Here is a 284603-nt window from a genome sequence, read left to right as displayed (position 1 = left end):
AGCTTTTATGAAAACATACTTGATGGGATTTTGGTTGTCAGTTTTCCACTCTAAATTAGAAGTGTTACGTGATAATTATAAACAATGGAGGAGAAGCAGCAGCTACCGCAACCGTCACCACCACCGCCGCCCTCCGCCCTCCGCCCTCCGCCCTCCGCCCTCCGCCCTCGTTTGCTTGCTAGTTGGCACCAGCACTTGCATTTTGAGTTTGTGAGCTCTTATTGTTGTGGCCGACAACACAGCTTTCTGGAATGGAGACGGTCTCTTAAATCTTAAGCTTGATGACCCCGGCCTATAAAGCACCAAATAAAGTGGCAGGGTTAGGGTAAAGCGTTTTGTTTTGTTGTTTTGAGAGCACCTCATAAAGATTCATGCATGCACTCATTCTCTACGCAATTTTCCTTTTCTGGCGAGTGAACGACAAGAGAGATGAAAGATTCTAATCTTGCTTTTGAATACTAAAAAGAAGAACGCTAGAGCCTGGTAGGTCTACTTTGCTTCCTCTCCGTTTTTTTTTCAGTCTTCTTGTTATGCCAAAGCCCAAGCCCAATCGACATTGGGCCGAAATGGAAAATTTTCTTCCACCAAAGCCCAACAACCTCTGGCCAATACCATATAGGATACAGGCCAAGGTACGTACAGTTGAGTCCAGTCCATGATCACCTTTCCCGAATTTTAAAATCCCGCAAGGACAACACGAAAGAAAGTCAAGAATCTTCATTCATGCACAGACGTGCTGCACCGTCGCAACAGCAGGTATCAAATGAAAACTTACAAACTTGCAAAAGAATTCTTCTTCTGTTTTTTTGTTTTTGTTTTTTTGGGTCAAGCAAAAGAAGTTAACAAAGGCGAGAGTGAGGTCAGTGATGAGCGCTCGTAGCCCCTCATCCAAGTCTCGAATGATATCATCAAAAGAAGGAAACACCTATAAAAACTGGTATTCTCATCTCATGTAATCACATCTCCCTCTGTATTTTCTAACTTGCTAGTCTTGTAGCTTATCTGAATCTAATCACTAAAAGATGGCGGATGAAGTAACTCTGTTGAACAACTGGGCCAGCCCCTACGGGGTGAGGGTGAAAATCGCCTTGGCCGAGAAAGGGATCGAGTACGAGTACAAGGAGCAGAGCTTGGAAGACAAGAGTCCTCTACTTCTGAAGATGAACCCTGTTCATAAGAAGATCCCAGTTTTCATCCATAACGGGAAACCCATTTGTGAATCTCAAGTCATTGTTCAATACATTGACGAAGTTTGGAACAAGACTTCTCCTTTGCTGCCCTTCGGATCCTTACCAACGAGGTCAAGCCAGGTTTTGGGCTGATTTCGTGGACAAGAAGGTTAGAGTACCTCCCTGTCACTTGTCAGTTTATTGACCATTCATGTCACACTGCTCATATTAAGTTTAATGCATTTCAAAAAGGGATATGAAACTCACAGAACCATGCGTATCTAATATTAAAATTTGATCTTGTAGGTATTTTACAGTGGGAGGAGGACTATCCTGACAAAAGATGCGAAAGAAGCAGGAAAGGAGTTGATAGAAAGCTTGAAATTGTTGGAAGGAGAACTTGGAGAGAAGCCTTACTTCGGGGGAGAGCAGTTTGGCTACATGGATTTGATCCTCATCCCTGCATACTCTGTGTTTTACTCGTTGAACACATTTGGGAACCTAAGTATAGAAGATGAGTGTCCAAAGCTTACTGCTTGGGGTAAAAGGTGCTTGGAGAAGGAGAGTGTGTCCAAGTCCGTTCTTGACGAACAAGAGGCACACCACTTCTATGTGCAGAGGAGGAAGAAATTGGGAATTGAATAGTAGAGCAAAACATAAGAGGAAAGATCGTCTGAAGGGCCTATCTCTCAGTTTTTACTTCGATGGCTTTGTTGGAATAAAGGAGACACCTTTCTTCGTCTGAAGGGCATATTTCTCAGTTTTTACTTCGATGGCTTTGCTGGAATAAAGGAGACACCTTTCTGTGTGTATGTGTTTGTCTTTTTAAAATAATTTTTGTTGTATGGATTGCAATGAGAGATTAGTGCTTGATAAGTTGTTGTTTGTACTTTCTAGCTGATGAGCAGTGAAGGATGCTATAGTATGATGTATACCTCACTTCATCATTGATCAAGTGCAAGAGTGAGTGAGTGGTGAGAGAGCTGAACGAGTCACTTGCACTTGAATTGTCACCATAAGCCGGTTCTGATTCCATTACAGGTTCCCAGCCCAAAACTTACAACCCTAGTTGAAAGCAAGGAGCACCGAAGGATTTACCAGATTTTAAGATAATGTGCTCACTTGCTACTTGATTGAGCAGGCAATTCAATTATGATCTGGATTTCTTAACGCAATCTATCTGAATGGGTGCCTACTAAGATTGGAATTAGTAAAATATTATTGACCATATAAAGATCAAACTTGAAAGACGTTCTAAATTCCAAGCATCGTGGAAGAGCTCCATGCAAAAGCTTGCGGAAGCTTGTGGAGTTGTTTGGGGTCTACAGAGTAGAAAATTATCTTTAAAAGCTGGATCAAAATCCTATGCGGCGTCCATCTTTGTTGCCATCCATCTGCCACTACAGGATGGACGATGCGTGGACATACAAAAATTTTGACCGTCGATTGTTGAAATTGATGAATCGGTCTGGCAACACCCAACTCCCCGATCCAACAGAAGTGTTTTTCATTCACCCTCAACTCAGTTAGAAAAAGATAAATAAGTAAAAAAACCCATTAGCTACTCCACAAATTTTATTTAAACCCACCCATAAATTTGAATTTTATTTAAACTCTAGTTTGTTGGATAACCTTTAGATTACTTAAATGCCACATGGCACAATCCAGGGAATTACAGGGAATTGTAGAGAAAGGAATTACAGATTGAGGATGTGGATCCGTAGTACCAGCCAGGGTATTCGAAAACTCCGACGAATGAATGCGATGATGATGGCAATAATGACGGTGGAAAAAATAAGTCTAGGAGTAGTGCATCTACTTCTTTGCCCGGGTATGTTCTCATACAATTTATATTGTTTTTTCTTAGTTCAGCAAAAGTCGGAACTCATTTATATTGAAGTCTTTAACTTTTATGCTTTTGATTCTTGGGTTGATCTCATTCCTGAGCTAGTTTTTCTACTGAGAGAATTGTAGAATTGATGGAATTTTTCTTCATCACATTGTGTGACTTGGACTCTATATTTATAATTACAATACAAATTTTGAATTTTAAATGACAACCATATACAATATAGTATACACTCTCTTTGAAAAAAAGAAACATTCCAAAAACTCCATCCCGTCAAGATTAGATTTTCCCAAAATTCTTTCTAGGCAAAATAGGATTTTCCTCATCTTTTGGAACCACTTTACTACTTTAGTATCTTTCAACTTTGACCAAAAAATTCAAATTTAGATCATTTGAATTTTGAATTCTATAATAGCAGTTATCCTTAACACCCCTTCAAGTGAATCGGCCGGTTACTGACGATGAGCTTGTCACGTAGCATCTCGAGCCTTGGACTAGCTAGACCTTTTGTAAGAATGTCAACTAGCTAGCTAGTTGGAGCATGGCACAACTCGAATTTGAAGTTGATGTTTAGTCACTTGTTCTCTTACAAAGTAGTAATCAATCTCTATATGTTTAGTTCGAGCATGAAATAATGGATTTACTGCCAAATACGTTGCTCTAGTGTTATCACAATACAAGTAGGTGGTGGACTAGAGATCCTGAGGTCCTTAGCCGAGGCATTAGCTAATGCTTTGTATTCAACCTTTGTAGATGATCTTGCAATTGTGGGTTGTTTTTTGGAGTGCCATGATATTAAATTTTCACCTAAGGAAAATGCAGAACCCTCTTGTGGAACGCCTGTCATAGGTACTGCCAGCCCAATCTACATTTGAGTGAGCAAGTAAAGTAGTGGACTTACTCGGCCGAATTTGGAGCCTCTAGAAGACGGTAAAATCCGTCTTTAAGCATTCCTTGGAGCAAAGTGATCCCCGGTTGTGGATCCTTCGTGTAGCAAGAATGAGGGTGAATTTCTAATACAACATTGTCATCAAATGTAAATTTGCTAACTAAGAGTAGATTCTCTATGATGGAAGGAACATGCAACACATCATTTAACACAAAAGTACAATTAGATGTTGATACCGTAGAGTGACCATTATTATGAACGCACAAACCTGCCCCATTTCCAACCCATACTTTGTCAGATCCCATGTAAGGATCACAAAGATGTATTAGATTACCTAAGGTTGAAATTATGTGGTGTGTTGCTCTAGAATCAGGGTATCATGCTGAATCAAATGAAGTCATAGGGGTGGGTAACAAGGCTTCTGACTGGGCTGGAGCTGTAGGTATTGGGACTTAGTTATTTGGGGTATACCTGCAGTGATAGTATGTTACTACTGTATGTCCCATTTTATGACAGATTTGATGACTGAGCCGTCCATTCTGTTGAGTACTAAAATTTTGACTAGCGAGATGAGTAAATCATCTATGCCACATTTGAATTTAGATAATTTGAATTTTCTGAATTTTTTAGTTACGAGTTATCTTTATCACCAACTATCTTCTGTTAACGCATTTTCATTTTTGAGTTCGATATTTGTGCTTTGGTTGTGCAATTTTAGTTGCTTTTGTTAACTTTGAATGTTTTAGCTCGAGCTTCCCTATTTCATCTTTTTGAAATATTTGTGAGAAGGTGGGAGTTATCTCCTGAAAACTTCTCCCTGTTTGTGCAACATGAGCGTTTACTGTCCCTACCTTGAGCTCAAGATCTTGGCAAAAAACCGTCAAAAAGTAAAAGAACCTGCTAGCTTGTTGAGATATTCCAACTGAGTCAAGAGTAGTGCATGAATAGCATTTTGGCTGGATCTATGGATTGTGGAGTCAATGATCGCTTTGTTTTCAAAAGATCTCGATCAAAATGAATAATCAGGATTTGATCTCCACCGAAATTTCAGCATCAAACGGTTGAAATACCTCGATCCATCATAAATGCGCATGACAGAAGCAAGGCCAAACATAAGAGAGGGTGTTTAACTCCTCAGAGTTCAGAAATTTGATCTTGGGTTTCGTAGCTAGATAAGCATTAATAACCAAAAGAAATTTGTCTTGGGAGTAGAAGGTAAAAGTTTCCTAAAATTTCAAGAGCTTCCCCATCTTGACCTCCAATGGTAAAAGTTCCTAAAGTTTTCAAAAGCATGGTGATTGGAGAATCAATGTTCGATTTTTCGGAATACTTCGTTCGCCGTCTAGCAAAATCGGAGAAACAACGAATTTTGGCAAAAAAATCAGATGAAATTTCGCCTGTAACTTGTAAGGTCAGTCCGTCATCTAGAATCAAAATACAATTTTATATTTAAAACTAGAAATGGAGATTCGGAACACGAAAAGCTAGGTTAGGCCGTTGGGGTTTTCAAAAAGTGTTAATAATTTTGGTGAGAACAGATCAAAACTGAAACTAGTAGAACTAATGAAGTAATGAGTTCCACTAATAGTAATAAAAACTCCTTCCCACCCTCGAAAAGCCACGATATAATCATATAAAGATATGCACATCACACGTGACGTCACACCTTTGAAATTGAACTCGAACAGTAATTCAACACATACGATGTAGATTTAAAAAATATTGCAATATTTCGGGAGAAATTGTAAAATCTACGATATATCTAGATTTTTTTTGTAAATCTAATTTCAAAAGGTCTTTCGGTTCAGTGAATAGCAAACCGACAAAATATCGCTATGTTTCAGCGATATTTTGCCAATATTTTCTTCCTTGCGGAGAATAGAGGTAAGGGTGTTCAGAATCCACGAATTCTGGTGGAACCTCCACTGCTTCATCCTTGGGCCTAAGTATAAACATGGCAATTGAGATGTGCATTGTTGCCTCTTTGCATTGTATATGGCCTTAACTAACATAGGTCTATCATTTGCCAGGGTACATATTCACTCTAGCATATTTAGACCAGGGGATACTGCTGACCTTACCATTTTGGGAGTGATAAGATTTTTATGTTATAAAAAACATCTTGGGTCTACCACCACACGCTTGGGTTTGCTTAATGAAGGATTCCAAGAGAATAAGAAGCTATGGAAGATTCAAGAAACTGAGAACGTGAAAGCTAGTGGATCAACTACAAATGGAAGGATGAGGCATGAGATGGTTATCATTCCACTCAATCATTAAATCCCATTCTATTTTTATATTGGATTGATTTAAGATCCAATTAACCCAAGGTTTATCCCCAACATTATTGGTTGCAAGCATAAAGTGACAACGTCCCCAAGGCTAACAAGGAGGGTTCCCTTCATGGATTCCGCACCAATGAAGATACCAACTTTGTTTATCACTTCTGTCATCAAAACGTTTTGGTCTTATTTTCGGTCTTATTGTGAATTATCAAAAGACCCTACAGAATCTCCGGAGTTCATGCTTATTGACCCAATCAAAAATCTGGAATGTAAATTGAGGATGATGCCTAAAAAAGTACATAGACTCCTTTGGTTGTTTACCAACCTATTGTCCCATTAAACGATGAGCATAAATGGCTAGACGATGATTAATATTGAAATCACATTGAATCCTATTCATCAAATTGTTCTCTTAATTTGACCAACTTATTTTGCACATTGGACAAAAAAAATCAATACGTCGTTCTTACGAATCATCAATTTCTTTATTCATGTACAGCATACATCAATTCAAAAACTTATCTCACCAATACTTTAAAAAAAAAAAAAATATATTCATCCACCTATTCCTAACTTTGTGTTGAATGAATTGCTCAATTTTTTTTATTATCGTTTTCATTCGGATTGAATTGTTTATATTGTTCAATTTAGTGCAGTCTAAATGTCTAATGACACATCAATTCAAAATGAGTTATTTTAAATCGGAAAGCGAGGAAGAGAATTTGAAGGATTATGGTTGTCAGTTTTCCAAGCTAAATTGGTAAGTGTTACGTGATAATTATAAACAATTAATAGAGGAGAAGCAGCAGCCACCGCAACCGTCACCACCACCACCGCAGCAACCAGGCAATTTCCTATTAAGGGAAACTAGCAAAAGAAGCCGCCTTTGGTCAAAGCAAAATAAATCAACGAAGGCGGGTAAGGTCAGTAATGAGGTTCGTTGCACGTTGCCGTTGCCCCTCATCCAAGTCTCCAATGGTATCATCAAAAGAAGGAAACACCTATAAAAACTGGCACTCTCAAGTCTCAACTCATCTAATCACATCTCTCTCTGTATTTTCTAATTTGCTAATCTTGTATTTTTTTTGAATTTGATTACTAAAAGATGGTGGATGAGGTAACTCTGTTGCATACCTCGCCCAGCCCCTTTGGGGTGAGGGTGAAAATCGCCTTGGCCGAGAAAGGGATCGAGTACGAGTGCAAGGAGCAGAGCTTGCAAGACAAGAGTCCTCTACTTCTGAAGATGAACCCTGTTCATAAGAAGATCCCAGTTTTGATCCATAACGGGAAACCCATCTGCGAATCTCGAGTCATTGTTCAATACATTGACGAAGTTTGGAACAAGACTTCTCCTTTGCTGCCCTCGGATCCTTACCAAAGAGCACAAGCCAGGTTTTGGGCTGATTTCGTGGACAAGAAGGTTAGAGCTACTATTTCCCTATCACTTGTCAATTTTTTTGACCATTCATGTCATCACTCAGGGCATATTAAGTTTAATGCCTTTCAAAAAGGGAATATGAAAATCACTGAACCGTGCATCTCTAATATTAAAATTTGATCTTGTAGGTATTTGACTGCGCGTGGAGGATTATCATGACAAAAGATGGGAAAGAAGCAGGAAAGGAGTTGATAGAATGCTTGAAATTATTGGAAGGAGAACTTGGAGAGAAGCCTTACTTCGGGGGAGAGCAATTTGGCTACATGGATTTGAGCCTCATCCCTTTCTACTCTCTCTTTTACTCCTTCAACACATTTGCGAACTTAAGCATAGAAGATGAGTGCCCAATGCTTACTGCTTGGGGTGAAAGGTGCTTGGAGAAGGAGAGTGTGTCCAAGTCCGTTGCTGACCAACAAGAGGTACACCACTTCTATGTGCAAGTGAGGAAGAAATTGGAAATTGACTAGTAGAGCAAAACATAAGAGGAAAGATCGTCTGAAGGGCCTATCTCTCAGTTTTTACTTCGATGGCTTTGCTTGAATAAAGAAGACACCTTTCTGTTTGTATAAGTTTGTCTTTTTTAAAAATTTTCTGTTGTATGGATTGCAATGAGAGATTAGTGCTTGACAAGTTGTTTGTACTTTCTAGCTGATTGAGCAGTGAAGGATGCTATAGTATAATGTATACCTCAGTTCTTCATTGATAAAGTGCAAGAGTGAGTGAGAGACAGCTGAAACAGAGCCGAGTCAAGCACTTGAATTGTCACCATAGGCCGGTTCTGATTCCATTACAGGTTCCCAGCCTAAAACTTACAACCCTAGTTGAAAGCAAGGAGCACCGAAGGATTTACCAGATTTTAAGATAATGTGCTCACTTGCTACTTGATTGAGCAGGCATTTCAAGTATGATCTGGATTTCCGAAAAGGAGTTAAACACAATCTATCTGAAGCTAGTGCCTATTAAGATGGGAATTAGTATAATATTATTGAACATATAAAGATCAATCTTGAAAGACGTTTTAAATTCCAAGCATTGTGGGACATCTCAATGCAAAAGCTTGTAGAGGTGTTAGGGGTTTACAGAGTAGAAAATCATCTTTAAAAGCTAGCCAGCAGCGGAAAAACTTCTGTCCTACGGTCCAGTCGAAGCAATCTTGACTGTCCGATTCAGAAATTTAAGTCGAGATTTGTTGCTTTCAGAATATCTTGATCAAAACGAACGATTAAGATCTGATTTCGACCGAATTTCAGAATTGGACAATTGAAATACTTCGCTAGGCCATTAATGTGCAGAACAGTAGCAAGGTCGAGCCAAGAAAGGGCGTTTCACTCCTCATAATTCCCATTTCTATTTTCTTCTTTCTTCTCAGACATAGGCATTAACAACCCAACAGAAATACGATCTTGGGTGTAGTGGATAGCTAATTTATAAATAAATTCTAGCCTTTAGTTTTGGTAGAAATAAATAAATTCTACTACTTGAAGGTAAAAAATTTCCCTAAAATTTCAAGAGCTTCCCCAACTCGACATCTAGTGGAAAGTCAAAGTTTTTGAAAGTCTTCATAGTGATTGGAGGACAGAGAGTGTTCATAATCCACGAATTCTAGTGGAACCTCCACTGCTTCATCCATGGGCCCTAGTACAAACATGGCGATTGAGATGTTGGTTGTCGCCTCTTTGCATTGTATGTGGGCTAACCTAACACAGTTCTACTATTGGGGTCCATAGTCACTCAGGGTATTTAGGCTAGGGGACCTTACCATTATGAAAGTTATTAAGGATATATCTGGAAAATCAACCAACATCCTAACTGCTACTTCATCTCAAGTATATGCGGCTAGGATTGCTTCCAAGAATTCCACTGCTATTAGAAATTCCACAGCTAATTAAACTTCCAAGAGTTCTACTTCTGTTAAAAATTCCACATCTGATCAAACTTCCAAGAGTTCTACTAATGTTAGAAGTCCCACAGCTGATCAAACACCAGAGGCATTACCATTAATGAGAAGAAAAACAGGGGAATAAAATTGAGACTGCTCAGACTGATTGGTAGAAGGTGAAGGAATGGAACCAAAATCATATTGCTCAGATGGATTGATAGTAAGACCATTAAGCTGAGATTCAAGCAACCCAAAGGGATTTGAGTATTAGAATAAAATGGGAAACTATCGTTAATGGTGTTAACATTGTTGTTGTCGAAGGGCATTGGTTGCGTGGGTTGTCTTTGACAATATTGATCATAATTGAAGGAAGACCTTGCGCTAGGAATTCCCATCAAGAAGCCATTGAAATCATCAAGGTTTTATGTTATAAATAACATATTGGGTCCCCGCCACTCACACTTGGTTTGATTTCCTTCAACGCGAAATCAAACAACGGATTTTGAGATAATAAGAAGCTGTGAAAGATTCAAGAAATTGAGAGCGTGAAACATTGTGGATCGGCTACAAATGGAAGGATGAGGTATGAAATGTTTATCATTCCATTATGTGATCGATTTAAGATTCAACCTAAGGTTTATCCCCAACACGATTGGCTGTAGGAGACCATTATGTGGTAGCATCCCCAGAGTTGATAAGGTGGTTTCCCTCCATGAATTCCACACCAATGCCTTTCAAGCTGTTGTGGAAAATAACAATGCAAGTGTACGCTATCATTACAAGTAATTTAATGATGAAAGAATGATTGTTCCCTCAAGGACTATAGAGTAGGTGCTAAACTAATTTACCAATTTTATTTGAACAAATAATAAAAAAGAGAATTATCCTAGACTAAATTGCAAATTTAAATTTAAATTGAGATCTGTTAATAGCTAAAAGCTTAAGGTCAGATTTCACAATAACTAATCCTTCCCATCTTTTGATCCATCTTTTATAATCTGAAATAATTTTTTTTGATTGATAATCGAGATTCCCTTCCGTATCTACTAGTCTCTCTCGAGTATTAATAGAAATTCTCTTAATTGCTAACATATTATATTTCTATGTGGATTAAAATAACTTGGAGACCATTAAGTTCTATGAATTCAAATGTAACAACTACACAAATCATATAAGTATATTTCTATCATACATGTAATTTATGGCATTTACTCCAATGAACTAAACACATAATTCCTCTGTCAGTTCATTATGATTAACTAATCAGTTGATTTGATTAATGGTCAATTAATCAAAAGGCTTTAAAAACAAAAGTAAATACTCAAAATTATATATATTGATGAATTAAAGAATGAAAATTCAAAATTAGGATATATATGATTGTCAGAAAAATAAAATTAGTTCATTTTAAAAATTAACAATATCACAAGAAGTAGAAAGCATTGAGAGAGAGGGAAGAAAAAAAAAGAAGAATCTTATTCTGAAGTCTTCTTTCTTCGCCTTTCCGTCTTCTGAAAACTTGTCCAAGAAACAACCCATGACTTCTTTCTAAAACCTGCGATTTTTCTCTATTTTCTTCCCTTCCCTTTTCTCTCTCTTGGTCCCTATTTAATCCTCCTACTCACATCAATCACTTTCCTAGAAGTAAATAAAATCAACCAAATCCTCTTTCCTCTGTATCTCTTACTACTAATCAGAAACCATTTAACTAGTCAGTCAATGAAGGTTATTTTCATTGAAGCAAGAAGAACTTCACAGGTGAAGAGAGATTGGTCTTTGGTTCGATCCTACTGCTATGGATTGAGATTCTCATCGTCGAAATGGGAAAGAAGGGAAACTGGTTCTTGACATCTCTTAAGATTTGGGAAAGAAGTCATTGAAATTTCGCTGGTTGTGCATGTTACTACTATCCGTTGTTTGTGCATGTTATTGTTGTTTGCCATTTGATTGTGTTATTGCTATTCATGCATGTATCGACACTGAAATAACCAGCAATAAAGCAACCAGAGATAGAAGAGATGAGTGTCTCACCACCACCAAGCGGTTATCCACGTGTCAACTATCTGTTACCTTTATCCATCATGTGGCTGGAGTAGCTGCAAACCTATGATATATCTCGACCTCTATGGAATGGGTATTGGATATAGTTATATGTGTTTAATTATCTTCAATTATCCCAAAAAAAAAAAACCCCTACAAATCTCCCAACAAGTCTCTTTGTATTAGTCCATCTACTTTGAGAATTTCTCTAAGATTTGGTGCTTTGACTTTGCTTTCCATCTTTTGCTCCAAAAATTAATTCTGAAAAAAATAAAAATATGAAAACGAAAAGTAAGTCAAATAAATACTAAAAATCTTACAAAATATAGACCAAAAATTAATTAATTAGTAGATGTAAAATTTAGTCAGCCACTGACATTTTGGTCGTCTTATGGTACGGTGAGGAATCCGGAGTCTAGGTGCATAATGACCCCCCCGGTAGAGCCTACAAATTGGATTCACATCCTCTGTAATTCCTTTCCTTACAATTCCCTATAAATCCCTCATAGGATTGTGCCATGTGGCATTTAAGTAATCCAAAGGTTACCCAACAAACTAGAGTTTAAATAAAATTCAAATTTATAGGTGAGTTTAAATAAAATTCAAATTTAGTTTAAATTAGATAACCATTGGAATTACAGGGAATTGTAGGGAAAGGAATTACATAGGATGTGAATCCATTCTGGTGTGCTCAACTAAAAAGGTTGAATGGTGAAGCCAGAGAATAAGAATAAGATACTAACAAGTAAAATTACAGGTTTTGCAAGAGGTGAAAGATTCAAGATTGTTTCTCTCTTGTTTGAGTCCTTTAAAGGAAGAGCGGCAGAGCGCTAAAGCCTGTTTGGTCTACTGTGCTTCCTCTCCCTTTCATTCAATGTCTGCTAGTTTCCACTTTTCAAATTTAGACTATCTCAAAGCCCGAGCCCAATCGATATTGGCCGAACATGCAGAATTTTCTTTTCCACCAAAGCCCAACCTCTGGCCCATACCGTATAGCATAAAGCCCAAGGCACTGTAAGTCCAGTCCATGATCACCTTTCTTGAATTTTAAAATCCTGCAAAGGAAAAACACGAAAAAAGCTCTAGAATCTTAATTTTTTTCCATTTTGAATTCTTTTCGATAACGGGCATTAATTTAAAACTTGTAAACTTGCGAGCTTGCAAAAGATTTCAAGAAAGGCGAGTGAGGTCAGTGATGAGCGTTCTTAGCATCGCTATGTGCCTACGTTGCCCCTCTTCCAAGTCACAAATGATACCATCTTTGATATCATCAAAAGAAGGAACCACCTATAAAAACCGGTATTCTCAACTCATTGAGTCACAATTCTATCGATCTGTATTCTCTAGTTAGCTAATCTTTTTTTTACTGAAAAAGATGGCGGATGAAGTCTTCTACCTTTTTTTTAAGAAAAGAAGTCAACGAAAGCGGGCGGGTGAGGTCAGTAATGAGCGTTCGTTGCCCCTCATCCAAGTCTCAAATGATACCATCAAAAGAAGGAAACACCTATAAAAACCGATACCCTCAACTCATCTGATCACATCTCTTTGTATTTTCTAATTTGCTAATCTTGTATCTTATCACTAAAATATGGCGGATGAGGTAACTCTGTTGCACTTCTCGCCCAGCGCCTTTGGGGTGAGGGTTAAAATCGCCTTGGCCGAGAAAGGGATCGAGTACGAGTGTAAGGAGCAGAACTTGCAAGACAAGAGTCCTCTACTTCTGAAGATGAACCCTGTTCATAGGCAGATCCCAGTTTTGATCCATAATGGGAAACCCATCTGCGAATCTCTAGTCATTGTTCAATACATTGATGAAGTTTGGAACAAGACTTCTCCTTTGCTGCCTTCGGATCCTTACCAACGAGCACAAGCCAGGTTTTGGGCTGATTTCGTGGACAAGAAGGTTAGAGCTACTATTTCCCTATCACCTGTCAATTTTTTGACCATTCATGTCATTCATGTCACTCAAGTCATATTAAGTTTAATGCCTTTCAAAAAAGGGAATATGAAAATCACTGAACCATGCATCTCTGATATTAAAATTTGATCTTGTAGGTATATGACTGTGCGAGGAGGATTGTCATGACAAAAGGTGGGAAAGAAGCAGGAAAGGAGTTGATAGAATGCTTGAAATTGTTGGAAGGAGAACTTGGAGAGAAGTCTTACTTCGGAGGAGAGCAATTTGGCTACATGGATTTGAGCCTCATCCCTTTCTACTCTATATTTTACTCCTTCAACACATTTGCGAACTTAAGTATAGAAGATGAGTGCCCAATGCTTACTGCTTGGGGTAAAAGGTGCTTGGAGAAGGAGAGTGTGTCCAAGTCCGTTGTTGACCAACTAGAGTTACACCACTACTTTGTGCAAGTGAGGAAGAAATTGGAAATTGAGCAGTAGAACAGAATATAAGAGGAAAGATCGTCTGAACGGCATATCTCTCAGTTTTTACTTTGACGGCTTTGCTGGAATAAAGGAGACACCTTTCTGTGTGTTTGTGTTTGTGTTTGTTTTTTTTATTTTTTATTTTTATTTTATTTTATTTTTCTTTTGGATGGATTGCAATGAGAGATTAGTGCTTGATAAGTTGTTTGTTTGTACTTTCTAGCTGATTGAGCAATGACGGAAGCTATAGTATAATGTATACCTTAGTTCTTCATTGATCAAGTGCAAGAGTGAGTGAGAGGGAGCTGAAACAGAGCCGAGTCAAGCACTTGAATTGTCACCATAGGCCGGTTTTGATTCCATTACAGGTTTCCAGCCCAAAACTTACAACCCTAGTTGAAAGCAAGGAGCACCAAAGGATTTACCAGATTTTGAGATATTGTGCTCACTTGCTACTTGATTGAGCAGGCATTTCATCTGAATTTCCGAAAAGGAGTTAACACAATCTATCTGAAGGTAGGTGCCTATTAAGATGGGAATTAGTAAAATATTATTGAACCATATAATGATCATTCTTGAAAGACGTTCTAAATTCCAAGTATTGTGGGACAGCTCCATGCAAAAGTTTGTAGAGGTGTTAGGGGCAAGGTTTAAAGTATCGGTATCGAGTATTGTATCGGTCAAATGATTTTAAGAGACACATCGTCCAGTATCGAGTATTGTATAACTCTAGCTAATGTATTTTAATGTAATTCAATGGAGAGACGTATCAAGATGTATCGTATCGGTTTGGTCAAATATGGATACGTATCGGTTAGTATTGTATGGTATCGCCGGATACTTTAAACATTGGCTGGGGGACCTTACCATTATGAAAAGTAATCAAGGTTTTATGTTATAAGTAACAGCTTTATCCATCATTTTCAAGCTATTGTGAAAAATAACAACACAAGTGTACGCTGCCGTAACAAGTAATATAATAATGAAATAATGATTGTTCCCTCAAGGACTATAGTAGCTGCCAAACTAATTATACCAATTTTATTCGAACAAATAAAAAAAAAAGAGTTATCCTAGACTAAATTGCAAATTTAAATTTAAATTGAGATCTGTTAATAGCTAAATGCCTAAGGTTAGATTTCACAATAACTAATCCTTCCCATCCTTTGATCCATCTCTATAATCTGAAATAACTTTTTCTGATTGATAATCAAGATTCCCTTCCGTATCTACTAGTCTCTCTCGAGTATTAATAGAAATTCTCTTAATTGCTAATGTACTATATTTCTATGTGGATTAAAATAACTTGGAGACCATTAAGTTCTATGAATTCAAATGTAGCAACTACACAAATCATATAAGTATATTTCTATCATACATGTAATTTATGGCATTTACTCCAACGAACTAAACACATAATTCCCCTGTCAGTTCATTATGATTAAATAATCAGTTGATTAATGGTCAATTAATCAAAGGCTTTAAGAACAAAAGTAAATACTCATTCAATGAGAATGATACTCAAAATTATTATATATTGATGAATTAAAGAATGAAATTTCAAAATTAGGCTACATATGATTGTCAGAAAAATAAAATTAGTTCATTTTAAAAATTAAAAATATCACAAGAAGTAGAAAGCATTGAGAGAGGGGAAAAAAATCTTATTTTGAAGTCTTCTTTCTTCTACTTTCCGTCTTCTAAAAACTTGTCCAAAAAAAACCCATGACTTCTCTCTAAAACCTGCGATTTTTCTCTATTTTCTTCCCTTCCCTTTTCTCTCTCTTGGTCCCTATTTAATCCTCTTACTCACATCAATCACTTTCCTAGAAGTAAATAAAATCTCCCAAATCCTCTTTCCTCTGTATCTCTTACTACTAATCAGAAACCATTTAACTAGTCAGTCAATGAAGGTTATTTTCATTGAAGTAGAAGGACGAACTTCACAAGTGAAGAGAGATTGGTCTTGGTTCGATCCTACTGAAGAATGTTGTCAATACAACATTCAATGAATTGAGATTCTCATCGTCGAAATGGGAAAGAAGGGAAACTAGTTCTTGACATCTCTTAAGATTTGGGAAAGAAGTCATTGAAATTTCGCTGGTTGTGCATGTTACTACCATCAGTTGTTTGTGCATGTTATTGTTGTTTGCCGTTTGATCGTGTTATTGCTATCCATGCATGTATCGACCACTGAAATAACCAGCAATAGAACAACCAGAGATAGAAGAGATGAGTGTCTCACCACCACCAAGCGGTTATCCACGTGTCAACTATCTGTCACCTTTATCCATCAGCTGGAGTAGTTGCAAACCTATGATATATCTCAACCTCTAAGGAATGAGTATTGGATACCGTTATATGTGGTTATCTTCAATTATCCCATGTAATTATATCTTATTTGTTAATTACGAGTACATATGTCTATATGGTAGAACCTTATATGCTTAGTGTTTATCATGTACCTAGGGTGTATAATTGCTTTGTAGACATTTTGACAAGGAAGGCTTAGTCTATATCGTGTATGACTATTTGGCCAAATTCCATTACCAGGCTGTTGGGTATCTATGGCCCCAGGTGTTTAACACGATTCTTTAATATAATATTCTATTTACTAAAAAAAAAAAAACCCTACAAATCTCCCAACAAGTCTCTTTGTATTAGTCCATCTACTTGGAGAATTTCTCTAAGATTTGGTGCTTTGACTTTGGTTTCCATCTTTTGCTTCAAAAATTAATTCTAAAAAAAATAAAAATATGAAAAGGCAAAGTAAGTCAAATAAATACTAAAAATTTTACAAAATCTGGACCAAAAATCAATTAATTAGTAGATATAAAATCTACTCAGCCACTGACATTTTCGTCATCCTATGGTACGGTGAGGAATCTGGACCACCTCTCTTGTCTGAGTCCCTTTAAAGGAAGAGCGCTAAAGTCTGTTTGGTCTACTTTTGCTTCTTCTCCCTTTCATTCAATGTCCTCTAGTTTCCACTTTTCCCTTAGACTATTTCAAAGCCCGAGCCGAATCGATATTGGCCCAATATGGAGAATTTTCTCTTCCACTAAAGCCCACCCTCTGGCCCATACCATATAGCATAAAGCCCAAGGCACTGTAAGTCCAGTCCATGATCACCTTTCTTGAATTTTAAAATCCTGCAAAGAAAAAACACGAAAAAAGCTCTAGAATCTTCATTTTTTTTTCCATTTTTAATTCTTTTCGATAACGGGCATTAATTTAAAACTTGTAAACTTGCGAGCTTGCAAAAGAATTCAACAAAGGCGAGTGAGGTCAGTGATGAGCGTTCCTAGCATCACTATGTGCCTACGTTGCCCCTCTTCCAATTCTCAAATGATATATCATTGATATCATCAAAAGAAGGAACCACCTATAAAAACTGGCATTCTCAACTCATTGAGTCACAATTCTATCTGTATTCTCTAGTTTGCTAATCTTGTAGCTTATCTGAACGTGATAACTGAAAAAGATGGCGGATGAGGTAACTCTGTTGAACACCTGGCCCAGCCCCTTTGGGGTGCGGGTGAAAATCGCCTTGGCCGAGAAAGGGATTGAATACGAGTACAAAGAGGAAAACTTGCAAGACAAGAGTCCTCTACTTCTGAAGATGAACCCTGTTCATGAGAAGATCCCAGTTTTGATCCATAACGGGAAACCCATCTGCGAATCTCTAGTCATTGTTCAATACATTGACGAAGTTTGGAACCAGATTTCTCCTTTGCTGCCATCGGATCCTTACCAACGAACTCATGCCAGGTTTTGGGCTGACTTCGTGGACAAGAAGGTTAGACTACCTTTCATGTCACTCTCTTCACGTTAAGTTTGATGCCTTTCAAAAAGGAAAGATGAAAATCACTGAACCATGCATCTCTAAGATTAAATTTTGATTTTGTAGGTACTTGACTCTGGGAGGAGGACTATCATGACAAAAGATGGGAAAGAAGCAGGAAAGGAGTTGATAGAATGCTTGAAATTGTTAGAAGGAGAACTTGGAGAGAAGCCTTATTTTGGGGGAGACCAGTTTGGCTATGTGGATTTGAGCCTCATCCCTTTTTGCAGTTCCTTTTACAGCTTCGAGACATTTGGGGGCCTAAATATAGAAGCTGATTGTCCAAAGCTTATTACTTGGGTTAAAAGGTGCTTGGAGAAGGAGAGTGTATCCAAGTCCCTTGTAGATCAACAAGAGGCACACCACTACTTTCAGCAGATGAGGAAAGAAATTCGGAATTGAGTAGAGAGCAGGCATAAGAGGAAAGCACGTCTGAAGGGCCCCATCTCTCAGTTTTACTTCGGTAGCTTTTGCTGGTAGCTTTGCTGGAATAAAAGACACATTTCTTGTGTGTTTGTTTCTTTTTTTCTTTTTTTCTTTTGGATTTGGAAGCATTGCAATAAGATATTAGTGCTTGATAAGTTGTTTGTACTTTCTAGCTGATTGAGCAGTGACGGATGTTATAGTATAATTTATACATTTGTTATTCAATGATCAAGTGCAAGCGACCCCCTCCCAAAAAAAAAAAAAAAATTTCAAGAGCTTCCCCATCTTGACCTCCGATGGAAAGTTGAAGTTCTCAAAAGTCTTCCACGGTGATTGGAGAATCAAGGTTCGATTTTTCAGAATACCACTGTCTGGCAAAATCGGAGAAACAACAAATTTTGACAAAAAAATCAGATGAAATTTCGCCTTTGTAAGGTCAGTCCATCATCTGGAATCAAAATACAGTTTCATATCTAAAACTAGAAATGGAGATTCGGAATACGAAAAGCTAGGTTAGGCCGTTGGGGTTTTCAAAAAGTGTTAATTTTTGTGAGAATAGGTCAAAACTGAAACTGGTAAAACTAATGAGTCCCACTAATAGTAATATACACTCCTTCCCACCCTCGAAAAGCCACGATATAATCATATAAAGACGTGCACATCACACGTGACGTCATATGATGTAGATCTAAAAAATATTGCGATATTTTGTGAGAAATTGTAAAATCTATGATATATTGCCAAATTTTTTTGTAAATCTAATTTCAAAGCCGAACCGACGAAATATCGCTGAAGCCATGTTTCGGCGATATTTTGCCGATATTTTCCTCCGTGCGGAGAATAGAGCGAAGGTGTTCAGAGTCCACGAATTCTAGTGGAACTTCCACTGCTTCATCCTTGGGCCTAAGTATAAACATGGCGACTGAGATGCTCATTGTTGCCTCTTTGCATTGCACGTGGGCCTAACTAACACAGGTCTACAATTGTGGGAGTGATAAGATTTTTATGTTATAAAAAACATCTTGGTTCCCCACCACACACACTTGGGTTTGCTTAATGAAGGATTCCAAGAGAATAAGAAGCTATGGAAGATTCAAGAAACTGAGAATGTGAAAGCTAGTGGATCGACTGCAAACGGAAGGATGAGGTATGAGATTTTTATCATTCCATTCAATCATTATATCCCATTCTATTCTTATATGGAATCGATTTAAGGTTCAAGTAACCCAAGGTTTGCCCCCGACACGATTGGTTGCAAGCATATAGTGGCAAGTGGCAACGTCCCAGGAGGTTGACAAGAAGGGTACCCTCCATGGATTCCACACCAATGAAGATACCAGCTTTGTTTGTCTCTTCCAGGCCACAAACATTTTTGTCTTCTTGCAGTACGATGAACAATCTAGAGTCTCTGTGCACAATGATCCCCCCCACAACCCGCGGAACAACAACCCCCTTAGAGCCACAAATATTTTATACTTCTATGAGAGAGAACAATCAAGATTGTCGGCGCCCTTTTTTGGGCCGGCCCACTTTTCGTGTTCTTGTAGTACGATGAACAATCTATCCTGTGATGGATTAACTCAAAACAATCAAAATTGATCCTGGAGTTTTACAAAATACTTTTTCAAACAGTCCGTTGTCCCATTAAACATGATGGTAATGGGACAATCATTAATATTGAAATCGCATTGAATCCTATTATCAAATCATTCTCTTAATCGACCAACTTATTTTGCATATTAAAAAAAAAAAACATTACGTCATTCTTACGAATCATCAATTTCTTAATTCACAGCATACATCAATTCAAAACTTATCTCACCAATACTAACAAATTAAATTAATAAATAAAATTTTGATCCACCTATTCCTAACTTTGTGTTGAATGAATATCTCAATTTTTTTTATTATCGTTTTCATTCGGATTGAATTGTTTATATCGTTTTCAGTCTAAATGTCTCATGACACATCAATCCAAAATGGGTTATTATAAATCGGAAAGTGAGGAAGGGATTTTGGGCGCCCCGGGGAACAAGGGAGCACACGCCCGCGGCGGCCCCAACGCAACCGGGAAGCAGATGCCACGGCACCGAAGGAACGAGCCGGAGGCGAGCCAGCCGCCCACGGGCCCACCCCCCCGGGGCGGGAGCCCCAAGCCAACCCGGCCCCGCCCGGCGCGGGCAGCCCCCCGCCGCGCCCGCGGTCAAGAATCTTCATTCATGCAGAGTCACAAAAAATTCGATATTTACCACCGTCCGCAGCAACCAGGCAATTTCCTATTAAGGGAAAACTTGCAAAAGAAGCCGCCTTTTTTTATTTTGGTCAGTAATGAGCATTCGTTGCGTTGCACGTTGCCGTTGCCCCTCAACCAAGTCTCCAATGGTATCATCAAAGGAAGGAAATACCTATAAAATCTGGTACTCTCTAGTCTCAACTCATCTAATCACATCTCGATCTCTCTGTATTTTCTAATTTGCTAATCTTGTATCTTATCTGAATCTGATCACTAAAAGATGGCGGATGAGCATGTAATTCTGTTGCACACCTCGCCCAGCGCCTACGGGGTGAGGGTGGAAATCGCCTTGGCCGAGAAAGGGATCGAGTACGAGTGCAAGGAGCAGAACTTGCTAGACAAGAGTCCTCTACTTCTGAAGATGAACCCTGTTCATAAGAAGATCCCAGTTTTGATTCATAACGGGAAACCCATTTGCGAATCTCTAGTCATTGTTCAGTACATTGATGAAGTTTGGAACAAGACTTCTCCTTTGCTGCCCTCGGATCCTTACCAGCGAGCTCAAGCTAGGTTTTGGGCTGATTTCGTGGACAAGAAGGTTAGACTACTTCCCTATCACTTGTCAATTTTTTGACCATTCATGTCACTCAGGTCATATTAAGTTTAATGTCTTTCAAAAAGGGAATATGAAAATCACTGAACCATGCATCTCTAATATTAAATTTTGATCTTGTAGGTAATTGACTGTGCAACGAGGATTATCATGACAAAAGATGGGAAAGAAGCAGGACAGGAGTTGATAGAGTGCTTGAAATTGTTGGAAGGAGAACTTGGAGAGAAGCCTTACTTTGGGGGAGAACAGTTTGGCTATGTGGATTTGAGCCTCATCCCTTTATACAGTTTTTTTTATAGCTTCGAGACATTTGGGAGCCTTAGTATAGAAGCTGATTGTCCAAAACTTATTGCTTGGGGTAAAAGGTGCTTGGAGAAGGAGAGTGTATCCAAGTCCGTTGTAGATCAACAAGAGGCATACCACCACTTTCAGCAGACGAGGAAGAAATTCGGAGTTGAGTAGAGCAGACATTAAGAGGAAAGCACGTCTGAAGGACCTATCTCTCAGTTTTACTTTATTAGCTTTGCTGGAATAAAAGACACCTTTCTTGTGTGTTTGTTTCATTTTTTTTCTTTTTCTTTTGGATTTGGATCCATTGCATTAAGAGATTAGTGCTTGATAAGTTGTTTGTACTTTTTAGCTGATTGAGCAGTGACGGATGCTATAGTATATTTATACCTTTGTCATTCATTGATCAAGTGCAAGAGTACGTGTGAGGCAGAGCTGAAACAGAGCCGAGTTGAGCACCCCAAAAACTATTAGATAGGCCGGTTCTAATTCGATTACAGGTTTCCAGACCAAAATTAACAACCCTAGTTGAAAGCAAAGAGCAACAAAGGATTTATCAGATTTTATACAAGAATGTGTTCATTTGCTACTTGACTGATCAAGCATTTCAAGAATGATCTGGATTACCGGGAAAGGGTACTTAAGCCAACCTATCTGAAGCCAGGTGCCAATAAAGATGGGAATTGGTAAAGTATTATTAAACCATATAGAGGATCAATCTTGAGAGGTGTTATAAATTCCAAGCATTGTGGAAGAATTCCATGCAAAAGCTTGTGGAGGTGTTAGGACTTAAGAGTTATACAGAGTAGTAAATCATCTTCAAAAGCTAACCACGAGAGAGTGTTCAACTCCTCATAGTTCCCATTTTCTCTTTTCTTCTTTCTTCCCATACATATGCATTGACAAGAAACAACCAACAGTTGCAAAGTGGAATCCACAGCAGTGAAATTTGATCTTAGGTGTAGCGGATAGCTTATTTTATTAATAAATTCTAGCTAGTAGAACTTTAGAAGGTGAAAGTTTCCCAAACTTATCAGGGACCAGCAGGGTTAAGGCGTACATGTTCAAGAACTTCCCCAGCTCGACCTCCAGTGGAAAGTCGGAGTTTTCGAAGATCTTCCACGGTGATTGGGGAATAGAGGCGAGGGTGTTCAGAATCCACGAATTGCGGTGGAGCCTCCACTGCTTCATCCTTGGGCCCAAGTACAAACATGGCGATTGAGGTGCGGATTGTTGCCTCTTTGCATTGCACTCGGTGCTTCACATTGTAGAATCTGCCATTACTCCACAGCTTCTCATAGAAATCAAAAAGAAAAGAAATTCAAACTTTAGTGACATTCATTCTATCAAAAGCAACTTATCAAAAGAGAACTCGAACAGATAGAGCGATAGAGCGATTGGATACAGTCATACAGCGGCAATGTCTCCGAGGTTGACGAGGAGGGTTTCCGCCATGGGTTCCACAGCAACAAATGCACCAACTTTATCCATCACTTCCAAGCCACCGACATTTTCGTCTTCCTGAAGAACAGTTAGGAATCCGGTATCCGTGTGCATAATGACCCCAGTGGAGCCTACCGTTTCCGGTGTGAAGTTGTACCTGTTTATCCTGAACTGGCATGGCCATTCCTTGGTGAACTCGCAGTCTAATCCCATTCCCTCTGCTATTTTCTTCGTTATCTCCAAGCCCAACTCGTTCATCGAACGGGAATACGACAGTACAGTTTCTCTGCCAAGATAACTTATTGATTAGAACAGGGAATTCTAATCTAAATCAATGGTAAGGGTAAACGCTTGGATTCATAAATACCAACTTGTTGGTTGGAACATGGAAAACCCAAATGCTCAACTAGAAAAAATTCCATGGTGAACCCAGAAAGTAAGATATTAACAAGTAAAATTACATGTTTTGCGCGGGGGGGGGGTGTTGTAGAGAATGAAGTCAACGCCAAAAATAGCTATCTAAAGCTCATCGATTGAGCTGAAATGAAGTGAGGAAGCAACAAGAGAGGGAGAGGGAGAGGGTACCTTTGTTGAGGAGAAGTGGCCAACTGAGTACAGAAGGTTTCTACGGCTTGGGGAGAGGCGATGTCGTACAAACCAAATGCTTCGTAGAATGGGTTTTCCTCGGAAGGTGGCCAGTAGCCGATGCCGGAGACGACATCGTTGTTCCTGCGTTTGATCTCCATGGGGAGGTCGAAGAGTGATCTGATCACCGATTTCATTTCCGATAATAGCAAAGAAGGGATCTTGTGATTGACGATCCTGAAACATCCCCATTCCTCGCACGCTCTTAGAAGCGCCTGAGACTGCTCCGGGAAGTCCTCCAGATCAATTACAGGGATTGCCATTTCACAAACACCACACTCTCTCTCAGACAAGTTCCTCAGTTTCTTCCTTCTGTTCGATTCTCTGATTTCGATCGACTCGTTTTGCTACTCTTTAAAGCTCTCGTCGTCGACTCGTCGCCCGACCATTTTTTTGGGCAAAAATCGACATTGGACCTTGAGCCGTGAAACTTTGTGCCTTCTTTTTCTACATTCCCATGTGAGCTTTTAGATCAGGTGTCTACTTTGTGCGTTTTTTTTTTTGTTTTTTTTTGACATTCCATTCCATGTGAGCTTTTAGATGAGGTTGTCGTGCACGCACCGTCTAATGTCTACCCCCTTTCCCCGAGAAACAAAGAAAAAAAAAACCCCCCCCCCCCCCGGTTCGCTACCCCAGCGAACCGGCAAGCGAACGAAATCCGCCGAAACCGCCCCTCGCCAACTTTTTTAAATTTCAAATAAACCTGCAGCGGTGCGATTACCCATGTAATATAAATATAAAATTGATAAAATAAACCTGCAGCGGTGCGATTACCCATGTAATATAAATATAAAATTGATAAAATAAACCTGCAGCGGTGCGATTACCCATGTAATATAAATATAAAATTGATAAAAATAATATAAAAAATAATTACAAAAGGGGTGAGGATTCATGTAATAAATGCAAAGTTGAAAAGTACAAAAATAATATAAAAGTTCTTACAAAAAGTACAAAACGTCATTCAATCATATAAATGTATAATATAATAATATTATTTAAACGAAAATTTGCTTTTAACTCTCTCTCTTTCCCACCTTTCATCGTCTCTAACATCTCCGGCCACCTCTGCAATAATATTTTTCCCTTTGCAAGCTTTCACTCTCTCATTTTCTCTATTTTTTCTCACGGCGACGCACAGTCGGAGACTGCCGGCGGCGATAATCAGCGAAATCTAACTCATCTCGTTTCGGAGCAACTTTTCGGTTCGCTGATTAACGAAACTGGCGAATTTCGCCGATATTTCGGCGAAATTCGCCGAAATTTCCTTCCATGCGTAGAATCCTCTTACACTTTTCAACGAATAAAATGGATAGAAACGAAAGTATCAATTAACCACTCAAACCGTAAGACTGCAAGAACAGATGGATCCTCTTGTCCACTATGGTTCTGCGTCTTCGAAAATTCTAAGTATCATAATTGATAAAACCCAGGCATAAGAGATCTGTTAAATGCCTTTCATGGAGTTCTCTCTGCTAGCTTGTTCGATCTTGACATCAGGCTCAAAAGCCATTGATATTTGATCGGCTTATGCCCGACTTTGTTAAAACTACAATGGATGAAAATGCAAATTATACTGACATCCCAAAATAAAAAATCCACTAAATTACTGTTTTATTTTAAATTTAATATTTTGATAAAGTTTTTTTTTTAATTAAAAAAATAAACAGTAATTTAACGATTTTCAGTGACAAATAGAACTAATGTGTCCAATAAAAATTCAATTTTGAAGTGTATATTTTTCAAACATAAAGTGAAGTGTCAGTGTAATACATTGAAACATGTGGATAAGGAGCATTATATGCTGTGGTGAAAAATATTATCTCTTTATTAAAGCGCAAGGGATGCATTCAGACGGGATGCAAATAAAACTGGTGATTCAATGTCAAAAAATCATCATTGATTTTAGGTGTTTTTGGATGTTCTATCAATATGTCCTTCCAGAATTGAAGGAATCTCAAGTTGATTGTAACTAGTATCTCTATAGTTTTTTCTTTGGGTCTTTGACCTCTTATTGTACCCCAAAAAAATGTCTTTTTTTTTTTAAAATAGAAACAGACTTTGCCTTTTTAACTCTCAAAGGACTCTAAATCTATTACTTGAAATTTTTATTAATTTTTTATTATTTGAGCCACCCTTTAGTTTTAAATGATGAAAATTCCATAGTAACTACGAAGACTCAGTTGTCAATTTCTATTGGCTTGAGGGGATCTTCATCTTTAGCTTGCAAAAGACCCACACTCCCACAAGGAGGTCGTGGGTTTGCACTCACTCGGCATCACATATATAAGTAAACATTTAATTTCTGCATTAATATAAAAAGCTACCTTAAGGATATAATCATGGCTAGTCCGATAAACCCCAGATCAAGAAGAAGAAAGAAGAAAAAAAGAGAAAAAAAAAGCTTGCAAATTATATTGATTTCTAAAGTTGGAAGTATGGAACAGATTTGATACCATTGTCTAAAAGTTCCTACAAAGTGACTCCTATGTGGTTGTTGTGTAAAACCTCAGCACACCCCATGGATTTTCCACCAAACAAGGCATGCTTTGAGCAACTTCCTATTTGCTATTTTTACAAGTATCCTCTGCTTGCTGCTCTCTTGCCTTGTAAGATATGTTTTTGGGTTCAACACTTCAACTCATGATAAGATATTTATTTTTAGTTTTTGGCTAAGACTCATGATAAGAATCTTGCGATACTCAGCAGAGGTCGTGATTCACTTTCATACCTGCTGATAGGGGTATATCCGTATATGGTATGAAAAATATCTATTCAAGACCATCATACAATAACCGTGTAAAATTTATTTTTGTGAAACCGTTTCCACACCTCTAATGGTACAGGTACAATATGATACGATACCGATTTTTCTAAACATTACAAAAAATAATCATGTTGGCATGAACTCAAAAGATACAAGTGGTATACCAAAGAAAATGATAATCTAGATATCATATGAAAATACTACTTGCTACTGAACAAAATACATTTCAGAGGGTACTTCACTATTTGGCCGGTTAGAATGTAGTCAGGGTTTATATTTACACAATTCGTCGGCTGGTTAAGATGCATTTCATGATCCCAAGGTACTATTCTATTTATTAATTTTGAACCCAAAAAAAATATATATATTCTATTTATTAACCTGTGCACGACTCCTCAAACCATATGCATATATTGCGTGTTGTGGGAAAAGCTTCCAATAAGGTTCTCCCCAACTACAATTGAAGTGCTTATTTCTGTCAGAAAGGATACCTACAAAGCTTTGCACCACCAATTCCATGATTTGCGATCTGAATTTCTATGTCGAAATCCTGTTACAAAATAAGATAAAACACAAGAGCATACTATCAATATCATACAAGTGCATGTAAATCACTGTACTATAATGTAAATCCCTCCATCCACATAGACAGAAATTTTTTCTACTTTTACATGGTTGGATTAATTCTCAAAGCAAGATTTTCTATATTTTTTTAGTAAATTAGTTGAAGTGGTGATTAGTGGTGTCAAGTTCTATTGTAGCTAAAAATGATAATCTTGGTTTGAGATTGGATATGTGTTAAAAATCTAACTATGGGATTCAAAAATTTCCTCTACATGTGGATAGAAACTCATAAAGATAAAGATCTTTATAGTGCATGTAACCAATTGTAATTCAATATAACCATATTAACGGATAAACTCGTGGGATGCTGAGAGATGCATGTAGGCAATTGATGTAAGAGAAGGGTACAGAAAATATAAGTATTTGGAAAGAACTTAGATTGATGGAAAGCTATTAAATTTCTACCACTAAAAGAAGTCCATGGACTGCATGTGAACTCCATTGCCCCAATGTACATCCTTTGCCTTGGGGTCTTCCCTGATTATTTGAAGAGGCACATCTAAAGGCGGTGGTCTCTGCATGTAGTTGGTGCAGTTAGAAGACAATTTTAGCTAAATACATCATAAAACCACCTAAATCAAGACCGAGCGTAACCAAATTTACTGTGCAAGCTCTAGAAGTGACGAAAACAACCAGAACCATCTTTGAAAGGCAAAATGAATACATATTTGTATTGAAAAAGGTGTGAAAATTACCATGCAGCGAATAAGGGGCCAATTAATTCCACTGAAGAAAGGATGCTGTTTGATTTCAATGGAACCATTTGTTGTTCCTAAACGCTTTGCTGGATCTCTATGCATTAATCCATTTATCAGTTGTCTAGCTGCAAGGCTTACCTACACAAGCATAGAGTTCGATCTAGGAAATGAGACATAAAAACAGATTCTATTATGAAAAACCACAATGCAAAATTACCACTTGGGAAAACTCCAATCCACAGTAAAACCATAAAGTGAAAAGACTTAATTTGTGTCAATGAAAATTCACATCTAATTGTTTCTTCAGTACATCTTACGGGTCACATGCAGATTTTCTAAATAACATAGATGAAACTAGTTTTTCTCAAATTCAAGGAATATAGCCAAATGGATGCTTGGTTGTTACCGGAATGCTCTTGGGAAATGTAAGATCCTTGTGCAGGACGTTGGCAAATGTTTTTTGCCTATTCTTTCCCCTGAAAGGTGTACGGCCATAAAGCATCTCATACAACAAAATACCTGCATTTTTAAATGCAAATGAATGGTAAAGCCCACAAAACATTGACTGGTGAGTTATAAGAGAAAGACACAACACAAAGGTATTCTTAAACAGAGGTATATGCCAAGTATATGGAAGAAAATGGGTAGGTCCAAACTGTCAATTTGAGTAGGAAACCTCAGTAGTGTAAGGTTCCCTCGCCTGAGGTGGTAGCAGGCCATCATGTGAATCGTGATTTTCCATTTGCAAATACTGGCCATTGATTTCCCTTGGATATTATCAGAAAAGTGTAACAAGAGTAAACAGGCGAACCCATTTCAGGCTACCGGTGTCTCAGTTGCCGCATGTACAAGTAATGCATCAACTGGAGTTTAAAACCATCCCAACTCACTGAAAAATGTCACCTTTATAAAAGATATCAGGCCATTAGATTGCTGATGGACCATCAACCATTGAACCAAACAACCAAGTTACAGGTGAATACATTTCAAGGCCTTGAATCATTGACCGGTCAATGAACTAAAAACCCGTCAATCAAATCTTCAACATGATACTAATGAAATCACAATATGCTTACCAAGAGCCCACCAATCAACAGCACTACTATGGCCTGCTCCTGTAATAATTTCCTGAAATCATAATTCCATATGAGAATTCTCAAAAAAGTACAAACAACTATTAGTGTAATATAAGTGCATCAGGCTACAAAATCATGTAAATGAACACCACAAAAGATGTAGAGTTTGGAATGGCAGGAATCACACACCCTATTAAAGATAAGAAGTAAATTAAAAAAGAATTGAAGTCAACAGTTTAGTCAAAGGTAACCTTTTCTGAAAAATATCAGATTTGGCAACAGTTGACACACCAATAGACTAACCAAACCCCAAAAAAACCACAATGTTTCAACTGCGCATCCCCAGCTTGCATACTTTCTCAGTGGAAAAATAAAAGACTCGCTCCAGCCATGATCTCATTAACTAAAACCCGTGTACCAGGCTGAACCCACATAAACTTATACAGGAAGAGTTAACAGAAAAAATAAAAATGGAAGGCATAACCCGATTCTTAACGCTATGTTAACATAAACCAACAAGGAAACAAAAAGAAAATAGGACTGGACTTATAGAATCCTGATCCAGCCTGACACTAGAACATGTATCCAAAGTTATGCTCCATGGTGTTCCATGGATAGTGTAGCATGGGAAAGAGTTTAGTTTTTATGCTTATTTATTTCATATTATAATCAATAATTATCAAGCCTTCAAGGAGACCATGGTATTTAAGGTCTTTCCTGAACACATTGGTGATAAGGCAGCCACAAGGTGGCTGTCTTGTCGAACAAGGAGTTTTTAGTGTTCTTTTATTTTATATGATCATTTCATGGCACAAATAGAAAATAAAAAATATAACAATATTTAAATGATTATACCAACCCAAGAAATTCAATAAAGAAACAATCAATAAATTATTTCCCAAATTGTACTTCTTTTTTTGGATTGACATGTTTCAGTCAAAGCCTTTGTCCCTTAGACTGTGCGATGCTATCAAACTCACCCACAATGGACATGGATCTTTTAGGTCATCACAGCAGTTGAATGAGAACCATTCAACTTTGCTGGAAGCAGTAAAGAGCACATCATACCATCAGCGCAATATAGCATATAAATATGATCCTCTAAGAAGTTTGACTGTGACTTTAGTTTTCCATGATCTTTTGTGTTAAGACAAAGAATAAAACCAGCTCCCTACAAATCAACATTGCTTAGGGAATCTGAAATTCATATTTAGAGGAATTTAGGGTTCATCAAACTGGGACAAGTGAGTGGTGATGCTATCAATATCACTCTAAATGGAAATATCTTTTTAGATATCAAAACAAAAGAATATCGTAACACACTTTTGGTCATTATATTGTTTTGCCAAGCCTCGTACTTCAAGATATATAGAACATAGAGAAATGCCAGACCTAAAAGCTTTGAAAGGCTTGTATAATTTGTGAACTTTAAATGTTGCCAAACAACTTGGAAACTCGGATGTTTCTATATAGTACAGAACAGAGCATAATGCTTTCACACCCACAAAAAATCCATTGTCGTAGATGTCTTTACAGCAAGGATTGTAAAGCTACCATTATGGTAAGAGTAATGCCTTATCCAAATGTCACAGATAGATATTATCAGTAACTTTCTCCAATTTATTTAAATATTAAACAGAGTCAGATGCAGTTTTGTTTACAGAAACTGAAAAATGATCTAAAACACAATAAGTCAGGCTCAGTAATATTGCCATGTTCTTTCTTCTTCAACTTTTTTTATCTTTTTTAGTTTTTTCCGTTTTAAAATAGTAATTTAAACTGAAGTGTGATCTATAATACAATAAGTCAGGCTCAAAGGTATTGGCATATTGCCATAGAATTACTTCTCTAACTTTTCTTATTTCTTTTTAAGTCTTTCCATTCAGAATAGCAAAGCAGTACCACAATCACAAACAAAACATAATGAATAAAACTACAATTGCTTCTGGATTCTCTATAGGAGTTTCTGATGGTACATGCAAGTAAAACAGGAAAAAAAGTTCTGAAAACATCAGAGTGCATGAAAGTTTTGTCATACCGGAGCAATGTACTCTTCAGTTCCCACAAATGAATTTGACTGAGTAACAGGTTCTGCGACAAATGTTGGAGGTGGCTGACTCCTAGATCTTCTTCTCTTCGTAGGCAATAGATTCTGTATAAGCTGCCAAAAGTAATAAAGAAATTAAAGTCGTACATCATGAATACAAGCCACAGTTCCCTTTTTAGCCTCTATTAGAAATGCATCTAGGAAAATCTATTAAGACGTAAGCAGAAGAATGGCAGGGAAAATAGTAGAATGGATGTAAAAAGCACTATGTGGTTCTAGGAGATTGGGGTCAGAAAGAAAATCACATACACCCACAATCTCATCAAATTCCATTTGTAGACTCTACAAGAAATTCATCAAGGAAATCTACTAAAGACACAATTCTCTGTTAACTCCGGAAGTCCAGGCAGTATGATGAGATTGAAGGGTTAGGGAATGGATGCAAAGAACATGTGACTAAGATTGGGGTTAGTAAGACACTAAAGAGGCTGATCACAAATTGAACATTGACGAAGAGATGCTTAATAATTATGTTAACAACCTAAACTGAATTGTAGCTATTCTCAACCATAAGCCCATAATTGACAGACCATCATCAACAAATATCAACAAACAAGAAACTTCTATAATTATAGGATGTTAGGAAATTAAAAGATTTGGCCGAGGATATCAAATTCATAATGGATGGTATAGCCAGTGGTGAGGTCTCAAGCCTAAGGTGGTGCAGTTTCACAAGTGTTTGTAAAAATGAAAAGGGATTGGAAAAAAAGTGGAATGCTTGGTCAAAATCAGCCAATCCAATTCTGAAGACCTTGCATTGAGATCTGCCACTATGACTTAAATAAAACGAAATATACTTACACAAGACCAAAAGAGGGCAAGAAAGATAATTTTACTAAGAAACAACTGCATGCCCATGTATGGCTTGTGAAAGCAATAATTAAAAAAAAAATCCACAACAACAACAAGCGGCCTTGTTTCCAACTAAAGGGGGTTGGCTACATGGTTTCTTGCCTTCTAATCAGCTTTGTTTGAGGCAATGCTAGATGCAAGGCTTAAGCGATGCATATCCTTTCTCACCACTTCTCTTAAGGTTATCTTAGGTCTTCCCCTAGCTCTTCTAATTCCTTCATCTGGATTATATCACTTCTTCGAACAAGGGTATTTACAGGCCTCCTTTGAATGTGGCCATGCCACCTCAAACGATTTTCTCGTAGCTTATCACCTATTGGAGCTACTACCATACCAGCTCTAATATGATCATTCCTTATCTTATCCTTCCTAGTTTTGCCACTCATCCATCTTAGCATCCTCATTTCTGCCACATTGAGTTTATCTATATGATATTTTTTAACAGCCCAAAAGTCTGCACCATACTTCCGAGATCTTCAATAAAATCAACCCTAAAAAAGGTTAACTTGGATATTTCCAATGGTTAGATTTCAAAAAAAAAATTAAGGATTTGATATGCAGGTCCTAAGGATGATGTAGCGTGAAAATTGGCAACATTTGATGGCCAGTTGAGCATCCTAAAATTGGTAGAAGGTTGAATCCTAGTAGGATTCTAATGGCTAATATGGAGGAAGGGTTCCTCCAAGTTTCAACCAATTCCTACGGTCAACTTCGTAGGTTGAAAATTTTGGTGTCTAAGGGAATCCAAAAACTGAAGGAAACAGACTAAAGAAAATAGATAATATGGATGGAAGAGAGGTTAAAACCCCAACTTTCAACGAAAGGTGGAATATTTGAGCAGAAGATGACTTCTTCACTTTTCTCAATGAATTTGAAATGCACGGCAGGTCTGAGATTTTAAACACTCTGAATGAACTTCAGAATTTTAAGCACCAGACTCCTCTTCTCAAGATGGAAACTCTCACATCCAATGTTGAAAACCAAAATTTACTTTAACCTGGTCTACTTTATTCTTCCACAATGAGGCATATAAATAATGTGGTATAAAGCCTTACAAATTGCAAATTAAAAGGAAATAAAGCTCTCAAAAATTGAAAAATAAAGAAGAAAAAAAACTCTAATTAACTCCCTCCCGAACTCCTAACATACCCATGACTCTTTTAAAACTAACCTAATTGAAATTGAAAGACTGATAACTAACCTATTTAACCTAATCATGTGAACACTTAATGACTTAATCACTTAAAAGTGGACCCAAAAAATAAAATAAGTCTTTATACCTTCATACTACAGTGTGTTGGGCCCATTGGGAGCCTCACTAGTAAATAAACCGATGGACAACGGGCCCAACCCCTATGTGAACCATCCCTAGGCTTATTCTTAGGGGAAACAAGCCCATATGGAGGTAAGATCTGCATCAATCTGTAAACATCAGTCCCCACTTTACAGTAATTGAAAAAACCAAGTCCATTATTTTTAAGGATGGGAACATAAAAGCTAACAACATGCAGGCTATAGTTGAGAATATAAGATGGAATGAGTGAAAGGTTGGAAAGCTGAAGCTAATGCAGTCCTTCAATAAAGTCCGCCAGGTCACTAGCAGGATTCCAACAGGGACATATTTCATCTTTTCTTTAAATCTAACCTTCTCATCCTTCAATATATGCTTCTTACAGTAGGCAATCACCACATGCATTATGGTACAAAAACATCTTGGTGGAGTTTTTCTGCCAGCACATAGGTATCCAAATGAAAAACTTGTAGGCTTTTCTAAAATAAAAAACTGCATGGCAAATGATGGAGTTCTAATTGAAGAATTGAGGCATCATATCTAATAGCTAGAGTCCACCACCCCTGGGTGGTGCCTCCACACACACAGTCAAATGCATATAAACAAATGATATCTAAATTTATCTGCCGACTTGCATCATGCATCAGATGTACATGAACCATCACCATATATCAGAGTAGCTATCATCCTCAAAATGTAACTGAATCACTGACTCTTCCCAACCAACATATATGATGGAACCCTCGCCTACTTTAGTCCAGTTTCTTTAAATCACAACTGAAGCTTCAAATATAGTAAATAGAACAACCTGAAAGGATCTACTTGCTAAATTCTGACAAAGAAACTTAGCAATGTTCATCACAAGTGGTCCTCCCTCTTCACAGAGCAGGGTTTTCCAATCAAAAGATGAATAAAAAATATAAACAATACAGGAGGCTTGACAAAAATATCCTATAACTAGCAGTACAGATAATCAACCTTAGGAAATACAAACAAGAGTAGTCTAAATATTGTGCATCTATGCATCACACAGTAAATAACAACTTCAAAATTGAAAATGGGAAAACATACTTGGGGTTGACAAGATGTCAACAAAGATAAATCAAAGTCGGTCAATACAATATGCCCATCCTTTTGAAGTAACAAGTTTTCAGGCTTCAGGTCTCGGTAGATAATTCCTGTATCAAGCCAAAACAAAGTAAAAGAAGTAAACATCAAAATTAATTTAATAAATGTATTAATCATGAAATATATGAGTTAATGGGATCAGTTTAAACTTCTAAGTCATAGTGGGCACATACAAATCATCCAAGAAATAACAACAAAGAACAAGCCATTATACTATGGTAAACTTTGCTCAGCCTCTTGCTAGGAGGACAAAGTCAGCAGTTGCTTCCATCAAATAGAACCATCACTATATCAACCTCCTCTCCTCTCTCAGTTAAACTATATACCATGCAAGACACAGCTTGGGGTTCAAAGCGGAAGCAACTAAAGCTCATTTCCTTAATTTTTATTCGTCTTTCCATATCATGTAGGTCTTTAATGTATCAGGTAGAGGTTTTTTTTTTTGTTTCTAGTTTGGTTGAGTGAGTTTCTAGGAGGCTGGTTGTGATTTATGATCAAAGGCTTAAGGAACTGCTCAAACATGGCCTCAAACTAGAGTAAACATCAAAGAGAACAGAATAAATATTAGCAGAGAAGCAGAATTTATTAATTTAAAAACATTTTGAAAAACTACAAATTCAGATTTTTAGAGAAAAAAAATGAGCATCTTAAAAAAACCAAATAAGAAAGCCATACTTCCGGTTGAGTGGTATATTGGGCATATTCTTTCCTGAAATTAAAACTGGATAAAGTCTCAGCTAGGTATTTTCTGGTCAGACAAGTACTTCAGAAAATAGAAGAAAGAATTAGAATAAAACTGATGCAACCTTATAAGAATCTATCAATGACGCCATAAAGGAACTTGTAGATGAAAAAATTGACGTAACCCCTCCCCTAAATTTTTGAGCTATGTAATTAGCTCATGACAACTGAAATGATTAAAACATAGAGAAATAACCAAAAGACATCAAAACATCCACTATACCCCCTCCCTTGGATTGTAGAAACTTCAGTTTCCCAAATTGTTTGACTCTCCCATGTACTATCATTATTTACTCCCATTACCAATCAGCTAAATCATTTTGCACATGGAAAATCAGTTTTTAAATAAATTTCAGAGCATACTATTGGTTTAGAAATAATTAGACATCAAGACGAAAATTTGTTCTTTTCAGGAATAACATATCAGGAAAAAAGACATCAAATTAAACAAAGGAAAGACTACTGTTTTGAAATAAAATTGCTCCCTTTGGTTTTAGCACCCCAAGTCAGCCTTAGGGAACACAATGAAGGTGTTAACCTGGCTGTTTACATCCTCCTCTTATTCCATTGGGATGTAAATATACATATATCTCTCTAGGCATCACTATGCCCTTGTGACTTTTGAAGTATAATGCTTTATTGCCACTTTACGTTCAATGGGTCATTTAATGTAATAGTCTGATAGCCCCCCCCCCCCCCACACACACACATTCCCATGGTCAGTTTTCAGAATGGAAGTTTTCAAACTCTAGCTCAAGTTAATAGCAGCATTAGCATTTAGCAATTGCCATCAAATAGAAACAAAAATAAAATAGAAAACCCAAATTTTACAATTTTACATACTTCATCCACTCATTTTAAGATGAGATTGTACCACGGGAATGCTTGCCTAGTCCGCCTGAGGCATACACTGCGTCTCTCATGTGTACTATTATTTTTATTACTTTTAAGGAAGAGTCAAATAAAAAAGGATGAACCAAAAAGAACTATTAAAATATGTGCAGTACCCTGCTTGCTCAGAGATTCATCTCCCAATATACATACGTAGAATCTTATACAATGGTGGAGCATGAGTTTTTATTTTATTTAATTATTATTTTTTTAATCAACTCGTTCAGATCAGATTTTAATGGTACAACAAACAGGAAAAAACAGTTCATACACATCCAAGGCCTTGCAAGACATACAAAAGAAGTGATTAACCAAAAACCACCATGCTCTCTCAATGTTAGCAACAGTTAAGCCACTGAATCCTTTATATATGAATTGTCAATGCCCAATTTTATATTAATTTTTGCCAATCTAAAAACAGGGTTAACACTTCCATTAAATGTCCTATCATTCTTCTCCTTCTATATTAAATCTTGGACATGCATTACAAGCACTCTTATGCTTAAACTTAGTTGTTGTCTTGCAAAAAAAATGCTAGCAAAACACAAGTAACAAACAAATTTCTGAAAAAAACTAATGGCAAGAAGTCCCAATTTAGACTTGTACCCAAACAGTGAAGATACTCCAAGCCAACTACTACTTCTGCAGCATAGAACCTGGTGAAGTATCATCATTCAAGTAGATGTCAGTACACAAAGACAAAAAATTAGTTTAAAGAATCTTCTTTGTTAAAGATGTGCCCATATCTTGGGTTAAATAAAAAATAAAAAATAAAAATAAAACAATACTCGTATGCTAATAGTAGTAATACTTCAGTAATACTTCAAATATAATAACAATTGCATAGAACATGTCAAGTTAATTTAGTGGCCAGCTTCTGTTCAACATGATATTTTCATATTCATGTTTGCAGTCCACATGAAATCAACCTGATGAAATTATTCCAGATAAACCATTGACAAGTAAAGGAAAATTTCTCAAGTTCAAGTAAATGAAAAGAGCCATGCACAAGGGACAAAACATCCAGTTAGAAAATAAAGCTTCCATGGTACATAAAACAATTAAGAACTCGTTTAGCTCTATTAGCCTAGTCCTCAGAATTTGATTTAATCATGAAATCTAACAAAACCCAGGGAAATAAAACCACCGACAGCTAGATAGATTTGTAGAACATTTAGGGGATTCTCTAAATTATACTGTGGATAAGCAACAAGGATACCTTGCAGATTCTTCTTTAAATATCTTCAATGGCTGCTGGTCAAGTAAACCAAATAACTCCCCACCAGGGCAAAAGTCCGTCATCAAGCAAACATGTGTATCAGTCTGTCAATAGAAGAACCATTTGTAGTTGGTACATTTCATTGATAAAGAGAAAATTTTCTCTGACTGAATAGAGTGGCTACAGTAAATGTATTTGCTGAAAAAACCAGATTTAGAATAAAGAACTTAAATGAAGCATAAATTAAACACTAAATTAATCACAGAATCCCAACCTTCCAAGACCAATTATACCCAATCTTTTTTTCTTTTCTCTTTTTTTTTGGTGGAGGGGGTGTGTGGAGGGAATTAATGGCCATGGCATTATGATTCTAGTTTATCATCCTCCAAGCTATCTGCAGGAACTATTAATCTGAATAGTCATAATAAACTGTACTTTAGGAGATCTGATACCCGATCTAGGAGTCAATTCCTACTCTGATCTTTCTAGGTATGCTATTTTAAGAGTTCAATTGAAATTAAATTTAGATTACATTGAGTTCAGGATCTATCTATCTCGTATTTTACAGATTTATGAAATTGATAGATGATGTTCTCTTTTCTAGTTTATTTTCTTATCTCTTTGCTTGAGTGATAAGAAGGGTCAAGGCCTTGCTGTTGAGAGCCAAATACCTAAGGCTGAGGAATGTAGCTGAGAGTGCTGAACCACCTTTATCCCTTAACTTTCTATTTTCCCTCTTTCTTCTATTCTTCTCTTGTTTGAGCCCAACCTGATTCCAAGACCCGCATCAGCTGCTGTTGTTTTGAGAGTCATCTACTTGTTAACGCCTTTGAACCAGTCTACCTTCATAATAGTGAGTGATCTTGAGCAAGGTTTAAAGTATCGGTATCGAGTATCGTATCAGTCAAGTGATTTTAAGAGATGTATCGTTCTATATCCAATATTGTATTGCTCTAGCTAATTTATTTTAGTGTAATTCATTGGAGAGACGTATTGAGATGTATCATATCAGTTGGGTCAAATATGGATACGTATCGGCTAGTATCGTATGGTATCATGGGATACTTTAAACCTTGATCTTGAGTTACTAATTTAAGTCCTAAATTTTATTTCTCTGTAAGTGTGTTATTTAGGCTAAATCATGCTTGATCCTAGCCTTACATTGACTTGTCTTTGCACAAATCCATGAAGCCAACTCCATTTAGTTGGGATAAGGCTGAATAGTAGTAGTAGTAGTAGTAGTAGTTGTTTACTTATTGTGTGAATCAATCTCTGTAGTTACAGCAAACATAAATTAAACACTGTAAGACAATGAATAAACCTGAAAAGAAGTATACAATGTCGGAAGAAAAGGATGATCCAGTAGTGAAGCAATCTCCCTTTCACTGCATGCTCGATGAACCTGCAAGAAAGTATTGTCAGTATGATGAACACAGCAAACCTAAATTTATTGACATAAAGAAACCATTTATATGCAAGCCTGCACAGTATGCATATCTTTAGAACAAGATCAATTGCAGCAAAATACATATCAACATAGACAAATTGATCAAAAGAATAAGGATTATTATGGTTGAAAAATCAGAAGACCATTTAAAATGGTTTACAAGATAATACTCATTACTTGCTCTGGAAAGTACTTAATGTAAGATGCTGTTTAAGACCCACATTAGCATAATAGAAAAAGGTTGTGCTACTATGGTTGGTTCTGCAATTCAATTAATACCCCTGGTAATCAGACAGTTTCATAGGCGTCCTCATTGAATATCCCATGTTCTTGGATACCTTAGGTATTCATTTCTGAGTAAGGCACTGGCACAGAAGAGACATGGGAGTGGTAGTGAACAGGTAGGATGAACCCACGTGCAGGCAAAACACCCCTTTTACAGGATCCCAAGCCAACTCAGATGTAAAATACCATCTTAAAGCTTGGAAAGAATCGGCAAAAATGTATCAATGCTTATCTTCACTTCAATATACTTTGGGCTCAATGGATGAATTTCACAGACTATGTACATGAAAGAGCTTCCAAAAGCCCTTGGGCAGATTCATAGATTTGATTTTCCACTAACAATTGAATCCTGTCCATCCAGTACTCAACCCAAAACACATAGAGAACAGAAGCAAATCTGCTGGGATGCACCTAAGGCTAACTGGATCAAAATAAATGTTGATGGATCAAGTTCATGTGACAATCTCCAGAATAGAAGAGCAGGATTTGGTGGCATAGGCAGAGATCATTTGGGACGCATGGTCTTCTGCTTTGCAGAGGTTGTGGCCAACAAATATCTCTGATTGCAGAAGCTCTAGCAGTCTGTAGAGCTATTATATGGGCTATGCAACTTGTGCTTCCTAAATTACAGATTGAAAGTGATAATCTGGACAACATCAATCTAGTTATCCATCGGAACAGGAAGCCAGCATGGAAGTTAAACACATCATAAAGGACATTCAACACTTGGCCTCAGCTTGTAAACCATCTTCTATGATGAAATCACCCCCCCCCCCCTTCCCATTGCTTCTCATGTTAGTTGATAATCTAGGTTGTAACTTCCCAAGAAGCTTTAAACCTAAATAGACTTTTATTTCACCACAAAATGAAAAAAGTCACCCAAATCAGTAAACAACAAAAGCCAACCCTCTCACATGAAGGTCAAACTTTGAAAATTCACTCACAAATAAATAGAAGATGTGATCTACGAATTACAGCAGTGATAGGTCATATACAAACTAATTTTAGAATAACTAAAAATGAAATAGGAAATCCAGGAAATATGAGATCTATAATTAATCAACTTATGGTAGCCATATCAGCCAAAACAGCTGGTCGAGTTCCATTCTTGGTGGCTAATTTAAACTTCAAATCTGACGTCTAAATGAAAGAAATCAGGGAAAACAAAAGCCAGAAATATGGAACAGGATAGAATTGAGAAATTTAATATATCTCCAGGTTAGAGATTCTATTGAGCTAATTACATAAGTTGAAAAGTAGCTTTAGAACAGTAATCAAATGCCCCAAAGACCTCCCTAATCTGAAAAAGTTAGATTCTCTTCAAAAGGGATTATCAGCTTTCCTGAAAAGGGGTCAAAAACAAGGAATCCACCAACCCAAACTGAGATGGTTCCTTCTGCAATTTAGTTCACGGAAAAACAGTACCAACTAGGAAAAAAGAGGATAATCTACCCAAAGTCTCATTAAACAAGTAATAGATAACTTGAATAGAAACAGCAGCAACAACACATAATTGAATAAGAGAAAATGAACATAGAAAGAAAAAAGAGAACCATGGATTAAACTTTCACCATGTCAATTGAAACTTCAAGTTGGTCACCCAAGATTCCAAGACATAAGAACATAACCCCTACTTAATACTGTAATGACCAGGTTTCAACATATTTGGACAACATTTTGGAAATTTTGATAATTTCGACTGGTTTTGACCAATTTTAACAAATTTCAACTGGACCGGTTTCAGTATTCCAACCAGTTTATACCAGGCTTCAATCAAGTTTCTACCAAAACATGGGAAGTCCTGGTTTCAGTAAGTCAAAACCTGTCTCAAAAATGGAGATTTAACCTCGCAAATAACTATGGGTTCCCAACAAGAACAAGGAACATCTGATGTGAACACAAACGCCACCCATGGCTGAAACTCTAAGTGGGGCCCCCAGGATGGTTCCAAGAAACCACCCTAAGCTGGCCAAACCCCTTTGGAGGGGTATTTTGGGCATTCTATCCTGCCCCCCGCCCCCACCCTCTTGACAGCTGGAATCACTTCCAACTCTAGTCTCTGAATTTGATTCTATTTTTAGTTTCTAGTTTGAGTCAAGTTTGGTTTGTTAAAGAGTTCTAGTTTGAGTCTTAAGTTATCTAATTAGCATGTGCTTAAAAGATAACTAAAAATGTGTTAGCAATATTCCAATTCTAGGGTTGTGGTCTTGTAGTAATTTGATTTTGTTTTGAGTGTTTTGGTCTAGAGTTGGGATCCTTATCTCTTAGGGATTCCCAACCCCAGTTAGAGTCTTTTATTTTAGGCTATAAATAGCCTCTTCTTACATTGTAATATTCAGTTTTGATGATTAATAAATTTGATTGAATTGACGACCAAGGTCTTCTTGTTGGATAGGCCTTGGTTGAGTGTTTTTGTTCAAAGCCTTCAAGCCTTCAACAAAGCATCCAAGTAAGAGATGCCCTCACCCCATTCCCAGCCCCTCCTCTTGTCCGCAGCCCTCCCCACCCTTTTCCTTGCTTGTGCAGCACTAGAATCCCTCTCCCCTTTTCTGCTGTACCTTAACAGCAGCATCCCCCTCCCCCCTCCCTCCCCAAGACCTTCCACTAAGTCCCACGACTCCCCTAGTAACCGCAGCCTCCCCTTTCCCCCACCCTCTTCCCTGCGATACAACAACCCACTCCCACTAGGACACCCTGATTCCCATCCCCTTTCACCTTCATTAGGATCGCAGGAACCCTAGACTCAAGTCCGGCCATTATTTCCAGCAATTCAGTCCTTTTCCCCTAACTTCAGAAAATCTGCACTTCATCTTCAACCTTGGGAAGTCGCATAAATTTTAAAGATGCAGAATTCTATATTTTTTCAGCTTTATTCATTTGGTTCCTACTCTAATAGATAGAGGACTATAGGGAACAATTCTGCAAGTACAGAACCAGCAGAGTGACGCTTCTTCCACTCTAGCCGAAACTCCTAGTTTGGCCTTCAAATTTAAAATTCAAATCTGGAATTCTGATTACAATAGGATTCAGATCTGGATTTCAGTTTCAGCAGGCTCTAAATCACCTTAGAAACCCAGAAACCTTTCCCTGGAATTTCCTGGGCAAAACTCTAAGTCTAGGGAAATTACTAAAATACCCCTAACCAGACCTGGTTTACATCAACATGTCTCACTGCCCTCCACTGACATCTCATCCCCTAATGAAATCACACAGCACCTATTGAAGAAACTTCAACATTTCATTCGTCTAAAATGATATGCATGGATCTTAACCTCAAGTAAAACTGACTAAAATCTCCAAATTATCTCACTTTTGGGCTTGAGCAAAACAAAACCCTCTATGAAAGCTAACACATGATCATAATTCATATCAAGTGAAGAGTTTTTGAACCTCAGAGACTCCATAACCGAAAATCTAACAGGGATAATAATAGTGACTAAAATGATGGTGCATTTAAATATTTGATATAGACACCTGAATATTGCACGAATGTGGATCCTTTCCCATGGAGGTGGAAGAAGAACCCAGTTTAAAGAAAATATACTGAAGAACCACGTGGTGGCTCAGTTTTAGGCTGAACTTTAAAATCACATACCTCCTATCACCATCTATTAATTTGCAGCAGTTTTAAAAAGAAAGTTCTGCAGATGATAATGCAAGGGGGAAATCCAATGCAGGTGATGAATACAATTTAGTTTGAGCACTAACCAGAGATGCGGTTAATCCTGAGGGTCATCTATCTATTGAATGGTTGGAGAGGTCACATCAGGGTCCAAATGTCATCTATCTATTGAATGTTGGAAAGGTCACATCGAGGTTCTCATGGTGGAAAATAGATCCAATCAAGTTTTGCTTCACCTCGATATCATAACATAGATCAACAGGGCTCAAGGAGAATATGTCCCACAAGAAGCAGAACTAATACCATACCCAACAAGCATCATACATTAATTGCATATGCTTAGGAATAATGGAGTTCTAATGAAGAAGGATTATAGAATCTCCAGCTAAAAATGTATAATTGATATCATGAAGAACAGATTCATGTCTTCCATTAGTATCCACACCTTGTTACGGTTCATCAATAAAGATTTGTTCATAGCCTTCATAGCATACAATTCACCAGTACCAACCAATTCCACCAAATGTACACTGCAAAAAATAACCCCAATTTTATAATCAGACAACAGAAAGTAAAGTTCTGCAGATTTCAGGAAGCATATCTGCATCTACTCTTGGAGGATTCAGATAAGTTTGTGATCTATAACCATCCAATGATATGGGATGATGAGGAAAATTTAAAAGAAAATTAAGTAGTCATGTAACAACAATAAACTTCTAAATAATAGGTGACAAGTTGCACTGTAGCAATCTACATACCCAAGAACTGGATCAGTGCTTAGATGTGAAGAAGACATTACTATATTAGCATTCAACAATTTAAACTGCTAAACCAGAAAATCATATACCTTTGCTCCTACCAGCAAGAAAGAAGGAGGGGGATTAAAGAAGATATTACCAAAAGTCCAAAAGTCCAAAAGATCCAAAAACTGATTGAAATAATGCTTATGTCATATCAAACAAATTCAGATAAATAACAAAATAGAAGCAAGAGCCACAAAAGGGAAGAGATTAAGGGAAAATATGTTCTTAAAGACTTCTCAAGTAGAATTATTATTCGTAAATAGGGGTGTTACTGCATTGGTTCAATCATTTATGTAGTGGTACTTTGGTAGTTTATTACCAGAATCTTCTAGAGCATCCATCCAATATAAGTGTTGACATTCCCGTCGAAATTTTGATACCATATTGAACTAATGATAGGTTCACCGTGAAATCCTTTATCCTTAGATACACATGGAAGCTTTAGATCTTTCTTCAGGGCATTGCTTATCAATTGAATGGTAATCGTAACTCCTAAGTATTAGAAATTTTGGGTTCCAGTCTGAATGACTACTTGCTCATTTAGTTAATCTCGGGAAACCTCAAAACCAGAAACTGCCCAACTGCTAGAAATTATTGAACCAAGGCTGAAGGATATTGTGTGTATTTGTGTGTGTGTGTGTATATATATAAGAGAGAGAGGGCACCTCCTTTGAACACATATTTATGTTTCACATATGAAACTATGCCAGCTAAGAGTCTAATTGGTATGCAACATGAAGGTAAAACTCAAGCATCCAGGGCAACTCACATTAAAAAGTGTTCAGTAAATAAGTATCAGTATCACATGTACTAAACGAATCACTTTTGTCAGGAAATAACTGTAACACTTTTTTGGATGCTACATTGCAGTTGATACAGATACTTTCCTCATCAATGCAAAACTGGACTATTTCTTACTCTTCTAGTGACCAATCAAGTTTCTAGTTTGCAACAAGAGACCTTAAACTCTCGTGAACTCAACAAACATCAACGTAGTAAAGAGCTCAGACCAGAAAATAAAGATGTCAAGCACATGAATCAATCGACCAAACAACTTGAGAAAGAAAGAAAGAAAGAGAAAGAAAGAAAAAAAAAAAAAAAAAAAAAAAAAAAGGTACCCAAAAAATAGACTTGAACCTTCCAAAGCTCCAACAGACATAATGTGGTTTTAGTAGTCTTTCCATTTGTCCTCCTCATTCAGTACCTTTGGGTGAAGTTCATGTTTTAAGTAGCAAAAGCAGCCAACTAGAATTTTAAACATATCCCAGTTAATTGGATTAGAGATGTTTTACTGGAAATGAACTTTTAATTTTGAACTTCAAATGAAATTTCAGGCTTTCTCCAATCTCTTATTTCAACCAGTGTCTAGGAGTCACATCTCTATATAAATTTAACCAACTTTTCTTAATAAGTAGTCATGGATCCAGATCAGTCGGCTCAAGGTCCATTCCCACTGGAGGGGTTAAGATTTCCTAATTTTTCCTTTCGGAAGCATTCCTTTTTCCTCCTTTTTAATCCAGACATATTCTAGAAAGCCTGAGGGTCGGACTAGGACTTGTGAAAACTGTATGTGGAGGATTTTAAGGTCTATGAAGGTCCAGGCCTTCCAAGAGCCCATCCAACCCAAATGTCTACAGAAAAACATTATTCTTCATAGAAATGCAGTCGTAGGTAGCAACAATAGTATATTTCAAATCTGCAAAAGTTTCGAAAAAATTTCAGAAAAGTTTATATAATGTGGCCAGGAAATTGGATAACAATAATCACTGTAAGTTTGATAATATGCAAGCCATCTTTCTGAATTATAACAGTAGATAATCAATCAGAAAATATCATTTACCTGCCAGTGTCACCACAACCCAAAGGTCTTATGGGCTTGAGATGCTTCAGCCCAATTTTTTCACCATTTGAAATGATCTGGCCAACCAATATAAGGCAAAAACTAAGTTGTTAATATAGACAAGGTATTTAACATTCCAAATATCCAATTAATCAAAAATACAAAACAAAAAGTATGTGAAGCCTAATCACGAACATGAAATTTTCAAAGTCAATTATTTAAAGGGAAATTAGCCTCACCTTAGCCTCACCTTAGCCTCACCCTGAGGTTTACCCTAATTTACATCTCACAGGTCTCCTTTGTTGAGTCAAACAATGACACCTAGGGCCCTTGGTAGTGGTGAATGGCCACTAGTTTGTGCTGTCTCCAGGTTACAATTTCTCTAAATACAAAAAATGGGCTCTTCTAATGATATGAGGAAAAAATGAACAAATTTTTTCCATCTTCTTCCCCACAACCACACCTTTGCAAATACAACAACAAGCCTTGTCCAACTAAATGTGATTGGTTACATGTATCTAGTATTGCATCAGATACAGCTGATTGGAAGGCAAGAATCCAAGGCCACATCTCTGCAAAAAGCTCAACAGAAATCCCCACCAGGGAGAGTGAGAGAGAGAGATACCATCCTACCACCTTGTAAATGTAATCAGTCCAGAACCTTGCTTGGGCTCGTTGGTTTGCACTGGGAGCCTCCTTTAATTAGTAAAGCAAACTCTCCAGTCACCAGGATATCATCCAATAATTGAGCAGGGTATTAGCATGCTAGTGACAAATGTCTTACTAGATAAATTCTCATTAATTTCCTCACATTAAAGATCAATCTGATGACCAACATTAAAAGAATACAAATTTCAATAGACAATGGACTTCCACAAGATGACACAGAAACTTGAAACACAATACTGTACAGGACCAGAAGCAGCTTTATCTTGAAGTAGATACATATTAGAAGACATATAGTAGGGATCAGCAGGAACATACAATGCAATTTTTTTTTTCAAAAACACTTACCATCTGGACTGCTACCCAAGAAGGATTGTTCTTTTTGTGAGGCCTTGGGAAGACTGGTTGAGAATGGATTGCCCACAGATCATCTGGTCTCTGAGAAGATCACATATAGTAAAGTACAATCAGCTACAATAGAGGATAAATGACAAGTATAGAACACAAGCAGAGCCATCAACAATTTGAAAACTTCAGATTTTCAGTAACATATACTGCCGGAAAGGGGAAAAAAGGAAGCTATTTATAAGACAGCTAAAATACTGACCTAGAAAATGCCTATAACTGCCGGAAAGAGGAAAAAAAGAAGAGTAGAGATCTCTACCATACTGAATGTAATAAAAGCAAAGACAGTGCTGTAGTAGTATGTGATGAGGACATCAAGGACAGATGGGAAGTTATTTCTCTAACCTATTACACGAACATACTTCAGGTATCTGTGTCTCAAAAGATTACATCATTAAACTATCCACCAAGGCACTAATTTTTGAACATATATACAGAGAATTACAATGTCCCAAGTAAAGAAGCTCTACAAATGATGAAAGTAGGGAAGGCACAAAGTCCAAACAAAATCCCAATAGAAATATAGAAGATCCTAGGAACCTATGGGTAGCTTAGTAATCAAGTTGTATTAGTAAGATTATGGGCACAAGGAAAATGCCAAATGAAAGGAGAAGAAGCATATTGGTCCCAATTCACAAAAATAAAGGGGATATTCAAAGCTATCATAAGTATAGATGCATAAAACTAATGACTCAAACTATAAAATGATGGGAGAGAGTAATTGGAACCCATTTCAAACAGAAAACCACCATTGTGGAGCAGTGTTGTCAAAGCATCCGCCTTGTTTTGAACCTCTTAATTGACACGTTTTTTTTTGCCACTTTTTCACCTAAACGCTACCACTTTATCTCCGTGTGCGCCTTATCACCGCCTAGACGCTAAAGCAGCCTCTTTTTTGACATTTTGTACATGAGGCATGAACCATACTCGACATCGAGAATCAATGAATCATTAAATAGACAATGACTTGGAAATCGGAATAATGAGATCTATTAATTTATCTTGTTGGCCCTGTTAATACATAACCATTGTTATGATGCTTGATGAGATGAATTTATGTTTGAGTTCTTTTTTTGGATAGTTCTTCATAATTATGATTCTTAAATGCTTTCTTTTTTGGATGAATGTAACTATTGAATGTTTGTTTAGCTTATTATAGAAAGTAATTGTATTGAAAAGTAGTTTAAAAGTAGTTGTATTGAAAAAAATTGACCTAAACGCTTTGGTCGCCTTATTGCCGCCTCAGTGCTTAATCGCCTAATCAGAGCCCCAATCACTTTGGTCGCCTTGACAACCTTGTTGTGGAGAACTAATTTGGTTTTATGCCAAGAAGATCTACAACGGAAGCTATTTACCTAATTAGGAGAATTATGGAAAAGTATAGAGAGTGTAAGAAAGATCCCCATATGATCTTTATTGACCTCGAGAAATCCTATATCTGAGTCCCAAAAAAATTAATTTGGCAAGTACTAGAGAAGAGAAATGTTTCAAGTAAATACATGATGGGCATAGTTAGGATATGTATGATGGTTAGTGACAAGTTACGAACAAGGTGGAGGCCAATTACAATTAGGTCACATCAAATATCAACTAATATCGATGGACCAAGCTCTATATACGTAAGTCTACCCAAATGTAAAGTTTTGGGTATGTGCATTTAACAAACTGAGCATAAGATTTTCTCATGGTTTAAAGTGTACGAAGACGAAGCACAAGAAAAGTAACTAGATCAGACTCTTTTTCAGCACTGTTTCAGCTTCACTGACCTGTGTGTGTAGTTCAAGAACTTAAATTTTGGAGTCCAACTCATTAATCCAAAAAACCGAGTTGTGGTAGTTATTTCTTCTTGCAATCAAAGCCAGATTTGAGTGGGAAGGACCAATCATAGTAAAATATCAGCAAAACATACTGAGATATGAACCCATATGCAATCTCAACTTGGCCACAAAAAGAAGATATTAGCTAGATCTCAGAAAGTTCTCATACCACGCCTGTTTGACCAGTTTATTATGCATTAAAGTGGACCAGAATTGGCCCCAAACTTGTCCTCCACTGGGTCAACGTATTGACTTCATCAAGCCCGTATCTAGACAGCCCAGTAACCCATTTAATAGACTTTCTCACAGGTTTAAATGATCCCAACAGAAGACAATGGAGTGCAATAATTTTGGGAAAATATATCTAGAAGACTGGAAGGAACAATTTGAATTTATGATTTGCTTTCACCTTGCCATAATCTTGTAATATTCAATTCATAATCAAATAAGGATGTAAGAATTTTTTTTTTCTTTCTCCTCAATTCACAAGTAACCCTATACTTCTATGTCCAGAAACTAACGGAATGGCAATGCCAGCGCATATAAATTTTTGAATACAACAAAAAGAAAGCACCTTCCTCAAAAATTAAGATTACTTTTCAGTTTCACTAAGGGAGGGATGATTACATAGTGGTACTTTAATCAGCATAATCCTTCATCTTTTTAGGCAACGCTAAATGAGTATCTTCTTTCACCTTGTTATTGGCATAAGTTTCATTTGTATGCAATAGCTTAAAAAAATGAAACCAGAAAATATTGGTTATGCAAAGTACAAACACCAAGTATACAACATGGCATAAGGAAGCTTTTAAACAATGAAGATGAAAGGACTCATATCTCCATAGTGTGTACAAACACATCACAGTGGCAAAGGTGTACCTTACCAAGTTGGCATCTGGGAGGTCTCGAACAGCTTCATCAACATTATCTGCAGTTTCTTTTACCTGGAAAAGGGGACAAGAAACAAATTCCAAAGTGATGAAAAATTTTGAGCATAATTAATGCAATTTAGGCTTAAAGTTTAATAATTTTGTACACAAAGGACCATTCAGAAAAACAAAAACACACAAGTCAACACTTTTTAATAATTTGCTACTGCTCCTATTTACATAATCAACAGAACTTGAGTCAGCTAAGACAAGTTGCCATGTCAATACTACTTGTATTTCTGGTCTGCTTACTGACCATTTCCTATTTTTTGTGAGTATGCAGCTATTGTTCCATTAGTTAAAAACAAATCAAATATTGCAAGTTACGGAAAAGTTACATACACGAGAAGAGAAAGACACTGCAAATATTTGGGGTTTCAAAATATATCAGTCACCGCAATGAGGCTGAATAGAGAAACTTAAACTGGTCCACTCATCTACCCTCTAAAACCTTAAGCTCAATCTCATCTTTAAATGGTACTAGGATTACATAAAGCTGATGTTCTCCTGAAGAATTTTCAGCCAGTGGAGTAAGTAAAAATAGCAAGTCAGCCTGAAGATGCTGATCCTTTATTTACTGAAAAATCTAGAAAAGAAAAAAAAAAATAGAGTCTCATAAAGACGTGACGGACTCAGATGTTCAAGGCAGACCATAACCCTTAGAACTCCAAATTAAATACATGACTCAACTGTCCAAACCAGGACATACTGGTAGGCTGAAAGATTGATGTAGTCATCATAACGCTTATGGAAGGCCACATATATATGCTGCCAATTCTGATTGACAATATAGGCAAAATCCAATGAAAATTAAAAGCATGAGCTAATTGGCTATCCAATGTAAGGTGGCATGGACAGATTGGACTTAAAACTTTATGTTTCCTTTGGTTGGTCTTGACTTGTGCATGACACCTAAAAATACAAGTGTGTTCTGAGAGCGTATTGTCCAGAAGCTGATCCCATCTTCCCTTTGTGAGGGGATATGGAAAGGAATGTAATACAAGGACCTTTAATTATTCACAATCGCATAGACATTAGAGAATACTAGAAAATGCTCATACTTCAAAGAACTCCAGAAAGGGAAACACCAGTTTTAGAAAGCAAGTATTAGTCCAATTTAGAAGATCATTCATGCAGGCAAGCAGTATATTACATACACCTACAAGAGGGAGAAGAACTAGGCCTCATTCAACGGTGGGAAAACCCAGGCCAGTCATGGGCTTGGTTACTTATTTTTCTTTAAATTTCTCTATTGTGTATTTAGTTCAAAATTCCCTCACCGGACATGATAAGTTTTATTTTTGGCACATGTTTGTATCAGCAAAATACTGTTACTTCCTACTCACCCCCAAAAAAAATATTTTTTTCTTTCCTAGTCAGACTAGGAATATTATTCAGTTTTCAATAAATACTTATAATGGTCATTGGCTACATATAATTTGATTAGTGATAAATTTGAGCTTATACTTCAACAGAGTGTTGTTCTATTCAGTAGAGAGAAAGAGATCCTTGGAAAGTAGTGAGGCTCTATTGCTTGTCCTTATTCTTTAGTCTGTTTTCTCTCCTTTAATGGAGTTTTTCTGCATCTTCTCTTATGCAAAGTTAAACTATCTAATATGGGTATGAGTAAGATTATCATCTCTTTTGTTGTATTTACCCAATGTTCATACTGAATCGTATCACAGTCAAAACCCTCTAAAACTGACAAGTGAGATTCTTTATAGTGAGGAATCCGTCCATCAGATTCTCCCCTACATTTGGGGTTTCAAAGTCCCTCTCAAGAGGTACTTTCAAGTTTCAACCAAGGATTGGTGCTGATTTCATTCACAAATATGATTTACTTAAATTTCTCCTGATTCTGCCTGTTTTCTGAGCCAAATCTGTAAGTCGACCATCAGATATAAATCAGGATTTGAAATTTGAATTATTCAAGAGTGAAACTTGACCAGACTTTGAGGCTAACCTGAATCTTTTATTTTGAGTAATTTAATTTATTCTATTTGCTTACCTTTTCTCATTTACTCATTCTCTGATTACAGTTAGTCTGGTCCTCAGATCATTGTTGTCGTCTGGGGATCATCTATCTATCTGTTCGTGAGTAACTGGTTGACATTTGTTGACCTGTGTTTACTTGGGATCTTGCAGGGAGGTTTTAACCCAACGTACGGTTCATCCTGGCGCCCGCCAATCACGAATGCTAAAATAAAAAATTAAAAGAAAAATCTCTCTTTTGCCATGTACAGAAGTGCAAAAGAAATGCTAACCACCTTATATGTGTACAGTTTTAAAGTCCTTGCTATATGAATAGAAGTTTCACTTGATTACCAATTGAAAACAGCATACATGTTCCCGCATCTTTTTCAGCTTTTCTTTCTTTCTTTCCTTCTTTTTTTTTTTTTTTTTTGGGGGGGGGGGGGGAGAGGGGGTGTGGAAATAGAAAAGAAGGACGTACCAACTTAGTACTTTTCTGTTCTGTCCTTTCTGAAAGACGATTTTGAAGTGGTTCAACATGATCACTTCCATCCAACTGCACGCCGATGAAATATTGGAGTTCACCCTAATAAAAATTCAATAGCAATCAGCAATGTATAAAGAAAAGATGCACCACCAGTGAGACAAATGTAATCATGGAACAAGACAAGAATCAAGAACGAAGATCTCATAGTTACATTTTGATCTCGCATGGGTTGCAGGTGGAATAGATTCCAAAATTTTTTCCCTGCAAATTCCAAGTTTCACAGAATAAAGCACATCAAAAAGTAATGGCTCAAAAGGAATCACAAGGAGAATAAAGTATTTCAATCAATCTTCCAAGCATGCATATGTGCAACGCCATTTAAGAAGTGTTGCCTTGCTTACCACTCTTGGTGTAATTAATCAACTGAACAGTAATTTCTCTTTGTTCTCTTATAGCATCTCTTATTTTGGAGACAGTGCTTTGATCCGTCTCAGGTCCTTGAAGAAACCTAGATGACCAAAGAAGCATAAATAAAAAATTTAAAGAAAAAAAATCCTATAAAATAAACTTGAGACACAAAGAGCATGCAACTATATAATGCTATTCATATGTTAGTTGGAGACACCACAGTAAGATTAATCTACGGGTTCACTGAAACCAGTGACTATAGGACTTACAGAAACCAACTCAATATAAATTCAACCCAAATCTACTAATCCATTACACTGGAACAGATGGAAATGTACATATACCAGACACAGATGTCAACCTTCAACCCATATACCCGACGTCTCCATGTTCACGAATGGCAAGGGTATGGAAATTCCTCCATGGCCAGAGCCAGAATATGTATTTGTTTATATAAATCACCGAGCATGTGTTTGCATAAAAGTTAAATATTTATGAAGAATTTATATAACATATTGTCACACAGTTCCCATCACATAGTCAGGGAGAGTCTTTCTCAACAACCAACAGGGAAGAATCTCATACCGGCAATTTCTTCCCAAGATTTCTTCCCGAGTATATTCCGTCAGCTCAAGAAAACTATCAGATGCAAATATCTGCAAAACATGGCATCAGGTTAAGCCATTCTTCTAGAAACAATAGGGAAATACAAAAGTTCAACTGCATGACAATGTATCACAATCTAAACTGTGATTCATGAGACATGGAGACACTAAAATCCAACAAATCAAGTGAAGTTCACAGGGATACAAGTATCCTCATGAAAAGTAGCTATATAATATTTGAGTCTCTAACGAATAATAACAGTTTGTATTCTATTCAATGTTCCAAGCAGAACTTGCATCCATGCATACAAGTAGAACTTCAAAAGACAGATGCACTGGATTATTGAAGCTTGCAGAGAAAGCAGAAGCAGTTAGGAATGGCAATGGATCAGGTCCAATGCAGGTTCTGGTAAACTGTTACCAACTATGCATGTACACCTGATCCAGAGTGCAAGATATGGAAGACATCCAATGAAATTAAGAAAAATAAATAAAATAAAATAGAAGTACAAAAAATTAAAAGATTTTGAAAATAAATAGAAAATATAATGATCATGACAAACATAGTTAGTCATGGCATCTAGGCAATCATAGGTGTTTAAAGGGGGGATAAAATCAAGGTGGCACCAACACACCACCAAGGCATTACCTAGGCAACCAACGTACCCCTTGAGGAAAGGACACCTGGATGCCTAGCCACCTTGACAAGTTATGCTGACAATTTGAATTTTGCATAGAAAATACAGAACAAAACTTCATGTTTACATGCAAATTGCATGTCAAAGTAGTAAGTAGTATGGGAAAGCCAGCCAAATACTTTTCTAAAACTCAGATCTTACTATTGGATTATCAGGAAGTCTCGGATCTGTAATCACAAAATTTTTTTCAATGCGTTCCAATGTTGTAGCTAGGTCAATTCCTTGGCGTATGTCCCTTTCTCTTTCCGTACAATCCCAACTGTCAGTTTGTTGCACATCTTTGGTCATCAACACCTCTGGATCAATCATGGGCTCAGGCCTTTCTGCTGAGCTTAGAGACCTAGCCTTAAACCTGCAACGTTGGGTCCATATCTTGCATCAAATCATCTTGACAAAGGCAGCCAAAATAAAGAAAGATAAATGTAAACTTGCAAACAAATATTTGATGCTAAGTTTATGTTTATAACATACAAAATCCTACAAGAGTATTCTTGCCCTAATTAAAAAAGTCCAACATGTGTGCACACTAATTCACGGAAAGTCATGCCAGTGCACATGCCAAAAAGAAACATAGGACAGCAAATGTCCATAATACGTCCTTTTAACTTTTGAGAGCCCCAAGAAAGAGGAAGCAATTCAATGGCCAAGTAGCAGACTACCATGACCATGATCGTAATGCACACAATTAAGAATAGTCAAGGTGTAAGTATTAGCATCAAGTAGCACACTGAGAAGCTGATTTTAAAATTCAAGGATGCCAGATATCGTTTGATATGCATGGATGTGCATGTGATAATGCAAAACTAGTGTTTTTTGAAGTGTCATACACCATAAGTAAGCAACAAACAATGATACCCAACCAATGTAAGATTATCTATCTTCACCAGATCTATGCAACTCAAACCTCCATTGGCAAGTGCAAAAGAAAATCTAACAGTAAGTAAAAAGAAGCAATTAAGCAAGAAGGTTCAAAAATAAAAATAAAGCAGTTCTAATCTTCTTGACAAGACAAATTTATGCTTGTTTAGTTACTTCTCCTGAGGATTAGGATCAACATAGATTTGCACAAAACAATCATAGTAGAAAGAAGATTTCTATCAAGAACTGGGATTTTTTGGTTTTCATGGCCTAAGTATCGAGTATATCAATACCACATCAGTCTGAAATTGTCCATTGTGTGTCTACACTAATTTTATAAATTCTCTAATATAGAAAGTTTTACTATGTAGACTACAAAAGGTCAGAACTAATAAAATTTTAAGTAATAACATTAATTTGGAATTCAATATAGAACTTTTTCTCAGTTGATTAGAGAAGCTTTAAATAAAAATTTCACCAAAGCTGCAATCCAAAAGAGAGAAGTGCAGACAATTCAGTGTCCACAAGAGGCCAAATCAGAGGAAAATAATAATTGCAATCACAACAAATAAGCATTATTTTGTACGGCATCAAATAATATCTACCTGATCAAATTTTAAAAGCTGAATACCAAATAAATGAGCTATGGAAGGTATCACAGTTGGTATATATTGAACAGGAGAAGAAAAACGTTATTTCTTTCTTATCCATAATTTATTTTTATTTTTGTTAATCCCATATAATTTTTAAGGAAATTTGAATAAAAACTCACCCCATCAAGGATAAGCGTCCTGATTTTCGAGATCTTTTTTCAGCATCTCGACAAGAATTCTTTCTAGACACATCACTCGAGACATCCATTTTGGGAGTTTCTGTATCTGGTGTGCCTAGATTTTTATCAGTTTCTAAGAGTTTTGGAGGTAAATAGTCAAGATTGGATTTATCCAGCTCCTCAAGCTTGCCAAGTGTCTCATGGTCAACGGCTCTAACATCAGCAAGTGGTTGCTTCACAGTTTGGACAACCTCTGCGATGGAACCAAAGGCCTTCTCCTTCTGCCGTGCTGACATGCCAAAAAAACATTAAAAGATTAATATTAGATAAAGATAAGTATTATGTAGCCATTGTTAAAGGACTATATAGTCATGTTCTCTGACAATCATAGTGGATGAGTGACTTTGGCAAGCCATTAGGTCGCAAAGCCTTGTCCTTTATGCCTTCAGTGTATTTGCTAACCTCAACCTGCATCCTGCAGTAATAATTCAAGTTTTGTTATAAACTCAGGAGAAAAGGAAGTCATTATGTCAATCATACGAACCAAATCCAATCATAAGGTTAACTGCATACTTGAATAATTCAATCATAAAGTTAGCTTCAGCAAGAGATGACCCAGTAAGGTAAATTCCAAAACAAGCTACTAACTGAAAAGATAATGACTTGTTAGGCATCAAAGTATCTGATGTAACCATAGCTACATAAAAGGGGATCCAGATCACAGAGTCGAAATATAGTCATCGGAACACAGAAACTGTTGAACATGATAGGGTTGTTGTCTTGATTAAGGTTACCCAGAGAACTAGAAAAGATGCACCCAGGAAGACAAGTTAGAGATACACCTTCAGTCCTTAGTCCAGTTGAATGATGCAAGATGTTAAAATCCTGAACCCAGAAACAAACATGACTTGGAAGTCCTGGAGAAACAGCAGCAGGACTAGGAAGGCATCTATTACCAGATCGCCATAAACAAAGAACATCAAATCAAACCTGTAGCAATGTCGCAGAGTTTATCTTTCTCCCTATCCACGCTTGATGCCAATTTGAAAGACAGTTCAGTTCACACATGGAACCACCGCTATCAGAACTAAATGCATTCGAAACCCTAATTTGTTGGATTACAAACGGGTATATATTTCTCAACTCTGTACCACCAATAATCTTCCGAAATCCGATTTGTGGGATCTCAGACACACTCTGCTCCCCGCCATAAGCCATCATCGTTTTTCAAGAAGAAATATATAGCCAAAGTGTTCCGCGATTCCTTATCACGCTTTTAGAATGAAAACGCCAGAACCGAAATAAGATCCCAAATGATCTTTCTGCATTTTTTTTTCCCCTCCTTTCTATGATTCTATCTTGTGATTCTTTGTTGACAAATAAATTGAAGTTGGCAAGTGAGGAACTAGTGATAGATATTCTCCAAAACTCAGGAGAGAGAGAAGCAAATCGGTATCCTTTTCATCTTCCAGCGTCAACTTGCTTTTTGCAGTTTTTTTTTTTTTTTTGGTAGAACTTGCTTTTTGCAGTTGAACGCTTAAATCTGGCGGGAAGTGGGATTTAATTTCTCATTCCGGCAACTAGGGAGTAGGGAGCCTCATTAATTTATTAAAAAAAGGGGTAAGTATCAATTTTTTTTTTTTTTTTTTTTCTTTAGGGATAAAGGGTAAGTATCATTTACCTCCCTACTATTTAACCAAATGACACTTAGACCCCTCATAGTTGGATTTTCTCATACCTTGCAAAAGTATTTAAAACTCTGATTTTGCTTGGGAACAGTTTTTTTTTTTTTTTTTTGGAGCAAATTGAAGTGACGTAAATTCATTGCTTGGTCGAGATTAAGTCTAGATCATGCAATTAACCCACATGTAAAAAGTCCAGATTAAGTGAATCACATGTAAACAATCCGGATGTCCATTGCTCTTAATTACTGCTCCCAAGCAAAATCCAAAAAACCTTCAGGTTGTTAATTTATTTTTATCCTTAACTAAAAAAATATTATAATTTAAACCCCAAATTACCCTTAATTATTTTAATTAAGATTTTAAAAGTATCTTCAATTTATATTATTATTAAAATTTCAAAATACCTTCAAATACCTTAGTAGTTAAGAACTTAAATTATCCTCAATTAATTTTATTTTTTGAATTCTAAAAGAAACATATGTTCTTTAACCTAAATGTCCTTTATTCAATTAAAAAAAATTATATATATCTTACAAAATCTCCATCTTGGATACTATGAAGGGGTTCTGTTGAAGAAATAGGATAATAAGTATATTATTGAGTTTTTTATATATATTTAATAGAAGGCCAATTTTCTAGTTTTCACAAGCAACACATGCCAGATTGGAGTCCTTTTTTACCCAGAAAACATTCATTCAAGAAGTGCATGTCTGATTGAATACAAAATCAGACTTCAAGAAATTACCCAGAAAACATTCATTCAAGAAGTACATGTTTGATTGAATACAAAATCAGACTTTAAAAGATCTAGCAATTCTAAAAGTTGAAGATATATTCACACCAAGACATGATCAATAGCTGTTGAGTTTGTAAAACAGAGCAGAAGGAAGGATAGCACATGAAACTTAATCGATAAAACTGGATGAAATTGGCTTACCCGATAAACTTTATAACCTTCCCAGTATCATCCTTTATTGGTGTAACGGTGAGAAGATTCCAGAAAGGCGTTCCATTCTTCTTGTAATTCAAGAGTCTGCCACTATAGGTTTTTCCAGTTCTTACAGCTTCCCTTATCTTTGCAATCTCGTTCTGATTAGTATCAGGTCCCTGAAGAAAGCGGCTGCAAGGAAAAGGAAGAATTCAAGAAATGGATTAAGTGTACCAATTGGAAAAGAAACCTCAAAAAATACAGTAAATTCAGTAAAGAAATGGATAAAGTTTACTCCAATTACAGTAAAGAATACTGAGACAAATTCAGTTTATCTTATGAGTTATAACCAGCAAGTCATGCTCAGGGAATCCTTCATCCTTCAACATTTATGGAAGAAGGAAGGACTAACTGAAAGTGATCATATGATTCTTCAGATGACCAAATCCATCTTGTTATTCTATCACAGCAATGGCGTGTAAATCTGGATAGAACACATAACCAGTGACTACCGGGGGACAAAGTTTGGTCTGGGAGATCTTCTCTGAACAAGAATTTGTGAACTCCAATGCCCATTTGTTTCCTCAAATACACATAGAAGTTGAACAAAAATCATGGCTTCTTTGCACTTAACAATTTGTAGTTGTTATCGAGCAATGCTGGAAAGCAATACTTACCAGTTTCTTCCAACGACTTCCTCTGTCGAATAACCAGTCATGGTGAAAAACCCAGCACTTGCATACACTATAGGACAGTCTGGTTTGGTAGCATCTGATACAACAAATGTTTGTTGTAGTGTCGATAATGCAACCTTCAGCTCTTGTGAGACTTTCGGAATCTCCGAATCGGATCCAAATTCTTCAGATGACCTTCTAGATCCTGTGGATTTCTCTGCTGAATTTTTGTTTTTATCTCCAGATGACCTTAGTCCTACTGCTTTGGAATCACCTGTTCCAAACTCTGACTTGACTACCAACCCCCATTCTGCAGCCCTTTCAGCCATGGAAGCATCACTTAGAATCTGATTAGACTGAGGAGCCGAAGGTGGTCTACTTTCTTCATCCAACTCCAAAATATTATCGTCTGTCACTGAACTTCTATTAGTCTCTGCTTCAATATCCTCCTTAATCATCTTTCCTTCAAATGCCATCCACTTCTGAGCTGATCCCCTGAAAGAGGAAACCCTTGTTTTTCCCTCTTGCTCCTGATCTCAACAATGGGCTACTCTCACTTCCATGGTTTTGACCTTGCTGACCAACATAATCACTAGTTCAAAAGACTTTGATTACTTATTGTGAAGCACTGTTTCTAGTGGATGGATCCTCCGCAAATGTGATGATATGTGAGACTTAAACAAAGGTAGACTCAGAATCACCAGTTTTGATCTTCCAAACCTGCCTGCACTGAATCAGATACAATCATAACAAACAATAGAGAAGAGAAGACAAGTCACAACAGAACTCAACAGTAGATAAACAAGCATGATCTGTATGCCCAAAAATTCAAATTCTACAAATGTGAGAAAACAATATCTCATAAACAAAATTTTGGTTAATGGGTGAAACAGGATCAACAATCTTATTCGAGAAATTTGTGAAAGAAGATCTGAGTTCTTACAGCTTTCAGAGTTGAAAAGTGATTAATGAACTCTTAATGGGTAGTGTTCAACGTGACACCTTCACCTGAATTCATGAATTGTTTGTAAGTAGAAAACAGATTGTGCGCAGCTCTTCAAGCAGGGGAGCTTTTTCTGCTCTTATTGCTTCCACCTTTTAGTTTGTCTTGAAGCTTTATGGGTATTGTCTAGAAGTTTAATCAAATAAGAAAAACAAGAAATCTCTACTTTGACTAATTAATTTTAAGTTTTTGAATCTTTTCGTGTGTCAACTGTAGAGAAAGAAAAATAAGTAGGTGAGAAGATAATGAAGTAGACATTCAACTGTCGCCATGAAAATAATGAAACCAAAGGTGTGGTTCTCAGTTGATACACGTCAACATGCACAAGCAACACCGAGCTATCACCTTCCTTGGTTTGTGACTTTGTGATGTGATTTTTCTTCTCCATTTAAAGTTTCTTTTTGACAAAAAGTAATATGAAACGTTGTGGTAATGGTAAACAAAGCTTCTTGTGGCGTCCAATGGCTCTCAAAGTATGCATGGACGAAATTGATGCCCCTCCCTTTCAGTGCACGAACCCCTTTTCTTGATAAGAGAAAGAAAATACCTAATCTTTGTATGTGCACTGAAATGATGGAGTGTTCATTGTTGAAGAAACAATAAAGGGTTTTCACCGACACCATCTATAAAAGATTTTCACTACAAATTAAGGGTTCAACAACTAGTCTAAGTTGCATCAAAATTCCTCAAATATATTAGAAGGTAAAAAATTTATTCACTATTTCCTCATGTCCATCTAAATGCTATGATGGTTAAAATATGAATTTGGTTACTAATCCATATCAAGATTGTTGGGTAGATAGGGATCTCACTTCTGTATCAATTTTATCAAGTATCAAAGTCAGGGACCTACCTGTATGGCTGTATGTGATGCAAAACTTTTTCTCTCTTTTCCCATGGATAGGGTATCTGAAATCAGAAGTGTCCTTCAATTATTATAACTTACCAAAAAAAATTGATTCTAGTTTTGGTACATCAGAAATATGTATTGAAAAAGCAAGACACAACAAACCACAACAATCCAATCCAAATAGGTATCATCGCCATCTGTTCAACACCTTTGTCTCTTTTTTTCCTTTGTGGCCATACCATTCTAATTGAAAAGTATGTTGGGCCATAAGCATTAAAGCACAACACATATCTTGGTGTACACAATAAATGGTATAGGTTTGTTCATTGTTTCAATGAAATGGCCAATGCAACTAGCTTAAATGTTTGTTAAGCTGTCTCTTTTATATGTAATGCCCTGCATTCTATTTGAGTGAATTTTACTCTATCTTAAAAGTCTTCATTTTGTGAAAGTATTTTTCTTAGTAAATGAAATAATAAAACGAATCAACTTTCTTCTTTGATGAAAGGGCAAATCAAATTTAACCTACTCTTTAAAATCTACAGTACTTTAAAGAAAGAAAAAAAACATTTATGTTTTCCTTGAATAAGTAATAAATATTATTATTTGTGGAAATCTTTGGTTTTGGTGATTTATTTTAACTTTCTAAATTTAGTTGGTTGGTTGCTTCCCTAAAAAGAAAAGGTGTTTGTTGATGACGTAGGATGGTGCACTCTCCTAACGTTTGTCTACCGCGTAATAGATGTGAGACCATGTCTAACTGTCTAAGGCTCTCTTTTTTTATATCAATTATCATTTTCAATTATGAGAATTTAGTAGTTTGGCATCTATTATAAGTTATGTTTTTATTAAAAATAATAGAAAAGCCTCCAAAATCCATAATAGACTTTTTATCTATTATGGATTATGGTGAGAATTTCATTCTCTTCATTTTGGCAAAAGATTTATTTAAAATTTTATAGTTAAGATGAGTAAAATAGTCACTACACATTCTTTTATAAAAACTATACTTTTTTTTCTCTTTTCTCACTTGTTCACTATTTTTTTAAAAAAATTTATTGTGACATACCAAACTTATTTTTCATTCCATAATTTATTTTTGACAAAATTTATCAAACCATTTTTCATTATTAACCAATAATGAATTCTTGTACTTATTTATTTTGAATAGGCATAATAGAGAATGATAATTGATAAAAAAAAGAGCCTAAATAATGATTAATTAACTTTAAAGATGGGACCTTCAGCGGATTTCACATAGACCCCCTTTTATTTTGTGGTTGAGAAGCAACAGGAAAACAATATGTGTTCTCTTATTGTAGAGATGATAACGACTCTTTATTGATTATTATATATTATATTATCTTATTATTTTTTTCTTAAATTTTAAAAATAACATAAAAATTAATATTCATATGTATTGTTTTAGTTAAAGTAAAAAACTAATATATGCATCAACGGGAGTTGGTCCAAGTGGTAAGCAGACTTGGATACCTTAAGCAAGGTTCCGGTATCAAATCCTTATGGATGCAAAAAATCCCCTCTGGGAACTCACCCACCACAGTCAGGTGTGCGACGCGAGTCGAACCACCGGTTTATAAACCGGAGTCGGCAAACAAAAAAAAAAAAAAACTAATATATGCTTTCTTTCTTTTTTGTCAACAAAATATACATTGATTTTTTTTAACTCATCATCAATCCAATCATAAGGATTAGGGTCTGTAGGCATGGGGAAAGTATGAACGGAAGAAGGTTGAAGCTAAAAACTCCATGGTCTTACTACCTCTAATATATAATTATTTATGATACAATCACAAGTAAAATGCCATAAAAATTACAAAATTTTATTTTCAAATATGAAAATTTCACTTCACTTTGTTTCATTCAGTTCCAACTAGACAGACTATAAAAATAAAATTTTAACAAGTAAATAGCAAAAAACACATGCACCCTAAAATCTCAATTTATCTCCCTTTCTCTTGTCACTGAAATAGAAGTCACCCCATGAGATAAAGAAGGTGGAATTCATTAGAGTCCTACTCTATACCAATAAAAATGCATCCCTAAATCCATGAGCTGAAATTATGCCATTTATAAACATTTTAGAGGTTGATTTATACTTGTAAATTGCAATTAAACGCATAATATCACAGGTTCAACTTTAATGTTGTTTATTAAATGTGCGCAGTATTCAAGTCCGTCCCATCCACCAATGGTTCTGTGGATGAGTGGAACTGGTAAAGGGTGGGGTACCCTTCTCCACTTATTGATTTCATGAAAATTTAGCAATTCTCTCAAAGTGCCTTCTCTCTAGCCTTTTTAATTAATACTATATGTATTGTTTTAGGTACAAAAATTGATATATATATATATATATTTTGTTTGTCAATAAAATATACATTAGTTTTTTTTTACTCATCATCAATCCAACCATAAGGATCAGGGGCCTGTAGGCATGGGGAAAGTGTGAACCTAAGGAGGTTCAACCTAAAAACTCCATGGTCTTACTACCTCTAATATATAATTATTTATGATATAATCACAGGTCATATGCCATAGAAATTACAAAATTTTATTTTCAAATGCGAAAATTTCACTTCACTTCGTTTTCATCCAGTTCCAACTAGACAGACCAAAAATAAAATAAAATGAAATTTTAACAAGTAAATAGCAAAAGACACATGCATCCGAAATCTCAATTTATCTCCCTTTCTCATGTCACTGAAATTGAAGTCACCCCATGAGATAAGGACAGTGGAATTCATTATAGTCCTACTCTATGCCAATAAAAATGGATTCCTAAATTCATAAGCTGAAATCATGCAATTTTCAATGTTGTGCATTAAATGCGCAATATTCAAGTCTGCCCTATCCATCAATGGCTCTATAGATAAGTGAGACTCATAAAGGGTGGGGTACCCTTTACCAATGCTTGATTTCATGAAAACTTGCTGATTCCTTCAAATTGCCTTCTCTCTAACCTTTTTAACTCTGTTTCTCTAGTAAAGCCATTTAAAATATTTATTTACAATTATAATACTCCTTAATTGAACATACATTATATAAGGAATTTTCATCTATGCTATTTCACCACATCAGATAAATAAAAGAATTGCTTATAATTAGTTGGGCGCCTGAAGTTCGTCCAACACAGCCCGGCTAACCCCTACCCTAAATTGGGATATGGGTCATCAAAAGAAATCTAATAAACTCAGGAAAATAAGAAATACAGTATTACTAGGATAATTGATGATGATATAGAATTGAGAAAAGCCCGAAAGCTCAATCATTTGGGATAAAGGAACCAGACCCCAAGGAGAAAAGAATGGGAAATTCACATTCAGAACCATGGAGACTTACATTAAGGCAATAATTTACATGTGCCAACAGAACATATATACCCCCATTCAAACTATACAGAATCAAGCAATCATTTTGGTGCAATATGATCCTTGAGCCCCTAACAAGGCGTTCTGAGCAAAGCTTTGGTAATCATACCACTTTTATGGTCGAAACAAGCTCTGATAATTGGTAAACGTACCACTTGAAATTTGAGAACCGCACGCAGAACGACAACTTCCACGGCAACTAGAGAATCCTCCACAAATGTTGGCAACGGTGTGTTCCCTACTTGAAAACTATCAAGCCATTTGAGTCTCAGAATTTCATATGCTCACACAGAATATCGTCCATCTGTCCTCTCCTTCCCTGGTCGCTCTTCTTGGATTTCTTCAAGTTCTTCATCATCAACCTTCTTCCCTGCTTGTTCCTTCCAGTATGCAACCAACTTCTTCAACCGTGCAACTTCTTTCGATGAAACATTTTTGCTAGGATCATTCACAATAGACCGTACTCTTGAAGCATACCTGAATCAAAATGAAAAGGATAGTTGATTCAAAAAAAGAAATACTTCCACTGCTATCCCAAGAATTTGGATATTACATAATAAAAATCAAGTTTTCAATAAGGATAAACAGACACAAATATTTTCAAGCGGAAAGAAAAAACATACGTTAAAGAGTTATAGCTCTCCTCCAAGTTTGATTCTGCTGGAGAGACATTAACAAACATTAGAGTCTTGGCATTTCCACCTAGTGAGTCGCTCATAAGCATTGTCAACTTGTGGTTCCTATATGGGATATGTTGACTGTCAGAAGATAAAGCACTGATCACATCCCCAAGAGCTGAAAGAGATTTGTTAATACTCTGGGCTTCTTTTAGTTGGTTCCCAGAAGAACCAGATTTTTTAACTCTCTCTGAACCAGCTAGATCCACAAAACTCAACTGCAAACATACATTTTACGGCAATTAGGTTTCAATAAATCAAGACTTAATTAACCACAAGAGAACTTGATTTCATGCAAATAAGGCATTGAGCTGGATAATAGTATATCCTTGCTTCTTTGAACTCTAATTAAAAATAGAGCAAATTACACTAGCACCCCAAAATGGAGGCCTTAAAAAACTGACACCCCACTTTATATTTGAAAGACACAGATACCCCAAAATTTGTTTTTCATTGGGCACATTAGTCCAATTTGTCACTAAAAACCGTTAAATTACTGTTTATTTTCTTTCAATTCCAAAAATATCCCTCTCAAAATATGAAGGGGGATAGGAAAAAAACAGTAATTTAACGGTTTTCAGTGATAAATTGGACTAATGCATCCAATGAAAAACAAATTTTCGAGTCTCTGTGTTTTTCAAACAAAAAGTGCATTGTTAGTGGTTTAAGGCCTCTATTTTGGGGAGTTTGTGCAATTTGCTCTAAAATAAATAATAATAAAGAAACTAGAAAGGCTTGTGAGCCTCTGAGCATACTTACCTTTCCTCTAGCAAAAGACTGAGTTTGAAGATTAGTGCTTTCAATAACAATTGAAAGTACTAAGTGAGATCTCGAGCTCTCCTCATTCATTAGAGTCCCAGAGGTATGTCGCTGCTCTGAACCTCTCAAAATGATGCTTCTCAAATCCTCAAAAGTTGAAATGGGTACAACAGTTACATTCTCAACAGAAACCATACCCTATGGAGAGAGTAAAATTCATCAATGGAAAAAGATATAATTGATGAAAAGAATGCCCAAAAATATATAAAAAAAATACCTCACAAAAGTTGGAATCAAAATTAAGCATAAGCTATTAAAGATTCCATATATTGGGGATAAAAGTAATAAAAGTGGTCAGGCATAATAATGGATAAAGATTTAAAGCACAAGGTGGATGTTAAAAGATTAAGCAATAGGATTATAGCTATCCAGCTTCTAGTAGAGAAAGAGACTGTAAATATAGTTAGTGCATATGCACCTCAAGTATGATTGGTTGAAAGTGGACATATTAGTGCAAGGAATTCGTATAGATAAGAAGCATCGTATGGATGAACTTATCATAACAAAAATGAGGATGCTAAGATGGATCAATGGCAAAACTAAGAATGATTAAGGAATAGTCATATTAGAGTTGGCTTGAGAGTAAATGATAAGCTATGAGAAAGTTGACCGAGGTGCAACAATCACATTCAAAGAAGGCTCTTAGATGCCCTGTAAAGAAAAGTGATTTAATCAAGATTAAAGGAACTAAAAGAATTAGTGGCAAACCTAAGATAACCTTAGGATAAGTGATGAGCAAGGATATGTATAGCTTAGGCCTTGTATAGAGTATAGCCTCAAATAGAGCTGACTGAAATGCAAGAATCCACGTAGCAGGATCCCGTTTAGTTGGGACAAGGATTATTGTTGTTGTTGTTGTATAAAACCTTGTTGACAAGCGTAGGATTAACAATCATTTTATCTTAAACAGGAATGATAAAGCATTAATTACCCTGTACCCACCTTTGAATCTTTCTTGATTTCTAATTTCATACGCTTTGCATTCTTTGGCAATAGAAGATCAACAAGAGTGTCTTGATATAACTCCACCATATAGGCCTGTGTAATTAATCAGCAAAGCAACAAAAAGTTTTAAGTATAACTCCACCATATAGGCCTGTGTAATTTAATCAGCAAAGCAACAAAAAGTTTTAAGTATCAATGAAATTATCCAGCATAATAAAAGGAGGGAACTGCACTAGAGAAAGCAGAACAAGATATATATAATCCCTACTGTTCAAAAAGGAGCGTCTAAATGACACATGTATAGGTGCATTCTAACTTGACACCATTTAGTTGCACATTGTATTATTCCTAAAAGTTCTTTAAATTACAAGAAATAAAAGGTTTTCAAAAACAATTTGATTATGTGGCACTATCAAAGGTGTCATTGTCATCCATATTTTTTGTGTATACAGTGAAGGATAATATTTATCCTAATCGAAGAAGAACTGTATATTATACACACAGACACACACCAGTCCAATGAAGTAGAGTGTATTTGAAAGAAAGAAAAAATAATAATAAATAAACAACAATGAAATTTGAACCTTCTATGAAGCAAAGCTAACTCACTCAATCTTAATCTTAGTAGTTACAGTTGACACTTGACACATAACTAATAGCTCAAAGGATCTCTTGCAAAATATTGAAGCATCTAAAGCTAATTTATATTTTCAATGTCTTCCATTGACTTGATATCAACTCACCTTTAATGAGAAAGAAAATTTGTTGCTGTCATGCTTCAAAATTTTAAAAAGTTCAGCAGTAGCTCTTGGGGTCAGACCTGGATCACTCTCAGAACCATATATTGTGAATGTCTTCCCAGAACCCGTTTGCCCATATGCAAATATGCAGACATTATAACCATCTACCGCTGACTGCACAAGATACTGCATTGCAATAAAATAAGTTACATATAGTTACATGAATAGCCATCAGATAGATCAGCAAATGAGTAAGATACATGAATAGCCATCAAATAGATCAGCAAATGAGTAAGATACAAGTTGGATCACCCCTCATCCAATAAGTAAATGAGCCAATCCATCCTGATCATATCTTGACGACTCATACACGTAGTGATCCAAATTCAAATGCAACAGGTGCGTATATTTGATTCAATCCATCCAGTTATGTAATATCTTAGGACTGGCCTACTTTTTATTGAAAATTAACAAAAGACCATTAATGGATCAAAGGAAAACTTTTTTTTATTTTGGATGAAAGGATCAAAGGAAAATTTATGCAACATTTACACCAGCAACTGATGTAGGGGGCTGAATGTTGCACGGTAAAGAAAAAACATTTAAGCAAACTTAATGAGGTTAAAATAAGGGTGTTATGGTGAATGAGCGGTGTCCTAGAAAATATAAGGTAAATAATGAAAAAGTTAAGAGGCATGGTTGTCAAGGCAACAAGGTGAGGCGAGGTGATAGAAGGCAACCAAAACCAAGGTGACACCAAGCGAGGCGACAACACAACACCCAGTCACCTTGGCCCAAAAATGGGCCTAGGCAGACGCTTTGACAACCATGGTTAGAGGAACATGGAAGTTAACACCCATTCATGATAGGTTGCAAGAAAGTCATTTGAGTAGGCCCAAACATGTGCATCTGAGACCCTTGAATGTTCCGGTGCCAAAAAGTGATTTGTTTCAAATTGGAGATTGCTAAAAGAGCTAGAATTAGATTTGAAATAACCATAGGAGAAAAGAAGCCTAGCTTAGGACTTAAAACTTGTACGGCTTTGTATAGAGCTAATTAGAATAAAGAGATCCATGTAATCGACCCCATTTAGCTGAGATAAGGCAAAGTTGAGTTGTACATGAGATACTATTATTTACTTGAAAAAAGTGAAAGCAAAACTCGTTAAAAAGTTACCTCTAACTAACCTTAATGAATTAAAAACTACACAAGTTTAAATATTATAAATGTAATGTCAATATAAATATACGTAAGCAAATATCATGCCAACCAATTTGGATTAGATTAGGGCAATCCAATTTTTGCTAAGACTGTCAATTGAACAGCATCAGAGCTTAAATGACTTCACAATCAACCCCTAATAAAGAAGACTCGTTGACAGACCTGCTACTAAATTTCAAATTCTACCACACAAACCTTTGTATCTTGAAAAATGTCTTCTTGGGAAGCAGTTGCATCAAAGACACGATCATAAAGATGTTGCTTTATCTTGTCATCTTTCCAATTATGCTCTATGGTGAACTCGTCAGGGCTAATGACAACATTGCTTTCTTTCTCAACAATCTCTTTTTCATTAAGAGGACGTAGCCTGCAGTAGACTCTGACTTTTCCCTTCATATCTGCAAAAGAAAGAATTCAATATACAGCACTACTGTTTTAAATATATATATGTGTGTGTGTGTGGTCAGACGTGAAAACCAACTATATTTCCAATGATTTTGCCAAACAAGAAGTGATAGCTCCTATTGATGAATCTAAAAATTAAGAAACAACTATCAACCTTCTATGATATTAAAGTATCGCTTCCTTAAGACTTGTTCTTCCTTATAAAGAGCTTCAAACTCTACCAACTGAGCTCCTTGCTTCTTTAAAATAGCAGCAGTCTGCTCATTCCTTCTATCAATATCCTGAAAAAAGTAGTAAGAGTTTAACCACAAGAGTTCAATAAGTTAATTAATGGTAAGAAGTGAACACCCCCCTCCCCCCCCCCCCCAAAAAAAAAAAAAGTTAACAGTAAGAAAGTTGATATTCTCCAAACGTGGAAATACTATGTTCAGTAATAATACGCTATAATCCAGTTTCTTGACACATTGATGAGAGAAGCACTGAAATAACACCTAATAGTTGTTACCTCCTTCATTCCTCTTAGTTCTTCTAATTCCTTCAAATTATTTTGCAATGTATACAACTCCGTATTTTTTGCTGTAAGAGTGGACTCAGCAACAGCCAAGTTCTGTGTAACCACTTCCAATTTCTTCTCGAGTTCCGAAGTCTGCATCTTAAAGGCCTTGCGCTGTTGTTCAAACTTCCTCTCAAGAATTTCCATCTGCACTTTCATGGCCAAAGAGGATTAGTATTGTGTTACACATATGCTTCGAAAGGCAATTTTGAAATAAGTTAAACGGGCATACAATGGGTGCAAACCACTTCCATACCTCATCAGATTTCTTCTTTTCAAACCTCAGCATCTTCTGTTCCAATGACAGCTTCTCGTTGGCAAGCCTTTTTATAGTTTCTTCAGCCGTATGTAGCTCATCTTTTCGTGCTTTTAACTCCTCTTGGACCTTACTCATGGCCTGGATATAATCAATAAAGCCATCAGAACCAAAGCATCCCATTCCTAACTAAGAGAGATACTGAATCAAAGCATAAAACAGGACTGCCAAACTAGTACAGAAACTAATTAATGCTGTAACATAAGACACCAACAACCAGCAATCCCGTTTACCCATATTGAAGTCCCACTAACATAGGTCATTGCCATGAAAAGCCATGGCATTAAAATCCCAACACACAATCTAACCCAGACGTATTTCTAATAAAACAAACGAATTTAAATAATTCATCTGCATCATCAGCAATTACAAAGGGCAAGGCAAGGACTAAAAGGTTCAATCCTTGCAGTAGAACAGCCTAACTAGGGGCTACACCTAGGAAACAAGAGTAAACAATATATATAGAACTAAAAATATAACATGATGTGGACAATCCCCTTATCATGGTTAACTACTCACACCCAAGCTATAAATCTTAACAAATTCTACCATTACCTGGCCATTCGATCCAATTAAATCCTTTTTAGCACCATTCTCTGAAGAGGAACACCCCAGATTTCCTAGCTTAGATGATCTAGCTTCCAGGCTTCTCTTTTCCAGCAGTGCAACCTGAAAATATAGCCAAATCAAATTTAATCTATATACTAGTGAACAATATTTCCAAATAACATATTGTGACATCCAAGCAAATTAAACCACAATAAATCACCTGAAGGGCATTTTCCTTTTCTTCACATAGTGACCTGAGACTGTCACACTCAGATTTAACTTCTGCTACAGTTTGCTTCTCAGATCTCAGCGACTGCATTATAAATTCCAACTCCTCCTGGATTTCAGTTTTTCTCCTTTGTTCTCCACGTAATTCTTCCATTAACTACAAATATAACTAATTAATCTAATATATGTAGTCCATGAGAAGAGTCACAACATTTGATGAGAAAAATACGTATGGTACAAAGTATAGTAATAGTTATATGGAAATGAATGGGTTTAAAGTTTATGTTAAGTGACATAAAAGATTTTTACCATACAAGAATTGAAGAATATATTACCAAACAATGTCACACATACATACACAAACACATAATGTCATATATTTTATTTCTTATGTTTCACTTAAACAATGACTACTTTTCATGCTTCCTCAACCAAAGAAAAAAATAACAGAAAGCACAATGAGCACCCCACATTTCAGGGTTCCTAACAAATTCTTCAAAAATGTGTCACACTAAGATGCTATGAGACATACTAATGAAGATTAAGGGGTTGAGTACTGGTCATCATTCTCAGACCATCATGCTAGATTTCATAGGACAGTGTGGAAGGATAATAAAATATCAACACACTTACTATTTATTTATTTGAATAGAAACATATCAGCACAAAACTAAGGCCCTTGTGCTCCAAAAATACTCAAAGAGGCTATATTTTATGATAAGATTGCTCACATGCTCAGCATTTTTTTGAGATTCTTCAACCGCTTTAGACAAATCCTGGACGCGCCTCTCATAAATATCCATACTTGGTGGCTTAAGGTTCTGTGACAATTCTCCATTGGTGGAAGCACCCGCAGCCAATCGCGCTTTAGAGTATCTACGCAGCATTACATCATTTATATGTGTTTGCAAGGCAACACAAATTTCCTCCCCCTACAAAAGATTGAGGAGTTGCTTAGATTCAACAAGGACCATACTGTAGTACCAAACTGTCTCAAAAGAAAAATAAAATGCACAGCTAAAAAATCATAAACAAACCCATTCAGAAGAAAATACTGGACAAACAAAGAAATAAAAGGAAAATGCAGTGAACCTGCTTAGTTTCAAACTGAAATATGTGAAGAATCCCTGCTACTCTCATCTTAAAAAATACAGCAGTATTGCTGCTACCAAACTGCATGATGTCTCGTAACTCTGCAGAATGTAGATATTCTTTAGGAACTGGACGGAAAAAATGTACCTGAAAAAGTAAATAACCAAACTCGTATTAGTATCTGTCGTATTTCTAGTTGGTATATCAAATAAAATATCCTTAAATATATAAACAATAGTTTACAAACTACAATTTTCTAACCCCTCGCTTGTTGATACCCAATATAATTCGACCTGGCAGAAGCCCTATGGGATCATCAATCTTTCGAACACTGAAGAAAACTGAGTTCCCGTAAGGAAGTGTCCGCACAATCCGAAGGAATTGCTGTCTTGCATCATCCTTTGACAAATGTTCCTACAATAAGAAAAGAAGATAATATGTAGCAACGACTAGCAAACTAATTGTTAGGTCTAACATCACTTTTGACACCAGAAATAATTCTTTTAACAAAAGAGACCAACTTCTGCATGCATGAGCAGAAGAACCCAAAAAGCATGCTCATGTATCAACGATTCAAAATACTGTCAGTCAGCCATTGTATAAATAAGGAAGCCCATTGAAAAGGGCAAAATGTTCTATTAGATTGAAACCTAATCTAATACTAAAGAATAAAGATATTATCGAATTAAAGCATGTCAATTCTGTACCAAAATCGTCAATGAAATTGCTACCATACTGAATTTCCCTACTAGATCCAATTTGGCATGGTATCCATACGAGGAAATGAAGCCATACTCGTAAAGTATCGGTATTGATGTTGATAATTCAGAATACTGATACCGCACCATATTATTGGTAACATATACTTTCATATATACAAACTTATGTAATGAATAATATACAAAAAAATATTTCTATTGAATATGTAAAATAATTCATTTTAAAGTATATAGCACATTCACATTATATATACTTCCATATAACAATTACTGTATACCTTGTCCCATATCAAAACTGTACACAGTGTCAGCATGGGAAAAATGGAAACTGTGCTAGGTAAGGTACAGCACTGGTATCATACTGAAACTGTACCATATACGATTCCATACTGACTGACACCCTTAATTAAACCACAGTAATTATAATGGTCAACAGAAACATTCATCTAGATTCTGCATGGAAAAAGGTGAAAAAAGAAAGTTCACATAAATAAGCAATGTATCAAAGTTCTAGGTGTCCCTCTAAAAGACTTGATAAATCTCAGAAAATTAAAACCAAATTCATAATATCAAACTAATAGTCATAGAAATTTCCTTGATCTACAACTTGTAGAAAATTTTATTTTTTAGCCTCTTACCATGGAATGATAACGAGAAAGAATGTCTAGCTCCCAATCTCGCTTAGCTCGTGTTATTGCAATTTGTCTAGGCAAGAACCTTTCAAGAAGTGATGTCCAATCACTGAAGAAGACAAAACTAGCAATTTAGAGAAAGAACTCACCAGGTACTTGTCTGTCCCCCCCCCCCCCCCCCAATCGTTCCCAACAAGCCAACTAAACCGAAATAATAACTAAAACAAAATACACAAAAGGTGTAATGATCACTAACGTGCAAGACTCTGGACTGCCAACCCATCCAATTTCAACTAAGATTTGCAATGCAGAAAGCTGTGCAGCATCATCTCGTCCAACAGGATAATTCCCCAAGATATAGTCATGTTGCAACTGAAATAAAAAATCCCAATCAGTACCATGCCTGAGACATAAACTTAAGATCAAATATCATTTTTAGAAATGAAAATATTCAAGTTATTACTAAAACAGTTTAAACTGCTCAAAACCAATATTCCAAAATGAGACTGAATTGGTACAGGGGAAGGGTCAATTCATCAAAAAAAGCATGCAAGCTTCAAGTATCGGATCAAGCAACCTATAGATGCCGTAAAAGAATGAATGAATGTAAAACGAAAATAAAGAAATAATGAATGGCATGCCTTCAATTCAGCCAAGATTGGTTGTAGCTCCTAGTAGTAGATCAAAAAAACCTACTTCAATGCAATTCAATCGGTTTTTATCATGTTGTCTGATCCAAATTTTAGAGCTTTATCACCAATTGAAAATTATATACCTGCACATAAGACAATTGCACGAACATTGGGTCTAAGACAGCTTCATCAGACTCCCGAAATAATTTCTTTTTGAAACAAAGTTTGCAATGCAAAATTTCCCCTTTGCTACGGTCCTTGGCTGCTTTGAATTCCGCTAATAAATCTCCAATATATTTATTATCATCCAATCCAATGTACTCCTCTAAGACAAAAAATAAAATGTTAGCATATAATTGCAGTACATACGCACCACATGGGTAACACTCAAGCAAGGTTTATAAATCGGCTCTTTTTTTTTTTTTTGGGGGGGGGGGGGTTAAAAGCAAAACCCACAATTTCAAATTTTTTTCAGCTCTATCTGCAGTAAGTTCCTTGGAGAATTATATTAATACCATAATCAAATGTTTCGAATGGAATTTTTCAGTAATAACATTCAAAAATTTTTACAAAAAGAAGAGGGAGTTTCTGGTGTGCGGTAATATTCCATCATTTTAGCTATTTCTTATCATTTCTCCAACTAACCAGATTCTTAAAACAGTCCAATTTTTCTAACAATTTTGAAAGCATCAATATCAAAGAGAAGATAAAATTAGAATTAAGATTGGCCTATGGCTAGATAATATGTGGGAAAATATCTAACCAATTTCAGCCATGGTGGGAAAATTTCTAATCCATTTCAGCACTTGTTAATAAACCAGTTCCAGAAAACATTCTTGGTGCTGGAATTATTAGCAGCACTACTGCAGCCAGAAAGGCAGCTATTATTTGAAAATACACACTACAGAAAACCAAGAGATCGTGTAAACTATAAAATTTATTTAGTACAGCATACAAATCATTTTGGTAATTTCAATCAATTAAATTTTGAACAGAAATTAAAAATATATAACTTCAAGATCGATATTAAAAAACCTTAAACAAATAAATATCACTAGAGTCATGTGGATGGATTGTCATATAGAAATGCATGGGTCACCCAAAAATTCAAAGAAAGTTATAGAAACCTAGGCAAATTTGCAGATAATAGCCATGTGACATAAGTATATGATTGTATCTGCACACACCCAGGAAGGGCAATGGATCAAGGCCTCATAATCCCACTGCAATACCTATATAAAATAAGGGAAAAAGAATGCTGCCTGACCATGTGAAAGTATGCTTACACAGAAGTGAACGAAATTACCAAGCTGTCCCTGCAAAATCAAGAACCCCACCCATGTTGATACTTGTGTGCCATCATTGGCCCAAGCTGTTGCAGGAGATACACAACCAAGCAACTACCTCTTGCCCATAAAATTAACTAAGCAAAGTTTGAAACCAATCCAAACCACCACTTGAAACTACTCAAATATTACCTACTAGACTTATAGGTGACTACAGGAGAAGGGCGACAGGCAAAGTGGAAGGAAAATAATTTTCTTGTCCAAATTGCCAAATCAACAACTGCAATTCCCAGTAATTTTCACGTCAGAATTATCATCAGCACTATATTTGCATATCATCACTATAAGGTAAAGAAAAATGTCATCTTTTATATGACAATTTATTGATGGCAGTTAATCACATCTTTCACAAGCAAAGCAACGCATAAGCAAGTGACTCTTCTGCATAAGTTTTCCTCCTATTCTATCTAAGTAATCTATGCCTATTTAAAATGTTCAGAGTTTAATAGTACAGAATTCCAATTGCTCATTCTTCTTGTCTATAAAATTTTTATTGTTAAGACTATACTATATTTTCCTAGTGTTCACAATTCTAACAGCGAATTGATGCCAATATAAAAATTTGAAAATTTGGCTTCAACAAGATTACCATTTCCAGGATCAGGTGCCTTTGAACCATTAACAACTTTACGGGATTCAAACAGGCTGAAACTGGAGTATGCAGAGAGTTTAATGATCCCTGCCAGTTCCTGAAGCACAAGCATCACAAATGAATATCAATAGGAATGAGCATAGAGTCCACAAATAGGAAACAAGTTATTTCCAATGAAAATACACAATTAAAAGCTCTCTATGCAACATAAAAGAACATTTTAAAAACTTGTGAATATTCATCAGAATAATTTCACTATAATCTATATTATTGTAGAGGGAGACCAGCCCAAAGGATGGTTAAAGATTGAAGAAAACTGGAGAAGATTTTCAAGACAGAGAGGACAAAAGTTATCCCTTTTTTTAGCACCAATCAGCACAGAGATTTAATATTGCAGAGCTTGTCATATTCTACAACTTTGACTAGGTATTTTCAGGATGTGGAAGTCAAAAGAGATTCACAAAACTAACATGATGGATAATATCTCTGCAGAAGTGGCCCGTGGGAGCTCAGCCATCCATGCAGCAGGTCACGGGCATGCTGATAGGAACAGCTCATCCCCTTGGAGTTGTAAGAACATCATGAATGAGTTAATTCATAGCTGACAGCTGAGGGTATTTATCTCGCCCTTAATCAATTCCTTCAGGAGACTGGTCTAATTTCAGCTTCATTTCATTGTATTTTCACTGTTTTGGCTCAGGCCAGTGATTGCTGTAATCGCCTTTCTCTTTGCAACACCATTTAAATAATTCACCCAAGAAATGATTGTACACTACTCAGCACAACTCAACTAAGCCTTTTCTCAAATGAATTTAGTTCACTATGTGGATACAATGTGAAATCCAGCCCAAACCTAACCTAGACACCCTATCTGTTTTGGGTGAAGAAGGGCTTGTTTAAGTTTGACCTTGAAGTTGGACCTTAAGTACCGTGTTGTTATCCTTGGAAGGTCCTAGGAAGTCAAGTTAGACCTCTCCCTTAGTGTAGATCCAAAGACCCAAAATGAAGGAAGAAGTCTTTGTGGGCCATCTCAGTAGAAGACATGGTGTTTGACCCAAAACCCATGGATATTGATAATGGTGCTTCATTATTGAAACCTTACTTGATTTGGAGTTTGACTACTCATTTGTGAAGAAGAACTTGGTTGATGGGCCTAAAGCCTAGTTGGACCTGGTTTGAAGACATCCCTCAATGCTAGGTAAGTAGTATGATGTGTTGAAAGAAGCCCATCCAAAGATATTGAAGTTAGGCCCATTTAATCCCTATTTTGGACTTATTGACATGGTTGGTCGACCAACCAATCGACCAACAGGCTTATAATGGTCAATTTTGGAAATCCTAGTAATTTTTGGACTCTTTATGCTATTTAAAGGAGGGGGGACTCTGTGTTTTTCACTCACAATCAGTTCTAAGCCTCTGGAGAACGTGGGAAGAGCCCTAGAACCTCTCCTCCAAAGCCAAGGATGATCCTCAAGCATCCGTTCGAGTTTCTTCGTTGGTTCTTCTTCTAAAAGCATCCTCAATCAATTCGTTTATTCTTTGATTCATTCTTTCTTCTTTACTTCTGATTTTCTGACTATGAGAAAGGTATTACATTATTGTAATGGCCTCTTCTCTATGTTCTTGAAGTCATATGATGATGATTCTTGAATTTGACTTTACCTAAGATCTTGATTACACCTTTGTTTTCTACTGATCTTGGTGATTGTAGGAAAGGTCTCACATCAATGCTACAACCCTTCCTTATATCCCCATGATTGTTAGGTTGATTCCCTCTTTCCCCCATCCTTTGTGAACCATATTGGGTCATTTTGGGTAACTCTCATGAGAGGTAACCAAATTAGGAATCCTAATCATTTATTAATTGTTAGACCCTACCCAATACCTTTCTTGAGATTGAAATACTATTCTTTCTTTCTTATAGTGAATTGCCCAATTCACCCAATGTTCTTGAAGTTCTTGAAACCATATGGTGATGTTCTTGTTTCTTGATTTTACCTGAATTCTTGACTATTCTTTCTTTTTTAGAGTGAATTCCATAATTCACTCTATGTTCTTGAAGTTCTTGAAACCATATGGTGATGTTCTTGTTTCTTGATTTTACCTGAATTATTGACTATTTTTTCTTTCTTAGAGTGAATTCCATAATTCACTCCATGTTCTTGAAGTTCTTACAACCATATGGTGATGTTCTTGTTTTTTGATTCTACCTGAATTCTTGATTGCACCCTTTGTATTGTTTTTCCTACAAAGTTTATGGTTGTGGGGAAGGTCTCATACCATTACCATAATTTTCCCTTGTATTAAGGAGTTGATCCCTAATGTTCCTTGGACAATTGGAAACCCTAGTGTGTGATGTGTGGCAGGGGGGGGGGGGGGGGGAAGGGGGGGGAAAAACATATGGGTCCCACATGTAGTGGGGTGAGGGAGAAGAAAAGGAAAGGAAAGGGTTTTGTGGAAAAGTGATGAGGTGGGTCCCACTTTTTACTTTTCCCAACTTTCCCACAAAATCCCATCAAATATGTGGGGTTTTAAAATAGCATGGGGTGGGAAAGTTGAACTGCCACATCAGCCGACAAGGTTCCTTGATTCAAGGAACCTTGTCTCCCACTTTTCCACCCCAAGCAACCAAACACTCTACCATTTTAGAATTTAAAGGAAAAGTAAGAAATTTACACATTTTTCAAGAATTTTCCCACCCCTTTTTTCCCACCCCACCTTTATTCCAGCAAACAAACGCTCAGTTAATGAAGAGATTTTGGGGGGAAACCCTTGGGTAACCCTCATGAGAGAATATCCACATTGGGTAACCCTCATGAAAGAGTATCCAATTGGGAACCCTATAATTTATAATCCTCCCCAATTACATTCTTGATTTTGAATTGCTAAGCAAATGTTTCCCTTTCACTCTGTGAACCTACCTTGGGTTATTTTGAGAACCAATTTAAGGGAACCTTTATGAAAGGTTATTTAATTAAAAACCCTAATACTTTGTTAATTATTGGGTCATCCCCAAAGCCTTTCTTAATTATGATTTATTATTCTTTATTCCCCTAGGGTGAATCTTTATTCTCCCTAGCCTTTCCATGAGAGACATGGTTAAGTATATGTTAAGACCCAAAATCTTTATGGCTCAATCAAAAACCTGTCTTTTGACCATGACTTAGTACTTTGACCTTCTTGGATAGTCCTAATTTGTTCTAGGATGCTCCCTTTCGAATTTCGGACCAATCGGACTTCAAACGAAGAAGTTATGATCAAATTAGGGTTTGCAGCCCCGTACTGTCCCATTGGTCAACGAGTTGGTCGACTGGGCCAGTAGACCAACCAATTGACCAACACAGACAATAGCCTCAAAACTGCTATGTTTGCTTCCGTTCGACTTCTAATCTTCTAGGTCTTATTCTTAATCATTATTATATGCTTGTTTAGGTTCTAATTGCTAGTCTTGGACCTCTTCCTCATTAATTCTACGAAATCCTTTAAAGATTACTTAAGATAAGGAGGTTGATCTCTAATAACCTAATATGCATGTCTACTTGTATTTGTTTTAGAATTACATGATCATATCACTGCTGTAATTAGTTTTTTATAATCATATGGTTGTTGTAGTTCTTCAACTGCAGTAGTACTTGTTCTTATAATTGAATTGTTATTTCAATTATGAATACCTATGTGTTGTATTATCAGTTGCGATTGTGAATGACTAATTGGGAATGTGATTGCCTAGATTGTGATTGGGGATTGGGGAATGCCATTTTGGTATTCCTACCTTTGGACATCAGTAGAGGTGGTATGGGACATTTTCCTATAGTGCCCCTTGGCGCTTTCCCCGATCACTGGTTGACATACCTAGGGCATGTCTAGAAGTGTTTGGCTAGGATGTCCCTGTTATATCAGGACCCGATCAGAAGGGAATTGAGTCCGAGCAACCCGTGGTTGCAATGTGGGTTTGTGGATACTTAATAGCGGCGCGTAATATCCGTGAGGAGGACATGAATCCCATTGTGGACAATCAATATCAATGCGTAATATCCGTGAGAGGCCATTCATTGGTACGGTTGCAGAAGTGGAACGTGGGCCCCTGAAATCAAGACCGGTGAAATGATCCGTGAGAGGAAACGGGAATTACCTGTTAGCTTGATGTAATTGACCAATAGGGTTGATGAGTCCGTAGTCCGACTTGATGGCTATCATAAAGATACCCTGACTCTAGGGAAAAGGATACAGGAAAGGATCTTGTGATGGAAAGAATGGAGTATCTAGATCTAAGTTGATATAACTAAGTAGAAGACCTACATTTTGCTAAGCTTAACCCTGACACGCACCAGTACTCATACCAATGGAGGCGTGAAAGAGTGTTGACCTAAACCCCAGCCATGGAATGTCCGTGAGGGGTGTCTTAACCCAATTGCCGCGGAGAACCCAACAGACGTGCATCAGAGCCGTGAGGGAAGAGTGACTGAGATTACCCAGAGGAGGATGGTGTTCTATCTTAATGCTCGTCTGCCAATAGAGACCAGCATACATAGAGTTAGAAGCATATATGCATTATCTGTTTCATATCATTTTGCATTCTATATGATTTGGATTTGCTTTCATGTATTATTATGTTATTATGGATTGAACTGCCTTGCTGAGTTCTTTTGAACTCACTCCATTTTGCAATATCTTCTGTTAGACTTCTCTGCAGGTAATACTACTAGTGTTGACAATGACGGTGATGCAGAATTGGCAGCAGATACAAATGAGAGAAAAGCCCAAAGCTCAAGCCCATTAAAGCCTAAGGACATGACCCAAAACAGCCCATGGCTTGCATGGGCTAGGACTATTGGAGTGGGTTAAAATGAGCCCATGGTTTCATGGGCTTGGATCACTTTAGTGGAAGAAGAATATCAAGCCCACTATTTTGAACTAAGCCCAAGTCTAGCTTTGAAAAGTCAACAAAAGGAGCTAGTAGGTGGTGTTGGTTAGTGGTGGGGTATAGTAGTTGGATGTTTCCAATGTTGTTTTGACTAGTGGTGTTGGGTAGTAGTTGGATGTTTCCATTAATGTTTGTAGTAGGTTGTGTTAGCTAGTGGTTGGAAGTTACCATTAATGTTTTTGTCTCTTTAGAATGCTATATAAAGAGACTTATGTAAATGGTGAAAAAACTTGTGAAATGAAATCAAATTGCTTGCTAGCATTCCTCCTCTTGGAGAACCCTTGTGTTTGATCAAGGTAGATTGGTGTTCGATCCAATTGATCCACCTTGTGGTGAGAAGCCCGGGTGATAAGACTCCTTGTGTTTGATCAAGGAAGGTTGGTGTTTGATCCAATCGATTCACCTTGCGGTGAGAAGCCCGGGTGTTACATGTTACTTTGTTGTCCTTATTGTTCTCTTAATTCTCTTATATTGTTCCATCCATTCTTCTTTATAGCATACTGCTGTTTTGAAGACCTAGTTAGTCCTTGTTCTTAAACCAATATCCTTGTTCTACCACTTCGGTTTTCAGCCCTCCATTATATCTGAATTTTATCTATCTTAAGTCTATCAAATTTGAAGTTGATTCCCTGTGAAAGGTCCTATTTGGCTACTGTTTTGATCATTCAAATATAGTACTACATTAGACGGTCAGTATTATGAAGACCAGGTTGATGACTCATACAGTACTGGCTATGGTGATTACGTCGGTGAAGACTATCAGTACGAGACTGATGCTTATCAGGAGTAGTTCGGCCTTTGCACTTGTGTGCTAGTGATGGGATATCGTTCCATCCTCTTTTTGACTTTTATTAGCTTTGTTGAGACCTTAGTTGTTCGTTCCCCTTTTTATTTTGGGAACCGGTTGTAATCTTCCTTTTGATCTACCTTCCGCTTTGTTTGTGGGGTATAATTCCACTATACTCTACAATTCCTTTAATTGGTATCTTGTTATTTCCGCACTCTGATGTTCTTTTGTGATCCTTCTGAGATCCTTTCTTGACTTTTATTATTAAATTACTTGAATACAATGATTTGTTCTTGCTTTTGATTATGTTATTGTGCTAAGTGGATATGATCGTTCCTAAACTTGATCTTCAGGGCTGTGGATCACTCCTCCAGGTATTCCAGATAGGGTACCGGTTGGCTAGATGTGACATACAATCCAACCATTTAAGTTTTCAGAGACCAGGTTTACTAAAAACCCTTCTAACCGCTTATAAGTTATTTAGGCATACCCAAAAATCCATTGAGAACCAATAATTCAAGAAACTAAAGGGTGAAAAGAATGCCCAATAATAGTGTAAGTAACATTAAGTTTGAATACTAAAACAACATCATTAGGACTCATTAAATAAGGGAAACACATGGGCTTCGCAGTGCAATGTAGTTGGATGGATCAAACACCAAACAGCGTTGATAGAAAAGAAAAAAGTTTCCTCACCACTGGAAACGAAGAGCAGTAAAACCTATCCATTAATCAAAAGCTGTGCACAATGCTGGACCCTCTTACACTAATATAGGAAACTCGAACAGACTCCCTCCTTAACTAATATGGTAACTTAAACCAACTCAAAAATAGGACTGGACTCATAGAATCTTAATCTAGCCTAACAAAAACATTTGATAACATTTTGGAATAAAGAGATAGAGACACTTCACTAAATAATACTGTGTGCTAGCCTCTACAGTCAATACACATGATTGACCCATTGCAATGAAACCCATGGAATTAAAGACCCAAAATTTATAACCCAGTCCAAGCTTATTTCCACTAAATAACCCTATTTAGACCCACTTGAACAACTAACTTGAAACATTAAAGAAACTAAAGTAAGACAGTAAATTAAAAGACTAGAAGCACTAAGCCAATTAGGCTGGCCGCTTTTGGATCTCCTGTGATAGATCTTCAGAATTGCATCTGAGGGTGTAAGCAATGAATAAATAAAACTGAAGGAAAATTAGACATATTTAGCATTTAGAGAGGCAGAGATCAAGATCAGGCAACACGGGTACAAGATGCTCTAGTAAGAAAGTCAATTTTAAGTTCTTTTATGTCTCCTAGGAAGCACAATAATTTTAGTCAATTTAAAGGACAATACCAAAATATAGAACTGTCCAAGAATGGTGTGTAAGAAGGTAACTAGGTAGGTGAAGGGAAAAGATCAGCATATAGAGGACAGGACAACTTTAAAATACCTCAACAGCATCAGAAACTGTTGTTGCCATGTCATATGTAATTTCTTCAAAAGTCTCATCCAAGAAAAACACTATTGTTGTAAGTTTTCTACTGGTCAAAAGAGCTTCAACCTCCTCACGACCGGGAATTGTATGCCGGGGACCAGCCTTACCAGAACGCTTCAAAGCATTCAATGTATTCTGTGCAAGGACTTGAACTTGAGAATCAGTATTCACCCCATGAGCTACTTGATGAACATACTCAGATAAATATGCCCCAATCTCCTTGCTAGGTGGCATGGAGGATGCACATAGATACATTAGTTCCCATGCTCTGACCAAGGACTGCCTGTGGGTTCAGAAACAACCACAGATACTTTAAGAAATACACTCTGATACTGAATGCATGGGCAATTATAAAGGCAAATAAGCTTATCTGAGATCTACTAAGGTCATTTTGCCAAGAAAGATACATACCAGTCTGGGTTATTCCGTGTTTGCTTTGATATCTGTGTAAAGAGTTCGTCACGAAGATCGGATCGCTTCAAAGTATGCTTGTACAGTTTAGCAACTAGCTCAATCCGTTCCTCAAGGCTCAAAGGAGTTGTTCTATCTGATGAATCAATACCCATATACTTCAGAATTATTTGGAACAATTTTACTGCCCGGCTTACTAAGTCACTGTTAATTTTGAGCAATGACGTTGGAATGGGGTCCTGTCAAAAGTTCAGGATGTTGACACATGAGTTTGGTCAAGTAATAAATGAGCTTCTTGCAATGATATATCAAAGTCACAAAAGCTTGGTAACAGATGACAAGTACAAGGAATTTGTTCATCATTAAAACACTTATTTCTATTTTTCTTCCCACAAAACAACTTGATGTTTCAAAGAAAGACAAACTTATTAAGAACAGATTGTTAACAGCACTACCTTCTGAAAGCTTAGCATATCTTCAAATGTAAATTTTTCACGAACTTGAAGACTTGCAGTTCTTTTCGAAAAGAATCCACGTTTCCCAGAAGAGTGGATCTGTTTCTGCATGGACTTCAAGAATCCCTCTACCTAGTAAAACAAAAAAGAAATACCACATTGATCAAGCAGTAACATGCCTGACCGTTCAGGAAATTTATAACATTAAAGAGTCAGGTGGTCAAATTAATCAAAACTCCATCAATCACACAGAAAATGATTTATACCAGCCATATCATCCTTTCAATGGTTATAAGTCTCTTCATAGTTCATTCCACAAACAACAATGCTAGAAGAAAGTTGTACCAGAAGGTAAACACATGTCTATGACACTCTATTCAGACTTCATATATAGATGTCCTAGGCTAGAATAAAAGAAACAAGAAGCCAGTTTTTTTGTTACCTGGAATTTATTAATCAGTGGTATAGCTCCAACTAAATCTGATGGAATAGCTGTTGACAAGGTTACTGGGGAACTGCAAGAAACAACAAATGAGAAACATATATCAACAACCATCCGCCAATGTCAGACTGCTTGTTTACAAAAGCACTCAAATCCTTTATGAGTTTATTGGGAGTAGCCAACACTTGGTTAGGGAATGTAAAAATGAAATGAACTAATGATGTGGGGTGGGGGGGGTGGGGGGATACCCTATATGGGTGGAAGCATTAACTGAAAGTGCGTATTTTGGTTTGGAACTGTAAAAAGGAGTTAGTTGTTTGTGGAAATCAAATGATTCTGGCTATCGGCCAGATCACTTTGTTCCTTTTTAGCTTCATCAAGCAATCATTTTAGCATATACTTACAAGAAGTAAACACAAACATAGCTCTTCTCATTGTTACTTGAGAGTTGAGACGTTAAGAAAGAAATTGTTCATGGCCAAGATCACAACTGATATTGAAAAAGTGGCACCAACAACACTTTAGCATCAACACAAACCCATTATGGCATCTTGGAATAGTTTGAGGCAATGAAACTTACGGGGGAGCGAAATTGGAACCGTCGCTGTCATAGTCATCACCATTGGAGAAGGCAACAGAGTTGTGTAGAGGGGTTCCACTGCCATTTCCATTTCCAGAGCTCAGGGAAGATCCACTCATTCTGACACTTTGGGACATAACAGAAGGTGAATCAACAATCATTGGGATCAAGGACTTGAAAGGAACCGCTAGAGCACCTTCTCACAGTCTACTTTTCTCCCTGCTTTTTCCTGTTCCAGCTACTTTAAGGACTTCAATTGAAATTTGTAAAAGTACATTGCAAAAAACTAGAAGCAAACAAAACCTTCAGACTCTAGGGCCAAAATTTTTGAGGAGGTGGAGGGTGGGAGAGGGTATCAATTTAATCAGTTATTTTGAGTTGCTTCAGTGAAGAGGGGGGAAAAGGGGGGGAAAAGTACAGCACAACATCAGAAACTGGGACTTCAATCACACAATAAAATGGATCCCTTTCAGATTAGGAACACCCAAAAAAACTTATAAAAAAGTAAAGCACAGTAGTGGAATTACTTGAATGTAAATCAAAGAATTTTGCAAAATCTAAAAGACACTGTTAAACCAATGAGTTGTTACTGGAAAAATCAACCCAATAAGAAAACAAAACAAACAACGGTGAAACTGATTGAATAGCTGCACCAATGATAGTCGGTCTTACCTCACAAATCCACTAGCTGAACACGACTAATACAGAAATACTAGAGAAGTGAAGGATTAGAATTTTAACACTTCAAAATAGAACCATTTCCTGGAAATAGACGACCAGAAAAATTGGGGAAAAAAGACAATGTGTGAAAATACGAGATGAAATTAGCAAACGAAATCAAGTATCACCGACAAAACAGGTAAAATATCATCTGGAGCTAAGAGAAAAATCTTTCGTAAACCATTTTGAACTAAAATGAGAAGACGAGTAGTCTAAGTAAGAAGGTCACTGTAGGTGACAACAGAAACGACCTGCGCATAGTTTGTCCCACATTGAATCCCTCAAAAGAATAGATCAAACATGAACAAACCATAAGAAGCAAAAAACGTGAAGAACGAAATGGAAGAAACAGGTACACAACGGAGCTACTATCGACGCAATGTCACATGAAAGAGAGAATCAATTTACCTCAGAAAACCTCTTGTGAGCTGTGTCATCGAGAAGACAGATCTACTCGTCCGCCGCTTGAGATGAGAAAGAAGAAACGAATGAAGAAAAACTATGGAAGATCTAAATCTCCAAAACAAACCGGCAGGCCAGAAAGGAGAGGAGAGTTAGAGGAGCGCTCGCTCACGAGTATATTAAAAGCTTAACATTTATTTTTCTTTCTTTTCTTTATTTTTCCTAATAAGAAAAAGAAAAACAAGAGAGAACGAAAGGACTTGCAGTCCTTAGCTCCTGTTTCTGTTTTGTTACGTAAAAATCAAACCTCCCACTCACAAGTCACAATCTCCATCCACACCTGATCATCGTTGGAAGATACTCCTCGTCGCTGTCTGTACAAAATACTAACATTTTAAAATTATCAAACCTTCTCAGGGGCGGGACGCGACAGGTGAAGAGTTATTTTCCTTTTCTTTTTCTTTTTTTTTTTTTTTTTTTTTTTTTTTTGACAATTTCTTTTCTGTTAAGTGTTGATTTTATGACCCGAACGTGCTCACCTCTACCTGCTCGCTCTGGGCAAATTGGGACCATTGGTTTAATTGTTGGGCCCTTAGAAGCATAGGATAACTTTTTTTTTTTTTTTGGTAACCGGATAACTTTTTTTTTACCCAAAAAAAGAATGTAGACACTTTTTTTTTTTTTCTGAAATGTAGGCATTTGTTAATATTAGTTTGTCTTATGTTTTTTTTTTCCACTTTTGATAAAGGGCTTGTTGATTTTTATCTCTCATACATATAAACTAGGAGGGTTGGGTCTGATAAGCGAAAACATTTATTACGTTTTACTTTGAAAAATGGTACCTGGTTACTGTGGGGAAGCATGAATGTTGTCGCTACATTGTAGGTAGCTAATGAAATGAAGTTTTTTGAAATACAAAATTTCACAAGGGTAATTTATGAATCTAGATGATGTCTTAATTATTGCCAACAAGAATATCAAGAACATTCCTACTATCCAAATTTGGGGTTGTATGGTAACAATTTTGGCACACTTATTCTGTGCCATTTGCCCACTTTGATGCAGAAGTCAATAAAAAACATGTATGGTAAACCGGTTCAACTTTTGTATGCTGGTTTAGCAAAACTGTGCTAAACCAAGGGTTTAGCACATAAATTCATTTTGACACAAAATCGTTGTAATATAACCCCTTAGTAACCAAGTTTTTTTTTTTTTTTTTTTTGGAGACAGTGGCTACATATGTGAATGCATAACTAAGTGTCTAACAAGTATTAAACAAAGTTGTTAAATCATAGAAGTTGATTATTTGTAATAAACTTATAATGCAAGCACAGACACAAATTTTTGTGACAGAGATCATGCATGCATGACTCAATTCATAAGTTCTCAGCTTCTTCGTAGTTTTTAAAGTCTATTATAATATTTGTAATGTTTGAGATTGCATTTAAACTTAATTTGTTTAATATATGTTCTTTTTTACATTTTATCACCATCAATGAATGAAAAAAAATATATATACTATAATTTATATCAAAACATAAGGCAGAGTTTTTTTTTTTTTTTTTTTAACAAAGAGCAAAAAAAACTTGGGATTTTCTTTAACAGAAAAATGGACAATGATGGCACAGTGATCCAGTATGAATTAGGGCATATAAATTTGTTTAATACAGTAATGAGGTGAACATCGAAATCAATAATCAAGAAGGGACCCACTGAATCATAGATACATCTAAGCTAGCAAATCTTAGAATGGAAGCATGACGTTCTGATTGGATCTTCAACCCTAAGGAACAAGCAGTGCTTTATCATCTGAAACCAAGGACTTCATCTTGCTTTGAAAGATTATATTTGTAAATTCATGAAGCTCATGCATGCTAGTATGCCATTGTACACGAGTACATTTCCTCACCGACCGTGATGGCCGGCATTTAAACTATATTTTTCAGATATATGATTTTCCGGCAAATTACCAATCGATCCAACCAACCAGAAGCTTCCAGATTGGAATGAATAAAATGGTTTGATATTGATCCCAATTCCGAGTTCTAACAACCTTATCACATTAATTAAGATGATTAATGAAAAGTGTTTTGCTGTTTTTTTATTTTTGCTGGCAAAAAGATAGGCCGGTACAACCAAAAATAAACAAGAAGCTTAGAAAAGGTGGGGCATTTAATAAAGTCATGAGAAAGTTATAGAACTCTGTGTCTATCAGGATTGATATGATTTTAACCCCACCAATTGTATGATCACTATAATTCGGTTATGAAACGAAGAAAGATTCGCCACTTTAACAACACAGGAAAGTGGTCACCTTTTAATGGAACTCAACATGGTAGACCCAATAAGAAGTTATAACTTATGAGATGACTTTTATCCCAAGTTCCTGACTTTCCCTTTCCTGCAATAAATCTGGGGTGTTAATGAATTGATTTGGTCCGATCCATAGGTTTTGGTTTGATCTTTACTTGAAGGTTGTCTTTCAAGCTCATACTGGATTGTCAACCGATCCAGTTTGGAAACTGACAATGTAAGGAAGAGATAAAGTGACAACCCACTACTAAATTTGCTCATTCAGGATCTTCAGCCACACAACCACCTTTCTTTTGCTTCTACACAAAGAAGTGCAGGGAAATGCCAAAACACCTGTAACACATGATTAAATGCCCAAAAAAGATATTTTTGCTTTTTAAAACACTCAAATATTTTTCTCTGAGAAAATTATTTTTTAAATGAAATTGCAAATTTTATTTATTAACAAAAAATAAATTAAAAATCAATAGACTTTTTAAAAATTTGTAAGGCAATCAATTACATCTAGTACCCGTGGAAAAAAATTAATTACAAATACTCCCTACAGCAGAAGAGTTCATTTATAGCTTACAGTTCTTAAAAAAAGTGTTTAAAAAAAAAAAAAACCCAAAAAAAAAAAAAAACACCAAAAAAAGGCATCTATAATTTTTTTTAGAGATGCTTGGGAGCAGAACTGTGCATGGAGGATCCATTCAAAATTTAAAACGTTGCCTAACTTTGATGTTGAGCCGGAACTTCTTTTACATGGTTTTTTTCACGGGTTAACCTTTTCTGAATAAATATTTGTGTTTGATCTCACTCATGAGGATTGGAGATTTATCATATTGCATCAATTACAGTCATCATCAGCATTAGAAGATTGAGAGGTAGAAAACATGAAATATGACAAAGAAACTGGTAACTTGGGAAGGAAAACTTGGGGTTTTATGCAGCCCGAGATTCGATAAGGGAAAGGGAAGTTAATGGACTGAGTTATGGGTAATGGAGGATTACTTGAAACTTGAAAGAGACATGGAATAAGAAATTCACTCTTCAGAGTGAGCTTGGAACCCCTCAACCAGTTCCCACAGCCTTGTTCTATATTAGCAATTGACAACATAACGAATAGTATTTTGGTGAGAGTTTTTAGTAGAATCATTTGGTACAATTTCATCACTGGAGCTCATACCAGAGTGATGAAGCTTAAAAACCCAATGTCTATTTTTGTTCGTTCTATTCGTCCATTTAATTCAGATTTTTTGCCTTGTAGTAGTCTGGATCAAGAAGATGATCCAGAGGAAGAAGCAGATGATTTTGTGTATAAGGGTGTTACCATCGTAGCACGCGTGTGGCCCAAATTCATAAGAGCCATGCTGAGTTATCACCAGCAGTCCTCGTGAGTGGAATCCGGATAATCACCCCCGTCGGGGAGCTGGATTTACCACCACAAAATCGGTAAGCCCCACAACTGAAAAATATTAAAAAAAAAAAACACCCATCACCCACCCCTGAGCCCCCTATATTTTGGAGTGGAAAAGCCATCTTTGTGCTCCCCGACAGAGTCACAGATCCGGACTCTCGTGAGTGCTGCAAGTACTTTTTTTCTGTTTCAAACCCTTTTTTTGGTAACATAAAAGTGTAATTAATTTATTATATAATGAAACAAGTTTCTCCACATTGCAACAGAATATCTAATGATTAAGACCTTTTATCACTGCTCACAAAAGATTGCATGCACGTTTTTTTTCCTTCTCTTTTTTTTTTTTATAACTTTGAAGGGTTTTGGGTGGGTGATTAATGATTTTTGGCGAGAGAAGGATAAGAGAGAGAAAGATAAGAGCGGTAATCACTAACAGAGCAAGTTTCCAGTGGTGGGTGAGCAGTTTCAAGCAAGGTCTAACTTCTAAGAAGAAAAGATGAGTAAAGAAAATATTCATTCACCCACTTAAAAGGTTAAGTATTGGAATGTAAATCAGTCATAATCTATAGAAGAGGTTCAAGAAACTTTCAACATCAAGAATGATTATACTCCAAAAGAGGAAGAGCAGATCATGAAAGAGAATCAATGGGCTTTCAAGTGAAACATATGAACTTTACGAATTGGGTAGTAAGCTTATTGCTCTATGGCTGTTTTTCTGATTCATGGGGAAAGTTAAACAACTTTCCAACCAAGAGAGTTTTTTCTTTTTTTTTTCAATCTTTCTTTCTGGGTTTGTAGATGAAGTTGGGATACATTTTCTTTCTCTTGAGTAAACCGTCCGAACATTAACATAATCCATCAATAATTTCAGTTCAATAGAATTCCGGAAGAGTAATGAGCAGAGTAATAGTTAGTGAGTGTTCGATCTGATGATTTATTTTGATAGTTTGGGTGAAATGAGTGATAATTTCTCCTAGTCCAACCAAAACTAAACATACAATGGAACTAAATTCAAAAACTAAAAATGGAATGAAACTCTAAGCTATATACATCATTACAAGATAAAACAAATACTAAAACCATATACTAGTTTGACACAGTTCTTGGACAGAACAGATCCGGCCCATGCCAAAGAACTGTTCCTGTGTGTTAGTCAGAAAAATTGGATCATACAATATTAAATTTTCGTGCCACAATTTCTGAACTTTGACTTAAACCAAATTCTACATGGAGGGAATGAAAAAGATCAAGGCAAGACTGGAAGATCTACCTTATCGAAGGAAAAATAAATGACACGTCCAGGTTCTACATGACAGAACTTCAAGGGAATGTGATTGCTCTTTTTCTCAAGGTTTTCAATCTCTGTTCTCAGTGGCGGTTCACCCCTAAAAAAGAAACTACAAAAATCAGACCCAGAAATTTGAAGAGAGAAATTAAATTACACAAATCCAGTCAGTTTGAATGATCAATAAGCAGTAACCATGGAATAAACAGGAGCAGTTCATCTCTCCTTTTCGGTCCCACTGATTTCGTGAGTAATCGTCTTCTAACCCTCTCTCTGTCCCTTTTTCAAATCAGAGATGTTAGAGAAGAAAGGAGGGTTAGGGGGACAATACTAGTAAATTTGGTGAAGTGAATAGCGCTTGGCCGTGAGGGGAGAGAGATGAAAGAGTAGTCTCAATGGGAGTTTCAAACTATAAGAAAGAGAATATCAAATGGTGTCATCTACGATTTGGAAAATGTTGGAAGAAGAAAGGGAAATGGTATATTCCATCATTTGGCTGCAAACTGTGGAGATGATGGGCTATTGATTCAGGTTTTTATAGGAGAGAGAGATCAGAAGGATTGATTTGGTTGACGGGATTCAACTTATTGCAGAGATGAAAAGAAACATATTTGTGTCATCTCATGTAGAAAATATATGCCACATCATCACATAACAGAAGGTGCATGAGTAACCTCCTCTTTTGGGTTTTTTTTTCCCCCTTATCATTTTGGAGTTTGCAAATGCAGACAAATCAATGAAATGCCACCCCCAAGATCATTCCAAACAGATTTAATTCAATTATCAGAATAATAAGATCTCAGTAACAGAAATAAAAGATCAAATAAAACTTAAAATCAAGAATGAAGATTTCAGAAATTGAAACAGCAAGTTTCTTCAAGAAATCAATGTCAAAATCAGATTTTGAAATAGGTTAAGAAGTTAACTTAGTTTACAAATCTGAATTCAGAATTCAAAACCAAACTAAAATTCTAGGATCTCAGTAAACCATGATAGGAAAAAGATTTTCCAGAAAACAGTGCATCCCTCCCCCCCCCCAAAAAAAAAAAAAAAAAAAACTTTAAGCTCAAACAGCAGGAGAAATGAACAAGAACAGCAAACCAAGATAATCCAAGTAGCAGTACAATCCGATAATCCAACCATGATAACAAACTACAAATTAATTAGAACCACAAGAATCAAGTTTTTTAACTGTAGCTTATTTAAGTCCATCCATAGCATTAGAATATCCAGGATGACATAAGTCCTCTCCATATTCAAATGCCTCGATAAACTATAGTGCTTAGGACAAAGTTATACATGCAATTATTTATTTATTTATTTTTTTTTTTGGGGGGGGGGGGGGGGAGCAAGCAGATTCACCACATACCTCGTTAGACAAAGGATAAAACTTGGATCACCAGGACAAGACTTTCTAAACTTGCTGTTGGGAAGATAAACATCAAAATTAAGCCTTACTTCATTAATAGACAAATCTCTAAACAGGCTGATGACAGAAAGTTGATCTTCCAATTTCCTATGTGCTACCTCATTGCTTTCTGTAGCACAGTCAAGACAAGCAGAATCAGTGAAGCACTTAATACTCTTCATAGTCCAAGGGACCCCATGTCGATTGACTATGTATCCAAGAGACTTTAAGTGGCTATAAGCCTGAGAAGCCTTGCAATGACATCCATTCCTGTTATTGGTAACCTTCTCCCATATATCATGCAAGGAGAGTACCGAATCATATTCATCCAAAAGGATCAATGCCCCAATTTGAGCTAGATAACTGCAGCAAGGGATTACAGATAGTATCAAATAAGCCTAAAAATGTCCAATAGAAAACGTAGGAACAGCTCACATTTTCATCAATGATTCAAATGCAGCAAGGCACCAACAAGATCTCAGGTTAAAGCTTTATATGCTTAAATTGTCAAATTTTAGAAACAGATCTAACAATTTTATGTTTCACTGCTTCCCATAGTTACAAGTGATCAACCTTGATCATTTGAAGAAAACATACAAGTCATATTAGAAGCACAGTACTGAAGTTTCTTCAAACATTTTAAGACAGTTTAATGGCCATAGCCATACGACGATCACAGAATTGATCTTTTCTCCAAATAATAATATATATAACAATACCAAATATATACATCATAGACACAGAATTCTTTAGGTGATCCATACCTTGCCTGATACAATGGCACTTAAATAGTAAAAATGTAAATTCAAGCAGTGTATTTAACTCTAGGTTGCTCAAAATTATAATTGAAATATTAACTATTAATTTTGGCAAAAGAGGGTCAAATATATCTTGAATAAGAACAACACACACTATACTTGGCATGCTTGAAGAACAGACTGAAATGGCCTGGAAGCTACCAGAATATGGCATTGGTTCCCCAGCTTGCATCCTTGGTAGCTAAAACCTATATTCATCCATTTATATAGAGAACATAGACAAATACAATTTCAAGGGAGGATGTACACATGCAAGAAAATTAAGAAATATCTGATTTGTTTTTGGAAACAACCAATAAAAAAAGGTTCTAAAATAACCATATGGAAATGTAAAAGAAAATGAAGTTTGTTTTTCTTTTTCTCATTAAAACCCCAAAAAAGGATACAATGACACCTACAAGATCTCCTCAATGAAGCAGTAGACTTTTCCTCTTCAAACCATACCAATTGTTGTCCACATACTACCCTTACTTTCCATAACCTCTGCCATTCCCATCTCGGCATCCCAGCGAGCCTTGGATTTATTTTTCCTGCAGAAGATAACATAACACCATCAGGTCAAAAAAATTCCCTGGGAGTCCAAGCAGATTAATGTTTTTTCCCAACTCAATCACTTCACCTAAACTGTAGCTTGGGGGAAGAGCCAGACACATACTGTATCTCCTCGTCATCCGTATCTTGCAAGTAAATATCTGAATCAGCAGTTCCATCAGAATACGTATCTTCAACCTCCATTGCACTAATAATCACTGATTGAATTCATCATCAACGACCAATTTAATGCAATTTATCATCTGCCTAAAGTCCTGATATTCAATTTGCAATTACAAAACAAAGATAGGGGGCATAACATTTTATGATTCTTGCTGGTATCTACACTACTGACGTTTAAAAATTACATAAGCTTCCATAAAAAAATTAAATGCAATGATGACTAATGAGAAAAGATTTAGGACATGATAATAGTATTCCTTAATAGCACTTATCAAGGAATGCGAGTGGCTTGGTCCATGACTTTTTAACTTTTCCTAATCTAAGACGGCTCCTGTAGTGGTCAGTTTAAATGATTGAATTTGGAAGCTAATAGTTCGATTTGAGTTTGGTCAGTTTTATGTTTCACTACTTGTTCTCACAGCACATTGAATTCTTCTTCCACCTATTATGAATAATGAGACAAAGGTCAAGCCTAGAAATGGGTAAATTTTTTTTATCCCCCACCGGAACTTCACGGGAGAGAGGGAGAGAGGGAGAGAGGGAGAGGGGAGGCGAGGGAACAGAACAGGGGTGGAGGTGGAGAAATTGAAACAGAGAGGCGGAGAAAGGGAGAAAATGAGGCGAGAGAACAGAAACAGGGACGGAGGGAGGAAAAAAATCAGAGAAATCGAACAGAGAGACGGAGAGAGGGAGAGAGGAGGCGCGGGAGTTCAGGTGGAGGCTCTCCATCTCAAAGCACAGCGCCGTTTCCTCCCTAGGGTTTCTTCGCTAACGAGAGAAAATTCAACACTGTGTTGTTATCAATGACAAGAGTGGGGATTTTCCTCTCCAGTCACATCTTACTCTCCACAACAGGAAAACATACTTACTGACTACATTTTGTAAATAACAAACTTAAGATGAGAAGAACCTGAGTGGCCTACCACAGAAGAAGAAGAAGAAGAAGAAGGTAGCTGGTGGCAGCGGTAGTATGCGACCTGGAATGTCGACGGAAAGTACAGTCCGGCTGAAATGGTGAACCAGAGTGCAGTCACCCTTGAGATTTTCTTCCTTCGGTTGTAGAGAGAGTCGAGAGAGCAGAGTGTCGAGAGAGATGATAATTGGGCTGTTCACTGTTGTGAAAGATGAGCAGATTTACAGCCATAACCTGAGTTCCGTAAACGGTATATTTTTTAATTTTTTTGTATAAAGATTTTTCATTAAGGATCAAAAGACCGGGACAAGCTGTGGGGAGTGCGGACAGTAAAAGAGTCATCTAGCCACGGAGTGGTAATGGGCCATGATGTCCAGCTCGGAATCGACAATGCCACCTTTGCTAGTTTATCGTCCAAAACATTGGCCAATCTAGGAACGGTCTATTTGTGCACCGCATTTTGGGATAGAATTGCTCCCTGCCCAAAACATTGACCAATCTAGAAACGGTCCATTTGTGCACCGCATTTTGGGATAGAATTGCTCCTTGCCCAAGAATTTGTGTGCTAGGAAGTTTCATACTTTTTTTTTTTTTTTTTTTTTTTTTTTTTTTAAGTTTTAAGTTTTAGGTTTTAGGTTTTAGGTTTTGTTTTATGAAACCAGATAAATTATTAAAAATAATGTTATCTTTGATATTTTTAATTATAAAATTATAAAAGAGTAAAATAAACATTAAATATTTAACCTTAATGCTTAACCCTTTTAAAATTGAGAGAGTCAACGTAGTTTCATGAAATTACATGATTCTCCTAATAATAAAGTTATAATACAGGGACAACTCTACTTATCCTAAATTTCTAATATCCGATCTTGCAATTATGGTGGTCAATTGAATTGCTAATTCATGGGACTTTCTATTATACGCATGCATGACTGCATGTGAGCTTTGAAATAATTTTATTTAATTTTTTTAATCGAGATGAGTCCATAGAGAAAGATAGCAGAGTTAGGTAGCCCACCCAGCATTGAAGGAATTTTATCCACTCTAAATTTGAAAGTAAAATGGACTATTTATTTTCTTATAAATATATGACATGTGTCCCATTATCATATCAAATGATTGAAATCTATTATAAATCCCAAAATGGACAATCCAGGTTCGTTCTTACAAAGCCCCCTATATTAATTATATAAAAAGCGCCTTGAGGATGTAGTTGTGGTGCGCGCAAGATGACCCAGATGAACCTCATTTCCAAAAAAAAAAAAATCACATCAAAGAATTGTGATTAAGTTTTAAAACCAAAGAAAAAAAGGGACTTGTAAATAGACATTTCAATGTGATGTTGGAACACATGTCACACATCGACAAGAAAATAAATGGTAATTGGACTGGAGATTAATCCATGCATTGGACCTCTTTCATTTAACAAGTCATGCATGGGATTACGTGCCATGGAGGACTACAACTCCACAAGTGGTTCTTTACATGCTTCCCATGAATGTCTAATATCTCAACCTTGTTCAGAAGGTTAAGAGTATCTAATTAAAAAAATATGTCAAGAATTTCTTAGAATTTTACAATTTCCTTTGCACTCTCTGGATCCATTGTTACTACGGACTAGTCGTCTCTTAAACCTAGTTGATATAAGCTTGGCTCTGGCAAAGATTAAAAGATAACTCATAATTATTTTATAGAGTGTGCCCATTGGCCCATTACATCGATAATCATGATATGCCAAAAAATTAAATAAAAATAACTGAAGGTAAAAATCACTTCTATGAGTGATGGTACTGGTATAATAGTAACTTAACTAGATTAATAAAGTAATATGATGCCTGCTCCTTGAAAAATTATATATAGCCTTGTTCCTTGAAGGATTCAATAAGATTGTCAAACATCTCTTCAGTACTTTTGAATTTGATGCCCAAGCTCTTGACCTTCGATGTGTTCATTTCAAAGTAGGGTTTATCTATCACAGGAGGGTCAAACCTGAAACTCCATTCATTTTAATAATTAACAAAAGTCGTCCAAAGACAAAGCCACGATTGAGGGTAAATTAAACCAACCTTTTTGGAATATTAGGAAGTGATGGATATCGCTTTGAAAGAAAGGATGCCAACTCATTGCTTTCAAATATAGTGGAGCAACAGAGGTATCTCCCAGTAGCACTTTTATCTTCATAAACACGGATGTGCGTGAGCGCTACATCATCGATATGCACGTAATCTAGCCTTCCATGCTTGGAGAAATTCGTAGTGTCACCTATGGATCAAGAATGCAAGTACAAGTACCATCACAAAGTTGTTCAGTTAGTAATAATCAACAATTTTTAATGAAGAGATCATGGGTTCAACTCTTCTTAAAAAAATTTGTAACATCCCCGATCCCCAATGTATAAAAAAACTTATTTATACAAAAAAGGAAAAAGTGCAACTATGAATGAATTGAATTAGTGAAGAAACCATCAGTTCACATACATTGCAATAGGAAAGTTTTCTGTTTCTATATTGTACATTCTAGACTTTAATACTTCTTTTCGAAGAAATCCTACCAAAGATAACTTAAAGAGGATACCTTTTAGCAAATCAAGAACTTGAGAGGCAGTAGAACTTATGTTGAGTGGAAGACAAGGTCCAATGACGTAGGAGGGAAGAACAGTAACTAGATCGAGCTTGTTCTCCTTGGCAAATTCCCATGCTGCCTTCTCAGCTAGTGTTTTCGCTAATGGGTACCAAAGCTTTAGAGGTCATGAGGGCAATTAATTAATAAGGAGAACATATTAGTTACCATATATAGGTCTCCTATGCTATATTTTGAAAGAATTGAAGAATTTGTTTTTTCTATTACCTGAAGTGTTTCACAGACTTCAATAGAGCTCCAGGATGACTCATCCAATGGAATATTTGGATCAATATCATGCCTTGCCCTTAAAGCTGCTGTAGATGATGTGAGGACAACTCTCTTAACACTAGGACTCTTCTTGCATGAATTTAACACGTTCAAGGTGCCCTTGATTGCTGGGTCCAGGATTTCAGCCTACATAGAAGAGGACAAGTAAATAGATATCTATGACTAAGAGGCAGAAGGAGATTAAATCAGATTAGAACTTTTTTCTCTGTGAGATTTTATTAAGGAGTGTGACTTCAGTAAGGCTTTTCTGTTTGAAACAAATGGAGAAGGTAGCAGAGGGGGACTGTGCCTTTGGATCAGAATTATTAGGTGCCGAAACTGGAGAAGCAATGTGGAAGACACCATCACATCCCATGATTGCATCATCAAAGCTTCCTTCCTCCATCAGATCTGCCTTCACCAATTTTAATCTCTCCTTTGCTCCTTCCAGTTGCCATAAAAATGCTGACTTTTCACTTCCTGCCCAATATATAATAAAACCAAACATATAAAATATAAATGCGTCAGGGTTCTCTTCATTACTTTTCCAAGACTTAGCACTTATAAATGGGCAAGTCTGGTTAATAATTTGCCTCACTCATTAGGAATGCTTCTAATATAAATGTGAAGAGAGTGAGAGAGAGGACCAGGATTTCTGACGGTTCCTATGACATGATAACCAGACAATAGCAATCTCTTGACAAGCCAAGAAGCCAGATACCCAGATGCCCCTGTCACACATACTTTGCCTCTTATTTCAATCTTTTGATCCATCTCTCTTGCTCTTGCACAGCTTCAACAATCCACAATGTGGGTTTATATGGTGAGGTTAGGATGAAGTGGGGTTGGGATCGATAGGTAAGTCATCAAATGTTTGTGGTGTTCTTTAATGAGAGTTTATTTAAATTAAAAACTAACGGTAGGAAATTTAGCTGCCTCACGAATGTTTGATGAAACGTTCAACCGGCCGGTAATGTTATTGCTTGTCTCCAGGTGAGGTAGATACCTAAACTGGCTTAAAGGAAACCTTGGCCACAATGGCCTTTGTTCCAGATACTTAAACAGACACCAAGGGTAATTTAAGAGCGAGGTTGCACAAAGCCCCCATTTAGACTAGGATGGAATTATATCTATAATTAAGAAATGGTTGTCGCCAAAATAACGTTGCATATGGTAGATGTGCTTCTAACACAATGGTGACAACCTCTTATATATATATAGAGCCAGTAAATCCAAAGAGATCATGGGTTTGAACTTTTGCCCCTACCACTCCTTCCTCTCTCCTACCTCAGCATATCAGCTCGCAGATCACTATAACTGATTGATGATGACAAAAAGAATTGTTTCATGTGAGAATTTGGAAGAGGTGAGAAGCTTTCGAAACTAGAATTCTTTTGAGTTTGGATACTTTTTGACATTTATTCAACAAACACAAAGACAAATGCACTATTTGTTTGTAAAGATGGGGTGAAAAAAAAAAAAACATGTGAACCTATATATAATGGAGAAAAAATGTTAAATGTGAATTCTATTTTTTATTATTTTTTAAACCTCTTTCATAAAATCTCATATATTTTGTGAGGTTTTGAAAATACATAAGATGAGAAAGTTAACCAGCCATACAAGTTTTCTTAATTTAAAGAAGTTCATCTACCTAAAAAAAAAATTATTTTTATCTTTCGTAAAATTTATTGTGCAATTTATTTTAGTTACTAAACTTAAAAAAGAACAATACAAAAAGCCTTATTTTCAACCCCCATAAATAGCTTATCGTATTATTTCCCTTCCTGTTTGTGGCCATTCACAGCACTACACCTTTCACCCTTAAATTTTTTTTTTAATTCTCCCTTAATTAATATATATATATATATATATATATATATATATATATATATATATATATATATATATATATATATATATATATATATATATATATATATATATATATATATATATCAAAGTATTAAGTTCTCTATACCACAGGCCTAAAGGCAAGAGAAGAGTCTACAAGAAAAAGGGCGGGTTGGGACTACCACCGTACATGACTCAATGAAAAATTTGGAGCTCCTTTACCAAGTAAATTAGAATAGAGTTCTCGACGCACACTAACAAATTAAACTGTTCAAAATCGGAAAAATACTACTATATATTCAGATTACACTGCTAGTTGTGCAACCTAAACTAGTAGGCTGGCAATTCAGGAGAAATCTGAAACTACACAGATCCTACTCTACTCACACTAAGCTCAATAGCAAAGAAAACTGCTTTGGGGATTAACCTTTCACTCTTCTGGAATGGCATGGTTTCTTCGAAGTAGCTTCAGATATTCTACTTTGGTTGATCTGTTGACAAATTGAAGACATCAGCGATAATTCCGCTGCCAGCACGGAACCGAGTCCGGATCAGCTCCCCCGACGGGGAGCACAAAGTGCTCCCCCGACGGTTTCTAACCACACAAAGTAGTGGGGCCCACGGTGAAAACACTTTTTGAAAAAACACAAAAAAAAAAATTACATTTTACCCGTGGGCCCCACGTTTTGTGTGGTCAGGAACCCGTCGGAGAGCACTCTGTGCTACCCCGACGGGGTGAGGATCCAGATTCCACGGAACCAGCAACAATAGTGGCCAACAGCTTTGCGTTTGATCCGGTCATTAATTCTTTCACACCTGCCACGCCTAGTAGCTTCAAACAAGCTAATTGAGATGCAAGATGGGTTCCACCACCACCACCAATTGTTCCCACCTGCAATAGATATCACCACAAGAAATTTGCCAATCAATCTTCCACCCAAAATATATTTCTAATTAAGTGCGAAAGCAAACTCAAATGACAACCGTTCAGCCAATTTCATCTCTCTTTCAAGGAAATATTTCCAATAGAACAGTTTGATAAATATCATCTATATATGTAATTTGGGAGATATTAGCTAAGAAAGGTCAGGTACCACAATGGATGGCATTGTAGTACAATCAGTCAACACAACTATTCTAGGGACTTAAACCTGAAGTGCATACCATTCATTAATACTATTGTTAAAATAAAGAATCAATCAACACAAAACTATTCTAGGGGTGAAATCAACACTTCTTAGTGAAGAGGTATCCTGTATTTATAAAAACAAAATGAAACCCCTTTGTACAGAAAAAAATAAAATAAATAAATAATCATGATTAAAAGTACATCTTATTTATTAATCATTTAGGTACAATAGTTTACCTAATTGATAATGCACTTTAATGCTTGATGTTAATTTCTGATAATTACTCACCTTCTATTACAATAAAACTTGTCATAAAAGGTTGTTGAATGTATTATGAAAGCAAATAATATTTTGAACTGCATAATATGAAGTAGTGAATTAAATGAATACAACAAAATGTTTAAAATTGTAATGTTTATTATAAATGCTAATCACATGAGACGTTTTAAGAGTATATCATTTATTTTTTATTGTTTCTTAGTAATTTTGAACTACTTTGTTCATACACTATACATGATATTTATTGGAAAAACTTTAGGGACACTCCAAGATAATTGGCGAAAAACATAATATTCCAAAACTATGCCAAATTGGCAATGACATCATTTTTTTCCATTAAAAACATTGATTAGTTAAAATAAATGATAAATATACTATATTGAGATCTTATAATATAAAATGAAGAATTAAAGATAAATCAACAAGATGCAATTAATAATTCAATCTTTATGGGAGCAACATTATAAAGTAACAATAATAGTAATGTATGAATTATGAGATTATCTAAGGATGACTTAACGAAATTTGCTAACTGGAGTGTACCATTGTGAAAATTTAAGAGACATCTTTGATTGTCTTTGTCAAGTTGACATCTTTTTGGAGTGTCTATCATTTTTGCAAAATGTTTTGAGGTGTCTCTTTTTTTTTTTTTATTTATTATTTTTTAGAAATAGATTATGCATGATTGAGGATAATAAATAATCATATAAAAATCACTTTAATAATCAAAATGTTTGCGGCTATTGTATTTAGTTATTCTATGAATTTAGTCATACTTCAACACAATGATTTTCAACTTATATTTTTTTTGAAGAATATGATTAACATATTGGAGGAAATTGAAATACTACTAACCTATAAGAAGAAGAAGAAAATCTCAGGTAAATTTTTATTTCTAATATCATAACAATATGAATTAAATTATTTTCAAATTCTTGAATTACAAAATGTAATGTATTTCAATGTATATATTATGTGCTTCTAGTCTATTCTTTTTATTATGAATTATAACTTTGAAGTTTAACTAAAATAGAAAAAAGAACTATAATTTTGAATATTATTAAAAAAATAAACGAAAAAAAAAAAAAAAAAAATGCGGAGAAAAAAAAAAAAAAAATAAAATGGTATTGTAAAAATATAATTTTTAAAATAAAAAAAAAAAAAAAAAAAATATATAAAAAATCCAAAAAAAAAAAAAAAAAAATTATTTTATTTATTTTTTTTTTTTCTTAGTCTACTATTATGAATTATAACTTGAATTTAACTAAAATGTATAATTTTGAATATTATTATATAAATTAGCTGAATAAAAAGTTACAAATTTGCAGTTGTAAAGTAAAGTTATATTGAAATTGTTTTGGTATAAAGTTAATTTAATAAGAGGATATATATATATATATATATATATATATATATATATATATATATATATAAATATATATATATATATATATATATATATATATATATATATATATATATATATATATATATATATATATATATATATATATATATATATATATATATAAAAAATATATATATATATATATATATATATATATATAGTAAAAATTTATAATGCAACTATATATGAGAAAAAAAATGAAACAAAAATTGAATTATAAATTTGAAAAAAATATATAAGAAGACCATCATACTAAACAGTAATTTATCTATGAATTTCAAAATAATTAATTGATGTCTAAAACATTATACATTCTATTATTGATGGTATTGCTTAACCTAAATAACAATAAAGTTGTTATTTAATTCATATCATTCTAATGTTTAGATGTTCATTTGGATATGATTTTATTTTTGTTTGTTTTTTTATTTTACCTTCTAAATAATTACCCAATTTTACAGTATTTCAGTTATTTTATTAAGAAAAACATATATCTTACAAAATATGAAGATTTGTATCTCAACTCATATTTTATTATTATTTAAAAAAATAAAAAGAATAAATAAAATGAAATGAAGTTGTTTAGTCAAAAGTAAGAAAGTTTTAAGGAGATGAATACATTCTGATAGAAAAAAATGGATATAGAAATCGAAGAATTCAAATTTAGGAAAAGATTTTAAATTATTATTATTATTATTGAGATAGAAAGAATTTAATAAAATTAAGATAATTTTTTTAAGGCAACTACTCTATCAAGATTATTCTTATAATTTTTAATTAAAAAAAAAATGAAACTCAAATCGGAGGAATGAGATAAATCCACAAAACCTTATTTCTTAAATCTAAAAAATAAAAAAATAAACGAATCTCAAATAAAGAATTTTAATTTCTATAAATATAAAACTCTATTAAAAAAGGGGGGAGAGTTTTTATTTTTTTTTATTTTTTAATTATCTTTTAAGAATTTACCAAATTTTACTATATTTCATTATTTATTAAGAAAAAAACATATCTTACAAAATTTCAAGATTTATATCTCAAACTATATTCGAACTATATTCAATAGTATAATATGATAGAATTTGATTTTTTTGGTAGAATATTAGAGATTGGATGGATTGATAAAAAAAATAGTGTAATTTAAATAAAATTTTTTTAGAAATTTAATCGCGTTGTATTTAAAATAATAATATTTATGAATTATTTTTTATAATATCTAATTTGAATAAAATTTTCTTTATTAAGGATTGATATAAGATAACGAGGGGAAATTCTCTTTTCTAGCTTCAAATGAAGTTTTGGTTGATTTTTTTGTTGTACTTCATATGACCATTGATTGACAAGTTGCAGATTTGTAATGGCAGATAATATTGTTTTCAAATCAATTGGAGCCAAATTTCATCTTTGTTGGAAGGATATATTTCCAGACAGAACAGTTGATATCATGTATGTAAATTGGGAGATACTAGGAAAGGTCAGGTATACCTTAATAGAACAGACTACGATTTGCCATGACCTTCAATGAAAGTGAATTGTCTGATTGTCTAATAAAAATAACAGAGAGATGAGTATATTACACTCATGTCAGAGAAATCATTCTTCGGAAGAAATTTTTTTAAAGACAATCTTGGCACACGAGCTTGCAATTTCACTTCCCAGCAACCATACACTCAATAATTTCAACCCAAAAAGGTCTGCTTTCTATGCAAGCAATGAGAGATTAAGGTTTATCGAGCTAAACATGTTAATTTGGCAGATGATAAAAACCCAAAACTCAAATTCTAGGTTGTAACATATAAATAAAACCAATTACCCGATTGAAAGCGACAGCCAGTTGATCGAAATTGAGAGGATTTTCCAGGTAGAACTTCAATTCTAAAACTCTCAAGGCAGAGGCGAATCTGACAACAAGAGTGCTAGTGATCCCATCTCAAAGCAATGCGCTGGAGGCACCACCAGATTCGTAAATGGACTTACAACCCCTATCAGCTACCACACAACCTTCAGTGACTGCCAAACAGCCAAAGGCACCATATACTCCCTTCAAGCAACGATGGACCAGCGAATCCCACAGGAATCTGGACATAACCCACAGGCATCTCACAGCCTGACTAAAAAATGGAATTATAATCAAAGTATAGGACTTGCTCTGTTAAAAATGGAATTATAATCAAAGTATGAGACTTGCTCTGTTGTTGTTGAAGTACACGTACATCTATATACACCAGGGGGAGTTTTAACTCCATGGGAGACTTTACACTTGTTACATGAGATTGGGTTTAGTGTTGGAATCGATTAGTAGATTGGATGAAGTAGAAGTGATCAAGAGAGGTTTGGGTCTTGTGAAATTCAATGGTTGAGACAAGATAAAACTCAAGAAGACTGGGTAAGATTGGATTTAGGGACCCAGTTCTTCATGTTTTACTAAGTTAGTTAATACAAAGCCATCGAAAGGCAAACCACCAAAAGATCTCCCCGTGCTTCACGGCGTATCATTGCTATGCTGCACGATTTCGATCACGGCCGACCATATCTTCGAGGTCGTAAGAGGATCAATGACTCCATTGATCACGAATTTGATCACCTCCTCGTCCTCTTCCTGAATCGGCAAAGGTACCACCTCCATTGTAATTTAGGTTTTCACTGCGTTTCAAAACAATGTATGTATTATAAATTATAATCCCCACTTATAGAAGAAGAAAGGATACTTAATTATGTGTTTCAAAATTCATGGAGACATGAGTTATAAAGCTACAAGGTCTCTCGATCAATACCCCGTTTACAAATATTTGAATTCAAATTATTTTGAACTGTATACAAGTTGGAGTCCAGATAAAATTCATCTTAAGCTGTTATGTTATATGTTGTGGTTTGTGAGGAATTCCCAAGATGAAGATTCTGGAACTCTTCATTACAACATCAATTCTAGTGATGAAGATCCTACTAGTTACGGCTGTCAGGTCCTTTCTTGCATTGGATCTTTGAATCGGATTAATATTTTGGGAGAGGATGCTAGGAAGCATATGAATAAAGTGAGTTATGCGTTCCAGCATCATTTATTCTTTTTACAGAGTTGGATCTAGTTGTTTAATAGTTCTACTAAAAACTGATAAACTGGTAGTATAAGAAATGCTCTTTGGCCTTCGTATCACATATTTGCAGTTTTTCTTTCATGACTCCAAGAGGGGCAAAAAGAAATATAACATGGGGTCATGGAAGATTTCTATCTTCAATTCCCTCTATGTCTCTTTCTCTTCCATCTCTCTCTCATACACACAAAAACACTCATCCATGTACATGTGAGTGTATGTGTGAGTAATTAAGATAAATTAAACACTCTCCACTGAGAAGTATGAATCTTACCACTCTATCAACCCTGCTTTGACATCTAACATCAATGGAATGGTGATGAGGCTTATCAGTTGCTTCTTAATCTGATGCTTTGAGATACTATGTTATGCTATTAGCCAAATTCCCAAGTTGTTTTTGCTTGAATATGGCTTTAGTAGTGTCTGGAGTAGCGCCTTGATGCAGTAGTAAGGTTCATTCATTTTGATCAAGTGGTAATGCGCTTAAATTTGGATTGAGCCTCTATACGAAACTAGGGTTACGCTAAGGCTGTGTACATTATGATGCTCCTCAAAACCCAGCGGTGGGAGCGTCGTGCACTGGCTACGCCTTTTTTTTTTTTTTTTTTGTATATATGTTTTATTTTATTTTATAGTGTCCGATAGAGATGTAGGGGCTTCTCCATGAGAATTGATTTTCTTGTTTGAAAGCTAATCAGCTTCAGCTTTCCTTGTGAGCAGGTTGTTTTCATTCTGCTAAATCTTTTTAAATACCATATCAATGGTTTCAAAATTAAAAAGAGCAAAATCAGTACTATTATTTTAGAGGATAAATTGTTTGAATCAAACATAACACAACGAATTATACTTATACTAGAATCAACACAAGTTGCGTTTTGTATCTTCTTGTGTGCCAACTGCCAAAGTAGTGTAGGATGTATAACTAATGTATGGCTTTGTTTGAAATTTAATACATATTTTTAAATAAAAATATTACAACCTTGAACAAATAGAGAATATTTATATAATTGCGGCATTTTAATGCCGCACAAAAGTGTTTTAACAATTTGATCTATAAGATGCTTTCTCCGGAGATTGTATGAGATATATCTATATTCGGCCTTGTTCCTTGAGTGATGCAATGCAATCATCAAACATCTGTTCAATGCTTTTGAAATTGAAACCCAAACTCCCTAGCTTAGATGTGTTGAACTTGTAGTAGGCTCTATCGAGAGACTTAAACCTGAAATACGTACCATTCATAAATACCATTGTTAAAATAAAGAATCAGTATTAAGGGTAAATCTCATTTATTAATCTCATTTATTAATCATTATCATAGTGAAAAACCAAAATTAAATACATTTTCTCGACCCAATGGAGATATTAGATTCCCTACATGGATTAAGAAGCTTTCTCTTCATTGTGGAAGGAGGGAAATCTAATCCAGGATTAAATACATAAATATATTTTCTAGTCAAAACCAACCTTTTTGGAATTGGAAGTGATGGATATCGCTCTGATAGCAAGGATGCCAAGTCATTGTTTTCCATTACAGTGGAGGAACAAAGGTATCTTCCATTAGCACTTCTATGTTCATAAACATGGATGTGGGTGAGTGCTACATCATCAATATGAACATAACCCATCCTTCCATGCCAAGAGAATTTCTCCGAATCACCTGTGCACCAGCAAACGGATATGTAGCTAATAAGCGAACCATCAAAAAAATACATGCATTGAAAATAAGTTCTACATTTAGAATGCATTATGAATCCTTATTTTTCTTTGTCTTCCCCCCCTCCCCCTTCCCTCATTTCAATATACGTTCACCTAGAATTTGTTAAACAAATGCATACCAAACACAACTTGATGAAGAAGATGGTTTAACCAAAAAAAAAAAAAAAACTTGATGAAGAAGATACCTTTTAGCAAACCAAGGACATCGGCGGCAGTAGAACTTAAGTCGAACGGTAGACAAGGTCCAACAACGAAGGAGGGAAGAACAGTAACTAGATTGACGTTGTTCTCCTTGGCAAATTCCCATGCTGCCTTCTCAGCTAGTGTTTTCGCTAATGGGTACCAAAGCTTCAGAGACAATAAGGACAATTTAAAAGGAAAAACAGATTAGTAATATGATAAACAAAGAAGAAATGATACCAAATGTTAAGAAATTCACCAGGGCATAATGGAAGTCTTTATTGATATATATGGGAAGAAAATCAAACATGTTTACCTGAAGTTTTTCACAAAGTTCAACTGAACTCCAAGATGACTCATCCAAAGGAACATTAGGGTCAAAATCATCTCTTGCTCTTATGGCCGATGAAGAAGATGTTAGGACAACTCTCTTAAGGCAAGGATTTTTCTTGCATGAACTTAACACATTTAAAGTGCCCTTAATTGCAGGATCCAAAATTTCAACCTAGACGAAGACAAATAAGTAAATTATCCATTTTACATTTATGCTAAGTAGACATAAAAGTGCCCAGTGAAATTAACTTAACCTTGGGATTGGAATTAGGTCCTATAACAGGAGAAGCAGTGTGGAAAACACCATCGCATCCTATAATGGCATCATCAAAACTTCCTTCTTCCATAAGATCTGCTTTCACCAATTGCAGTCTCTCTTTTGCTCCTTCCAATTCCCACATATATGCCAACTTCTTATTTTCTATCCAAAATACAACAAAACAAAACGTCAACAAAAATTATCAGTGTTATCATATGCAATAAATATTTGATCAAACCCAGGGGAGAAATTGGGTTGATGCTAATCATGCTTTACATATACTGTAAACATAGAGAGATAGAGAGAGAACGAACCAGGGTTTCTGACAGTTCCTACAACTTGATAGCCAGACAAGAGTAATCGCTTGACAAGCCAAGAAGCTAGAAAACCAGAAGCTCCTGTCACACATACTTTGCCTTTTGTTTCAATATTTTGATCCATCTCTATTGCACAATTTCTAGAATCACCTGTAGCTGAGCAAACGTGAAATCTAGGAATGAGAGAATACCTGAGAATCGTAAGGCATGAGCTATAGCCTGTAGGATGGTTTTAAATAGTAACTTAAGGAAGACTTGGTGTTTGAGCAGGTAAGTCATCAAATGATTATGATGAAGTCTCTCTCCAAGTGGTTATAGGTTAGAAAGGTATTTGCGTTTGCTTCTCTTATGATATTAATAAATAAATAAATAAAAAATACAAATATTTTTATAACAAAATACCCTTTATACTTCTTCAGTAGAAAATTTTACTTTGGAGGTCTTCTTTCTGGTCATAAACTCAGATTGGATCCTTATTGTCGTCAAAATTATGTTTAGACCCAGTTGAAATTAACACCGTCATATAGGTATTATCATCAAACATGAAAGATCATAATCCCCTCACTTAAATTAAAACAAAACAAAATTAAAATTTTACCCCTAAATTAACGTTAGTATGATGAAATTACCTCTTATGTATGACCGAATTACTTCAGAATAAAAAGAACAAGAAAAATAGTATGACCAAATTATGCATCAGGTACAACATATCATTCTCTAAGAATAATTCAGTTTTTATCAAATAATCAAGACTTTTTTAAGTGTGGGTCTCTTTAGTGGACCAATAACTAATGTTGAATCCTTTTAGTGCAATATATTACATGTGGGTCCCAATCAGACTAATATCGTTAGCTATTGTTAAGTATATTCAAGTTTCAAACATTGAAGGACCCAAATGCCCTTTAGATTATTTAATACATTGTGTTATTATATATATATATTTTTTATTTTTTTTAAGATATAGATATACCTTTAACCATATAATTAACGCTTAATGACCAATTATCTCTTTTTAAAACCATATACTAACATTCTACCAAAAAAAAAAAAACTTGTCAATGCAGGTTGTGGTAAGATCCATACTTCTCAGTGGAGAAGTCATGGGTTCGACACAAAGCTTCCTTTGAGGATGTAATTAGACCTGTAAATGGATAGCCGAAATCCGCCTCCAAATTCACATTCGTATCCGAAAATTTTCTTACCGGAAAATATCTGTATCCGTCCGCTAAGCAACCAGATTCAGATAATTGCTTATCAGATCAGATAATATCCGGATAGAGTAAAGTATTTAACATTTTTTTCTTTAAAAATTAGATGATAATTGGATTCGGATAGCGATATTCGGTAATCGGAAATTAGAAATTTATAATAAAAAAATGTAAAAAGTAACAATTATCAATTAATAATCGGATATTTTATCGGATCGGATTATTATCGGATATCCGATAAAGTTTCGGATTTGGATGCCTTCTCTAAATTTTGCCGGATTCGGATTAGGATTTGCTAGTCGGATTCGGATTCGGATTCGGATACTTGTGTATTCGAGCCGAATCCGGTCTGTTTACAGGTCTAAATGTAATCATGGTGCGTGCAAGCTGACCCAGAGGAACCTCAAAAAAAAAAAAAAAAAACACAATGTTGAAGGGTACTTTGGTCCTTTCAATGTTTAAAATTTAAATATACTCAATAATCAATTAAGATACACCAAAGAGGTGTTTCAATTGACAAAGACTCATATAAGTGAAAATTCAAAATTTTGTTTCTACCAAAAAAAAAATATTTCAAAATTTTGAATCTTCTTGAGGCCTGGGTTAGCGGTGGTAATACAGTCACACAAACAACCATTCAACTGAAAATATTATATCTAAACTCTTAAAAAGTCATTACGTACACAACCTTGATCTTAAATCCATGTTCCACTAGAATTACAGAACCATGCAAGTACCATTAACATTAACGATCTTTAAATAAAACACTCAAGTCCGTGTTCCAGTACTGGGATTAGGACTTGTTCGATTTGTCTCTATATATATATGAAATTGGTCGACTCTACTTAGTTGAAATCCAGTATTGTTAGCTTGAGGAATTCATTGAGGAAATAAAATTATGCCAGAAAGAAAGCTTCCAAGTGGTTCGTTAATGTCTCACACTGAAAGGGACGACCGAGGGTGGACTCTGCTTCACATTGGAGCTCGGGAAGGTAATCTAAAGTTGGTGAGGAAACTGCTCGACCAAGGTATGGATGTTAACGTGCGTACAAGGGGAAACATCGCAAGAGGTGGTCTGACCCCTCTTCACCTTGCTGCACAGGGTGGTCACCTTCAAGTGATGGAAGAGTTGCTTCAGCGCGGAGCAGACATTGATGCAAGAACCAAGGGGCTATGTGGGTGGACGCCTCTGCACAGCGCCTCCAAGAATACTCAAAACAAGAAAGCCATCGAATTCTTGATTAAGAATGGGGCGTTTTTGGCTGAAGAAATCGATGATTATAGGTTCAACCCACCTCTCTTTTATTGTTCTGGTCTCGAGTTGGCTTACAAAGAGATGAAAAAGTTCCAGCAAGAAAACGTGAACCTCCAATCTGATCATCAAGATGGTTCTTCCTACGACGGGATTAATGAAGGCTATATTTCCCAATATAATCAGTAGGAAAAGGATTTCCCAATATAATCAGTGGGAAAAGGGTGTTCGTTGTGGTTGTGGTTTGTGTTGTTGCTGTAATGAAAGTTATTTTTTCTGGCCATGGTATTGTTTCCCTCGAAGTAGTCAAGAGGTTAGAGGATCGGATTTCTTCCTGTAACTGGTAGCGTTTCTCATTCTTTCCTAGAGAACTATAAAATCATATGGTCTGATTTTTTCCATTTTGTTTCCCCTTGTAATTACGTTCTGCTATTTCCAAATAATGAATCATCTTTTATCAACTAGTCAATCTTGATCCGACAGATGATAAATGTTAGAACACATGATGACTTATGAGGAATTGAAAAGTCATAACTTTGCTCAATGAACTTGGGTAGTTTTCATTATCATATACCAGAGATATATGTTTAGGAAAAAAATAAATATGGACACATTGATTGGATTTTTTCTCCCTCAGAGTTACATCAAACTCACAAGCCAAGGAACAAAAATAGGTCAAACCATCAAGGAGGCATTGACAAGCCATCCAAGACAGGGAGTTAGCCTAACTGTTTTTTCCCCTTGTAATAAAAAGAACATTACATGTGGCAAACATGGAACACAAAGATACATCATCATAACATGGATCTTGAGATTCTCATTTGCAAATAAACCTAAAACTGTAAGCAAGGAGGATGCTTAGCCCTGTACCAACGTCCAACTTCGCCCACTACGGGCTTCACTGTTCGTGGTCGTCGTCCCTCTTGCACCCTGATTTCAAGGCCTTCAATTGGCTGCTGGAACTTCGGGCTTGCCCCTTGGCCCTGAACGAACAGGTCCGGCCAGATGGCCCATCCTTGATAAGCTTGTCATGATGATCCTCAGTCCTCCTGGCCGAAGTTAGTTTCTTCAGCCTAACCACATTCTCAAGCTGCTTTCCTTTTTCGATGATCGAGGCTGGGGTTCCTTCTCTGTCCGTGGCCTCTTGTTGGTTTCCGGGGCCCTGCCCCCGTGTTGGGTGATTTTCAGGAGGTTGAAGATGGGATGAAGGTGGTTTTTTCCCTTTTGTGGTGGGTGTTGGGTGATTTTCAGGAGGTTGAAGATGGGATGACGGTGGTTTTTTCCCTTTTGTGGTGGGTGATTTTCAAACACGAATAAATTTAACACTTCTAAAACAATATTAGTTGGCACTGGATCTAGATGTTAGGTTTCTCATGAAATGGACTCACAAGATTGTAGTCTTCACTAAAAGGACATGGACAGAAAAAATTTAGTAATCAATTAAGATAACCCAAAGACAGTTACAGCAAAGACCAATATCTCATGAGTAATACTTTGAAAACTCGAATCTCCATGAGACCTGGGTCAGAACTGAGAAGCAGTAAACACAACCATGCAACAATTAATATTATCTCAATATCTCTAAACTCTTAAAAAGTCATTACACAACCGTACTCTTAAATCCTTGTTCAACTTGAGTTTTGCAACCATGCATCTAACTGTTAACATTATCAATTTTATAACTCTTTGAGTCCTTGTTCCATCAGAATTAGGGGTTTGTTTTGGTTGTATTATTGTATATCCCGACTAGGGTACATATTGTTTGATTTGTCTCTATGGATAATATCGTTAGCTTGAGCAGTTGTTGGTTAATTTTAATTATTCATTAACAGAAAAAATTACGCCAGAAAGAAAGCCTTCAAGTAGTTCTTTAATGTCATCCACTTCAGACTTCACATTGGAGCTCGAAATGGTGATCAAAACTTCGACGAAGGTATGGATGTTAATGTGCGTACATGATTTTACCCCTCTTCGCCTTGCTGCGCAAGGTGGTCACCTTCGAGTGATGGAAGAGTTGCTTCAACGCGGAGCAGATATGGATACGAGAACCAAAGGGGTACGTGGGTAGACACCTCTGCACAGTGCAGCCAAGAGTACTCGAAACAGGGCAATGGGTTCAACCCACCTCTCTATTATTGTCCTGGTCTCGAGTTGGCTTCGATCTCTGATGAAAACGCTTCACCAAGAACAAAGAAACCTCCAATCTGATAAACAAGGCTATGATTCCCGTTGTTCTTATTGTAATAAGGCGATAATCGCAAAAGATAAGTCATTTTTTTCTCTCGCAAATGGGAGAGATTCTACGAATTTCTTAAAAGAATCAAACTTTAAGAACTCTCTGTTTTTTCGATTCAGTCTTAGAAGTCAAAAAGGGTTTATCATATGACGAGGGAGATTATCTAAATCACAGCCTTATCAGGCAACGCATCGTCTTTATTGCGTTCTTGTAAAGCTCAAAATAACTCCGTTGATTTGATTGTTGTAATAGCTTAGTTTATTTTATCTGGAAAACAGGGAATGCTTTATTGCTTTTCTGCATCAAACCCGCCCACAAAAGTTGCAATAATGAACTAGTTTATTTAGTCACATTATCCTTCAAGAACTACGAACCTGGAGCTGTGTTCCCCCACCTCAGTGCAAGAGCTTCAACAATTCCTTCGAAGCTATCTGGCCTTGAATTCACGAGATCAACGGCGACGCCCAATCTTTCTGCCCCTAAAGCTGTAACGGGTCCGTGCGCCACCACAACCAATCCAGGCCATCGCTCTTTCACGGTTTCCCAATCACCAAACCCTAAATCTCTGCAACTCTTCACCATTCCCTCTACTTCTCCCGTACTTGTAAACACTATGGCATCGACACGTTCTTCCCTTTCCAAGACAACCTCCGCGCAGTTCAATCCGGCCCATCTGGTTTCGTATGCTGAAACCCTTACTGGAATCCAATCCCTGGCAGAAAGAGCTCGAAGAAAATCTGGGATTACCGGGGGTTCGTTGATTCCAATCACAAGAGGAACAGGGCATAGTATCCTCCGTCCATGTCCGATCCCCAGAGATTCAACCATAGATGCCGGTGTTGCCTGCGAAGGTACTAAAACCCTAATTCTCTTCGGGTACTCGCAGAGCATATTGAGAAATTCTTCCGTTAGAAGCTCCGCATCTTTCCCGAGAGCAGAGACTGTAAATTCTATGTCGGTTGCTGCTAATGGAGGACTTTCGAGTTCAGCTAAGCATTCTGCGAACTCCAAGATTCCTGTCCTGGACGTGAATGCGATGGCCGAAAAATTCCTCAAGTTGGGAATGAGATGCGCCATTGTCGCCTTGATTCGGTGAAGAGAGAAGGAAGTTTCTGATGGAAGATTTGGTTCGTTGGGTAGGCTCGACGACAACCGTTGGACACCATAACGGCACGGCACCATTGAGTTGCAGGATGTGAGATAGCCTCTCTGCGTAGTTTTGCGGCGTTGTGAAGGCGACACGCTTATTATAGATTGGAGCTTGTGCTGGAGTTGGAGACGGATTTACAGGTGATTTCTCTTTGCACATTGTGAACATGAAGCTCGTTGATTGGGTCATTATAATCGCCATCATCACACATCAATCCCGATTCTGAGCTTCTTCTTCCTCTTCGTCATCAATCGGGAGACCCAGATCAACCAAAATTTCTGGATGATCGAATTATTTATATTGTTTTGGTAATAACGTGTACAACATTTCTTTCTCTAAAAGAATAATTCACTTCTTATCAAATAATCAAATTGAGATTTGAGGAAAAGGTGTTTCAATTTGACAATGACTCTACATCTTGAGGCCTGGGTCAGCAGCGATAAATACAACCACATAAAATCATCTTAAATTCTTGTTCCACTAGAAGTACACAACCATGCATGTACGGATGTACCATTAACATTATCGATCTCTAGCTTAAACGCTCAAGTTCATGTTCCACTAGGATTACGGTATTCTTTGGGTGTATAACTCGATTAGGACTAGGGAGTTGTTCGATCTGTCTCTCTCTATATATATATATATGTGAAATTGGTCGACTCAATTTAGTTGAAGTCCAGTATTGTTAGCTTGAGGAGTTGTTGAGTTGTTGAGTGTTCTTAATTATGCATTGAGGGAATAAAATTATGTCAGAAAGAAAGCTTCCAAGTAGTTTGTTAATGCCCAACACTAAAAGTGACAACCCAGGGTGGACTCTGCTTCACATCGGAGCTCGAAAAGGTGATCTAAAATTGGTGAGGAAAATTATCGACGAAGGTATCGATGTTAACGTGCGTACATGGGGAAACAACGCAAGAGGTGGTCTGACCCCTCTTCACCTTGCTGCAGAGGGTGGTCACCTTCGAGTGATGGAAGAGTTGCTTCAGCGCGGAGCAGATATCGATGCAAGAAGCCAAGGGGGTATGTGGGTGGACGCCTTTGCACAGTGCTTCCAAGAGTACTCAAAACAAGGAAGCCATCAAATTCTTGATTAAGAATGGAGCGTTTTTGCCGGAAGAAATCGATGATTATAGGTTCAACCCACCTCTCTTTCATTGTCCTGGTCTCGAGTTGGCTTATGAAGAGATGAAGAAGTTCCAGCAAGAAAACTTGAACCTCCAATCTGATCATGAAGATGGTTCTTTTTACGACTGGATCAATCAAGGCTATATTTCCCAATACAGTCAGTGGGAAAAGGGTGATCATTGTGGTTGTGGTTTGTATTGTTGCTGTAACAAAAGTTATTTTTTCTGGCCATGGTATTGTTTCCCTCGAAGTAGTCAGAGGTTAGGATCGGATTTCTTCCTGTAACTGGTAGCGTTTCTCATTCATTCCTAGCGAACTATAAAATCATATGGTCTGTTTTTTTTTTTTTTTTTTCTTCTGTAATAATGAACTAGTTAATTTAGTTACATTATCTTCCAAGAATTACGAACTTGGGGCTGTGCTCCACTTCAGAGCAAGAGCTTCAACAATTCCTTCGAAGCTATCAGACCACAATGATGTTATACTGAGTTCACCAACTAGTGATATTTTCCGCTACCTCTCCTTCCCCCAAAGATACGTAAAAGTTCATTTTTTTTTTTAATTCATCACGTACAATAAAACTTCTATTCATCTCATTTAATTCACCCATGGAAGATGGAACAATTCTTAAAGGGCATGTCCTCATTTAAAATACTGCAAAGATAAAGAATGGATGTCGCAGTTTAATTATTAATCTATCTTAACCAGTTAGCCTTATCAATTACCAAGTTTGAGTCACTCTCGAGAAAACCTATGTAGACACCTTAAAATATAATTCTTTAAATGAAAAATGAAAAGTTACATAAATCTTATCATAAAAAATCATGTAATGAATCCTTTTTTTTTTTTATGCTCCCGTCAACTCATCATAGAAGGTCTATTGATATCATAAACAAATTCTACTCTGTCTTATTTTTGTATTTTTAAAAATTCACCTTAACGTTAAAAAACCAGTGATTGGCTGTTATCAAATAGGGGCGAAGTGAATAATTTCTTATTTATTTTAGTATTAAATATACAAAAATTATTATTAATAGGAAGGTTGAAAAAATCAGAAGAAAAAAGGAAAAATTCACTTCCATGACTCGGATGAAAGGGAAATTCGATTTTGTTTTTTAGCATTGGAAATTGGATTTTGTCACTGCATAATACCCGATCATGGAAATCACATTTGAGCTGAGAAGTAACGGAACCGAATGATCGGAATCTCTCGAGAAGCTAACGAAGCAAAACAGGGTAATGATGCATTACTTGGGAACTGGGACCGCACTTCCATATCATTTCTGCCAAATACATGCGGGTGTAGAGATTTTATTACCGTTTTGGAAAACCTCAGTCACCAGTTTCCCTCCATGTCTTGGTCTCGATTTCAAAGCGACCACAACGGTATTCTGTGTGAGGTTTTTAGGGGTTTAGCAGCGAAATGATGGACACGGTCTTTACTATCTTCAACTCCTTCAAATGTTTTTTCTTTTTCAAATTGTATTCCTTCTATCATTTGACTTTTTATGCTTATAGGAAGACGAAGCTCGGATTAGACAACTGCAAGAATCTGTAAATTCCGATCCGAACAATCCTTCTCACCATTTCGATCTCGTAAGCTTTCCACTACTTCATCTATTTAAACTTTCAAGGGTAAACAATGGCTCCGATTTGTATTGGGACCTTTTTTGCCTCTCCTTTTAATTAGTTTGTCTACGTGTTATTTGGCTATTGTCACAGGGGCTCTTATTGTGGAAGAGAGTGGAAGACTCGAAAGAATTCAAGAAGAAAGCAGTGGAGCATCTGGTTATCTCCGCCAAGTTAAACCCTAACAATGGTGCTGCATTTCGCTTATTGGGGCATTATTACAGCCGAGTTTCAGTCGATTCACTAAGGGCTTCGAAATGCTACCAGAGGGCTGTGACTCTCAATCCTGATGATTTCGAAGCAGGGGTCTGTGTCTTTACGTATCGAAATCAACGGCTTGAGGTTTTTCTTTCCCATTGTTCTCGAATACTAACGACATAGTTTTTTCGTACAGGAGGCTCTGTGTGATTTGTTGGATGACGAAGGAAAGGAGAGCTTGGAGATTGTTGTCTGCCGAGATGCTTCAGAGAAATCGCCCAGAGCTTTCTGGGCTTTCCGGAGATTAGGTTACCTACAGGTTTCCCATCTTTCCCTTTCCCCTGGGATCCGATTGTTAAATTTTACCTTGAAAAATTATCACAAGTTTTTTTCATTTTTAAACAAGGATAACATGGCAAATTTGACGGGTCGGACAATGTTACAATGTTTTAAATTATTTTGTTCTTGAATTATTTTTAGATTATTGGATTAAAACATTCAAAATTATTCATACAAAAAAAAGCATAAAAAAATTTCCCTACATATAAGCTTTTATAATTATGAATGGAAACTTACCATGGATTTTTTTTTTTGGGGGGGGGGGGGGGGTGTTGAAGCAGGTCATAGTTTTGTGGACATTGGTCTTTTCTTATTCTTGAATTATTTTCCCTTCCCTTCCATTTATCAAAAAATTGGAAATTCCCTATAGTTATTGTCTAGTTCACTGATACTCCTAGGTCCATCAGAAGAAATGGTCTGAAGCAGTACAGAGCCTTCAACATGCGATACGAGGTTACCCCACTTGTGCAGATTTATGGGAAGTAAGGAAGCGTGGGGAATTTTAATTTCCATTTTTTGTACTGTTGTTTCCTTTTGGTTTGACAGACATTTTTGTTATTGACCCCCAAAAAAAAAAAAAAAAAAAAAGACAGATATTTTCGTTGACTTTTCATATGTTCTAGGCTTTGGGTCTTGCATATCAGCGACTGGGCATGTTTACAGCTGCTATAAAGGTAAGCTCAAATTCCTTGTCATTGTGTAGGAAAATTTGCTATTGAAGAATGGGCCCATTCTCCTGGTTGTGTGTATTGTAACTAAATACATTTATAGTATCTAGATTCATTATACATATTATGCACATGTTAATAGTGCTAATTGTGATTATGCAATCATTCCAAATTGGTTCCATTCTTATGTTACATTTGTCTCATTGACAACCCAAAATCATTTTTTTGTGTTCTCTTTTTCAACTTGTGCTTTACAATATCTGTCACGGATATTGTGTCTGTTTATTTCACCTTTTTAGAGTCTCATGAAAGTACTCATATGGGTCTTGTGGCTTTCGGGACCGTGGTTTGAGATCTTGATCTTGATGGGGATCTCAGTGGCCCAAAAAATTGAGATCTTTGCCAAGTTTTGGTGCATGTTTTGCTTACTCAACTCGAGCCAACTCGGTGGCTCATCCTGCTGGATTTTAAGGATTAGTTTTGTCTGGAAAGCCTTCTAAATATTCCGGTGGCCTTAGACTAATGAGAAAACAAGTTTAGATGTAAGTTCCAACTCAACCCTAACTTTGAAACCATTGTGCTAAAGAAGTGAACATGCAAACTTATAAAACATGAAGTACACAACCATGACTTCATGTAAATGAATACATTAAGGTTTAAACTAAAAAATAATACATCAAGCATGGTTGCAATTTCACACGACTAAATTGGTGTACTAATAAGTTACACCATGAGAGCACAAGAGTAACAAGACTAAAATGAATGTGGCATAAGCATTAAGCAGCTTCTCCACCCCTTGCTTCACCAACACCGCCTCAAGCTAAGTTGTTAAACTGTTGTTCCATTGGCCTAAAATGAAGGTGTTGTCATTGTTGGCAACTTAAGTGGGCTTTGATATGGTACAGCAACACACAAAAAGGTTCCAAGAGAAAGAATCCAATTCAAATAAAGAAAACTCAAGAATCCCGTTTTTGAGGGAATAACATAAACATATACGATAAAACCAATCCACATAAACATAGTTTTTCAAAACAAAAGATTTTGGGGATAACTCTCACCTCACTTCAAGATTTGCTTCAAAACCACATGTATCTTTTCTTTAGATGTTCTAAACAAGTTATTCATGCAAGTTAGGTGGTGTTCCGACCAAGATTCCGGCAAAAAATGGGGCAAAATGCCCAAGACCAACAAGAGGGAAGAAATGCTGGTGTGAGAGGGTCAAGATTGAGTTGAGATGACTTGATCTTGACCGAACTATGACATATTTATAACTGAGGCTCAACTGAAATCTCAGTCGAACAGAGATCTTGGCTGAAGTCATATTTCTTCTGTTTTGCATGAGATCTCGTCTTAAGGTTTCAATGGACCTAGATAGGTGAGGCCTCACAAGTTTTTTGGGTATAAGTAACCATACCCTTTGGTATGCTCACTTGTTAGATTTGGTGATCAACCTTGACTGAGTGGTCCACAGTGTTTTGGATTCTAAGTAGGAGGTCAAAGTTCGAATCCATTTAGGGTCAGGGCATTCAATCCTTTGATTCTGACCAATTGAAAGAGGGCTCTATACGAGCATCTGTGTACTCTCCCCATGAAAGCGTAACAACGGAAAGCTACTGATTCTACTTCAGTAGGAATTGCTACCCCTATGCCTGCAAATAATGCGTGTTTTTGATCTTTCCTTGACCCTGCCTCTCGTAATAAGTGCCCTCCAAACGTTTTTTTTTATTAAGCCCCCCCATTATGGACCTTTGAAGAATGGAGAGTTGAGACAGCAATACTGATAGTGATAAGCGGGAGGTTCCTCATGTGGACTATATGTTCACAAAATTCAGACACCGACTGCTATTGGACATGTTTCTTGTTATTGGGAGAGGCAGTATTGTCTCCTGAATTTGATATTAACCAAGAGATATGAAGACAGTCTTCAATAGGCTGAAGGTGTTGGATTTTATTATCAAAACCTGATAAAACCTGATCAAAATCCAAAATAATATCTAGGACTCGGAGCTATTCTGGCAAAGTATTGTTAAATTTGTTTTACCATCAAAGGAATTTCCAAGTTCATTGATGCATTGCCTAGAATTCTGTGATTTTTGTTACTGTAATACATTATGAACAGAGTAACCAGTGGCTAATTGATGTATACAATATTTCATGAATGGACTCACTTGTGGGATAATTGTTGCTTACAATGTTTCCTGACAGTCATATGGGCGAGCTGTTGAATTGGAGGACTCAAGATTCTTTGCATTAGTTGAAAGTGGAAACATTTTATTGATGCTTGGCTCCTGCAGAAAAGTAAGATGTTTTTATTATTGTTCTTGGTGGGATTTGGGACTTGAATAGCAATATTTTTTTGGTTTATTTTGGGGTTTATGTCGTTACTGGCTGTCAGGCAGCTGTAGAGCTGATGGAATGACTCTTTTTTTTTTTGTACGGACTCATTTCTTCAGTTAGGAAAGGCTATGTGGAACTGGAGAGTTATCAAAGTATATTATGGTTTTATTTTCTTTTCTGAACGACACTCCATTCGATTTCAGGGAATTGAGCAGTTTCGACAGGCTTTAGAAATATCACCTCATAATGTTGCTGCACTTTATGGACTTGCTTCTGGGCTGCTTGGTTTGTCTAAGGAATGTGTACAATCCGGTGCATTTTGTTGGGGAACTTCATTATTGGAGGTTAGCTTCTAAGTGAAGTGTCTATAGAAACACCTTCCATGGATTCCATTAATGAAACCAAGGAATTTGTCTAATATGACACTCGATTGTAGGAAGCATCTGAGATTGTGAAAACAAATACATTCCTGGCTGGAAATAATGCCTCTTCCTGGAAACTACATGGTGATATTCAGGTATAGTAATTAAAGGTTCTTTCCGTATATGTTTTCCAGTCATTCTCACAGTTTGTGGGATATTTTTCAGTATCTACATGGTCCTTTGTCTTGCATTTGTCCCATCCCTTAATCTCATTTTGGTACTTATATGATTCAGCCACTTACTTTTATTCATTGTATTCCACTAAAAGTTGTTTCCAGTGCATGTTGACTTACTGGAATGTGCCATGTGATATCTCTGTATTCTAGTGAATAACTAATGATCTTCTATGGAAAAACTTTCATTTGAAATAATGTGTATTGTCTTCATTCCAGCTTGCATATGCAAAATGTTTCCCATGGATGGTAGAGGAATTGAACTTGGGAACTGATGAAGAGGCTTTCAGAAATTCCATCCTTTCTTGGAAAAGGAAGTGTCTTTCAGCTGCAATAGCTGCAAGTCGTTCCTATCAGAGGTCTTTGCACTTGGCTCCATGGCAAGCCAATATCTATGCTGACATTGCAATCTCTCTTGATCTCATTTGTTCTTTGGAGGAGAGGAGTAAACCTGAACCAGATGCTTGGTAAGCTTCAAGTGCATGCCATTTTCATTAGATTATATGATATTGCCAGGCGTGGTTTCCTCAATTTACTATTTTGATTCACCAGGCAGTTATCTGAGAAGATGTGCCTTGGTAGTTTGCTACTTGAAGCAGACAAGAGTGATTTCTGGGTGGCTCTAGCTTGTTTATCCGACGACAATGCATTAAAACAACATGCTCTTGTCAGGGGATTGCAGCTGGATGTATCTCTTGCTGTTGCATGGGCATACCTTGGAAAAGTACATTTTGGAATACTCTCTACTCTTCTCCTTTATCAATAGTTTCTTTTCTATGCAGCGACAGATATAATGAGCTTTTTTTTTTTTTTTTTTTTGGTTGCCAACCCCGGTTTCCAAGGCTTTGCCCTGACTGACCCGGGTCGCACACCTGGCTGTGGTGGGTGAGTCTCCCAGCGGGGATTTTTTTGCATCCACAATGAGCTTTAATCATTGTTTATTCTGCTCCTAGGAACTATGACTCTAGACTCACAAATGCAGTGGCAGGGTAATTTTGTCACTTCATATGTCATCGACAGATACAACAGAAATTTTGAAAATTTTGGTAATTAGTCACCTGTACATTTTTTAATACATTTTCTTCTTCATCCAAAAACAAAAACAACACCGTATGAGGTCAGTTACATGGACTGTTGCAAAACAAAGTAGGGAAAGCTGACTGAAAGTTAGCAAAATGAAAACATGAGAAGTCCACAGTTAAAAAATGAAAGTAAGTGGAAAGAGGCACAGCCCAGAAAGTAAGGAGAATCTCACTAGATGGGGTCAGCAACATGCATCCTTGCCCTTCAATGGGCCCTATCTGAGGTCATAATTCTTACAAGACATAACTTACACATGTCATTCATCACAACCTCTGCTGTGGTTATATAAGGCCTGTCCCAAGCTCTTTTAGCTCTTTAATTAATTGGAATCAGATAAGTCTTCTGTACTGGAGGCATGTTCAACCTGCCATTGAACGTGGCCGTACCACCTCAATTGAGGTTTTTGAAACTTATTATATGATTGGGGCAACTCCCAAATCCCGTTTCAGCTCTTATACAATATACATTCATCCTTCCTAGTTTTTTGGTGCATCTATCTTATCATCCTCACCTTTGCTATGCATAGGATCATTCTTAACTACCCAATATTCTGCCCTGTACATCATAACTGTCCTATAAAACTCACCCTTAGGCTTTAAATAAATACATCAATTACGTAGTTCTCTAGTTGTGCTACTCCACTTCATCCTTCCCACAGTCTCTTCTTCCACCACCATTCTGAATTGACTTAGCCTTACATGTAGAGGATTCTTCTTTTTTTCCTTTTTCTTTCTCCAAGTCTGTGGAATAGAGAAGACGTGGTGTTTACAAGGTTTACATTGTGAATCGGATGCTTATAAACTGTTGTGTCCAAACCTAAGAGACGAGTATTTGTGGAATTACAGCTAAATAAAAATTTGAGCTGATGAAGAGGTGAACTTTCAGAAACTTAACTTGTTCTGTTATTTACATCCCTCAAGGTGTGAAACAATTTCTGACCATATGTTTTTGCTCTTTATTTTTTCCTATAAAAAATTTTCTAACTTTGTCATTTCATGTATACTCTTAAATGTACATGACGATGACAGATGTTGATAATAACATAATGACAGGTGATATTTAAATTAGCTCTCAAAAACCTTTTATACCCTTATTTTAAAGAACTTTTGGGATAAAAGAAAGGATTGGTTATGAGGTGTTAAGTTCTAAATACACCTGTAGATGTGTTATTTAGATGTTTTGTTATACGAAAATATCAACAAAGTTTTGGTAGTATTGCTTGTACGACATTTCCTGAACTCTGAAGTATCTGAGTTGGTGTTTTTGACAGATTTATAGAAAAGAGGGTGAGCAACAACTGGCAAAGCAGGCATTTGATCGCGCTAGAAGCATAGATCCTTCACTTGCATTACCATGGGCAGGCATGTCTGTGGATATTAATGCTGGGTAAAACGGTTCTTTCAATGTTGCAAATAAATATCTAGTTCAATTAAACTTTGTGGCATGGAAACTTTTATATATTTAAAACCACTGGGAAATACTTTATAGGGGCTACACAACAGATGAAGCTTATGAAAGCTGTCTGCGGGCTGTTCAGATATTGCCTGTAAGTTTTACATGCTTTAAGTAGTCATGTCAATAATGAAATATCTTTCAGTGTTTCTGCATGCTATTTTCTTTGTTGTTGCTCTACTTATTTTCGTTATACGGGAGTTGCTTGTTTAGAGAGAGGAGTTGTGCATCATGAATGTAATCTTGATGCTTGTATTTTATCTTTTCTACGCTAGTCAACAATCCTTATGTCAGATTGGATGCACCCACCCTCCATTCCAGGCTTAGGGTTGGCAGTCTGAAAGTCACTAGCAGATTTTGGTCCTATATTTGGGCTCTTTATTCTCCTTCCAGATAGAGATGTCCACCATTTGGGTTTTCACCAATCCTCTAATCTAGTTGCTTTGCTTGGGTGAACCTGAGTGATCCTCTTTTGAGACCTATGCTGAGACACAACCGACCCAACCTGTTTTCTGATCCTAAAGGTGGTTGATAGTTTACACAGGTTGCACTCTCTTATTTTATTTGAGTGTGTAGATTACATTAAATTCAGGGGGTAGTTGCGGTATTTGATATTTCTCCTACATGATTTGGTTTCCATTTTAGTTGCATTCTGTTATTACCTAGATTGAGAATTTGCTGAGATCTTAGTAATATCTCATTCTTCTGGTTCTGAGATGAGATGGCATACAAGTTAATATCTCGGTATCTTAGTTTTCTCGAAATTTACTGCAATTTTCTACTTCCCACCCAAGCCTGGCTTTAATTTCAACAAAAAGAAGAAAAAAAAGTGCCTTAGCTCTGCGAGATCTTGGTCTAATATGGTTTTTTGGCTGAGCAAGTTGGACTCTGAAACTGAATTCTCGTATGATTATCATGTGAGGGAGTTCCTCCTTATATTGCCGTAGTATGTTCAAGAGATCAGTGATCAATTGGAGTTGCTGTTGCTATATGTTCTCTCTCACCTCTATTCTCTTCTACCCACAGTTATGTATTGTTTTTTCATTCCTTGATTCCTCACTTTTTAATCCATCTCCTTGTCCCAGTTTATCCTTTCGGCTTTTCCCCTTCTTTTACTTGAGTTCCTTATTGCCTTCTTTGTTATGGTGGTCGTAGTTGGTTCCTGTACCAACAGTTTACTGCTTTGGTTGCTACTTGGATCTCCATTAAAGACAGGTTCATTCATTTAACTCAATTAGAACCCTGACCTTAACACCTTCCCTAATTGAAGGTACCCACTGCAATCAACCACTTCTGTTTTCTGCTAGCAACGATCTTGTTGAAATTTGTTTTATTGACATGATGTTGGTGTTTAAATTATGGTTTTCAATCCCACATTTTGCTATACATCGATATATTTAGGTAAAACTAAGTTTGGCAATGCATAAAATTTGATCATTTGCAAAGTTTTGTACACAAATTAATGAAAATCAATTCTTGTCATACATTGTTCTCCATTGTACACATTGTGTGTCACTTATTTATATAATATTTTTTGCTCCGGAAGTGTATTTCCTTGACTATTTTGACCATTTCTATGTGCACCTGTAGTTTTTAATACTTGTTTCTTATACAGATGATATGATATGTCTCTGACTCTCTAATTACCCTACAGATACACAATATTGGTACTGATACTATGAACCTTGACCTCGAGAAAAACTAATGCTACTATCAATTTACAATAAATTAGGGTGAGGGAATATGAGAAGAAAAACATTCCGAGTTCCCTCTTATTGATATAATTAGAGCTCTCTCTCTCTGGCGCATCTATAGATGCACAAAAACAATGACCACTAGACATTTGTTTGGCACATTAACTATTTCCATATGAATGCAACATATTTCTGAATTTTAGTGGACTTGTACTTACAATTGTCTTCTGTAACAGCTTGCAGAGTTCCAGATTGGTCTTGGAAAGCTTGCTGCTCTTTCAGGCCACCTGTCATCTCCCCTTGTATGTCTGTATTCATATAATTTGTTCTATGTTAGGACATCTGCAGAAAACTTTCCTCTCTTTCAGTAGAAGCTAAAGTTGTTTTCTTTTTCTCTTGTGAAACAAATTTTGGATTGAAGGGATATTTTTTGGTTGCTCTGGAAGTATGATTGCAACCTGTAGGTAATTGCTGTTACAGGTTTTTGGAGCTATCCGACAGGCTGTGCAACGTGCACCTCACTGTCCTGAGTCTCATAATCTGAATGGGCTGGTCTGTGAGGCGAGGTTGGATTATCAGTCTGCTGTTGCAGCTTATAAGCTAGCTCGATTAACCATCTGTACTCTTCCCAGTGTGGGACCAGATTCTGTTTTCTGTGATATTTCCATCAATCTGGCGAGGTCGCTGCTTTTGGTAAACATATTTTTTCAACATTATTATTGTGGTTTGTTTCTGGATTTCCAGAGAGATCAGTGAGCTTAATTGTTCTTGATTCCAATCATAGTAATTATGAAATCTCAAATTTGTTGAATTTTATCACATCCATTTTGCTGGGGCATCCTATACTCAATTTATCTGTTTCTACTTGGTGTAGGCAGGGAACGCTCTTGATGCTGCTCAAGAATGTGAGCTTCTAAAGAAAGAAGGTGTGAATTGGAAGCCATAGTTTTTCATGCTTGTTCACATTATGTTGGGGCTGAGTAACCAGAGTACTCTCCACCCTTTTAATCATTATTCCTCAAATAATGAATTGGTTTGATACGAGGCTGTCAAACTGCTTTGGTAAGTTGGAGATTAACAAATACATCAAAAGTGTTTAACTCACATCATGCAATCTTGAGGTGCAACACCATCTCATAATAACTCAACAGGGTACCCAAAACAATCGCTGTTCACAACACAAGGCAGTTGAAACCAGAAGTCTGGGAGTACCTTTAAACCAGTAGAGTGCTGAATTGTGACTCCACAGCCCCTCAAGAACCGAGTGATTGCAGGGTGATAGAGGGGCCTTTGGTGATTCAAGATAGTCCTCCCCAGCTTCATCAACAGTCAGATGAGCAACACCAAAGTCCTGAACAGTATTTTGAGCTCCTATTTCTTCACATTTATCCCTTTCATGTTCCTATGCCCCTTCCAAGCTTGTCTCATGGTTCTTTTGAGTTTTTTTGCACAATGTATATTCTCTGGAATCCCTTTGTGACTAGAGTTCCAGACAGAGAGAAACAGAAGCGTAGTACAAGTAGGACGACTTGCAAAACCAAAAAACCTGGGTTTGTTACCAAGTTGGAAATTAAGCAAGGCTTGATTCAAGAGAACAAACAAGCAAGTAATTGCTGAGAAGAGAAGAAGAAAGAAAGACAAGATGTGCAACAGTGGGCGAGATAGTTTCTTTTCCCTGTGTTCTTTATTATCTAACTTCATAAGAATTTACCTCTCTATGGAAATAGAATGCAAAAAAGGTTAAAAAGGAGAATATTACAACTTATGGTGAAAATACCATAATCCAGTGACTAAGGACCCCTATTACATAAACTTTCACAGCAAGATCTGGACATAATTGTTTCTTTGCCCCTGCATTTAAAAAAAAGCTTTTGGGGGCATATACAGCATACACTCACTCGCACATACTCTCTTTTTTTGTGTGCAAGCAGGTGAGTGCGTAAACACACACGCACACACACACTCTCACACTCACTCATAAATTGTTAGTTTAATTTCATTGAAGGTTTCAGTAAATGAGAAACTTCTTAAGCCACTATGTACCTGTACTTTGTTGATGCCCAATCACTCATTATTTTTTTTTTCAATATTCTAGGTTTGCTTGATAGCCAGGGCTTGCAGGTTTATGCCATCTCTTTATGGAAACTTGGCAATAATGACCTGGCCCTTTCTATGGCAAGAAACTTAGCTGCAAGTGTTTCTACTATGAAAAGCACTGCTGCTGCTGTCTCCATTAATTTGATCTTTAAATTGGTCTACCACATCTCGGGAATGGATTCTGCGGTCACTAGCATCTTGAAAATGCCAAGGGAACTATTGCAGAGCTCAAAAATTAGTTTTGTTGTCAGTGCAATTCATGCTCTAGACCGTACTAGCAGACTGGATTCAATTGTTTCAATTACACGTCGTTTTGTTACATCCCTTGAGGAGATTACTGAAATGGATTCTTTAATTGCAATAAGCAAACAAGTATGCTTCTTATGCCAAATCATTTCTTGCTTGTATGGGTTTAAGTTGGATTCCTGTAGTATTGAGCATATGTTATTTCGACCATGGGTTTTGTAGGTCAGACATGGATCAGAACTGAACCTGGAAATTCAGAGTGGAGTCAATCACCTCAAAAAAGCTCTCCATACATACCCTAACAGCAGTTTATTAAGGTAAAGTTATCTAGATACCAGAACAGGGTAATTTAGTGTATAGTTTTTCAGTCTGGTTGTTATTTTGTACCTAAACTACCTGCTGCTGTTATCCTGGTTGCTTCACCTGTTGAATTAAATCTGTGCTTGAAGGATATTATTTTGAAGTTTTTTCTGTGAATTCAGTATCTCAGCTTATGGTCTGAGTTCCGTTATCTATTACTCTCTTAAATTATGGATACTCTCCTTTATTAATAGTACTGAATGTCAAAATCTGAGGCAAAACTAATGGTCAGATTCTAAGTAGTAGATAGTTGTTGATTAGGACTGTTCTAGAACCATGAACTGATAACAGAATATGAACTGAAGTCACTCAACTTGGGCCAGCTTACAGAATAAATAGATTAAGAATCAGCAGTAACAATGGTCAGATCTAAACAGCAGAGCAATATTCTGGTTTAAGAGTTGAAAATAGGGACCAAAATTAGTTAACGAAACCTAATAGCAGGGCTTATATACTTCATACTCTGGTAGGTGTACTCATATGATCTGCAGTTATGATCAGATTTTGAAACCACAAGTACGACCAAAACAGACTCTGGTCACTAGGTTTATGAGATTTGAATAACTAGATGTCTTCCACCAGATTCAGAAGCTCGTTATGACCACTGGTTGAGTTTGTGCTTTTTTGTTATTTTGGTGGGCTAAATTACTGCAGTTGGCTCTGAAACTTTAAGGGAAGCCTGTGTTAGGCTTAGTCAGGTCCAAAATTTTATAATAGCACCCAATTTTTTTAATGTAAAATTGCTTGTCTACACGTGTAATTGTTAAGAAAACAAGTAAAATTGTGCAATAATATAAAAACACAATATTGAATAGTTAAAATATAGTGAAAAAACTTTAAAAAACTTTCTACTACAAACAAAAAAGTACAGTGAAGTGTGAACAATGCATATTGCAGGCAGACCCAACCCAAGTACAATACACAAGTCAGACACCCTACTACCCCTAGTCTTCTACGTTCCAACTCTCAGTGCATCCAGTAGTATTGAGTGATGATGTGGCCAAAAAGTCTAGATCCAACATTCCCCCCTTTAGACAAAAGCCCCCATTCTCTGTTTGAATTACTTCAAATATCAGACTCTGTCTTGAGGTAATGCCTTTTATAGCATGCAATGTACCATTTTCCCTAAATCTCTTGGAGACTACAAAAATCATGCTGTAATGTCAGCCAAGATATTTGAGTTAATGCTGGTTTTGTGTCTTGGTTATACACTTGTCATGAGGTGCTCAACTTTCTTAAATTTTTGGAAATCTTGCCGGGATTTAGATCCACTTTAAAAGAGGCAAATTACTCGGAAACTTCACCATTTCCAAATTCAGATCATTATAAAATGAGAATCCATTATGGGGGCTACTCTTTTTGCTTTTGTATGTTCATCTATAGTTACCAGACAAGTCATCTGTTCATTACCTGGTGATGGACCCAATGATGGGCATATTTTTTCCTACATCTAAATGGTGGACGTAAAGTGGGTAATTTATCTTCGTCTGTTGACATTCTTAGTTAGTCTAGTAAATATATCTTATGTTCCTTTGCTTTTCTAATGTATCTTTTCTGCTTGTAGGAATGAACTTGGTCGTCTTCTGGTATCCAGTAAAGAATGGAAGGGTACACACAGAGTTACTAGATGTGTTGTCATAGACCCTCCTGGTTGCACAAGTGTGGAGGCTTCAAACTGTGCATACAAGATTCTAGGTGCTGCTGCAATTGCATGCTATGCCTGTGATATGACCAACCAAAAGTTCTCCTTCCCTACGTGTGAAGACCAGTTCATGCCTGAAGGACACACAAGCAAACAAATGCAGAAGTATTGCAGCTCACTTCATTAAGTGTCTTTGTTATTTTTTAAGTTGTGATATTTGATTAAATCTTGAAAAGTGCTTGTTTCTCTTATTTATTTCTTTTTTCCGGGTGAAGCTTTCTTTAATTTCATATGATTATGCATAATAATGAAAAATGATGTATATTTGTTTTTTCTTCATAAAATAAAATGACCAATTTCATGATGCTAGGTGTTCGTTTAACAATGTGAACCAACTTTGTCAGTCCAATTTTTGTCAAGTTTTTACCCTAGACTATTTTTATATTTGTAAGACTTTTTGTTTCTGAAAGTGAATGTCTATGTTATAAAATCTGCGAAAAAAGAATTTATTAGTTTGTGTCTCTAGCAAGTCTGCTTGCATTTCTTCAGTTAAGAAAGCTAATCCTTTTTCTTACCTCTATGGTTGGCAGATGGTTACATCAAGTACCATGGAACCATGATGCACGGTTCTTGCTTTTACTAAATGTTTTACAGAAGGCTCGTGAGGAGAGATTTCCTCACCATCTTTGTGGTACACTTGAACGGCTACTGTCAGCTCTTTTGGATGAAGTATACTCAGAGAAAGATGTTTCTCATCAATATCAAAAATTTCAACTTCTACTTTGTGCTTCTGAAATCAGTTTCCAAGCAGGGGACCACTTTGGATGCATCAAACATGCTACAAATGCATCAAGGCTTTTGCTTCCTAATGAAATTCTCTTTTTTTCACATCTGCTTCTATGCCGTGCCTATACAGTTCAAAAGGATTTACTGAGACTGCAGGATGAGTATATGAAATGCTTGCAGCTCAAGACAGATTATCATATTGGTTGGATATGCCTCAAATTACTAGTATCTAGATACAAACACCAGATTGATTCAAATGCCATAGACTTGAACTTTAAAGATTGCTTAAAAGAGAGCAAGGGTACCTCGAATCTGTGGATGGCCATCTTTGAGTTGGTTAGAGCTCAAATTTCAATACGGGATCATGATTATCTTTCTGCTCAAGAGGCCTTTGCACAAGCTTGTTTTTTGGCTAGAGCAGATAGTTGTCTCCATCTTTGCCATGGTATGTGTCTAATCATGGATTTTCTGTTCTTTTTTATGCTTTATATGTTCTTTTCTATGTACTTCTTTAGTTAAATAACCCTTTTCCATATGTTTAATTAGAGTTTTTTTTTAAGTACTCCTAAAAAATAAAAAATATACAATAAAGGTTAAAAAAATATATGAAGAAATCACGAACATAGATATGGCACATTTCACTTAAATATTCTGGCAGAACGAGGTAAACTAGGTGCGTTTTTTATTTTTGTATTGTTATCACACTCTTATTATAAACAAAAGGGATATAATTGCTGTGGAATAGATGGTTCCTGTGCACCCTTTTCTGCCATGTGAAATGCCTCCTGTATCTTCTGAACTGTAGAAGGGAATAGAACATACATTAGTTAAGTGTCAAATTTGAGGCTGCAATTTAATAATATGGTTCACTACATTGCAATTTTCCTTTGTATTTTCAACGTTCCAGAACTTCTAAAAGATTTCCTTTGTATTTTCAACATTCCAGAACTTCTAAAAGAAGTCTTTTCTGCCTTCTTTCTCTGCTTATTTTGGCACTAGGCAGAACCAGCTTGAATTTAAAATTTGACGGATTAACTGTGGGAGATAGAGCCTGCACTATGCCAGTTGCCAGGAAATTTTTTACTAGAACTACAACAATGTGCAAATATTTTGAATCTGCGCTCACTTATCCCTTGTATAACATTAGCTTTTCTTTTAGGAGGGAAAAAAAGGGGAGTTGGTACATTTTGATTTTTTTGTTCAATATGTCTTAATGCCAAATGAAATTGCAAATTTTTTTGCGGTGGCATCACTATGACATTGTTCTGCTGAAATATTATAATTTTTCATTTTTTCTGTGATATAGGAACATTTCAGTGTATTTTGTTTGATCTGTGTAACCATCATGGTCTTCTCGTTCTATTTCTTCTCAAGTCTGTTGCACCAACCTGTGCACTCACATGGTGCATAGGCAAAGAATTTCATGGTTGCACCATCCAATGGCTCCACGTAGGTGCACTGGGTGATGCATCAGACTAGAGAGGATAAAAATTCACTCTTCTATGCGCATACAGATAGGTGGAAAGTACCCAAGCACAAAAGCCATGTTAGTCCATCCTTTTCATATTCTGCAACCTTCTAATTTTTCACTTATGGGTATTAATTGCTGTTTTTCTTTCGGTACTTTCACGTCAGTTTTTTATTGGCACCTGCCTTGAAAATTTCATTACAAATAGATGGTTTCTTTCTCAAATTGCCTTTTCCTTCCCATTTGTTACTAAACTTGAGTCTGGCTTCAACAGGGGCCATTTGTATGGAGCTTGCCAGGGAGGGATATGGTTCACAATTCTTATCACTTGCTGCAAGCAGTCTCAGAAAAGCTCAGGGGTCGTCTGGCATTCCTCTCCCTATTGTATCTGCAGTGCTAGCTCAAACAGAAGCAAGCCTTGGCTCCAAAGCGAAATGGGAGAAAAACATGCGTCTTGAATGGTTTTCTTGGCCGCCAGGTTTCATTTCATCTCACTTAGTCTATAATTTGATGGATTATGGAGACATTAACTCCCATGTAGTCTTTTGCTAAATCATCTCCCCTTTGGGAATCCCGTAGCCTAAAATTAGCAATGACCAAACCTATTCTATCATCAAATTGAGGGTTTGTGGATGTGCTTTTGGCACGGTGGTGGGCAGCCTCTTATGTAGAGGCAAAGAGGTCTCAGCTTTGAATCTCCATCCCTCCACACCTTCTCCCCACCTTCCCCTCCCCTAGGCCTATGGGCCCGCGGGTCCTTGTTACTGGGTTGATGATGACCAAAAAGAAATTGATGGTGGTTGTCAAACTGCTGATTTTGTTTAATTGTTGCGGTTTTCAGTTGAAATCACTGGATGGACATAAAATACAGAATATGACACATGTTCAGGATTTGCTTTTTATTTGTGCAGTTATAGTTTTTTGCCCTTATTTGATTCCTTTTCTTTTCACTGCAGAGATGAGACCTGCGGAGTTGTATTTTCAAATGAGTTTGCTGGCAATGCAACCAAATGCTGGTTCTGATTCTGCATCAAATGTGGAGTCCTATCAGAGCCCAAAGAGATGGGTCCTCCGAGCAATACATTTGAACCCATCCTGTTTACGATATTGGAAGCTTTTGCTGAAGTTGGAGAATTGCCCTAGTTCTTGAGTACTAATTTTACTGGTTAGTCATCTTTTCCTTCTTTTAAATTTGATTGATCTGTCTTGGAAGTTTTTGAGTCATGTCTAAGCTTCCAAAAGTGATGTACTAACGGGAAAATATCTGACAGCTTATTAATTGACAAACAATTTGCAGATCACAACATAGGTTTCAAGTAGAATAGGATGTCCTGGTCATTTGTACCATATTTCTACATATTGTGCCTTGAACGTTTGTACCAATTGTCTCAGATTATAATGAAATATACCTTGTCACTCAAGCTGTTCAATTTGCGTTTTGGGTTAAGGGTAACTGAACTACTCCAGCTACTCATCAGATTCTGATAAGTTATCAGTGATTTGGTTTTTGGGTTTTCAAAGGCAAGTGTGCTAAGTAGCGAGATTGTATCTGCTGTTTTCATTTGCTTTTTTCTTTAATCTGTGTTTTAGTCTTGCTTTATATCCCAAATTAATCATGGCAAGTTGTATCTACTCCTAGACATCTCGATTCTCGAGTGTTGGGGATTCTAGTCCTGGTCTCTTCTAGATATAATATCTTCAAACTGAAACTATAACTGGATAGCTTTCATAACTTGCTAATCGAAACTGAACTGAATCGGTTTGGTACTAGTCAGTTCCTACTCAGTTGTATTCAACTTTCTTTGATTCGTGTGGCCTCAATGTTTTTTTATTTAAGCTCACTTCGATACTGTAAGAAATGAGTGGAGGAAGAAATTACAATCATGCGATTTAAATATGTTTCTCTTAATTATTTTTTGCACAGTTTTAAGGGAAAAATCTGTAATAAAAATGATTTTACACAATCTGACAAATTTATCATTGTGAGATTTTTTCTTTTTTGGGGGAATTAGTAACTTTTTTTATATTAGGGGCATGGTCTAACATGTCGGTCTGTGTCGCCGTGTCGGACCATGGCGACATGGCAACTCAGGCGACATGTTGCCAGATGTCGGCTGACTTTTGGCAGGGATTCGATGATAAATCGAACCCCTGTGTCAAAGGGTATTTCAGGTCATTTTGACCTGAAATTTGATGTGTAGCTTAATTAGAGGCCAATAAATACATTGGGAGTGTTATTTTGACCTAAAACATCACCTAATCTAAAGTTTATAATTAGCACATGTCTGGCTATATGCGGTCAAAACTGAAAGTTTGGAAATTCATATAAACTAATATAAATATGTAAACAGAAGTTATAGAACACAAATACACAACTAGTAAATAGATGTACTAAAGTTTACAATTCATTATACAATTATGTTGAGTATGGCTCAGACAAGGGAGGACAGAGGGCTAACTCCAAAAACGAAGAAAAACGGAAAAAGAAGAAAATGTATAAGGAAGAGGATAAGAATGAGAAACCCGATATATGTAAATATCGGGGGGGAGTCGGAGAATATATCGCTATGTGGGATATATCATGATTAGGGGTGTGTTGACTATGGATTGTGCTTTTCATTGTGTTGTCTCAAAGTTTCTTTACATTTTGGGCTTGTGTTCAGAATAGTATGGCTTAAGATTTTTAAAGGCTTATATATATTCTCTTGTAACAGAACATTGAATATGGTAAAAAACTTAATGTTGGACATACCTTGACATTGAGGTGAACCAGGATAAAATTCTCGTTTCTTTCTTCTTTGTTTTCTATTCGATTGTATGTGATTGATCGCTCTAATCCTAACATGGTGAAAATTATCATAAGCCTCTTCGCTATAACGCTTGAGAAACCCTGCAACGGTTTGATAGTGAGATTTATTATCATCCTTCTCATACTTTATTTGGTTTGACAAAGATTGTTTTCAGATTACCAAAACAAAGAAAACTTTTTGGTGCAGAAGTCGTGTATATAAATTTCAGAAAACTGCATAAATTTACGAAATAAGAAAAGTAATTACATTTGTTTTTTCTTGTTGAGCGAATCATATATTCAACAATTCAATCCAAGGATCATCATTATTTTATATAAACATTATTTTTCCACTTCTATACATACTCTAAGATCGTGGATTTCAGGAAGGATGTACAAGCATGGGTGGGCATGGACCACTGTTTATTCTATCATGGCGTGCCAAGTTATGATTATTATTTATATCCTCTGGTTCTCTTTCTGCTCTTCTCTGGGAATCCATTACAGTGGGGCGTAAGCTTCTATTCCTTCTGACCCTTATTTATTTATTAGTAGCTTAGAACAACCTAGTGAGGTGGTCTTAACCTTGGCACGCTTACCTTGCTGTTTGTGTTCTTTCTTGACCTTCTCCCATGTCCTTTTGCAGCTCTTCGTGACTCTATGAACCTTGGAGACTGAAATAGTTGAACAAGACTTTTTACAGAGACTACCAGAGAAGAAACTAACCTTCATGATCTCGTGAATCCCCAGATAGTTAAAACTTAAAAATCTCATTCACGATAAAATCATCTCTGGTCTTGGGTTGGGTTGGGTTGGGTTGACATTTGGGTCGACCATTAACAAAACCCAACCAGGTTTGACAAGATTTGAACCAATTTCGAACCAATTTCTGAAAAGACCTTAGATATTTAATTCCATTGATGGCTTTGAGACTTCTCCACTTCTACGCCACAGAATTCATATTAATTCCATTAGACTGAACGTATGAAAAACGAAACGTGTCTTGTCGATTGATAATGATTACTTAATTCACAGGTGAGTCGAGCCGCCTCATCTCCTGGTCGAGCCGCCTTTCCCGGTTGGTGCAATGAATACATTGGATTTTCACCTGTAACTTCAAAATCTAAAATGCCACCTTTATCCTTCAGTTTCACTTCTTTTTCTGTCTCATCGAATCTCTATTTAAGTCTTGGAATCGATATCTAAAAATCTCTCGAGTCTTACCCACCTGGCTACCTTGCTCCAGAAGTAGTATTTGATCTCTGTTGGCTCTTCTGCTTCTTCAATCTGTGTATGTGATGGAATATTTTTCAGGCATGGAGAAAGATGAAAACGAGAAGCGAGAGATAATCTTTGAAGACGAAGACGAGAAGAGGGCAAGAAGCTTTAGGCACGAAGACTACAACAGCAGAAGAGTGTTCTTGAGGAGTTACCCACTTCACTGGGCAGAACACGAAGTCGATGATGACAGCGACGAGGCAGAGGCGACTCAGGGGATGCTGGAAATCTCTAAAAGAGGGAAGATGACTGCTTTTAAACGAAGAGTCTTGTTTGTTCTTCGCTGGAGCAAAGGGAAGCTTATTATCCTCAAGAAGTTCAAGAACAAGGTTTCCTTTTACATCGTTACTTGTCACCCTTTTGGATTGAAGACTTCCCCTTCACTTATTACAGCATAAACCCTAATGTGATCTTTCTTTACTCAACGAAGTTCATACCTTTTCTTTTTATTTCTAGCTTTGAACATGGCGAAAGCTCTATATAATCTAATTTTCCTTCTGCTTAAGCTTTCTACTAATTTCTCTGTAAAATCAAAGATGGTAGGCTGATGGGTCATGGGTTTGATTCTTCTTCCCATCTCTGCAAACATTTAATGTGAGGAATTGTGGTTTCAGGAAGCCCATGCTCGGTTTCCAAAAGCATATTAACTAGCCTCTATATATGACTACCAGTCACGCCATTAATTTTTCTTGCAAGGACAGTGTTTAAAATAATCCGGGTCAGCAAGGGTGAGCGGCTGAAAAAAAAAAAATGATTTTGGAGAGAATGAGAGATCAAAACATTCGATGGGAAATGGAAAAATGATGCACTGGTGCTTGGATGTCGCTCAGTAATAAATTAAATTTTAAATCTACACGACTACACACCTGCAATTTTCTGTGTCCAGTGGTTTTACAGTGAAGCCATGTTTGTTTATGATTTTTCATGCTCTAGTGGGAAGCCCAAAACATTGTTGCATCGGTGACAGTACTCAGTACTCATGCATTAAACAAATGTCTCACTCAAGAAGATCGAATCTTATTAACCCAAGATCACAATTTTTAGAATAAATATCTTCGCTGGTTCTTTTGGTTTCTCTTTTGGGGCATCATATTTGTTTGAGATGATTGTTTGTGGAGCCCTGGTTTGTTGTTTGCACAACAATATTCCTGCTGCTTTGCAGTTCAAAATGCTCAGAACAGCAACTTCTTCTTTTTTCGATTTTGGGATTTTGTGAAAGTTTAGGGCTTTATTGTTACAACCCAAGGAGATGAATTCAAACTTGGCTTTGGACAGAGATGGGGAAGAGCAAAAGTTATAAATTCCATGTACTAGGGTTCATTCACGTTGGATTTGAAGATGACCCTTCCAAGATTTCTTGAGATTTATTTGAGATCTAAGGCCCTTTTGCATTTGGTCATCTTTTCATGGCAAAAGTGTAAGCTTTACATGTGACTTGTGACCATAATTTTGCGGTTGAGACTTGAGCAATTTATAAAATTTCTGTGGCATTATCTTTCACAATAAACAGGTGATGTTTAGTGCGCGGACTTCAATGCTGCGCATTTAATGCAGCATGTGAAGTCGACGTTTGAGATCGAAATCTCGACCATAAATGCGCAGCACCCAAACTTGACCCGATGTTTAGAGCTAGGTTTTAAATAGAGATTCCCAAACAACATGGAGGGCTTGAAGAAATTGGTGTGATGCGAGCTACTATGAGTTTCAACATGTTAATATGAACTTACAAGATTTTTTTATTTCATTCAAAAAGACTTTGCATGAGATAAGTTTAGTGAAGGAAGGACAAAGTAAAGCATTACACAAACAAATATAGTGAAAAAAAATTGAGCATTTGATAAAAAAAATTTGAGCATTTGATAAAAGATGTTTCTAAGAAGTGCAAATTAACTCATGAACTTAACAAAATTTTAAAATTCTTATGTTTAAAATATCAAATTCTATGAATATCTTTTCTGAACTATTTTACTTAAAACATAGTTTATAACGAATTTTTGCTTCAAAAAATAGGCACAACAACAAAATAGTTGTTGCTTTAATATTGTTTCTTGGAACACAAGTTCTCATAAAACTTAATTTATAATCAAAATTTTCCTGAAATGAAACCGTTTAATGAGATGATTTTCAAAATATACATGGAAATTCCTTTTTTTTAATGGGTTATTAGTATTCAACCCAAGTCAAAAAGAAGGCTTAGAATTTGTTGATAAAAGTATTAGTTTTGATGTAATTGGATGGATTTTTGTCCATTCAAATGATCTAATATAATTTTCAAAGGTACTCAGCATGCGCTTGACATATTAAAAATAATCGTTTTTAAAGCTCCTTACCATCCTATGTGTTTTATCGCCTTACCATCATATTCGTCATTCAATCTATCTGTCAATATCCAATATTTGGCGTTTAATATAGTCACCTCGTAGATATTTTGCAACTTTAATACATGTTCTAGTATTATTGGATAACATGAACTGAAAATCAATGGAGATTTCTTCAAATTTGGTGTCTATGTGTTTTTGTTTTGTCAAGATATATTCAAGAGTAAATTATTTCATATTGAGGGTTGCCCAGTTGGTAAGACTAGTGGCTCATAATTATGAGGTCAAGAGTCCAAATCTCATCAAGTTAACAAGCAAAATTCTATCTTATATTTAAATTATATATAAGAAAACTATCTTCGTGAAGATATAATCTAGATGGGTATAAATTGACTTGAAGAAACATTAATTACCAGAAGAAAAAAATTTGTTGAAATTACAATTGGAACAATATCAGCCGAATAATGGGTCCTGAATCTTGATATGGTAGGAAGGTAAGTAATTTATTGTCAACGGAAAAACTTTGGAGCGTTAGCAAAGGCCAAAAACCTTAAACGCAATTGAGTAAACACTCCACATAGTAACACTTGAGGCGGAGAGATTTTGGCGATTCCACTGCCTTTGTCTCTCCACCTCCTTTGTCTCTCCACCTCCTCTTCTTCTCTCTCCTTCCTCCTCTATCCTCTTCCTCTTCTTAAGCTTTTGTGTTTCCTTCTTCTTCTTCCTCCACTCTCTCTCTCTCTCTATTTCCTCTGCTCTTTACCCATCCTTTCTCTCTGCACTCTTTTTTTCCTTTTTCTTTTTTAATGCTGTAAGATGTGGAAGTCCCTCCTTTGGATCTGAAATTCCTGATGTGAAGGAAAGTTCTACCGTCGCATGTTACTAGCATCCAAACGCTACCGTTTGCCACCAAAGTCCCTGCAACTTTCGGCCGAAAGCACTGTTGGAAGTCTAGTGAGGGCACTCCTTGACACTTCATCCTCCAACTCGTTTCGGTGGATGGTCACGATACAGCTTTTCCGCCTTTGTAGCATGCCTCCTCTCTGCCTTTGTGGAGTGTTTTCCCTCCAGTTTTGTGGCGTGTCAGTCTATGCCCTTGTGGCGTGTTTTATCCCATTAGGGCATTTGTAATGCAAGATATGTTTTACGTATCTTTTAGGCTTATTAACTGCTCTCGTGTTACAACATTTGTTCTAAGGTTTTCTTGGGATCAATCCATACCTTAGCCTAAATGACCCTGTCTATTACACGTATGACAATTTGGTCAATTCATTTCCTTGGTTTTGAATTTCACTATGAACCTTGCGCTTCCATGCATCTATATTTGTGCTCTTTTTTTTTTTTTTTTTTTTTTTTTTTTTTTAGTGTGTGTGTTTGTGTACCCTTTATTTTCAATGAGTGAAATGTTGTTAAAAAAAAATCTTGATCCGGTTTTTCCCATAATGGAAGAATTTAATAGTGCTGCCACATTGAGTTGAACATTCAGATGAATCTGAACAAGAAATCGTGTTTCCAGTTTCTCTAAATCTGTGAATCCATGTTTTATTTTTTTGGTGAACAACCTTTTAGAATGAATCCAATCGGAGAATTAAATCATTATTTATTTAATTTGTAGGTAGGAATTAAATCATTTCTGAAGAAAGAAAATTTCTAATTTCTTTTATTGGGGTAGGGGGATTTGGTTATGGGTGGTTGTGGGGATAAACCAGAGAAAATGACTTCAACTAGTCCTGTGAGGAAAAATTAAATTCAAGAAAGATTTGTTTGCTGGGAAGATCAATTGGAGGCGACTAACAAGTATTCTAGCTAAAAGTATAAATCCCAGAATGGTTATGTCTCACCTTACTGAGAAAGAAGCAAAAGAAAACGAGAAAAATCTTATACATAAGGTGCCAAATGAAACCGATGTGAGAAACTCCTGTATCAGGCTGGTATCTACCACTGTCTCTTTATTCCGATCACTCTAGAGATTCAGGTATGGGTGAAAGAGTTGATGATTTCAAGCTCTTCTCAGTAACCCCACAAGCTTCAAAGACATAACTGTTACAGAGATGAACTCTCATATCAACCTCTCAATTGGTAATAGAGAGAGAGAGAGAGCTTCTTAGTCTATCAACCTTGGCTAAAAGACCCAGAGTTCTGAAAATTGTTATCGGATGGATCCCAATCCAAGGAAGATGAGTATATCTTGGACAGAGATAAAAAGACATCAGCAACGGGTGGACGAGAATTCAGATCATATGCCACACACTTCTCTGCAAGTTGGGCCATGGAGAAGGCCAGATCCAGGGGGTACTCATTCCTTAAAGAAGGATCCATGAACCCCTTTAGCTTCTCTCTTACATTCTCTCCTTCCAAGATCTTCTGTATACTTTCAGACAATAAGCTCTCTGCTTTCTTTTCATCATCATAGGCAGTAGCAGCTTCTCTTCCTGACAAAAGCTCCAACATCACAACTCCTAGTGCAAAAATATCCAGTTTAGGAGTCACCACTCCATTCTCTACATATTCAGGTGCCAAATAACCCTGTGTACCCACTACATGCCTTGTCAACTGGAACCCTTCTTCCTGAGTTTCCTCCTCCAAAATTCTCGCCAACCCAAAATTTGTAATCTTTGCTCTGAAATTCCCATCCAAGAGAATATTACTACTCTTCAAATCCTTGTGAATATAGGGAGGATTCGTGTAATTATGAAGGTAATTAAGTGCATCTGCCACATCGCAAGCAATCTGAACTCTTTGCGTCCACCCAAGAGGGGTTGAACTCTGGTACTCCTTCTCGTGAAGCCAATCGCTTAAAGAACCCTTCTCTGCAAACTCAAAAACAAGATAAGTGCTGCCCTGATGCAAGCAGTAACCAGATAATCTGATCACATTAGAATGGTTGATTTGTTTTAGAATATTAATCTCGTTTGAGACATCTCCTTTCATCCTCTTTATAGCAGCATCATCCCCATTAATCTTGCCACGATAAACAGAGCCCTTGATCCTATGAGCTTCACTGAAGAACCCACAAGCCTTTTGCAACTCTTGGAAGTTGTACAAGGTCAAGGAATCGATTACATGACGAGCCCCTCGGGAGGAGACAACCCCAGAACTATTCTCAGGTATGGCTGAGTAATCAGCAGATCCACCAAGCTTGTTACCCTCTTCTGGAATTGGCTTGGCTTTCCGAGTCCGCTGACGCAGGAACCAGATGAGACAACCCGACAGGATTAAAAGAGCTAAACCAGCTGCAATTCCAACTCCGACATAAACCCATTTCTTATTGGAAGAATTACCTCCCGGAACAACCGGAGGTGATTCAGGGGATTCCACCGGCGGTGGAGAACTTGATTTGGTGACGATTCTCGGCTCGGTCTTTAGAGGAACCAAGAGGGGCGTAAAGAAGAATATAGTCTCGCCCTTCGTCAACTCGTTTGCATCTAATATACTCTGATCGTCCACACCGAAAGTTTCCCCAATCGATTCAGCACTGTCACCCCGAGCAACCAGATAAGTGAGCAAGTACTTGAGACCATTCGAAGTCTGGTTTCGAGTGGGGCAAGTACATCTGAGTGGGACTTCCAGTGACAATCCGACGGAGAGATTGCGACTGTCGTAATTGTTTTGATTCATCAAGGCTTGACAAGTTGTAAGAGACTGGTAGGTATTGTTCGCAACACTAAAATAGGTTTCCAAACTGTCTTTCAGAGTGTAACTGGAATTGTGCTGGTAGAACTCACCTGAACAAGAACAATTCACAGGAATTAAGACGAGGGTATCCGTAGGGATCTCGTCAACTTCCGTTATGTTGTTCAGTTTGGCAATCGCCGTCGCCTCTGCTCGTAAGAGGTAGCCGATGCTGATGGGGGTATTGTAGGGATAAAGTGATCGGAAGGTGAGGTAGGAGATGCAGGAGTTTGAAGCACCATTGCAGATGTACCCATTAACAGAAGAATCGTTTAAGTAGTTGTAACAATCAAGCTGTTTGTTGTCAACGTAAGTCTGTTGAGCCTGTGTGAGATCAAACAAATGAAAAAGAAACAACAACAAGATGAAGAAGAAGAAAGGGCTAGAGAGTAACGAGGACGAAGAGCTGAACCGCCTCTCCTCCATGAAATGAAGGAAAGATAATCTCTAACTTGTGTAATGGATTTTTCAGGCAACAGCTGCGATATAGTCCGGTCTTATGCGTGAACGTGAAACGCTGAGTTGCTGTTAAGTCTCATCGATTTCTGCAACTAACCATCCACAAAATTTAAGGAAGTTATTGGGGATCTTGAAATTGATTTTCCCATTTCAACTGAATCTTCTTAAAAAAAAAAAAACTGAATCTTGGGGTTTTTTTTTTTTTGGTGGAAGCATAAATTTTAATTTGGGGTTTTGTCACTCGTGGCATCTGCTAATTGTTTGTGGAATTGCCACAACCACGAATTCAACATTTCAACCCAACGCGTCAAATTTTTTGACTCGATAGGCCTGGTGTTGGCGTGGCGTGCGGGGATAACCTGATCACCAAGATGGTGAGCTCCTCTCCTGGAATAGTGACCTACGGAAGAAGGAACAGTGCGATGACCTGTTCCAGCTGTTTGATGGATTGGCTTTTTTCTTCAGAACAATCCCGTGATCGATCTGGGTAGGGCCAAGATTTTGCTTTCAGCTCAAACAAGTTTGACCAATTCCACGGAGAATAAAAACCATCCACCAACCATTCCTCTTATGTTTTGGATTGACTCAAAGACTTTGAATGCTATTCTTACTATTAGGATCCATCATTCATTCCACGGTTTCCTTTCACCATCCGCAGATCATCATTCTTTAAGGAATTCAAATCCAGATTCTTGTTTAATGGGGTTGAAAACTTGAAATCGACTGGATCTTTCTTAAATTTAATCGATTCGATCGAGTCAGTCGATTCTCACTAGATTTCTACGGGTTCAGGTTAAGTTCAATTTCAATACATTCAAAATCAGAATCATTTTACCAAGAAAAAGAAGACCCCACTTATCTGAGCCTGACCCCCCAATAATGCCATTGCTGGTCCAACCCAGATCCTCCTCTGCTGTCTGAATTGGGTCCCAACCTTCTACCTAAATAATATAGGCCGTGATTTTCAGCCCAAGGGTGGGTTGGGATGGGCTAATGCTGACCAGTTTTGCCCTCTTACTTTTTAAGGGCCTGTTTGGTTACATCTGAGAATTATGGGTAAGAGGTGAAATCCAGAAATTTCAAAAAAAACTATACATTTACACATTCACAACAATCAAGTCTCTAGATAATCTTCAGACTCATGTAACCAAACAGGCCCTAACTGCATTTGAGAGCAAAATATTGTGCGAAAAACCATCAAATTTTATTATCAAAATTGAACCCGACGTGAATCGAACACGCAACCTTCTGATCTGGAGTCAGACGCGCTACCATTGCGCCACGGATCCTTATGGAAGAACTTTGACTCACATAACAAATAGATGTTCCTCTTTACAAGATTCACCTCAATTATTCCAACCAGGGGTTGGTTGGATTGAGTCATCACAAATCTCGCAACTATTAAAGCTCAATCTGGTAAGCACTAAGCAGCGCCACTGCCCTTGCTAGTTCATCTTAGATTTAAATGTGCAAACGAATTGTAAAATACACAAATTGAATATAAACTCGCCACACCACGCCTAATCAGTTAAACTAGCTTGTTTTTATTATTAGGAAACAAGTAAAACCATTGATGGTATCCGTGCAACTTCGATTGCTTTCAGCACCTTTTTTGTGTTTTTCTGGTGAAAATGGTGTTGGTCTATTTTTATATTTATTTTTTATTTTTATTATTATAATAATAAAAGAGTTGGTGTCTGATTAATCTGTATGATTTTTAAAATTATTTTTTTTTGGTAGAAACAGTGATCCGTGTGATTGTTGTTGCATATGTTTTGGTGGGATTAAAAAAACCCAAAATTGACTTAAAAAATATAAATAAACCCAAAATTTAGAAGCCTTTTTGTTTGGCGGTGGATACAGTAGCTGATTGGATAAATAATGAAGAAGGTGATGCTTTACCTAATTGGAGCCTGCAACACAATGTGCCTGGACTACTTTCGCTTTCAAAATAAGCCCCGTGGAACACTTTTACAGACCATCTTCTAAAAATGAGTTTCACCAAGTCACTCCGATTCAATGAAATATAGCCGTTATGTAATTCCAATAATTTGAGAAAGAACACCGAAAACAACCATGAAGAAATCAAAACAAACAAATTATAAAAGGAAAAAATGCAGAGAAGTATATCATCATACATTAACTAATTACAATTGAGGCAACTGAAGTTCTTAGAACTGAAAATATTGGATTAGGATCAATTCGTTTGTGATCACATGCATCTAACCATCGCAGGTCAGCTCCATTCATGTGAACCGAAGAAATCAAGGCATTGTATTCTTGGTTGGTGCCATAATAGTCGGAGAAACGTCTGGCCATGGTGATCTGACAGCTAGGATTGCTACCGGTGAAGTGGGGGGAATCTAGGGATGATCGCTCAGCTGTTTCTTCAGTCACATGCATGTCAGATCCAGCAGGTCGGTTCGTCGAATGAAAACATCAATCATTATGAATGTTAGATGTAGAATGGAGGTTGAAGAACAGAAACTACATCCCGGGCATTGAAACTCTTGAAATTGAAGAGATAGAAGAGAATATTAGTCATATATTCATTGCCTCCAAATTGCTTTCCCATTACACATTTATAGACTGGACTAATACCCTATGTTAATGACTATAATGACCCTATAGACTTGAAAATTTTCGAGTATGACTCATGTTTCATATTGTGCTGCTAGCGGACATAGGAGCCTGTTGAGGATTCATGTTTCTTGGGGCTTGGAGTTTCTTCATGAGCTAGAAATGAACTGCCTCTCCTCTATGGGATTAAGGAAAGATAATCTCTAACTTGTATGATGAATTTTTAAACAATAGCTGCAATATAATTTGGTCGCATGTGTTGACTCGAAACCCTCATTTGCTAGATGTCTATGAATCCAGAACCGCCCATATTGGTTGGAAAAGTTTTCAATTCATACATATGATTGTGTGATAATGTCCAATCTAAAACATTATCCTTATATTTTTTATAAATAATAAAAACATAGAAATAATTACCTGTAATTACTAAAAAGTAGTTAATCATAAGTAGAATCTAACCTTTTCTTTTTTTTTTAAATAACATTATTAATTTATATTTTTAATATTAAAAAATCCAATTAATCGACCAAAATTTGTCATTTCTACTTTCTTTTCTTCTTCAATTTCCCCCAATTGCAAATATTTTTGTAAATATGTGATTTTTATTGTTTATAAATTATAACATAAAATGAAAATTCCTATAAAACTGTGCATAAAAGAATCAAAACTATTCAGATGATTAGATCTTGATTTCTCAAAATTGAAAAATTAATTGTTCTCTCTCATTTTCCCTAGTTTTTTACGATCAAATAAACTTGACATCTAAACTCTTTCAATTCAACAATTCACTTAAGAAAGGAAGGGGGTTTCAACCCGGGTAACCCCACCCTACTGTTCCAAGAGTAAGTAAATTATGTTTTGAATATATTTTAATTAATAATAAATATATAAAAAATAGAGAAAAAATGGATGTAAAGAAGAGGGGAGAGTGTAGATAAAGGAAGAATCATCATTGGTTTGTTTTTTTTAAGAGGGCATTTTGATAGAGGAAGAAGTAGGGCATTTTAGTCATCATCTCTGATTCAATCACAAATTCACCACTCACACACAAATTCACCACTCACACAGCACTCTTGAGATCACCTCTTTTTCTCTCTATAGATTTTCTCTCTCTTGTTGTGTTGTGTTTGTCAAACGATCAAGCCTCCCGCCAACTTAACGACCAAACGCTGTGTTATAAATCTTATTGTACGAGATGCCCATTTTTTACAACCTTGTATCTGAATGTGAATCAATGAGTACCTAACTACAATGAGTTTAAAGAAAAAGAAACAAAGCCTAGAATGGGCCTTGACAGCGGAGGAAATGTTTTGGTTTCAGAAATCGAAAGGTAAGTATATCTCGGATGGGGATAGAAACATGAGATTTTATCATTTGTCAAGTAAAATTAATCTTCATCACAGGAAGATTGAGACAAATTTTGGAATTTAATTTAAGAGGGAGGAGGTGGTCAATTTTGTTAAAGCTTTCTTCCATAATGAATCCCTTCTTCTGGGAGTGAATCATATTTTACTGTGTTTTAGTCCCAAGAAAGGAGAACCAAAGGAAGTGTCGGACTTTAGACCTATTAGTTTGTGTAATGATTTTATACTAAAAATTTTGACAAAAAGATTGAAGCATCTTATTCATAGTTTTATTTCACCAAATCAAAATGCTTTTGTGGAAAACAGGACAAATTACATCTGAATATCTATATTGGAATATCCAGACCGTTGCTTCCAGCTATTATTTATAAAATAAATACTGAGTTCTATTGGTAATTGGATTCTCCTACAAAGGCCCATTACACCGTTAGATCGTAACTAATCTGATGGCTCATATTAAAACATAAGTTGAGTATGACTCAAATATCTCAACAATAAGTTAGGTATAACTTGAGTACCTTAACATAAGTTGGGTAAAATACCTCAACATTCGGAACCCAAGACCAATCAAGGCTGGGCCTGGGCTGATGCTGACCCAACCCAATATTGCCCTCGTATGGCTAGAAAAGATCATGGGGATTGAAGACTCAAACGCGCTACCGTTGCTGCACAGATTCTTGTGAAGCAACTTTGACTCACAAAATAAATATCCTTCATCTTTTCAGGCGTGATTCTACATTGACCCGAATTATTCCAACTCGGGGTTGGTTGGATTGGGACTCATTTGAAAATGATCACAAATCTCGCAACTATTGAAGCTCAATCTGGTAAGCAGCCACTGCCCTTCCATTGACCTTAGGTTTATAAGTGAATCCCTTAAATGTGTGATAGAAGAATATGTAAAATATACGAATATAATTGCGCCACGCCACCTCTAATCATAATTGAGAGAGAAAGAGAAAATTTTGGTCGTATATTCATTGCCTTCAAATTGCTTTCCCAATTACACATTTATAGACCCCCGACTACTACCTTATGGTAATGACTATAATGACCGTACGGACTTAAAAAATTATCTTACAATCTTTATATACCCTTTCTTACAAATTATTTTATTTTTTTTTTAAATAACACTTTATTCATGAAGGAAGAAAGGAAAAAACAATAGATAGATGCATGAAAACACAAGGCTCAATTCGAACCAAGGAGCGGAAATTGACCGAACTGTCGTACTTGGAATAGACAGGGTCATTTAAGCTAAGGGATGGGTCAAGCCCAAGAAACCCTTAAAACAACTGTGAATTGTCATACATACAATAGACAAAGTCATCCAGGCTAAGGGATGGGTCAAGCCTAAGAAACCCTTAGAACAATTGTAACCAATACAACAGCAGTTAAATACCAACACCCACATAATGGAGAACACATCACAAATGTGAAAAGTTACACACCACAAGGGCGGACATAAAACACCCCTAAGGCGGGCCACAAGGGGCGAACACAAAAACACACAGGGGGCAAAACCGTGGGTGTCGCGAAGGAAGCAACAATATTACAGAAAGGTCTGACCTGCCATCCGTCACTGCCTTAGAGGCATACATGTAAAGCTCGCTGCAGAAGAACTTAGACTCAGATCTGGGTTGTTCTACGGTATGCACCAAATCTCCTGCAAGTAGAATTTTTTTTTTTAACCAAAAAAAAAAAAAGAGAAAGAGAAAAGAGAAGTGAGAGTAAACAAACAGATCGGAAAGACGGAGACGGGAACGACGAAGACAGAGATGAGTAAACAAACAGATCGGAAAGACGAAGACGGGAACGACGAAGACAGAGATGAAGATGGGTGAGGAGCAGAGGAGACGCAGGCGGGAGACGGGAAAGACGGAGACGAGAGAGCCAGGAGAGGAGAGTTCAGATCTGGACGGAGGTGGAGACGGGAGATGCAGGAGACAGAGACGGAAACAGACCTGGTTTTCGAACCAGTGAAGGAGAAGACAAACCAGAAAGAAAAAAACACCGATCTGCAGTTCAGCTTCGAGCAGAGGATGGAGGGGAAGAAGATGGAGAAACGGAGGCGGAGAGACTGCAGAGGCTGAGTCTCTCCGCCTCAAACGGCGGGATGATGTGGAGCGTTCAGCGTAGGCGGGAGATAGTTGCAGAGAAGGCGTTCTCCATATGCTTTTACATGCTGTGGAGAAACCCTCCTCATAAACATTACCTACAGACCATACCCTCTTATCCTTATCTGTATGATAGAATCATTGGAACAAAACACCGGCGGTGGAGAACTTAGTTTGGTGACGATTCTCGCTTCCGTCTTTAGAGGAACCAAGAGTGGTGTAAAGGAGAATATAGGGTCGCCCGTCGCCAACTCGTTTGCATCTGATATACTCTCCTCGTCCACACCGAAAGTTTTTCCAATCGATTCAGCACTGTCACCCCATGTAACCAGATAAGTGAGCAAGTACTTGACACCATTCGAAGTCTGTTTTCGAGTAGGGCAAGCACATGCGAGTGGGACTTCCAGTGACAATCCGACGGAGAGATTGCGACTGTCGTAATTGTTTTGATTCATCAAGGCTTGACAAGTGGTAAGAGACTGGTAGGTATTGTTCGCAACACTAAAATAGGTTTCCAAACTGTCTTTCAGGGTGTAATTGGAATTGTGCTGGTAGAACCAACCTGAACAAGAACAATTCACAGGAATTAAGACGAGGGTATCGGTGGGGATCTCGGCAACTTCCGTTATGTTATTGAGTTCGGCAATCGCCGTCGCCTCTGCTCGTAAGAGGTAGCCGATGCTGATGGGGGTATTGTAGGGATGAAGTGATCGGAAGGTGAGGTAGGAGATGCAGGCGTCTGAATCACCATTGCAGATGTACCCATTAGCAGAAGAATAGTTTAAGTAGTTGTAACAGTCAAGCTGTTTGTTGTCAACGTAAGTCTGTTGAGCCTGTGTGAGATCAAACAAATGAAAAAGAAACAACAACAAGATGAAGAAGAAGAAGAAGAAGAAAGGGCTAGAGAGTAACGAGGACGAAGAGCTGAACCGCCTCTCCTCCATGAAATGAAGGAATGATAATCTCTAACTTGTGTAATGGATTTTTCAGACAACAGCTGCGATATAGTCCGGTCTTATGTGTGAACGTGAAACGCTGAGTTGCTGTAAGTCTCATCGATTTATGCAACTAACCATCCACAAAATTTAAGGAAGTTATTGGGGATCTTGAAATTGATTTTCCCATTTCAACTGAATCTTGGGGTTTTTTTTTTTGGTGGAAGCAGAAATTTAATTTGGGGTTTTGTCACTCGTGGCATCTGCTAATTGTTTGTGGAATTGCCACAACCACGAATTCAACATTTCAACCCAACGCGTCAAAATTTTTGACTCGATAGGCCTGGTGTTGGCGTGGCGTGCGGGGATAACCTGATCACCAAGATGGTGAGCTCCTCTCCTGAAACAGTGACCTACGGAAGAAGGAACACTGCGAATGACCTGTTCCAGCTGTTTGATGGATTGGCTTTTTCTTCAGAACAATCCGGTGATCGATCTGGGTAGGGCCAAGATTTTGGTTTCAGATCAAACAAGTTTGACCAATTCCACGGAGAATAAAAACCATCCACCAACCATTCCTCTTTATGTTTTGGATTGACTCAAAGACTTTGAATGCTACTCTTACTGTTAGGATCTATCATTCATTCCACGGTTCCCTTTCACCATCCGCAGATCATCATTGTTTGTTTAAGGAATTCAAATCCAGATTCTTGTTTAATGGAGTTGAAAACTTGAAATCGACTGGGTCTTTCTTAAATTTAATCGATTCGATCGAGTCAGTCAATTCTCACTAGATTTCTACGGGTTCAGGTTCAGGTTCACTTCAATTTCAATACATTCAAAATCAGAATCATTTTACCAAGAAAAAGAAGACCCCACTTATCTGAGCCTGACCCCACAATAATGCCATTGCTGGTCCAACCCCAGATCCTCCTCTACTGTCTGAACTGGGTCCAAACCTTCCACCTAAATAATATAGGCTGTGATTTTCAGCCCAAGGGTGGGTTGGGATGTGATTTCGGAGCCCAAGACCAATTAAGGCTGGGCCTGGGCTAATGCTGACCCAACCCAGTTTTGCCCTCGCAGTTTAATTGCATTTGAGAGCAAAACATTGTGTGGAAAACCATCAACTTTTATTATCAAAATTGAACCCGACGTGAATCGAACACGCAACCTTCTGATCTGGAGTCAGACGCGCTACCATTGCGCCACGGATCCTCATGGAAGAACTCACATAATACATACCCTTCCTCTTTTCAAGATTCACCTCAATTATTCCAACCAGGGGTTGGTTGGATTGGACTCAATTGAAAATTATCACAAATCTCGCAACTATTGAAGCTCAATCTGTGGTAAGCAGCACCACTGCCCTCCACTGCCCTTGTTAGTTCATCTTAGATTTAGAAGTAGATGAGTTCCCTTCTTAAATGTGCAGAAGAATTGTAAAACACACAATTTGAATATAAACTCGCCACACCATGCCTAATCAGTTTAACTAGTTTGTTTTTATTATTAGGAAACAAGTAAAACCATTGATGGTATTGGTATCCATGCAACTTCGATTGCTTTCAGCACCTTTTTTGTGTTTTCCTGGTGAAAATGGTGTTGGTCTATTTTTATATTTATTTATTATTATTATTATTATAATAATAAAAGAGTTGGTGTCTGATAGCACCGGTAATCGGACTTAAACCTACTACCACTGATCTGTATGATTTTTAAAATTATTTTTTTGTTAGAAACAGTGATCCGTGTGATTGTTGTTGCATATGTTTTGGTGGGATTAAAATAAACCCAAAATTGACTTACAAAAAAAAAATAAACCCAAAATTTAGAAGCCTTTTTGTTTGGCGGTGGATACAGTAGCTAGCTGATTGGATAATAACGAATAAGGTGATGCTTTACCTAATTGGAGCCTGCAAGTCTGCAACACAATGTGCCTGGACTACTTTCGCTTTCAAAATAAGCCCCGGGGGGGGGGGCCCCCCCAATATTGGGCGTTTTAAAGGTAAAACGATGGAACACTTAACAGACCATCCAAAAAAAAATCATTCTCTCTATAAATTTTTTTTTTAAATATTGAAAAAAAACATTATGTTTTAAAATCAAAATGTATTTCTTTAAAAACTAAGTTTCAACCCTATTTATTCTCCGATCCCCCCCCCCCCCCCCTTTCCCCCCTCCCCCCCCCCTCCAAAAAAAAAAAAAAAAAAAAACACCACAACAAACCTCAATGAATATTTATTTAGTTATTCTTTTAATTTGATTTTTCTTGTGTAGGAACAACACCTTGTTCCCCCCCCAAAAAAAAATTTGCCCCCCCCCCCAAAAAAATTTTTCCTTTTTTTTTTTTTTTTTTTTTTAAAAACAAAAATAAATTTTTCTTTTTTTAAAACCCCCCCCCCCCCCCCCCCCCCCCCCCCCCCCCCCCCCCCCCCCCCCCCCCCCTCTATGTAATTGCAATAATTTGAGAAAGAGCACCAAAAAAAACCATGAAGAAATCAACACATACAAATTTAAAAAAAAAAAAAATGCAGAGAAGTATATCATCAGACATTAACTAATTACAATTGAGGCAACTGAAGATCTTAGAACTGAAAATATTGGATTAGGGATCAATCCGTTTGTGATCACATGCATCTAACCATTACAAAGCAGTTCCATTCATGTGAACCGAAGAAATCAAGGCATTGTATTCTTGGTTGGTACTATAATAGTCGAAGAAACGTTTGGCCATGGTGATCTAGCAGCTGGGATTGCTACCGGTGAAGTGGGGGAAATCTAGGGATGATCACTCAGTTGTTTCTTCAGCCACATGCATGTCAGATCCAGCAAGTTTGTTCGTCAATGAAAACATCAATCGTTATGAACGTTAGACGTAGGATGGTGGTTGAAGAACATAAACTACTTTGAGTGCATTGAAACTCTTGAAATTGAAGAGATAGAAGAGAAAATTAGTTGTATATTTATTGCCTTAAAATTGCTTTCCCATTACACATTTATAGACTGGACTAATGCCCTATGTTAATGACTTTAATGACTCTTCAAATTTCAAAAATTTTGAGTATGACTCATGTTTCATACTGTGTTGCTAACGGACATAGGATCCCTCGGAGCTTGTTGATGATCCACGTTTCTTTGGCCTTGGAGTTTCTTCGTGAGCCAGAGATGAACCGCCTCTCCTCTATGGGATTAAGGAAAGATAATCTCTAACTTGTATAATGAATTTCTAGACAATAGCTGCGATATAATCTGGTCGCTTGTGTTGACTTGAAACCCTCATTTGCTGGATGTTTGTAAATCCAGATCATCCACCCATATGGGTTGGAAAAAATTTCAATTCATACATCTAATTGTGTGATATATGTCAAATCTAAAACATTATCCATATATATTTTATAAATAATCGAAAATAGAAATAACTACCTGTAATTACTAGAAAGAAGTTAATCTAAAATAGAATCTAACATTTTTTTTTAAATTAAACATTATTATTATATATTTTTAATATTAAAAAAATCCAATTAATCGACCAAAAATTGTCATCTCTACTTTCTTCTTGAACCTGAGGTGAATCAAACATGCAACCCTTTTTTAGACGCACAATCATTTCTGAAGCGTGGATTTGGATTGAAGTAGATTATTTCAAACAAGATTTGTTTGGATTGGATTCATCTGAAAATGATGACAAATCTCATGATTATTGAAGCTCGATCTGATAAGCAACATCACTGCCCCTACTAGTTCATCTTGGTTTAAAGGTAGATCTCCTCTTCAAAAAAAAAATTTGGTGGTAGAATCTCCTCTTAAATACATGATAGAAGAATATGCGAAAAAGTACAATTCAAATATGAAATCATTACTCCACCAAAATCATTTGACTGGTTTGTTTTGACAATTTATTTTTTTTTGGTCAAACTTGTTTTGACAGTCAGGGAGGGAGGGAAGGAAGAAGGAACACAACTAGTGGCATCCACGCAATTTCAATCGCTTTTGGTCCCCTTTTTCTGTTTTCTTGGTGAAAATGGAGTTGGTCTGTTTGATAGTAACAGTAATCCGACTTAAACCTACTACAATGTGACCTGGATGAAGTTGCATGTGTTTTTCCTAAATTTTAGAATCCTTTTTTGCTCGCTCATATTGGATATAGCTGTTTGGATAACAACGAATTGAATGATGTGATCGAGGCTTTACCTAATCTGTCCAAAAATGATAATAATAATAATTGGAGCCAATTTTTTCAACGGTAGAGCCTGCTTTTTCCAAACTTTGAACGCTGAACCCCGTGGAAACTTCCGAGCATCTTCCATCACAAGAGTTTCACCGAGTCACTCCAGTTCCATGAGATGTAGCTACTATGTAATTGCAATAATTTGAAAGAAAAATCACCAAAAGCAACCATGAAGAAATAAACCAGTAGAAATTAACAAATTTGAGAACAAAAATTTCATGAAAGATAAACTAATTACAGTTAAGGCAATTGAATTTGAAGATCTTAGGACTGAAAAGATTGGATTAGGGATCAATGAGTTTGTGATCAGTTACATGCATGCATCTAACCCTGGCTCTTAATTGCTCTTCTTATTCATTATCGATTACCTTCTAAGATGAGAATTGGAAGCAGTTTCATCGACAATCGTTGATTCTGGATCTGGTTGAGAGAAAGACGAGGAGGAGTAGTCTGTCTTGAGGCTTCGTGAGTGAAAGAATTGGTGTTGAACGGCGGCACCAGCACGCTGTCCAATCCAATCGCCCACTGGCGGCTGAAAATCGGATCTGGTTCGCCGGTGAGAAGACCCTTCCGACGATCCTTTAGTACTGTTCAAAGGCTGGTAGTAACTACGGATCGAACTCATCTCCGAAGAACTTCGGTGTCTTCTCTGGGATTTCTGCCTTTTGAAGGTAGTCACGATGTAAGGAATTAAGCCTTCCATGCTGCTGCTGCTACTTCTCTTCTTCTTCTTCTTCAATATTCACATATAGCTTGCTATATACTGCCTTTACTCTCACACGAAATCTTATTTTATAACTTGGAAATGTTTGAAATGACAGCTGTAACACGGTCATTAGTCCTATCCGGTCCCGCCTACTTAGCAAATTCTAATTGAACTTTGCTTTATTTTTATTTTTTGTTTCCCCGAACCAATACTAGCTACACCAGCAAGTCAGCAACCCTAATTTGTTGGATGGGTTTTCTAGATGAAAATTTTTCGACAATGTCTTGGCAGCTGAAAATTAATGAATTTTAGGTTTGTCCTGTCAAGGGTTTCAATCAGATATGTTATTGATGGTGTATTTTTTTTTTTTTTTCGCAATTAATTTCATCAGTTTAGCGTACATGCGTGAATCAACTCAATTTTTTGTATTATAGATACTTTACTTGACTTCTTTTCATGAGTGAAGTTTTAGTACTTGGCACCCTGTCTCCCCTTTTGGATTTTCTGAATTTTTCCTTTAAAGACTCATCTAGCAATCTTTTTATGTGCGAAATATCAACACTTAGACTCATCGATTTGAAAAAAATCTTAAATGATGACGATGGGAGGAAAAAGTTCATTGTTAATATTAGTGTTTAGAATATTTGATAAATTCATAAAAAACAATGGCGCACAATTCATCACTATTTGACCCCTCTCAATGTTGAACATCCCAACTCCGCCCTTATTATGATTTACCCAAATGTTATTCGTGTTGTAATATAATTGAAGACCTACAACTAAGTGAGGTGATCTTAGCATTTATTCCAAAAACATATAGTTGGTGTTGTATTATTATTAAAGAGTGGGAGTGATGTTCTATGATTTTGTGAATACGGTTGACTTGGGTTGCCAACTACATATCCAATTTTTGCACAGAAAAAGAAACCTTGAAGCCTCGTTGCTCTTGAGGTGGAGAGAACCTAGCAGTCCCTTGTCTTTGAATCTCACCTCCCTCTTCCTCCTTTCTCCTATCTCCTATTTTACTAGTTTGCCACCTCCTCCTCCTTTGGATTTGGAAGTTCTAATGTGCAGAAAAGTTCGTTGTTGCAAGTTACTAGACTCCAGAGTTGGTTGCGAACTTTTGCATCCATCATAGCCTCTGTAATGTTGTTTGTCGCCATTGTCGAAACCCCTGCAACTTCCTATGCCCAAACCCATGCGGCAACCCCATCTAGCCAAAGATCTGGCAAAAGAAAAGTCACCGCTGCCAAAGTACTAGCCCCTTTGATCTTCTCAAGATGTCAAGCGGCAAAGTCCCTAGCAGTAGAACATCCCTGCACTTATGTTCTCCAGATCAATCTAGTAGTTGTTTATCAAGATGTCACTTCTCTACCCCTGTGATGGGTTTCTTCTCAGCCGCAATGGCATGTCAATCTCAGCCTTTGTAGCATGTATTACTTATCTTTTTGAGTTTAGTAACTGTTGTTATAATTATAATTTTCTTTCTAGATTTTAGTGCGATTGACCCATACTTGAGCCTAGATGACCTTGTCTAATGTATGTATAATAGTTAGGTCAAATTCCTCTCTTTGGTTTTGGATATTTATGTTCAAATCTTATATTTTCATGCATCTATGTATCCCTTTAAATTTTCATGAATGACGTTTTTTTTCTTATCAAAAATAAAATAAAAAAATAAAATAAAAATAAAAAAAAGAAGAAAGAAAGGACAAATGGAGGTTGCCAGCTATATGGATTTTTTTTTCATAGTAAATGATCAAGTGAAGTTTTATTACCCCCACACACTAGAGGTTTTTCTTTAACGTTTTTTTTTTGGGTAGAAGTTTTTTCTTGAGCAGTTAAAATGGTAAAATGGATAAACACTGATATGTTTTGTTTTTTTTCTTTTAAGCTAGCGAGTTGATATTATGGGGAGAATGAATATATTACTAATATATATGCCACTGGATGGATGCAAACCCAAGACCTCACCTATAAGAGTTTAGATTATTAATCACTTGACTAACCTACCATTGGTAATAACAATGATATGTTGCATGTGTACCGAACTAAATCACACACCAAGCAACGATTCTTTCATATTGTTTTCCAATGATTCATGTTCAAACTAACTTTTAAAATTTTGTTTTGAAAATTTTAAAAGCTATTGATTGAAGAATTTATTCATAATAAAATAATATATTCAAATAAGTTGGACACACTTGGGAGTTGAAATTGGCATTTAAAACGGTCTAACTCTCAGATTTAGAACCGATAAACCGGTCCGAACGATACCCTTAAGCCATAGCCGCGGGGAGTAGAGTTGCTTGTTCTGTCTTTTACAGGTTGAAACAGAAGAGCTTTCGCCGTTTCGGAGGTGCTTTCTGAGAGATCTGTAGCCTCGTACGAAAATATGCAGGTGAGTTTGAGACAATGATATATATATTTTCTTCCCTTTCCCCCTTTCTGTTCTTACTTTGGTCTTCTTGGCTTCTGGGAACCCAACAATAGAATTTAGCTAACCCTAACATATATTTCCCCTCTCATAAGAAATTAACTACATGTTTAGACACAATATTTTCATCGCATGTGTTAACCAATTGGAAGGTTGAACTGACAATGTGAGAATCTTTCTATTCCGAAATAGCTCTTAGGTGGAGTAAGAATCATAAATTTGATTTGTTCAGTTTTATGCTTCTGTTTCTGTGGTTGGTTGGTGGTTTAGTTTATCATGGATGAACATGTTAGAATACATATACTTGCTTGTGAAGAACTATTGCATTACATTGCTTACTTGTGAATCTTCAGTGACACAGACTTTCTTTTCCCTTATATAAATAACGTCCTAATTTGAATTTGTTATTGGTTTGATTTCAAACTTCCTTTTAGGATGATTAATTTTTTTTCTTTCTTTTTCTATCATATATTTTGAGGTCTAGGCTAATCTGTGATATATAAATACTTGGATTTTCCACCAAAGAAGTTACTTTCATGCTTCTTGTTTCTTTACTTGTTTGTTCTTCTAGTATTACAGACTCAGTAACTTGTGCCCTCCCGCACCCCTGATCCCACTTCTCTTTGTTTTCCCCCTTTTTACTTATTGCTTCCCACATAATGCAGGCTAGTGACAGGTTTAACATCAATTCACAGCTTGAACATCTTCAAGCCAAATATGTTGGAACTGGGCATGCTGACTTGAATAGATTGTAAGTCCTAAATCCCTCAAGACATTTTTAATTTTTCCCATCTCTTCCCCACCACCACCTCTGCAGGCTTGTTATTTAATTTTTTGTTGTTTATGGGTTTGCAGTGAGTGGGCAGTGAACATCCAACGTGACAGCTACGCATCATACATTGGCCATTACCCAATACTCTCCTACTTTGCCATTGCAGAAAATGAATCAATAGGAAGGGAACGCTACAATTTTATGCAGGTAATTAATGTTTTCCCGCTCTCCTGTTTATAATGTCCTTTATTTTTTCATTGCTTGAAATTCGACCTTAATATTAGTAATTAAGGTTAAAGCATCGTCTTCCTGTTGCCATGGTGTCGGATTGAATGAGAAATTCAGTTGAGACAGTATTGTTGCAACTCTTGGTAAGGTGGATTTGGGGATTTTGTGTTTCTTTTTCCTATAAATGTCGGTCAAGATTAAAATGGCTTGTCATTCTGCTTGCTGCTGATTTCTTTTACAATGGAAGGAAAATTTGAGAGAACAAAGGAGGATTTGGGGTACCATTTCTTGGTAAAAATCTGGTCTATTTCTTCCATTTTTTGCTGGGGAGGTATCTGTGTTCATTGGCATTTTGATTTATATTTGAGTTTTTTACTTGGCACCCCCTTAAATTGGGGTGAAACTATTGACTGCCGTCTGCGCCCTTATTTGGCGAATATTACTTACTGCCCCCATTTCACAATTTAAAAAATTACCCCTTAACCCTCTGTTAGCCTTTTCGTTAAATTTAAACCTGAAATGACTATTTTGTCCTTCGGCATGTAAAATGTATTTGATGGCCCTACCATGAAATGATCATTTTGCCCTTGTTATGTAAAATGCCTTGAACGCCCCTCTCACTCTCACTCATACTTTATCTCCAACCCGTTTCACCTGTGCTAATCCTCTTCCCCTTCTATCTACCTCTGCAACTTCTCCACCGTCAATATCCTTCAATGACAACCACTCCCTAACCCTTTGTCTACAAAGACAACAGAAGCTCACCCCAGGAGGAAAAAAAATGAAGGAAAAAACAAAAATTTATACAGAACAAAACTACCTAGACTGATCCTGAAACTCCTTTAACATCTTCATCTCTTTGAAACAGATTCGTCTGTCCATTGACGAACCCACATGCTTTGACCTTCTTATTAATGGATGCCATTCTTAAATTCTGAAGCTTTTGCGAACTTGAACAACAGATGAGTAGAACCTATATTTAATGCCTTAAACATTTCATGCCGAAAACACAGTTGCATAAACCCTCTCATTATAGCTCAAGACCCAGTTTCAAAATCCAAGCTTTAACACAGAAAACCACAGTACAAACGAAAATCGTGTCACAAAATCTCATATTCTGAAAAAGCGTAGAACCCAATCCATCACAAAGAAAACCTCTCATTTCCCCTGAATCCCATGAAGAAAAGAAGAAACAAATCCAAATAGACAAAACAGGAAGCGCCACACTGAAAATCCATAAACAGGGAACAAAACCTGAGAAGGTACTGAAATCTAAGTGGGTCTACCCAAAACCCCACAAGAAAAAAGCGAGGTTCTATCAAAGCACGTGCAGCAAAGCATGAGTGATCAGATTGTCAAATGCACTCTTCTTTTTTCATCTTTGCGCAATTACAGCACAGGCGATTTTGTCCCAGCGGGGTTGCCATTGAAGCACAGATTTCTCCCTATTACTGTATCATTCTCCTGTTAAAGAAGACAACTTGAACATATGCTACTGCTATGCGCACCTCTTCTTTGCCTGTGCACTCAGTTTATGGCTTATTAGTTGCAGCTTTAACTGGAAGAAAGGGGGGAAAGAAAGTAGGTAAAGAAACCCAGATGTCACAATGTGAAGATGGTGTCACTCTGGTACAGGAGTGAGCTTAGGAAAGTGGTACATAAGGCAAGGAATGCGATAAGTGTGGGGGAGGAGAAAAATGGAGTGGAAAGCAAGCTGAGCTTGCTGGGGAGAGCAGGGTCTCTCGGGTGGGATTTTCAGGTTTTTTGCTTTGTAGTTCTGCTCTGTTTGAGTAGATATCCACAACATTTTTAATGTTTCATTGTTAATGATAGTTCTGTAATGGCTTTCTGATTTCTATGAAATGAATCAACCGTAGAAATGTTGTGGTTGTTCTACTGAATGTGAGTTCTCCAGATTAAGGGAAAAAAAAGGGTTCTATCAGAAAGGCTAACAGAGGATAACGGGTAATTTTTCAAATTGTTAAATGGAGGCAGACAATAATATTCCCCACATAAGGGGGCAGTCAAGAGTTTCGCCCCAATTTAAGGGGGGCGCCAAGTAAAAAACTCTTTATATTTTCAACAAAATGAAGCCATAAGATGTGAAATATTACTAGACAAAGCCACTGCTGGGGCCGGAGTTTTGTTCTGACTATTGCACCATAAGATTTCTCGTTTCTTGCTTGGTCTAGCACATGCTCACTGAACCTATCAGGGGCAGAAGGGGGAGAAAAAAACCGAGGTTTTTGTCTGTGAGGACGGTGTAGCTCAGTTTCCCAGCATGTCTTCAGTAGTTGCAGTTTTTATCCTTGTGTCCTTGGAAGTTAGCCTTGAGGAAACAGCAGTTTGCAAATTCTGACGTGTTCTGTGATTAGGACTTGGGAGCATGTCTTTGTTTTGTTCTATAATGGTATTAGAAGTCTGAAGTAGTAATATTAAGTGTGTTATTAAAAATCTTCACCTTAGAAAATATGTTAGGAATGAAAACTATCCGCAAGTATCCTGTACTGCCATGACTATCATAGGTAGGTGCAGGAAACTATAGGCTCCTTTGATTATTACCATGAGTTTGAGCTTTGTTGGTCAACAACTCTGTGACCTTTCTCAAAAGGGCTTGGGCATCGTTTTCTCCATTATGTTATCCATAATTTACAACTAGAATATCTAAGCTTCTTATTGAGTGGTTAGGATTCTAATTCTTTCTAGTTCCTTCATGTTCATTCCCCCAGTCCATTTAAACGGCTGTGATTTATATATTTTTGGTGAAACCTGCGGTATATTGTTACTCTATGTGATTTGTCTCCATTTGAATTCGTAGGCTTAATTGCCACATATTCAGAAGTAGAGGTGGAAAGTATGTTAAATATTATATTTGCTGATACACAACTTCTTATGTTTCTTTTGGTTTATCACTATATCTTTGTGCAGAAAATGCTGTTACCATGCGGTTTGCCTCCTGAGAGAGAAGATGATTGAGATTTGTTTGGGTCTTCAAAGCAAAGCAGTTCAAATTATTGGCACTTGTGAGAACTTGATCCTTTTCTGTCATTTCAAATTTAGCTTGCCTGAAAAAAGTGTAATGTTGGGAAATTAAGCCTGACTCAAAATGGATTAGGCAGTTGAAACTCGTATCAGAGCTTTTATTTCATGTTAGATTCAATATGTTTTATGTGAATCAGTGAGTTTGTCACAGCTAGATAAATCTTAGTACTTCAACAAAGATTTGGTAAATGTTTTCAGATTCCTAAATTAAACCCCAGGCTCATAGGATAACAATGAGTATGTCATATTCACTCCCCATCAAAATCTACCTAAAATACTATAGATTCATTGTATATGTAGTACCATTGGTCCAATCGAATGCTAAATGCTTGAATATATTATAGTGGCCTGAGCAGGATCAATTGATTGCTGTGAGTAAACCATACACACAACCTATAGCCCAGATTAACTTGTTTAATGACCATTTACAGCTCAGTTACTCTATTAACCCACTATGTATCTGACTATTCTAATTATCTTGAGCTCCATTATGTACGTTCTTTTATGGATTCAGAAAGATGAGATATATGACCCGAGAAGCCCACAACAGCAAAACTCAAAATGATAGTATTTTTGGGTGTGAACTCAGGTGGGACGAACCAAACTTAAACCAGGTCATAGGCCTTGATCTGGAAAACTGATTTTGTCATGGGCCTCTAATCTGGAAAACCCATTGCCCAATGGAAGTGTGGAGATGCCAATAGAGATGCACTTTCCCATAGGGAGGTCACCTGAATAGGTATTTTCCTGTTGAGAGTTGAGCTGAATAGGTACCCTCTCAAAGAGAGTTGACTGATAATTTCCAAACAGGACTATCATGGAGCAGTCGGTGATGTCTTAGTGATGACAATTTCCGACCACCTGCTGTGAAGTTCATTGTCAGCTGTGGGATTATTACCAGCCCAGACCCTCATGACGGATAAGCTCCACTTTATCAATATGCTTCCTGCCAAGGGCCTCCACTAAGAGCGTAGTAGTCGAGCTTTTGATCTGACCAGAGTGCAACCAGGGGGATTAATTTGTAAGCCGTCCTTCAAGAGATAAAATAAAACCTTTTAAAAGCCCTAGAGCGCAAGTTAAGGATAGCCCTTTACATGTGTGAGCACTGACCACTGCCTCGGGGTGGCCAGGGACCACAATGAATCAGCGCCTAGCCATTGACATTATAGAACCCAGCACGATGTTTTGTTGGACACAATCCTCCTCTAGGATATATATGATGCACTTGGAGCCCAAATCGCACTCAACCCTTCAAAGAAACCATTTCCTCCTTGGGGTGCTAGCCTGCTAGGGTTTTGGCCGCCGTGTAAACAAGCAAGAGGTCTTTGATTTATTCTAAAGTTGTGCGATGAATCTATCTAACTTTATTAAAGCAACTTTTTTTTCTTTTTCTTTTTTGATAAACAACTTTGTTACAGCAAATTCGAAACTTCGACCGCGCGCGCCGTCCACGAGGATTTATCATTTATCCCTAGTGCGAACTGGGAAGACTTTGACGAGAAAGCAAAGGAAATCTGTTTTTTTTGGCCAAGCAGCCTGCCACTCCGGGCCCACCACCGCTGATTTTCAATTTATCTTTTCCGGTTAAAGGCCCAATAATGGCTACCGAGTCGGAGTCTACTTAACCACTCGCCTTTAAACTTTGTTTTTCAAAGACGTGGAACCTTTTTTGGTTGAAAAAGATTGAAACCTTTATGTGGGCCCATAATTATTCACGGACAAAAATATCAAGGTTAACGTTGCTGACAAGTAACCTTAATATCAGCTGACAAGTAAGTTTATCAACTTTAAAAAAAAAAAAAAAATTTACAAGTGTCTCCCTCAAAGAGGTCGTGGGTTCAAATTTTGTTGAAAAACTAACTACAAGCATCTCCGTACACGTTCACCCTTGCACGTGAGTAACACTGGATCTTTCCTTCTAGAAATCTCGACTATTAATTTCACCATGTTTCTTGTGATCGGTAGTACTATGCATCTATTGGACAACATTCAAGCAAAGTTCTTTTCATTCACCCATTTTTTTATATTTTGTTCTTTTTTCTTTCCTGATAATGCCTTCACTCACATCATGCTCTCACAGTCAATCATCCACATGGTTTAATCTAATCTAGTTTATGAGGATTTTTATTTGCGGCAGCCATTACTACCAGCACCGGACGCTTCAGATTGTGCCACGTGTATAGATTACAATTCAACGGCTTCAATCAAATTTGTGGGGTTTAATTGTAATTCGAACATTTTTTTTTTATTCTAAAAGTTTTTCAACCTTATAAATTTACAAAAAGAACTTCTCGTCGACATTTAACTGATCATAACCCAAGACCATCGAAGGAAACCACCAATCTCTTTAGCCACATCGATGCCTTCGTTCAGTGCAGTCACCACGGATTTATCGGCGGCAATCAATGCAATCCACTATGATAAGTTATAATTACAATTAAACCCCTGCACTTTTGATTGAAACTGTCAGATTGTAATCTATACACATGGCACAATCTAGAGCGTCCGCTGCTGCCAGCAGCGGCTGCTGCAAATAAAAATCCAGTTTATGACAGTAAATTAAATAAAATAAAATAGTTAAAAATATATGAAATCAAATTAAGTGATTGACACTTCATACTAAGATATTAAGAGTTTGAATCTCCATAAAATTCAAAGTGCATATATAAAAATTAGTTAAAGAACAAAGAAATGATTTGAATCCATACCCTCATTCTATGATTTAAAGTATCAATATGAAAAAAAAATATATATTCAACGAAAGATTTACCACAACTAAAGTACATACTTTTATATAATATAATTTGATAATGGTTATCTCATATTTAAATTTTTCAAAAGAAAACTAATAAAGCATAAATGGATATTTTCTTCTCAAAATAGCACTTTTCAATAACTACCCACGCTTTGACCACTCCCCAATAAAATAATAACCCTAGTTGGACTCATGACCGTAATAATATCATTAATATCTTTAAGATAAAATAATAATAATAGATTTTTTTTTTGGGTAAGAAAGTAATAATAATATTTTCTTTTGGGTAGAATAATAACAGATTAAGCCATTAAGGCAACCACATCCACATGGTCCACATGTGGTGGGGTGGTGGGGAAAGTTTGTTGTGGGAAATTTCAAATAAAAAATGTAGTTTGCATTATCGATCAGGTACATCGCATCTAACGCTGTCTGTGGTTAATGGTAATGATTCTAATGAACGTGGTCGTTGGATTTAACGATCGTGGAATCATCAGGACGGCCGTGATTGTCGTCGAAATCGTCATGCTTGACGTGTTGACACATCCGACGAGGATGCATTTCATTGGCAGCAGGCTTGAGCTAAGGGCAACAATGGAATCTGCATCTTGATGATCCTTCTGCTTTTGGCCCTTCTTACTTTCCGGGAAGTTTACTTCGAAAAAGCTCTCTCTCTCTCTATCTCAATCTCTCTCTTCCTCTGCTTGGAGGGCTTGGAGTTTAGGTTATCAAGAAACTGCGGGTCAGGAATTGATCTATCTTTTCAGTTTTCTGTTGTCGCAGTTTTCCTGCTACTCTAACCAAAAGCGAAGAAGGAGTAGTTCAAGAGATCAGATTAGGGTCCCGATTCCCGAAGGCACAAGGAAACCAGGGAAGAACAATAAACGCGTACGCAGTACGCTGACGTACGCAGATCAATAATGCTTTAGTATTGTAGTTTCTTGGCAGTTTAACTTGAACGAAATGAAAGGAACTGTTCAATTTTGACCAATACGATTTGCTTCAAATATAAAGAGCAGGAAGAAGTAGGATCAGAGCAGTAAGCGATGGAGAACTATTTACAGCAAAACTTTGGGGATGTCAAGTCGAAAAACTCGTCGGAGGAGGCACTCCAGCGATGGAGGAAGCTGTGTGGTGTCGTCAAGAATCCGAAGCGTAGGTTCCGTTTCACCGCCAACCTCTCCAAGCGTTTCGAGGCCCAGGCTATGCGACGTACCAACCAGGTCTTCCTCCTCATTTACTCACTGTTTGTTTGAGTTTATCTGTGATTTTCTTTCTTGCTTTTTTCTTTTTTTCAAAACGATCCGATAGATCTCAACTCGTAAATGGGAAGAACTGATGGTTATTTAATACAGTTCACTATTTCTTTTCTTAATTTATATATTTTGTTAGATTCCAGATTCATTTCTTCAGATTGACAGCTGGGACTTTAAGATGAATTTTTCTTTTTCTTACTAATCTAACTTGGATGGAGTATAGGCGGATCACCATATCGAAGCATTACATTGCATTTACAAAAATGAAAGAAATGAGATCAATTTTGAACTAACCTCTGAAACCTAAATACGACGAGGAGACAAGTGTGTTCAGGTGGCCCGTTTTTGGTTTTCCGCCTTTGATAACTACTGCGCTGGTTAATATTCAAAACTTATTCTGGGTTCGTGTTTGGCTTGTTGATGTAAGACCCTATCCTTAGTGAGGCCGAAGAGTTGAAGGCGAGCTATAGGACTTAAACCAACGAGGCGGCTAGTAAGCTAATAGACTCTCGGAGGAAAGCTGGGGATTTCTAACTCTGTCTGCAAAACGGTTATAAATTTAGTGGGATGCACGGTGCAAAACCTTTCAAAAGTAGCGAATGAATCAATTGTTTTTAATGCTTCAACCTAAGCTGCCCTAAAAACATATATTTTTTTTGCAATTTATAGAACTGAACACGCATAACTGTTTCTGGTCTGTGTTTCCACCACTACATCATATATCTTACATCAATGTTGGACACCTGCTACCTTTTCATGAAGTCCGATTCAGGTCCATTATGTTCCTTTAGTAATGATAATTGACTTGAGCACCTCTTGGGTCTGAATAGAATTTTCGCTCATCTTAGTATTCTTAGAAATAGAAAAGAATATTGTATTTCTATTGTTATTTCAACTAATTTACAGCTGTACAATATCTATATCTCAACAAGTATCACATGTGTTAGAGCAACACATTGAGCTTGACTTTTAAAAAGGGTCCTTTTTTTTTTTTTTTTCAATTGTTATGTAGTAACTGGATAGGCCTCTTTCACAAAAGAATGAGTATTGAGACTTAATTTAAATCTGGGAAGATGTTAGCTATTTATATCTTTTACTTGCTAAATGGTTTCTTCATTCTGCAAACTAGGAAAGTGCTTAATTAACATTAAGAAACTTAAGAGGGAAAGCAGAAAAAAGGAAAAAGATAGTTGTGATTTAAGACATTGAAAACTAAACATGAGTCAAACAGGAACCCTGAACAAATTGTTGTATTGAGGGACCTATGTCTATTGTAAATGAGCCTAAAAGCATCAATTGGGATCCAAATGGACGAATCCAGAAAGCCACAATGGCATTTAGGAAGGTTCTTGTACTTGTGGTTCCTAGACTTAAAAAGCAAGTTAAAGAAATGAAGAATCAACTAGTTGTAAATTTGATATAGAATGATGACTTGGGAAGTTGTGAAATGTGTCTTAGTTTGTAACTGAGCAGATTAAGCCAAGGATAGAATTCGTAGACGAGAAAGATTGACTTCATGATAAAGAGACTTCTTAAATTGGCCAGGATTTGGAAACTCATTTGAAGAGAAAGCAGTCAGATTGCTTCTTGAGAGGCCTTTGCTCAAGATAAGAATTTTTGAGGATTTTAAAAGCTAAAGGTATAGATGATTTAGAAAACCCATACAGAAATAGGGGACAAGAGTACATTGATAAAAGAAGTTCTATGTTTCTTGGAACTAAGTAGAATTAAAAAGTGGTTGGAAAATAGAGGAAAACAATCTAAGAAATGATTGTGGAACTTGAAATACATAAAGAATGAGAAATTTATGGATCCAAGTTCCTGAATCCTGTTCAACAGTTTTGTTCATTCAGATTGTACTTCTTAACACCCAAAACCTCTTAACATAGGTGGGAACAGAATTCTTCAGAATGACTCTCCTTGTAAGGGCATCCAGACTTGTTACACACATCTACTGAGATGTCTTACATTCAATTATGACTGACAATTTCCAGTTTGGCTTAATGCAGGAGAAATTAAGAGTGGCAGTTTTGGTATCCAAAGCTGCACTTCAGTTTATTCATGGTAAGATTAGTCAGAATTTGTCAAGGTTTAAGCACTGGTTTGATTTTGTTTCTCCATCTTAACTACCTTCTTGTGAATATGTTCAGGCATTACATTATCCAGTGAATATACTGTCCCTGAGGAAGTTAAAGCTGCAGGTTTTCAGATTTGTGCTGATGAATTGGGGTCCATTGTCGAAGGCCATGATGTGAAGAAACTTACAGTTCATGGTGGGGTGGAGGGTATTGCAAACAAGCTGTCCACATCAGCAACTGATGGGCTTACCACCTCTGAAGATTCACTCAGCCGTAGGCAACAGATTTATGGAATCAACAAATTCACTGAAAGCGAAACACGGAGTTTCTGGGTTTTTGTATGGGAAGCCCTTCAGGACATGACTCTTATGATCCTTGGTGTGTGTGCATTTGTGTCCTTGATTGTGGGAATAACAATGGAAGGCTGGCCAAAAGGAGCTCATGATGGCCTTGGAATTGTTGCAAGCATTCTGTTGGTTGTATTTGTTACTGCAACAAGTGACTATCGACAATCTCTACAGTTCAAGGATTTGGACAAGGAGAAGAAGAAGATCACAATTCAGGTTACAAGGAATGGGTACAGGCAAAAACTTTCAATATATGATCTACTTCCTGGTGATATTGTGCATTTGGCTATTGGTGACCAGGTCCCAGCTGATGGACTTTTCATCTCAGGATTCTCTGTTTTGATTAATGAATCTAGTTTAACAGGAGAGAGTGAACCTGTGATTGTAAATGCTGAGAATCCTTTTCTTCTGTCTGGAACCAAGGTTCAAGATGGGTCTTGCAGGATGCTCGTGACAACTGTAGGAATGAATACTCAATGGGGAAAATTAATGGCCACCCTTAGTGAAGGTGGCGATGATGAGACCCCATTGCAGGTCAAACTGAATGGAGTGGCGACCATCATTGGGAAGATAGGCCTCTTCTTTGCAGTTGTGACTTTTGCAGTTTTGGTGCAAGGTCTCTTTAGCCAGAAGTTGCGGGAGGGAACCTACTGGAGCTGGTCAGGAGACGAGGCCCTAGAAATGTTAGAGTACTTCGCTATTGCAGTTACCATTGTTGTGGTTGCAGTACCTGAGGGGCTCCCTTTGGCTGTTACCTTAAGCCTTGCCTTTGCCATGAAAAAGATGATGAATGACAAGGCACTTGTCCGTCATCTTGCAGCCTGTGAGACAATGGGTTCTGCGACATGCATATGCAGTGACAAGACTGGTACACTGACTACCAACCACATGACTGTTGTAAAAGCATGCATCTGTGGGAACATCAAGGAAGTGAGCAGCTCTGGGGACGTTGCTAGCTTGTGCTCCGGAGTCCCTGATTCTGCTGTCAGAATGCTTCTTCAGTCCATTTTTAATAACACTGGAGGGGAAGTGGTTATTAACAAAGATGGCAAACGTGAGATTTTGGGAACACCAACTGAAACGGCTCTGTTGGAGTTTGGCTTGTCCCTTGGTGGAGATTTTCAGGCAGAACGGATGAAGTCCAGACTTGTAAAAGTTGAACCATTTAATTCTGTGAAGAAAAGAATGGGGGTGGTGCTGGAGCTTCCAGAGGGAGGTCACCGTGCTCACTGTAAAGGTGCTTCTGAAATAGTTCTTGCTGCTTGTGACAAGGTTCTTGATAAGAATGGGGAAGTTGTTCCCCTTGAAGAAGAATCCATCAACCATCTCAAGGATACGATTGAGCAGTTTGCCAGTGAAGCTCTTCGTACCCTATGTCTTGGTTATATGGAAATTGGAAATGCGTACTCAGATAAGGATCCTATTCCACTAACTGGGTATACATGCATAGCAATTGTGGGTATCAAAGATCCAGTCCGCCCTGGAGTAAGGGATTCGGTTGCAATTTGTAGGTCAGCTGGTATTACTGTACGGATGGTTACAGGGGACAACATAACCACTGCAAAGGCAATTGCTAGGGAATGTGGGATTTTAACTGAGGAGGGTATAGCCATTGAAGGTGCAGACTTTCGTGAAAAGAGTGAGAAGGAATTGCTTGGACTAATTCCAAAAATTCAGGTGCTCCCAGTGTTTCTTTTTTCTTTTCTTTTTTTATAGGTTGGGGGGGGGGGGGTTTGAAAAGAACTCCCAGTGTTCTTTAGTTTATTATTCACTTTATTTTATAGTGTAAGCAATTTGCTTTGCAACTGAAATTTTCTTGTGTACCCAGGTGATGGCTCGATCTTCACCTTTGGATAAGCATACGTTGGTGAAACACTTGCGCACAACATTTGATGAAGTTGTTGCTGTGACTGGCGATGGTACGAATGATGCTCCAGCACTTCATGAAGCAGATATTGGGCTTGCAATGGGCATTGCTGGAACTGAGGTAATTTTCTTTCTCATTTTAGTGGTCAGGAGTTCTAGTTTACCGCTGACTAAAACTTTACAGCTACCTGCTGATGGAAAAGTTAAAAAATGTTGGATTTACCAAGTTTTTCAAGATCGAAAAAGCGTTGTATACACTGGATTTCCTAAGTTGTGTTCTATTTTCAGGTGGCAAAAGAGAGTGCTGATATTATAATTCTAGATGACAATTTCTCAACGATCATCACTGTGGCCAAATGGGGGCGATCCGTATATATAAATATCCAAAAGTTTGTACAGTTCCAACTGACTGTTAATGTGGTTGCCCTAATTGTAAACTTTTCTTCGGCTTGTTTGACTGGTAAAAGAAAATCCATATCCTCTCATATTATTTTAGTTATATTGTTAATAAAAATTTGGGATTTATTGTCTTTCCTGCGTACATGTGTCAGGAAGTGCCCCTCTCACTGCTGTTCAGCTTCTGTGGGTAAACATGATCATGGATACACTTGGAGCACTTGCACTTGCTACTGAGCCTCCTAACAATGAGTTGATGAAAAGATCACCAGTTGGAAAAAAAAGCAGTTTTATCAGTAACGTGATGTGGAGGAATATCTTGGGGCAGTCTTTGTATCAGTTTGTCGTAATATGGTATCTTCAGACGCAAGGAAAATCATTATTTCGTTTAGAGGGGCCTGATTCTGATCTGATTCTAAACACACTGATTTTTAACTCGTTTGTCTTCTGTCAGGTACGTTGAGACCTAACATTCTTATTTTACCCAAACAATGTTTCTGTGCAAAATTAGGTGTTAAATGTCTAATGGTAGTTTTTATACACTGGTCTGAATGTAATGCATACATCATCTTATCTCTGGGTCATGCTCACCGGGAAAGCTTTCTTAAAGGGTTTATAAAGTCTTCAAGCACCAACCTCGCATCATCCTTGTTTTTGACTCCTCAGAGCATATCCTGGTTTTGCTAGGCCTCAAAGATCTAGCCAATATTGTCTATGAATTGGTCTTGATGCTTAAACTATTTAGTAACATACATATATTTTGGAGCTAAAATTTTCTCTGTAGTACAGAGTCCATAACAGTGTTATGGACTCTGTAACTCGCTTCAGTTACAAAAAGATGGCTGTGGTTAAATATTTTTCAGTTTAACATTAGCTGCTAACTTGGACCAAGTCTCATCTGGTGTACAATTCATCTTAACCTTTTACGTGGTTTGTTTTCACAGGTTTTCAATGAGATAAGCTCAAGGGAGATGGAGAAAATAGATGTTTTCAAAGGCATACTGGACAACTATGTGTTTGTGTCTGTACTCACTTGCACAGTTGTCTTTCAGATAATAATCATTGAGTTTCTTGGTACATTTGCGAACACATCACCCCTCACATTGTCGCAGTGGTTTCTGAGTGTTTTCATTGGGTTCCTTGGAATGCCTATCGCTGCTGCTGTTAAGATGATACCTGTGGGATCTAATTGAAATCCATGGAAGATGAATGTTGCAAGGTGCTTTTGGGCTTTCTTTTCAAAAGCTTCCGTGCTATCCAGTTTGAAGTTCTCCTTGACGATGTGTTTCATTTGAAAAGATATGGATCTTGTCAATCATATAGGATGCCATTCTTTGTGAATTGCACTTGACTACTGCGCGATACTATCAAATTTTTTGTCTGCTTTACATAGGTTTGACTGACATTTTGTAGAACTGTTCTAACACCAAGCAGAGTGCACTTTCCTATCAACCTTAGAACTTTTGTGTAGGTGTGTTATATATTATCTTCCCATTGATGTATTAATTTTGTTTTCCGTTCTTTTTTTTCTCTTACATGGGTTTGCATTTCACCCAGTCAACTCTTGTAGCTTCGCCATTTTCCAAACCTGAACCCTCTCATTTCTCTAGGGCTAAATATGCTCTTCTACTGGACGTGAAACTTCGTTTTTGAGGGTAAAAGATCTTCAATCCGGTTTTCCACTAGAAGTTCTATTGTACTTAACGAGCAACCAAATATTGGCCTAAGATTATTTTTTTTCTATGGTTAAATGATTAAATTAAACAATAAACAGAGTAAGAAGTAAAGGGAGGATATAAGAGTGGGGAGGGGAGAGCAGCCTTCAAGCAGGGAGGCAACTTGGTGCTTAAAAGGCGGTTGAGAAGTCTTGTAATGAATTGACTAGATCCCAATAACAACAATAAGCCTGTTTCTTGGGGTACCAGTAATCGGGGGTGGGGAATAGAAATAAGCCTAGAAGAAACCTCATGATAGATGACATTCCAAATCAAGTCTAGGAAGTGGGATTTGAACTTCCATCTCTTGAGATTATGCTCCCACCACAAGTGATGAACGGTGGCACTGAAAACTAGCTTCCCAATCCAATCGCAAATAGAGTTACTTGATAAATCTCTCAAAACTCAAGACTAATCTTGAACAAAACTAAAGAAGCATCTCAAACGGGGCCATATCGAAGAAAGAGTTCTTCTCCAAAGGGAATTAAAGAATGTGCAAGTAAAAAAATGATGATCAAGTTCCTCTGAACCATTCCAACGTGAGATACAGTTATGAAACGAAAATGTGATGATTATTGAGAAATGATTGAGTGGGAAGGGCAAAGTTAAATGCTCTCCACATGATGAGGGGAGCGAACGAGGTTTCAAGCAGAAGAAGTGGAGAAAAACTTGGAAGGAGAGGCGAGCCAAACAATAAGGTGGGGGGGGGGGGAGGCCTAAGAATTTGATAGAACTTTAGTTTTGGAGTGTTGGAGCGATTTATATTTCTTTTTCTCCAATGTCTATTAAGAACCTCAGTTTTGTGGAAACTTGATTGATTCCTCTCGTGCGATGGAATTTCAATGATTTCTAGAATAGTGATCTGTCGCTAAAATTATGAATGGGTTATGTTGGTGCAAAACCTAAACCTTGTTGTGGGGTAGATATTTGTTGTTCCAACACCAAAGTAGTTCGAATTGGCTCAAATCAATCTAGATCTAAGACGTCTTCCTTGCTGAAGCAACTCTAACTTGACGAACACTAGGCAAAGTATTGTTAGACATAGAGCTGATCGCTGTGATTTGCAATCCATCTTTGATGATCAAGTCAGTTCTAACTCGGAATTGGAAGGAGTGGAGCAAATGATGGTTCTAGAGTTGCAGAGAGGGAACGAAAAGCTAATCTCAAACTGAAGGAGTGAGCCCACCCCCCTACTTGGATCACGTCTCTTACCTATCGCCAAATGCATTTCTTTGGTTCTCTGAGGATCGTTAGATTTCTTAATCTGATGTCATGGCTTAGATCAATCTTTAAGTTTGACCGTCGGCTCAAAGATTGATCTAAGCCGTGAGATCAAAATGAAAAATCCAACAGTCCCAGAGAACCAATGAAATTCATTTGGTAGTTAAGTGGGCAAAGAGGAGGGAATTCAGGTAAGTGGGCTGTGCAACTTAGAACCATAGTGTTCATCCACTTGATCTCCTTCCAATTTCGAGTTAGAACTGATTGACCATTGGAAACGGATTGCCAATCAGAGCGATCAGCTCCGTGTCTAATAATCTTTGTCTGTGATTTTAGAGTTAGAGTTGATCCTACAAAGAAGAAGTCCCAGCAGATCTTCGAGCTACTCTGGTGTTGGAACAGCAAGATCTGCTACATAGCAAGGTTTTGCACTAATATGTCAATAAGAGACAACACGGTCAGCTTCGTCATTTTAAGTAAATAAAGCGTCGCCTTAGAAACTGAAAATTTGTGACATGTTTCTGTTACGCGACGGAATTCATTGTCGCATAACAGAAACACACTTTACAGCTTCTAGACGTCAAATTTGATCTCCCAATATCATGTGAGGCACCAATACTTTGAGGTCCTGTTAGGATCTCTTGAGTTTCAATTTAAGGATTAATTACAACGCATGCATCTTTAAGCACGCTGTATTTACAAGAACGAGACGAGTTATTCATGAGTGTCTCTCACAGCACTGTCATTAACATATGTCATCCAAATGGGTTCAAGCAATGCTTTCGCATCCTCTAACTTCTGTCTCCCATCTTCACTGACCGTTGGATTCGTAGCAACTCGCTCTATTTCAGGGTAGAGCACTTGCAGATAACCTAGCATTACTTCAAGTTGTTTCCACTCACCATCTTCATGTGCAGATAATTTTGCACAAACAAAATGCACCATTGCCAATACCAACCCATAATCCTCTCGCTCAAGCCCGGCCACTGAGCTAGCCAAGAAAATAGCTCCAAAAGCATCCAATATCTTTAGGTTTCCCTTCAACAGTCGAATCATCTGGTCCATAAGTTTCTTGAACACAGAAAATACAGGTGATATGCCTTCCGATTCCTCGTCTTCCTCAACTTGGTTGAATTTTCTTAGCTCACAACTCCCAATTTTCCCTACTAACATAACCCATGATGAAGGCTTAGCATGGCTAGATGACGAAGAATAATCTCTCCCACTTGGAGACTCGGCCAGAATATGCCCAGAGCCTAATGCTATGGCCAAATCAGGAATCCATGGCTTGACTGCAGTGTAGAGTTGCGTTGCATAACTTGAACCCAAGTATGATTCAGTTGAGGCAATCAGATCAAGCAGATCGTTGGCAAGATTGGAGGCCTCAGCCACTGGCAGAGAAGAAACGCTCGGATTTCTGAGGACTAGATTAAGTAACTTCGTTGCGTAGGTGGAGCAACCCTTGACGCAAATAAGTATTTCTTTCAAACCCGTTTCTCTTAGCGTTTTGTCATGAAAGTGTTCCCTTAAGGTAGAAATAATGAAATGCATATATGCCGATGTGAACCGCAAGCACCTCTCTTGGCTGTGTGAAACGCCTGTTGCAGTGATGGCATCAACGATGAACTTGAGGACAGTACTAGCAATTTTCACTATGCTGGGTATCATGTTCTGTGTAGAGTAACCACCTTCTGCAAAACGAAAAACATATCTAGTCAGCAAAGACATTGCAGTGTTGAAGTGACAAGATTTAAGTATCATCACGTAAAGAATGCATGCATGTGTGTAATTGAAGGTGCACAAGCATAGGAAATTCGCACGAGTACTGATGGCCGTTGCAGTTTGTATTTGTTCCTAATCAGCCATCGAAGTCAATATGAAATATGAAAATCGATACATAGCAACATTCATTAAGAATCGGTTAACCTTGAGACTCAAAGGAGTTAATCTCAATTTTAAGGCTGGTGTCAGTCAAGCCAGAAACCAAGACGTGCTGGAAGTTGTTTCAAGGTTTCAACACAGGGCATCCTGGATTGAAACCCAAGGGTGATATCTGGTTTTGTTTCGTTATAGAAAGTCCAGAAACTGAGACAACTCAGAGAATTCAGTCAGTGACTCAGTATCAAATCAATCACTACCAGCACCAACACCAAAATACTCCTCCGCCACCAGTAATAAAAGAAAATCATCCGAAGAATATGAGTAAACGTCAGATGCCTACAGATAGTGTTATACCCACTATTTAATAAATACATGGTCTTCCTCAGATGAAAAGATGCTTTGAGAGTTGCAGTGCAAACAACAGGGAAGGCCAGCCAATAGTAAATGAGAGGATTGGTAATTCTAAAGCTGGGACTTAATAGCAAGGGCAAGTTAGATAAGTTTCAACCACACTATATTGCACAGACATGTTGCACAATCAGAAAATCATGATACACTGTTCTGCAGAACCCCCTGGACCCAATACTACCCATACAACATTAGATGGTCATTCCATATCACTGGAAAATTGAGCATTCTGTTGAATTCATGGTCAAGAAATTTATACTTACCACCGTCATTTGGGCACCTGGCACCTAATTGAGGTTTCCGATTCTTGTATCTTGATGTCCGGAGTTTCTCATTATCCAGCATAGATTCAGAATGGAATTTGCATGGTTCGTCAGCAACATTGCTACCAAATAGCCTTTCTGAACAATCAATTACATGTTCCAGTGACTGATCTAAGCATGCCTAGAGAGGGAAAGTACACAGAATAAGTATGAAGTGACATTGAAGATGAATGCAACAAACACCAAACTGTTCCATAAAAACTAGAAGCAAGAGCAAGAAAGTGTACATTCATAACAAGAACAGCCTCCATAACCAATATCCATAACAGAATTGTTGATAAAAAGGATGTCATGCAAAACCTCCCACAAACTCTAAAAGTTAGGAGTTTCACCTTTGGGCCTTAGCACAACAAAAACTCAAGCCTTATCCCAACTAAATGGGGTCAGCTACACGGATCCTTACCTAGCATTGGCAATCAGATTTATTCGAGGCCATACTGGATATACATTTTTTTCCACTTCTCCTAAGGTTATAAAGTTTGCCTTAGGTCTTTTAGTTCCTTCAATTTATATTCAATCACTCATCCATACGGGGGCATTTAAAGGACTCACACTAAACATGGCTGCAACACCTCAAACGACTTTCTTGTAACTTATCATTTATTGGAGCTGCTCTCATACCAACTCTAATATGATCATTTCTTACTATATCTTTCCTAATTTTGTCATTCATCCATCTCAACATTTTCACTTCCCCTAAAATAAGTTTATTTATATGATGCTTCTTAAGAGCCCAACACTCTACACCATACATCATAGCTAGTCATCCAATGGTCTTATACAATTTTCCTTTTAAATTTTGAAGGAATGCATCAATCACACAGAACCCTAGATGCATCTCTCCACTTCACCTTGTAATTTACATGCTGTATATACAAACATTAAAAAGGCAATAAAATACCAAATCAGTTCCAACAAGCTAAAAGGCAAAATAGTTAAAAAATTAAAAAGTCAGTGTGCATCATTAAGTTTAGCCGTATCATCAGTGAATATTACTTTGTAAAACAAACACTATGTCTACCAAAAAATATCAATACATGGATACACATTCAATATCTAGCAGATTCTCCATTCATTAGTAGATTGTTCAGGAACAAGCAGCTCAAAATATGTTCTGATTTGCTGATATTAGTGCAATATCAGAATTATGCATGAGAAAGAATCAAACATTTTAAGGTGCAGATAAATTACCTAAGGCTGCTTATTGTGAAATAAGCTTTGGGCTGGGTTATATACGCGCTTGGCGTATGACCCAAAGTGTTTTCATAATAATGAGCCACTTTAGTGGGCGTATGATATGGGTAGAAGCTAGGCCTATAAAATCAGTTGTGTCTGTTTCTTTATTTAAGGTAAAGATCTTTACCTACAGTAAAGCCTAGAAGATTTGTTCTTTAAGTTTACTCTTTATTTCAAGCCATCTTTTGGTCTGAAGTTTTCTATTTGGTTTGCAACTGTAGACAGTTTATCTAAGTGGATGGAAATTTTTTGTGCTTATGGACTAATTGTAATGATAGTACCAACCATTGATAAATGAATGGAGAATTGGATGTTGTCCTAATGCTTCTATGAAAGGAGTTGCTGTAGGTCTTCATGAAAATGACAAACTCTCGGTAATTGAGGGTTTTTGATCTAGGCCTACTGGTAGGATTTTGAAGGTCGCATGCCAATATCCCTGTTTGGCGTTAATTTGTCTGAAATCAATATCATCCATGTGAAGGTATCTGTCCCTTAGAATCTGCAATTTGGAGCGAAGACCATTCCATAAGTAATCCTGGACAAAAACTTTAGGTGGATCAGACCTACTGATCTGTTGATACAAGAAATCACTTATAATTGGGTTATAGGATTTCATTTGACTGTTGACTTGAATCCGATTGTTGAAACTCTGCTGTATTCTGGGGTTTTCCTATTCTAAGAATTTGTGATCGTTGGTCAGAATCTGAATTCCATTGGAGGAGTTGGCTATTGCCATTTGATGCCTTAAATTCTGCTTTAGAGTTTTCTTGTTTAGAGGGGTTTTAATTTGAACCTAGGAATCACTCACCCCACCACCATCATGTCAGTACATGGACACCATGCAACCTATCAACATTTAGGCTCACCACCATATTGCATAAGAATGTTGTCAAGGATCAACAAATAGGTGGAAGGGTACTCCAGACATGTAAATAAAGCCAAACTGGGCCATAATAATAGAACAATGGTGGATGAAAAATTTAGCCTAGCAGCAGTGAGATCAGAAATATAATGCTGGCAGCACTGAGACTCTTTTTGCTTGTTTCCCACGAAAAAAAGTCAAACTTGTTTTATGTTGGAAAAGAAAATAAAAGGTGGCAAACTTTGCGTTGTTTTAGTCATTCCCCTTAGTTTCTCACTTAGTGAGGTACCAATATATAATTCTTGCATTCCATGATTCCCTCCACCATATGCTTTAAAGGATATATTTAGCACACAACATTTTGATTATGCCTCTTTGTCATCCATTTCACATTTACAATTAATACCTGACATCTAAAACAGAAACTTTGTGAGATCTCCTTCTCAATAATCATCACTTCATTATCCATCCCAGAGCTCCCAATGTCACACATCATGTACAGATCAGAACACTAGACAGTGAAGAAGTGCCATTATAAACAAATCTAATGTCGCATGGACAAGGATTGTTCGATGGATGAGTGAAAAAACTAGGAAGGATAAAGTAAGGAATGGTCAAATTATAGCTGGATTGGGAGTTGGATGGATACATCGGCTACCTTGGACAGAGTTCTTTGAAGGATTAAAGCATTGATCAACCCCCAGTCTAGAGTAGTGACTTGATTCCAATTGAAGGAATCAAAAGAACCAAGGGCAGACCTAGGATGAACTTAAGGTGAAATGGTAAGGAAGGCATGCTTATCTTAGGACTAACTCATGGTATGATCTCAAACAGAGCTGATTAGAGATCTAAGATCCATGGTGTTGACCCCATTTTGTTGAACTTTGTTGTCATGATGCTGTTTTCGTATGCGCCACTCTTCAAGACCTAAAGCAGAATTTTGGGCAGTTAGGAAGCAGTACATAGCTAATAACAACCAATACCCTAAAGTCTGTGTTGATGTCTGTTTGTCCCAACTTGACCCCCCCCCCCCAAATATATATATATATAAAAAAAGATTGTTGGACTTGGTCGTTGTGATGCTGCTGTTGTTGTAGTTGCATGCACAACTCTTCAAGGCCTAGAGCAGAATGTTGGCCAGTTAAGTAGCGTTACATAGTTGATAAGCATAATTACCTACAGTTCATGCAGAAATCTGTTCTCCTCCCTCCCTCCTCCCCCCCCTGGGTACTTCTTCAAGAGTGTTGTGATTGTGAGTGTGCAATCTATTCTCTCTTTTTAAATCCATGCACCCGACCTCATAAAGTCGGGATAAGTGTATTTGGCTTAGATACATTTTAAGTATTTTTGGGTGTCAACAGGCAATCAAAGACATCCAATTTCTCACTTTTCTTTTCCCACTGCCCATACAAAGTATAATGTACTACCTTCTCAGATGATATCAGAAAGACCTGACAATCATCAATGACAGCATGCCAAGAACCCAGGGGAAGGTATGCATTCCATGCCATGCAAATTGGACATGTTGGAGTGTACCAAAAACTTGACAACTTAAATCTATAATGAAGGACGAAGATACTTTAATTTGTGATCAAACATATTAGATGTATTGTAAGTGCATCATGAATAAGTACTGACATGAAAAAATAAGATCAACAGGCCATGTATTGACACAGCAAGCGGCACAACTTTGGTTCAGCAAGCATTCCATGACTTACTATACTGATTTGAAGTTTTGGACATGGGTACAGCTTATAATTGAAGTGTCCAGGTAACATTGTCGATTGGTCAGTAAGGAATATATCAAAAGAAGAAACCAGGAAAAAGGTACGATACATAAGAAAGGAAGTGCACAGTTGTTCTCTGGTTAAAACTAATTCAATGAAGTTCTTAAAACAAAGTCAGTTATGGTTCCATGCAACTTCCTTCTTGGGTGTGGAGTATAACACCAATTAGTAACTACAGTTTCTGATACCTGAAAGAAATACTTTTTCTATAAGAAAAAGAAATACACGTATTTATGAGTCATATACCAATGGCCAAAACTGTATTCTTATTGTTGCAGACCCCTTTTAGGTGGACTTTACTGTGTTCTGCAGAAGTTGTGGTTTTCACTTTATTATTTAAGAGTGAGTCTCAATCTTTGCAAGGATTCTTGCAGCCAACCCCAGTTAGTTGGGGATTAGGGAGAGCAGTTGTTCATATGATTGGCCAAGAGTCTTGAGTTCTTAACAACATGAATAGGTATGTAAAACAAAAAGGCAGGTCGGTAATATTTTCAGCTGAGTATTCAGACTTCCTGATCAATTCTCTGAAGTAATAAGAGAATTTTCTCATGCAACTGACAGTAAGCAAATATCAAAATATACTAATAATAAAAGCAACAGGATCTCACATATACCTTCAAAGAGCAATTCAAATTTAGAGACCAAATTTTAACTTTTTGAAGATTAAAAGGGAGAGGAAGTCACATGTGGGGATATAGAGTAAAGAGTCATACTTTTGATGATCTTGTATCTGATTCACTGTTTTTCATGTGGTCATTATCCTCCATAGCAGTCAAACCAGCATCTTCAAGAGTCATATGCAAAGCAAGAGACATGTACGCCAAGAGTGGTGATGCATCTGCACACTCACATTTTACGGATTGCTCAATGCTGACCTTAGAAATGACCTTCAAAGCAGAAAACGCCAACTGTAATAACTGAGACTTCAACAAAGCATTCCGAGTGTCGACAGATGCAAGCATATCTTTTATCTGCCATGCCACCGCTGCAGCAATAGCATAATCCTCCTCAAAATTGGATGTTCCTGAACAGTCTGGTTTTTTCTCCCTGACATGCTTCCGTTTTTGACAGAATTTCACTGAAAACCTACTCTTTTTCTGCTTCACGGATGTCAGCAGCTGTTTAGGCATTTCAATGCCAAATTTGTTACAGCACACAGAGGCAACTTTCTGCAGAATATTTGTCAAGGAAAGAAACATGTCATCAAACCAACCACAGTGTAACACTAACTTGTGGGCAGACCTTACTTCAGCCTGCCTCTCCACATTTTCAGCTAAACCAGTACAGTTGATGATAAGGCCCACACATTCTTCAAGAAGACTAGCTATATCATCAGGAGAGACAAAAGAAGCAATGTTAAGAACAGAAGTTTGAGCTCGTCCAGTTGTAGCAACACTAAACAAGCACTTCAGTTTTCCACCTGAAAACAAATCCCTAAGGGCTGCCTTACAAGAATCCTCACTGATTAGGCTGTGGCAAAGATTGGCAGCAGCAAGAAGATAACCCTCAACCTGAGAAGCATTTATATCAACAGGTGACAATGCTGAATGAATAAAGATGCTGACAAGTTCCATGAGTACTGTCAGAGGTGCCCCTTCTGATAGAGCAAATTCACAAAATCTTGCTCCTGCCATGGGAGATGTTTTAATAAGTGTGACACATAAGTTGCATGCTTCTTCACAAGTTAATCTTGCAGAACAGTATAATGGTATAAGCAGCTTTGTGATCTTCTGGGCAACAGGCGGTTGATCATTAGCTAGAGAGGTCAGTAATACATCAAAGCTGACCACCTGCACGAAAGAAATATATGCGGAAGTCTGTAACTGTTGTAAGGCAACCACCAGCCATAAAAAGGTGGAGGATTCATAAAATAACAGTAACTAATGTAAAATGATGGTTACACAAGGCTTTGTACCTTATTAAACTGAAAACTTCGAAGATTCCTCAGAACAAGGAGGAGATCAGTAACAGCCATTCGCACCGACAGCGAAGAGTCTAGGAACAGATGCCCCAATCTTGGAAGAAGCACTTTAAGAATTTCATGAGCTTGGGGATTTCCTAGCAAATATATAATCCCCTGCAACGTGGAGACTCTTACTTCATAGCTTGTATCACATGACATGTCATCAACAATTTTAGTGATTAATTTTGTTATGATTGATGAAGGAATAATTTCCCAAAATAAATGTAGAACACGACAAGAACCTTCTACTGCAATGACTCTCACATCAGGGCACTCATCTATAAGTAATCTCTCCAACAAGAAGAATTGTTTATTTAGCAAGGTATCTTTAACCTCTTTTGTAGCATCTGGTTCTTCAAGCGGGAACATGTCAAGGAGTAAATGCAATGCATTTTGACGAACATTTGAGTTTGCAACCTGCAAATATATAAGCAAGAGAAATAAGTATCATTCTTCTTCAAAACAAAAACAAAATCCAAGGGCAACTGCCCTTTTCCATGTCTGGAAAATGATATCCTTCAGATCAGGTCATTATAGTAAATTAGAGATGTAAAACTGAAAACACATAATGAGGATGATTAACTACAACTAATTAGATAATCAAGTAAAGTTGTCTAATCATAGTTATCAAGGCCTCACTTAGCACCTAGGCATCCACGATCCTTGGTCATATTGCCACCATAACTATGATAGTGTTGTCAATGGTAATACCATCTTTCGCATCAAAAGCAAAATGCTTGGAGGTCGGCAATATGATGGAGGAGGAAATTTATTGAACTAACAAGAAGCCTAGAAGTTATGCACATAAATGAATGGGGTGTGCATCGATGGTGAAATATGCTGAATTACTTACAGAGTAGCATGCACACAAATGAGTTCAGCCATGAATGCACAATAGGAAGATGACAGCCACCTTTTGAGTAAAAAGGTTTACAATATTTAAGACATTCAGGAACCAAACTCAAATAAAGTAATCAAGTCTCTGGTCATTGTTAGAGATTCTTTAAAGGAACAGGCAGATAGAAGTTACAGAAAAGAGTTCCAAACCCAACCATCTATTCAAACCAACAAAAACATGGTTTTTACACAAAAGAGACTATTAGATTATCAATACATCGTGAGCAATTTGAGTAGCATTTTTCTTGTTAGTGTTATGAAGCAGTAGATTTAAGTTTCTATTCCAATTAGTTTGCATCTAATCATAAAACAATTCCACAGTTGAACCACAACATCACATCACAAGAATCAAGCCCTCTTACTTGATCCAAGCTTTCCCATCTAATCATTGAAATCATAGAATTTCATCTTAGCAATTTTTTACTCAATTCAAGTTCCTTCCTCGAATTTCAGGTCTAAAACCTAAATCCAAATTTTCCCTCTTTTTCAAAACTTAAAAACCCGAAGTCCAAAATGTTGAAAACCCGAGTTCAGCTACCAAAACTCTTCTTTAAAACCTCAAAACTTGATTGTTGGCTTCCTCATCAGCCATTACCTAAACCATTCAAAAAAACCTAAGCATGGACCCAACCCCAAATTTCACCTTACTCAAATTGGCGGATTCACCCAAGATTCAGTGAAATTGACTCCCATTTGATGCTTTCAAACCAAGAGCTGCATCAAGGTTCAAGAAAGGTGTTGGGGATAGTACAATTGTACAAAAGAAACAAACAAGATGCTGAGTGTTGCTTGAGGGGGTTGTGTTCTATTGCAGGGTGTTCTGTTTTGTGGTGACTGGGGTTTCACAGACGTGAGGGGACTCTGTTCCAATGAGGTGGATATGGACTGGAGCAGATGACACAACAGGGGTAGGGCATGGGGAGGGTGCAGTGATGCTGCTGAGGGTGTAGTGGTGATTGATGACAAGGAGGCGGTGGAAATGGTAACAATAGTTGCACAAAAGGGTAGGCAGTGATGATGACAACAGGGTAGGTTGGGGTGGTGCATGTGGAAAACATGGCGGCAGGGAACAAGGAACCAACCTAGTGAGACTTCTCATCATAGAACATTGAGGTTGCTCATCAGGGATGCACATGGTGCACAGCAACAGGCAAGAGAGGACAAATAGTTACCCGTAGAGGCTCAAATTCCGTGTAAAATATATGTACTCAACACATATCTTTTATTATGGACCATGCAGTAAACAGTATATCCAATCCCCCAAGCTTGTTAAATCAAATCCTCAATCCAATCACCAGGATTACTCAATCAAAATACGTTAACAATTCTAACAAAGTTCCGTAGCAGGCAATCTGGTAGACAATTAATGAATTACCAAGACAACATTTTCAAAGCTGAGAATGGAAGCTGAACTTGATGTAGGACTCGTTCTCCACTATCTGGTGAAATTGACCACAAGTTTCACCAGCACAATAACTAAACACTTGTAAGAAAGATCATAAATTGCAAACCATGAACCATGAAAATTAAGAAGAAAAATAAATAGTGTAGTCCTTCCACAAGGTTTTTTTGGGCAACAAAAGAAGTAACAGCCTTTTACTTGATTGACAGAAACAAGGACAAGCACCTGCAATGACCGGAACAGGACTGGCTCAGCAAGTCGGAAAAGAAGCTTTTCAACTCCAGCAGTAGTCCGCTGATTGATGAATCCTCCCAAAACTCTTCTTAAGGAGGCAGCAAACGATCCAGAACTTGCATGGATTGCCCCTTCAATCAAACTCTGCAGAAAACCATTCTCAATTTCATCACGCAGAGAACCATCTGTAGATTTCCAAGCCCGAAAAAGAATGTCTGCGTATGCCTCAAGCATGGACTTCCTCCCAAAAGGAATCTGGGATCGAATAACTGCCAGAGCTTCTTTCTCAAGTTGGCCACTCAATCCAAACGAAAATGCAATAAAACGCCTTCCTTCCTCAGTCTTCAAATACAAAGGTGTGATAATGCAACGGACCAGCAGAAGCTTCAGATCCTCGATACTCTCGTCCTCAAAATCTAACAAAGTGAATGCTTCCCGAAAAGCGTAAACTCGATGCACGTCAACTTTCTTACCCAAATCAAAAGACCTCGACAGCAGGACTGGAAGAGATTGACAAATTAGGGTTTCTTTATCAGGTAATTGTTCCTTCCACCATTCTTCACATAAACTAGCAATGCAAGACTGCAGAGATTGATTTTTTTCGAATAGAATAAGGTTATCGTGCAGTGCTCGAGCAGATAGTAAGAGGCTAGGGGCGGAAAAGACCTTCTTCGGGTGCGAAATACAAAGAATGGTAATGTGAGTGTCGATTTCAATATCCTTTAGAATGTGCGCTTCAGGATCCTCAGTCGTTTCCTTTGTGTTCTTCCCCTTTCTTGACGACCTACGGAGCCGCTTCGTCGGCGGGGAGTGTGGGGATTCAGCGCAGGTGGCATTGCCAGTATCACGTAAGCGCGTGAAAGATTTGATGGATCGACTAATGGATTGATGAAGTGCAAGCGGAAGAGAGTGGGAGAGTTCAGATGATGAGCTGATGTTCCAGATAATGGTCTTCAAGGAGGGTTTTAGTGCTTGTAAAGTGAAATTTTTCGTTGTGGAAATGAAATCGTCAGCAGAGATTTTGAGAGAAGATCTAATCTTCTTCTCCATCGGAACAATCTTAGTTTTCCTCTGCCGGAACTAATTTCTGTTTCGATGATTGAAAATACCTGAGAGGTTGATAAGAAGAAGACTACGAAAAGCCGCCATATTCATCTTCTGCGTCCGAAGATCCACTAGATGCTCGTTTTTGGGTTGGATTTCAAATTGGGTGAGTTTCACCATTTCTATTGTCAAAGAGGAACAGATATTTCAAATTAGCACTTTTGGCGCTAACCTAATTATATTTATTTTACACACCTACCCTCCTCCTCCTTTTTTTTTTTTCTTCTTTTGGTCAAAGAGAAACTTAAATTATGCTCCCCTCAATCCACCAAACATGAGTAACACCAAAAATCCTAGACCCCTAACTACTAATAAGCATGAACATTAGCTGATCTATTTACATGACAAAAATTGACAACTTCAAACAAATTTTTTACTCTAATTTTTTTCCTCGTAACGTTGCAACTAACCCAATCTAAGGACTGAGTGTGCCCATGTAAGGCCAAAACCGAAATCTGGCTATAAAAAAATGCAATACGAGGAATAGATATGAAAAGCTTAAGAGTAAAGAGTCTCTAATTGCCTCAAACTCAAGAGCTAAAGCCAAGCACCACAGCAAGCTATAGTATGAGCCAGCCTCTACTTCTATTCTTAGAAGATGCCTCCTAAATCGCATCACAAAAAATTCTGCAAGAATCATCCAAATGCATCAACCCTCCCAAGTTTGGAGATGGAGTAACCTGTGGTACATGACCCCGTAAAGAAGGAAGCATATCACTATCAGATAATAATCAATTGAAAAAAGACATTGGAACAAAAAGATATGGATAAAGATGCCTTGGAATAAGTAATGATTCCTAGCATTCCAAATGACCCAAAGTAATGAACTCCATGAGGAGTGAACTCGTTCCATTTGAGGGGAACTTTGAAATGTAATAGAGATAAAATCTCACCACTCTCTTAATGGTTTCCCCTTGGAAACCCAAGGTCTCTATTCTCAACGGACATGCTCTCCAAAAATCTACCGCATAAGGACAATGAAACAAGGCATGGGCAAGTCCCTAAATCCAAGGCCTCCTTGCTTTTTAGGAAAACACACCAGTTTATCCTAGAATGACCATTATTCTTCTGCCAAAACGTTCAAATTTGCTTAGTTAACTGTTTACTTAACTCTTGTGGTAGAAGGAAAGAGGACACGGCGAAATTGAAAAGAGCACTTTTCTCACAAAGGAAAGTAACTTCTCATTCCACCCTACAAATTTCCTATCCAACTTGTGAGAAATGTAGAAGAACGTCTAGGTTTTTGACTTAATAAAAGTGGAACGCAGCCCAGGAAGATGCCGTGAGAGGTGACCTCAAGAATATTGAGAAACTTATATATCTACGAGCAGGGGTAGGAACTCCCTTACTAAACAAAATAGAAGACATAGAATTATTTTGGTGTTGCCTAAAAAGTTCCCCATTTTCATACGGTGGATGGGGGCAAGATGGTCATTCGAGTCCCTCCTAAACGCTCTTTCAATGTTTCTTGTTTTAACTATAAAAAATATCTTAGCAACTTTTTTTTTCCCCAAAAAAGTCTTAGCGACTTCATGAAATTAAAAGGAACAGTTTCAATAATTAGTCAAGTGAGTCAAACCAAGGGATAAAAATTTTTATGGATCACGAGAAAAAGATATAACTTATAATAAAAATAATCTATTACTTGGTTTATCAAGGCTTCTACAAGGGAGAAGATTTCTTTATCATATGTTAAAAAAATGTCACTAAAAGATTACTAGATGGAAATAAATTCTTATGCTCTTTTTTCTTTTTCTTTTTCTTTTTTTTTTTTAAAGAAACTTGAATATGTATAACAAGTCATTCCTCTTGACTCTTGTCCTCAATGCTAGCAATTTCCGTGGCCATAAAATTCTGAAAGAAATGAAATGAAAACTAAAATCTCCTACATGTACTCTTAAGATTCCCAAACAAGGATTGAACATTATCGTTTTGATTGAATTTTTATCCTCTCCAATTCCATTATCTTTTGTTTGTTTACCATTAAACGCTCTTGTATCATACCCAAACTTTCCTCAGCTAGGACTTCCCATTCAAAATCTTTCATCTATGACACAACCACTGGAAGATTCTCTAACTGGCCTCTCACCACTGCCATCGCCACTCCAAGATATATAAATACACAAGTGATCACATAGGGATCAAATCTTGGCATGATCCATGGCTTTATGCTAAACCTCTCATTTGCTTTCTCTACCTCCTTCCTCCAGTGGAAAACTATGGTCTCTTCTTTGGGAAAGACAGAGAGACAGAGAGACAGAGAAGGCAATGGCATGAGCTGCCAGGACAGAAAAAATATCATGTGGCATTTAAGATGAACCAGTAAAGTGGAAACTTTCCACCAAACATTCAACCAGCGAGCTAGTTCTTTTCCTACCTAAAAGGCTAAAACGTGCAGTCGGAGCAGCTTCAGCAAGGGCTAATTGCAGGAAGACAAATGCAGAAACGACCCCAGAAAATAGAATTAAGGATAAAATCTGAATCTTAAAGCGTGATTAAGAAGCCCATACAAACTTCAATCTTAAAATATACTCAGCTGCAGTGTCACAACAGAACCCCTCTGCTCTTTCAAGACCTCTGTCTGAAATGTTATAGACATCAAAGAGGGTTCTTTTTAGGCACAAAAATACATTGTCTGGCATCTATTTAACCATGTCCAAGTCAAGCATTGGTTGCAGCTTGCTTGGGAACTCTTTAAGAGAGAGAATTTCCTTTTGGCTTGTCTAGCTTATATGCCTAGAGGCTCCAATGAAAAATGATTTCAGTCTTATCAACAGTAAGTCTGACATGGGAAAATCATACAAGTTCCTATTTGTTGTTGAAACAAAGTTAATCATAGCCTTTTATCAAAAATAAGAAATGTTAGTCATAGCAACAGCAAGAGGATAGCTAGAAATAGGAAAAAGAAAATGGGAAAAAGAAGCAGGGGACCCCTCTGCAAAGGCACCCCCAGCATTCAAACAAATCCAATCACATTCACCTTTACATACTTTTTGATGGCCAACATGCAACACAGATGCATCAAATCAAACAAACAGGTCACTCCCCCTGACCCTCTTCTTCCTCACTTTTGAGACTTTTCAAAGACATTTGAAGAATCCCAAGCAACCCCCACAAAAAAAAAAGGTTGGGTTAAAAGAAATATGTAAATATTCCATGTTAGAATAAAGAAGGAAAAGAAGAAGAAAAAAATACAACAAATTGAGTAAGTACCAATATTCATGAATGAGTACACTATCCAAAGATGACCATTAACAAGCACTCTTCAAAGGCCATGGGGACCTCCCTTGGGCCTTCACTTCCTCTTCCTAGCCGTTGCACTTCACTCAGCTTTTCCACAATATAGGCTTAAGTTATTCCTTGCTTTGTTCAAAATAATTTCTCAATGAACTCTTTTCTCTTTCCTTGTTTTCATTGTGTATTAGACTTTGTTGGGTATAGAATATGGAAACCTCAAATCAAGTCCAATTTATATTCAAGAAAAAACAGAAAACCAATCCACTATAAAAGCACCAATATGCACAATTTCATTAACAGTGATGCTTCTCACTGGACATGGTACCACCACAATTCTGGCTACAGTCATCCAATGTAAGCCTTCTCCTCTTAGCTCCATCAGAGGAGGCTAAGGAAGAATTCTCAGTAACCTTGGCAGAGCTTGAATAGTTTGGAGAGAGATCAGAGGAAAGTATGAACTTGGGTATCTTAACTTTCCCCATCTCTAATTCCTGCATCAAATTATAGCAGGAAAACACATGCTCCTGGCAAAAGAAAAACAAAGAGGCACATCAAAGTTCTCTACTTTTCCCATCTCTTCTTAGTTTAATTGTTTCCCCTTCTTTTCTTTCTTGGGACACTGAAACTAATGAAACTAAGAGGACAATAGAGGAAAAAAACTCACATTTACATTTTGAATAGAACCCCATGAAGAGATCAAACTCATCTTAAATTCCACACTCTTTTTTGTCAATGTCTGATCCATTGCCGCCAAGACTGCCGCAGCAGCTATGACAGATGACCGATGATGCAGTAAGCTCATCTCTGTAGCCAAGAAAGCAAAACCAATAGAAGATTAACTCACAACGAACGAATTCCAACAAACATAATCCAATTAAAAAAAAAATACCCGTTAAAAGATTACCTTTTGCTACAGCTAAGCAGAGTTCTACGGATTTAGATATCAAATGTCTCGGCCGAGACTCATCGCAGAATTTGATGATGAAGTAATTAATAAAATTAAAAGGAGTAACTGAACACATCCTCCACTCTAATGTATTCAAGACCAGAAGCTCCATTTTCTGAATAACACTATTTTCAAAATTATAATCTTCCACCTGAAACTCAGACAATGCAGGCACAGTGCGTTCTTCCATCTTTGAAGCCAATGCTAAACACGCAACCGATAGCAATCTCACCGCCCAAGATTTCCCACTCTATCATCGACAAATAACAACCAATAATTAACGAGGAAACATAAGTAAAAACTACTCTTTTTAAAGAAGAACGAAGAAAAAAAATTCTCGAGAGACATATTTCCTTACATCAATGGATCGTTTTGAAAGAAAACGATCGATATAAGTGATAGATAGATAAGCCGTTTGGAAGCGAAAGCCCAAGGCCGCCCGAGTCTGATTCAATAGACAAAACTTCTTAAGCTTCGTTGGCCAAGAGAAAAAAAGATTAGTACAATACCAAGGGAAAGAAGTGGAGTGAAACTGACTTTTAGAATCCATCCAACGCAATCCAAACGAGCATATTGCAACCATCTATCGATCTCCATGGAAGAATCGTCAGAGGATCCATGTTTTCTACATACAAAATTGCTTTCTCTTTCTACTAACATTTCTATATATTCTTCATCGTATTCCGAGAACAGGGAATTTTCTGAATTAAGACAGGAACCTTCTTCTACCTCTTCATTGAAACAAGTTTCGTTTTCTTGACAGAGAAGACTCGAAATAGAAAATGCAGAATCAGAGTCCATAGTTTTTTTTTCTCTCCTACAATAGAAACATGGTAATTTCAACGGAAAATCCGGAAATCTTATCTAGCGAAGAAATGTCGAAGACCCATGAGGAGAAGAGAAAAATCTGGGGTTTTGGTCTTAGCGAAAATGGTTACTGAGCGGTTTTATTCGCGGATGTGATAGAAAGAGAGAGAGCTAAAGATGTTTTTGTTGCGGTTATCAGAAAGTCAGTGACAGTGTATGAACAGTGACTGGAACAGCGGTTGGTTGCTGAAATCTCTGTTGAAAAGGAAAAGGTGGCGATATTCTGGGAGTGGGGGCAAACTGTCTCAGGGAGTGAGGGGAGAGGGTGAAGCGTCTTGGTCGCCACATTTCTAGGGCACAAGGCCTCAACCCACCCACATGAGCGTTTGCAGTATGACCCAACTCCTCTGTTACTTTTTGAAGTCAAGCTCCAGACTTGTCTCAAAACTTAGTCTCTATCAAGAGAAGAAAGATGAAAAAATGAGAGGAAAATAAAAAGATATTTATCTAAGAAAATAAATTATGAAGATGCAAAGATGGAAGGACATGAGTGGCTGAACATCGCAGAATCGCAGAAGAATACAAAGACGAATCCAGCGTAGGGTTTTCAATTCAAGGGTAGTATTGTTTTTTTGAAAATATTTAACTCACTTACATCAACATTTAGCTTTGATTTCCTAAAAGCAGTGGTTGCAGCAAAATTGCTTAAGTTATGCGCATGACAATCAAGCGAAATTTCAATCCGTTGGATCCAAAATCTCGGTCAAGATTGAAATCTCCACCTTTGAATTTCAATAGTTGAGATCGAAATCTCGTTTCAATTCGATGGACCGAAGTGTTTCACTTGATGGTTCTACACATTAAATGCACAGGCTACAGACAGCAGAAGAATACAAAGACGAATCGAGTGTAGGGTTTTCAATTCAAGGGTATTCTTGTATTTTCTTTTAAATTTAATTTGTTTACATCAACATTTAACTTTGATTTTCTAAAAGCAAGGTATGTTGCTGATATATTTTTGCTGGATCTAATTTATATATTTGGATAACTCAGGGGGGATGGTATTAATTTTAGGGGGTAAGTCAAGGATTGGCACTAAAAATTGTTCTTATATTTTTTCCTACAACAAATTGGAATGAGTCTAAAACTAATCTAAACCAAATAAACAATTCAAACTTTCCTCCTTATGTTAATGTAAGTAATTCTACCGTAAACATGCTCCAATCACAACGATGAACTTCTATAGAGACAATAAGAGCAATGGAGTCTTAGGTCCAAACCTCTGCCCCTCCACACCTAATCGCAGATCTATATACTTCATAGTATGAGTCAACAATTCAAGCCATTTATAAACCACTGGATCGTCAAGTTGAAATTTCTGAACAACCACCTTACTTTACTAGTGTTATTGATTGCGTTACTTCATGTTGAATCTCATTCTAAATCATATCTTCACTTAAATGATTTTTATGGGATACCATAAATTGCAATATCAATGCTGGCATTATAAGGGAATTAAACTTTAGGTATCTTTAATAGATGACTTGGATCTTGAGGTAGGGCTAGGTTCAGACCTCCACCTATTATTGAAAAGACTAGGCAAACCAGTAAATGAAAGAAAATGACACAAGATCCAAAACAAAGATAGGCTTAGCTTCCTTAAATAAAATCAAGTTGATGCTATTTACTTGTTTTGAAAAAATTTAATGTCTGAGAAGACCCAAATTTAATATATCATCAGAGAGTATTTCCACTCAATTCCCAATAAAAGTCTTCCAGAGTCTAATTTTTTTTCTTCCCCTGATAGTTAGTCTTGTGTAGTCTTAATTATTTATAACAAGTCTTGTGAAAGTCTTAATTTATAGTTGGAGCCTCAAGGCTCTGAGCTGCCTAATTAAGAGTGGAAGGTTGGTTGCAAACTTGCAATGCAACACGCAAATTTTCAAACCTTGGAAATTCAATTTATTATGGGTAGGCAGCATCTGTTGAAATAAATTATTATTATTATTTTCTCCAATAAATAGATTAAATTATTATTATTTCTATGTTAAATTGAATTTCTCTCTATAAAATACATATTCTTTTCAACCGACACAAAGAAAATATTTTGTTACAATTGAACAAGTGCAGAGTTGGATGTGAAAAGGCTCAAAGGAAACTAGACAAATAAGGGGAGGACTTTGTGTATGATTGTGTACAGTGAACAATCTTATATATATATTGACGTAGATTTCATGTACGAAAGTCTTCAATGGATAAGATTTGTAGACGTGCTTCTAACACAATGGCAGTAACATTTTATGTAAACGTAACAAAACCAAGAAGGTTAATGTTATTAATTTTTCCATGAAAATTTATGCACCCTATTTCTTCATTTGGAATTCTTCAAAGCTAGCCATGAATCTTTGAATTCAAGATAGGTTAGAAGATTAGTACTTGGTCGTTCGCCAAAAAGCCTCTTCTAACTTTGTATACGAGTTCAAAGATGTTAATATCACAAACACCAATCCTCATTTTATAGGATTCCAGAAGAGATATCTGTATTAATTGGCTTGAGATTGACTGCACTTGGCAGCGTAGGAACCGAACCTCTTGAAAATTTGGTATATCATGATTTCATGAGCTGTGTGAGTAACAAATTCTGAAAATAAAAACACAAATCTTCTGTACCTTGTCTCATCGTGTGTCCTCACTCATAAGGGGGTTCTCCTCCCCCACTAGCCCACCCCCATTTCCTAATCAATAGAATTCTGTAAGGTCTCTCGTGTCTGAATCTGACCTGAACATCTTGGGACTTGCGAGATTACACTCTAAGGGCCATACATGCATGGTCTTATGACTCTCTTTCTCTTTCTCTCTCTCTTATGCATCCAATTCCACACCATACACAACAGCAACATCTACTTACAGAGCTCATGAAGACAAACCTTCGACAAAAGTATTGATGATCAAAGCTGTGTTTTCGTCTACTTTGAAAGCACAGTGAAAAGCACTAAGCACGCATGCATTAACATTCGGTCCCCAGCACATCCATGGCCTTTAGGGGGTTGGCATCCTTTGTTTGTGATGCCCAGCTTGTTTATCTTCACCTTTTAAGTATTACACGTGAAACATAATTGAAGGGAGCCTTGAAAAGTCACCTCCACAAGCCCTACATTTCTCCATTTTTCCAATCAAAACTCATTAAAGCCAGCACAGAGGGAGCGGGAGGGACGAGAATACAGTAACCAAATAGCCACTAGGTTTTGTTCTATTGGCCCAAACCAACGAGTCCGGATTGCCTCGGTCCAGGGAGAGGTACGTGCTATTTTGACGCTTCTTCACCATCTAATAAGGGTTGGGTCTATGTAAAATTCATTAAAATTTCACCTGTGACTTCTTTTTTGTCAACATTCAGAAATGGGCTCTACCCCAATTATATGATGCAAAAACGCCGAAAAACACATACCCACCTAAGGTTATCCGGTCCCCAAAGCGCATCTACGTATGCGTATGTTAAGGATACAGCACCAGGCTATGATCAGCTTGGGACTCAGTGCTTTGACCCAAGACAGCCAACATCTTTGGTGTGTGCTCTTAATCAACTTCATCGTTATCAGTGTTTGAATTCCTTTTTACCTGAGAGTTAAAGTATAATACCGTTCTTATTACGGTGTTTAGAATGATTCTACTAATTCTAACTTTGAAAAGTAAACACTCCTATGTCAAAGGGATATTAGATTATTTGTATTTTGTGGTGATCACCACTTACAAGTCTGACATACACACAGGAGAGTTTTTTTTTTTTTTTTTGTGGGGTGGGGGGTTGGGGGGGGGGTCACAGAGGAAGAGTATAGGTAGCTTAGATAAGGAATGAAATGAGAAAGGGTGGTTGGGGGAAGACTGACATTTTCCATGTGGTTTTGGTTGGGAACATATTTCTACCCATCTTTTCTTGCTCCCTACTGTTCTAATTTTTCCTATATTGTTGTTTACCATTGGTGATCTAGGTTGGTTGCAGGACTTTAGTGGTGTTGGAAGGTTACTTTGCTGAGAAAGTCTAATACTGCCACCTTATCATCTTACCTCCCTTTTGGATCTTTACAGCCAATGACTATAGAGTGGGAAAAGACATCCAAAAGAAACTCCATCTTCAAAGGAGTCCTAAGGCCTAAGTATGTCTTGTCAAATGTCTTCCTTGTACTGATAAATAACACAGGGTAGTATAGTAAAGGAAATTGAATAGAGTTAGTTAGGGTTTTGGTAGTAAAAATGAAGGTGGGAGGGGTCTTGGGCAGCTCAGTTACTGTCATATGATTGTGGTTGGTGCCTTAAATTCCTGAACCTTAAAGGTAAGCAAACCCCACACAGAGTCGTCCAGTTTTTCACAGTACCACACAAATTGGTGCCTTAAATTCCTGACCCTAATAAGTTAAGGATACCCCACAGTTTAGTTTAGTTCTTCAGTGTCACGTACACGTTTCACAACTCTGCTTTCCCATACTCATTTGAATGGGGTTGGGTTTGTCGTCATATGCCTCAGGCAGCCAAGTGCCAAGGCTCACGTTGCGTTCCCAATGTTTGACTAAAGTCCCCAGAGGCCATGACCCGTTCAAACTTCGAAGCTCACCGGGCAGAGTGCTCACATGGGCGCGTCCCCTTGAACTGCCATCGCCTTAGTGTTAGCGTTACCCCTGATCTCAAAACTCAAATCTCAAATCTCAAATCTCAGGCAATTCTCTACTTTCGCAACCTAGCCAATAATCCAGTAGTCAACACAGCCCCAAACCAGAGAGATTGACCAGTTGTCCCTACCAGTTAAGTAATCAGTACCAGCTAGGTCGGGCCCCTCTCTCTGTTGAAGGTCCACTTTGAAGACTCTGAAGCCGACAACTACGGCTTGTGTACCTTTATGTCCTCCTGCGTTTAACAACCAAGAAAAGATAAGATTACTGAATAATCTTGTTGGGTGACTTGGGTCTCCTTCCCAACTCCTTCCCACTTACATGCAATTGATATTCTATTAGGAAGCGTGTTGTTCCATTCAATACACAAATCAACCAACTCCTTCATCCACGAATTTTAAACTCGCGTGCAAACCGGTCTATTTGAATTGGAATCCAAAATCCAACAGATCCCGATTCTTGCCGATTCAGGTTATAGAGGTGAGCATGGAAGGAGGAAGAAGAAAAGAGAACTTGCAAATTTGGCCCTAACCATGATGGGCAGGAAGGGAGAGGCGGGGAGTCAGGGATTAGCCTAGAGAAAAAAGAGGAGGACAACGCCGGTAAGGTAAGCTCATGCACAGCTCAACGCCTCAACCTTGGCCCAGCCTGGCCCTGACTCAGAGTCGAGAAACCTCTAACCCTAACTGCCTTAGGCCAGGATTCTCAACCCATGCCCTGTTCAAGCTCAAGGTAGGCCAGGGCAGATTAGGCCTGCCAGGGCCAAACTTGCACCCCTTCACCAGAGATGATCTCACAAAAAAATACAAATAAGAAAGACCAATATAATAAAATCTCGACTGAATACCATGCCTCGCAATGTTCTGGAAGGACAGGCAGAGGTTCATACCGTGACACTTGCCTATAAGGAAAACAGAAAACCGCAAAATCACCTTCGTCCTGTCCATCCTTTTTACATACAAAGAAAATTCATCAACTATTTCATGCACATGAGAGCTACTATCTCATTATCTTGATATTCTTCTGCCAATTTCCCAGAAAGATGACACAGCAGAATGGTTTGCATCATTAGGAGACAATGTCTAAACACCTTTCAGACCATCCATGGCTTCATCTTCATCTCCCTCTCTTGCTGGAACTTCACTGAACATATACTGGTTTTGATATTCCATCAGATACTGTGTCGATCGCCTGACATCCAGGAACAGCTGATACACCCTACTGATGTCTTCCATTTCAACAAGCCTCCCCTTCCGCTTCTGGCAAGCCAATGCTGCTGAGGTAATGAGGTGGATTGCATACCTCAAGGATGCTTCAACCCCAATCTTTGTCAACAAGACCTTTGCATCCTCAGACATCTCAACATCTTCTTCTTGGCATCTGATGTCAAGGATCTTACGTATATCATCTTCTGTGTAGGGCTGTGTGGAGATGATGAGCAATCGATCAAGAAGATCAATAGGTATGCCATGAGGAGATTTGTAGTTTGTGCCCCGGATGGTTGTGATCCCTCTGTTGGTGGCAACAACTAGAATTGGTGCCATTTCATTTTCTAGTGCCCGGTTCAGAAATGAGAAGCATTCAATGTCAAGCATGTGAACCTCATCAATGAAAAGTACCCCAGGCACTATCTCTGCTTTCCCTTCCTCCCTCCACTCTGCAACCTTTGTGTCAATCTGCTCCCTCACCTCTGCACGAATTTCACCAGTATCACCAGTGAAGAGAGCTAGAAATCCTTGTGTCCTGAAAGTTTGAGATCAAGCACAAATCAGACATCAATTCACTTCTGATGAAAGGCTCCCTTTCTAAGGGGTTAGAATATGCATAATAAATAACTTCAAAATGTAAGCAGCAGCATCCAACGTGATAAAAACTAAAAGATTTGAAAATGGTCAGCTCTAACACAAAACAACTTATAATGAAGGGTATCAAGGTTCTCAAAACTGCAGAGACTGAGAGCAGATATCGTAGCTGGTCTACACATCCAATCGTGCCATGTTGAGGGGTGATGTGATGATTCTGACCATTGTATCTGGATTGACCAATATCAAATTTCACCCTCAAGATCAATAATCTACCCCCTCATTTTCATGCATGTGCAATTGTCCATGCATCCTCTCAGTAAACCGTGAGCATTAGATTTTGGGGTCTACATCATAAACCAAATTTCAGTCTCATCCAACTGACACACGGTATGAAATGATCTTAGACCAGCAAGGATTACATGATCAGGTACACACTAGGAAACCCTTGCCCATGCAGGATTAAAAGATGCATGCACATCCAAGTCTGAGTGGAATCAGAAATTCCCAATTTATACTACAGATGAGCCAGCCCAATTACCTAAATAAAAGCACTAAAATCACAATATAAAAACAACATTTTATTGTCAATCAATCCATTGATAGATGGCACATCCCATAACCAGGAATCAACTGGAATTTTATATAAAATTCAGCAGTGTGCAGACCCAAATAAGATTTTAGCAGTTCATTCTTAACCCTCAAGTCAACCAAAAAACAAAAATTAAAACCTTGGGGAAAAATAAAAATTTCCCAGAGTACTATAGCAGACTGGCAGGAAAGTGATGTAGGAGAAACCCTAGAAATTAGGGGACCTACAAAGTGGGCTACTAGACTCTTAGAATTAAACATCTATTCTTGACAGATAGTAAAGAAAGGAATTTTCAGCACTTGAAATCTGATTAATCATGCATGTAAGACAGCTAAAGTAGAGAAATAAACACAATAAGTCTTACTGGTAAGCACAACTAAACAAGAATCAATATGGAAACAAAGGGATGGGGATCTTGGCACCATAACACTAAATTGAATGCAAGGGTATTAAGAAACTTAAAGAAAAATAGAGCTGTCCTAATCAATATCAAATTTCTAACAAGGAATTCAATAATTAACAATGTAAAGGGAGTCTTGGGAAGTTTTTGTTTTAAACAAAACTACTGCCAAAGAATAAATGAGAAATATTTTGGGAGAGATAATGTTACCTGCTGATCCTAGCTGCAAAACAGGGGTTAGAAAACATCTAGGAACAAAAATAAGAGAAAGAAAAAATATTTTGAAGTAGTGGTGAATCCTAGGAAAGGAGAAAAAAATATTTTGAAGTAATGTGTATCCTAGGAAAGAGAGTAGGTGATAAGAGAGAGGGAGAGAAAGAAAAGAAACAAAGAGAAGGGAAGGGAGACTAACAAAAGACAACTAGACTACCGTATAAGGGAAAGAGGGAAGGAAAAAAAAACAAAGACTTTTTTTTTTCTGCAAGAAAAACAAAACCGTGGGGTTTGGGGAAAAAGAAGAAGATTTCCAGGAAAGAAACTAGGTCTTTTTTTGAGAAAAAAATAGTAGATCTTTGTAGAGGAGAGAAAGGGGAATTTTTCTAGTGGGAAACAAAGGTGAAAGGAGGAGAGAGAGATTACCTGGAGAGAGGGGGAAGTGCTGGTTCTACTAGGAGAGAGAGAGAAAGAAAGAGAGAGAGAGAAAAAGCAACATGAGCTCTTTCTTTTCAAATTCTTTCATTCATTACCTCCAAAAACGAATTTCACACAAGGTTTAAATAAAAAAATTGATCCCTCACAACTCTACATGTTTAATTCCCAAAATAACCCCAACTTAAGTTGTAAATATAACCCAAACTCAAAATAATTCAAAATTAGGTCAAAATAGACTCTAGGCCCAGCCCATAAAGACTCAAATATGAAATTAAAATATTTCAATAGTAAACTACTACCCAACCCACTAAGACTAAGGAAAATAACATGACAAACTACCTATGAGCAGTGTTTCTCATCAAACCATAAAATCCTAGCAAATCGATAACCTCCGAACTCATCATCGATCCACATAGATGTTGTCGTGGGATGATCTCTACGTCGGTGTGGCCGGAAAACTCAGAACTGCTCACTGATGTCATCAGAAAGTAAAAGCATTCAATTTTAACAAGCCAAAATCATACCATAAAAGTTCGTTTTAGAGGGGTTATAACCATACAAAGCTCATCAGAAACTATTTGCACTTAGCATGGTTTGTGAAGTCTGAACATAAGCACCTCCAAGTTTGAAGTTATGGCCAAATTGAGTTGCAAAAAATCATTGAGCTTTTTAAACCAAATCTATAATAGACTTGTGTCCACAACAAATCAAAAGTGGGCAAAATTATCATAGCTATGAACTTTTTGAGGAATAAAGGTGAAGTTCAAAAATTGAACCCAGATGCTGGAAAACATAACAGCAGCAGCAGCATAAGGCTGAAGCCTAGAGAGAACTACCAAAATTCCAAGTTCAAAATCAACCAAAATTTCATACGGTTGAAGCCAGAAGAAGAAACACCAAATTCTATGAAATTCTAAGTTTAAAATCAAATAAAATTTCAATAACAACACCAATTTCCAAGCACATGGTTCACTTATTTATAGAATACTAAATAAGAGACTCCTAATTAAACTAAAGATTTGGCACTCCGCTGTTGCACTACCAAAACAGCCTTCCCAACCAACCCCCCCCCGCCAAAAAAAAAAAAAAAAACAACACACACACAACAATAAAGCCCTCTTCCAACTAAATAGGATCGGCTACATGGATTCTTACATTCCAATCTGTTCTATTTGAGGCATGCTAGATACAAGACCAAAGTTATGCATATCATTTCTCACCACTTCTCTTAAGGTTATCTTAGGTCTGCCCCTAACTCTTCTGGTTCCTTCAATTTGGATTATCACTTATCCGTACAGGGCATTTATAGGTAACCGTTGAACGTGTCCGTAACCCCTCAAAGGACTTTCTTGAAGCTTATCATTTATGGGAACAACTCCCAAACCAACTTTAATATGATCATTTCTTATGTTATCCTTCCCAGTTTTGCCACTCATCCATCTTAGCATCCTCATTTCTGCTACATTGAATTTATCTATATAAGCCCAACACTTTGCACCATACATCATAGTTGGTCGAATGACGATCCTATAGAATTTTTCTTTAAGCTTTAATGGAATACGTCAATCACACAAAAACCCAGATGCACCTCTCCACTTCATCCACCCTATTTTAATTCTTTGGAAAACATCATCATCTATATCACCTCGTTTATTTATGATTAAACATAGATACCTAAAACAATCACTCCGAGGAATCTCCTTATCGTCAAATTTCACCACCTCATCGTCTGCCCGATCATGACTAAAGTTACACACTAGATATTCTGCTTTTATTCTACTAAATTTAAAGCCTATTATTTCCAAAGTTGCTCTCCATGATTCTTACTTGATATTAATCCCTATTAAAATCTCATCTATCAACACAATATCATCAGCAAAAAAAAATACACCAAAGGACCTCATCTTGAATGTCTTTGGTTAATTCATCCACTACAAGTGCAAATAAATATGGGCTTAAAGTTGATCCTTGATGTAGCCCAACTATAATTAAAAATTCATTGTTTTGTCCCCCGTTGTTCTTATACTTGTCCCTGAACCATCATACATATCCTTAACTATATCCACATATTTACTTGCAACACTTTTTTTCTTTAGTACTTGCCAAATTAAAGCTCTAGGAGCTCTATCATAAGTTTTTTCTAAGTCATTAAATACCACATGAAGGTCTTTCGTACACTCTCTATGCCTTTCCATAAGTCTCCTAATTAGGTAAATAGCCTTCGTTGTAGCCAGCATAAACCCAAATTGGTTTTCCGAAATTGTGATCAAGTGTCTCAAACGAGTTTCAATTACTCTCTCCCATAATTTCATAGTATGGCTCATCAGTTTAATACCCCTATAGTTATTACAATTTTGAATATCTCCTTTATTTTTTTATGAGCCCCACAAAAAAATGCAAAATGAAAATCTCAACCAGAGATAGCAAGCTTTAATGAGGCCATCTTTAAGATTTCTCCCCAAAGGAAAAAAGGGAGAAAGGAAAAAAAAGTCAAGTCATCTTTAAGAAATATGATAGATATTAGAGCTTGGACAATCAAGGAAGTAGTTTTCAATTTCCAAGTTTTAAGTAAGCCTAAACATCTAGTAACTAATGAGAGGTAACTTAAAGGTTAAGAGTTATGTTAAAACCCTAACTGAAATTCAAAATTTATGTATGTAGTTATAAGTATTCAGAAAATTTAGTGGACTCAACATGAGGCTTTCTGATGGCAAATCTAAACTCGTGAGTTCACAAGTATAGAACTAATGCAATTCAACGTTCTAGAAGGATTCTTGTCTTAACTGCTCCAAGAACTTTAGGTGAATCTAAAGGATGGATCTTCAAACACAAACAATAATTTGGAATCTAACAGGATAGAAGTAGAGATAGAAACGTATCTACAAATGTAAAGAACTCAAAGAAAAATGGCAAGCTAAGCCACACCCAAAAAAGGAACCTACCTGAAGTAATCTGCCCATTCAAGTAAATGAGAGAAATTAAAAAAGTGCATCCTAAGTAAACTACCAGCCCTTGCCAGACCAGGAAACTGGTTTATGACCAACCCTTGGCTTGGGCCTCCAAAGTAGATCACGTCAGTCCAACCAAGCCATGGCAACTGCATCATTCATGGTTCTACAGTTGATAGGGAGGGGGGGAAAATAAAAAAGAGAACGAAAGAGGGGGGGGGGCTCAACAGTGATTGATCTGCTGACCCAGAAAATCCAGTCAAGTACTGTTTTGGATTAAAACTAACAGGTGCTAAAGTTTGGCAAGAATCAGCGATTTCAGAAACAGGTGATTCATGAATCTAGCTCTAGTGGACAAGGAGTGCAGAAATGATAAAACTCAACATATGGCCACAAGAGTGAGGGTAAAAGAGCACATAAATACTAGAACTCAACATATGGCCACAAAAGCTGAGGATTAAGATCAGAAACAAGCAGAAGTTTGTTGAAGAAATTTTGAGTTCTATTTATTTATAATTAGGTTTTGGTTTGAGTTCTATTTCTGTTTCCACTTGAGAGATCCCTATTAAAAGTAGGATAGGAATCCTACGTTGCATGTGTAGTTAGCATTAAATAAATAAAGGGTACGGGAAGGGGACTACTAAGGTTCAATACAACTATTTAGTCCTCTGCTCCCTTCTCCACATTTTTTGTTCTGATTTCCAAGGGCTTTAAATTGTTAAAAACTAATCATAATGTTTCAGACCAATAAGAACAGAGATGAGAGCATTATCTATGGTCTCAACCAGCTAAAAAGCAAACCAAAAAAGGCTGCCTCAAACTTCTGGAAGGTAAGACACTGACCTGGGGTTGGAAGAACTAAAAAACAAGGAGATACAGAACAGGAAAGCCACCAGTCCTGCAGCATACTCGAAGAGGGTTGAGGGGAATATATCCTAAACCCTTTAGCCATGCCTTCTTCCATAGACCCAGTCCCTTCTGAATCAATGGTTGAGAGATTTTCTATTTTTCAAATTCAGCTTATCAACGGAAATGAACCTTTCAGTACAAATAGTTAATCTGGGCAGGAACGTTCTTGGACATCCATGAGCATAATATTAGGTAACTGGCGACCTTAATCACAACTCTCTTTCTAACAGGTAAGGGTTCATAGATGGTGTACGCAACTGGAAGCTTTTACCATATCATCAACAACCGAGATTTCCATATTAAAACATACATCTGAAATATAAGCAATAAAAAGGTTGTACTTACTGGTTTTGTTGAGGTGCTAGGGTAATTTAGACCTTTAAAACTTATTCAATTGTTTAGGTTCACATGAAAAGTTGGTGTATATACAAGGAGAGGGGCCCGATATATATAATATATTATAACTATAACAGGCGGCCTCTCTTACACTTTTCTATGGCATTTTCTCCTCTTTCTCCACCTAATTTTCTTCATTTGATTACTCAGGTTCTGTCTTCTAACAGGTTTCAATGCCATTACTGCATGACAATGAAGCCCTGGTGTGAAAATCCCAAAAGTAGACTGTGGAGGTGACCTTGTATTTCATAAGAAAACGAATGAATGAAAATAGTAGAGGATTTCTCTGTCCACCCACATTTAAACAGAGTGAAACATGACCATTAGTCATGGTAATAGAGGTTTATGAGTCTAATTGATGAACCAGAAGATCAAAACACAATTTTGGTCCTGGTTCAGGCATGTTGTTTTCAATTAAAATTACCTAGTATTTGGTTAACAATTTCCACTGAAATCACCAAACCTTTACAACCAAAAATCCAAAAGCAGTACATCAGAAAACATGGAGGGGAGGGGGTGAAATACAATTTGAAATTAAAAATGGAGGAAAGGTGCAACACAAAACTGAACCTTCATAGCCCCACCTCTTGCCAACTTATCTGCAAAATCAACCTGCTACGGAATATGATACCACAACAGCCAGAATCAGAATATGATCCAACAACTAAGGTTTTGAGATGAGATCGAAATTTTGACCATCTCAGTCGAAACCTAGGAATTTTCTTGGTCCAGCTTGCTCCTTGGTTTAGGCCCTAGTTGCATGGATTTTTATTTGCATATTTGCATACAACCTATTTAAAGCATAAAGAACACAATGGCATAGGTATTTTGCTATAAAACCAATGAAGAGTTATCATTCAAGTGGTAGTATACTTGAGAGGTTCTAACAAATACAAAGACTTGTAAGTTGAACAAATTATTTTATAAGTACTTTAAATGTTTCATACAAATACAATAGCCACAAAGCTAATGACCAAAAGGAAACTTATGCTGACATCTTCATTCAATTCCAAGTTGAGTTCCTTGGTGGATCCATTCCCCAAGACATGTAGTATTGGTAAGATCTGATCCACTGCTCTGAATACTGCACAAAAGATTCCCATGTCATAGTCTTGGCATATTCATTCAGGTAGTCTGATATTGTGAATCTATAGGTGTCATCCTTAGCATAAACTGGATATCTCAACCTAAGGAATGTATCGTCAAGGAATGGACTCTAAGAGGATGATGGCTGAACTGGCGCCAACTAAGTGTGTTTGATATCCAAAGATGGAGTCCACAAATGATGCACCTGATCCTGATCCATTCCCATACGATATGCAGACATACAAATAGCATCAGTAATCCAGCAACTCCACCACATACTCCACAAGGACTATAACCATGGAGTAAGCAGTGAACAAGGTGAAGAAAGAGAAAGAAGTGATGATTTTTGAGTGACAAAGAGGTTGAAAGAGGCAAAAATGGCAAACAAAAAGGAAGAATTCCCCAAAATTCCGGACAGTGTCACCTGCAAGTTCTACAAAATTTCACAAACTTGAGTGAGATTTGGGACACTTGTAAACAGAATTTGCAGAACTCAGTCCAAGAAAGAAAAAAATTGCCCCCTAGCTCCGTTTCGGCAAGGCAAAATTGAAACTTAGGTGGTTTCAACCAAAATTTGGCCTATGACTACAACAACCTGATGTAACCATTTTCTCCACATTGTAACTCACATACGGCAATAACTTACAAGGAACTTGTAGATGTCCTTCCAGGTAAAGACAATGAATCTGATTGTACACACTAAACCTTGACCATCTCCCCCAACTCGTACTAGGATCTAATCATAAAATGACAAAATTATAAGCTTTTCTGTAAGGATAGCAATGTCCATACTAGAGCCTCCAAGGATTGCACAACAATATGCATTATCAAGGAGGAATTTTAAAATCAGTATCCGTAAATGAAGAATTCTAAACAACTTTGAAAGGATGCCACATGCTAGACACCACTTTAACTTATACGTGAAGAATTCTAAATCCAACTGCCCATTGATAAATGATGCTTTCAAATGGTAATGGGTTAGAGTTGTAACTGATAACCAATAAAACCATAAGAAAGAATACTCAGGATAGATGCAAATCAAAAAATAGTTGATGTAATAATGACAATGTTGTCGTCATGATAACATAGTATGGAGTTGGACAAAGTAATAGAAAAAGTAGCAACTGTAGCATGGGACAAAAGAACTAGAGTGAGGCTACCTGCTATTGATGACATCAATCTCATGAAGCGTGACAGAGTGCACAACCTCCCTTCTCTTCTGCAACTCCCCATCAGGGCACTGCACGAACTTAGTTTGTGGACCCATGGCATCGTAATCCTTGGACCTAGCAAATGATCTGCCAAGCTTTGTGATCTTTCCAGAAGCCTTATCAATAGCAATGACATCTCCACTCTGGACTTTCTGCTTGTTCAAAGCCTCAATCATCTTTGCACCAAGATCGTACACAGTTTCCATCTCTGTCGTTTTCAGGGTCAACTTGCCAGTCTTTGAAGCAGCACCAGAAACAGCAGGGCGATCAATCTGGATCTCAACCACCTCTCCTTCGATGATTTCAGTCTCTTCCTTAATTCGGACACCTATAGCTTTGCGGAAAGCCTGCATTAGGGCTTCAGTCTTGGACATCTCAAGGGAGAAGAGCTCACTGCCAGACATCATTGCAAAGGGGGTCTCTTGGCCAAGGGACTTTGCCATGCCCATGGCAATTGCAGTCTTTCCGGTGCCAGGTTGCCCAGCAAGGAGGATTGCTCGACCGGCAATTTTTCCTTCTTTGATCATCTGAAGGATGACACCTGCTGCCTTGCGTGCAGGTCCTTGTCCAACCATGCCTTCAGATACGGCCCTTGGCTCCAGTGCTGAGTCCAACCCAAGTCCCCGAATGTGAGAATGTGCACCTATCCTCTCTATTCGAGTTAGATCTCTCTCTCTGACAACTTTAGTTCCGCCATTGATGATGTTTCTACCTTCTTGCTGCTGTTGTACAGTATGGTAGTATGTACTAGCTAGAACCTAGAACAGGTAAATGATTGACAAGGAGTAGCAGTGACAAGATGTGAACCAGTTCAGTTTAGTACATGGTAAACAAAGCAGAATTCAAAACTAAACCTACTTCCAGTTTTTTAAATTAGAACCTATTAGCATTCAGTTTTGGCTATCCAAATTAATAGAGCTTCAAAGAACAGATTTTCATCGGCACTGGCGTCAGTGAAAGACTCCTGCAGCTGCTCTAGTCCCTGCAACAGTGCTTCTGTTGGCTGTGACACCTGCACAGAAGCAACAGGTCAGTCAACAGTCCTCTGGACTTCTCAATATGACATCCAATCATCAATAAAAAAGGAACATCCAGCTAATTCATCTGAATAGCATAAAAGATATTCAATATAATTAGAGCAAATTGCATTGACACCCCAAAATGGAGGCCTTAAAGCACTGACACGCCACTTTATGTTTAAAAAACACAGAGACCCCAAAATTGGATTTTTATTGGATATATTTATCAAATTTATCATTGAAAACAGTTAAATTACTGTTTATTTTCAAAAATATCCCTATAATAAATAGTGTCTGAAAGGTTTTCGGTGCTAAATTTGACAAATATATCCAATAAAAATTCAATTTTTGGGTCTCTGTGCTTTTTAAACATAAAGTGGGGTGTGAGTGCTTTAAGGCCTCCATTTTGGAGTGCTAGTGCAATTTGCTCATATAATTAACATGTGTAAATGGACAATAATAACTCAAATCATTGTTTACTAAAGATTCTCAGCAAGCAGTCCTAGATGAGATTATCAAGCCCAGTGTACTAAATTACAAACTCATGACCTTAAATTCTTCTACTGACAGAATTTACTCTGTTCCTCCGAAAAAGGCTCAGCCAATATTCCAGCAAAACTCAACTAGAAGGAACAGGAAAATAACAAGTGGAAAAATCCAAACTCGCTACCTTCGAAGCTAGATAACACAAAATACAATATGATAAAGACAGAGCATCATGGGTGAGAAGGATTTCTTCACAAGGATGGCATCCAGTACAAACAAAAAATGTAACCAAGAACACTCAAAACTCGCGAACCAGCTCCCTAACATGGATGTGAGAGATAGAAACTTACCCACCCATGCCCATATAAAGAAATGAAAGAGCCGAACCAAGCAAAAGAAAACCCCACCAACGGAAAATGGAGTACTCCAAAATAGTTTTTCGTTACAGATAACTCAGATACTCTTCGATCAAATGATCTTCTATGACAAAGGGGCTTAAAAGAAGACTGTTTCCGCCTTTCAGATGAGAAACAAGGGACAGGGTTTTATTTAGGGTAAAGAAACAGAAAAATAGAGAAGCAGGAGAAATGTTAAAGAATGTAAGAAGCCCTATACCCAGCACGAGCAACCAAAAACCCTAGGCTTGGAAATGAGAGAAATTCACCGGCAACTGTTAGCAGCTCTTACTTTTATACATTCACCTGCAACGGCGATGCTTTTCTCTACCAGCAACTGCAAACAGCTCTCAAGGTGTTTACCTTCGTTTCAAATGAACCTAAGCTTTTGCGCTACGCCGCTACCCTTACGACTTATTTTTATTACAAAAACACTTTTTATATATAAGTGGGGTAATTTTCATCTGGTCCCGGTTTAGTCCAAGTCATTTTTAATCCAAAAAAAAAAATCCTCCCTGTGATTCCTATAAATAACTAATTAAGGATCAATTATAATTTTGATGACCAAAATACTCTTATAGTTCAATGGTCAAGATTATATACCGTGTAATTTTTTTTTTAATTTTATATTCAAAACTCTTAAGATTTCAAATTTACAAAATTATGTCCTTGATTGAATATATATATAAGATCACAATACATAACGAATAATAAGATTCACCCCCACTACCACCACATAACATAACCCCAAAAGAAAAGGAAAAAAAAAAGAGGGGAAATCAGGCATTTTCTGATATGCTTGAAAGAGGAACATCGTCGTCAAGCTCTGGAGCTCCAAGGGAACGCTGCAACTACGTTATCTTGATCGGCGGTTTCACTTACCCCGACCAAATACGAAATTTGGTAGAATTTCATGTATGTCTCGAATTGCATCAGTTCTTTCGATAGCCTCTATGCTTCATTGATATCTGCCTTCATTTTAACTTGCTCAGCTATCGTTATTGAATCATCAACATCTGGTTCATACACAATTATCTCCTTCTGGCAGTGGCAATGGAACCAGAATGGGTGTAGGTGGAACAGCCACAAGGTCAATTGGGTTTGGATTGGAAACAAGGAAGTATAAAACTGTAGAAACGCTACCATCTGATGCATATCGCTAGCAAACCTGACCTTCGAGCTGTTCAAGAAATCCATACTCAATGTTGGTAGAAACTTGGGGATTCCCACGAGTAGCAGATTTTGTGGCATTCTACAAATCGCTCTCATTTGGGAAATTCACCTTGGCTTTCTTACCCTTTATCTTCCTTGCTTCCGTATCATAAGCCCTAGCAGCTTCTTCTGCTGTGTTGAAGGTAGCCACCACACTCTAACTCCTTTTCTAGGATCGCAAATTTCGGCAGCCCATTTTCCCCATGGATGTTGTCGAATCCCCCTGGACTTATTATTTCTTTGCCTCTTGCCATTCTTTTGATCAGTGCCACTCTCACTACCTGTTCGAATAAAGTCCCACGTGAAAAGCTTCGTCGGTGGTTGCTGCGGGTTGCAGCAATGGAAATCTAAGCTGTTTGTGGAGTTGAGATCAGACCAGAAATCGGAAGCAGCGGGCGGAACGACCTCGATTGCGTGGGATGAGGTCATAGATCATCGCACCACCACACATTTTCTCAATAGAACTCAGACACTCTCTGAGACTTTCTTATTTTTTATTTTTATGGTAAGTAATGGAAATGGGTTTTCATTAAGTTTCAATCAAGGACATAATATTGTAAATTCGAAATCTTATGAATATAAAATAAAAATATTAAATGTATAATCATAATTTGTCTTTCAACATAAACCGTTAGATCAAATGGCATACATGGTACAATATTGACCATTGCACTATAAGGGTATTTTGGTCATCAAAATTATGATTTGTCCTTAATTAGTTATTTCTAGAAACCACAGGGGAGGCATACGCAAAAGGAATTTTTTTTTGGACTAAAAGTGACCGAGACCAAACCTTAGGGGGTCCATATGAAAATTACCCTGTATAAGTAAGGGTGTCAATCGGTACGGTAACCACCACTTTGAATACCAAAAGCATAATGTACCAAATTTGCACAATACGGTAGGGTTTTGGTATGAAATGTGTGTAGGAAAATAGTTTAAATATACTATATAGTGTGGCATAATTTCAGTACGAAAGAACCAAATCCACTTTTGTTATTGGTTTATTAAGATCCAATGCTCTGACTAATTTATGCTCTAAAGGAAAGTCCTTATTGTCCAAAGTGGCATTGGAATTGTTTTATACTTTCCCGGCTAAACTGTCACTCTTTCATTGCATTCTTTGTCAGTGATGTTCTGGCTGAGTCTTGTTGAGTTTCACTATAACTACTGGCTGAAAGTGCAAAGTCACTTTATGATTCCTAGTTTAAGCTTCATACTTGAAATCCAATTCCTTGTGGTGTATTCGATCCAAGTTTTCCTGATAGCTTCTAACTGACATGCATATCCTTGTCATCAAGGCGTGGGAGGGAACAAAACTGCAATGAGACAATCTAGCAAAAATCTGGCTCTCATGTTGCCAAAGAATGAGATAAACACAACTCAACAAGCTGTATAGTTTGTTTTACTGTTTCAGAGTTCCCAAACTGGGAAGACTACTTCTATTTGCCAGATTGAAAGGGACAACTGACTCCTCTGATAACAATCCTTCCAAAAATTCAGCTTCACAATTCCTCAATTGGCAAGAGCAAACACTAAATACTTACATTTAAAAAAAAATATTGTTACTCTTGCCACTTCTAAATATTAATATGAGTTCACTGATTTGAAAAGCACAATAAAGAAAATTGCAGAGGCCTAATCCATAATAAGGAGCATTTTCTCCATCTTTGTTCTACGCTTGTCTTAACGTACAACATGGTAAGCAGGTTAACGACATAGCAACATCCTCATTGCTCCCTGCCATCACCAGTGCACATATATAGAAAATTCAAAGGAGCAACTATCGAAGGATTTGCCAGGTTTTATTTAGGAAATGATGAAGATGAATAAATAAGACAACTCCAAAAGCAAATAATCAAATCACCAGGCAACCCATCAATAGAGAGGCCAAAAGCAATCACTTAACAATCAATGAACAGATACTACCGTAATAGACGAATGCTCAGACACAACTGGTCAATTAACCCACAAATAGAACAAACTGAGACAACAACACAAACAAATTTCGAACGATCAAGATCAACTGGAACACTAAAAGTAGAACCCAATCAAGTATCGAAAAGGAAAAATCAAAACGTAGGGAAATTCGAGATTACCTTAGACTAAGGGTGTCGATTCCTAAGGGTGTCGATTCGGTATTGAATTTGAAAACCTCAAATCATAACCGTACCGTATTAGGGTCGAACACCGGATTAGTCAGGGCAAAGCCTTGGAAACCGGGGCTAGAAATAAAAAAAAAAAACCCGGTACGGTATGAAACCGGTATAAAATCGGTATAGAAAAATGGCACGGTTCGGTATACGGTACGGTTTTGTTACGAAATTGTTTGAGAACAATATTTCATATCCTCAAGCAGGTCTGCAGCAGCCATGCAAGTTTAGAGCAAAGTTCCTCACAGGCTCTTCAGGCAGACTTACTAGAGGATTCCCCATCAGAAGAGCCGCTTCATCAGCTCCAAATTCATTAAAGATTTTTTTCTTTTTTGGTAGGAAAATTCGTTAAAGATTGAAGCCAAGGGTGAGTGTTGCCGGGTTTGGCCACTCCAGGGTATCTCAATGGCAGGTAAATTCATGGATTCATTAATGTATAATGATATTATGATCATATGATAAGATTTCTCAAATCTAACGGGTAACTATTCATATTGAACACAGCCTCCCAGGTGACAATGGATTTGATCCTCTTGGACTGGATGTATCCCAACAGTTTTACTACAACGATGGTCAAGGGAGCTCAACTGACCATTGACCTTACCAACAGCAAACTGAGAGAATTTACGGAAACAGACACTAAACAAAATGTAAGTAAAGGGACAGTTCACAATACCTCAATTGACAAACTAATAAAGTATATAACAATATGGGAATCAACTGTAATGTTTTCATCACAACAAGTTGTAAAAAAATGTAGGGATGTGCTTGCACTGCTTAGATTACGATGGAATGCTGTTTGTAGTCTTTCTTGAATTGCTGGTAGATGGGAAAGAGATAATCACAGAGCAATCGTAAGTGTTGCATCATTCTATATGGTCCAGCTACAACTCTCTCTCCCACGCATGCGACATTGCAACAAGCCTAGAAAGATCCAGATAAGCATTCTATTTGAATATGAGAAATCAATTGGAATTATATAAACGAATCTCACCTCACACTGTTCCACCTAAATCATTTCATATTCAATGCAGACTAAGAGGCAGCAGGAATTTTAAAATGAGAAATCAAAGGGTCCACTGATCAGGCTGCAATCTATAATCTTTTCATAAAACGAAATACAGAAACAACAGCAAAAACAGGAATTAAAACCAATCCTCGCAAATGCTACCTAAAAGGAAGAAAGAAAACAAATTGACAACAGAACAGACGAAATAAAACCAAACAAGGGCTTTCATAAAATTAAAACCTTCAAAATACAAAGAATCGAGAAGGGAAAGAGGAAGTACTAATCAGGTGAAACAAAAAACTGAACTGGAGAAATAGATAAAATGAGTTACCTTCGGTTGCCTGGATGGAAATGATCGAAATGATGAAACAAAGACACAGATGGAGACGAATTAATCTAAATCTTCACTTGGGAACATTCAATTAAACAAACACTGATGGCTGGCATGGCTACCCATCTCCACAGTAAATTTGTTTTCATCGGAACCAATAGTAGGCAGCGACAGCGTGTAGTGGTTTCTAGCTTCATTCCTCATGAGTCATGGCCATGGGACCTTAGAACCGCAGAATTGATATCTCCTACCTTATCCTTTTCTTCCCTGGTAGATTTCAGATTTGAGAAAGAAGAACGAGAGAGGATTGAAGGAGGTCAGGAAGATCGAGACTCGAGAGGCATCACCATTCACCGCATCAGTCTCGCAGTCGCTGCCTCTGCTCTCTGTTCTTCTCTTTGAATGTGACGAACAAGAACAGAGGAAAGTTAGTGTTTAGAATTAGGGACTTAGGGCTATGGTTATGCGGTATACAGTATGACAAACGGGATACGTATTCGGTTTGACGGTATGGTAAACGGTATTTACCGACGATATGATACTGTATAAAAAAAACGGGATCGCACCCCATCAATTTTCCACCAAACCATTTCCTTCAGTTCTCCTCCTCACCCCGGAAAGGACCCACATGTTTCCCACCACTTTTTCCCCCCCACCTTTGCAAACAAACAGGCGTCGGTTTGGGCACGGTAAACGGATTTACCGACGATATGATCCGTATCCAAAACGGTTCAACGGTTTTTTAACCAAATTGACACCCTTACCTATGGCTATAGGTTTCAAACTGTGAAATTACACACCGAAACTTTAATTGGTACGGTATTCAGTTTTATATGCTACATAGCCCTGGATTAAGATGACAAAAAACTAGAGACTTAAATTTATAATTATTAAGAGAAATAGAGAATAAAGAATTCACATATATATATATATATAAAGAGAATAAATAATAAATTACACTCCCACCAAAAATGGGATTTTGCTTGGCATCAGTGCCTACGTGGCACTACTCCAATCAGCGAAAGGTCAGGATTAAAAGTTGAAGTTTTAATTAAATCCTCACCGTTGATCATTGGTATGTGAACAAAAAACTTTTTAAGTAGTAGTGACTCGGTTTAGTTGCTTTAACCCGGACCCTAGGTTCAGCTCGATTCAAATCAAACCAAATATTAAAAATCCTAACAGGAGTGGGAAGCAAGAAAAACACGAATGTGTGGCAAAAAAACATTAGTGGTTCCCCATCGGGAAGGTTATCTGGCTTTTATTCTTCGACCCCCAATGTTACATCATGGGTCCGCCAATATTACATGTTGGATAATTTATCTCTTTAATGAGAAAATTTTCTTCTGTAATTTGTGTATTTTATATCTTTAGGCAAGGAAAGATAAGCTTAGATCGGATTACAGCATTGCAGCAACTCGTTTCTCCTTTGGATTTTGCTTTGGAGCAATTAAACAAAGAAAAGATTTTTAATATTTGGTTTGGTTTGAACCAAACTGATCCCAAGGTCTAAGTTAAAGCAATTAAACCGAGTCAGTACCACTTAAAAAGATTTTTGTTACACATGCTAATAATTCACGGTAAGGATTAATTAAAAATCGAACTTTTAATCTTAACCTTTCACTGCTTGGAGCGTGGTACTGCTGCCAAGCAAAATCCCCCAAAATGGAGGCTTTAAAGTACTTAGAAGTTAGAACACTCAAAATTGGATTTGTATCCGACACATTAGTCTAATTTGTTACTAAAAACATTTTTTTTCTTTCTTATAGTCATTGTTTTTACTTTGCACGATAATCATTTTTTCCCCTTTCTTGAGTTCGACCCTTGTGGACGGCATTTCATTCTCGATATTAAAAAAGCACTTGTACCAAAAAAAAAACAATGACAACGAATTTATTTCAAATCTCACAACCCATACAAGTTAAAAGAATTCATTTATATGATTGGATGTCTAGGGTGCAACTTTGTCCCTTAGACCCATGGGCCTTCTTCTCAGAGCCTCCAGCTGGGTTAGAAGGAATTATCATGGTGGATAGAGAGTCTTGTTTAAGTTAAGTTTTTTGTTTGTTCATTTGGGTTGTTTAACCCCGTATTTATACCGAAAAAAAAATTCATTTATTTTTTTGTTTTTCAATAAACGAAATAAACCATTTATTGTTTTCTTTCTTTCTTTTTTTTGCTTTTTTTACTAGAAAATAAACCATGCCATTATCAAAGAAAGTTATGGAACGTTGTAATGCAACTTTTTTGCAATTAGGAAAATTTCCTGTGCTGAATTGTTATTGTTTTTCAATAGTTTACATGTATTTTGAGGGAGTAATTGTTAGTTTGATATATTGAAGGGATTTAGTTTTTCTCATCCCATAGAATTATGGTGGAAGTTTTAATTTAACGTGTCTGACCAAAATTATGTTCCTTTAAATATGGAAAGGAGAGGGATTAGTAGGATATTATTGGGAAAGAACAGAAGATAAGCCGATTAACATAAGGGTGTATCTGCACAGAATTTTGTTATGTGGGGAAATTCTTTGAAAAGGTATTGTGGTCCAATGAAAAATAATTATCAAAATTCGAAAGCCATTTTGTACTTTTATGTTAACAAATTTAAAAGTGTTAAAAGGTGTATTTTGAAAATAAAATAATGATCATATTTTGGGATGAGATAAAATACATTGAGAATTTTTTTGATTATGAATAATATTTATAAGAGAGAAATAAGCGACGTAAAAGAAGAAACATTCTTCCTTGATACCACTTAAAATAAATTTATATGATAGAGTTGCTGATTTGGTGCCAGCTTCTGTTCTATTGTGAGGCTCTTGCTTCCTTGAGACTTGCTCTTCTAAAAGTTATAAAAAATTAAATATTAGGAGAAAGAATATTATCCAATTGTGTGATTTTATGCTTAATCAAAAGTTTACCTAGCTTCACGTGAGGGTAAGACAGTCATTTCAATGTTGACTCAGAATGGTGATCAATAATTTATCATCTAAAAATAATTTATGTATTGAGTTAGGATAGCGATTAACTCTTGTGGGCATGTTGGAAATTTCATCTAGATTTACACAAGGCCACAAGGGAAATCATTTCAAGATGTTCAATGGTTATTACATGTCAAAAGCACAAAAATGGATAACGTTCTTTTTGATAAAACTTAAATTTTTATAAATTTTAAAAGAGCAAGTCTTAAGGAAGGAAGAGCCTTAGAAGTTGGGACCAAATCAGCAATTCTTTCATACAAGTTGACTTTAAGTTTAGTGACAACACTGCAGTCATATCCGATCCACAACTTCTGGATTACTAGTTCACTACTTGCTTGAAGTCCTGCAACTATAAATATATCGACAGAGCTGAAGGAAGATAACACATTAAGATTTGATAGCTATATGTCCCTGGAGTAGTTTTAGAAGAGGAGAATTCAGAGTCTGCAATAGAGGGAGTTCACCAAAAGGAACGCTTGCCTTTCTTAATTTTCAAATCTCTCTACAGGTAAAAAGTATGAAACAATTAAGGATCTTACATTACAATTCCCTTTATGATCACTCCGTTAATCCAAAGTCCATTCATGCACGCAATGTTCTTATTTTTAATATTACACCTTGTCTTCCTCAGAATAGAAACGATGGGAGAAGTACCACCGGAGATTGAGCCCGTGGAGAAACCAGGGACAAGATTATATGCTATGCTCTGTGGAGCGTTGGCTTCCATGAGTTCAGTTATTCAGGGTTATGGTGAGTGTGAGGTTTAGCATTCTTCTTCTTTTCTTTTAGAGAGGGTTGAATAATTACTTGTTATTATTTTTCTTTTTCAGATATTGGAGTCATGAGTGGAGCAGCAAATTTCCTGCAAGAAGATCTTAAGCTAACCGATACACAACTTGAAATCTTAGTTGGATGTATCAGTATCTTCGCTCTTTTGGGAGCAGCGGTTGCCGGAAGAACATCAGATTGGATTGGACGGCGTTACACCATCGTGTTGGCCTCGGCTTGCTTCTTCATTGGTGCTCTGTTCATGGCGGTAGCTCCCAATTACACTTTGGTCATGGTGGGAAGGTTCATTGCAGGTATTGGATGTGGTTATGCTATCATGATCGGTCCTTGTTATACCGCCGAAGTTGCACCGACGTCGTGTCGAGGATTCTTAACTACTTTCCCTGAAGTCTTCGTCAACATCGGAATTTTGCTCGGTTACGTTATGAACATCGCGTTCAGTGGGCTTCCGTTGCACTTGGGCTGGCGTCTGATGCTTGGAGCCGGAGCGATTCCGGCGTTACTGCTAGCGGCTGGTATTCTTGCAATGCCCGAGTCACCACGTTGGCTTGTTTTACAGGGTAGAATCGGAGATGCGAAAAAAGCTCTTGAGAAAATCTCCAATTCTAAAGAGGAAGCAAGGTCGAGACTCGCTGACGTGAAAGAAGCAGCAGGGATTCCACAAGAATGCACCGACGACGTCATAGAGGTTGAAAAGAAGAATAGTGGCGATGGTGTATGGAAAGATATATTCCTTCATCCTACACCAGCAGTGAAACGTGTCATACTCGTATCCGTTGGATTTCATCTCTTCCAACAAGTAACGGGTATTGACGCAGTGGTGTTATACAGCCCAAGAATCTTCGCCAAGGCCGGAATCACCGGGAAGAAAAAGACGCTTGGAGCGACAGCAGCCGTTGGAGTCTTCAAAACCTTGTTCACTCTGGTGGCTACAGTTTCCGTCGATAAGGTTGGACGGCGAACGTTGGTGCTGTGCAGCATGGGAGGCATTGCGGTAGCATTGCTGCTTCTGGGGTCCGGGTTGACAGTGCTGCATACCCACCCGAATGAGAAGATGTCATGGGCCGTAATAATGTCTTCGGTGATGGTGTTCGTTTACGTGATGTTCTTCTCCATAGGAATGGGGCCTGTTGCATGGGTTTATACCTCTGAAATATTTCCGCTGCGGCTGAGAGCACAAGGGTGTAGCCTGGGCGTCGCGGTTAACCGTGCCATGAGTGGTATCATGGGCATGACCTTCTTGTCTTTTTCCAATGCCGTCACCATCGGCGGCGCTTTCCTCATCTTTGGAGGGCTGGCTATTGTGGCGTGGCTGTTCTTCTTTGCGTGCATGCCTGAGACACGAGGGAGGACTCTAGAAGAAATGGATGCTCTCTTTGAAGATTTCAGATGGGGTTTCTTCAATAAGAAGAGTTCAAGCAATGGTAACAGTAGGAGCGAGGAAACTACCCCTAAGGGAGATGTACAAATGGCGGGTTAATTCTTAATTGTCGAGTGCAGATCACTTCTTCCTCGGCTTTCCACAAAAATTGAGGCCATAATTATATAAAATCATAATAAAAATAGTAATGGGACCCCTAGTAGATCTCAATCTTGTGGTGAAAAAGATGATCGAGATTCTCAATTATTTTTAATAGAGTAATTCTTTTATTTTTTGGTATAAGTTTTCACTTAGTAATTCTAGCGAGTTAGAAAATGCTTAAAATATTCTTTGTAATTACCATTTTGTCCCTTTAGATCCATCTTAATTTAATAAATATATTCCATTTTTGTTATGGCATGCGGTCTATTATTTTATAAACTTGTCAATGATGTTTAGTCAAATATTTCTCATCAATCAATGTAGTGGTGCACTTTTTCTGAATTTGAAAAAGCCCAAAAGAGGCTTAGAATTGAAAATTGCGTAATTGGGGGCCCAAGTCACCACTACTGTATCGCTTCTTTTTGTTACTAAAAAATAAGAAAAAGTGGAAGTAGCGTTGAAGGCGGGGGATGGGATTTTCATCAGTTCCAGTTGTGTCAGGTTCTAGTTTCCTCATGTTGACCCTTGGGACGCCGACATGAGTACTTTTTTGGTTTTATGGTAAAAATTCCCTATTCAATCACTAACTTAACCACCTCTGACCAAGGTTATCGTCCCAGCAATTAAAAAAATCTCCCTTGAAGATGTAATCGTGGTGCGCGTAAGCTGGCCCGGATGAACCTCATCCAAAAAAAAAAAAAAACAAAAAAAACAAAAATTTCTCTTACACCACCATCATTTCTCTCCCCTCTTGCCCCTACTATTCTATTTTTTTCAAATGAGTTTGTCTTCATACTTTCTTATATCTTCTGTTTCTAAATAAGACTCAGGAAATTTTCATGGCTTTGGAGGCTAGTTTTTCCTTCAAGTTCACGATAATCAACATTGCGGACTAGGGCACAAGTCATCACTATTGCATCACCTCTTCTTGCTACGAGAAAAGAAGAAAAAGTGGAAGTGGCACTAGAGGGGGGGTGATGAGGGTTGCTATGAATACTTTTATCTCCTCTCTCTCTCCCAGCATGCAAAAAGCTCAGGCCACGAGAAATCAATTGGTGGTCCTTTCTCTTCGTCTTTGACTAAAATGGAAAAGGAGTGCATGGCTAGACTTCAGATGTTGTAGCCTAAGGCGCGACGACAAACATAAACACAAATGAAGCCCACCATTGAGATTGTTTGAAAGGTTAACTGCACACTCTCTTCATATAACAAGGCTTCAGAGACTTGATAATTAAGATAGTGTAGGGAAAATATACTTGTGACTTTGTAAAATTGTCTACTTCTATTGAAATATAAGATTTAATTCATTATCAATGTGAACCTGTAGATTTATGAGTAACGGGTGAAATCCAAAGTTTCATTTCTACTATATAAGTGCTAAATATTTGTGTATTCAAGAAAATCATAAAGAAACATACACATAAATAAACAAGAGTTAATTATATGAAGTGACCCAATATTAAAATTATAGATTTGAAAATATAGAGTTTGAAACGATCATGTAACTAAATAGGCCCTCAAGGAATCATTAAATTACTCGTGTTGCTACTAAATTTGGTATACTGGTTGGATAACGTACAGATTGGGGGCTTTCTCACTTCTTGCCTCTGTCCATGATCGTAGACTATCTAGTTGTTTTCTTATTTATGAAATGTTGTTTGTAGATATTGATTGAAGATTTAGTATAATCTTGCTCAAAAAACAAGGAAAATCAAATTGGGGCTGATTGTTGAGATTGATGGGCCACCTCTAATGCTAAAATCAGACGGCGAAGCAACACCACTTGTTTTAGGACTTTAAGAAATCCAAAGAGAGTCTAGAAATGAGGAAACGAGAGTAGTAGTGTGTACCGTGTTTTGCAACCTCAAAGAGATTCAAACTCTTAACCTACCACTTGAATATCAATATACCCCTTTCAATTAAGGGTGTCAATTTGGTACCTAAACAAATTTGATTGTAAAAAAATGTACCGTGTCAAATTGTCCCTCCCCCCGCCACCAAACAACCAACAAAAAAAAAAAAAAAAAGAAGAAGAGGAAGAAGAAGAAGAATAACGCTATGGTTGTTAAAAAAGGCTTACAATTTGACACAATTATGAGTTTTCGTATGTCATATTAATGATATGTATTGAACCATAATGAATAATACCACATTTCGTACCAAAATCTTACCATGTTGTTTTTCCGTTTACATACCAAAACATTTTGTCTCTTTTTTTAATGTTTTTATGTCAAAACCATACTGCGCTTTTTTCATACTTTTCCCCCATAATGTTTCATACCCAAAACGCATGTACCTATATGATATCGGTATAAAATATGAATAAAAAAATACATAGTAGAGTTTTAGATTCAGATACTAAATTTTGTATCATATCGAATTACCAATTCATACAATTTTACATAAGTACCCACCCGCAAGGGAGCACCCGCGGCAGGGGAGGGGGAAAAAAACCCACGGGGGGGGGGGGAGGCCACTACCAACCCAAACAAAGGGAAATAAGGCAAAACGCGCCCCGCCCCAAACGCAACCCAGAAAAAACAGGAGTTTTAGTTAAAATTTTGCAAGATTTTCATACAATTTTCTACTTCCATCCTTGTCGCATAGTGTTGATGCTAAACCCTAAGGGATATACCTAAACGATGCCGACCACACAAAACAACATAATTGATTTTTTACCAAAGTCATGACAAAATCTCAATCCAATTATAAAAATCCATATTTGGAAACAACAGAGATAGTAATGAGTCTTTCTAGAAGCAAAGACGTTTTTTCATGTGTTCGGTAAAATTTGCTTTTGGTTAAAAAAAAGTAAAAAATAAAAAATAAAACTTGCTTTTAGAGCAAAAAAAAAAAAAGAATATTCGTAGGCGGCATTTGATAAAATCCATTTCTTATCACGAATTTGAATTGTTATGTTTAGTGTGATAAATTCTATAAATATCCTGTAGATTAGCGAGTTTTTGACTCCGTGGACTCACCTGCGAGATATAGTAATGGAGATATAAATACACACGCAAGAACGGCAAAGAGAAGACGGAAAAGATGAGAAAAAGCGAGTTTTAACGAAACTGATTTGGTATATTCTAATTTGTTTCAGAGGTCAAGAAGGGGGAAGCCATCAAAACACAAATTCTGAGCCTTTCGAACTTTTTTCTCACTCCTAGATGGATTTGGATTTGCCTGTACAAGTTGTTTCCAATGATTTTGTTTCCGATTTAACTCCTCCATTGTCCCGAGATTTATACTTCACAGCTTCTGCTCTTCACAGTAGTAATTCATTCACATATTCTGGGTCTCGGTTCTAACAGAGAAAAAGATGGGTAAACGTAAGTATTTCCCCCCTTCTATCTCAATTATGCTTTCTTGGTTGTTTGATGGTTCAGTTTTCATGAAAACGTGATTCCTTTTGTTAAAATTAGGGTTTAAACGTTTTAGAAGGAACGACGTAGATTTGATGTTTCCAACTTCCCTTTCTCAACCAGTTTTCAGTTTTCGGAAACATTGAAAGCAGTAACACGGTTTAACCTGTTTACTTTGAATCATCTTCTGGTAGTTGGTTATGCAAATATTTTTTTCTCTTCTTGAAAAAACAGAATATTGTCTATGCAGGAAGTAGTCGTCGTAAGAATGCATCAATGTTGGATAGTGATGATGATGATACCCTTCGTCCATCATCAACGGTCATCTCAGACACAGCGGTTCCAGAGATGGAAGTCTCGCAAGGAAAATATCTAGGTTCTGGCACTAAATTATTAGATGAATGCGTGGATGCTTTATCTGAAAAGAGGTATTTTTTTTCTTCAATTTATAACTAAAGGCATGAACTTATCGTGGTTTTGCTTTGATACAATACTTCATTGTGATTTATTGTATTCTGTATTGCACGGTACCCAATTGCTTCTGTTGTTTAGCATTTATTGTATCTCATTAGTGAAACTAGCACCTTAAACTGAATGCCAACTGCGACTTTAATTATTGATAAAGGTGTACCACAAGAGAAAGGGCTTTGGCAGCGATCATTGATGCTTTTACCAACAAGCTACAATATCAATTTGTGGAGAAAAAGTAAGTTTTATGGACTTCATGATGAATTTTGGCTGCTCCTAAATAGGCCTCTCAACACGCTCTAGTTTTTGAAGTTTGGGGCTTCAAATACTTCTCTTAACATGTGCATATGCATAAGCATATTCCATCCATGCATATTCACATGCATGTGTTTATGATTGCGCATGCTTGTACACCTGTGGTTTTAGTCTCATGATTCTGGTACTGATGTTTTCTTGCAGCTGTGTTACTCTTCTTCATCCTTGCCTTAATTCCATCAAAAAGGGATCAAGCAAAGAGAAATCTCTAGCTTCACGTGCTATTGGTCAGTTTTAACCTTCTATGTAGCCCATTTGTTCATGATCGTTCTAGAATTCTCATTTGCTATTGGGCTTGTAGGATTGCTAGCTCTGACTGTTGGTTGTGGGGACAAATCAGCTGAAATTTTGGAAGAATCAATTCATCCTCTTTCTCAAGCTCTAAAATCTGGTTCAGAATCGAACATGTCATCTGTATGTTTGATTTGAAAGTTAACTGATTCATACTAGGGGTAAGTCCAGTGTGGAGCTTTTCCAGTTATTGATTAATATTGATGCATGTAGGTATTGGAATGTCTGGCTGTTGTTACTTTTGTTGGTGGAAATGATCCAGATATGACTGAAAGATCCATGCAGATTATGTGGCAAATTATTCATCCAAAGTTGGGTCCTAACGTATGTATAAATTTCCCATGCTGGTAGAGCTGTAAAACATTCCATTTGTATAATCTTTAATGTTTGGTACAGTTTGTAAAACGTTCCATCTGTAGTATTATATTACGTTATTGAGAATGTTCTGGTCTTCACTAGGGGCATCTTTAACACTGACATTCTTCATACAATGAAATGCTAACTTTTGTTATTATTATTTTACATATCAGGTAAGTGCAAGTAAAATTGCCCCTGCTGTATTAACCGCTGCAGTATCTGCTTGGTCATTTCTTCTTACAACTGTGCATGAGTGTAAAATCAATCTAAAAGTTTTGCAAGAGTGAGTTGAATTTGAGCTCAGATTCCCTTTATCTTCTTATGCGAGCAGTCTCTGCCTGGTCATTTCTTCTTATGACTGTGAATGGTTTTGCAATTGTTGCAGCTCAATCTCTCACTTGTCGAATCTTCTAGACAAAGATGATCGATTTATCCGCATTGCGGCCGGTCAAGCAATAGCGCTTATTTTTGAGATTGGAGAGCTAGATACGTTATCTGTTGAAGATAGGCATTCAAGTAGTGGCTTAGACTGTGAAGGCAACAGTGCCCAAGAAAAAATTGCTTATATTAGAGGGTTGAAGGCGAAAATTTTAAGTCAAGTGAGAAACCTTTCTGTTGAGGCAGGTGGTAAAGGTTCAACTAACAAGAAAGATCTTGGTATCCAAAGGAACTTGTTTCGGGATGTTGTTGAATTTTTGGAGGTATTGCTCTATTCTCAAAATAAATATTTAACGATGAACCTTGGCCAGTATAATGAACATAAGACAAAATAAATGCTAGGATGGTTATTGTCCAAAAATTTCAGTAAAGACCGGCGGGGACATACTACAAACATCAACATGGTCACAATTGATACAGGTAATGCTTTTGTGGTCTGCAATCCTTAAAGGCTGTAAGCTCTGGAGTTTTTTAAGTGCTATGTTATTTTTCACAGTTGAACTTTTTGAAGTGTTTCCTGGGAGGTGGATTTGCCAAGCATATGCAGGTGAGTATACAGCACTTGTTGGGTCTCAATTTACTTCGGATTTCTGAATATAAAACTATTACACTCTTTTCACTTTTTTTTTGTCGTATGTAGCCTTCAAAATAATTTATTGTTTTGAACAGGAAAATGATCTGCTCCATGATGTTTTTGATTTCACTCCAAAGAAAAGACAAGCTTTAGGCAATGAACAGCTTCTGATTAGTGGTCAAAAGGTTGGATTCTACATATAATGGTTATTTGTTTTTGTTAGTTGGTTTGTTGTTTGTTTGTTGTCGTCGTTTTTTTTTTTTGGGTGGGGTGGGGGTGGGGATTCATAATTCAACTTCTAATTTGACCTCTGGCTAAGATTCTCTTGGCTGATATTCATAACTTTAATACGTATATGTAACAAAGTTGCTTCATTGCTTATGATTCTTGTGTGCTATATATCTTGTGTTTGTGCTGGAGTATTGGTTATGTATGCTCATATAGTCTTTGCAAGATGCTGACACCCAAGTAACTGTCATTGTTATTTGGATATTTAGTGTTTGAACTTTGAACTAGGGATACTTAGAGATTAAAATTTTAATTTGGATGCCGGTTTGTACTGTATTTGATCATGCTACCATATGCATGGTTCCTTGAACAACCAGAATTTTCTCAATGTCTGCTTTTGGGTAAATTAAACCGTACTTATGACATGGTATAACTTTATATGTACCCATGCTAGTAAATTAATGATTTATTTGTTTAATAAACAGATGATAGTAAACTGGCTTATTGCTGTTCCTGTGAATGGTGGACCATAATTAGCAGGGTTTATGTAAAATGCCTGGCTACTGTGACGTTTGGGGTGTCGCCTGGGTAGTTGATTTTGATAAACTGGAATAATTGCAAATATTCACAGATGACTCAAAATGTGTGTGCAGCTTTTTTTTGGCAACCATGCAGACATTTTACAGTTCTCTTGACATAGACTATTCTATTCATCTGTAACTGGTTGTTGGGATGAAAAGGTCTGGGCGCTTGGTACTTTGTGGTGAAGACATTATTAACTTGCATTGTGATTTCATAATAAACCATATTTCCTGTAACTAGGTGTTTTAGTTTCTCTGCCCATTAAAACGGCCTAGGGCCTAGTGGCAAGTTGTCTTTTGGAATTACATGCCTACTGAAGGTGCAAGCTTGATCATTTTCAATAATTTTGGATTTCACTACAGTGTGGACATGCAGAAAGTAAGGGATGCCCTAAAATTGCTTTTATATATATGCGTAGCTGCACTCTTGCTTCTTTGTTTGTGGCCCTGATTTCATGAATTCATGGGTTAAAATTCTTCGTTATCTTCTTATGTCTTTTACTTGGTATGTGGTTCTTTTGGTAAGAGGCTGATTGATGCGGTTTCTGGGCAGCAGCAGCAATGCTAGGAGAAGAAAAATAAAGTATGGCCTAAGCATCATTTTTTGGTCCTTTACTAGAATCCCACCAAGAGAAACTTAAAGTTCTGAATATTCTCAGACCATCAGCTGCTCTGAATAATTCTTCTTCTCCTGGCATTGCTACTACTGCCTAGATGCTGCTTCACTGCTAGCCACTGCCTTTGCTCAGAAATTTGATTGATTACCTGTACTAGAACATGTTGCACAGAAGTTGCCAAAATATTTTGTTGACAACCGATTTTATGTACTGTATTGTCACCTGCTGGCTTCTGTCTTTTTTATAAATATATTTATATCTTTGGTGTTTACTTAAACTTGATTTGGTTCTTACATAGTCAAGAAGTTTTCCAACCTGAGCCTAGTGCAGAAAGAACCTTCAGTCTTCCTGTTTTAATATTTTTCCCCCTTTTTTTCCATAAATAATATTGTATTTTCTCTTTTGACTTTCTCCTTGATATTTTCTTTATCAGCTGTCCAGAAAAGCCATGATACGTCTACCCACTGTAAAACATGAAGCTAGTTCTCAGGTACACTTAACAAATGTGCACGTATCTTATGTTTTCTGGGGTGGTGATATATCTATAGTTCATTCTTGCGTCTTTGGATGGTCTGCCCTATCTTTTGTTGTTTCCTTCCAATTGTTGTATTCTTTCAATTCTGCCTTTACTTTGAAATATTGTCAGCAGAGTATGAAACTTGGTTAATGTTTTTTCAGTGACTTGGTAACTCCCTACAGCTGGATTTGGTTTTGTTTCACTGTCATCTGACTACCTGATTTTGAGTCATAATGTTTCTCTCTATTCTGGTTTGAATTCTTTGTAAATTTCATTCTGTTTGATAATGTTTTAATTAGTCACTTTTCAGGTTTTCATTAAGATGATTTTTCACTCCAAGCTCAGATTAAAACGGTTTCCAGCAAGCTTGAATAAGATCAGATGAAATAGCACTATTCTTGAAGAAAGAAACAGAATTTAGAAAGGAAGAATGCGATCTTACCAGCAAACCTGGATTAGAATCCCATTGATCCCAAAGATATCCACCCTACACTGAGTCTCAAAGCAGCTCTGTTGAACAACTGAAAACAAAAATTAAAAAGTAACTCTACAACATGAGGAGTTCTAAATGTTGGTCCCATGGATTCTTAAGAGATCCCTCAAAACTAGAGCTAATTTGTTCGTTTCTGAACAGTCTTTGAATTTTCTGGTTAGGGTGATTGGGTTTAGAAGGGTATTAGGATGATGGGTTTAGTTTTGGAAAGATTTTGATTTGTGGAATATATGGTGGGATGGGGCAAGTTCTTGAGAGATGAGATGAAAAGTTTATCAGAATGGGGGTGAAACTTGGATCCAGTCTAGCTGTACTGTCTAGAATCATCTCCCCAAGTTTCGATGGATTTGGATGGTGGACTGTGGAGGTATTAGGTTTCCTGATTTTGGAGGTAATTGGTGATAAAAACCAGAATGAATGACCTGGAGATTGGCCAGTCTGTGTGGGCTGAAGTTTGGATCAAAGGTAAGGGTTGTGGTGATGGACTAATGGTTGGAATTTGAGATGAAACTGATGCAGGTTAGGGAGATATGGCAGTTCTTGTCTTTGGTGGGAAAGAAGGGATTGGAGCAGGGAATGGAGGTCCAAAACAGAAAATAAAAGTGAATGGGGAGAGGGCTGTAGGCTGAGTAATACCTGAATGGAGCCTTGAAAATAGAATGACTCAGGTGGCTATTGAAGGTTGAACTCGGATCTTCAACCAGCCAGAGGTCTCTAGGCTTGACTTCACCTTAAACTGTTCTCAGCCTTGGCTCTTCAATTATCTATTGACAGAACCAGAAATTACTTAACAAACACAAAAGGAATAACTCGAAAAGAAGCTTTGTTATACAAAATTCAGTCTGATCTCTTCCCCATCTAGTGGAGGGGTCTTTTTATGTAACTAGGGGCTAGAATTCCTAGTAAGGACTTTAATTGCCAGCCCGGTTCTAACTTGACTTAATTCACTTGAGGTCTTTATAGTTAGACTGGTACGAGGACTAGATTACATTAAATTAATAAATTAACCAATCTCTAAAAGGTATGACTCACATGTCTAATTTGCCCCTCAAGTGGACGGAATTACAATTTGCCACTTGTCTCATCAAGTACAATAAAAACTTGAAGAAAAAAAAAAAAAAAAATAGCAGGGTAGCAACCCTAGGGGCTTCTCTTGGCCCTCCACTTGGTCTTGGATTTGGAAGACTTGGATTCTACATCACTGTCAAGGAGGTACGAGCTCCCGGGCAATCGACAGTAGTTCCCACCATGATGCCTTACTGCTGTTCATAACGTATTTTCAGAGACATTAACCCTTAGGTGGAATACAATGATACAGGATTTGTTTAACTGGTTACCAATGTGTTATGTTGATGGGTAGCCTCTGGAGATACTGTTGGTTGGATGTCTCTTATCAATGATGATCTCCGCTTTCTTCCATATCCTTCTCTTCATACAAAATCCGAGGTTTTTCTCTCTTCTCAATCTTTTTGTCAAATTAAACCAACAATGATGCTTTATACTCTTGGAGAATCCTTCCAATGGTGCAAGATTGATGATCAACTTGAAGTCTACTTGGGTTCCTTTCTGGAGGCTCTTTCTCTTTTCTTTCCTCAATCAATTTTGAGCTTTCTTCAAATCCTTGTATGTATTCTTGTTGCTATTCATCAAATCCTCATTCGAATGATGGAATGAACAATGGAGCATAATTAATATGGAGAATCTTGAGATATGCATCAATGAAGCTTCCTCTCCTCAGAAGTCACTCCTCTCAGTCTCAGGGATATCTCCCATTCGTTCTCTCTTGAACCCCTAGATCATATTTATCACTCCCAATCACAATAGCCACCTAAATGCCCAAAAAAGGGTTTCTTGGTGGTTCTTGTAAAGTGCATTTAAGAAGCATGACCCTGATAGCCAGATGGAAATCTGGTTGACTGGATAGAGTGTGGCAGACTGACTTCTGCTTGCTTAAATGGCCATAACTCACTCGTTTTAATTTCAACTGACTTCAGCCTTCTTGCATATGAAAGCTTATTTGGTGGGGCTAAAACTTTCATGTTTTAACTGTAACCCAAAATGAGTCTATGGATTCCAAATATGAGTTCCAATCTGAAGCATATGCAGCTGGCCTGAAGAACAGATCATAACTTTCCTCAGCAATATTGGATTGATCTGATTCATGGAAAGCTAACTCAAGATCTTCGTTTCCCATGTTTTGAGCTCCAGCAGTTTCCAAGTTTAGGGCAGCTAAGAAAATCTGAGAAGCTGCTGAATGCGTTGAAGTATACTGAATTGTGTATATGACAACTGTTCCCGAACCCATCTTCTGGTCTGGGACTAATGCTTGAGCTACATTACTGCTCAAAATCTTAATTACTATGCCATTAAAGAACTTGTGCAAAGATACAATACAGTCTTTTTGCTGCCTTCAGCATGAACCTTGCAGTTTCCAGCTTTTCACACTAGCTTTTGTTCTCTGGAATGCCACATCATACAATCTAGGACTTCCACCTCACTCCAAATCATGATGAACAGATCATTGAATGTCATTCAATGATACATTGATACCTAGCCTACTGCCTACTGTTAGCACACACTGCAAGTCTGTGACTATGCCAAGTTGCCAACTAAGACATCTACTAATGTCCTCCTGCTGCAATACCAGAAAGATATCTGAATGTATTGTTTGTCTGTCTTGCTGACAACAATGACTACACATTTACTAAATCTTCAACACTGAAGCGTCTAAACTTCTATGACAATAGACAAAAAGAAACCTAAAAACATCTAAAGTAACAAGTCCATGATGTGGGTTTGTGGACGCAATCCCGGAGAAAGAAACTAAAGGCCACTAAGGCCTGTTCGTCTTGCCTTTATTCTTCTTACAAGAGTATTTTATAAGCTCTCCTGCACCAGAACTCTGAGAGGTGATGCAGTATTGCCTAAAAGCAATCAGTTTGATGCTGGCTATTGTCATCTTCTTTTTCATTCTTTCTTTCTTTCCCCCTTTTTTTTTGAGTTATTAAAACTGATGATGTAACATTTGTACTCACATATTTAGTGACTACTAAACCATTAGATTTTGGTGCATATATTGTCAGCACCCACCTTTCTGACTATTAAATAGGTTCTGTGGGAGGTGGGTGATACCTTGCCTGAGTTCAGTGTGATTTGCACTTTCAGGGTTCAGATGACCCGTTTAAATTTGGCCGAGGTTTAATAACATGCTAGTAAACTCTTGTGGCTTTTGCTTGGCCCAAATTATAATTTCAGGTTGCTACTTATTTCAGCAATATTTTTTGGAATACAAGCAAACCTAATGGGAATCTTAAAGAGGCTGTATGTAAAGAAATGCCATATGACCTTTGCTTGTCCCTTTTAGAAATCCAAGGGAGTCCTTAAGCATGGAAAATTCATACCCAGCAACGCCTCCTTGAATAGAATCTTATTTTTTGTGCAACTCAAGTTTTTATGTTCTTTTTGAGATATCATCCTTTTGTTGTATAAAATAACATTTTTTTTGGGGTTGGGGGGGGGGGGTTTGAAGAAAGACCACCATCCTTATCATCTAGTCATTCAACTATCCTTGAATCTCAAATTAAAATATTGCACACATCCTTAATAAACCAAATTCTTGCACCTGGTCGGATTCTTGAGAACTGAAGAACTGAACCAGATTGCTACACCGGATATCTAGCCTTAAATCCTTGAAAGAAATTAAATCCGTAAAAGTGTATTCTCTGGAATGCTTCCAAACATGGTTGTATTGAATATGTGCTTTTTTTCCCCTTCTTTTTTCTTTCTCTTTCACTTTATTTAAGCAGTCTTCAAAATGATAGGGCTAACATTTGCACATCTTCCTGTGTTTCCAGAGATTGATGAAGTCGCCAAACTCTGTTGTCAACAAGGCCAGAACTCAATTTCTGAATAAGCAACGTCTGTTATCTCAGGTAATTATGTTAGTTTATTGTTATGAACTAGTAGTAAAAAGAATGCTTGCTCATTGGGGTTCATGATTCTTGGTTAAGATCAATGACCTGAGCCATCCAATTAATGGGTTAGCGGAGAATGATTATTGAAAATTATGCTAGAAGAGGGTTCCAGACTGTAACCGATGTGAAGTTGGTGGCCATGTCCAGAGTCATCCATGTGTGATATATAGTTCTATCCAAGACAGCATTCCTATAGAATGCTTGTGAGTTTTTAAAAACATCTACGAGGTGAACAGGATTGAACATGAACATCTACGAGTGAATGGCAGCTGTTGAATAATCACATGGACATTGGGTGAAGCACAAGTATGATTGACATCGGCTGTCATTGACGCATGGCCTTCTGTGAGGCCTCAAATAAAAAAATCATGTCTCTATGACTAAAATGGCCATTTAGAGATTGTAGTCATTGGGACCTTAGCCAGGTGGCAAGGAGCCAGTAGTGAATGTGTATGGATTTCAATTTATTGTGGTATTCCATCATTGTAGCATGTTACATTTTTGATAATTCTGTGTGCAGGATAAGAATGTTGGGCACTTTGCATTTGGTCCTGGGACTGAGGAGGCTTAAATTGCGTTTGGTTCAAACTATTTATTTTTTTCGGTTCAATTTGGTTCAAACCACAGGGTATATGATTTATCTTCTAGGACTGTAAATTGCATTATTTTTCCGGCCATATGATAGCCCTTTGGGTGATTGTAGTGGAATTAGAGGAGGATAGCATTTCGCTTATCCTGTTAGGTTTTTCTTTATTTTTTTGGGGTAATGATTTAGACTGATAGCTGTGTGCGTTAAAGAAGAGATCGATGAAGTGAACATCTGCTCTTCAGTAAATTTTTTTTGGAAATAGTTAGTAATTTTTTTGGCTATCTGCCAACTGAAGCATTTTCTTGGTTCCTCTGCAATTTTTTTTTTTTTTTTTTTTTTTTTAAAAATTCTTCAAGTCCTCAGCGGAGTCCCTAAATTTCTAAAGCAGAGACATTTATGAAAACTACTGATCAACTCAAATTGCCAAGGGTGCAGTTCTTAACATATTATTAGCAAGATCAGTGTTGAGATGAATTTTGAAAAGTTGTTTGTTAGACTGATCTTTAATTTTGGGGTTTTTTTTTGGAGGGGGAGAGAGGGGGGGGGGGGTGTGTGGAATTGGGAGCTTTGTATTAAGGGATGGGGAGTATATCATATAACCGCAGTAATCGTTAAATTTCTGACCTCTTCACTGAGAGGTGTGTCGATCATTATCAACTGGGTAATCCCTTTGTAAATAATCTGTGAAGCTAGTTTTCGAATGGCTTAAGTCATTCTTGCAAGCTACTACTCTCTCTAGAAAATAAGAATCAAAATAAAACAGGACAATTTTTATCTCCATCACTCATTTCCATTTTTACAGCTTTTCTTGCGTTGGCTCATTACCAATGAGTGCTCAATGAGGCATCGATGGCTATGCTGCTTGTGACAAACTTAACATGCTCTTATGGCTGTTTGCTATTTGCTAGTTCGATTAATACTTGTCAGGTACTCTCTAGGGCTCATTAGAGAGGACCCATGGAACAATGGTAATTGTAAAACTTCGTGTGCTGAATATCAACATTTTGCACTGTTTAATTGCATAAAATACATATTGCCCAGTGTAATTGCATAAAATTCTCAAATATTTTATCATATTAATTATAATCTCTAAAGATATATTTTTTAACTTAATAATTAATAATTAAATATTAGAAAGTTTTCCCTACAAGAGTGTGGCAAACACAATTATTCTCATGAAATTTACTCTCCTACTAAATGCAAAACATCTATATCCTCTTGGTTGGGGTATAAGTGTCTTTTCCCCTTTTCCGAGAGACTTTTTCATGCATAACGGTGTGTATGCACGATTTTATCTGGAAAGCCAAATAAGGTATAAGTTGGGCACTTGTCGTTGTAGGGTTCTTGTATTGTTTCCTATTGGATAGATCACAAATTCAGATATAGATTATCTGACAGATGCCTATCCAAGGGCGTAAAACAAGAATGCGCATTAACGTTACAAAATCGTAGCGTACCCTATCATGACACACGAGATCGCCGGTCACCAGTGATGGTTAGTTCAGTTAAGCGGTTTGCGAAGTTTGCGACAGATCGATGTCTTCGTGAATCCATTCACAAACCCAGACACAGATCCCTATGATCATTCTTGAAACTACTTCCGGTTCGGCTCCCATTTCTTTTGCTTGTGCAAATGAGTTGGGTTCCGAGCCGGTTGACAGTTTAGGGTTTTGTAATAAACGATTCTTCAGTGCTGAAGTTTCTTTGATCGTGCTAGCGCAGATCGAGGGAAGTGATTCTTACATTGCTTCGTCAGGGATTCTTTCGATTTCAATAGGTATTTTTCCTCCTTTCTGATTTCTGATTTTTTTGTTTGAATTTTGTACTCGACACTGCTTTCTTGGCAGTTCAATGAATAATTGCTTGCGTTTTTGGTTTTATTTCGTGATGGATGAAACAGGAGAACAATGACTCTGAATAGCCATTAGCATTTCTGAATGTTGGACATATAACTGTGTCTTGTTTTATTAATTATAAAGAATGCCCAATGATTTATGATATTGCTCCCTTGCGGAATTTTTTCATTCATTTTTCAGCCAAAAATCATGTTATTAGAATCCTTGTTAAGCATTGAAAAAATTAACTTCCATTTTTCTGGGCGAAAGATTTTCGAAAATAGCATCACATTATATGGTGTGGAGTCTTGGCCTTATGAGGTCTTCTACTAGGTTGGGCTGATATCTCTATCTATCCATGAGATTACTGTGGGGAGCACCTATAGCAGCTAACTTGCGCCCATTATGCATTCATGGAATAAAATTGAATGGCTAATACAAGGATTCCATGTATTAGAATTTGCATTATCCACCACCAAATTTGCTAATCAAATAATGATGGAACAAAAAGGTGCAGAGAATGGGGGGGTGGGGGGGGGGGGGGGGTGGGCACAATGGTTGGTGGACCTCAGTTGTAGCTTGAGGTCAAGGTATCGGAACAGCCTCTCAACACAAATTGCTGGGGCAAGGCTGCGTAGGAAATTTCCACCCTTTTTTTGCCTCTAGCTGCTGCCCTTTTTAACATAAATTTTGGTAAACAAAGTTACTGAAAATAATTGAATTATTGTAACTGCTGCTCATTTGTCATCATTCTTGCTGAGTGGCTCTCTGTTTGTCTTAGAGGGCATGAAGTAAGACACTCATCATATCTTGCTTTCATGCTTGGGGAAGTTCTATATGCACACCAGAAAGACTATGCTCCTAACTTTGACAGTCGGAAATGTAACTTTAACTCAAGTTTTACCTCAATCATGCATCTGCTCAGAGAGAGAGAGAGAGAGAGAGAGAGGACTTGACAGTTCCTTTTGTGTTGCTGTAGGGAGCGTCAGCAGTCATAGAGGAAGAAAAGAGTAAGAAATGTTGAAATTTGTAAAATCATAAGTTTTCCTTCTTTTCCCTGAAAACAAATACCAAAGAATTGCATGATAGGATCCGTCTGCAGGATGATTTAAGCCGAGAAGTTCTTAAGGGATTTTCCGATCAAATCTCTTGCATGTCTCAAACATATAGCGTATCAGCCATTGGACATTTTCCCTTGAAATTTCACTTTCCAAAATGTTGATTGGAAAAGAATTGCCTAAAAGATAGGAAGTTCTGTGATGTATCAACTTGTGTTTGGGCTTTTTGACTAACTAGTGTAGCAGAAGACGGAGTTAGAAACGTTTGATTGTACTTTCAGTTATGAATCCAGAAATATTGGAATGGATGAACCCAATCATCAATATTGGAAATGAATGATTCCAAAAGTCTTTCTGATAAAGTTTATGGTATTATATATTTATTTTCCTAGTTTTTTTCCTTTGTTTTCCCATCGTTTGTTTTAACCTGAAAACTTTTTTTTAAAAATTCAAAATGAGGGGGGAAAACCAAAAATAATCATATAATGAATTATGTGGAGAAACATTCTTTTGTAGCAATTTTTGAGCTCATCTTTAATTAGCAAGTGTTCCTAGCCACCTGTATTGGTTTTGGGTATAGATACCCTTTTGTTAAAGGCCATTCGAGTTTTTCCTAGGAGTATGGCTTGGGTTACTTACGCACTACTAACCTGGTAATCAGACATTGGCTTGAGGCATTTTCTTTATTCTTTCTCACCCTGAAAAGGCAAGGTCACCTTGCATGTTTGAACCAATAACCTAACCGTTGCTTGAGTAAAATGGTAAAACTACTTACTTCAATAGAAACCCTACTTTCATCCATTTTCTCTCTCTTTCTCTTTCATACATGCTCAAACACATTATTGCTTTGCTTCCATCCACAAGTGATGCTTCTTACTGCAATATAATTAATTAATTTATATTATACTGAACTTGAAATCTGTGATTAATTTGGGAGAGAGGTTATTGGATGTAACAGTTGACATAAATGTAGAATATTTTTGTAAAGTGTGGAGGTATCCCAGGAGGTAGCTATTTTTTCTAGGTAGAATTTCTTTAGGCATTCATCATCAGATGCAGTCATTACTTTTCTAAGATGCAGACAACTGAATCAAAGGCGAGCGTTTCCAATGGCCTCAGGTTTTAAGTTCCCCAGCATAGCCGAGAAACCAAAACTGGATGTTCCTGCAATAAGGAATACCCGTATTAGATCTTATGACAATTCTGGTACCTGAGAAGCATCTTCATTGTACCACATGCCATACCTATCTGTTGCACAACTAGTGAAATTGTAACTTTAATTGATGGAGTAATGTGGTTTTGTTCCACATCTTGGAGGTTTTGTATAATCTGTAACTTCTTTTGCCTTTTGGCTTTTTTGTGTTCCATATCTGTATTTGACAGCCTTCTTTCTTTTTTCATTTGATAGATCTTCATTGGGTATCTGTTATGATTGCTTCTTATCCCTGAGTATTTGAGAAATCCTTTTTCCCTCAGGAAATATTTTCCCATCAAAATTCAGATTCAAGTTATATCGCGGTTGATTTTGGTTGAAGACTTCAAATTATTTGAGTGCACAGATCCATTAGTTTTTGTTTAATTATGATAGCCTCTCTGTATATTTCTATGACTGAACAACTTGATTCAGCTCAAGAAGGCCTTATGCTCTGTGATCCCAATGTAGGTCCTATATGGACGATCACATTTTCAACCTCTTATTGGTTGTATTATGGAGGTTCCTTCATACATTGCCTTTGTATAAAACCTTTTTCCCTATTTGTAAACGAAAAATTCTGGATAAATTATTCTTCACATAAGTGTACAAAACTTATTTTTCATTCTACGATCTATTATGTTCTAAAATTACCAAATAGCTCTGTTTTTTTGGTAAGAAATTTTTGTGAGCCATAATTACTTCTAAATATACCATAAAAAAATGATACCAAAGAGGCCCTGAAGCTTGACCTTTTCTTACTTAACTTCAATGTGGAAAGGTTTTATTTGCCTGACCTATCTTTGGAGGAGTCTGGGTATAGTCCAGAGTCTGGACTAAACGAAGCAAGTAATAACTGTTGGTGTTTCACCAGTTTGTGACTCCAATCTATTATGTGTAGTAATTACCAATTAGTTTCAATTTTTGATTAAAAATGGTATTCAGTGATAATTATTTCTAAATAGACCATAAACCAATCAAGAACGATACCAGATAGACCCTAAAGCCTTAGTTTTTCTAATTACCTTCAATGTGGAAAGATTTTTATTTGCTTGATTGTTCTTCCTAGAGGAGTTTGGATGTAGTCCAGTCTGAACTGAGCAATTAATAGCTGTTGGTATTTCACCAGTTGGTGTGTGATTTCCCTGTATCCACTGAGAAAAGAGTTGAGATGATTACTATGGTGATTAGATAATTATATTTGGTAAAAGTTATTTCTTGCATGGTTCCTGCACCTAGATTCAGGATTGTGAAATGACCATTAACCCCCAGTAAAATAAAACACTCCATTCAGACGGATGCCCATGTGTGCACTCTCACAAGCCACTATGCTGTAGCAGAGGCTCCACAACTAAGCTGCTATATCTTGTACTTGTTATCAATGTTATCATTACTTATAATGCCATCATCATCATTATCATCAGCACTGTTATATGTGCAGGAGCTTGGACAGGGTGACGGGGATGAACTGTGAAGTGTCTCCTCAAGCTTACAGGAAAACATCCCTAGAGGCACCTCCATTTTCCAATTTCATAACTTATCTTTATCACCGAAAGGCACCGGGGGTTAATGGAGTTCTATTAAGGGGATATAGATGTGTTCCAGCAGCAACTCAAGATTTGTGGAAACGCCTCTTCAGTGAAGGTTATAGAGCAGATGTTTCTATCCAGACTGAGAATGGTGGTGTTATTAATGCACATGCTAGCATTCTTGTGAGTTCTCCCTCTGTAATGAGCTATTTTATCTGAGTAGAAATAACTAAGTATTTCAAGTATTTCGAAGCCCTTTAGGTCTGCGTTTCTTCTCTTTGTTTTCATTTTCAGTGACTCAGAATGAAGAATGATAGTGAGTTTGTTAGTAGTCTAGAGTAGTTGTCACCCGTTTGATATATATTTTCGAGGAAATCTTATTGCCAGTAAGTGCAGGTCCCCCCTTCAGGAAAGCTAGAAAACTTAAGAGTTTTCAGTTCATAGATTTCCCTTGCCATTTTTAAACTTCCTCTACCATTTTCATGCTTTTCTGCAAGGGAGCATCTCCTTTAACAAGCTAGTCTGCTTTTGATCTATTTTGGGATTTCCTTAAAGGGGTTTTTAAATGTCTTTGGAGTGTGAGTTATGAAGTGCCCAATGATCAGTTCAGAAGGGCCTTTAGAGAGCAAGAGGTATTTGCAACGATCCTTTTATTCCATACACGACTGTTATGAAAAAAAGGAGAGAAATTTAAACAATGATGTTGGATTTACTACAGAAACTATATTTGCATCATGCTAATTTACTTATGAATGCTTTTAATGCAAGGGGATTAATTTTTTGGATGAATAATCTGGCTGTCAGGCCATTGATATTCTTGCATCTGGTTAGGCATAGTAGGTGTCTTCGCTCTATATTGTACTTACTGTTCCATTAGCTTTCAAGATTGGCTAATGAGTTGAACAAAGATTGTTCCAAGAAAGGGTTGTTCTACTGAGGTATTTTATCGTACGAGTTTGCCTTAGATCTTTGTCTATTGTTCATATTACCCATCTAAATAAGATTTGGATTTTTAGTGTGCACTTTTAGTTGTTTTACTCTTGGAATTTGATTAGCTGTACTATTCAACATGGTGTCCTTTGGACTGCTTGTGCCTAGTGATAATAAAAATTAATACTGGCCCCTTGCTTCTCAAGCAGTAGTGTTGGTTTAGGGCCTATAAGCTATTCCATTATCTTTAGTAGTTAAAAGAACTTAAATCAATCAAAATGAGGGTGTGCAACAACAGGGCACGGCTTCTCCAGTGATGAAAGGCATGTTGAAGCAGTTAAGAGGTGGCAGACGTCGGCGATCAATCTCCATCCTGGGTGTCCCGCATCGGGCAGTCCAAGTCTTCATCCACTTTCTGTACTCTTCATGGTGAGTCTTTTGTGTTTTCTTCTTGCAGTTTCCTTCTCATTTTGACTTGCTGTTTGCTGCATAGACATGAAATTTCAAATGCTTTTAAAATATAGTTGTACAGCTCATTCACTTCAACCACGTTTTGGAGTTCAGATCTCTAGGGGGTGGGATTCCCATGACCCATGAAATACTGAGGTTGAGAAGATGGGATGACAAATAGCCGTTAATAAACATTGGCTCCAGATGGTTAAGATCATGCATGGAAAACTAGGTCTGTGTTTGGTATTATCTCTTGGATTGCATTACTAGGATCATACTAAGTGCAACCCAAGAGGAGCAGGCAGCTAAGGATTGAAACATTTTATCATGTTCTATAGTTATATCATATATGTTAGGAAATTTATTGTCTCAAGTGCATGCGCCTGCACTACCCAGTGCACCATGTGGTGCATCAGATACTGCACCATACACTTGAGACCTGATCTTTACCCTCCCAAGTGTATGTGCAGCAGACTTGAGAGGATGAAAATCCACTAATCGTTTAATGCACAATACTATCATACAGATCAAATGAATTAGAGGTTAGGAATTCAAGGATTTTATTTACGCTCTATGGAATTTGACTGCTTTATGTTTGTCTCCAATTCATATAGTCTTATATAGATGGGCCTTGACTCAATTTGAGCACTGCTTCTTGTCTTATATTTATGTGTTGATGGTATTGTCGATCTTATTGGGTGCTTCTTATCACCAGTTTAAAAATCTTTTGTTGCAAGCTAAACACATCCTTCTTTGATTTTATGTGGTTACAGTCATGATAGTGGCATAAAAAATAATTACAACTAGGGGATATTAAAATGCAGCAGCAAATTTATTTGTAACTACTACTTCCTATTTTCTGCTTTGTCCACTCCCCCCCCCCCCCACAAAAAAGAAAAAGAAAAGGGGAAGTATGGTTGTTATTTTTTGTTTGTTGTTAATATTTACTGAAATAGTGTACTAAACTGTACAGTAATATGTTTTGCTTGCAGCTATACTGAAGAAGATATGGACAGATATTGTTTGCACTTGTTGGTGTTGTCACATGTTTATGTGGTTCCTCATTTGAAGAAACAGTGTGAGCAGAAAATAGAGCAGAATCAGCTCACCATGGAGAATGTAGTTGACGTCTTCCAGCTTTCGCTTCTCTGTAATGCACCTCGACTCAGCCTTTTTTGTCACCGTCTGATCCTAGAGAGCTTCAAGGATGTTTCTGCAACTGAAGGATGGAGAGTGATGAAGCAATGCCACCCAAGGCTCGAGAGGGAACTCTTAGAGTCAGTGGTTGATGCTGATTCGGTGAGAAATTTATTTTAATGTGCTGCAGTAGCTTTCCTTCATGTTAGTTTCTAATCATCTGGATTTTCTTTCAGAGGAAACGAGAAAGGGCAAAAAAGCTGCAAGAGAGGAAGGTTTACATGCAATTATATGAGGCAATGGAAGCTCTTGTTCATATATGCAAAGATGGATGTCGAACCATTGGTCCCCGTGACAAGATTTTGAAAGGAGACCAAGCACCTTGTAGTTTTGCAGCATGCAAGGGACTGGAATTGCTCATCCGTCACTTCGCAGGTTGCAAGATGCGAGTCCCTGGTGGTTGTAACCATTGCAAGAGAATGTGGCAGATCCTGGAACTACATTCACGTCTTTGTGCTAAACCTGATGTTTGTAGGGTTCCATTGTGCAGGTTCACGTCACCCCTCATCTTCCTTCTGCCCCTACCTCTTCTTTATTCAGGCATCATCTCTCTTTCTTTGGCATGGGGCAATGATCTTTCTCTATCTTTCAGTAACAAAGAAGAGATGGTTCTAGTGTAAAGACAAGTGGAAAAAATAAAAATAGGGAAAAGAAAAAGACAATTTCCACCACCTGTTTGATTCTAGGTTTATAGTTGGACCAAATCCTTCAGTATAACCATCAAACCTGTAGTCTGACTCTGTAGAACTTGCCTCATTATTTGTAGCACAGAATATGGTGGGTGATCCTTGGCCCAAGGGTTAGAATTTGGTATTGCAACTAGGAGGTTGCAGGTTCAAAATATGGAAACAACTTTTCCGTGTATTGTTGCCCCTCCAGACCTTGAAGTAGTGGGAGCCTTGTGCATGAGGATCCTCTTTTTTTTTCTTTCTTTCCTGCTTACATATATTTACAGCACAGAGACTAGAAAACTAGCTTACTTAACCTCTTAATGAAAACAATGCCCCTGCAGGAATTTTAAGGAGAGATTGCAACAACAGGGCAAGAAGGACAACATGAAGTGGGAAAGATTGGTGGAAAAGATCCTGAGCTTGAGGAACATTGCTAGAGCCCCATTTTTTTCATCGGCAAGTACTGTCTGTGTTTGAGTTAGGAGGTTGATTTCTCCTTAATTAGTTCCTGTTGTAATTCGGATTCACTGCCTGTAGTCAGTGGGAATACATCGGTTATAAGACCGACGGTATGCCCTTGTATTGGAAATTAATGAAGCATCAGAGAATCACTTCCCTGATTTATTCCAATGCTCTATAAACTTAAAATTTTTTAATGCGAATGACAAGACGCAAGATAAAATGGCTGATGAATGACGAAGACCGGTCACTTCAGTTCTCTTGAGGAGTGGAAGTTGCGACTCACCCCTCTTTTCTAGTGTGAATTAGTGCAGCATTTCATGGGTGCCATAAAATCTCCTGATGCTTCACAAGTTCTCCTGATGCTTCACCACTTCCCAATTCACAAGGATTACTCCTTCAAGTAGCTTTTATAATTCTGGTTCAGTTTTTCAAGTGGACTTAGAAGTACACAAAAAAGCACAAACAATTAAGCAAAACAGAGGTCACGACACTTTTGAGTCTGCTTCATAGAATCTTCAGAAGTCAAAGTTACCTGAGTTTCAGCCTGAAGAGCTCAAGAACCAACAATTCTTGTCCGACTCGGAAAGAACTCACCAAATTGTGATTGATAGATCACTCCAAATGAGAAAATTTTCGTTTCCTTGATAGAAAGATGGTCTAATATTACAGTTGTGAAAGATTATTTGAACAACATAAAATTTGGAGTATGACGTGTGGGTTGATATATTACAGAACCATTTCACTACAATGTATGGTTATTCCTTCTCCGATGTTCCCCCTGAACTGTAGGTTTGAGGATCAAAACCTTGAGGTCTTTTTATTGCTCATGACCTATGACACCTTTCTAGACTTCTTGCCTGCCAACCAGTGTGTTTCTCATACAGCTTCTTTGCTCTTTCTGGAAGCAATCCTTGTGAATTGGGAGTCTCTCTTGTCTTCCTTCTGGAAAGGTGATATCTAATAGTTCAAATTCCCACCATATCCATTCCTATGGATTCCCCAGAAACAAAAGTGTCATTGGTACAATGAAATATCATGTACTCCTGCATCGTACCCCTATGCAGCATATACCCAACTGAACGTCAAGAGGAGATTCCTGAAAATTATTAAGAACTCAAAAGAATTGTATCCTCCTTCACCATATGCCCATGAAGATGTGGAGGAGACTTTCTTTACTCGGGAAGCCAAAAGCAGTATGATCAAGAAAGTAGTAGCTAGCTCCTAGATAACATATGGGAGGTTTAGAGCATTCGCATATTAAACAAGGGTAGGACTGAGGCTCCATCTGCACATAATCTTATGGAGATGAGCTTTCATCATCTGAACTTCCATGCTGCTGTCTTACATTGAATCTGTTCAGGACCGGTAATGAAGCACTTGTGGGCATCCGGAAGGATCTGGAAGAACCCACAATTGTTCTCTCCTGTATTTTTCCCACTTCCTTGCATACCTTATCCAGCACCAAGAGGAAATCTCTTACAATCACAAAGATTCTAAAAGGATGGGCCTCCTCCTTTGCTGTATCTCCATGAAAATATTCTGTAATCTCTTTTACAAGGCTCAGAGCTTTTCTTTCATCAGCCTTGACCCTAAGGATCTCAGCTTCAGCCTTATCAAGAAACTGCTTAATGGCTTCAAAAAACTTCCCCTGTGTACTAGTGTTCTCATATTGTAGAACTAACCTGACTTTATCAAGCCCCATTTCAAGTTTTGCTACATAACTACTTAGCACATCTGAGTCCATTCCTGCTGCCTTCTTGACATTCTCAAGTTCTCTGCCCAGTCCGGAAACAACCTGCAATCCCTGCTTCTTGAAATCCTCCTCCACCTTTGGATGCATTCTATTCGAACCACTCTCAAGTGGATGATCAGATTCTGGACCTTCAGATCTAATAATCTCTTGTACCACAAAATGGAGCAAAGTTGTCTTCCCATCTGTTCCTTTGACATCTACCAGTTTTAAGAGTGTATCGAGCTTGAAAGCTCTCGCATCACCACGGTTGGTGCCAACATTCATTCTGTTCCCGGTTCTGAGTACTGCTTCAAGGAGTTTGAGGAATAGCCTACTGTTCTTTAGCTCTTCACATGCTGCCTGGAAAATGTCACACATAATGATCTCAATTTCATAACAGGGATGTTAACAGACATTTATTCATATTTTAAACTTCATCTGAAACAATTCAATATATTCGGTCTTGAAGGGAAAATCTAATTATTTTTGGCGTGTATGGCTACAAGTAAAATGAAACTGAAAAAAAAAGGGAGGGGGGGGGGGGGGGGGGGGGGACCAATCAATGCCAACAATGATTCTGTAACTAACTAAAAACTCACTTGAAATAATAATGAAAATATGAATTTTCACAGCTTGACAGGTGTAACTAGGGGTTGGGTTACAGACCTAACAACCATATACACTTAAAAGGGCCCTCTAGCAGCATGCATCTCATTAGTAAGAAAATTGTAGAATCTTGAAACATATTGGAAGTTTTCGTCAATGTTACCTCCAGCGTCTCAAAAGACTTCCTCAGGTATTTCACCTCTGTCTCAAAATTGGCCCTGTATAGCATTGCATCAACTCTTTTAAAGGCAAATGGTATATCAAGCACTGCCTTCAGAAATTGCTCTGCAGACCCTAATTTTGATAGGTCACCACTGTAGTCTCTCAGCTTTAGTTCTTCTTCTTTGGTTGGAGCCATCTTCACCAGAGATTCTAAAAGCTCAGCAGTCAATGCTTCAGGATTGCCTGTCGCAAGCAGTTTGTGGCCAGAAAAAAGGACCATTGTTAAATAATGTGTGAAGGAAAAACAGTAATAAACATTTCTTCAGTTTTCCTTCTGTTAACATGTTCTTATCACTTTTCAAACTGAATCATCTCTTTTCAGTATTAAGTTTACAAATAAAATTTTTTTTTGGGTAAAGCAGTCCTCTTGCAATTCACCCATTCATATTACCTGATCGCTGAACTTAGCTGCTATTGGTATTCACAGCCAACAAACTACAAGAACGGATGCACCATTACTGGTGGATGGTTTGATTTAATCATTAAGCAACCAAGGTCACAGAAATGATAAAGGACACTTAAGCCCCTAGCTCATCCAAAGAGCAGGCTAAGCAGCATAGAGGCATGATGATGAGGTAACAAGTAGTTTGTGTGTGTGTTGTTTTTTTCCCTTTGGGGGGGGGGTGTCTGGCATAAGAAACTGAGGTAGTTCGATATCATATGCCTAACTTGTTTCCTTGCTTTGATTTGCTGAATGGTACAAACTTCAAAGGGTTGCAGTCTGGCTGCATTGAAAAGGCACACTGATCACTACTTCCAAATTATTAACTTCTGGTGTTCAAATATGGATTAGTTTCTATGCATTAATCTCTTTGGTTGAGGTTTTCTTTTGTGGTAGTGGTGGACCTAGATGAAATGGAAGAGGTATGTTGACCAGGCTGCAAAGTGCTTCATTATCCAGTAGGAAAATTCTGTTGTGGAAATTCTAAAGATATTGGAGATCTCATTCAACTTCAACCAGGATTGACTGGCAATGGGAAACGTAGTCTAGAATCTCAATTCACATAATCTACAACCTCAATTCGATCTTGTATCAGACTCTAGCTTTGTCAGTTGAACCCTGTGTTGAACCTTATATTCAGACAGTCTCTCCACTATTATGATTAGTCTCACAAAAAATAACGTAACTCAGGGAAGCCCTGAGAATTTTAAGATCAACTAAATATTTTAAGATCCATGTCAAGTTGAATCAAATGTCCAAGAACTGACAATTAGAAAAATATCTTTTTCCCCTGTTCAACAACAACTGAATGTAAATATAGAATGCAAAGATTGGGGGAAGAACGTATAGCTTACCATCTAAAAGTGCTTCAGAAACTTCATCTCGTGTTACGTTTAATGCTCTTAAAAGTATCGCAATGTTCTGTGACTTCTTAGGGTCGAGAACTCTGTTCTCCCGTTCTGTAGAAGGAAGAACTGATTTTCTAGTCGCTTCTTTTGGAACCGTGTTCGTGGTGTTGCACCCGAAAAGACTCTCTATCATGTCCTCATTCAAACTGCAAACCAATGAAAAAATTTTCAAGACTAGAAATAGCAAAAATGCCTAAATCCCGTGTGTTCATCTAATCAATTTTAGTTTAGTTTTCACATACTGAAACGAGCTTGATTTCATCTGATCCCAGACCATGGCTCGATCTGAAGTAGCTCGTACTTTATCCCAATGCAAGGGCTTCAACCTGGGCTTGCTGGATCCATCCGTATCACCTCCACTATTGAGTCGCTCGGAAGAATTCTCACCGTTCTGGGTAACCTCTCCAATCGACACCGGTTTCTCGGTGGATTTGGTGGTGACCTGCGATTTGGGCAACGGACGAACCGGCGTTACCTGAACATATAATTCCGAAGAGGGCAGTACCTTCGCTGGCATTGCTGACGGTGGTGAAAGTGGGACCGAAGTCTTAGATGCTTGTGGGGATGGATCATTTATTGAAGGAGAAGGTTTCGAATTTGGTGTCAGCGAAAGTGGTGATGGAACTTGCCTAGTTTCCTTGTGAGGCGGTGGTGTTTCGGGATGATTATCTCGTGCTCGTGACTGTTGTTGTGGTGGTGGTGGTGGCGGAGGAGGAGGAGGAGGGTGGTGGTGGAGGAGGAGGAGGAGGCATTGATATCGACGATGCATTAAGACGCTTCACTTCGGGAGAAGAAGAAATAGAGAGACGTGATTTGGGAGAAGACCTTCGAGAGTGAGGCGTAGAAGTAGAAGATGTAGGACTAGTACCAAAGCTTGGACTTTTGGTGGCTGTGCTCGCATGAGAACTCACTTTTGGCCAAACATGACGCCGCGCAGATACCCAAGGGCTCTCTGCATTACTATTATGGCCATTCGCAGCCGTTGAACCTTGAGGAGTGTAGTAGAATGTCTCCTCATCGGAAGACATCGCCGGAGGCGGAGGAGGAGGCGGCGGAGGAGTAGGAGAAGTTCTGTATGTCGGAGCTCTGTTCAATGGTGGTAATGGATGCAGTTCAGGACTTGGACGGTGAATGTCTGAAATTCTAATAGGGCTGAGCTTGTGGTAAGGTGAATCAACAACCCCATTTACCTCCTCGCCACCACCTGCAATGCCTCCACTTCGATCGGAAGGATCTAGTGTTCCCAAGTAAAACAGATCAGATGTTGGCCCCGTTTGTTCCTGCGCGAATCTCTGAGAGTTGTTCTCACCACCACCACCAACAAGCTTCTGAGTTTCAGGCCGCTGTCTCGCCCGGTGTCGGTACAAGAAGAACGCAAATGCTGACAACATACCTAACGTCACAATCCCAACTGAAATTGCAATTGCAACTTTCTTCGTGGGATTACTAGGCAAAGCAGCCGTAGCCGGAACCATCGGAGAAGAGTCATTAGCAGAAGGAGCTGGAGGAGATGTCTGTGTCTGATAAGGGCTTTGCCCTGTTGGGTCTTCGGGGAAGAACGGCTCATCTGGACCTGGAATCACCGGAGTTGCCGGAGGAGACTCATATACCGGTGGCGGTGGTGTCGTTTCTACTGGAAACAATGGCTCATGTAGAATTCTCCGGTTACCATCACCACTGATTGGACTTTGGATTCCAGGCTCTGCTCTTGAAAGACATATAGCAGAAGATAGAACCAATGGCAATATCAAGATTTGAGTGAGAAGATGAGCTCTCATGGTTTTCTATTCCTTCATTTATAATCTCAGATCCTCTCTTCTCTTGTTACTTCAAGAACAGTACTTTCTTGCTGAGTTGAAAATCTAAAAAATCTGCAACTCCCAAATCCGAATGCTCAGAGTGAATGAAAGACTCTGTCACAGTCTCTCACTGATGAGGATCGACAAGTGAGAAGTGAGAACGGAACGGAAGCTTCCTTCGGCGGTAAGATCTGGATTCTCAGATGACGTCAGCAAGAGTTTCATTTTTTCTTCTTATTTTATTCTGTGTGGGCCATGGCTGAAAGAAGACAGGAGCTATACGTGGCATTAGAACTCCACTTTTTGAAACCTTTTTCTCGTCAGAGGGGGACCCACTGGGTCTTCTTTGTTTGATTTCTCGGTCTTATTTTTACGTTGAAGGTCATAAATCGCGATTTTAAATTCGAACGAAATGACCAAGTTGCCCTTCCGGATCCTCCGCCGTAAAATTAAGCTGTCTTGTTTGACCACGGCCGGAGGCGGACCACAATTTCTTCTACTTCCTCGGGGCCGTTAACGAAGTTGTAATGGAGGGGTAGTTTGGAGAATAAACAGAAAAAGTCATTTGATGATTTGAATATTTGATTTGGATTTATGGTACAAAGTAACAAAAGAAAATACTAAAAGCTCTATTGTTGGAACTTGGAGCACAATTAACAGATCTAGCCTGTTTGGGAAGAAATGTATTATTTTTCTTGGAAAAACAGAGGAATTAGACTAGTGTTGTTAGAGCTTTCTGTCGTTTATAAGAAACCCATTTGAGCATGGTCAATCCCAATTGTCATGGTTCAAAGTTCAAGAATGCCCATTTAATGGAAACCAGGGTCAGGGTTTCAAATGAGAATCCATTGGAAATAGATTAGAGTCTTTGAAGTCTATGAAGGAGGAGGACAAGCTTGCATTTGGTGTCTTCTTGCTTGTCCTTATTGAAATGAAATCTTCTTCTATTACCCTATTTATGGAATCAGTTCTGATTTTTCCCTTTGGATTTCTCTTTAAAACTTTTAACTTATTCACACGTAAAGCATATGTTGGGGATGGAATTAAATGGGGTCTCTCTTTTCTCATACTACACGTCTCCCCAGCGTACACATCACCATCATGTGCTTTGCATCAACATTTCCATTCCATAGCAACTATGGCAGACATCCGTCCCGCTTTTGGAGTCTTTCTGTTTTTGTTTTTTGAGTATAAAAACTGTTTTTTTTTTGTTTCTTTTCCGATGGTAGAAGTGGAACTTTTGCTGTCCTACTCATCATGCTTATGGACTACGGATGTAATTGTGAAATATGGATGTTTGGTCTCTGGTTAATTCCTAATACGTACGCAAACGATTATTTATAATTGGTTCATGTAATCAGTGAGTTTTGATGGGATCAGTCTTTGTGAAGAAGCTGGTATCATGAAGGCCTGAAGCTTCTGGTTTGAAATTTTGAATGAGTGTAAGGGACACTGCTACTTACCAACCAAGTAATCAAGTTCATCATCATAGATCAGTATGCCATAATGTTTTCCTTCTCAGAGATCAATTTTCATGCAAAATCGTTTTTACATGTTTCTGGGTTTTCATTTTTGGATATTAAAGTCTCTCAAACTCAAAATTGGTGTTTTAAGAACCAAATAAAGGAAGCTAATATGCCTTCATGTTTTTACATTACCAAATAATAGAGATGAAACTTCTATCCTAGAGGCAGGTCTTCCATCCATGGGAGGAGAGCACAGACCTCTATGGCTCAGTAAAGAATCCCAAATTCAAGTGACAACACTCTCTCTTATCTCTCACTTCATTATTGAAGTTACCCATTCTCCCAAACATTTGCATGCACTCGAAAACTCTCCCCCCAAGAGATTATTGGTCTACTTAAAAGACTCTGTTTTCCTTATTTTGAGTTTAACTAGTGCTGGATGGGGCATCATCTTTTGAGTTGATTTGCCATCACCACCAGCGTGCTGTGGGAGCCATTGTGTGGGGGAAGCACTACATCGCTGGATCACCATTGAATATGTTTCCCAAGGGACCCAAATGAGTAAGGGACAGACACTCATCCAGAGACCATTATTCTCTTCTCCCCACCTCCCCTGGTTGCTTTAACCATCATTTTGGTAATTATTAATTTCATATGAACCTTATAAAATAAGGCATAATATGGTTCCCCACGCCGCCAATGTAGAGGATGAACAACAGTTTCATCAACAGATGGAGATAATATTGTTTTAGTAGGCCTACCCATGAGCCCCATCAGAATTTTTTTGAAGGAAAAGACAATATTTTGGAGGTGTCCTTGCAGATTACACCACTAGGAAACCACTGGTAACGGTACTCCAGAGGTACACCGGCAGAATAAAACACAAAGAAGTCAAGTAACGCAAATAACAGGACAAAAAGAAGCTGGCCTAACACCAATAAAATAAAAGCCACACTTTAATTCTGTTGGGCCATCGGTTTCATCACTTCACTTGGTTTGGGTCCTCAAACACATTCTGGCTTGGTCTGGAGTTCGTGGTTTATTTTGTGGAGATCTTGAAGAGAAACCTCTAATAAGAGAGTCAAACTTTGAAGACACCGGGGAAGTAATTCTTCCTTCACTTTGGGTGTTTAAAGCTTTTATCAAGGGAATTGATTGAATGGGACGTTGGCATGGAATGTGCTTTTACGTTGAATAATATGTTTGGATTCTTATTAAACAATAGCTGGAGTAGCTCAGTTGGTTAGAGCGTGTGGCTGTTAACCACAAGGTCGAAGGTTCAACCCCTTCCTCTAGCGATTTTGAAAAAAAAATTTCACTTCATTTTAATTATTTTTATTTTTTTTGATAAACCAGACATTTTAATTGCACCATACAAATATGTAAGTTGAGCATCTGACAGCCGTACAAGATCTTGCTTTTCCTTTTAATAGCATTCTTAGTTAATTTGAACATTTGATTTAGCATCGTTACAAAGATCAAAATTTTGACAGATAACCAAATTTTGGTTGCTCAGCAAAGATCTAGATCAAACATTTGATAGATATACAACATTTGGCCATTCCTTTTGATTGAATACATTTGACAGATACACAATTTTGCAAATTCTGTTTAATAAAACATTAAAAGCCGTCTCTCTTCATGGCTCTATCCATGCATAGGTTCTATTCATGTATTTCACTGGCCACCTAATCCTGTGAAGTGCTTCCTCATGGCTTTATCCTTCCTGTAGTGATTGCTACCACCCCCTCTTCTTCCTCTGCCCCTCGAGTGTGTCTTATTTTCTCTTTCCACTGTCTCAGGAGTATCTGATGGGTCTTCTGGCTGTTCATCAGCCTCCATTAGTGCTTTTACGGCCCCAAGGGCAATGTTTCCTCCACGGCCTAGGCCATGAATCAATTCTTTCTGCGCGTGTCTTACTAATGCTGCTTCCTGAGCATTACCAACTGCAACAGAACCAGAAACTTTGTAGCTGTAGTTCTTACCATCCTTGACATAAAACTGGGGCTTCTTCCGAGAATTCCAATTAAAATCAGAAGCATTTAGGCCAGAGGTTACAGTTTCATCTCCTCGAGGTCTCCCACGATTTGTGTTGATCTTGTCTCCCATTAGCTCCGGCTCCTCAAATCCAGAATCCACAAGACTCAAACCCAAGTCATCAAATGAATCATCATACTCATCTTCATACTCATTCTGTGGCTCATCCTGAGATGCAAGGATCACAGTCTTAGCTATTTCCTTTTTACTCCTTGAGTCCAGGGTGCTGGGATCAGGCAAGTCATCCTTGCTCTTTCTGGTATACCGTCCAGTCAAAGATGGACCTGAAGCCGAGGATCCGCCAACATCCCCCAAAGTAGCAGCCATATCAGAACTAGGCAGCAATGCAGGTTCTGTTAGTACCCTTTTGCCTTTATCACTGCTACTCAAAGAAGGTGCAGATTTGAGTGGACTGTTTTCTAGGGAAATATCCAGGGACTGTAAATCTTCATGTAGGGTTCCATCCAGTATCCTCTGAATCACTTCCTCTGGGTTCTGGTTATAAGCTTCAAGACATGCAGAGAGGAATCCTTTGCCATAGTCAGGAAACAGTTCCTTTATTTGACTGATCTTGGACTCTATAATTGCAGCATCTTCATCAATCTGCACAATGTTTGTCGGTGGAGGTGGTCCACTTGGCTCTCCAGTTACGACCTTCAAAGATGGGGGCATAATTATACGACGTAAATACTGAAATTGCTCATCATCCATGAAAATCCATCCTGCAAATCATAGTGATACAAGAAGTTATCTTATTAAAATAGCATATGAATCTTGAAACTAAGTTTCACATACAGAGATACAGTTCTCAAGTTATACAAACATGAAAACATGAAAAGAGTCTTTTTCAACCCCCCAAGAATAAGCCCCAAGACAAAAGGAAAGAAGAAACTCGTATATTTATTAACCAAGAAGTGAGGATATAGCTCTTCATTTCATGATATTGAGGACATGGATTTAAATATACGTCCCATTTAATATAATAGTCAGTTAGTCACTATTCTACAAATTAGTATGAGCGCAAAAAGTATCAACTTCAGATGCTTCACTCGGGAAAACCCAATTCTTCTTGTGAAGCACACAAATTTGGCCCCAGGTATCCCTCCTAACAAGTTACAGCTAAGACATTAATTGCATTATTTATTAACATTTTGATGCAGGAGTTACCCTAGAACATTCCACAAATGTTGCTGAACCAACTCCACAAATGTTGCTGAACCAACCCACAGTATCCAGCTTAGGTAATTCATGTGACAACACCTCATATCATCAATGTACTCATCACCCCATCTTTGGATGCTTGTGCAACATAATTAATGTGCAAAAGAAAATCTCAACAACAATACTGAAATAAAAGCAATTGGGATTTTGTGCACATAACTTAGTTCAGCTGTCATTGGAAGAGAAATTTCTGAAACTTTTGCTTCCTTAAACTCCACTAGCATTTCCTGTTAAACAACTCACACCACCCCATTTCTATGGATAACTTAAAGATATATACTCCACCAATGGCTCATGTATTTAGCATTTCAATCCTCTATAGACTTTAGTAGGTCATATGTAATAGACCCAACTACCTTATGTATTTGTTATCTTAATTAACAAAGATATTTCTCTTTTCTACCAAAAAGAAAAAAACTTAAAGATATATAACACTAAAGGTACTTGAATTCACACTTACACTATAGGTTTAACAAGACTCCATGCAAATGTAGTTAGACCATGAAGCTACTCATCCAAATTGAAAAAAAAAAATCTCGAGACAAAGTTGGATGAATAGCCTATTCACCACCACATCATCAAAACAAAATCTGATGAAAGAGCTGAACATCCAACCAATCCAAGCCTGTAAGCTTTGTGCACTTACCACAACCACGCAGGCTATCTAGTCTGCTCAACAGCTTGTAGCTCCTTTCAACATTCTGAAGAAATGTACAATTGCCCTGCTTCGCCTGACTATTGCTTGAAACTTCTCCTTGGATATCCCCAAAAGTCTGAACCAAAATATCTCCCCTTATTACTGGATCCTCAACATTGGCAGGAAACATTTTTGTAGAATCCAGAAACGGCAGGCTGCCTTGAAATACGTCATCACTAAGATAGCAGGTGTCCAGTAATTGCCAACCAAATTCAGCAAGTCTTGTTGATAACATCTTGAGACGATGGGTAACATTTGAAATCATTTGTTTCTGAGTCGTATCTACTTGGGCTGTAAACATATGTTGGAAACCCATTCCTAATGAGGGAAGCAATGAATCATGCAATCTTGAAAGGGAACTGAGTAGGTCCATCTTTCCATAACTGCACAGATCAGTAAAATACAATTAAATTTGTTTGTAAATTCTTTTTCTAGGAAACATGATAATTTTGGAATCAACCATAAAAACTATAGACATTAATTAAAAGCAGAGAACAGAATCTAGCCCAAACTTGATCTAAGGAAATGGGCAAGCGTCCACTAAATTTAGGAACCACCACAGATCTCCAAAATAAAGGGTGAACCTGGTTCATTAGTATCATTAACCCAACCTCCTCGAACGATTACTTAATATGCAGCAGAAAAAACCATGAAAATAGCATTAACGTTTTATTATTTCATCCATCAAGTGGGTTATTGCTCAGAAGATATTTTCTTGATATCACAGATAGAATGTCACCTCCTTCCTAAAGTGTGATTGGAATTCTAAATACTCTGTTTATAGAAGCTAGTCAGTGCCTACAGTAGATATATATTGACTAACATCAAGATCTATCCATGAAGTCATCACCTTGCTTCATTAGGACAAGAGAAGTACACAGCAGCAGGTTTGTAGGCATTAACAAATGCAGCAAATGATGAAACTGCATCATTTACGAAGTCTATCACCTGTGAAGAAAAGATAAAGATCAGAAACAGAGCAGGTAACCTAATTTACAAGCATCTTTTTCCCCAACTGCAGTAAGTATTGAGTGAGACCAGCATGAAATTCCCATATTCCTAGAGAAGAAGAGTGAATTACCTCTAAAAAATCTGCATTAAGTCGAATATTATCATGGCTGCTGGAGGAAAGCAAGATCTGTATATTGACAGAAGAAAAAAAAATTTCAGCTTAAATCCAAGTGTCCAAATAGCTAATCAATAATTTTTCAAGATAGAAGTTCAAAATAAACATGACAGTTTGAATGTCCAACACATATAGTAGCATCAGCAAACTATGTAGCATGCTGTGCTTTTAGCCCAGTAATTTCTTTCTTGATTGATTGAGAAAATCTTTAAGAAACAAATAGTGCAACTACTAATACTGAAGGAATTCAAAAATTTATAAATTATTACTGCTTTCTCTTTCAATGAAATATTTCAACACCTCTTTTCCAGATATATAAGAAATTAGTGGACATTGACTACTGACAGAGTATCGGTTAAATGACAGCAAGTCATAACATATTCCAAGTAAATTTAAATATTCTAGTCAATGTGCATAACAATCCATATAAGGAGAAGAATACCTCCAGTGATGAGCTACAACGCTGATGCATTGTGCTGACAACGCTGAGGAAGTGAGATACTGTATCGGCTAATTTTGTATGGATCTTTGGCTGTGCTTTCAGAGAATTAACAACCTGGAAGAGTACACTTGTTAGAAAGAATAAAAATAATAACAAAAGAAAGAAGATCCTTATGGAAGTATGGAAATGGAGGTATAGAAAGGTAAAAGATCCTCGGAAGTCCAAATCACTGATGCAACCAGACATGGAGCATCATTTTATTTTAGAGATCAATTGCACTCTCTAGTATGAACTACAACACTTTATGAAGGAGCATCTCACATTCTACCAAAATTAACTGGTTTATGTAAAACACACTGGATCTAACCAAAGTAGTCCTAGTCCAGAAGGAAGCAGCAAAATCTGCAGGTCACACTTAATTAAAAAAATGCACAGGTCGGTAAGGGAAGCAGCACTCTGTTATCCATCATCCTAAGCTTTTCACAAATTTAGCTTCCAAATATTTGCATCTACAGCATGTTTGATATTATAGCACTATTTTACCCGCATACCAAAACTTAGAGCCAAAACTAAAACAGAGGTAAAAGAAAGCAGTGAAGCGAATATCAAAAAGGGAACCTACTCAACTGAAGAAGGCTTACCAGCAATTTAGTTAGCTCTTCATTGTCATGACCATAGATAGCACATATATCTAATAACTTTGGCAAGTCGAGTAGATTTTTTTCCTGCAAAATTACTACATGGAAATGAGTGAATTTTTTTAGCACGTTTGATATCTGAACCCCCCCCCCCCCAAAAAAAAAAAAAAAAAAACAAAAACAAAAACAAAAACAAAAAAAAAAAAAAAAGAAGAAGAAGAAAGAAAACAACAATTTTCTTAGTTTCATTATAGCATACCATAACAAGTGACATCCTCTTATATTACATTCAACATTGTGACTCGTTGCTTTTGATATCAGAGAAGTAATGCATGAAAACAAAAATTAATGTGGTGAAGCAGAATTTCCTACTGTTGAATGGCTAGTCAGCCGCGATAGCCTACTTGTCAAATTTCAGGTTTAAATTCAACCATATACGCCCCCATGTATTAACATGCATCGTTATCTAAATTCATGAACGTCTATAGTACTCCAACCATATTGTGTGTTGTCAATAGTCCTGAATTCGGAGCTCAACTTGCCACATGGAAGACTCCATTTGAGCTGAAATTGACATACGAGTAGATGACCAAATAGTCCACCTATCTAAAAGTTAGGCCCCCAGTGTGCCATGTAGCACATTTTTGGCCTGTCCAGATATATGATACAGGTGTGAACCAAAAAAAAAGATATATGATATAGGTGTAGGTAAAGGTATGGTAATATCCGACTGCTGTGATTGTTTTCTTAGCGCAACAGTAGATTAAACACCTAAACTAAGGGTAAAGACACAGAAGTAATTGAAGACCCATTTCCAGTCTTGTTCATTAAAAAAAGTGAATTTTACTTCTTTTATTTCATTTTTCTTTTGGGTGGAGTAAAAATAGGTATCCAGGCCTTCAGCTTGACTAGTCTTGTGGGTCATACTGAACCCACACCCAAAATATTAAAGAAATGAAGAAGAAGAGCAATAAACACCAAACCCCCCCCCCGGTTGTGAGTGGCAACAATGGTATGAAGAGTCGAACACACAGGACCTAAAGTTCCCTTAGGCAATGGTCCCTTGCCAACTCGACAACCCCTTGGGGTTATGCATTTTACTCTTACATTTGTTACTTGTGTGAACATTTGAGCTTTATAAAGCCATATTGTGGACTGATGCAGGATGAAATTCATCACAAGAATAAACAACGATACAGGGCACTAGTAACAGAAAAAGATAGAAAAGAAACCTTCATGCTCCTTAGCACTGAGACTGTCACTGGCTTGGGCGCCGAGATCCCTATTGCAAGATCTGGTCCAAGAAGAAAATTTTGAATGAATTTTACAGAGGAAGACATAAGGGACGGAACTGAAAAAATGTGAACCATTCAAAGAACTAGGAAGAATTAATAAGTTAGAGTACAAACTCACATGCGATATAAGACCATAAAAACACGGCGGCTTAGCTCTAACTCTCCAACAATTATCCCTGTAACTATTCCCTTTGCTCCCTGGTGAGGAAAGTCATACCATCTATTTCTATATTTTAGAAAGCTATCCAGGAAATCGTGCAAAGAAGCATCACTGGCAACTGTATCCCCCCCAAAAAAAAAAAGATTAGATAAAACAGAATAACTATCATTCCCCCTTGTAAACTACACAATCTTAGTAAAGTTACAGGATTACAATGCCTTCAGTAGAAAAGTGAAAAACAACCAAATTTCAGTCGACACCTTTTAATCTCTAACACATTACTCGTGTTAATCCCTCTACAGATGCATGTATTATGGAAGATGCACTAGATGTCTCCCATCAAACTTCAACAGCAATACCTAATGTAACAGATGGAAGTCCAGTGACAGCACATTAAAGAATACTTCATCTCAATTAGTTTTGAAACATATTTAGCAAAAACACTAAAGTCACGAATAGTTAGTTATCAGCAATCTTTAAAAACAGAGATTAATTCAAATGTAATCTGAATACAGGGATTATCCTTTGCTCCATTGAACTACACTGATATCTATGAATTTTAATTCAAAAATCAGTTCTGATATAAGGCTCCAATTAATCCCAATTTTGAAGACTAACCTAAACAATTGTCTAAAATTACCAATTTCAGATTCAACAAGCATTCTGAAAGTGGCATCTCCAAACACAAAAGACAAGCGTGTGTATTAATGGATAGAACAACGTCAAAATTCTTTCAAAGGAAAAGACAGAATGGAACACTGAAAAAAAAAAAAGGGGATGGAAAGTAACCTTCTCTCCAGAAATCTCGTGGAGGCAACTTGAGCAAGCGAGACAACTCCCTGTTAAGGAGGTCAACGACACGCTGAGACTCTTCGGGATCCAAAGCCCCATCTTCAGCACCAAGGCCGGAGACCAAAGCTTCATCCTGGGGAAGATAATCAACAAAGTTGCCACCTTGTTGACGACTAGAAACCCAGCTCCCGTTCTCTGCTAGTCGAACCCTACTGGTGGTGGCGATGCTGCTGGATGAGGAAGTCCCTGCCTCTGCACCCTCAGATGACTCTGTCCGAAAAGATCGTCTAAGAGAAGTAGAGAACGTCGGTTCTTTGGTAGGAGGAGTATTGCTGCTCTTAGGAGTGAATTGCTTTTGAGTTCTGATTGCGCCTCTGTTTCCACCTTGTTGTCTGTTGTATGTAGATCGACCTGACATTGTTTCAGCGAATTACTCAGGATGATCACTGATCAAACCTTGTTCAACTATGTAGGTTTAAAAGCTAATGGATGCCAATTCAGACGTATTCAGGGTTCACTATCTTCCAGTCACGGAGACGAAACTCAAGCTCAAGCTGAAATTCAAACCCTGTAAACTCTAAAGAAGTGCGACGGAGCAACAGATTGAGTTGAATTTTTAAAGCAGAATTCTGTGCTGTTTCTGCATACGTCTTTGCCTCTCGGCAGGTGGATCGAGATCCTTGGCTTCCAAGGGATTTTCTCTTTCCGACACGTGGTCAATCTGAATTGGAATCAGCATCCATCTATATTTTTATTTGTTCAATGAATCTAGATCCTCTAAAGGGTATCTCACATTTTTTCATATACATTAAAAGAGGAGCCCGCACTGGGGGTTGAGTCTGAATCCTCTGTTTGTTTTTTTTTTTGGTAGAGAATCCTCTGTTTTTTCTCTAAGGCAACTTTGTACAATACACTCAACGATTGTGCTTGAGAGCAATGCTGCTCCAGATGTGTACGGTCCAGATTTAATTTGGGATCCAATGAAAATTTGGATTATTGAATGAACACTTCACCCAACGGTTTAGATTTGCTCTGAACTCCAAAACATATCTGGCCTTTGACTGCTGAGAGTAGGGCTGCTCCACAAGCAAAATCATATAGTCAAGGATGGGCTCACTTGGAGCCCATTGAAAGTCCACCTTCGATTCATATTTTTAGCATTCAAAATTGGGCTCCATCTCTATTTTGTAGTGGAAAAATGGGAGGATAATATATATCCTCTAACGGATAGAAGATTCAATCCCCCAGAAGTTCCACCTTTGAATCATTTTATTCAAGAGATGAACCCCTCCAAATATGTGTGGCAGAGAGGTGTGAGAGAAACACAAATCTCTGTCCGAATCAACGTCTGTTGGGAACAACGGATGGAAATGGATCTTCTCCACCCTCACAGGCCATCAACCCAATCTCCCCATGAATTTGGATCACCTCATGGGGACACGATGTGCTCCACTGATACTTTTTGATCACATAAATAAGGGTGGGACCCACTAAGTTTTCATTTTCACTAATTTTTACTATTTATCTTGTGAGTCTCATCCCTATTTATGTGGTCAAAAAGTGTCAATGCAAGTAATTCAAACTCTCCCCCTACACTATGAACGGCCTACCAGACTCTCCCCCCATGAGTCGTGCAGTACTGCAATTAATATACAACGTTAAGCTGCCTACTATTGGGATCTGAAGTTATGGTCGACCACCCATTTTGCTTATATATATTTTTTGTCACAATTCGGCATGGTTTAAAAAAAGGGAAAATTTTCCAAAACAAGTGGTCGAAATTCAGTCTCAACCACAACTTTGGAACCTGACCTTAGGCAGCTCACGGCTTAGTATTTCTGAAGCAACATCCCTCCCCCACACCCAAAAAAAATCATTTGTTGTGCAAAGTGCACACATATTATAAATGTCAAATAACTAGATGAGAAAACAAATAAATTACAAGGCTATTTTACTTTTCAAATATGAAATCAAGCTTTAAATCTTGCCTATCATTTGTGTAGATTTTTTCCCCCTACACTTTGGATCGCTTGCGGCTTGCCCAATGTACTACGGATAGCCCATGTGGGCCCCAGCATCCTGAGAGCGGGGCTTGGGTCAGGTTTGATCCAGAATATGAGCTACTTCAGAACCGATTGATACTTGCTTTTCATCGGGGCAATATCAACTCTTTTGTGGTAAATGTCTGGACAACATCTTTGCTTTATTTTTGGATTTTCGGCACATCAAGCCAAGCAAAAGAACAAAGCTCGGTTCTCTATTTTTGCGCTTTTGGGAACAAAGCTCGATTCCTCACGAAAGGAACAGGTAAACAATGGCAAGTCACTCTCTCTCTCTCCCCCTGCTATTGGGTCGTGTGCTTCACACTTCCCACACCCTGCATTTTGTTCTGATCTGCAGTTCGATATTTAATAATTCAAGAGTGAAAATACTGTAATCCTTTTAAAATCTTCTATTTAATAAGCTCTTGTACGAAAACCCAGTCCATAACCACCTTCTCAAGGTTTTGGAGACCTCGCATTCCACTCTTCTGTTCTTCTCTCTCTGAGCCCATCGTCTTTCTAGCTGAGATGTCGAAGAAGGTGGTGTTTGTACTTCTTTTGCTTGTTTTTCTTCTGGGTTTCGGCGGTAAGCCTTCTCTCTGCGTGTGTGTGTTTGTGTTCCTGATGTGTTTATTTTCTGGTGACTTACAATCCCATTTTCATTTCTCTTTGTTTATTGCAGATGCGGGTCAAGATTCAATGGAACTATTAAACGTTGTTGATCCAACTCCCATGCTTCTTCGAAGCTTGTCTCACATTGATGTCTCCGTTGCTGTGTCCGTAAGTGGAAATGATCTTATTGAGGTTTCCTCTAGTGTTTTGAAAGCAGAAAGCTGGGTCAGGACTAATGTTCTGAGCTACTACCCTTCTACCAAGATCAGCACCATTGTGGTGGGAAATGATGTCCTCTGCAGTAGAGATCATGAAGAGAAGTGGGATTTAGTTCTACCATCTCTGAAGAACATCCATCACTCTCTCATTAGATGGGGTTTGGAGAAAGAAATCAAGGTCTCCGCTTCCTTTTCTTTCGAGTGTTTAAATGAATATTCCAACTCGTTTAGAAGGGACATAGCCGCGAAGGTGATCAGTCCTCTGTTAGGCTTCATTTGGAACTCCAAGTCAGTTTACTGTGTAGAAGCGCCTTCAGATTTCTCTCCTTCGCCATCCGAAGCCATAAACATGGTTTCTGCTCACTATGAATCCATTAAAAAGCTTGGAACTTTCCAGGTGATTGAGGTCAATATAGTTCTTTGTTGCCGAGAAAAACAGAGACCTGAAAGCAGGAAACTTTCCTCCATGAGTTCCAACGTTGTAGAAACTTACCCTCCAAGGCCGACTCCATTGTCACCAGTTCGTTCTTCCAACGGTTTGTCTAACCCTGCAAATGTGGCTAAAAGCCCATTATCACCGTTCCCAGGTATAGCACCTCCACCTTCGTTTTCCCATAGAAAGGCAAATCCGCCATCAATGTCCTTCGATTTTTCTCCACATGGATCTCCAGTGGTTATCCCTTCAAACCCACCTGATGCTCTAACATTACCACCGTGTGGGGCGATGGACATGGGAGCACCGACGCCGACGCCGGAAACAGGGGAGGAGAGGACCAGGCTTTGGTGCGTGGCTAAGCCTAGTGTTCCTGCAGATACGTTGCAGGAGGCCATGAACTACGCTTGTGGGGTAGGTGGTGCAGATTGTGAGGAGATCAAGCCTAATGGAAGCTGTTATTCCCCGGATACTCTTGTGGCCCATGCATCTTATGCTTTCAATAGCTACTGGCAGAAGAACAAGAGAAATGGAGGCACTTGCAGTTTTGGAGGGATTGCCATGATCATTAATTCAGACCCAAGTATGCTTCTCCCTCCTAAATCTTATCTTTGATTGATCCAACCAAAAAGAACAAAGAATATAGAAGTTTCTGGGTTTGTTGTGTTCATCTTCTCATGTTTTTGTTTCCATTTTCAGGTTTTCTGCAATGTCGGTTCAGCCTCAGCTGAGATGGGTAAAAGGTTGGAAGAGTTTTTTGCGGCAATTTATTGGGAGTATGTTGCTTTTCCTTTTTGTTCTTTATTCCTCGTAATCTCCTGTTTAGGATTTACCGATCAAAACGTTTGAAGTATTGCTATCCACCGTCAAGAGATTGATGCTTGCCACACAGGAGAAGCTGTTCATGTTTGTTCGTGCGTATATACGAATGTAGACTAGTAATCTGTGCTTGTTGTATCAGCTTTATTCTGAAGAACTTTTAAAAATGTGGGTTGAGAAAGTCACTGATACAGAGAATCCTAGTATGGAAAATAGTAGTTTTTTTTTTCTCCATCAAAAAAATATCTTAGTAGAGAAAATAGTTGTTTTTGTATGGCATCTTTCAGGAATCAGCAGCTTTGTTGGAAAAGAACACCATATTAAAACCGGGTTTCCTTTGAAATGAACCGGCCATGTTTTTGGTGGCCGAGATTTAATAGAATTCATGTAGTATCCATTCAAGGTTGGGCATAACAGCCACCACCACATCACATCAGCAACACTAGCCTAGTAAAATGAATTCACCATCCTTTTGCCATAGTGTGAAAATCTCTCTTCACCTAGCCTACCCATAGTGTGGATCATCTCCCCTAACGGAGAGCTTTCCCGGCAGCTTTACAGCCACAAGTAAAAAATAATAAAATATCACCTTGATTGGGGTGGAGGGGCCTGTAATTTATGTGGAGATGACCCCGACTCATTTACCCATGCCCCCATCCTCTCACATTCACAAAGGTTTGACACAGGCAGGCCTTGGCTAATACGGATGAGTCTGAATCATCTATTTTGATGGTTGTTAACTACAAATTACAGGGGGTTCACGGAGTTAAATTAATGAGATTTTTTTTTACTTGTGGGCTCCACATAATTTGTAATTATAAAGCCATCAGAAAAAAATACAGAGTGCTCTCTGTCAGGGAAGATGATCTACACACCACACTGATAGGCCCCGTCTCAAAACCTTATTTGAGTTTTGGAGGATAGGGGAGCGGAGAGTTTGGATCCGACCGCCACTTCAATTCATTCAATAGTATTGAAAATTAATGCTTTAAGCCTTTAACGTTGCATAAAGATCTTGGTTTCTATCTTGATTCTCCCCCATGTTAAATTGGGCATCAAAGTTTTAAATTTTAACCTGTCATGTTATGAGTGCGGGCTTTCCCCTTTAAAATATTAGTTCCTCCTCGAAGATGGTGAAAGTGTGGGTAGACTAGCTTGGCCACCTTGGTTACCAGGGAGGAAAGATAAATTGGAGAATCTAAATCCAATCAATAAAGGGGATTTGTTCCAATTCAAGATTCAGGATAGATAGTAAAGAAAACAACTAAGAATTGGTTGGTTTAGACTTTAGAGTCGATATGGCTCAAAAAGTTGTTGTTGGGAATGGTGGAAATGGCGATCGAACAATCTGACGGAATGGTTGAAATGGCGATCAGAAACAATCTCGACAAGATCCACATGACTGCGCATAAAGCGGCATACAAGTCACACTACGATGGGGGTCGATAAATGACTCCAAGGTCCCAACTCTGACCTTGGGAAATCAAGGGTTTTCCTATTGTTTTAAAATAGAGAGCCATGATTCAAAATGGTTTGCTTATTATTAATAACTTTCTACCTGGACTCACTAGAGTTTTATTAATAACTCACTAGAGTTTTTATTTAAAAGAAAATCATAGAGAATGAGTTGCTTTGGAGTTGATTTTGATTTAGCAAGAGGTACGAGCAGTGGAAATTGAGACTGAAAACAATCTGATATCATTCACAAGCTGCCCTACATCATCCTCTTAAGTAATGATAGGTTTGATGGGTTAATTAAAACACCAGGGAAAATGATCCCAAAAGAATATTACAAAAGATTAAGTTTGAATTCCAGTCGACCATCAGCCCATTCCAGATAGTCACTCATCTACCCAAGCCACACAAGCTACTAGAATGATAATTTCACACGGAAGAGAACATACTTCACTAGAGATGGCCATCAGATTAACAACTCGATTATGCAAAGCAAGCTACAAAAATAAAAGTCATAATCATTTTAATAGATTCATTCAAGATTCTAGTGTTTCTGTACATGAGACGTCAATGTCAAACGGACAAAAAAATGGGAGCCATAGAACAAAATTAAGATGGGGATTAACCATTTTAACAGTTCACTAGGAATTGAGAGTTAAACAATCTCCTCCCATAAACTATCCCTACACATAGCTTTGTATTTCAGACAATTATCCTGAATCTATATTAAATTCATGATGATAGATCAATGCCAATACTACCTCTGATTGCTCGTCTCACAAACCGGGTTGCCTTCCTTCTGCGTATTATTGGAATTTTTTTTCCCATTGTCATTCTGCAAAAGAATACATCAACTAAATAAGCTCACATAGCCTTAAAGGAACAATCTAATTCAAAATTTAAACCCAAAACACATTAAAAATTTTCAAACGAATAAATAGATTTACAGCTCTTTCGATTCAAGTATCTATCATGTGTTAGTCCCCTTCAAGATTAAGACAGACAAATGTAAAAATTCCATCGTTGGGGGAGCCATATTGGCAATTCAAAATCTAATTAACACTTTTGAACTTCTCTTCTTCACAAGACATAACATCTTTATTTCTTCAAAAGTTTTCTGAGAGCCGAGCCTGAGTTGGGGTACAGTTCTGTCACCTGATATCTACTTGCCTTCCTGACAAAAACCACATGCTTTCATGCTTAATTCATTATTTGCTCAACCTTCCAATATTATCTTAACACAGGGTTGAATAACATTGGAAACCTTGCCCCTCAAATCGTCCTTATACTACTAAATAATCTATAAAGAACCTCTCAAAACCTTAATCTCAACTATGAATATCATTCTGCCAATTGGACCCCAAAATATGATGAGCAGTTGAAATCTCATCTGAACCGAAAAGACTGATTCTGCTAGCATTATATGTGATAGATGGTTTTTTAATCATTTGCCATAAGTCAACATACATTAAGGGTGCAAATCTTAAGTCCACCTCCAGGTATTGTAAAGTCTTCCTCTATAATATACATAAGATTTAAGGGAGTTCGATTAATTGTGCAAATATTAATGATACTTTCAAACCAATGTTTATTTAGCAACACCTTAATCTGGGGTCATTACGAAAGGGGTTTTGCTAGGAAAAATATTGCCTGGAAGACCCACTAAGATTTCAGGAGTAGTGGGAATACAGGATTACATAGATAGTTGAAAAGCTGAATTCAATTAGCATGAGGTATGCAACTAGGGACTTGTTATCAAAAAATCAGATGATTGGGAAAACAATCTGTCCGAGCTGAATAGATATAATATACAGTTCATAATTTTCAGCATATTTGAAGATTTGGTAGGGTCTTGACAACAAAGTAAAACAAACAATGGGCTTGAGACAATGGAGAGACATGGATTGAAAACAAACTGTAGAAAGACCTGAGTTCCACATGTCAAAGAAGCAAAAAGATGAAGATCTAGGCATTTTTATCTATTTAGGGTATCTGATCTTGCCAAGGATTTACCAGATCAGTATTTAATGAAATCATCCATGCTAGTGGTCAGCAAACTGATTAAGGTTAAGCTAGTTGCTAGCACAGTCCAGGTATTATATGCGGAAACAGCATTTAGTCTAGGTAATTAGAGGGGGAGGGATTATTCCCAAAGTAAACTCTAGAGGTTTGATACATGCAGGGTTACTTTAATCCAAAAGAATAAAAAATGAGCAATTACTTTTTTCAACTAGACGACCTTGGAATATCTAAGGACATTTTAGTTTGACAATTTGGAAGCGAAGAAAGGCTGCTTGGTGTAAACTTATTTAAGACAAACTCAAGACAGTCAGTACAAGTTCGGAATGGTAACAAGTTACATTGAAGCATAGTAAAACTCCATTAAATGCATGGATGCAAGGACAATATCGTGTGTCTAAACCCCCCCCCCCCCCCCCAAAAAAAAAAAAAAAACCCCAAAAAAGAGACAATATCAAGTAAATATTTCAAGAAGTCCTAATATTTAACTTTTTATATGAATAACAAGATACACCATCTGTAACAGACTAGTTTTCAGGAAAACATGTCTTACAAATAACAAGTGAAGCAAGAAGTACTAACATATCCATAACCCATCAATGTGGCACAAGCCACGCAAAAATTGATCCACTCCATCAGCTGGCTACAGTGACCACCCACCACTTCCTATACTCCCAATATAGCAAAGAATTTTTCCTTTTCCAAGTTGACAATCTTCTAACTATTCTTAGGACTACGTCTACAAGTTGCCTTCAATGTAGAGCAACATAGACTGCTCGAAGGGAAGGCGAAGAGAAAGCAGGCGGATGCCAATTCTTACAAAGTAAGGGTACCTCAGATTTTCCTATGCAGAAAGTTATTTATGAGAAGACATGTAGGCACATGGGAAGGGAGAGAAGAAGAAAGGGGGTGGAGGGGGGCTGATGTGAAGGCAAGGACTCCCCTTAGCTGAAACCTCAAGTGAGGTCCCCAACATGGCTCCAAGAAACCACCATGACCTGGCTGAACCCCTAGTTGGGGAGTATTTTGGGCATTTTGCCCCTTTTTATTCTGGAATTATTTCCAGAATATTTTAGATGTCTAGTTGAGTTTAAATTAGTAAATTGAGTTGAATTTGGTTTGGTTTAGAGAGTTTTACTTTGATTCAAAGTTGTTTTGGATGAGTCCTAAGTAATCTTAAATTAGCATGTGTTTTTTAAGTTAACTTAATTAGCATATGTCTATTAGTAGATTCTAAATCTAGGGTTGAGGTATTTAAGTAATTAGATTCCAGTTTTAAGTGTTTTGGTCAAGAGGTGGGATCCCTATCAATTAAGGATTCCCACCCCAAGGTAGAGTCTCTTGCAATAAATAGTGAAACAGTCAATGTTAACTGTTCAGTCTGGATTATTAAATGTAAAGTTATTGAGTGAGGACCGGGGTTCTTGTTCTAAGGGGGCCTCAGTGGATTTTAAGAAAAGGTTCTTCAATATTCAGTATCTTCATTCAAGCATCTTCAAGATCAAGCAATTCTCTGCAGTCTTCAACCAATTCCAGCAAGCAATTCTCTGCAGTCTTCAACCAATTCCAGCAATCATTCATCTTCCACAGCAGCCTTTTCAAAAAGTACAAACCCCCTACCCTCCCCCCCCTCCCCCCCCCCCTCCCCAAGGCCCATCGCACCCAGCCCCTGCCCCTCACTTGCCCTGAGCAACATTCCCCCACCCCCTGCCCCTGCTGCCACATTGCATCCCTAGGCGCCTACGACTCCCAGCCCCTCCCCACCCTGTCCCTTCCCTACAACCATTCCCCTTTCCCTCCCAATCCTCTCGGACTCTCTCTCTGTCTCTCTTCCTTGCGGCAGAAAAAGAAGAAGAAAAACAAAAAAAAGAAAAAGAAAACAAAGAACATAAGAAAAGAAAGGAAAAAGAAGAGATCGCAAGACAGAAAATACTTACCTTTCAAGATCCAACCCATATCCATTACATCATCATCCAATTTGGATTTATTAACTCTCAAACCTTCCCTATACCCAACTACAGGTTTCCATTACCCTTCCCGTCTTCCCTAATAATATTTGGATATCCTACCACCTAGTAAACGATTCGCTCACAATCCCTACTTTTTCCCTTTCTCCAAAACCCTTCCTCATAATTTTGGATTCACCCATAGCCATCCTTTCCATAATACAATTTTTTTTTTTTTTTTACCAATCTTAGGCATTCCATAATATTTTTACCTTCATTTGCTGGAAGATTCAGGGCAATCCTGACTTCTAGGAAATCTACCTAGAATCCCTAACCCTAGAATTGGATTTACGTCAAGGACTCTATTTTGTGAAGGTTTAAAGAGGAACAATAGAGACAAGCTGGTCACGAAGAGGACAAAGAAGAGAGGACTCTCATTTGAAAAGGCTTGAGAAAGAAAAAGAGATTGACACTGTCAAAAGGATAAGCATTATGAATAGGATGTTCTTTCCCCACAATTTTATTAAAGAAAATAAACTATATTAGCTTTCTTGAAGACCAAGGAAAAAAGACAATGCATACAATCGATATAACACTCAAAATTCTGTTCGAAGATCTAATATCTATTCTGAAACAGAACATAAATACCTCTTTAATCAGGCCTTGAGCTAACATAACTTCATAAAACTTGCGCATCAACATTTCCTCCTCTACCTATAACACATTAAAAGAAAAAGAATGATGACGAGCCCAAATAAATTTATAACGAACAAGAACAAACAAGAAAGAAAAGTAATACATTTGCGCATTCAAAGAATAACCTGAAGCCTATGCAGCTCATGTGACGTCGACCTATATGCATCCATAAGGATCTCCCTCTGCTTCTCCAAATGACTGCACTCAACAAATTTATATTATTTAGGCTCTTATCAACCAATATATTAAGAGAACCTATGACAAAAATTGATGGATAAAGTAGGGTACTACTTCATCCTCTCCACAGTGTATTTGCTTTCCATTTTCAATCTTTAATTGCAGAGAGCAAATCCAACTTTCCAAATTCTATGTGTAGCACCCTGCAATCAAGACATTATATAAGAGGAAGGACCTTGTTGTCAACTAGGAAGGTGCAAATCAAACAGAGAGAAACAGTAGCATAAATTTAACACCAAACTCAATGTACAGCACCCTACAATGAAGGCATCATGCATTGTAGGCTTAGAAGAAGAATTTGAAAAGCAGAGAAGGGAGAGGGATAGTAACATAACTGGATCACGCAAAGACACAGAGAGAGAGAGAGAGATGTGAGAGGTGAGATGGAAATGACTTTTAGGGATGTGACAGCTCATCTCATCTCACATGCCTGCAATACTGATTGGTCTCAGCTGAAAGGAGATGAGGCTTTAACCATGATTATATACAAGGTTTAAAGTATTGAGTATCAGGAATGTATCGGTTAGGTGATTTTAAGAGATGTTTCGCTTCGTATGATCGTATCATAGCATAGATACGTATCAATAGGCGTGCAATTGAATGGAATGATCAAAATATGTAAGGAAATGGTATATAATTTAAACAAATTAATAATAAACATTCTATCATGCACCTATTACTTTAACATGAATTAATTCATAACCACCAAGAAAACATGACACCTCTTTATATCAGATTTTATTCATTATACTTATAAGAGATCTTATTCTAAACAGACACATTCATTCAAGTTCAGTGACAAGCAACAATGAACAGTTCAGCTGTGTTTTTTAATTCAAAACAGTAATTGAGCTTTAGGTTTTATTCCCCTTCTGTAAGATGTAGTAACTAAACGATAATTTTTTAGTAGATAGATGACACAAACTAGTTTTAAACAATCAATCCGAAGTTCTACCTCTGGAACCACATTACTCTTTGAAAGCCTAAATTCAAAATTCTGGAGACACTTCCTAGGTAATCAACAAATGTAACTAGCCCAGCAAATATATTCCCTTGTATGCTCTACCACCCTATACATGGATAAACCAATCACTATTGGTCCGATTGATTTTAGCCCACAGTTGGTTCTTTATTGGTCTATTACAGTCAAATATCCCTTTGCTATTGCTTTTCAAAAACCAGTAAACTGACTACCGATGGACTGAATCACAATAAAACTCAGAGATGGATAAACACTAGAAGCAGGAATTCGGGTTGATTCTACACATTCCTGTAAATAGTATTATAGCTGAACAAGTGCTTACTGATAAGAATTTCCTCCATATAAAATAAAAAAACCACCAAACGGTATTACTTATCTACCAGCAAGCCATCGCATCCTAGTTCCTAGTCACGTTTGAAACCGCAAATCTCCAAACCAGATAACAAAAAATTACAACCGAAGCGACACAACTCAGATAATTATTACTAAAAATGCATAGATATATGACTGCGTTTTCAAATTTCACCTGAAGATCTCTGGGAGGAAAACCTGAAATAGGCTTCCTACGAGATAGTTGTAGCAGTCTAGCAGGGCAAGTGGAGGTGGGTTGCAGGAGGAGGAAGAAAAAGCAGAAGGGAATCGGGCGAAGAAGAAGAACACAGAGGAGAAGAAGAGTAAGGAGGTCGAATTCCGCCTCTGCAAAAAAACCCTTGATTTTCCTTCGTTTAGTTTTTCCAAAAAATTAACTTATCCTACGTTCCAAACTTCCAATAGATCAACACAAAGTGTTACGTCCGGACGACACAACTAAAAACGATACTACACACTATACATCTCTCTTTTTCCTCTTTTTTATTTTTATTTTTATTTTTTATTAAGTTTAAAAAATATATATGGGTTCGACTCAAATCAATACATGTATATACATAATAAACGGAATTTTATCAAGCCCATTTCTAACAAATAAATTGATCATTTATTTCTCTTTGTATGGAGAATACATGTCCATTAGTCACATTTAAAGATTGAAATAATATTAAAACATTTAAAAATATATATATTTTTTAATTTTATTTTAACTTTTGGATGTGAGTGATGGACGTGTGTCCTTCATCCAAAAGGAAACGGACAAGATAAAATCCCATTCATTACTTATTAACATGTGTCGATGCGAATTGAACCCATATATATTTTTTAAACCCTGATATATTTTATTTTCATCAAATGCAACTAAACATTTGACAAGGGAGATCATCATCCAAGTGAAAGGTTTTACTGAAACAAATGACAATGATCTTTGTCTAGGATTACTAATCTAGAGTGGAAGGACAAAATAAGCAATTATCAGTATATTGTGTCGTAGGTGAAAATTCAACTATCTTCCTGAAAGGTTAACTCTCTCTCTTTCGTTGGAAGAATCACCTTAGCTAAGACATTGATCGTGTCTATCCCATACTATTCAATGTAGTCAGGCCTATATCGAAGGGCATTTTACAAGAAGTAGAACAAGCAACTCGAGCTTTCGTTTGGGGTTATCGTGGTGATCAAAAGAAAGCTCACATGGTTGCATTGGATAAACTTTGTAGATCTAAAGGAGGAATGGGGTTTCGAAAAAGTGAATGACGCTTTCCTGGTGAAGTTAGTCTGGGAATATTTAACTGACAAGTCATTATGGACAGTAATGCTTAAAGTTAAATATGGTGGCAATAGAAGGAAATAGTCCTTTTCTGGGAGTACTATTGACTCCCCTCTATGGAGATCAATGTGCACAGTTGCCCCCACTGGTCTTGGAAAATTGCCATACAGATTGTTGAACAACCAATTTTTTGATGAAGAACAAGCTATTGCTGTATTGCACCAATCCCAAACACATGGAGAACTAAAGAAGTGTCAAAGTTTGTTTTTTTTTGTGTGGAGAAAATGAGACTTTATATTAATAGAAATAAATAAAATACAAACAATAATACAGGATTAGGTTCTAAAGAACCTACGACCCTGTCGCTCTTCTACAACATATTGAAAGAGCTGAGCAGGCAAAGAGAGAGGATCCAACAAAATTTCTTAGTCCGACGTTGCCAATCTGGCTAAAAAATCCGCGCACCTATTAGTCTCCCTAACACCATGCACCAAAATATACTCCTGAAACAAGGATCTCAAGTGAAGAATATCCTCAACAATGTGTAGTATCCCCCAATGTGGGCGGTAAGTACCCAGTAAAGTCCTAATTGCCACTTCGGAGTCTGAATGCACCAAAACCTTATTGCAGCCGTATTGTTGCGCAAATTGCAAGCCACACCGAATTGCAAGAATCTCAGCATGAAAAACACCCACATTAGCACAACCACCAGAACAAGCAAAAATAACATCACCCCTGCAATTTCGAGCCATAGCACCATACCCTCCAATATGTCCCCGGAGAGAACCGTCACAGTTGATCAGGATCCAACCCCAAGGCGGCGGTAACCAATAATGAACAGAACTCTTAACCTGAGCAAAAGAAACCGAAATACCCCAACTAGAGAAGAATTGTCTCTGTCTCGGGCAATCCTCCACCACTAGCTTTGCAAATTGAAACCGTAATCGGGTCATCTTAGCCACTAAGTAAAAGATGTCAAGGTCACTCCGAGAGCCCTTCTGAAAGGAAGGTACGTGCAAATGTATCTCATTCATCCCATATGGTTTTATATTTCCAAAAGAGACGAATGGTTACAGTCTAACATATGTGGGGAAGCTTTGAAGGGGCACAAGGAATGGGCAACCAAGTTTGTTTATATTGTTAGTTGTATATGAGTATGGAGAAATAGGGACTTGCATGAGGATTTTAAAAGACCACGGAACGCAGTGTAGCTTGCAGTTGACTATCATTCACTGGTCCAAGAGACTTGGAAATCGTGCATTTTTCATAAAATAAACCCTGGAACTTTTAAGCGATTCCAAAGGTGGAAACCACCAGTAGAGGGCTGGTTCAAATGTAATATAGATTATGCAGTTGGACTGAAAGGAGGTTTCACCTAGGTGGGAGGAGTTTTGAGGGATTCTAATGGTGATTATAAATGAGGTTTTACAAAGAGAATTTTAGAATGCCCTGTTCTAGAAGCCGAATTATAATCTATCCTATAAGGCATTCAATGTCAAATTATTTAAAACAATGAAAAAATCTTATGATAGAGACTGATAAAATTATCAAACACCATCATTCTTCTGTTAATTTTTTTCCATTGAATTCTATTTTTAGTGTTAATACCTTTTTAAAACTCCAAATTACCCTGAATTGAAAATATGTTTTATAATATTACCAATTAATATTATTATTAAAACCTAAAATACATTCATTTTTTTCATGGTTAAAACCTAAATTTTCTTCTATTAATAAATTCCAAAATGCTCCTATGTTCTTTACCTATACATTTCTTTTTCATCATAATTAATAAATACAAATTTGAACGTCTTTCTTATGTTTTCTTTTCCTTTTTTATTTTTATTTTTCTTTTTCTTTTATTCATTCGTAATAAAAGAACTGCATTTAAATTAAATGACATAGGAGTATTTGTGGGTCTTGAAATAGAATTAATTAACGGTAATTTAATGTTTTAACTACTAAGATAATTAAAAAATATTTTGAGACTTTCGTAATAATATTACTTGAGGATAATTTGAAATTTAAACTAATTATTTTAGTTTAAGATAATTTAGGATTTTAGAACAATATTTAATAGTAAAGTTAAAACAATAAAACTTAACTAAAAAAGAGAGCTGGAGAAGGGGAATATTTAATAACTTTGCTAGTTAAGAAGGTAAGTGATATTATTCAACTAAAAGGGGTTCAAGTGCCATTTGATCAAATAAGAGGGGAGGCAAGTGATATTTACCCTTTTCAGAAATATATAATACCTTTGAATGAAAAATCCTATACTTAACTCGTAATCTTCTACTATTTGCAATCACTCATCTTCTTCAATTATTATATTTATATAGTTTCTATTTTGCATGAATACTTTTTTTAAATGTTTTCTTCTTTGCTGTCATTCCCTTAGAACTGGGAGAGGGTAGTATTTGAAACAAATAAATAAAAAATAATTTAGATTAATTTTGAATAGAGTTCTTATTGATAAATTACACATAACTCAAGTCTCTAAGGGGTGTGCATTAATATTAGTGGCAACTCATGAGGTGTCTCCTCCTCCATGAGTTATGCTTGCTGCTTCTATATAATTATATTTCAATAAAATAAAAAAAATAAAAAAAATAAAAAATAAAACTCAAGGCGACCCTAAAAATTTTCTTTAAACATTGATTGTTTGCTAGATAAAAAAAAGCCAGAAAAATAAACATGTGGGACTGAGACATACCTGTAATAGAGTGGGAGAATTAAAAAAATTAAAATATTTTGTAGAAAAGTTATAAATATGAGTTAGCATATTCCACACTTCCCCACCAGTTCCACGAAATTTGTGACTTTGAAAGATGGTGGAATTTTTTCCCACTCCACTTGAATTCTTTCAAACAAATGAATGCTTATCTTTTTAATTTGTGACATATATCATTTTGTTTTTTTTTTGTAACAAAGGCGCTTTTTTTTTTTATATATAGGAAAATTGGGGTTGGGATAATTACATATGCCACCGGTAAGAATTGAACCCACAATCTCTCCATTGAGAGGTGAGTTCTCAACCACTGCACTATCCTTCCATTCCATTGGCATATATATCATTTTGTTGTTCAGCTTATATCGTATCGTAGCCCTGCGATTCACTTACGTCTTGACCGATATTAAATGATATTACCCATTTACCCCCACACAGCCACACTTGCCTTGATTAGAATAACCACGTGTCGGCAAAAAGATCGCTACCGCATGCGAGCGTAGCGTAACTAGTGGCAAGTTTGTACCAAAAATAGACTTGACTGGTGGCTAATCAAACAAGAAACCCAATTAGAGAACGAAACAAGAATCCATCTTTCCGGAACGTTCCCCACACGGAGTAACAAGACCAGAGCAGGGAACACTCAACACTAACAAAATCTCTTTTCCGCCCTTTCTCTAGTTTCGTTGTACTTCACGGAATGACATGAATTGTTGAACGGTCAAGAGAAGCTGCATCAAAATTGAAGGATCACAATAAAAAACGCCACTGCAACTTTGCTAACAGTAATCAATTTTGAAGTTTCCATCCGTTTTCTGGCGGAATTTGGTTTCCTGTTTGTTGCATTCTCTGTCACATATGTTTTTCTTGAAACAGTGTAACTAAAAATTCCAGTTTACAGACTTATCTCTTACTAGGATTTCTTTTTTAAGAACTGGAAAATGAGGTAGGGTTTGTTGATTGTTCAAAATTCATCGTCACATCTTGTGATCGTAATTCCTTGCTTACATCCGCTAACTCTGGTTTTGAGCTCAGTGAATTTCGTAATATGGAGAAGCAGGGATCAGTGTTGGGGTTTAGTCTAGGGTTTCTGTTGCTTTCGTTTTGGGTTTCTTTTATATCTCGGGCGACGGCAAGGTTCGTGGTGGAGAAGAACAGCTTAACTGTGTCATCGCCGGATGGTATTAAAGGTAGTTATGACAGCTCCATCGGAAACTTTGGAATACCCCAATATGGAGGAAGCATGGCCGGGGCGGTTGTGTATCCGAAGCAGAACATGAAGGGTTGTAAAGATTTTGACGACTTTGGCATATCTTTCAAGCCAAAAGCTGGAGCTCTCCCAACATTTGTTCTGGTCGACCGAGGAGGTATTACTTGATTCTGAATTCTGAATTTTGGACTCTGAAAAATGAAGTGGGGATGGATGGAACTTGTTAGTACTTTCTATTAATGCCAAATGTATTCATTTATTTGCTTAGAAAGTTACATTGAGATTTTTGGTGGAATCTGTATCTTCATAAGTCATGTGTGATGTATTCATCGACTGTAGTTTGTCTGCTTTAACACTTGCAACCAGTTGTATTTTAAGCACTAGCATGTATAGAGTGGCGTGGAGTGGACTGTTCTAAATGGATGAAGTTCCCATATTGAAACATGTTATGTAATTGGACTCAGTTGCTCCACAGATTTTGGGGCTAATGATATTGCACTCTTTTTTTACCTTCTGCATTTCCCTGTTTGTTTGGCGTAGATAAATGCAGCTCACTTCATGTATTCCATCCATTCTTAGTGGCTATGAGGAGAGGAGAGGGGAGAGAAGGGAGGGGTTTTGAATTTGCATATGCTTTTGCTAGATCCACCTGATATCAATTCTTCTTTCCTGTACATAGACAACCAATGCAGGATTGTTATATATTTGCAATCAAACAACTTTTCTCTAAAAGATTTGCAACTTAACACAACCTGACTGACCTTTTATATGAAACTGCTTCATAGGCTATTCAGAAGAGGTATATATGGTTTTTCTACAACTTTGAACCAGAGAAAAATATGGTTGATAAAAAAAAAAAAAGATTTTGAAAGAGAGTAGAGTAGGATTGATCAAATTTCCAAGTTCAGGTTTGGGGTTGATCATCCATAAGTAAGACAAGGTGACATACTGACCTGGGCTATGTTATTTGATTTTTGCCTGGTGAGGATTGATAGTTGGGGGAATGTTAAGTCCAGCTATAGGTTAGAGTTAATTGTTGTCATGAGGAACAGGTTTTAATAGGTTGTAGTAAAATCTGGAATCTGAACTGATCTGCCATTTTGCTTGTTTGTTATGTGAGCCAACTAACTGACTAGACACTTTACATAGATAAATTTCTGGTTTTGCTCTCAGTTTGTCGGACTGTGCACAAGTGTGTTGATATTTTCATAGATTTAACGATTGTTGTTATTGTATCTGTTCTTGATGTAAATCCAGGTTTAGGGTTAATCTTCCAGGATCTTCTAGAAGGGAACCAACACTCAACTGGGGTTTCTTGGTGTTTTGGCTAGGATTTAAAGGGGTCTCCAAGGCTGCTGGAGTGCTAAAGTAAGTCTGAAACTTAAGGGAATTCAAAACTCAGAATTCAAAATTTGGATTTTAGGTCAACCTAGGGTTTCAGTTGGGCTGGGTGATGGATTAGGGGTTGCTGCCTCCAATATTCAGAAGTAGTAGAACTGCTAGTCTGCAGATTAGAAACGGTTTCAGAGAAGGGAATTAAGTTTGGAAAGTTTTAGGGTTTTCTGGAAGTTTGAAAAAAAATTCTGTAACTGCTCTGCAAGGAAGATGAAATGCAGAAACTTTTCTGCTCCAAAACTAGGGTTTTTATGTGAAACTGAGATTAGATTCTTGTTCAACAGGCTTTTGGGCGATCCTATAGAAGGTATAATGTTGCGTTTTGGGCCTGGAACGAGGGAGTCCTAGTTGGGGTGGGATATGAAAACATGGGAAGAAGGAGATAGAGATGGCTTCTAGGGTTTGGCAAAGGAGCTGTAATGATGGGGGAAGGGTCTGTACTTACTTGTATGTGGAGAAGGATGACTTTGACTGTTGCTTGAATGCTGTAAACAGTGAGTAAATGTCTAGAAAGTTGAAGAAACAAAACACCAAGCCAACCACAGGTTCTCCTCCAAGGATCCCCGCGGCTTCCCAAGTCAATATTCAAACTCTATTTCAATCAATTAATCCAATCTGAAAAAACTTACATTAGAATAGCCTATAACAAAGAATTCAAACTCATATTGGGTCACCCTGACTGTTAGGTCCCATCACAACTTAACTTAGACTTTGAAAATGTATCTAATTACTACGTGATCTCAGCCCTCAGATCTAAGATCTCACTTTAGTCATCTAATGCTAATTATATAACTTCATATTACAAACAAACTAGACCCAAAAAGGAGATAACTCTTCCTAATTTAACACAACTCTATGACTCATTCCAATTGAAACATCAAAAGAAATGACTTAACTTCACACTTCTAAATAAACTGAACTACAGGATTTTGGGCTTCCTTATAGCTCGATCTAGGGGTAAGAATTGACCATTCTACCCTTGGGATGGATTTGGCCTCCTTGATTCATCGTTGAGCTTGGGCCCATTATTATTATTATTTTTTTTTTTTTGGGGGGGGGGGGGAGGTTTTCCAACCCTGGATACATCAACTGCTTTTAGTTACTTGTACTATCAAATGTCAACTCTTGTATTAATGAAGTTGCATTTAATGGACTGGAACACTTCATATTCCTGTACAGATTGCTTTTTTGCCTTAAAGGTTTGGAATGCACAGAAAGCTGGGGCTGCTGCAGTGCTTGTAGCAGATGATATAGAAGAACCACTGATAACGATGGATACACCCCAAGAGGATGGGGCATCTTCAAAGTATGTTGAAAACATAACAATTCCATCTGCCCTTATTGATAAAGACTTCGGTGAAAAATTGAAGAAGGCAATCAGGGTTGGGGATATGGTCAATGTGAACCTCGACTGGAGAGAAGCTGTTCCACATCCAGATGACCGTGTGGAGTATGAGTTATGGACCAATAGCAATGATGAATGTGGGACAAAATGTGATATGCTGATGGAGTTTTTAAAGGATTTCAAGGGTGCAGCACAGATTCTTGAAAAAGGTGGATATACACAGTTCACGCCCCATTATATAACCTGGTACTGTCCTCGAGCATTCACTGTAAGCAAACAATGCAGATCCCAGTGCATAAATCATGGAAGATATTGCGCGCCTGACCCTGAGCAGGATTTCAGTCAAGGTTATGAAGGGAAAGATGTTGTTATTGAAAATTTGAGGCAATTATGTGTTTTCAAAGTGGCAAGTGAGAGCAAAAAGCCTTGGGTTTGGTGGGATTATGTAACTGATTTTCAAATAAGATGTCCAATGAAGGAGAAGAAGTACAACAACAAATGTGCTGATGCTGTTATCAAATCTCTAGGTAGATTTGTTGCTGCTAACCTAGACTCTAAGATTAGTTCATCATTAAATACAAGTTAACATAAAGTTCGCATTTGGACAGGTCTTGATGGTAGAAAGATTGAGAACTGTATGGGAGACCCCAATGCTGACTCTAAAAATCCTGTGTTAGAAGAAGAGCAGGAAGCCCAAGTAGGTGGCTCCACCTCCTTTACGTAAATGCTTTTGTTCCATATTTCAGTGAATTTGAATGCCTAATCTATAGAACATCCTTTGGAACTGTTATTTGAACTATAACATGATAAGAAAACTTCTATAGGTTGGGAAAGGATCAAGAGGTGATGTGACCATACTACCTACCCTTGTTGTTAACAATCGACAGTATCGAGGTTAGTATTGGAAGCTTTCCCTTTTTTCTGTAATAATTTCTGGCATACTTCTCATTCTATAATATGTTGAAACAGGGAAGTTACAGAAAGCTGCTGTTTTGAAGGCTATTTGTTCTGGTTTTGAGGAAACTACTGATCCAGCTGTGTGCTTGAGTGGTGGTGAGAATTATTAATAACTCAAAGAGTCAATTTTGGAATTGTGATCCCTCAGGTTGTTTGCTTACTTGTGAGTTGTGACTATCCTCTCATTGGATCTTCTTGCAGATATAGAGACGAATGAGTGTTTAGATAATAATGGTGGTTGCTGGCAAGATAAATCACTTAATGCTACTGCCTGCAAGGTTTTAACTTCAGCCATGTAGATTGATATGTTCAGCTGTTTCTCTCCCTGTTAATAGTTGCATTGTTTTCATAGGATACATTCCGAGGAAAAGTGTGTGAGTGTCCCCTGATTAATGGTGTTCAGTTCAAGGGAGATGGTTATAGTACTTGCAAAGGTAAATTTGTATAACCCTCTGTTGTGAATTTGATTGTACCTCGTTTTTAATGTTCTATAAAGAGTTATTGTTGTCTCCTAGGGTCTTGGTTAATTTCTCCTGCTGAGATTTTCATTCATCCTCCCCCCCCCCACCCCCCACCAAAAAAAAAAAAAAAAAAAGCTATATATATTTACATGGGATAAAATGTGCTTGTTTTCTGTTGCAGTTTCTTCTGGTTGAATTCCTATTGCATATAGTTTGTTTCCTTGTTGCATCTTGTGACCTTTTACTATGTTATTAGTTATTACATACGAGTCCCCCCCTCCTCTTTCTTTCCTTGTGTGCCTTGCAGCAAGTGGACCTGGATGGTGCAAAATAAATAACGGGGGTTGTTGGCAGAAAACTAAAGATGGTCACACTTTCTCAGCTTGCGTGGTTGGTGATTCTTCAATTGTTTCCTCTTTAGTGGTTGGATTTTGATGAGTATTTTAATTATTTCCCTCTTTCAACATCAGGATAGCAAGGAAAATAAATGCGAGTGTCCCCCTGGATTTAGAGGAGATGGAGTAAAAAATTGTGAAGGTAAGAATGCTCACAGACCGGCATTTCTGTTCTAGATTATTGGTAAAGGAAGGGGCATAAAGAGAAAAAGAAATGATGGGGGTGTTAAGTCAATATCCTATGCCAGGTTCAATCTGCCTAAATACATATTGTACATACATTAGAAATTGTGCAAGGGAAATAATTGCTATGGTTTTCCAATTATGCTTCTCTAGGGCTAGGCGGTGCCTGGGTTAACCACTTGGAAGTGTGCTCTTTTTTATTATGGACTGAGATGTATTAGTGTATCTACTTCAATTCTAGCATGAATTATAAGTGCAACTTTTAACTACAATTGCTCTGATCTCCTGTATTGATAGATATTGATGAGTGCAAAGAGAAAAAGGCTTGCCAATGCCCTGAATGCACGTGTACCAATACGTGGGGCAGCTATGACTGCTCTTGTAGTGGAGACCTCTTGTACATGAAGGAGCATGACACTTGCATAAGTGAGTTTTTCTTTTTTACCCGAAGTTTTGTCATTTGGTAGACATGAGCAGGTACTTCTATTATTTGTAGGGTGCTTTTCTTGATTTCATTGCACGGTTCATCTTCAGGTAAGCAGGCAACTGAAGCAAGGAGTACGTGGGCTGCTGTTTGGGCCATTGTTATAGGCTTGATCATGGCTGCTGGTGGAGCTTATCTTGTTTACAAATATAGACTGAGAGTAAGTTTGTTCCTTATGTTCACAAATATAGATGAATAGATTGTGTAACTTCAAAAGGGCTATGGGCTTACTATGATAGCCATGTATTTGATTATTGCAACTGGTGTGTTGAGCCTAGTCTTGTTATGTGAGGTTGCTAATATCTGATCTTTGTGTCTTTCCAGTCATACATGGACTCAGAGATTAGAGCTATAATGGCACAGTATATGCCACTGGACAATCAAACGGAAGTCCCAAATCATGTCAGTGAAGATCGTGCATGAACACAGGATCCTTGCTGTTGAACTTCCATGCATCCTCAACCAGTGCAGAAATATAGTTTGCGTTGCTTTCAATCGCTTGAAGTATCTCCAGAGAGCGGGGCCTCAAGATTTTGTAAATTTATGGTGGATTCGTAAGAGGTTTGAGCACACAAGCTTAGCCCCCTTGGTGCAAGATGAGTGGGGGAAATTTAAAGTAGGTTGGATTGATGGAGAGACTAGAAGACGGACTATAATTCTTGGAATCACTGTTCTTGTCATGACTCAGGTTCTGGATTTATCTAAGAACTGTTGATGTAATTTCCGTAGTGTTAATTGGTTGATGCGGCCTAAATTCTCTCACTAAATGGCCCACTCCACTGTATTATCATTTTTAATTGGTAAATGTATGGTTTTTGGGACCTAGATGTTAAAGATATGGTGATCATATGATGTCTATACGAGTTGGTGATCATATGATGTCTATCTGATACAGTTGCTCTTCAAGATTACCAATAGTCATGGAACATATTAGTTTTAGCCAGCAGAAATTTCATGCACAGCTGCATAGGAAGTTAGCATGAGAAGGGGAATATCGAAACTTTTCATCCTAATCAAATCAGAAAACAACTCATCAGAAAAGTTCAATGAGTTCTGATCTAATATTCTAATGTAGCATGAGGGCAAGGCATTGAAATAGCTTGTGTAGAAAAACGTCCTCCCTCTGGACTTTGGTTTTGCAAAAGTCTCAGGCACAAGAACTATCCCTTTTTTATATTAACTCACTTGAATAGATGTAGAGTTTAATGCCAAATCATGTGAAGTTTTTCATCTTGGTATACATGATTACTTGCTTGTGTTCTTTCTCATGTTTGTGCAGTCTACCCTGCATTTCGTTGTTTAAGAACTCAAACAAATAGAGAAGGTTATCCGGTCACTGACTCACATGAAGCCCAGAGGCATCTTCTATCGCTTTTCGTCATCCAATGGCCTGAAATTGTGATTCTTTTTCACTTGAACAATGTGTTATCTCTCCTATTATCATCGAAGGTTGTTTAGTTGGTAATGCCTGATGCCTTTTAGTGAATAGTTCTTGTATTTGCCTCTCTCTCTAATGGTATACCTAATAGTCCCCACCCCATAATATCTAGCTACCAGTTCCAACATAAAAATAGGTTAACTCCTGCTCTTATCTGATCACATCAAAATACCAAATATAAGATTGTTCCAGAGATTCATCTGTATCTTATCTGGTTAAAACCCAATCTATTGCAATAAATTAGATCATGATTAGTCATTGGGAGAATTTACTAGAGTTCTACACAACTTTTAAGATATTCTATTATAATATGAAGTCAATTGGTTCATTCGGAGATTGTGGGCATGACATGTTTTTAAATTCCTTTGTTGTCTGTTCACATTATTATTTTTTGTTTGTTAATAGTTCTCATCAGTTCATTGAACATTAGTCAGCTTATTTGTCCCATAGAAAAACCTTTAACAAAAATAATAATAATAATAATAATTTTTAAGTACTTCTGTTGTTCTCATTTTAGCCATGTTTTGCCAACTGCAGAGATGAGAAAATTTAAAGAAATAATTGTTCCCGTAAACTAAGTTCTCATCTCCAGCAGTTTCAGTTCACAAGGTGGGATGTTGGAAACAGAACCAAATGAGGGGAAAAAGACAGACTGAGAAAAGGGTTTCTGAATTACATATTTGGATGATCAACTCATTACAAGATATGAATTAACAAGTCTCTTTCCTCTGTTCTTTTCTGTTAAGTGTTAAATCTAACGAGCTGAAGTAGTAAATGGATTGACTTATTAACATCATAGTTATCCAGCAGCACCTTCTGCATGCCTTCCAAAGTTGTCATTATCATCATCATCTGGTTGTAGATAGCTTCAAGTCAAGCCCAATGTCCATTCCATTGTAAGCAATGGGAGCATACATCCATAGATCATCAGAGCTCAAGAGCTACAAAGATCCAAAGAGAAAATTGGGTAAAAAATAAAATTAGTTTACTTTCTCTAATGGATATATTTTGGTGTTGTGGGAACCTAAAAACTGAAAAGTAGATTACTTGCAAGTGTTCTTACCTTGATTTGGAGCTGCAAAAATTTGACATACTGTACAGCTTCTTCTAGCATCGTACTGATGTCTACCTGCAACATATATCCATTTAAGAGAGAATGAGTTGAAGAATAGATGATGCAATGTTGATCATTTAAAGAACAGTAATACAAGACCAGGTTTTCATGGCTTTAGTTTCTCACCTTTGTGCCATTAGGTACAAGATTTTGTAGGATTCTTAGTCGCTCGTTGATTCTTTCTCTTCGCTTCTGTAAATTGAGAGAAAGTAATGCCTTAGATTAAGATGATTATTCATTACGGATCATTTGAGTTTGTACTAGTTGTAAGAGTTGTTTACCCGAGCATAGAGGCTCTGGGGATCTGTGGCTGAACCCCTACTGGCTCTTGTTTTCCCTTTCATTATTATGTTTAGAGCTTCAGGACCTTTGGAGCTTGAAGTTGCACCTCCTCCATTTAGCTCCTGTGAAGCATTGGAGTCGTCTTCGGAGCAGTCACTGCTAGAAGTCTGCACGTTTGTACCAGCATTCTCTTCATCATCATTGCTGTTTAGGTTCAGCTTCTGGGTTTTCTTTGATTGCACATTTTTCTTAGTCTTTTGAACCTGTAATTTAAGTTACAAATACTCTATGAGAAAACATGAAAAAACAAAACTGTGCTAGGTTTCATGCGGAAATGTGGAGACTTGTGGGTATGTTGTCTGGCTCTTAAAGATGATCAAAAGAAATTACTGGCTATCATATGACACTTACTTCTCCTGTTGGAATCCGAGGCTTCTTCCTTGAGTATTCAGATTTTTCTTCTGGGTTGACATTGGGATCTGGCATCGCAGGTCTCCTCTTTACTTGCTGAATTTTCTTCTCGTGAAGAGAAATGGTGGCCGCGGCCTCTGGGGATCCACCAGACTCATGTGCACTGTCACTGCTCATGTCTTCATTTAAGCAAGCAATTTCTTCCCCTGAGTTATTCTCAGCAAAGAGCTGAATGGAGGGGTTAATCATAGTGAAATCCATGGACATGGAGCTGTTGCTACTGGTCGCCAAGGTTTGATTTGAATGGCTCAAATAGTAGTGGTGGCCATTGTGGTGGTGTGATGGTAGTAAGAGGCCACTACTGCCACTGCTATAGCTCCCACTGCTATAGCTACTCCCTTGAGGGTAACAGATCAAACTGGAATTCACACCATCTGAACCATAGTATGTGCTCTCATCACTCCCAGTAGTATTGCCAGCGGCAGCATCATGACCCGGCCAAAGCGACGAAAGAGTACCTAAGCTCAAGGTTGATCCAGCTTCGTGATCATGGGGAATGGGGAAGGACCCAAGCAATTGTGCCATGAAATCTGACTCATCTGTGGAGAACATTCCACTGTAAGAACTCCATTCTCCCTCTGATAAACCTTCTACATGCTCCATTCTTGTTTATCTGATTTGGGTTTCAATAAAACAAATGGACTGGAGAGAAGTAAAGGTTTCTCCACTGGTTCTGTTTCTGTTATGCAGAGAACAGAGAGAGTATGTGTGTTATGCTGTTAAACAAGAAGCTCGATGTGTTGGATAATTAGCATCATGGAGCAGCCTTTTATACTCTGCAGCTTTGAAGAATGTTATCTGTACAGATTGAATTAAAAAAATAATTGAAGTTATTAAATTTTGATAATCTAATATTCTAACCAACTCAAAACTCCAGTTAACATCGAGGAGGTGGGTCCACTAACAACTCAGCAAAGACTAAATAATAAAACCCTTCAATGGTTTTAAAGGCCTGCCCCTGAAATGGTGCTGGGGTCCCCTTCTTATCAGTTATAGTTTTAATCTTTTAGTGTCAATGGAGATTAGAGAACAAAGAGAATTGAAGAAAACTGGGAGGTCAAATGACAATAATTGGAAAAACTGATTGTTATGATAAACTAATAATTGTTATGATTACTTCATCTCTTAATCTTAAGTTTACTGATAAAGAAAGATTGAAAGCGACCTTTATAGTTATTAGGAGAACGTGGGAAGGGGCATCTTGAGTATCTTAATCTGTAGGGAATTCTGAAATTCTTTTCTATTTGTTTAAGACTTGAAAGAATTAAAATAGAGAGACAGATGGAGAGGAATATAGAATGACATCAGAATGAACAGGTCGTGGGAATGGTAGTTGTATAAACACCATCTCTCAACTGAACCAGGCAGGGGATCTGCCGACCTCAGATTGTTGTTCCCTGCTACAAGATGCCATGGATAAATCTATTAAAAACAGATGAGCAACCCTTTTACAATTCAGGAGGTTTGATTAGTTTGATTTATCTCAAGCATATTGTCAGATCAGATAACAACAATAATAAGCTAGAATGTTAGAATGTGATTGTTATCCATCAACTCTAAAAATAAGTAAAAACAAGCTAGTTGGGTGCACCAATGGGTGCATGGGGGTTATCTCAATGAGGAGAAGAGAAATAGAAGTGTTGTGATCCCATTTGAACTCTTGGTTGAACTATGGTCAACCCTTGCTAGTCGGGCAAAACCCGTTCACATGAAGATTACGTCAGAGCGGGCTGGCATGTGTGATCGAGTAACCGCCTATGAGGCTTAAGATAGATTCAATGACAACACCACCCCGAGGGATGGGTTTTAGATCTCTGTGCTGAGTAGCTAGAGAGGAATGAGAGAGTGATCTCTGTGCGTAGTGAGTGCTAGCCAGCAATATGTAGGCAATGTGCCCAACCAAGACTATTAGTGGTAGAGGATCCAGACTCCAGTAGAACTATCATGACTTCAGGAAGACATTAGTGGGGGAAGCAATAGCAATGGGAGCAAAGTTAACTGTTATATAATGGAGATTGCCTTCACAAGTTCTCAATGAGTCTAACAATCTGGAGCTTGTAAATCTTTTGAAAGATAAAGGTAAAGCAATGCCTTCATGGAAAATAGTTAGCATATAGCATGGAGTGAGTGTTTATTTCTCTTTTTTTCTTCCCATATAATAAAATGTAGTTGCTGACATTCCAATCCAGGAAACCATGTCAATGACGAGCAAGACAATTTGTCATTCTTGCAATTCATAGCTCTATGACTCTGTAACAAATGGGTGTATAAATCGATTTCATCATGTCTCTTTGACTCTTTCTTAGATGAACTCTCTCTTTACGAAAAACAAAAATAAGGACAAAACAATTGTCCTTAGAATGCTTGAATGGGCAAGAAAAAAAAAAGTATTAGGTATTGTCGCACAAATATTAATAATGCATTTAGATATCAAGATAGCTGCTCCAAACAAATATCTTCCATATTTATTTGGGAAGTGTAGTCTGTAGCCCTAAAAAACGAGTGTGAATCATCTCCCGTATTACAACCACAAATTATGTGGGGCTCACAAGTATAAAATAATAAATATTTTAAAAAATAAATCTCATTATTCTAATCCTGTGGGCCCCCTTGTAATTTATGGTCAACGATCATCGAGGAGCACGATCGGAGAAGACAATCCGAATTCCCAAAAACTTGTGAAGAGAAAAAATTATCTTGTTATTCAAACTTTAGGCTGCGTTTGTTTCTTTGAAATAAAGGTGGGGTGGGAAAAAAGGAGTGGGAAAATTCTTGAAAAGAGTGCAGATTTTTTACTTTTCCCTTAAATCCCAAAATAGTACATTGTTTGGTTGCTTGGGTGGGAAAGTGACAGACAAGTTTCTTTGAATCAAAGAAATTTGTCTGTTGATGTGGCAGTCCAACTTTTCCACCCTAAGCCATTTTAAAACCCGATATATTTCGTGGGCTTTGTAAGTTGGAAAAAGTAAAAAGCGAGACTCACCACTATCATTTTTCCACAAAACCCTTTCCTTTCATTTTCTTCTCTCTCACCCCACTATACATGAGACCCACATATTATTTTTTTTTCACCCTTTTTTTTTCACCCCACTTTTACAAACAAACGCAGCCTTAATCTCAAAACCCTAAGGCTGCGTTTGTTTGCTGGAATAAAGGTGGGGTGGGAAAAAAGGGGTGGGAAAATTCTTGAAAAATGTGTAAATTTCTTACTTTTCCTTTAAATCCTAAAATGGTAGAGTGTTTGGTTGCTTGGGGTGGGAAAGTGGGAAACAAGGTTCCTTGATTCAAGGAACCTTGTCTGCTGATGTGGCAGTTCAACTTTCCCACCCCATGCTATTTTAAAACCCCACATATTTGGTGGGATTTTGTGGGAAAGTTGGGGAAAAGTAAAAAGTGGGACCCACCTGATCACTTTTCCACAAAACCCTTTCCTTTCCTTTTCTTCTCCCTCACCCCAATACATGTGGGACCCACATGTTTTTTTTTCCCACCCCTTTTTTCCCACCCCACCTTTGCAAACAAACGCAGCCTAAATTCTGCATGGAACTAAAAGCTGCAGGTGCAGAGAGAGCTCTGTGAAATTATGACAAAATCAAATATCAACTTAAATTTGGCCCAAACTCCAAGACATAACTCTCTCTCTCTCTGTCTGAAATTATGACTAAATCAAATCAAATATCAACTTAAATTTGGTCCAAACTCCATGTCGCAAATACTTGTATAATACACACAGGCGAACTGGAAATATTTCCAGCAACTCCGGCGATCCTCACGCTAAATCGTACGCGTGGATCAAAACATAAAAATATCACAATTAAATTACCAAAAAAGGAAAAGAGACAGAGAGATGATAATGGAAGCAAGGAAGGTCTTCTTCCTTTGAAGGGTCTTCTTCGATATATTTCAGCGCCGGCCATGGCACGATCCAGAAAGAGAATTGAATAAAAGAGAATAAAATCCAAAAGCTCTCCCAACAACAACACCCACGGCCGGCCATGCACCACAAGCCAGCTTTCTCTCTCACTTTTCTTCCCGTTTTCAGTTGAAACTTGTGAGCTGTTGTGTCTTTCTCTTGCCCATTCCGTTCAACGCATCTGAACAGTCATTCGATCTCATGGGTTTCTTTAGAAGGGAAAAAGAAAAATAACACATTCAAATCTTGTAATAATCATGAATGGACCAGACATTCACGATACACGGGTGCATGATCATTGTTTCTCATAAAACAAGAAAACAAAAAAAAAAAGAAGCGATAATATCTTTTCTTTCTTCCTTCGTTCTTCTTCTTCTTCTTCATTTGTTTTTAATATACAGCCAAGATCAGACCCACCACCTCTCTACTCAAAGGTGTTGCTTTTACCAGCTGATCAACCCTGCGATAGTATCACGACTCAGATTTGAATCTGCATGACCAGTTCAACCATCTTCAATCAATTTTGATCACACCAATTAATCTCTCATAAGAGTCACTTTGCATTTGCTACTTTTAAGTATTATCTCTTTGTGTGTCTTTAGAGCCCAATTCTGTGTATGGGTGCTAGACTGAGCTAGCTTGGTACATATAAAAAACTTGATTCAACTTATTCCTCCCTCAACTTCAAAACTTTTAATGCACTCAGCAATTATTTTCATTAGTAGCAGGAAAATTTCTACTTACACTGGTAATCGCAAACTTTAATTTGTACCATCAAACCATCTTTCATAAGAAAATTCACTGTAATAGTTTTAGAATCATCTTTTGACAATAAAGATAAAAGAAAATCTCTTCAGCACTGGGTGGTCGATGTTGATCAATTCTGGTCAACTGAAATATTTAATTTTCAAATTGATGTCATCAAGCCGTCATCTTTCATCTTAATTAAGGGGAATTAACCACTTCTTTGAGGCACTAAACTAGGTTTTTGGGAGGTCAATCAAGGATATGTCCATAAAAATGGGTTCATGTGTGGTCCAACAATGTTCTATCTTCCTCTTTGAATAGGTTACATTGATCGGTATGAGGCTAAAATGGGTAATGATCATAGACTTAAGGTTATATTAATTATGATTAAGATTTAATTAAGTATAAAGTGTAGCATTATTTTTGAGACCCAAGTGTAAACAAATCTTTCCAAGAAGAAATATAGTAAATGAAAACCAGCATGATTTAGTACAAAACAGCATGTCTATAAGGTCTGTGATGTTAGAAGATCATAGATAATTAATACAAATATTATTGCTCTTTAAGAACTATTAATTAGCCATTATGTCCTAAATAACATATATGCCCCCTAATAGAAAATAAGACTAACAAGTCAAACCATCTCTAAGGATATTCTGTCTTTCTTTCCTTTCCAAGGGATCCCTAGCTATATGGGACCTCAGACATAATTATACTCTCATGAAAATAGAAAAATTAAGAAGAGAAGTAGTTTAATTTTGTTGATAGTGATTCGATCTTCCCATTGTGCGGTCCTTCTAACTAAATAAATGTCTAATAAACTGAGTTAAACACTTCTTCATACTATAATAAACGTTTCGCCGGTGGCTTTCCACACTCCGAAGTCCAAACCGTCCTTTTCTCATTTTCTTTCTTTTTTTATTTTTAAGCGTAAGCATGATGTAATAATGAAAAATCAGAAATAAGTTTGTTTAGCCCCTTCAAAAAAACAAAAAAATTTGTATTGTAAATTTAAGTTTTCTTTGCAATGCAATATTTAAAAGAAAAGGAATGAGAAAAAAGAACATACTAAAAGAAGTGATATTAAGATTATATATGTGCCTTTCTCCCTTTTTTTTCCCATTATTTTCTTACATTCCAAACAGTCGTGTGATAAAGTTTTTGATTTTTTGGTCAAGAGAATAGTGCTAGAATTCTTCAAATTATAAGATAATGGTGAATCTTTTTTATAAAAAATTGTTGATCCATTCTCCCTTTACCAACTACTTGACCAAGTCTTGTTTAAAAAATGTTGAGAATGATCAAATATCTTGATCTTTGCCAAGTGTGTTTTATGATACCTAGGGTTCAGAGTTCAAACATAGTGTGGCCCCCCAAATCATAGGTTAACCTCCATGAACCCCATCAAATGCTTCATTAAGAGAAAACAACTTAATTCATTAATTAAGATAAAAGATTATTACAGGGTTCTTATTGGGATTTTTTCTTTCCTTCCCGGTAAGCAGGTTCTTATTGGATTAGAGTCATTGTCTTTTATTGTTTCAAGGAACAAGACTTGTGTACGGGAGATTTCCCTTATCGAGCTTGTCCTATAGGGAGACGGTCTTTGGTCATTTCGAATGGACATTTTCCTAATGATCATCCAACTGTAATTAATGCAAATCGTGCATGTAAGCCATTGTCGTGTTTTAGCAATAAAGGAGGTTGTTATCTTGTTTTTAAAATATTAAACATCTAAAATGGACCCAAAAAATATGAAATAAAAATATTTAAACTTTATAACTCATAAAAATATCATGACACAAATAATCATATAAACTAGAATTTTCTTGAACAATTCAACAAGAACTACCAATTTTGAGATGCCAGCTTACTAACATGGTTTATTCTAATAAAGAGTCCAAAATTTTGACTTTACCTGCTAACTACTAACTATTGGCTAAAGTCTCAGATGTC

General features: G+C 37.3%; 21 protein-coding genes, 1 long non-coding RNA gene, 3 other non-coding genes and 7 pseudogenes across 39 annotated transcripts in view; 15 read left to right on the top strand and 17 right to left on the bottom strand.

Moving 5' to 3' along the window:
- The first annotated feature begins 1022 nt into the window (after positions 1–1022).
- LOC149017262 (glutathione S-transferase U25-like) lies at positions 1023–2025 on the top strand (annotated as a pseudogene).
- A 5206-nt stretch (positions 2026–7231) lies between these two features.
- LOC149017261 (putative glutathione S-transferase) lies at positions 7232–8526 on the top strand. Its single transcript, XM_089154146.1, has 2 exons — positions 7232–7612; positions 7759–8526. The coding sequence occupies exons 1-2, from the start codon at positions 7298–7300 to the stop codon at positions 8095–8097; spliced, it is 654 nt and encodes a 217-aa protein (XP_089010272.1). The 5' UTR covers positions 7232–7297; the 3' UTR covers positions 8098–8526.
- A 4611-nt stretch (positions 8527–13137) lies between these two features.
- On the top strand, positions 13138–13946 carry LOC149017260 (glutathione S-transferase U25 pseudogene; annotated as a pseudogene).
- Positions 13947–17374: 3428 nt separating this feature from the next.
- Positions 17375–18181, top strand: LOC149017259 (putative glutathione S-transferase; annotated as a pseudogene). The gene is made up of 2 exons (XR_016173159.1): positions 17375–17730; positions 17842–18181. The product of XR_016173159.1 is annotated as a putative glutathione S-transferase (transcript).
- A 2350-nt stretch (positions 18182–20531) lies between these two features.
- On the top strand, positions 20532–21716 carry LOC149017258 (putative glutathione S-transferase). 2 transcript variants are annotated; one of them, XM_089151588.1, is made up of 3 exons: positions 20532–20618; positions 20715–21032; positions 21171–21716. In XM_089151588.1, the coding sequence occupies exons 2-3, from the start codon at positions 20715–20717 to the stop codon at positions 21507–21509; spliced, it is 657 nt and encodes a 218-aa protein (XP_089007714.1). In that variant the 5' UTR covers positions 20532–20618; the 3' UTR covers positions 21510–21716. The 2 variants fall into 2 exon arrangements, with proteins under 2 accessions (XP_089007714.1, XP_089007713.1); XM_089151587.1 differs by lacking the exon at positions 20532–20618 and having other exon boundaries at positions 20635–21032.
- On the bottom strand, positions 21697–23965 carry LOC149017257 (2-oxoglutarate-dependent dioxygenase DAO-like). Its single transcript, XM_089151586.1, has 3 exons — positions 23364–23965; positions 22749–23064; positions 21697–22626 (listed from the first exon to the last, which is right to left on the bottom strand). Exons 1-3 carry the CDS (start codon positions 23684–23686, stop codon positions 22369–22371), a joined length of 897 nt encoding a protein of 298 aa, XP_089007712.1. The 5' UTR covers positions 23687–23965; the 3' UTR covers positions 21697–22368.
- A 1867-nt stretch (positions 23966–25832) lies between these two features.
- LOC149017256 (phototropin-2-like) lies at positions 25833–58873 on the bottom strand. Of its 3 annotated transcripts, none has more exons than XM_089151583.1 (24): positions 58661–58873; positions 57721–58446; positions 57053–57235; positions 54814–54905; positions 54431–54719; positions 52942–53152; positions 52083–52153; positions 51491–51597; positions 51301–51350; positions 51084–51188; positions 48587–48646; positions 45829–45918; positions 44815–44891; positions 42617–42701; positions 38139–38219; positions 36818–36921; positions 36205–36254; positions 33910–34016; positions 30627–30749; positions 28589–28640; positions 27919–28031; positions 27510–27650; positions 27220–27329; positions 25833–26740 (listed from the first exon to the last, which is right to left on the bottom strand). In XM_089151583.1, the coding sequence occupies exons 2-23, from the start codon at positions 58191–58193 to the stop codon at positions 27222–27224; spliced, it is 2772 nt and encodes a 923-aa protein (XP_089007709.1). In that variant the 5' UTR covers positions 58194–58446; positions 58661–58873; the 3' UTR covers positions 25833–26740; positions 27220–27221. The 3 variants fall into 3 exon arrangements, with proteins under 3 accessions (XP_089007709.1, XP_089007710.1, XP_089007711.1); XM_089151584.1 differs by having other exon boundaries at positions 57721–58441; XM_089151585.1 differs by having other exon boundaries at positions 57721–58441; positions 58726–58873.
- Positions 58874–62311: 3438 nt separating this feature from the next.
- On the bottom strand, positions 62312–85034 carry ZWI (kinesin-like calmodulin-binding protein (ZWICHEL)). 4 transcript variants are annotated; one of them, XM_089151582.1, is made up of 24 exons: positions 84649–85034; positions 83521–83646; positions 82941–83013; positions 82499–82630; positions 82044–82282; positions 81588–81915; positions 74423–74522; positions 72631–72812; positions 72112–72227; positions 71862–71964; positions 70766–70918; positions 70505–70651; positions 70144–70344; positions 69405–69569; positions 69191–69304; positions 68576–68716; positions 68272–68466; positions 67921–68047; positions 67557–67759; positions 66144–66326; positions 65398–65493; positions 64396–64593; positions 63583–63854; positions 62312–63436 (listed from the first exon to the last, which is right to left on the bottom strand). In XM_089151582.1, the coding sequence occupies exons 1-24, from the start codon at positions 84675–84677 to the stop codon at positions 63244–63246; spliced, it is 3816 nt and encodes a 1271-aa protein (XP_089007708.1). In that variant the 5' UTR covers positions 84678–85034; the 3' UTR covers positions 62312–63243. The 4 variants fall into 4 exon arrangements, with proteins under 4 accessions (XP_089007708.1, XP_089007704.1, XP_089007705.1 ...); XM_089151578.1 differs by having other exon boundaries at positions 83521–83761; positions 84649–85033; XM_089151579.1 differs by having other exon boundaries at positions 83521–83758; positions 84649–85033.
- Positions 85035–88746: 3712 nt separating this feature from the next.
- On the bottom strand, positions 88747–93730 carry LOC149017254 (uncharacterized; annotated as a pseudogene). Its single transcript, XR_016172978.1, has 6 exons — positions 93503–93730; positions 92485–92671; positions 92264–92395; positions 91812–91830; positions 91009–91445; positions 88747–89739 (listed from the first exon to the last, which is right to left on the bottom strand). The product of XR_016172978.1 is annotated as an uncharacterized LOC149017254 (transcript).
- Positions 93731–95342: 1612 nt separating this feature from the next.
- Positions 95343–97155, bottom strand: LOC149017253 (tetraketide alpha-pyrone reductase 1-like). Its single transcript, XM_089154375.1, has 6 exons — positions 97029–97155; positions 96692–96861; positions 96340–96528; positions 96067–96229; positions 95559–95754; positions 95343–95481 (listed from the first exon to the last, which is right to left on the bottom strand). Exons 1-6 carry the CDS (start codon positions 97153–97155, stop codon positions 95343–95345), a joined length of 984 nt encoding a protein of 327 aa, XP_089010501.1.
- An 8075-nt stretch (positions 97156–105230) lies between these two features.
- LOC149017252 (tetraketide alpha-pyrone reductase 1-like) lies at positions 105231–107073 on the bottom strand. The gene is made up of 6 exons (XM_089154344.1): positions 106947–107073; positions 106628–106794; positions 106357–106545; positions 106046–106208; positions 105609–105801; positions 105231–105363 (listed from the first exon to the last, which is right to left on the bottom strand). Exons 1-6 carry the CDS (start codon positions 107071–107073, stop codon positions 105231–105233), a joined length of 972 nt encoding a protein of 323 aa, XP_089010470.1.
- A 2015-nt stretch (positions 107074–109088) lies between these two features.
- LOC149017251 (phytochrome-interacting ankyrin-repeat protein 2 pseudogene) lies at positions 109089–109598 on the top strand (annotated as a pseudogene).
- Positions 109599–115010: 5412 nt separating this feature from the next.
- Positions 115011–132032, top strand: LOC149017250 (Tetratricopeptide repeat (TPR)-like superfamily protein). Of its 2 annotated transcripts, XM_089151577.1 has the most exons (23): positions 115011–115355; positions 115439–115516; positions 115643–115855; positions 115944–116066; positions 116485–116568; positions 116710–116760; positions 118960–119052; positions 119295–119435; positions 119528–119608; positions 119906–120153; positions 120239–120410; positions 122040–122155; positions 122258–122315; positions 124152–124217; positions 124396–124608; positions 124790–124841; positions 126011–126384; positions 126481–126575; positions 128183–128425; positions 128851–129491; positions 130789–130992; positions 131471–131679; positions 131812–132032. In XM_089151577.1, exons 1-22 carry the CDS (start codon positions 115344–115346, stop codon positions 131662–131664), a joined length of 3552 nt encoding a protein of 1183 aa, XP_089007703.1. In that variant the 5' UTR covers positions 115011–115343; the 3' UTR covers positions 131665–131679; positions 131812–132032. The 2 variants fall into 2 exon arrangements, with proteins under 2 accessions (XP_089007703.1, XP_089007702.1); XM_089151576.1 differs by having other exon boundaries at positions 131471–132031.
- Positions 132033–138483: 6451 nt separating this feature from the next.
- LYK5 (Protein kinase superfamily protein) lies at positions 138484–141234 on the bottom strand. The gene has a single exon (XM_089151575.1). The coding sequence runs from the start codon at positions 140994–140996 to the stop codon at positions 139011–139013; it is 1986 nt and encodes a 661-aa protein (XP_089007701.1). The 5' UTR covers positions 140997–141234; the 3' UTR covers positions 138484–139010.
- A 1012-nt stretch (positions 141235–142246) lies between these two features.
- On the bottom strand, positions 142247–142318 carry TRNAW-CCA (transfer RNA tryptophan (anticodon CCA)). The gene has a single exon. It is a non-coding gene; the product is annotated as a tRNA-Trp (tRNA).
- A 4870-nt stretch (positions 142319–147188) lies between these two features.
- Positions 147189–154125, bottom strand: LOC149017246 (protein LYK5 pseudogene; annotated as a pseudogene).
- Positions 149172–149243, bottom strand: TRNAW-CCA (transfer RNA tryptophan (anticodon CCA)). The gene has a single exon. It is a non-coding gene; the product is annotated as a tRNA-Trp (tRNA).
- A 1105-nt stretch (positions 154126–155230) lies between the features above and the next one.
- On the top strand, positions 155231–159961 carry LOC149017245 (uncharacterized protein At4g14342). 2 transcript variants are annotated; one of them, XM_089151573.1, is made up of 4 exons: positions 155231–155363; positions 156065–156150; positions 156255–156378; positions 159328–159939. In XM_089151573.1, the coding sequence occupies exons 1-4, from the start codon at positions 155358–155360 to the stop codon at positions 159373–159375; spliced, it is 264 nt and encodes an 87-aa protein (XP_089007699.1). In that variant the 5' UTR covers positions 155231–155357; the 3' UTR covers positions 159376–159939. The 2 variants fall into 2 exon arrangements, with proteins under 2 accessions (XP_089007699.1, XP_089007700.1); XM_089151574.1 differs by lacking the exon at positions 155231–155363 and having other exon boundaries at positions 156059–156150; positions 159328–159961.
- Positions 159962–162782: 2821 nt separating this feature from the next.
- LOC149017244 (calcium-transporting ATPase 2, plasma membrane-type-like) lies at positions 162783–169641 on the top strand. Its single transcript, XM_089151572.1, has 7 exons — positions 162783–163419; positions 165462–165516; positions 165603–167554; positions 167706–167864; positions 168032–168203; positions 168295–168593; positions 169084–169641. The coding sequence occupies exons 1-7, from the start codon at positions 163243–163245 to the stop codon at positions 169330–169332; spliced, it is 3063 nt and encodes a 1020-aa protein (XP_089007698.1). The 5' UTR covers positions 162783–163242; the 3' UTR covers positions 169333–169641.
- A 1899-nt stretch (positions 169642–171540) lies between these two features.
- Positions 171541–183298, bottom strand: HEB1 (ARM repeat superfamily protein). Its single transcript, XM_089152910.1, has 5 exons — positions 182060–183298; positions 179488–179952; positions 178286–179362; positions 173578–173808; positions 171541–172929 (listed from the first exon to the last, which is right to left on the bottom strand). Exons 1-5 carry the CDS (start codon positions 183116–183118, stop codon positions 171790–171792), a joined length of 3972 nt encoding a protein of 1323 aa, XP_089009036.1. The 5' UTR covers positions 183119–183298; the 3' UTR covers positions 171541–171789.
- Positions 183299–186619: 3321 nt separating this feature from the next.
- LOC149017242 (cyclin-D5-1-like) lies at positions 186620–188585 on the bottom strand. The gene is made up of 5 exons (XM_089154145.1): positions 187893–188585; positions 187714–187800; positions 187314–187605; positions 187074–187213; positions 186620–186933 (listed from the first exon to the last, which is right to left on the bottom strand). Exons 1-5 carry the CDS (start codon positions 188154–188156, stop codon positions 186703–186705), a joined length of 1014 nt encoding a protein of 337 aa, XP_089010271.1. The 5' UTR covers positions 188157–188585; the 3' UTR covers positions 186620–186702.
- Positions 188586–193624: 5039 nt separating this feature from the next.
- Positions 193625–209833, bottom strand: LOC149017241 (uncharacterized). Its single transcript, XM_089151571.1, is given in 4 exon segments — positions 193625–194569; positions 202771–203494; positions 203497–203833; positions 209427–209833. Coding segments are annotated over 3 exon segments (1407 nt in total). The 5' UTR covers positions 203519–203833; positions 209427–209833; the 3' UTR covers positions 193625–193908.
- Positions 209834–213078: 3245 nt separating this feature from the next.
- LOC149017240 (putative polyol transporter 1 pseudogene) lies at positions 213079–214676 on the top strand (annotated as a pseudogene).
- A 2975-nt stretch (positions 214677–217651) lies between these two features.
- On the top strand, positions 217652–227828 carry LOC149017239 (uncharacterized). The gene is made up of 14 exons (XM_089151570.1): positions 217652–218047; positions 218331–218508; positions 218706–218786; positions 219008–219090; positions 219165–219277; positions 219368–219478; positions 219685–219794; positions 219897–220212; positions 220292–220369; positions 220446–220496; positions 220619–220708; positions 222383–222439; positions 226814–226891; positions 227454–227828. Exons 1-14 carry the CDS (start codon positions 218038–218040, stop codon positions 227502–227504), a joined length of 1407 nt encoding a protein of 468 aa, XP_089007696.1. The 5' UTR covers positions 217652–218037; the 3' UTR covers positions 227505–227828.
- A 1091-nt stretch (positions 227829–228919) lies between these two features.
- Positions 228920–237084, top strand: BT4 (BTB and TAZ domain protein 4). Its single transcript, XM_089151569.1, has 6 exons — positions 228920–229299; positions 233049–233319; positions 234365–234495; positions 235509–235815; positions 235890–236203; positions 236726–237084. Exons 2-6 carry the CDS (start codon positions 233071–233073, stop codon positions 236859–236861), a joined length of 1137 nt encoding a protein of 378 aa, XP_089007695.1. The 5' UTR covers positions 228920–229299; positions 233049–233070; the 3' UTR covers positions 236862–237084.
- Positions 237008–242711, bottom strand: LOC149017237 (formin-like protein 6). The gene is given in 5 exon segments (XM_089151567.1): positions 237008–238938; positions 239348–239589; positions 240703–240902; positions 240999–241480; positions 241482–242711. Coding segments are annotated over 5 exon segments (2772 nt in total). The 5' UTR covers positions 242535–242711; the 3' UTR covers positions 237008–238143.
- A 2534-nt stretch (positions 242712–245245) lies between these two features.
- Positions 245246–245319, top strand: TRNAN-GUU (transfer RNA asparagine (anticodon GUU)). The gene has a single exon. It is a non-coding gene; the product is annotated as a tRNA-Asn (tRNA).
- A 65-nt stretch (positions 245320–245384) lies between these two features.
- Positions 245385–253124, bottom strand: LOC149017235 (uncharacterized). Of its 3 annotated transcripts, XM_089151566.1 has the most exons (10): positions 252427–252504; positions 251898–251996; positions 251596–251755; positions 251415–251476; positions 250186–250280; positions 249545–249658; positions 249058–249114; positions 248827–248924; positions 247926–248359; positions 245385–246780 (listed from the first exon to the last, which is right to left on the bottom strand). In XM_089151566.1, the coding sequence occupies exons 3-10, from the start codon at positions 251610–251612 to the stop codon at positions 245699–245701; spliced, it is 1959 nt and encodes a 652-aa protein (XP_089007692.1). In that variant the 5' UTR covers positions 251613–251755; positions 251898–251996; positions 252427–252504; the 3' UTR covers positions 245385–245698. The 3 variants fall into 3 exon arrangements, with proteins under 3 accessions (XP_089007692.1, XP_089007690.1, XP_089007691.1); XM_089151564.1 differs by lacking the exon at positions 251898–251996 and having other exon boundaries at positions 252427–253124; XM_089151565.1 differs by lacking the exon at positions 252427–252504 and having other exon boundaries at positions 251898–252406.
- Positions 253125–254866: 1742 nt separating this feature from the next.
- On the top strand, positions 254867–256971 carry LOC149017234 (O-Glycosyl hydrolases family 17 protein). The gene is made up of 3 exons (XM_089154143.1): positions 254867–255057; positions 255154–256317; positions 256434–256971. Exons 1-3 carry the CDS (start codon positions 255000–255002, stop codon positions 256463–256465), a joined length of 1254 nt encoding a protein of 417 aa, XP_089010269.1. The 5' UTR covers positions 254867–254999; the 3' UTR covers positions 256466–256971.
- A 1188-nt stretch (positions 256972–258159) lies between these two features.
- Positions 258160–284603, bottom strand: part of LOC149017231 (uncharacterized) — a 37848-nt gene continuing 11404 nt past the window's right edge. For 2 of the 3 annotated variants that reach the window (XR_016172793.1, XR_016172791.1), the window contains exons 2-5: positions 262961–263049; positions 262795–262867; positions 262622–262687; positions 258160–258843 (exon numbers count right to left, since the gene is read on the bottom strand). This is a non-coding gene — a long non-coding RNA (uncharacterized LOC149017231). Of the gene's footprint in view, positions 258844–262621; positions 262688–262794; positions 262868–262960; positions 263050–264414; positions 264636–284603 lie in introns of those variants that run through there. The other variant, XR_016172792.1, reaches the window with a different exon arrangement.
- LOC149017233 (vacuolar-sorting receptor 3-like) lies at positions 268830–275706 on the top strand. Its single transcript, XM_089151563.1, has 12 exons — positions 268830–269619; positions 272037–272729; positions 272811–272899; positions 273027–273096; positions 273172–273255; positions 273361–273437; positions 273512–273593; positions 273928–274010; positions 274091–274157; positions 274496–274624; positions 274733–274842; positions 275007–275706. The coding sequence occupies exons 1-12, from the start codon at positions 269301–269303 to the stop codon at positions 275103–275105; spliced, it is 1902 nt and encodes a 633-aa protein (XP_089007689.1). The 5' UTR covers positions 268830–269300; the 3' UTR covers positions 275106–275706.
- LOC149017232 (uncharacterized) lies at positions 276739–278711 on the bottom strand. Its single transcript, XM_089154359.1, has 5 exons — positions 277928–278711; positions 277516–277779; positions 277361–277426; positions 277184–277249; positions 276739–277061 (listed from the first exon to the last, which is right to left on the bottom strand). Exons 1-5 carry the CDS (start codon positions 278588–278590, stop codon positions 276969–276971), a joined length of 1152 nt encoding a protein of 383 aa, XP_089010485.1. The 5' UTR covers positions 278591–278711; the 3' UTR covers positions 276739–276968.

The sequence above is a fragment of the Hakea prostrata genome, chromosome 4 (genome assembly GCF_041222555.1).
Source record: "Hakea prostrata isolate BN-2017 chromosome 4, UWA_Hpros_2, whole genome shotgun sequence".
NCBI classification, from domain to species: domain Eukaryota; kingdom Viridiplantae; phylum Streptophyta; class Magnoliopsida; order Proteales; family Proteaceae; genus Hakea; species Hakea prostrata.
The sequence above is the reverse complement of the archived record's forward strand: the minus strand, read 5'-3'. Positions and strand labels throughout refer to the sequence as shown.

Bases quoted from the DNA above. Each gene is read 5' to 3' on its own strand.
- LOC149017257 (XM_089151586.1), bottom strand. From the start codon at position 23,686: ATGGCAATCCCTGTAATTGATCTGGAGGACTTCCCGGAGCAGTCTCAG. The intron at 23,065-23,363 runs GTACCCTCTCCC...TTATCTTGGCAG, and splicing joins GCCACTTCTCCTCAACAAAG to AGAAACTGTACTGTCGTATT. The intron at 22,627-22,748 runs GTATGACTGTAT...TTCTATGAGAAG, and splicing joins ACCTCGGAGACATTGCCGCT to CTGTGGAGTAATGGCAGATT.
- LOC149017235 (XM_089151564.1), bottom strand. From the start codon at position 252,847: ATGTCAGGTCGATCTACATACAACAGACAACAAGGTGGAAACAGAGGC. The intron at 251,756-252,426 runs GTTACTTTCCAT...GGGGGGATACAG, and splicing joins ACGAGATTTCTGGAGAGAAG to TTGCCAGTGATGCTTCTTTG. The intron at 249,659-250,185 runs GTAAGCCTTCTT...GTACTCTTCCAG, and splicing joins AAGAGCTAACTAAATTGCTG to GTTGTTAATTCTCTGAAAGC.
- LOC149017250 (XM_089151577.1), top strand. The intron at 122,156-122,257 runs GTAAAACGGTTC...AATACTTTATAG, and splicing joins TCTGTGGATATTAATGCTGG to GGGCTACACAACAGATGAAG. The intron at 124,842-126,010 runs GTGTGAATTGGA...TCAATATTCTAG, and splicing joins TGAGCTTCTAAAGAAAGAAG to GTTTGCTTGATAGCCAGGGC.
- LOC149017256 (XM_089151583.1), bottom strand. From the start codon at position 58,193: ATGGCATTTGAAGGAAAGATGATTAAGGAGGATATTGAAGCAGAGACT. The intron at 51,598-52,082 runs GTATGAGATTCT...TTGGTCATCTAG, and splicing joins ATCTTGGGAAGAAATTGCCG to GTTTCTTCAAGGACCTGAGA. The intron at 30,750-33,909 runs GTATGTTTTCCC...TACTTTTGGCAG, and splicing joins TGACATCTTGTCAACCCCAA to CTTATACAGAATCTATTGCC.
- LYK5 (XM_089151575.1), bottom strand. From the start codon at position 140,996: ATGGAGGAGAGGCGGTTCAGCTCTTCGTCCTCGTTACTCTCTAGCCCT.
- LOC149017245 (XM_089151574.1), top strand. From the start codon at position 156,059: ATGCAGGCTAGTGACAGGTTTAACATCAATTCACAGCTTGAACATCTT. The intron at 156,151-156,254 runs GTAAGTCCTAAA...ATGGGTTTGCAG, and splicing joins CATGCTGACTTGAATAGATT to TGAGTGGGCAGTGAACATCC. The intron at 156,379-159,327 runs GTAATTAATGTT...ATCTTTGTGCAG, and splicing joins AACGCTACAATTTTATGCAG to AAAATGCTGTTACCATGCGG.
- LOC149017258 (XM_089151588.1), top strand. From the start codon at position 20,715: ATGGCGGATGAGCATGTAATTCTGTTGCACACCTCGCCCAGCGCCTAC. The intron at 21,033-21,170 runs GTTAGACTACTT...TTGATCTTGTAG, and splicing joins CTGATTTCGTGGACAAGAAG to GTAATTGACTGTGCAACGAG.
- LOC149017232 (XM_089154359.1), bottom strand. From the start codon at position 278,590: ATGGAGCATGTAGAAGGTTTATCAGAGGGAGAATGGAGTTCTTACAGT. The intron at 277,780-277,927 runs GTAAGTGTCATA...CTTAAATTACAG, and splicing joins CTCGGATTCCAACAGGAGAA to GTTCAAAAGACTAAGAAAAA. The intron at 277,427-277,515 runs GTAAACAACTCT...CTCAATTTACAG, and splicing joins CCCAGAGCCTCTATGCTCGG to AAGCGAAGAGAAAGAATCAA.
- LOC149017244 (XM_089151572.1), top strand. From the start codon at position 163,243: ATGGAGAACTATTTACAGCAAAACTTTGGGGATGTCAAGTCGAAAAAC. The intron at 168,204-168,294 runs GTAAAAGAAAAT...TACATGTGTCAG, and splicing joins TTCTTCGGCTTGTTTGACTG to GAAGTGCCCCTCTCACTGCT. The intron at 168,594-169,083 runs GTACGTTGAGAC...TTGTTTTCACAG, and splicing joins ACTCGTTTGTCTTCTGTCAG to GTTTTCAATGAGATAAGCTC.
- LOC149017253 (XM_089154375.1), bottom strand. From the start codon at position 97,155: ATGGATCAAAAGATTGAAATAAGAGGCAAAGTATGTGTGACAGGGGCA. The intron at 95,755-96,066 runs GTATCCTCTTTA...CTTGATCCATAG, and splicing joins AGTTCTTGATTTGCTAAAAG to GTGACACTACGAATTTCTCC. The intron at 95,482-95,558 runs GTTGGTTTAATT...ATGGAGTTTCAG, and splicing joins CTTCCTAATATTCCAAAAAG to GTTTGACCCTCCTGTGATAG.
- HEB1 (XM_089152910.1), bottom strand. From the start codon at position 183,118: ATGGAGAAGAAGATTAGATCTTCTCTCAAAATCTCTGCTGACGATTTC. The intron at 179,953-182,059 runs GTGCTTGTCCTT...ATATATTTGCAG, and splicing joins TCCTGTTCCGGTCATTGCAG to GTTGCAAACTCAAATGTTCG. The intron at 172,930-173,577 runs GTGATATGGAAT...ATGGCTGATTAG, and splicing joins ACAGAATGCTCAATTTTCCA to GAACAAATACAAACTGCAAC.
- LOC149017234 (XM_089154143.1), top strand. From the start codon at position 255,000: ATGTCGAAGAAGGTGGTGTTTGTACTTCTTTTGCTTGTTTTTCTTCTG. The intron at 255,058-255,153 runs GTAAGCCTTCTC...TGTTTATTGCAG, and splicing joins TTTTCTTCTGGGTTTCGGCG to ATGCGGGTCAAGATTCAATG. The intron at 256,318-256,433 runs GTATGCTTCTCC...TTCCATTTTCAG, and splicing joins GATCATTAATTCAGACCCAA to GTTTTCTGCAATGTCGGTTC.
- LOC149017242 (XM_089154145.1), bottom strand. From the start codon at position 188,156: ATGGACTCTGATTCTGCATTTTCTATTTCGAGTCTTCTCTGTCAAGAA. The intron at 187,606-187,713 runs GTAAGGAAATAT...TGTCGATGATAG, and splicing joins TTTCAAAACGATCCATTGAT to AGTGGGAAATCTTGGGCGGT. The intron at 187,214-187,313 runs GTAATCTTTTAA...TCTTGGCTACAG, and splicing joins CTGCTTAGCTGTAGCAAAAG to AGATGAGCTTACTGCATCAT.
- LOC149017252 (XM_089154344.1), bottom strand. From the start codon at position 107,073: ATGGATCAAAATATTGAAACAAAAGGCAAAGTATGTGTGACAGGAGCT. The intron at 106,209-106,356 runs GTAAACATGTTT...TTGTCTCTGAAG, and splicing joins AACTTTGTGAAAAACTTCAG to CTTTGGTACCCATTAGCGAA. The intron at 105,364-105,608 runs GTTGGTTTTGAC...TACGTATTTCAG, and splicing joins TCACTTCCAATTCCAAAAAG to GTTTAAGTCTCTCGATAGAG.
- ZWI (XM_089151578.1), bottom strand. From the start codon at position 83,681: ATGATTGTTGATTCACCTTCTGTTATGTCCCAAAGTGTCAGAATGAGT. The intron at 69,305-69,404 runs GTGATTTATTGT...CTATATTTTCAG, and splicing joins AAAAGGAAAATGCCCTTCAG to GTTGCACTGCTGGAAAAGAG. The intron at 63,437-63,582 runs GTATGTTTTTTC...ATTTTGATTCAG, and splicing joins GAGAGCTATAACTCTTTAAC to GTATGCTTCAAGAGTACGGT.
- LOC149017233 (XM_089151563.1), top strand. From the start codon at position 269,301: ATGGAGAAGCAGGGATCAGTGTTGGGGTTTAGTCTAGGGTTTCTGTTG. The intron at 272,900-273,026 runs GTAGGTGGCTCC...AAACTTCTATAG, and splicing joins AAGAAGAGCAGGAAGCCCAA to GTTGGGAAAGGATCAAGAGG. The intron at 274,625-274,732 runs GTGAGTTTTTCT...GTTCATCTTCAG, and splicing joins GGAGCATGACACTTGCATAA to GTAAGCAGGCAACTGAAGCA.
- LOC149017239 (XM_089151570.1), top strand. The intron at 218,509-218,705 runs GTATTTTTTTTC...TTATTGATAAAG, and splicing joins GATGCTTTATCTGAAAAGAG to GTGTACCACAAGAGAAAGGG. The intron at 219,479-219,684 runs GTATGTATAAAT...TTTACATATCAG, and splicing joins ATCCAAAGTTGGGTCCTAAC to GTAAGTGCAAGTAAAATTGC.
- BT4 (XM_089151569.1), top strand. From the start codon at position 233,071: ATGAACTGTGAAGTGTCTCCTCAAGCTTACAGGAAAACATCCCTAGAG. The intron at 234,496-235,508 runs GTGAGTCTTTTG...TTTTGCTTGCAG, and splicing joins CACTTTCTGTACTCTTCATG to CTATACTGAAGAAGATATGG. The intron at 236,204-236,725 runs GTTCACGTCACC...ATGCCCCTGCAG, and splicing joins TGTAGGGTTCCATTGTGCAG to GAATTTTAAGGAGAGATTGC.
- LOC149017261 (XM_089154146.1), top strand. From the start codon at position 7,298: ATGGTGGATGAGGTAACTCTGTTGCATACCTCGCCCAGCCCCTTTGGG. The intron at 7,613-7,758 runs GTTAGAGCTACT...TTGATCTTGTAG, and splicing joins CTGATTTCGTGGACAAGAAG to GTATTTGACTGCGCGTGGAG.